This window comes from Rhinopithecus roxellana, chromosome 4, assembly GCF_007565055.1.
Source record: "Rhinopithecus roxellana isolate Shanxi Qingling chromosome 4, ASM756505v1, whole genome shotgun sequence".
Lineage (NCBI taxonomy): Eukaryota > Metazoa > Chordata > Mammalia > Primates > Cercopithecidae > Rhinopithecus > Rhinopithecus roxellana.
This window is the reverse complement of record NC_044552.1, coordinates 159,420,843-159,709,200: the sequence shown is the minus strand read 5'-3', so window position 1 is coordinate 159,709,200 and position 288,358 is coordinate 159,420,843. Positions and strand designations below refer to the sequence as shown.

The 288,358-nt window shown below is 40.0% G+C and overlaps 2 protein-coding genes, 1 long non-coding RNA gene, 1 other non-coding gene and 4 pseudogenes across 6 annotated transcripts; 6 read left to right on the top strand and 2 right to left on the bottom strand.

Annotated features, from left to right (window-relative positions):
• The first annotated feature begins 15,621 nt into the window (after positions 1-15,621).
• Positions 15,622-17,542, top strand: LOC104659765 (annotated as a pseudogene).
• A 3,312-nt stretch (positions 17,543-20,854) lies between these two features.
• Positions 20,855-22,449, top strand: LOC104659766 (annotated as a pseudogene).
• A 5,072-nt stretch (positions 22,450-27,521) lies between these two features.
• Positions 27,522-28,382, top strand: LOC104659767 (annotated as a pseudogene).
• A 4,223-nt stretch (positions 28,383-32,605) lies between these two features.
• On the bottom strand, positions 32,606-37,222 carry RFPL4B (ret finger protein like 4B). The gene is made up of 3 exons (XM_010359880.1): positions 37,145-37,222; positions 34,582-34,710; positions 32,606-34,300 (listed from the first exon to the last, which is right to left on the bottom strand). The coding sequence occupies exon 3, from the start codon at positions 34,211-34,213 to the stop codon at positions 33,419-33,421; it is 795 nt and encodes a 264-aa protein (XP_010358182.1). The 5' UTR covers positions 34,214-34,300; positions 34,582-34,710; positions 37,145-37,222; the 3' UTR covers positions 32,606-33,418.
• A 19,172-nt stretch (positions 37,223-56,394) lies between these two features.
• On the top strand, positions 56,395-57,382 carry LOC104659758 (annotated as a pseudogene).
• Positions 57,383-79,679: 22,297 nt separating this feature from the next.
• Positions 79,680-150,796, bottom strand: LOC104659761. Its single transcript, XR_747630.1, has 3 exons — positions 150,754-150,796; positions 150,477-150,613; positions 79,680-80,033 (listed from the first exon to the last, which is right to left on the bottom strand). It is a non-coding gene; the product is annotated as an uncharacterized LOC104659761 (long non-coding RNA).
• Positions 132,703-283,102, top strand: LAMA4 (laminin subunit alpha 4). 3 transcript variants are annotated; one of them, XM_030929061.1, is made up of 39 exons: positions 132,703-132,828; positions 133,181-133,505; positions 171,012-171,113; positions 180,495-180,619; positions 185,961-186,041; positions 196,063-196,277; positions 198,768-198,863; positions 200,376-200,527; positions 202,959-203,069; positions 210,124-210,235; positions 212,857-213,024; positions 215,516-215,709; positions 223,085-223,201; positions 229,524-229,672; positions 232,674-232,815; positions 233,431-233,527; positions 237,101-237,217; positions 239,364-239,543; positions 243,117-243,256; positions 245,759-245,932; positions 246,533-246,678; positions 247,112-247,274; positions 248,149-248,282; positions 248,744-248,915; positions 251,762-251,893; positions 253,374-253,516; positions 257,661-257,799; positions 258,258-258,395; positions 260,047-260,180; positions 261,097-261,261; positions 262,052-262,205; positions 269,260-269,447; positions 270,978-271,167; positions 272,139-272,294; positions 273,979-274,138; positions 276,202-276,332; positions 277,465-277,558; positions 278,027-278,146; positions 282,636-283,102. In XM_030929061.1, exons 2-39 carry the CDS (start codon positions 133,311-133,313, stop codon positions 282,779-282,781), a joined length of 5,472 nt encoding a protein of 1,823 aa, XP_030784921.1. In that variant the 5' UTR covers positions 132,703-132,828; positions 133,181-133,310; the 3' UTR covers positions 282,782-283,102. The 3 variants fall into 3 exon arrangements, with proteins under 3 accessions (XP_030784921.1, XP_030784922.1, XP_010358184.2); XM_030929062.1 differs by having other exon boundaries at positions 132,816-132,982; positions 198,768-198,824; XM_010359882.2 differs by having other exon boundaries at positions 132,816-132,982.
• LOC115897087 lies at positions 191,026-191,132 on the top strand. Its single transcript, XR_004057034.1, has one exon. It is a non-coding gene; the product is annotated as a U6 spliceosomal RNA (small nuclear RNA).
• Positions 283,103-288,358: the final 5,256 nt, after the last annotated feature.

Genomic DNA, 288,358 nt, shown 5'->3' with positions numbered 1-288,358 from the left:
GCCTAATTCCTACTAGAAAATTAAACAGAGCTGGACACAGTGGCTCATGCCTGCAGTCCCAGTTACTTGAGAAGCTAAGGCAGGAGGATCACTTAAGCCCAGTGTGTGGAGGCTGCAGTGAGCTGTGATCGTGCCCCTGTACTCCAGCCTGGGCACAGAATGTATAAAAATAAAATAAAATAAAATAAAATATATAGGTAAAATTAAACAAAATAAAGCTTGTGGTAGGCCCTACGTGATGGTAAACTAGAATTACACATTAAATTCCCATTCCACTAATAGGCAAGATCTGCCACACTAGAGAAGAATCCCTCTCTTCAGAAGCCCCACTAGCAACCAACATTTTATTCTCTATGAGCTTGACTTTTCTAGGATCCACATATAAATGAAATTGTACAGTATTAGTCTTTCTGTATCTGGCTTATTTCACTTAGCAGAACGTCCCCCAGGTTCATCCATGTTGTTGTATGGGGGATGTGGGGAAATGTTGGTCAAAAGGCATGAACTTTCAGGTATAATAGATAAGTTCTGCAAATGTGATGGTTAGCATGGTGACTGATTAATATTGTGTTATTTACTTGAAATTTGCTAAAGGAGTAGATCTTCAGTGTCCTAACCACAAACACACGCCCAAAAAAGAGTATGCATGATGATGAATGTGTTGATTAGTTTGATTGTGGAAATCATTACACAGTGTATAGCAGATAGGTATATCAAAGCATCACATTGCACACTCTGAGTATTTTTTTTTTAATTTTTCAACTACATCTCAATAAAGCTAGCGGAGAAAGAAAAAAAAGCCTTCTAAAGAACAAAATGCTTTCTGAGTCCAAGGAGTGAAGTAACTCTGGTGTTGATTAAAAACTGTAGTAGAGAATTCTTACAATTTGAGCAAAGCCTTCTTCTGGAGATTGGCACCTCGAACCATTTCAGTTTTACTCCAGATATCTGCCAAGCCGCCTTCATCTCTCCGCCATGAGATAGTCTGGGACTGTCTTGCTTTTCCTGACTCTAGAGCTAATAATGGCTTTGTACTAGAGAGCCCACTCTGCTTTTAGTAAAAACCCATGCAAAGAATTGTGATCTGGGCGCTACCTGCAGGTGATCTCATTCCAGCCAAGCACTGGCAACAGATGCTCTTCCATCCTGCAGGTGGGCTTTACACTCTCTTCATACGGAAGTATATAAGACTGTCAGCAGAGTAGAAAAAGTTGTTTTTGTTACTGAATAAGAATTTTTCAAAATCACAAGTTCATGCACATGTTTTCCATTTAGCACTGTTTGTAACTGTCCCCTCTCTTCCTTTTCTAATTAAATTCCTCAGAAAAAGTACTATCCCTGCTCAACTTTCATTGTCTAGGTTTTTTTATATGATATAAATAAACTATTTTCTTCAAATTGCTTCAAATGTTTTGTGCACATTTCTATAAGGTGTTATAGCAAATAATGAATGTTAATTTATTTGAGTCAATATGCTTAAATATTGAAGTTTTCTGGATTTGCTATCTCTAATCTACTCAATATATATATAATAGATTTGAGAAGGTATTTCCAAAGTTATTTATCACCCAAGGTTTCATTTATTTGATATGATCTGATCATGTGAAAGCATTAAAAAGAAATATTCATAGTATGTGATACAAAGACTCCATAAATTTAACTACCTAAATACTTATAGAATAATTTAGGATACAATCTATTCCATGTAATAATGGTACCATTATTCAAATTAAAAAGCATTACATATTTTTTTAATTGTGCTACCAGGTTTAATTCATTGGATATCCATATGGAAAACAAAACGTATATCATTCTCAAACCATTAAAACACAGTTCTAAGTAGATTGCAAATATAATTGTAACTATTAAAGCAATAAAAGTTTTTGAAGAAAATGTTGGAAGATGTTTTCATGGCAGACAAGGAATTCCAAACAGAGCTATAATAAAGAAAAGATTATAAATTGGACTGCACCAAAACAGAACTCTGTTCATCAAAAGACATTATTGAGAATGAAAAGGCAACCCGCATAATGTAACATATTTGCAATACATTTACCCAATATAGAATTTGCATCCAAAATATACCAAGAACTGCGAACTAATAAGAAAAAGAAAACTTGATGGAACATGGAAAAAATGACTTAAGCACTTAATGTGCACAATGTGATTAGGCATCATGACTATGCAAATTAAAAGCAAAATGCGAAGAAATAAACATCCAGTGTTGGCAAGAATGTAGAACAACCTAAACTCTCATATACTGATGGTGGGAGTGAAAACTGATGCAAACATGTTGGAAAACTATCTGGCAGTATTTACTAATGCTGAACATATGCCTATCTTATGACCCTATATACACAAAAGATGTGTATACACATGTTCACCAAAAGATACAAAATGAACATTCATAGGAGCACTTTTTATAATAGCCAAAAACTGGAATATACCCAAATGTCCATCAAGAATGAAAAATAAATTGTTGTACATTCAGATAATAGAATACTATGTAGTTCTACTCCCCATTGATACTGTTCAGAAAGAGTATACACAACTATATACAACAATGTCCATAAACCTCATAAGCATAATCCCAAGTGAAGGAAGCCAGACACAAAAGAGCAAATACTGATTTCATTTACCTCAGGCTCTTGATTGTTTTTTGATCTGGCTGTTTACATGGGTGTGCTCATTTTGGAAAAAAGAAAAAAAACCAAAAACGTAATTTTCACATTTTGCTGAATGTGTGTTAGACTCAATTTAAACAACTAAAAATACTTAGCAGAATATCACGACAGCTTGCTGTGTTAGATAACATCATCTCTATCTATAAAAAGTTAGTGTGTGTGTTTATGTGTGTATTTGAGTAAAGAGTTTCCTTTGTGGCCAGGTGTAGTGGCTCCTGCCTATAATCCCTGCACTTTGGGAGGCCGAGATGGGTGGATCATGAGGTCAGGAGATTGAGACCATCCTCGCTAACACGGTGAAACCCTGTCTCTACTAAAAATACAAAAAATTAGCTGGACGTGGTGGCGAGCGCCTGTGGTCCCAGCTACTTGGGAGGCTGAGGCAGGAGAATGGCCTGAACCCAGGAGGCAGAGCTTGCAGTGAGCCGAGATCATGCCACTGCACTCCAGCCTGGGTCACAGAGCGAGACTCCATCTCAACAGCAACAACAAAAAAGAGTTGCCTTTGTGGCTCCACAAAAGAGCCATTATCCTCAATAATATTGCTAATTCAGGTGAATCAAATGTTTAAAGTACTTTTATCTGTTTTCCTTATATCTGCAGGGTTGAGAGGCTAATTGCTTTGGAAGGATAAGTTATTATATTTTTTAACCGTGCTTTACTTATTCTTGAATTCAAATTGAGTTAATTTACAACTAAGAATTGAATGCCATTTTAGGATATGAGTTTACAAAATCAAATTTTCTTAAGTTTATAAGATTTTCAAATTTGAAAAATTTAACCCTGGCCTTAGATTTTTCACATCTGGGAGTTTTAACTATGAGTTAGCTAGTCCTGTCCATAAGAGCTGAACAATTTCACCATTGATCATTTTCTGTCAAGGTCTTCATACCACTGACCACCTCCATTCTATACACACGCCTAAACCTGCTCCCAAAATAAATAAAACTAAGTCACAAACCCTAATCATCACTACAGTTTCTGGAATTTTCTGAAAGCAAAGAGAGACATTTGACTCTGAGGAAAGTGAGGACCCCTGAGGAAATAAGGTGCATTGATGGTCCCAGGACCAACACTTGGTCATGATTCCCAAAGCCTGAGCAGTCCTGGTTAAGTTATCTAAACTCTATGAGTTATATCACTTGTATAACCATTTCCTCATTGGTGTACTGGTGATAATAATTCTCACTTTGCAACAGAACTATGAGAAGTTAAACTAAGTTGACAAACCATCTGGCCTTGAATAAATGCTGCACAATTAGTGCCTGTTATTTATCCATACATCCATCTGGAGGTTTCTCAAGGCAGCAACCATGCGTTGTTCATTTTATCCTCAATTACCGGCTAAATCCCTAGCAATTGTTAAGTGCTCGATAAATAGTTAAAATGAATATGTTAATAAGTTAAAGAATTCTTTTAAAATATGTTATTGATGGCTTTCAAATATTCCATTTTACCTATGACCTGATTGTTTCTGAAAAGCTAGGTGGACCTGTCCCGTTTTCCTGGAATTCTCTGCCAGAGCACACAGACCAAAACCAAGATACCCACATTCTGAGTTCAGAGAGTCACCTGCTGTGAGGCCTGTTTGCCATCCTATGAGGCTTTTGCAGAAATGAGAGGTGAAGCCAGCTGGACTTCCTTGGTAGAGTGGGGACTTGGAGAACTTTTCTTACAAGAGGTTTGTAAAACGCACCAATCAGCACTCTGTAGCTAACTGGAGGTTTGTAAAATGCACCAATCAGTGCTCTGTAAAAACACACCAATCAGTGCTCTGTAGCTAGCTAGAGGTTTGTAAAATGGACCAATCAGCACTCTGTAAAATGGACCAATCAGCAGGACATGGGTGGGAACAATTAAGAGAATAAAAGCTGGCCATCCCAGCCAGCAGCGGCAACCCACTCATGTCCTCTTCCACACTGTGGAAGCTTTGTTCTTCTGCTCTTCACAGTAAATCTGGTTGCTGCTCACTCTTTGGATCCGTGCCACCTTTAAGAGCTGTAACATTCACTGCAAAGGTCCACGGCTTCATTCTTGAAGTCAGTGAGACCACGAACCCACTGGAAGGAACCAACTCTGGACACAGGATCATTTCAGCAGAATCTATATTAATGTAAAACTACTAGAGGACTAGAGAAGGGACGCAAGTTTGCCACAGGTTGGGAGAATAAAGATGCATAATTTGTGGAGTAGCAAACCATCCATTCCTCCTTATTGGAGGAACCAGCCCCCAATGTTTCAATGTAGATTCTTTTCTATTTTCCCTAAGTGTTGGCCTGTCTGAGAAATAAAGGGAAAGAGTACAAAAGAGAAATTTTAAAGCTGGGTGTCCAGGGAAGACATCACATGTCGGCAGGTTCTGTGATGCCCCCTGAGCTGCAAAACCAGCAAGTTTTTATTAGCAATTTTCCAAGGAGAGGTAGTGTATGAATAGGGTGTGGGTCACAGAGATCACATGGTTCAAAGGCAATAAAATATCACAAGGCAGAAAATCAGAGTGAGATCACAAGGTCAGGGCGAAACTAGAATTGCTAATGAAGGTCCATGTCCCACTGGGCATACATTTTCATTGATAAACATCTTAGCAGGAAACAGGGTTCAAGAGCAGAGAACCAGTCTGACTAGAATTTGCCAGGCTGGAATTTCCTAATCCTAGCAAGCCTGGGGGCGCTGCAGGAGACTAGGGCGTGTTTCATCCCTTATCTGCAACTGCATAATGCAGACACTCCTAGAGCGGCCATTTTAGAGGCCTCCTCCTGGGAATGCATACTTTTCCCAGGGCTGTTAATTATTAATATTCCTTACTGGGGAAAGAATTCAGTGATATTTCTCTTACCCATTTTCAGCAATAAGAGAAATATGGCTCTGTCATGCCTGGCTCCCAGGTAGTCAGACCCAATGGTTATCTCCCTTGTTCCCTGAACATCGCTAGTATCCTGTTCTTTTTTCAAGGTGCCCAGATTTCATATTGTTAAAAACACATGCTTTACGAACAATTTGTGCAGTTAACGTAATCATCACAGTGTCCTGAGGTGACATACATCCTCAGCTTACAAAGATGATGGGATTAAGAGATTAAAGTAAAGACAGGCATAGGTAATTATAAGAGTATTGATTGGGGAAGTGATAAATGTCCATGAAATCTTCACAATTTATGTTTAGAGATTGCAGTAAAGACAGATGTAAGAAATTATAAAAGTATTAATTTGCAGAACTAATAATGTCCGTGAAATCTTCACAATTTATGTTCTGCCATGGCTTCAGCAGGTCCCTCTGTTCAGGGTCCCTGACTTCCCACAACACCTTCTCTTCTATCTTTTTTTGGAATAGGGCCATTCTATCAAACCCCCTGCCCCATTCCTGTGATACTGGAGGCACCTAAGCCACTGTGCTCAAGATTTTCAATTATCTTCCGTGTAAAAATGCTGAACCTCTGTTCTCACACAGTGCCTGTTTCCCCAAGTCTGATGGTGGAAGCATAAAGAAATGGGCGGAAGAGTGACCTTGGTACAGAGAGAGAACCTAGTTGGACTGTGTTACCATTTGATGTGGAAGCATCTGTGGATTTCCTACAGATGATCAAGCAAACCCTGTAGCAGGTGGTGGGGATTCAGCCACTCATTGTACTGGCCCCTTCAAGAGAGCCACTTCTGGATAAGGCAATCCTAGCAGCAACAAGATAATCTGGATAACTTTTTGTAGGGGCTACAGGTGAGAAAAACACAAGCTCAGTTGCTGGTCCTTTACCACGGCCTCTGAAGGGACTGTGCCCTCCAACGAGCCAAACATACACCACACCACTCAGGACAGCCTGCTGCTGTGAGGAAACCAACAATCCCATCTGGACTCATTGAAGAACAATAGGAAGAAAAAACCTGCAGATATGTGTGAAGCCTCCCTCCCTCATTTTTCTTCTCTCAACACCAGGAGGGCAAGTGCAGGAAAGGAGGTGAGTGAGAGAATAACTATCCCAATGTTCACAGTTCCCAGCTGCTAGAGCTTTATGTCCACCTGTATTCACGGGAAGAGGAACAGAGAATGCACAAGGTTAGGTCTAATATTTGAAATTCACCTCTCTTAATAACTAAAAGTGTTTGAAAAATTACAGAAATGAGTTGTCAGTAAGGGAGTCAAAGACCCCACAGGAAAACAAGGTTTGATGCAGTATAAGAGTAGCACTAAAATAATAAAATAAAAAATAATGGTAGTAAATCCAAAACAAGCCCATGTGGATGGCTGATCGTTTATGTAACCATTTTCTAACTTTCAGTCACCTTTCTAGCCTGCAGTTTTTGGACTCATCCAAATAAGACAGCTTTGTGGCAGGATCTTAGGAAATTTTATATCACATGGTGAGCTTCACACCATGCATTTAGAATAATTCATATGCAGCACAAATCTGAACCAAGATGATTTTATCAGGTGCACTTCAAATTCCTCCTGTCCTTGTATGCTCTCTGATCCATTCCAGTCCTTTCTCTAATCTCTTCTGCAATGGACTGGGCTGAACCCTGCAAATTCCATTTCCCACTGCCTTGTAGTTGGGTTCAGGCAGTGGGAACACTGGCAGAATATTTGAGGGTGAAAAAAGGAAGAGGCCAGGGCATTTCTTCACCTACTCTCTGTTTTGGGGGGCATCCTTGGAGGTGGCTGGACATCCTCCAGGACTTCCAGATTCCTCTGGACAGCCTCTCCCTCTGTGATCCCAGCCCCTCTGGACTCTGGCCATACTACCACCTTCTTCCCCCTTCCCTCCATTCTAAAGCTGGTAGGAAATTCCTGCTGTGGATAATAATAGGGCTGCCTCTTTTTTGCCTTCCTGCCATTTTGGATCTTGCATCACTGCTGTAACTAGTTCCCCATATTGGATGTCTTCTATTGAACTACTTGGCATGAGCTGTTTTCCTGAATAAGCATTCACAAATATTCTCTCTTAATCCCATCCATCCTCTACCACTGTGTGGTGACACTCAGATGAACGCTAAATACACACACCTCATTTCAAGATATGCCATATTTATTCATGAATATTTAACCTATTGTATTAAAGACAGTGAGAAATACATTGTGTCTATTACCAATCTCAAGTTTTCAAAAGAAAAGTGATAGCCATCAAGAAAAGGGAACATCACGGTAAGTTTCTCAATCATTGGGAAAAATGGGCAGAACACTGCACTCCCCACGGTTCAAGAATGGATGTGTTCATGGAGTCGGTGTATTCTTTCATATTAGAGCACAAATCCTTGGAAAATAGGCCACAAAACCAGATAAATTTTGATTGGAAAAAGAATTGGATTTCTTTCACTACTTAATTCTAGGTTCTGGATATACAGCTATGTATGAAACAAACAAAATCCCTGATCTCCTGGAGTTTAGTCTCAAGGAAGAGACACTAAAAAAGTAAACAGATCAACAATATTATTTCAACAAATTGCAAGTGCCATAAAGAAAGATGAAGTAGGAAAAGGAGAAGGGTAGTGGCTGGGAAACGATGTTTATTGATGGTGTCGTGGAAGGCTCCTGAGAGGTGACAAGATAGCAGAGTCTGACTGATGAGGGAAAGTCAGGACAAGAAGAGCATCCCCAGCAGAGGAAAGAGCAGGAATGGAAGCCCTGCTGCAAGAATGCAGAGTGGGGCTGAGGAGTTCTGCCCTGGCTCTAGCATGTGCCCTGAAGAGCCTGCATTTCGTAGTGCATTCAGATTTGTATACCGGTGCAGTTATATTTCAGTCATTGTTGGCCCACCTCTCAATTTTTCCAAAACACACACAGACTCCTCAAAAATAACTATCACTGAACTTTTCTCAATAAATTCATTGATAAATGGTTGCAAACCTCCACATTATTGACCTCGGGTCAGCTGATGTTCCTCTCAGTGATAATCCCTAGAGCAGTTGCTTCCAAGCCACCTGGGGTTGGGGTTCTTGTTTAAAATGCCACTTTCTCATCCCCCTCTCAGAACTTCTGAATCCGAACCCCTGGGCTTGAGGCCTAGACATCTGTGACAGTCTTTCCATGAAACGTTTATGCACACTAAGTCTGAGAGTCACTGGGCTGTATACCTCCATGCCTCTATGCTGCAAAATTTAGCATTACGTGGTTAGTGAAGCTGCAGCTTGCCAACAAGTATATACAATTTCACAGTGTAAATGCCCCCCCTCCACCAAAAAAGAGTCCCATTAAATGAAAAGCAATCAGTCAGTGTGGAAATGTCCAAACAAAACCAAAATGCATAATTTAATTTGTGATTCTGATTTCCAAGGGCCAGTTTATTTAATTCCATTTGGAACTTTGTCAACATTACTAGGTATCCCCCTGTGTATGTTTCTCCCTCTTACCCTAGAGAAGATTGAGCCAACTTTTACTGTGATCTAGCAAGATTTTAACTTCTGTGTCTCTGGGGCAACTAGTGAGCTTCTACGTATCTTTGACTAAAAAGAATCTCCGGCTATCTCGATTTCTCAGTATACTCCCTCTTTAGTGCCCTTTCCCAGTGCGTTCCTGGCAAAGTCACAGAAAATCACTTTCAGACTAACGTTTCTTTAAAAGTTACTACCTCTAATTTATATAAAGTACTTGATTGTCTAAAAATACTATATAATTACATGTTTAACCTTATAGCATAGAGTTCTGTTTGCTTTAAGAGAAAACCAAATAAATTACAAAGTGTATATAGTCAAAAACTTTTCTAATAAATCAAATTCACACAGATTCTTGTTTGGAGGTTTGGAGCAAGTAACCATTATTTCAAAAATAACAAATTGCAAACCCATCAGAAAGGTCACACAAGAACAAAGTAAAAAGGCCTTTACTAGTTTCAAAATATAAATAAACATAAATTGCAAATCAAACAATTCAAATTATGTATATGGGGTTTATTATTTCTAACAATTGATACTATTTTTGTTACCTTTGGAGCACACTTTTAACCTATTTCATATATATTACATCTGTCTGAATTTTAAAAAATTGATACTTGCACATTGTCAAAAGAAACATTACTTCAACAAATTAAAAAGTAGAAAAGAATAATCTCTGTTAGTAATGGCTTTTAGGATATTAGGTAGCCCTACTGCCACTTTTAGCCATCATACTTTCTATCCCATTCCATGGAAGTGTTGCCATTCCACAGTCTTCCAGAAGTTAACTGACTGGGGTTGGTGAGGACAAAATCATAGGATTTCAAGAGCAAAATTTCTTCCTGTTTTTCACAACTTGGCCAATTCTCTGTATGCCAAGTGACTTTAGTCTAATGAAAATTAAAATAATTTTTCTAATTTCACAATCACAGGTTTTTTTTTTTTTTTACGTTCTTATATTTCCATGTCATGATACCCAGATGCTCTGATTTTCCTTTCTGTGAGAGTGTCTCTCCAAATTCCCTGTCAAACTTTGCCCTATTCTTCCTACACTCTGCAAAGGGCAGTAGAGTGAAGCAGCAAGGACTCTACCACATTCTACATACACACTCCCCTCTTCCAAACATTGTTGTCTTCTGGTCCTGTGGTTAGTCCTTCATACTCCTCGTGTTACCACAAAGACGGCAGCCAATAAGCTACAGATTAAAGGGTGCCAAGGATGTGTAACGTTGCTCCCCATTGACTGACCCAATTGCAACCTGTTTTGCACAGCGGTCTATGCTAGTCCTTAAAATGTTCACTAGAGGGTGCACTATTTCTTTCCAAATTATTGAAGATGACTCCTAAATTAAACAGTAATATTAAAGGTAATCTATTCAAATGCTCCACTATATTAAGTTGTCAACATTAGATTTCAAGAAAAATAATAGCCAGAAAAGTCATATTTAGTGAGTCTACTGGACAAAAATGGAAGTAGCAGCAACTATCTACCGTTAGTCCAGTGTCAGGATAATTTCTTCATCTGGAATTCTCAACCTTAGGATGAATGTGACTGGCACCATATGCACTATGGTTTGTCTGTGCTTTCTGCACACACACACACACACACACACATACATATACACACATGCACACACACACTCCCCACTACAGCCAAGGTTCTTGGAGAAAAGATGGAGGGGAAGAGATGCACCTCAGGATAGTAACCAGGCAGAATAACTATGACGTGCTGTGCAAAAACCAAAGAAGCTTGGCCCTTTTTATAGTAGCGCTCGTCTCTTTGCTGCTATATCAGAGGAGGGTAGTTCTTTCCATGAGCTTGTTAACTCAAAGGCAGGCTTCCTTGTCAATGAAGAATCAGTAGGGGAAGCTGTTAACTGTCAGCTTACGGCCAACGCAAAAGTGGAGGTTTTAACGTCAGATCAGAGTCACCTGTTACCCCATGCAAACTTTCATAAGGAGAGCGGGAAAGGGCAAATCCAAAGCTGGACATCTGAGATTATTGATATTCATTATTAAGTAAATGAACAAAAACTTTTTCCCAATAGCAATTTTAGTATAATCCTCACAATATCACTCATTCCATATATTTTCTTCAACTGAAAATGCATACTTGTGTTTAATACAATTGTCTTTCCATAGCCTCTCAGCACACTCCAAGACACCTGTTTTTTTGTTGTTGTTGTTGCTAGAGTGTGTGCGTGTGTGTGTGTGCATGCGTGTGTGTGTGTGTGTGTATATACATATATGAAACCAAGGCTCCTGTTTAAACTCAACCTGTTTCACATTGTGGTAATAGTTGACTTTCATTTGTCACCACTTGTTCATTTTTCTAAGGCTGACCTCTTTTCACCTCTTAACACTACCCCAGAAATTTCTGAAAGTATCATCATCACTCCCATTCAGCTAAGATGTTCCAGAACTATCTTGTTCTTCCTGCCCAAGTTAACCAGTTGCTCCCCTCAAGGGAGAGCTGGTTCATTTTAGGGAATGATAGTACATAGCCCTGAAATCTGGGTGCTTGTCTGCATTTTATATCATTCTACACCACTACTGGCAATAAACTGCCTCATATTAGAAACCATGTGTTTTTAGTAACATAAGAGTAGACTTTCAAATTCAGTCCTTCAGCTATCAATGTGGAGTAACTGGTGCTCACCAGGATTGGGTCATGATGGTGAGTGTTTATTGCAAAGCATGTTGACCTCCAGTGCGTATTGATGTCACTGCTCTCCTAGGTGACAGCAAAGTGGGCTGAAATTCAGAAAATGGTTCCCCTAATATGGCACAAGTCCATAACGTGACCACAGCTACACATAGCCAAATGCAGGCTTACTTTTTGTTGGTTTTTTACATTATCAAGTACAGCATTAAAAAGAAATTATTAACACACTCTGACAAAATGGGCCTTGGCTGTTAGTCTCTGTTAACAAAGAAGCTATTCAATAAGGTGAAGTCCATTAGATTCACTGTTCTTGCTAATACTGCCCTATGGAATGTAATACATATTCTCTACAGATGACCAATGTATGGAGGGGTCCTGTGTTTGCTTTGACTTTCCTTTGTCCTAAGTAAGAACTTTTATTGAAGTTCTCTTAATTTTTTTTCCACCTGTTATACATCAGTGATGAATGTAGTAACTAACCTTATTTCACCTATGGTTTACAGACAAGCCCTTTTCTTTGAAAAAGAAAATACCTTTTTTAAAGCTGTTTTGAAATTATTTCTCTTACTTCATCCCAAAGAGTCTATTTTTGAAGGTGGTCTCAAGTTATTTAGCTATTCTAAAATTGAACATTCTTAGCATTTTAACCAAGCAAGGTCATGACTGGAAAAGCTGCTACTTTCTGGCAAGGGTCAATAGGAATCAGAATTAATTGGCACATTTTCAGTGGGGTAAATTGAAAACTTTAATCAGGGACTGAAAGTTTGATCATTTCCAATAGTAGAACGGTCAAGGGGGAAAAGAGGTGTGCTCTTCATAGGCCTCTTAACTGAATTATTAATGATGGGAGAAGATATTACACTCTTATAAAAGTTTCCTTGTGGACTTCATTTAGAATTATTTCCCTTAATCTATTTGGATATTCAGGGGGAGTCCTGCCTAGGGTGAATATTGACTTCAATGCCTATAAAATTTCTGAATGACTCTGTTTTTGGGGTTCTCAGCCCAGGCAACTTAACAGCATAGTAACAGCTTTTAGGATAAACAAATTCAGCCCATTAGGCTTATGAAACTGGTCCATGCCCATGAGGTCATCTACTCTTGAGACCCCCTCCCCCCCGCAACAAAGTTTTCACACCTCTGTAGAGCAGAGGCCTTAATACAAATGTTTGCAGAAACCAGAGACCAATAAATATGGCTTCCATTGACTGGTGATAGACAATGGGGAAGGGAGCTGCAAAGCATTGCTCCACATCTGTCTCACCTCCTGGTTTCCACCATACCAGACCTTAGGTGGTCAAATCTTCCCATTTCTCAAGAGAAGCTGGTAGATTTATAAGTTCACTTATTGTAGGCATGTCAGATGGGTAGAATGGGATTAATCATGCCATCATGACACATTATCTGTTTCTTATTTTATTTTATTTTTATCTCCATCCTGTACAATCCAATTTCTCTTCCCCGCTGACCTAAAGTATTTCATATTTGTACCTTCAACTCCCCTTCCATATGTTTATTTATATATGTGTGTGAATGTCTTTAAAATATAAACATTACTATTTGTGTACATGTAATTTACAGAAATAGTACTAGACTACAAAAATTATGTTATCGAGATCTGTCCATGTGGCTAAATAACTACTTTGTTCATTTCTTGTGACTGCTGTATTATCTAAATTTAGCCTAATTATCCCCTGGTTCTTTGCTAGCACAAATAATGCTGCGATAAACATTCTCATAAATATCTCTGGTGCACACTTGTAAGAATTTCTATAGTGTTTAGGGTCTACAGAGTAATGAATCAATTCCACTAAGTACTGCTTAATTGCTTTCCAAGGTGACCATACCAGTCCATATCTCCCAGCGTACGCGATGTTTCCCATCTCCCCACAGTCCCACCAGCATTTGATATGCAATGTTCTAATTTTTTGCACTTCAGTAATCAGTATCTCAGAGTTTTAACATGTATTTTGTTGATTAAAATGAAGTTAAATAATTCATCTTTGCATGTCATTTTTAGCCATTAGGGTATGTCTTAATCATAATCCTTGACTCCTGTTTTTTTCTTATTTACCAAACTTTATTTTATTATGCTAAATATTCATTCTTTGTTGGTGATAAATACACTATAGATCTTCTCTGAAACTGTCACTTATCGTAAGTTTTGTTTTCGTTTTCTCCAAGTGAAACCCCATTCCTAAATTTTGTTCGTGGTGTTTTTGATTGTCCTTTATTAAGCACTGACTGGAAAGCTAAAATGCCACCTTTCCAGACTCTAGAAAGTGAAGGTAGCCAGGTAACAGCTCATTTTGATGTAATGAAATATATTAATTTTTCTCTTTATAGTTTATAATTGAAGGATTTATTATTTATTTATGGTCCAAGGTCACTCTATCTGATGGATTTATTTTAGAATCTTTGTACATGCCCAATCACAAAGAAAAGTTTCTGCATTTTCTTCTACTAGCTTTACAGTTTTAGCTTTCAATTTTATTTTATTTTATTTTATTTTATTTTTTTTATTTTTTTTTTTTTGAGGCGGAGTCTCGCTCTGTCGCCCGGACTGAAGTGCAGTGGCCAGATCTCAGCTCACTGCAAGCTCCGCCTCCCGGGTTTACGCCATTATCCTGCCTCAGCCTCCTGAGTAGCTGGGACTACAGGCGCCCGCCACCTCGCCCGGCTAGTTTTTTGTATTTTTTAGTAGAGACGGGGTTTCACCGTGTTAGCCAGGGTGGTCTCGATCTCCTGACCTCGTGATCCGCCCGTCTCGGCCTCCCAAAGTGCTGGGATTACAGGCTTGAGCCACCGCGCCCGGCCCAATTTTAATTTTTTAATCTACCTACTTATCTAACTTAATTTTTCCTCCTATTCCATGCTTTATATTCTGTCCCAGTCTCCCAACACAATTTCTTAAGTGACTCATTCATTTTCCAAAGATCAAATACTAAGTGTATTTATGTGTATTTTTTTCATTTCTATTGCTTTGAATAATAACTTAAACTCAGATAAATTTTTGCCCCCTTCCTACTCCTCATTTTCTAAATTAGCTTAGCTATTTATACACATTCATTCACCTATGATCATCTGGAAATCAGCTAGTGAAGATGCAAAAGCAAAAAAAAAGGTTTACTGGGATTTTAATTCAACTGCCTTAAATATTTAAAATATTAAATTATCCCATCCACGAACATGATTTATGTCCAATTTTTTTATGTTTCTTTTATATGCCTTACTTATATAAGTATGATGCACTTAACGGTAATTCCTAGATAAGTTACAGATTTTGTAACTGGACATTGGCATTAAAACTCAAAAGCATTTGAAATCACTTTTTCGCCTCCTTCCACAATGGAGGCCAGTTTCGGCCAAAGACACAGAAGGTCTCTGTGAAGGGGCTTTCTTCCTCACCTCACATCCTCAAAAGCAAAGCTCGATGAGAAGGAACCCGCTGAAATCCACCGGACGTTGAAGCCTTTTTATCAGTAATCTTTATAACTGACGCACTCAGCAAAATCCGGACACTGAGATCTCTTCATCTCAGTTTCTTCAGTCGAAGACTCTCAAGGGAAAGAAGTGAAGGGGAAAATGTATAGAAACATCAGCCAACAGCAATGTTTGTATCTTATTTGGATTTCAATTCAAACGTACACACTGAATAAACAATGTGTAAGGCAATTTAGGAAATGTGAACACTTGGATGTTTGCTATTATTAAGAAACTATATTTTTAGATGTGATAATACTTTGGTTATTTTTAAAGGATTTGGTTCTCTAAGAGATACATGCGGTAAATATGTATAGATGAAATGATACGGGAACCGCTCAGAAGGCGGCGGGGAAGACGGTGAAGGCTGCAGCCCGCCGACCCATCCGGGCTCTAATCCGCTGTCTCCGGGTCCCCAGGCGCCCAGACCATGAACCTCTGCCCCGCGGTGTACGACGCCGCCCGCGACGGTAAGCTGCAGCTGCTCCAGAAGCTGTTCACCGGCCGGAGCCCGGAAGAGTTGGATGAGCTGACAGGCGACGTGGCCAGCGCGGGGGGCGCCGCTGCTCATCCACCTGCTCTAATTGTTGGAGAAAGCCGAGTGCACCCCCAGCACGCTCCGGCCACCTGGACGCACTAGGATACCCGGTGAACCGGTGCAGCGCCAGGGTGGAGGCTGGTGGCTAGGGGCACTTCGATGGCGAGACCATCGAGGGCTCGCCACCGCTGTGGGCCTCCTCTGCGGCCAGCCATCTGGACGTGGTGCGGAGCCTGCTGCGCCACAGGGCCTCGGCGAACCGCGGCACTGCCACATGTGCCTCATGATCTCGTGCTACAAGCGCCACCGAGAGATCGCCAGCTACCTGCTGGAGCAGTGCGCCCAAGTGAACCGGCACAGAGCCAGTGGCAACACTACCCTACAAGACTGAGCCGTGTCCGGCAGCCTGGAGAGCCTGCAGCTGCTGCTGGGGTACCAGACCTTCATGGAATTACCTTCGCAGGACCCCGCTGCTGGCGCCAGCGTGACGGGCCACACTAGCATAGTGGAGTGCCTCATCCAGGAGCAGCCCAGCCAGGAGCAGGACGCGGGGAGAGAGGCCCAACCAGGGCTACCCCAAGAAGGCCCTCCACCAACCCGGGGTGCACGCAGCCTCATGGACTCCATGCTGCAGCTCCTCCGCGGAGGAACCACTGAACGGGGAATCTTACGAAAGCTGCTGTCCCACCAGCCCGGAAGCTGTGGTGGAAACCTTGGGATTTCTGGGAGCCACGTATTTGGAAAAGAAGCAAGATCTGCTTGGGATCCTTAAACACTGGAGACGAGCCATGGAGTCACCTGCCCAAACCAGAACCCCAGAAGCTGGTCTTGGACTATAGCTATTCCAGGGAGGTCCACACCACCGAGGAGTTGGAAGCACTGATAAGCCACCAGGATGAGATGCGCATACAGGCCCTGTTCATCTGTTAGCGAATTCTCTGAGCCTCTCACCCCTACACTTCCTGTTACATCCGTTGCTGGGGCACGGTGTAGACGAACTGCGGCAATTTCCAGCGCTGCATCCGCTTGCGGAAGTGGGACCTAGACGTGCAGCAGGTCAGCCAGCCTCTGAGCCCCATGACCGCCAGCAGCTTCCTCTCCTTCGCGGAACTCTTTCCTTACGTGCTGCAGGACAGGGCGGTCAAAGGCAGCTTGGGCATACAAATCGGCTTTGCAGACCTCATGGTGGTTCTCATGGAAGGGGTCTGGCAAATGGAACGTTTCCCGGACACAAGGAGCTGCAGCTGCCCAAGGAGCCTGAAGACGCGGCCCAGTTCACCAAGGCGCTGGACATCATCCTCCACCTGCTCTATCTGTTGGAGAAAGTGGAGTGCACCCCTAGCCAGGAGCACCTGAAGCACCAGACCGTCGACCACCTGCTCAAGTGTGCGCCCAGAGGCAAGAACGGCTTCACCCCTCTGCACATGGCTGTGGTCAAGGACACCACAAATGTGTACCACAAATGGAGGCAGATTCACCTCCCTGCACGAGGTCAAAGTGCTGCTCAACTGCGGGCCAACCCAGAGAGCAGGTCCTTTGACAACAACACCCGGCTGCACATGGCAGCCCAGAACAACTGCCTGGCAATCATGAACCCCCTGATCCAAGCAGGGGCCCACACAGATGCCACCACAACGCCTTTAGGAAGATGGCCTATGAGCTGCTGGAGGACAAGCTGCTGGCCAGGGGCACCACGCAGCCCTTCAACTGTATGACCCTGCAGTGCCCTGCAGCCCGGGCCCTGGACAAGAACAAGATCCCCTACAAAGGCTTCATCCTGGAAGAGCTGGAGGCTTTCATCCAACTGCACTGACTTGCCCAGAGTGTTTTCACCCTCCCCTCTTCCCTCTCCTGCTGAAGGGAGAAATGAGTTTTTTATATATATATTTCAAGTTGAAGAAATGCCTCTTTGTTTGTTTGTTTAAAGAAAGTTGTTGGCCGGGCGCGGTGGCTCAAGCCTGTAATCCCAGCACTTTGGGAGGCCGAGACGGGCGGATCACGAGGTCAGGAGATCGAGACCATCCTGGCTAACACGGTGAAACCCCGTCTCTACTAAAAAAATACAAAAAACTAGCCGGGCGAGGTGGCGGGTGCCTGTAGTCCCAGCTACTCGGGAGGCTGAGGCAGGAGAATGGAGTAAACCCGGGAGGCGGAGCTTGCAGTGAGCTGAGATCCGGCCACTGCACTCCAGCCTGGGCGACAGAGCGAGACTCCGTCTCAAAAATAAATAAATAAATAAATAAATAAATAAATAAATAAATAAATAAAGTTCTTTGCCTAGTATACAAAATAGTAATAATAATAATAACTTTGAGGCCACATGTTTATAATGATTGAGGTTGGGTTATAGATACATTCGGTTGTTTATATGCTCTATTATGTGTATGTTTAAAACTTTACATAATTAAAATCTACCTAAAGGAGAAAGTATTGATTTTTTCTATTATTTGCTAAAAAGAGCCCAGATGCTTTTTTAAATTTCAGAAACCCATATAAAGCATACGGTTTTCCAGCTTCCCATTCTCAAAATTGTTATAAGTTCGGTCTGTTTGGTACTTCTTTTTCACCATTCCAAGAGACGGTAACATGTTTTCTGGGCTTATGAACTTTAACCAGAAGGCTTTGCTCACACCTGAAGATATATTTAGATACAGTATCAAGAAGCAGACCGAGGTAGAAATTCTTTGAATGTCACCAATGTGCACCTTGAGTGGGGAATGGGGGGGAGTCTCCATGAGAAAGGGAGGGTTTGATTGCCGATAAGAAAATGAGGACTAGAAATAAGGAATCTCAAAATTTTCAGCGCAGTGCTGATGAAGACATGGCTAGCAGTCAGTTATTTATCATCACTGCAGAGATCAGTCATTTTTTATTTTATTAATACATAATATTTCACATATTTATGGGGTACATATGTCCGTTACATGCTTAGAATGTGTAATGATCAAGCCAGGGTATTTGGGGTATCCATCACTTGAGCGTTTATCAGTTGCCTATATTGGTATCATTTCAGGTACTCTCTTCTAATTATGTTGAAATATATTTAATATGGCTGCCAAGTATAGTCACCCTCGTCTGCTATCAAACATTAGAACTTATTCTATCTAACTGTATATTTACACCATAACCAACCTCTCTTCATTTCCCCTCCCCTCCACCTACCCTTCCCAGTCTCTCTTATCTATTACTCTATTCTCTATGTCCATCAGATTAAGTCTTTGAGCTCCCTCATATGAGTAAGAACGTGCAGTCTTTGTCTTTCTGTGTCTGGCTTGTTTTCCTTAACATAACAACCTTCATTTGCATCCATGTTGCTGCAGATCACATTATTTCATTCTTTTTATGGTCAAACAGTATTTCACTGTGTACATATACCACATTTTCATATTTTCTTTATCCATTCATTCATTGATGGACATTTAGGTTGATTTCATATTTTTACTGTTTTGAGTAGGTCTACAGTAGACATGCAAGTGCAGCTATCCCTTTGATATACTGATTTCTCTTCCTCTGGGTAGATACCTAGTAATGACATAGCTGGATCGTGCAGTAGTTCTATGTTTAGATTTTTGAGAAATCTTCATACTGTTTTTCATAATGGTTGTACTAATTTACATTTGTACCATCAGTCTATAGGAGTTCTCTTTTCTCTGCATATTGCTTGCATGTTATTTTTTGTCTTTTTAATCATAGGCATTCTAACTGGGGTGAGACAATATCTCATTGTAATTTCAATTTGCATTTCCCTGATGATTAGTGATGCTGAGTATTTTTTCGTATACCTCTTGGCCATTTGTATGTCTTTTTTTTTTTTTTTTTTTTTTTTTTTTTTTTTGGGAGACAGAGTCTCACTCTGTTACTCAGGCTGGATTACAGTGGCACCATTATGGCCCACTGAAGCCTCGACTTCCAAGGCTAAAGCGATCCTCCTGCCTCAGTCTCTCAAGTAGCTGGGACCAAAGGTGTTCACCACCATGCCCAGCTAATTTTTTTTCTTAGTTTTTGGTAGAGACAGCGTCTCTCTATGTTGCCCAGGCTGGTCTTGAACTCCTGGGCTTAAGCAATCCTTCTGCTTCAGCTTCCCAAAGTGCTGGAATTACAGGCATAAACCACCATTCCTGGCCTTGTATGTCTTCTTTTAAGAAACGTCTATTCAAATCTTTTGCCTATTTTTAATGGGATATCTGTCTTTTTAGAGATCAGTATTTTTAAAATCAAATCCCTTGGTTTAACATCAGAGTGTTGTCCCCCAACTTCATTAATTACATTTATCACCACAAATCAATGTCACTTTATATAACATTTAAATACATCATTCCAGAAAACTTAAGAAAATAACTAGTTTGTGTTGAGGCTGTTATAAGAAGAGTCCTATTGATCCTTGTGCAAAGCATTAATGTTTCTGCAAGGAGAGTATGGGGGCAAGGGAGGAAGTTAGAGGCTCTTCCTTTAGAGATTCAGTAAGAATAAATAGATGACTTTATCAGTTAAGCTGATTTTGACTGGAATGAAAGAAGCCTCTTATTAGACTGGCTTAAACAAAAAGTGGAGTTTAGAGGAAGGGACACTACAGTGTCTCAGGGCAGAGCCAAAGAACAAAGGAAGCCAGGATAGTGTCGGGCCCCAGGCCTTTTAGAACCTGGGATATGAAATATCACAGTTAGTCTCCCACCACCACAGCCTCTCACAAAATGCTGACCTTTTTTTCTCCCTTGATATCAGCCTTCTCCACATAATGGAAATCATAGATGCTGTCTGTACCAAGATTTGCAACCTGCAAACTCACCCAATGCTGAAGGAATGTTGTGTGTCTGGAAGGAATGAATCAGCAGTCTGTAACAATGTTGTACAGAAATGTTGTTACCTCTGAGAGAACTGTTTCCCCTCTAAGGTTTTCAGTGTATGAACTCATATGTTCTCTAAGTAACGATCATTTGATCTCCTCTTTTCAATAATTAGTTTTATTGCTAGCTTATAAATCAGTGTCATGCTAGTAAATGTCTAACAACTGACTCTCAAAAATTAAGAGAAAAGAGAAGGAAGAAAAAGAAAAAAGGCTTTAATTGTAATATTTGCCTGTTTGCCAGTATAAATACCTCCAACACCACCAATGTGAAGCTGCAACATGACGTCACTGAATGCAGAGATGGGGCCCAGTCAACAGTCCAGAGCCCATACAAACAGGATCCCGCAGTGCTGCTTATAATTTTTTTAGCCTCTAGAGAGCAATGTTAAATAGCAGTGATAGCAGTAAGCAGCCTTTCCTTCATCCTGATGCTTTAGTATCCAGCTGCAAATAACTTGCTCCCTGTGTGCTCCATTTGATTACGTGCTGGTGGGTTCCTGAAGCTCTGTATCTGGACTTAGAAAGAGGGGATGTTGGTCGTCGGCAAAGCCTGAGTCCTTTCCCCTCATTCTTTTCCCCAGGCAGCATGAGCTTCACCACTCGCTCCATCTTCTCTACCAACTACAGGTCCCTGGGCTCTGTCCAGGTGCCCAGCTACATGCCCAGTGGGTCAGCATCACGGCCAGTGTCTATGCAGGTGCTCGGGGTTCTGGTTCCCAGAACTCCATGTCCTGCTCCACCAGCTTCAGGGGCCTCTTGGGGTCCAGGGGCCTGGCTGAGGGGATGGTCTGGGGTCTGGCAGGAATGGGAAGCATCCAGAACAAAGAGACCACGCAAGCCTGAACAACCACCTGGCCTCCTACCTGAACAGAATGAGGAGCCTGGAGACCAAGAACCGGAATCTGGAGAGCAAAATCCGGGAGCACCTGGAGAAGAAGGGACCGCAGGTCAGAGACTGGAGCCATTACTTCAAGACCATCAAGGACCTGAGGGCTCAGAACTTCGCAAATACTGTGGACAATGCCCGCATCATTCTGCAGATAGACAATGCCTTTCTTGCTGCTGATGACTTCACAGTCAAGTATGAGACAGAGCTGACCATGTGCCAGTCTGTGGAGAGCGACGTCCATGGGCTCCACAATGTCAATGATGACACCAATGTCACTTGGCTGCAGCTGGAGACAGAGATCGAGGCTATCAAGGAGGAGTTGCTCTTCATGAAGAAGAACCATGAATAGAAAGTAAAAGGCCTACAAGCCCAGATTGCCAGTTCTGGGTTGACTGTGGAGGTAGATGCCCCCAAATCTCAGGACCACTCCAAGATCATGGCAGACATCCGGGCCCAATATGACAAGCTGTCTCAGAAGAACCGAGAGGAGCTGGACAAGTACTGTTCTCAGCAGATTGAGGAGAGCACCACAGTGGTCACCACACAGTCCACCGAGGTTGGAGCTGCTGAGATGATGCTCACATTGCTGAGACATACAGTCCAGTCCTTGGAGATCGACCTGGACTCCATGAGAAATCTGAAGGCCAGCTTGGATAACAACCTGAGGGAGGTGGAGGCCTGCTATGCCTTGCAGATGGTGCAGCTCAACAGGATCCTGCTGCACCTGAGGTCAGAGCTGGCACAGACCCAGACAGAGAGACAGCACCAGGCCCAGGAGTAGGAGGCCCTGCTGGACATCAAGGTCAAGCTGGAGGCTGAGATCGCCACCTACCGCAGCCTGCTGGAAGATGGCAAGGACTTCAATCTTGGTGATGCCCTGGACAGCAGCACCTCCATGTAAACCATCCAAAAGACCAACACCCACTGGATAATGGATGGCAAAGTGGTGTTTGAGACCAACGACACCAAAGTTCTGAGACTTTAAGCCAGCAGAAGCAGGGGACCCTTTAGGGAGCAGGAGGCCAATAAAAAGTCCAGAGGAGGCCGGGCGCAGTGGCTCAAGCCTGTAATCCCAGCACTTTGGGAGGCCCAGACCGGCGGATCACGAGGTCAGGAGATCGAGACCATCCTGGCTAACACGGTGAAACCCCGTCTCTACTAAAAATACAAAAAAAAAAAAAAAAAAAAAAAAAAAAACTAGCTGGGCGAGGTGGCGGGCGCCTGTAGTCCCAGCTACTCGGGAGGCTGAGGCAGGAGAATGGCGGGAACCCGGGAGGCGGAGCTTGCAGTGAGCTGAGATCCGGCCACTGCACTCCAGCCCGGGCGACAGAGCAAGACTCCGTCTCAAAAAAAAAAAAAAAAAGTCCAGAGGATAAAAAAGAAAGAAAGAGGGAGTGTGTCGTTGTCAATTACAGATGCTGACCAAGGACTAGTGAGGAAAAAGTCGCTAAGCACAGCAGTGCCCCACATCTGCCCCATGTTGGGGACCATGTTCTCTGAGCGAACTGTTGAGATCCACAGTCTATTTTTACCTTTTCTAGGCTATAGACTACTTAGGGAGTGGGGAGACTTAATAATTAGGCAACTTATTTAAACTCCCTTTGCCTCAGTTTCCTAATAATTTAAACAGGGGTATTAGAATATACACCTCGTATGACTTTTATGAGGTTTAAATGAAATAAGTCGTGTTAGGCAACAAATCCAATGCCTCACACACAGTAAATGCTCAATAAATGTTTTAATATCCATTTTAGTTATTTGTCTTTTTCTCTTAAATACTGTCAACCATAATATTGGTTTAATATGGTCTATATTACATTTTTAAAATGTCCTTCTTGTCCTTGTTTTCTAAGTTCTTTTTGAAAAATAAAGAATGTTTTGTCATTTGCCTTTTGGGGATTTATTACTCAGTTTTTCTTATAGATCTAAGAAGAAAGAACATTCAGTAACTCAATATAAGCCAATAAACTTCCACCTCATGTCTCTGCCTCACATGCCCTTTCTCCATGAGTCCTGGCCTTTTTCCAGCTGGGCTGACTCCCCCATCTAGCCACGCTCATCAACAGTTTTCTTTCTGGCCACTCCTCCCACTCTCTCAATTACAGCCCCCGGCACCAGCCCTCCACAGAAGCACCCTTTCAGCCAATACAAAATACCTTGATCACAGTAGTCTGTGAATAGAAAGTATTCTATTCACAAGTATCAGGTTGTTTTTGGCTGAAAAAAAAAAACAAAAATTTAAGCATAGCTCCTAAAACATTGTGTTACACAAAGTGGGAAGGGGTATTATTTAAAAACACAGGTACTTAAGTAGCTTTTTCCTGGCAAGAAAATAGAAAAAAGAGACTTAATTCACTCTATGTAAAAAGAAAGAATCTGAGTTTTGGGGGAGGAAGTTGAGTTTGTCGAGTTGCCTGGGAGCAGCCCAGGAAGGAAAGGAAGCTGTCCAGAGGGACAGCCAGGTGGCAGAGACAAAAAGCAATGACTGCAGGCAGGGGTTCCATCTGGAATCATGGTTAGAATGGTTATGAGATTTTTTTTAAAACCTGAGTATTTAACATCCGGAAATGAGTATTTAATATGCAATACATATCCCATCATCCTGAAAACATGACAAGATCTGCCAAGTTCACAGCATTATATGTTCAGAGTACTTTCTAGAGAGAAGAGAAGATATTCGGTGGGGTCTCACTGTTGCCTTCTCCTGCTGATCCAAACAAACGGATGCAAAAGGACTGTATAGGGAGGTAACCAACAGTAACATCAAAAAAATGTCATTTTCCTTAATTCAGCATCTAGGAAATTCCCACATGATGGAGGTATATTAGTTAGAGTTCTCCAGAGACAGAACCAATAGAATATATATATATATATATATATATATATATATATAGGTAGATAGGTATATGAGAGAGGATTTATTAAGGGAATTGATTGGCTCATGCAATTACAGAGCCTGAGAAGTCCCATGATAGGCTGTCTGCAAGCTGGAGAATCAGGGGAGCCAGTAGCATGGCTGTCCAAGGCTGAAGGCCTCACAACCAGGAAAGTTCATGGTGTAACTCTCAGTGTGAGGCTGAAGGCCTGAGAGCCCAGGGGACTGCTGGCGCCAGTTCCTAAGTTCAAGGCCTAAGACCCTAGAGTTCTGATGTCCACAGACAGGAGAAAAGAGACATCCCAGTTCCAGAATATCCTTTTTGGAAAAACGAATTCACCTTTCCTCTGCCTTTTTGTCCTATCTAGGCATCCTGCTGATTGGATGGTGCCCACCCACAATGAGGGTGGATCTTCCCCAGTCAGTCCCCGGATTCGCACACAAACATACTTTGACAGACACACTCAGAAATGGTGCTTCACCAGCTATCTAGTCAGTTAACATCTGAAAGTAACCATCACAGGAGGTAAGGGCTAGCAGAAGGTCTGGCCTGTGGACCAGAACTGGTGTCCTTAGAGGACCAGCCATTCTTCCAGTTTCCATGAATGAATGTCCAGCAGATCCCCAGAGCCTATTCTCTCCTACTTCTGCCTCTCAGCAATGGCAGCCGGAGGTGAAGGGGGAGCATCCAGGACACAGAATACATGGATGAGTATCTTGGGCTCATCAATTAGACATGAAATTTCAGAGGCTTTGGAACCAATGCAACTCTATCCTCCATAGGGGCTAGGTAAAATGAGGCTGAGACCTATGGGATTGCATTCCAAGGAGGTTGGGCATTCTTAGTCACAGGGTAAGATAGGAGGTCAGCCCAAAATACAGGTCCCAAAGACCTTGCTGGTAAATCAGTTTGCTATAAAGAAGCTGGCCAAATACCAACAAAATGAAAATGGTGATGAAAGTCACTGTTGGTCGTGTTCAATGCTCATTATATGCTAATTATAATATATTAGCATGCTAAAAGACACTCCCACCAGCACCGTGACAGTTTACAAATGCCATGGCAAGGTCAGGGAGTCATCCTATATGGTCTAAAATGGGGGGAACCCTCAGTTCTGGGAATTGCCCACCCCTTTCCTGGAAAACTCATGAATAATCCATCTCTTGTTTAGCACATAATCAAGAAAATACCATCAAAATGGCCAACCAGCAGCTCTCAAGGCTGCTCTACCTATGGAGTAAACTTTTTTTTTTTTTTTGAGACAAGTTCCGCTCTGTGGCGCAGGCTGGAGTGCAGTGGCCGGATCTCGGCTCACTGCAAGCTCCGCCTCCCGGGTTCGCGCCATTCTCCTGCCTCAGCCTCCCGAGTAGCTGGGGCTACAGGCGCCCGCCACCACGCCCGGCTAACTTTTTTGTATTTTTAGTAGAGACGGGGTTTCACTGTGTTAGCCAGGATGGTCTCGATCTCCTGACCTCGTGATCCGCCCGCCTGGGCCTCCCAAAGTGCTGGGATTACAGGCCTGAGCCACCGTGCCCCGCCTCCATTCTTTATTCCTTTACTTTCTTAATAAACTTGCTTTGACTTTACTCTATGGACTTGCCCCGAATTCTTTCTTGCACGAGGTCCAAGAACCCTCTCTTAGAGTCTGGATGGAGATCCGTTTCCTGTAACCGAAAGATTTTTCCACAGTGGACACACCTTAGGTCATTAGCGAGGGCAAAGAGGGAGGTGGTGGTGACAGCATTGTGGGTCACATCACTTGGAACCTCTGGATTAGATCACACCTATTCAGACTTCCCTCTAGCAGGGTACAGTTCCATTTGATGAGAAATGATGCCTTCATGAGCCCTGAATTCATCCACATTAATCTCTTGGTTACTGCCTGACTCACTGAATAGGGAAAGCCTATCGCTTCCTGTTGTCTCATCTATCCCATGATGCATTTGAAGCAAAATTGTGCCAACGTGAGAAAATATGGGGATTCAAAACATTATCCAGACAAATGTAATGAGTCACCTTGTTTTTGAAACTGCCTAGTTTGTGAAGGTCAGATGCTATTGGTTTATCATTTCTGCCAGCATTATCAAAAAAAGGAAGAAAAGAAGAATAAAGCTGAAATGGTTGCTCAGTGATTATGAGAAGCAAAAGAAGATCTGTTTAAAAATATGTAGTAGTCATTGCTGAGGTTTATTTACTTAATCTTCATCAATTTGTAACATTAAGGAGGTATAACCTGCAGACTGGGCATGGTGGCTCATGCCGGTAATCCCAGCACTTTGGGAGGCCCAGGCGGGCAGATCACTTGAGGTCAGGAGTTTGAGACCAGCCTGGCCAACATGGCAAACCCCTGTCTCTACAAAAATACAAAAAGTAACTGGGTGTGGTGGTGTGCACCTGTAATCCCATCTGATTGGGAGGTTGAGGCAAGAGAATTGCTTGAACCTGGGAGGTGGAGGTTGCAGTGAGCTGAGATCACACCACTGCACTCCAGCCTGGGCAACAGAGTGAGAAAGACTCTGTCTCAAAATAAACAAACAAAAAATCGTTTTTACTATACCCGATAACAATGCTTGAAAAACAAAATTATTTCTTTTTTGAAAGATAGAGGGTTTGAGGTCAATCTGATTTAACTGTTATTTTGTAGTAATCAGATCTTCTAGAAGTCGTTTGATGGCAGCTATGATGTCATGCATTTTGGAGTCAGAGGTGTTAATGACTTCCTGGAAAAACTTAAGGGAAATTTTATGCTTATGAATCTGATTGAGGATTATTTGCACAAAATTGACTAAGTTGATAAATATAATACAAAAAGGATTATCTGAATCCTGAAAAAAGACTGTTTGAAGTCAATCTCCTTAAATATTCTCAAGCGAAAAAAATGTGCAAAATAATGTATATGCAGTACTAAATTTATATATGGGTGAAATACAAGCATATATATATACACATATAGAATACCTTTGGAAGAATCCTCAAGCAATTGGTAACAGGAGTCCTTTTCAGGGAGAATGAATAAATGGGGAGTGTCAGGAAACAGTTTCATTATGTAGCATTTTAAATATTGGACCCCACGCATTTGTTAGCTAGTTAAAAAAGTCTGAAGCCTTTCTGCGCTACCCACAGAGGGGTCCATAAAGCGTTGTTCTGGATTCCCCTCGTAACTTAAAGCGAAACTTTCACAATGTCCAGAGCCCTTGATGTCCTGCAAACGAAGGAGGATGTCCTTGCAGCAGGAACCCACTTAGGTGGCACCAATCTTGACTTCCAGATGGAACAGTAAAAGGAAAAGTGATGGCATCTACCACATAAATCTGAAGAGGACCTGGGAGAAGCTTCTGGCAGCTCATGCCACTGTTGCCATTGAAAACGCTGCAGATGTCAGTGTTATATCCTCCAGGAATAATGGCCAGAGGGCTGGGCTCAAGTTTGCTGCTGCTACTGGAGTCACTCCAATTGTTGGCCGCTTCAGTCCTGGAACCTTCACTAACCAGATCCAGGCAGCTTTCTGGAAGCCATGGCTTCCTGTGGTTACTGACCCCAGGGCTGACCACCAGCCTCTCACAGAGGCATCTTATGTTAACCTACCTACCACTGCTCTGTAAAACAGATTCTCCTCTGTGCTATGTGGATATTGCCATCCCATGCAACAACAAGGGAGCTCACTCAGTGGGTTTGATGTGGTGGATGCCGGCTCGGGAAGGTCTGCGCATGCGCGGCACCATTTCCCGTGAACACCCGCGGGAGACCATGCCTGATCTCTCCTTCTACAGAGATCCTGAAGAGATTAAAAAAGAAGAGCTGGCTGCTGCTGAAGAGGCTCTGACCAAGGAGGAATTTCAGGGTGAATGGACTGCTTCAGCTCCTGAGTTCACTGCTACTCAGCCCGAGGTTGCAGACTGTTCTGAAGGCGTGCAGGTGCCTTCTGTGACTATTCAGCAGTTCCCTACTGAAAACTGGAGTGCTCAGCCTGCCATGGAAGACTGGTCTGAGCTTCCAGTCTCAGGCCACTGAATGGGTAAAAGCAACCACTGAATGGTCTTAAGTTGCCCTTGCACGGGCTCTTAAGCAACATGGAAATAAGGTTAATGGAAAATAAATATCAGTTTCTAAAAAAAAAAAAAAAGTCTGAAGCACAAAAAATCTCAAAATATGTATATAGCACATGAATGATTATAAATATTTACAAAAAATAAAGTTTAAAGAGGGAGAACATTTTTATAGGAAAATAATAAAAAGTTTTTTTGAAATGTCATCTTACACAATTAAAAACTAATTAAAATTAGTTTAACTTTACATTAGCTATAACAAAGGTTAGCTGATCATTGCAACTGAGCACAACTCTTTCAGCTGAACAAAGACTGAATCAAGTAATTTTTCTAACATAATTGGATAAAACCTCCAATCCTAATTTGTGGTTAACTTTAGTGCAAAACCATAAACAGGATGCTTTTGGCATGAATGTTTCCATTTTTCCAAAGGCCTCTCTTAGTCTTTGATACTTAAATCATTCTCCTAGGAAGAAATATAGATTCATTTCACCTTGATATTGATTTGGAAGGTTGTCCACAAACCTAAGAAATTGCTCCCTAATGCAATTTCTTAAAAAGGAATGTCTTCACTTGTTGAGAGAGAACATTTACCGCTAGATAATCTACCCACACTAGGAGACCACAGGTTCAGTAAAGAGTGGATCTGGCCACTAATCCCAGAAATTACTCCCTCATTACTGAGGAAACTTATAAAGAAAATAGAAACAATCTTCAGGCAATGCTACTTCAGAACCAAGTGAGGAGGTCATAGAACTGAGATGTTGCTTAAGTAACATGTCTCAGAATGTGACAAATACTTGATACCTGTTAATGTGAATTTTTCACATTTTCACCTGGATGCAAATCCAAAAGTTGAAGTTTAAGATCATTTGTGCCCTTAAAGCAGACTATACCTGGGTGACTGTGGCAGGAATACTCAGGAGCCCCAGGCAGGCATTAAGATGGTAATGACTTGGGGATGAAAAGGAGGTAAGGAGAGCCTTAGTTGGTTTTTCTTAAGTATCAAAAAGACGACTAGAAAAAAAAGTGCCTGCCTGTTTTGAGGTTGGAAATCTTAACACAGAAAACACAAGGAGTCGAATGCAAGCAAACACTCCTTAGACCAGTTCAGAAAAGCTGGAACTGCTTAAATTGAAACCCTCACAGCTGAATCAGAAAGGATTGTGAATGTTGATTGGATATTTGATTATATTAAGGAATTATTCATTTTTTATGTATGATAATGGCATCATAATTACATTTTCCTAAGTACATTTCATTTACAGATATTCACAAGAATTTGTGAATGAAATGATATGATGTGTAAGATTTGATCTTGAATAATCTGGGGCAGGGGGTTGGCCAGTTGTCGCTATTACTGAAGCTGAATGATGGGTACATGTGGATTCATTATACTAGTCTCTATTTTTGTATGTTTAAAATTTTCCATGAAAAAACACAACTGAGGCACATTTTACTTCTACTTTTTCATTTATTGAAGCTGGTCTTAGAAACGTAGGAGAAGGAAGCCAAAGGCAAACTGTGAGACACTTGGAAGACACTAACCAAAGTTCTAATGGCCAGAGTTGAGAAGGGCAAAGCAAAATAAAAAGCTTTTTTGAGGTTGCCCAACAGGTCTTCAGGAATCTTGGTACAATAGGACAGGAGTTAGGAATAAGTTAAAGGGCAGGCAGAACACAAAAAAAACAGTGGCTTAAAACGGAAAGTGTGTATTTTTTTTTAAGTTTTGTTTTTAATTGACAAATAATTGTATATATTTGTGGGGTACTGCATGATGTTCTGATACATGTGTACATTGTGGAATGATCAAATCAGGTTAATTAACATATTCATCACCTCAAATACTCAGCATTTATTTTTGCTTAGATATAGAATACATTTTTTAACTTTTATTTTAAGTTCAGGGGTACATGCACAGGTTTGTTATGCAGGTAAACTAGCCTCCTGGGGTTTCTTTATCACATTATTGAAGATGGAGGTAAGTGTCCCAGGGCTGTCAGAGTGGCCCTGTAGCCCTCAGGGATCCCAGTAGCCTTCAGCAGTGCAGGCTCATTCCAGTTCACTGTTTTCCCAGACCCTTGGGCAACCCCTCATCCCTGTGGCCCAATCATCTGCACTACAGGCAGCAGGGGTGCAGGAACAGACCAAAAAGTAGGCAAGGAGGGAGAACCAGCTGTCCCTTAAGGGAGGTTCCTAGAAGCTGCCATGCTAAGGGCTGAGATAGATGCATACAGCATCTATACATACATTTTAAAGGCATAACAGAATCTGCCACCTATGAGAAGCAACAGCATTCCACTAAATTCTACGCCAATATTTGCAGGCTGCCCAAAGACCTCTTAAGGGGCAGAACATCTCATCATTTTGCTTCCTATGAAAAGAGCAAGGCCTGCACAAGAGCCTTTGCCTTCAGTCAGTTTTTTTTTTTTTCTTTTTTTTTTCTTTTTTTTTTTTAGTGTACTGTATTTCTGTCGTTATGTCTGTGGGGAATCACCACATTGGCTTCCACAATGGTTGAACTAATTTACACCCCTACCAACAATATATAAGCATTCCTTTTTCTCCACAACCTCACCAGCATCTGTTACTTTTTGGTGTTTTAATAATAGCCATTCTGACTCGTGTGAGATGGTATGTCATTGTGGTTTTGATTTGCATTTCTCTAATAATCATTGATGTTGAGCTTATTTTCATCTGCTTGTTGGCCACATGTATGTCTTCTCTAGAAAAACTTCTGTTAATGTCGTTTGCCACTTTCTAATGAGGTTGTTTGGTTTTTTCTTGTACACTTAAGTTCCTTATAGATGCTGGATATTAGACCTTTGTCAGATGCATAGCTTGCAAAACTTTGCTCTCATTCTTTAGGTTGCCTGTTCACTCTGTTGATAGTTTCTTTTGCTGTGCAGAAGCTCTTTAGCTTAATTTGATCCCATTTGTCCATTTTTGCTTTTGTTGCAATTGCTTCTCACCATCTTTATCATGAACTCTTTGCCCATGCCTATGTCCTGAATGGTATTGCCTAGATTGTCTTCCAAGGTTTTTATAGTTTGGGGTTTTACATTTAAATCTTTCACTATATGGAGTTGATTTTTGTATGTGATGTAAAGAATGGGTCTGGTTTCAATCTTCTGCATATGGCTAGCCAGTTATCCCAGTATTATTTATTGAAAAAGGAATCCTTTCTCCATTGCTTGCTTTTGTCAGGTTTGTCAAAGATCAAATAGTTGTGGGTATGTGGTCTTGTTTCTGGGTTCTCTAATCTGTTCCATTGGTCTATATGTCTGTTTTTGTACCAGTACCATGCTGTTTTGGTACTGACACAAACTATACCACTGTAGCCTTGTAGTGTAGTTTGAAGTCGGGTATTGTGATGTCTCCAGCTTTGTTCTTTTCGCTTAGCCTTGGCTAAAAAATAGCCTCGGCTATTCAGGTTCTTTTATGGTTCCATATGAATTTCAAAATAGTTTTGTCTAGTTCTATGAGGAGTCTCAGTGGTAGTTGAATAGGAATAGCACTGAATCTATAAATTGCTTTGGACAGTACGGCCATTTTAACAAATTGATTCTTCCTTTTCATGAGCATGGAATGTTTTTCCATTTGTTTGTGTCATCTCTGATTTCTTTAAACAGTGGTTTGTAGTTCTCATGGAGATCTTTCACCTCCCTTAATTAGCTGTATTCCTAGGTATTTTATTCTTTTGGTGGCAATTGTGAATGGGAGTTCATTCCTGATTTGGCTGTCAGCTTGACTCTTGTTAGTATACAAGAATGCTAGTGATTTTTGTACATTTATGTTGTATCCTGAAAATTTGCCCAGTGTTAGAGAAGGGCAATGAGTCCCCTGAAATAAAGTTGTGGAGATCAAACAAGAATAAGAAGCGGAAAATGGCTATCTCCCTACTCCCAATGAAGTTGGAAAGAGAAGGGAAACGACAATTCTGGGTCTCTCTAGAAAAGAAGTCAAAGGCAGATTCCAGAATATGCTCAGACCCCAGTCCTTTTGGGGCAGTTGTAATCTCAGAAGTGGCTGACTCAGTAAATCAGAAAAAATACAACCCTAAGAGACCTGAATAGTTTGAAAAGGAGTCGTCATGAAAGTGTAAGGATGAGATATTGGAAATCACAGTCTGGGACCATGTAGATGTGGTGGGGGAAGAGGGGCACCAACTTCAGACTTGATGTGAGAGACGGACCAAACAGCATAAACACGAACACATCCAATGCTTTATAAATGTATTTGCAAGAAAATGTAAATTCTACAAATAAAAAATAAATCCAAAAGCAACCTTGAAAACAATTTTTGATGAATATGTGTTAGAGTTAACACGGTTGATAACCGTGTTATAAATTCTTATGAATCACAATAGTCCAATTATTGAGATGGGTAAATGACACTTCCCATAAGAATATGAATCACCATTAACAGTACATTTTGGTCAAAGTTCTTTGTCTTTCAAGAAACTGTATGCGGCTGTGTTTCAAAAAAAATAAAAATGAAAAAAACTTAGTTCCTCCCCAGTACCTATTTGTCTCTCTGAAATTTCATGCCATAGAAACAAAATAACTCACACTGGCTGTTTAATTTTTCTTCCTCCTCAGACATTATCAGGAATTACCCAAAATAGCTTGAAATAATGAAAAAGATATTGTCTATCCACAAAACCTAATATCTACTTTACTTACAATCTAATATTTCTCTACTTGTTATTTACTATAAGACAAAGGCATAGTATTGTCTAATTACCACAGCTGTTTGACTGACATACAATTATCCCCATCTAGAGACCAGAAAACTGAGGCTTAGAGTACTTAATAACATCCCCAAAGACCCCAGTTACCTAGCTACAAATTCTACAAAATTTACCCCAAAAATCCAAAAATTGTTTTGCTACAAAGTCTACAAAATCTACTTTAAAAATTTACCAAGTCTTTGCACTGTGGCACATTATTCCTTCCTCAGTCATGCTGACCTTTCTCAGGCCAAAATTCTCTTTCACCTCTTAGAAAACTTCTAAGAAGGGCTGATTTTCTCATGGGCAGATGGTCAGGACGTTGCCACTCTCCCCTTCTCCCAAGAGCTCAAGACAGAAGAATGGACGCAAAGGCTCCAAAGAGAAGAAAGAATCATGTGTATAGATGTGGGCATTATTGTCAACATCGAAAAACTGGATTTCTTCAAAGTCAACATCCAGGAAAATTCCCACACGACGAAGGCTAGGGCTTGCAGGAATTCTCTCCGGGTCGGTGTTAGCGTGGATTGCTCCTGCCTCCATGCTAATGACCCAGAAGCCATGCTCAGGGGATAAATCACTGCTGTTTCTGTCAGCCAACTCCTTGCAGACGCCCAGGGACCACGACTTCACCTCTCCCACTGCAACCTCCCAGTAATGTCGGCCGGAGGAGAAGCAGGGAGTACCCAGGACACAGGTCAGCCTAGGATCTTTTGTCAGGTCGTGGTGGATCTCCCCACGCTGAGCGCTTCTTAGATCACTGGAGAAGACAAGGAGGGAGCTGGCAGTGGCTGCATCCAGGGTCACATCCTCCCGAAAACACTGGAGCTCCTCCCTCACGTGCAGAGTTTGCTGCAGTCGGTTATCATGCTGCTTGGTGATAAGTGCTATGGCTCTCACTTGCCATTCTTCCAAAGGAGGTGCCTTCACCACATCTCGACACAAGGGGCACATCACTCTAAAATCATGGTTTTCTAGGATCCAATTCTGGATGCAATCAAAGCAGAAAATGTGTGCACAAGAGAGAGAAATGGGACAGGAGAAAAAATCCAGGCAAACTGGACAGGACAACTCTGCTTGCAGGTTTTGGGCCATGGTACCTAAGGGTTACTCCTTGGCCGTGAAGTAGACTGAAATGATCCTTTATTGGCTTCTGGAAGCACTTGGGAGCTCTTCAATACTCTAAATCCAAGATTAAATAACAGAAATTAATAAATAAGTTATTGGCATAAATGAATTATATTATATAATAAATAATAAGAAATTTATTAACTAAGAAATTAAGAATAACAAAAATCAAATATTATTTCTGTAGCTTGTGTATGAAAGTGACACTAAATTGCTAGAGAATCACAATAATGTAGTCATGGTGATAAAAATGACTTCAAAACTCTCCAAACTCTAGATAATAACAAGACAGGAATAGGGCAGTGGAAACTGTCTTTTCAGACAGTGCAGCTTACCTAGTCTGAAGACTTCCAGGTGATGTGTTGGTTGCTCTGGCCAAAGTTTCTTCTAGTGGGGGCTAAATTCAAGTGGGTCTTTAATAGAATCTCAGTATAGTCTCCACTCAGTATTTCTTTGTAGATCACCTGCAGTTCAGGAAAAAGAATTTTCATGTCTAAATTCAATCATGAAAATAAAGCCAATTCTACATTAATCGTCACAGAAAAATGACTCTAAGGAACCCTCAGAATTTCCAGGAAAATTACATGTGAGTAAAGCCAGCAAAATCCACTGCAAAATGAGATGCCCATAAAAGAATCAAGTTTAAGGACAAAGTGTTATTAGATGAAATGCTTTAAAGCACTCTAAGAAAACTAATTAAGGCTTGAATTAATGTGAATAAAAATATAATTGGGGCCGGGCGCGGTGGCTTAAGCCTGTAATCCCAGCACTTTGGGAGGCCGAGACGGGCGGATCACTAGGTCAGGAGATCGAGACCATCCTGGCTAACCCGGTGAAACCCCGTCTCTACTAAAAAATACAAAAAACTAGCCGGGCAAGGTGGCGGGCGCCTGTAGTCCTAGCTACTCAGGAGGCTGAGGCAGGAGAATGGCGGGAACCCGGGAGGCGGAGCTTGCAGTGAGCCGAGATCTGGCCACTGCACTCCAGCCTGGGCGACAGAGCGAGACTCCGTCTCAAAAAAAAAAAAAAAAAAAAAAAAAAAAAAAAAAAAAAAAATATATATATATATATATATATATATATATAATTGTCATAAACTTCTCCAAAATAATCATGCCAATACAAACCAAAAAGATGTTCTAGACAAGGAAGATGCCCTCCAGTTACCCCAACTGCTCCCAAAGCTTGAGAGCCTCTGGTGCTCCCAGAGGACTTCCCACCATGACTGTCATTCTTTGAGTGAGCTGTCTCTGACATGCTGGGCACAGCATATTGGACCTGGCTAGACCCATGACCCAAAGACAGCCTCACAAAGCTGAACAGCACCTTCAAGATGATGTGAACAGAGGACTATTCTCCAATAAGAGCTTACACTGAGCAGTAACTAGCAGAACTTCTCACCAAGAACCCACAAATCACACATTCAGTGGTGACGGTAGTAACAGAATGAGGGACAGAAAGAGGAGCAGCATCAACATTACCAGAGAGAGGAAGTGAACACCGCTGAGGCCAGCCTAAGACTGCCTTACTAGAACTGTCCTACATCCCAGAATATAATCTCTAATCTCTTTCCAACAAATACTTATTGAGACCCTTCTGTGCTCTTGGCCTCAACTGGACTCTGGAAACACAAAGGTGTGTAATAGGGTATCTGCCTACATAAAACTTTGTCTTCCAAGTCCTGATCAGCATTCCAATCTGATGGTGCCTGGCTGGCAGACAGAGATTACCTCTTTCTTAAATTCTGTTATATTTTTCAATTTAATGGGAAATTTAACATGGTGCTGGAAATCTAATTGTCTAACCCACCTTGGAATGTATCTAAGAAAACAATTTTACAAAAAAAAAAAAATGCTACACTTATTAACAAGTTGTTCATTGCGGTGTTAACTACCTTCCCAAATGATCAGGAACAATTGAATTATCTAACAATAATAAAATAAAATTATTCAGTTAATTATGACACAACTACTAAAAGTGGTCAAGCATATGTAAGTGAAAACCCGAAGCAAAGTCCTTTTGGTTGTTGTTGTTGTTGTTGTTGTTGTTGTTGTTGTTATTGTTGAGACAGAGTCTTGCTCTGTCGCCCAGGCTGGGGTACAGTGGTACGATCTCGGCCTACTGCAAGCTCTGCCTCCCGGGTTCAAGCAATTCTCCTTCCTCGGCCTCCGGCTGAGTTTTGTATTTTTAGTACAGACCGGGTTTCACCATGTTGGCCAGGCTGGTCTCCTGACCTCGTGATCCACCCACCTCAGCCTCCCAAAGTGCAGGCGCGACCCACGGCGCCCAGCCGAAAACCCAGAATTCTTTAAGAAATGTTCTGAAAATAAAAAGAAACTATTTTAAAACAGCGAATCCAGTATAGTTGAAAACACATAAAAATACAAGTTCATGGCCGGGCGCAGGGGCTCACGCCTGTAATCCCAGCACTTTGGGAGGCCGAGGCGGGCGGATCACGAGGTCAGGAGATTAAGACCATCCTGGCTAACACGGTGAAACCCCGTCTCTACTAAAAATACAAAAAACTAGCTGGGCGTGGTGGCGGGCACCTGTAGTCCCAGCTACTCGGGACGCTGAGGCAGGAGAATGGCGGGAATCCAGGAGGCGGATGTGGCAGTGAGCCGAGATGGCGCCTCTTTACTCCAGCCTGGGCGACAGAGTGAGACTCCGCCTCAAGAAAAAAAAAAATACAAGTTCATGCAAAGAGTGACCTGAGGTTCATACGTAAAAATTTAAACGGCAATGTTATAGTTAAAGGTGAAGAAAGTTCCCTGGCACAGGAAAAAACTAGTTTTTTCTCCTCTGAAATAAATAGTTAAAGGTATTCGAAAACACCAGTTTGTAGCCAAAGAGAGAACAGGACATTGGAAATAGCTTAAACAGAAGGCGTAACTTTACCTTGACTTGGAGACTTCCAGCAGAAGTCTGAAAGTTCCGAAGCCGGCACCTCTACCTCTGCAGACCTCCGCTCCTCTCTGAGTTTCAGCGCCGAGACACCGGCGTTTTTATACGGCCTGGAAAACATTCTCCAACCAACCAGAGTCAGAGGCTCCGCCCCAAAGGTTGTACCACCCTAATCTGAGTAAACTCGTCGACGCACCCTTCCGTTTATGATGATGACATTAAAACACGCTTAAAATTTTATAGTGAAACAATTCAAAATTTCTTAATAACTCTGAATTAAAGTGAATCTACTGCCATCTGCTCTTGTCTCTAATTTCAGAACTCAACTTTAAAAAACAAAATGTGTTGGAGATCAAATACAGAAATGCACTGTTGAAACCTAATCACCTCATGGCTAATGTAATCATTGGTGTTCCTATTCCTGATATAATCGTGAGTGGACAGGATCTACAACAGTTTTCATGTCCTTTGATTCAATAATTCTACTCTTAGGGGTACTTACTGGACAGGATAAGAAAGATGGCAGCCAGGCAAGGCTATTGTCCTGTCATTATTAATAATTCCATTTTTTACTCTCAAAAGTGTTCTTGGATGAACAGTAAATCTTATGGTGTCTGTATTCAGAGCAGAAGGAGCAGTAAAAGTCACAATAGAGGAAAGCTAAGACACAAACTTCAAAAAAGGTATTTGGAGGGTGAAAGAAGTCCCATTTCAGAGAGGATCGCTGGAATATACGTTTTCCCCAAGATAGCATGCATTCTAAATAACCTCTCCTTTCTCAGGCTTCCTGTTCTGCAAGGCCGAACACACAGCTTACACAGCTTTTACTTCATTTTTACCTGGTGCTATCTCCATATCTGTGAGTTAAATTCTTGCAGGATCCGGTCTCAAGCTTTTTTTTTTTTTTTTTTTTTTTTTTTTTTTGTGACACAATCTTGCTCTGTCTCCCAGGTTGGAGTGCAGTGGCTCAATCTTAGCTCACTGCAACCTCCAACTCTCAGGTTTAAGCGATTCTCATGCCTCAGCCTCCCCAGTAGCTGGGACTACAGGAGGCCGAGGTGGGCAGATCACATGTTAGGAGCTACAACTTTTTAAATTGTAATCTCAAGACCCTTTAAACTCTTTTTAAAAATCATTCAGCAAAAATATCCTTTATTTCTTCCATTTTATTTTTATTTTAATCTCAAGAATCCTTACACTCTCTTTTTTAATTATTCAAAAATATCATTTTTCTTTCATTTTATTTTGAAATAATTTTAGATACAGAAAATTTGTAGGAATAGTACAAACAGATGCATTCTTTACCCAGATTTACCATTTATTTTTTAATTGTCTGATGTATGTATACACTGTGAAATGATTAAATTAAACCAATTAACATATCTGTCACTTCACATACTTATCATTTTGTCATAAGAATATTCAAAATCTATTCTCTTAGCAATTTTTAGGTATGCTATACATTATCATTAATTATATCCACCATGATGTACAATGGATCTCCAAAGTATATTCCTTCTGTCTGCCTGAAAATTTTGTACCCTTTAACCAACATCTCCCCCATTTCAGTCTTCTTTCTATCCCAGTGCCCGTTAGCCACCATTCTACTCCGTGCTTCCATGAGTTCAATTTTTTAATATTTTTTTCCATTCCACATGTGGGTGAAATGATGCAGTATCTGCCTTTCGGTGCCAGCTTATTTCACTCAACATAATGTCCTCCAGGTTCCATATTGTTGAAAATGATAGCATTTCTTATGACTCGATAGTATTCCATAGTGTGCATGTACCATGTTTTCTTTATGTATTCATCCATTGAGGAATATCCTGATTCTTTATGCATTCATCCATTGATGAATATAGGTTGATTCCATATCTTGGTTATTGTGAATAATGCTGTTATGAACATAAGAGAGCAGATATCTTTTCAATGTACTGATTTTCTTTTCTTTGGTTATATATCCAGAAGTAGAATTGCTAGATCACATGGCAGCTCTATTTTTAGTTTTTTGAAGAGCCCCCATACTAGTTTTCATAATAGCTGTGCTAATATACGTTCCCACCAATGGTGTACAAGGTTTCTCTTTTCTTCATATTTTTGCCAGCGTTTGTTATCTTTTCTCTTTCTTATTTTTTTTTTCTCATGCCCGTAATCCCAGCACTTTGGGAGGCCAAGGCAGGTGAATCTCAAGGTCAGGAGTTCAAGACCAGCCTGGCCAAGATGCTAAACTCCCATCTCTACTAAAAATACAAAAATTAGCCAGGTGTGGTGGCAGGCACCTGTAATTCCAGCTACTCATGAGGCTGAGGCAGAGAATTGCTTGAACCTGGGAGGCGGAGGTTGCAGTGAGCCAAGGTCACCCCACTGCACTCCAACCTGGGCGACAGAGCGGGACTCCATTTCTTACAGGTGTAAGGTGCTATCATTTGCAATCTTATACATAAACGAGAACTCCAAAAAGCTTTTTGTTCATATGAATTATATTTCTTCATATTTACAATATTAAAAATTCAAACCGATAATTTTTAAAGCTCTATTTAACTAATTAAAATAAAATCATTACATGTTAACATAAATAATATAGTTTTATTTAAACAAATAACTATTTTCTAAAACAAAAACACTTACTTAGAAGAGTTCCATTGTTTTGAATGTTTGCAAACCTCTGTAATTTTTGCTTAATAAAAGACATCTGGATTCTTACATCTACTTTTGCTGAACCTATTGTCATATGTTGCTTTGATTTAAATATGTGGGAAAAAAATGGGGCTCCCCACAGATGTTTAGTTGGAAAAGGAAGGATTCTGCAGATTCCGTAAAAGTGTCTCAGGGACCTCCAGGACCTCTCTAACCTATTCACAGATCATTGCTCTACTACAAATTCTATAACTCTAAGTGACAGCAGCGAATCTTAGTTCCTTCATAACCAAAAACTCTAATGATGCATCCAGCCATCTTTTGGTTTGGCTTCTGCCATCTCAAAACTAATACATATGATATGGCTAAATATGGAACATTTTCTCTCCTTTTTCCAGTAATGATGAGGTTTTTTCACTTTTTCATTTAATTTATTTAACTGCAGTTATGATTCCAAATCAGGTTTTTCTCTGTTACTGAATAACACCTACTAGGCTCTCAACAGATGTTTGATAATAACAAAAAAGCATCATTTCTTATTGATTTTTACATTTTTCAGCCAGCTCTGACTGTGGCCTGACCATACACTAACTTCATGCTACTAAGCTTTGGTCTGCCAGGAGAAATGATTTTTTTTTACCAGAAATACTCACTTTGATTCCCAGATTCTCCATTACTACAGGAATACTGAATTCAGAGAGATGCATCATTTTTTAAAATTTTCAAGTGCTGGAAATAGTGGAAGCCACTTATCTGTGATATCTTAATACTCTCATGACAACATATCAAAAATGTGCATGAAAATTTTTTTAATTTTTAGAATAATTTTTAATTATCATTAACGCTTCCATGAGTTAAGATTAAATCACAAATTAATTTTGCTTCCATAGCTTCCTGATTAAAAAAGAAATCAACTTTCACACACGCTAATTAGATAAGATGAAGCCACTAGTGGGGAGGAGGGAATAATCAGATCTGTCAGGAATCTAAGATACTTACAACCGGATGATATGTTTGCTCAAAACACAGTTTGCATTTTTCAAAAGGCAGCAGCTGTAGTGGGGCAGCTTTTCACAATTAGCTTCCATCCCCTGGTGTGGGACAGGTGCTGGCTTGCAACCTTCTTCTCTCTCCAACCCATGTCCTCTCCTCTCTACTGCCTGGTTATACATTAAAAGGAACCCTTCTGTCTATCTCAAAGAAGATAGCGGGCACCTCTCTGAATTATTAATGCCATCAAAGCCTGCTAATGGAGTTCCCTGGCTCTTCTCTTCGAAAGGAGCTGTTTTTTGCAGATTTGGTGAATTTCATGAAGAGAATATTTTTGGCACTTAGGATATGTAGAATGCTCCACTTCCACCCTTGTTTTAGAGGACAGACTATAGTAAAAACCAGAGATGAGATGATTAGACTCCAGAATTACATATTTGATAACAAGTAGTTCCTACTATAGCTCTATTAATGAACTCCCTTATTTTTGTTCCTCTAAATTTTTTGTCAAACATATTGAGAAAAAAAATTGAATAATGTTCTTGCATTTTATGCACATGGTGTGCTCACAGCTGTATAAGAACCGACAACAGATTTCCACATCTACAGCACGTTATCTGCAAGAATAATTTGCTCTCACCTGAGTCCCTATGTAAATTTCAACCACCGTAAGCCACTGTGGAATAAATGAGTAGTGCTCAGTTACCCAAGTGGGCCCACCCTTCTTTCACTGGTAGGTCCCAGACCCCAAGCAGGGGCCAGCGGCAGGCAGTGTGAATCCAAGGGAATTTCAGAAGTGCAGAATACGGACACACAGGCGACCATGCCACTTGAGCTCTTTACATTTGTGGTTTCCAGAGCCAAATACAAGTGTCAGATTATGCATACATTCTCTCCTCTAGTTTAGGGCTTTCGGAATATTTTTGTGTGAGTGAGGAAATGTGAATCAAAATAAGCTTCCTTTCCACCCAGTTCTCTGGTGTTTGATGTGTTATCAAATGCACATTATGAATCTCTCAAAATGGCTGGAGCCCCACCCCCACTCTGGGATGCAAGATACATCAAGGCAAGCTGTCTACAGTCAGTCCCACCTGGGAGCACCAGCCCCTGGGGGTCGGGAACCCTGGACGCAAGCAGAGATCCAGGCTCATGGTAACTTCCTCCTCCAACTGATTGATCCTCATTGGTGGTTCCCCTTACTCTCCAGATAAGAACCCAAATCCCTAATAGGTTCTCCTGGCCCAGGCCCTGCTCCTTTCCAGCCTCATCTTCTGAAATCCAGATACAAAGCCTCCTTTCACTCCTTTCTGGTGCCCTTCTTAATCCAGGACAGGTGAATTCTCTCTGATTGGAACCATCCCCAGCCGGCCACCCGACTAACACCTACTCATCTTTCAGATATATCTGGGGCATTAGTTCCAGAGAAAAGTGTTCCCAGAGCCTTCAAACTAGGTGAGAAACCCCTCTGATGTCCTCTCATAGATCCCTCATCCTTCCTCCATGTAAGTTATCAGAATGTTAGTTACTATTTATTCATCACTTGAGTAATCTGAGGCTCCCTCACGTTAATACGTGACACCTATTGAGCATGTTATATGTGCCAGCTGTTTATTCAAGTACTTCATATGTTTTTTATTATTAAATCCTCTTAGCTCTATGAAGTCAGTGCTATCATCATCTTAATCTCTTGGATAATGAATTTAAGACTTGTGCCACCCCCAAGTTAGTAACAGGTTGATGTGTTACTAACATCTGTCTGGATTGCTTACCTCTGGTCATCTTTCACATGAGACAGAAATAAACTTCTATCTTGTTTAAAACAGTGTATTTTATAATTTTTCTATTTTGTGCATTCAATTCCATCAAAGTTTAATTAAAACAGGTGCTAACCTAATTCTTTTAGCTTCTTGGAACTATAAATCTATGCTATTTTGACAGTCATAGCAACTCATCAGACTTCATCCATGAACCTGGAAATCCAGAATCCCAAATCCCATCCTCATTTTCTACTACATCTTTTTTTTTTTTTTTTTTTTTTTTTTTTTTTTTTTTTTTTTTTTTTTTTTTTTGACAGGGTCTCTCTCTGTTGCCCAGACTGGAGTGCAGTGGTGCAATCTCAGCTCACTGCAATCTCCCGGGCTCAAGAGATCCTCCACCTCAGCCTCCCGAGTAGCTGGGACCACAGTTGTGTGCCACCACACCCAGCTAGTTTTTCTTTATTTTCTGTAGAGACAGAATCTTACCCAGGCTGGTCTAAAACTCCTAGGCTCAAGCAATTCTCTCACCTCAGCTTCTCAAGGTACTGAGATTATAGGCATGAGCCACCATGCCTGATTCATATCTTGTATTTTACTGATACTTTACATCCTAACTGAAGAGACAGATATGATTCATTAGAACTACTATACTTTTATTTTATTTTATTTTATTTTATTATTTTTCGAGACAGAGTTTCGCTCTGTCACCCAGGCTGGAGTGCAGTGGCACAATCTCAGCTCACTGTTACCACTGCCTCTCAGGTTCAAGTGATTCTCGTGCCTCAGCCTCCAAAATAGCTGGGACTACAGGCATGTGCCACCACACCCAGCTAATTTTTGTATTTTTAGTAGGGACAGGGTTTCACCATATTGGCGAGGCTGGTCTCAAACTCCTAGCCTCAAGCAATCTGCCTGCCTCGTCCTTCCAAAGTGCTGGGATTACAGCATGATGATCTACTGTGCCTGATCTTTTGCTATACTTTTAAATGTCTTTGTCAGTACTTGTCTGCCTGACTAGCTCTTCAGCTTTTTAAAAATTCTATTAGTGAGTTCCTTAGCATGGTATTATTGCAATATAAGAAAAGATAATAACTAATTAGCAGAGTCAGCACAGTCCTGTGAACTCAGTAGAGAGAGTCAAATCTTTCAACTATACAGTGAAACCTTTCAATTAACTATCATCTAAACACAACACATCATCTTAGTAGCATGCTGCCTATTGTCAGGATGTTAGGCAAAATAAACTAATCAAAATAAGTTTTCTTCTTCAGAAGTTACCACGAAAGCCAGCAACATCCAAGAGCACATGAACATCTATTGAGTGTCTACTATCTTTGAGGTACTCCGCTAAGTAGTAAGATCCTCTCCAGAAAAAAATCATGGAATGACACAGCTGATGCCCTTTAGGTTATAGCACAATGAAAGGAGATAAGACTAGTATATGAGAAGGGAAATAATGTTGTGAAGTAGACAAGACTGTCTATAGTATGTTGCAATGGACTGCTGGTTACATATATACCTTTTTAATCACATCTACATATAAATAACAAAGGAGATTGTATTTTGACTTGTTTCAGACATTCTCTTTCCAGAACCTCCATACAAGTAGTGTTTATTTCTTAAAATCATCAAAGACCTTTCAAACCAGTGTTAATGAACCTATCCTACATGAATGGAATGGATTCAAGATCATTGCTATAGCTTTATTTTTCTAAACAAGCCTTCCTCCCACACTAACACAACTCCAATTACCCATCACCATAACTGTCCTATGGGAAGTGTCCAACAAGTATTATGCATTGATAATTTGCAATGAGTTTATTTCTTCATATATTATTACCACAAACAATACACTACTATACCCCTGTATCCCATGTCCCTACAATATTTGAGGCAATTTCCTAAGTAATAGATATAAAATAGATGAGCACACTAAGTATAGTTCCTGAACTTGCAGACTAGTGGGGGTTAGAGACAAGTAAACCAGCAAATGTAACATGTTCTATAAATGTTATAGTAGGGAAAGCACATCATGCTATAGAGTAGATGAAAGAGTGCTTCGCAAAAGCTTGGAAGGGTCAGGATAGGTATTAAGAGAAAATGGAATCAGCCGGGTGTGGTGGCTTATGCCTGTAATTCCAGCACTTTGGAATAGAGATCAGAGCAAAGCCCCCAATCCGAAGACAAAAATCTAGCCAGGAGGGAAGGCTTGAGAAAATGTGTGTGGGTGTGTGTCTATTGAAATGATTAAATCTCAGTGTAATTAAGTGCTGTGATTGATTTGTAAACAACATATCTCCTTTCCTCTGAGACCTCTTCTTCCAGGGAAATTCTCTTTTTAAAAATATCTGTTACTGGTGCTAAGTAAGATCTCCTTTGCTAATGTTTAATCATAACTATCAGTTTATAAATGGTTTATTATAATAAGAAAGTAATTATATTAAGAAAGTAATTTTAATATTCAGCAAAATGACCCCAGTCACCTATACCTTCTATAATAAAAGAAAAGTTTAAATATATTTTAAGGCTATAGAGGAATTACTACTAAATTTGGGGGAAAATATTATGCAGAAATATTAAAATGATTTAAAATATCCAACAGTCACCTAATTAAATGTGGTCTTTGACAGTATATGCGGGTACTCGTATTAGTCCACCTATGATGCTGAAAACCCACCAAGTCCTGGTATATCCAACATGTGCTTATGAAATGTCCAGAGCGCTTATCTGTAGGTTATCCAGAGTGATCTTGTTTTAATAAAATTAATAAAATACGAAGCACAAGGAGGTTAGCATATCATATAAGTGAAAGATTATTCTATGCATTTAAGTAGAGTTTTGAAGCACAGACATTTTTCAGACTTAAAGAAACTTAACATTCTTTGGGGCCAAAGTAGCCCAAATAACTGCAGTTGAATGAATCAGCAAAACCAAGTTTATGCAGAAAAAGCATTTCCTAGGAGGACAACCTCTCTCTCTGACTAGGCTGGAAAAACAGCATCCCCGCCCAGAGATTCAGCCTCCTCCCAGTCAGTTGCCCATCCAAGGCTGAGACAGTCGGGAATCTCATACTTCTGTGTTGCACACTGCCATCTACTGTGTCTTTGCAGCAAGTGGAGCCCCAGACTTTATTTTTGATCCCAGACCTTGATGGTGGGCAGGAAACCAATCAATGAGCATCATTTTCTTTCCTTTCACTTGTGGCAGGTTTTATGAATATCAGGAAAAGATGCAAATGAGAGATGTGCACATATGCAGTTCGATTCATGGAGATCCATGGGATGATGATTTTAGGAATGGGAGGCTAAAAGTAGACAAGAAATTTCCTCACTGAGGAAAACCAGTTTATAAAATCTGTAATCAATTTCTTGGCATCAGGGAGAACAGACAAAAAGACATTCTGGTTTTTTTTAAATCAAACCCCAAAGCAAAAAACTCTAATTGAGATGACTAAATTATGTATATGTGGAGGAAAAGAAAGCATTCATGCAGATCTGTTATAAAAGAAACAAGTGTTTCTTTTATAACATAACATTCTTCTAGTATGATTAGGCATCAGTTTTTTTAAAGGTCAACAGTCTACATTTGGTCTATATGCTCCTATTTTTAATCCTTATACCTAACTTCCTGCCATTTCTCTGCAACAGTAAGACCAAAGAAAGCAGATTGTGCATAACACTGAACTGCCACACACAGGCTTGTTAGCTGAGCTCTTTAGCAATTCTGATAGATCAGAGGGGAGGGAGAGATTTTGATAGGATTTCATTATGGATTTAATTCACCAAATCACCCATACTACTAACTGAATACTGGGTGGGTTTCAATGTAATAGGTATTTATAAACTGTGCCTAGTACACGGTTGGTACATAGTCCTAGTACCTAATTCTGGTGACCTCTTGTAAGGCCAGGTTTGCTAGGAGTTAACCAGCTGCCGAAAAACACTGTGCATTAACAGAGAGCTTAAAGCACCCCAATTCCAAACACATTTGTTCCTGATATGATAAACACGGTCTTGTAAAAATTGCTCTAATGAGAATAACAAGTTGAGATGATCCCTTGAGCAGGGAAGTAAGAATTCAGTCCCTAGAAAATAAAAGCATCTAAAAAGATGTAGGAGTTCTGGCAGCATAGTGGGGAGAAAGGAAGGGCATTGAAAGAAAAGGAAGGAGGAACTCCTGCTATACTATTTGATTCTGGTTTGTTCTTACCCACTTGTTCCTCAATTTAAAAGCTAAGAAGGCTCCATTACAATTTTTTAAATTGACTAAGTCAAGGGAAGGGTAGTTTTGTTGTTGTTTTTTAGCAGCCAGTTTTACTTAAAGACCTTTGCAAGAATAACTTGGTTTTCAGCCTTCACAGCTCTGCAGATCTTTCAGAGGCAGTCTGAATTCCTTTTCAAGGAAAGTTAACGGTTGCAAAGCCATGGCTGTCCCTTAGGTAAGGGAGAACACAGCAAAAAGCCTGCATTTCAGCTGTTCTAGTGATTCATTTCCCCTCCAGACTGATCTGACATTTTAGTACAATCCAACTCCTGTAGAGTTAGAGGAGGCTTCAAACCTCTAACTGTGACCACCCACAGCTCTCATTACTCAAGGGACTAAGCAAAATCACTGATTTTTCTCCTCTTCAAAGTGAGATGGGTTTGTAGAAGAGGAAAGTGTTTTATTCTTTCTCATACTTCGAAATATTTATTTATCTCATTTTTCTAAATAGTTTCTAGGATGGGCAAGGCCAAGCAAAATGTGATTTGGGCCCTCATTTTAAACTTCCTCTGCCAGCGTCATACTCATACAAGTTCATCCAGAAATTCTCCAATCCTTCTGTTTTTCCTTCCTTTCTGTATGTGCCTGCCCAGAGAACTCCCCACATCTCCCACCACCTTGGCCATTATCCCAGCCTAAGCCACTATTATCTCTAGCCCAACTGCCACAGCAGCCTCCTAAAGGGTGGCTCCGTATCCACTCTGTCCCCTTTCCAGCCTCAGACCCTTTACTCTCCGCCCCCTGGTTAAAACTCTTTAGTGGATCCCCATTGTCCCTGAGATAAAGACTGAAATCCTTACACAAGCCTACAAGGCCAAGTTTTGCTCAGTGTCTGGGTGTGTCTATCTCTTTGATCTGGGCTCCCACCGCACTCCCCCTTTATTCTCCATACACAATCCTTCCTTCAGTTCTATGACATGCTACATCCTGCCCCACAGTTCCTGAGTGTGTTCTGATAAAATGCTCCCTTGTCCTGGAGGGCATCTCCCTCCCTTCATCACCTAGTTTATTTCTCCCTATCCTTTCGACATTACTTCTCCTGAAAGCATTCTCTGAGCACAGACCTAGATATCTTCCTTTGATAAACTATCTCCTGGAACTTCACTCTTTCCCTTTGGAGTAATTCTTTTGGTATATACTTACTATTGTGTTTTACTTTTATCAAATAATCAAATTGTTTAATGTGATCATTGGTTTACAATCTGTCTCCCTTAATAGACTATGACTTACATGAGGGGAAAAACAGTTTCTACTCACCATTATATCCTGAGCACCTAGCCAGGGTCAGCTTCATGGATGTGTGAGCTACACAGTTACATGGAAGAGCTTGCAAGGGTTGTATGCCTTGTTTAAGGCTCTGCTGTCACCGTCTTAAAATTCTTAATTTTGGAACAAGGAACTCCATATTTTAATTTTGAACTGAGACCTGCAAATTATGTAGTCTATCTTGCAACTAGAATAGGACTTGACATACTGAAGGCACTCAGTAAATATATCTTCAGTGAATGATTATCTACAGAATAATGAATACACAGATGACTATGCAGCCAATTTTTCTTCATGTGCAAAAGGAAGTCCCTTCAAAATATTCCTGTCTCTTACTAACTTACACCTGAAATCCTCATAACATGGTTAAAATGTTTCATTAACTATTAGAGGGAGGCTAAAACTTCTGATCTCCCTAAAAGAAATAACAAAACTTAAGTTCACTGAGGTATATGGCTCTGTTATTGTGATTTTCATTAAGATAAGACTTGTGGAGGAAAGAGGGAAAGAATGGTGGCCCAGTCCTGTACTGAACATTATCAAAAGGCTGAAAGTGCTGAAGTCAGACCTCATCTACTTTCTCTACTTTCTGGTTTTACATGGAACCTACTCTATCACTTGTCAACCATGTTCTACCACTAAATTCCTTGATTAGGTCAATGTCAGACACTGATTTTATTAATTCATATAGTGAAATTTGGTTTCCAGGAGGATTTTCCTAGATGTGTGATCTAAGACAAGTTATTTAACCTCTGAAACTTAGTTTTCTCATCTGTGAATTAGGGAAAATAGAACCTAACTTATAGTACTGTGAGGATTAGAGATAATATGTGCAAAGCACTTATCATTCTGGCATGTAGTCGCAACTCAAATCATCACAATGGTAATACTAAAAAGAGGCAGAAGTCACCAGTGGGGTTTATATGTATACCACATGTGTATACATATACATGTGTGTATATATATGTATAAACCTGAGATAATCTAATTCCTTGTCATTTTTCTCACCATGGTGATTTCATCCCTGGCTTCAAAAGCAATATCGGTAAGAGATTGGAACCAAAGGTCTCCAAATCCTGAAACGTGTATCAGTCTGATTATGGAAGCATTTAGAGAAGTCAGCTTTTGGGATAACCATTCATCATCCAGCCAGCCACCATTCTGTGCTACAATAATTTTCAAGGCCTTCCTATATACCACAAACGCTGATGGGTACTAAAGGTATAAATTTGCTTAACATTTAGTCAAGGAAAAGTATTTTTCTTTACTTCATTTACCATTTACTGATTGTACTGAGTAGCAAAATTTATAAGTTATTTAATAGAATTAACCTCTTGATATTTATTTGAAGCTAGCTTTATATTATACAAATAATGTTACTATTAATCCAAGTGGTTTGAAAGTGAGTTAACCCTTTCCCATCTTGTCGAAGTAATCAGATGGACTCAAAGCTCTTTATATATATATATATATTTCGGCTTTTGTTGTTGTTGTTGTTGTTGTTGTTGAGATGGAATCTCGCTCTGTCACCCAGGCTGGGGTGCAGTGGCATAATCTCAGCTCACTGCAACATCTGCCACCTGGATTCAAGTGATTCTCCTGCCTCCGCCTCCTGAGTAGCTGGTATTACAGTCACGCGCCACCACGCCCAGCTAATTTTTGTATTTTTAGTAGAGACAGGGTTTCACCATGTTAGTCAGGCTGGTCTCGAACTCCTGACCTTGTGACCCACCCGCCTCGGCCTCCCAAAGTGCTGGGATTATAGGCACGAGCCACTGCGCCCGGCCAAAGCTCTTTATATTTTAAAAACATTTCAAGGATTCCTTTTTATCACTGGAAGTAGTGTGTCCATTGAACCTAGACTTTATTTCTACTTACTAATGAGTGACTGTGTTACAATCTTCTCATTAACCTGCAGAGACAAGCAAGGAGCTCTGCTGTCCCAGATTGAATTGTTGACCTAGAATACAGTTGGTCCCAGAGGGAATTGGTGATAAAATGATAAAACTGGACCAGAGATTGAGGAAGTAATGAGTGGAGGTACAGAAGCTAATTTCTAAGATCATGGTAGCAGAGATGAAGATACGCTCTCATATTCTTTCAGTTTGTCACAAAAGAAAAAATAGCAGATATATACATGAGAGAATCTAATTCCTTGTCATTTTTCTCACCATGGTGATTTCATCCCTGGCTTCATAAAGCAATATTAGTAAGAGATTGAAACCAAAGGTCTCCAAACCCTGAAGCTTGTATCAGTCTGATTATGGAAATATTTAGAGACGTCAGCTTTTGGGATAACTATTCATCATGCAGCCAGCCACCATTCTGTGCTACAATAATTTTCAAGGCCTTCCTATATACCACAAACGCTGATGGGTGCTAAAGGTATAAAACGAATGTTACTAACTTTGACTCAAGAAATTCACTCTAGGCTGGTAACCCAATTAACCCTAATAGAGTAGGTAGTTGCCTGACTCTGGATGTTGGGGGATGAGGGAGATGGACACTTGAATCATGAGGAAAGAGCCTCTAATTGTGCTGAAGTCATGGGTAAGGAACCCATTGTTTACAACTCCCATGTGGAATATTCCATACACTACATAGGAGTAATTAGCACACGTGTCTTCTATTTCCTGCTGGGTCACATTCTCCTTACAAACCAGGAGGCCACGTTCTACTCCTCCTCGTCTCCCCTGCATTGCCCCACACAATGCCCAGCATAGCATTACTAAAGTTTCCATTAGAATGACTTGAATTACAGAATGCTTTTGAGAAAAAAAATTGAAACTTCAAGTACAAGTGGAACGAAAGAGTAAGTAATGGACAGAGAGGTGAATCTTTCAATTATATAAAAGAATTGGGGCCAAATTTTTAGGTTACTGATCTTGCCAAAGAACTGCTGAAAACGAGCCTTTTGCACCCATGTGCTGACTGCCAGATGTTCAAAAACGATGACCCAACAAAAGAATAAAATGGTCAAATTTGCAATGAGGATTCTTTTTTTAAAAACAGTAAATTTCCTTCAAACTACTTGTGATAGTGTTAAAAGAGGCCCCAAAGGACTTACTTTAAAATCATGTTCAAAAACTCCCATATGTGAGCAGGTCCAATACCCTGGGCTATCTGACCTATTAAAACACAAAGATTCTCCACTGGCTCACACAACCATGGAAGTTTTTTCAAATGTATGAATCAAGGCTTTAGTGTGAATAGATAGTGAGGGAATTTTTTCTGAATAACCTCCCTGTAATCACGGTTCATCACATTTTATAATGCAATTATTGTGGAACATATCATAACACAACTGAGATTCTAGAAATGGGAATGGGAGGGAATAGAAGGAACTCAGTTACTCAAGAAAATGCAAATGCCATTTTGCTTGCAAATTAAATTTAAAATCTAATGAAGTGGGTGTAGAAAATGATTGAAAAATTAATTGAGAGAAACAAATTTGGAATACATCTGTAAGGAACATCTGTAAGAAATTCTGCTGTGACACACCTCTGCAGAGAATCAAGTGCTTCCTGTTAGCTAAAACTTGAATGGAAGCCAGGCTAATGATAGATCTTTAGAACATGTCAGAATAGTCCAATTTATACTCTGAAGCCAAGTGGTGAACTCATAGAACTCATGGACTTGAATAAGCAACAGGGAATTTTTCCAGTGCAAGCTCCAAATAAATATTCAGGCCAAAATTTGTTTGCTTGTTTGTTTGTTTAACATTTGCCTCCTTTTCTTTCTGTCTATCTCTGTCTCTCATTGATGATAACTTTAAAAAATAAGCTGGACATGTCAAGACATTTTGTTTTTAAATACTTCAGCATGTAGCGCCTAAGAACAAAGGCATTCTCCTTTATAATCACACGATCACAATCAAGAATTAAGCTCCAAGTTTCTACATTCTATTTGCTTGCCATGTCTCTTAAATCTCATTTACTTTAGAACAGCCACCACTACCACCATTTTTTTTTTTTTTTTAAGTTTTCTGGGACACTGACATTGTGAGGAGTCCATGTCACTCGACATGTAGAATTCCCCCTCCACCACCACCAATCTGTTTTTGTCTGACTGTGGGTCAGACTTTTGGGAAATCGATCACACTAGTGTTTGCTGTTCATCTGTATCTTTGAATGAGAGATAATTGTCTTTTTTAAAAAAAGAAAAGATTAAATGAGTTGGCCTTGTTAGATATTAAAAGTATCAAAGAGAGGAAGAGGTAAGGAACTGTTGATTTGTTTTAGTGCCAGATTCTTCAGATTAGATTCAGATGGTATATTCATGAGGTGTGTGTGAATCTTGAAATTTCTGAGCGTGTTTTTCAATGATTCATCAAGCCTTTAGAGATTTACTCAAAAACTCCCTTTTCTTCCTCCACTGAGAGATTTTTGAACTTGAGAATTTAGAAAGTGATTGTTCATTATCCAAATCCTTTCAGGAGAAAAAAAAAGAGTGGGTGGCACTCTAAAGGAAGAATTTTAGTTGCTGGGATAAGAGGCAAAATTTATGACTTTCCCACTGATTCCTCAGCCAATATTGCCCCTCCCCAGTACCCACTTCTCCAGAGATTAAAACATGCTTGAATTGGAGTAGGCATTTCCTTCCTTCTGTTCAGTGCCAGTTCTCAGAGGAAAACATTCATTTTGCTCTTTGATTCCTGTAGCCCAGAGACAGCAATGAAAGGACCTGCTGCTTCCTGGAGTATAAGGATTTCATCTGGGGGGCTGCAGGGCAGGAAAGAGAGTTTAAAGGGTGTGTGCATCAGCGTGGGTGTGAATGATTTCCCCCAGGGCCAGTGAGCTGGCCTGGAGCCCAGAGTATGCCATTCATCCACCTTAAATTGCACCACACAGCAGAGATGCTTGAGGGAGAAGTCACTCAATGGCAGTGCCACTTGTTGCCAGTTTTCATTGTGTCTCTTTGATATGGGGTGTCCTAGAAACTGATGCAGTTTTCTACTTCTTCCCAGATGGGGAGTAAAAGATGCATGGTGCAGTGGGTCAGTAAACTGTAAATGAAATAAACCAAAATGAGAATAATGAAGCCAAGAGTTGAATCTCCTCTCATGGTACTGTGGTCCTACAAATGTAAAAATGCTTGAGTCTTTCATCATAAGTCCTATTTCTAAGCAATGAGGAGATGGTAAAAATGAACAATCTCTTGATACAGATATGGAATCTATTCAGATATCTGATGTTCAAAATGTAGACCCAACTCGATCCATATTGATCTGAGAATGTTTATTTCTACCATTCAGCCTCAGGTTATAAGAAAAATAAACATGAAATCAAGCATGTAAATAAATCTGGCTGTACTCCTTGCATCTTGAAATCAGTGTCTTTGACTGTTTCTAATTAAGGAAATACGATTTGAAAGCACTGGGGTTTTGTGGGGTTTTTGTTGTTGTTGTTGTTATTTGAAACAAGGAGAAAATTTTGGTCAAACCACATGGTGGATTTGTCCAAATGTTGCAGGAAGTCAGGGACCCCGAACAGAGGGACGGGCTGAAGCCATGGCAGAAGAACATAAATTGTGAAGATTTCATGGATATTTATTAGGTCCCCAAACTAATACTTTTATAATTTCTTATGCTTGTCTTTACTGCAGTCTCTGAACATAAATTGTGAAGATTTCATGAACATTTATCATTTCCTCAATCAATACTCTTATAATTTCCTATGCCCGTCTTTAATCTCTTAATCCCATCATCTTTGTAAACTGAGGATGTATGTCACCTCAGGATCCTGTGATGATTGCATTATCTGCACAAATTGTTTGTAGAGCATGTGTGTTTGAACAATATGAAATGTGGGCATCCAAAAGGAACAGATGGCTGTGATTTTCAGGGAACAAGGGAGATAACCATTGGGCCTGACTGCCTGTGGGGCCAGACAGAACAGAGTCATATTTTTCTTCTTACAAAAGCTAATAGGAGAAATATCACTGAATTCTTTTTCTCAGCAAGGAACAGTGTTAAGAAAGAGAATGCATTCCCAGGGTTAGTTCTCTAAAATGGCTGCTCTGGGAGTGTCTGCCTTATGCAGTTGCAGATAAGGGATGAAACACGCCCTAGTCTCCTGCAATGCCCCTAAGCTTGCTAGGATTAGGAAATTCTAGCCTGGCAAATTCTAGTCACACCGGTTCTTTGCTCTTGAACCCTGTTTCCTGCTAAGGTTTATTAATGACAATGTGTGCCCAACGAGACATGGACCTCCATTAGCAATTCTAGTTTCACCCTGACCTTGTGATCTCACTCTCACCTTCTGCCTTGTGATCTTTTATTACCCTATGAAACATACTGATCTCTGTGACCCACACCCTATTCGTACACTCCCTCCCCTTGGAAAGTCGTTAATAAAAACTTGCTGGTTTTGCAGCTCAGGGGGATTCACGGAACCTGCCGACATGTGATGTCTCCCCCAGACACCCAGTTTTTAAATTTCTCTCTTTTGTACTCTTTCCCTTTATTTCTCAGACCAGCCCACACCCAGGGAAAATAGAAAATCCACGTTTTCTATGTTGAAATATTGGGGGCTGGTTCCCCGATATCCAAACCTACAGTGGTCAACTGTCCCAATTCGCCTGGGAGCAAGGAGTTTCCCAAGGCAAAGACAGTGCTGAAACCAGGACAGATACGGAAAAACTACCGTAATTGGTCACCCTAGCAAGCCTGAAATGTGCCCATCACTTAAAACATGAATCCATCATCTAGTTGTTATTATTGTAAACTTACCTCAGAATTGGTGAAATGGAAGAGATGTGTTATTTATTGGACTTATACTGCAGAAAGCTCTGTATAAATATGAATGTCCATGAATGCAGATGACAGGATTTAACATGATGTGCTTATGGAAAAGACTAATACCCATGTCCTTTCCAAGAGCTGTTTTGTGATGTTTCCTTCTAAGAAAAGTTAAAGTAGATTTATTTCTTCTTGACTTCTTCCTGTATGCTGAGAGCAATAACCATCCCAAAGTCTATAACCCCATTGGGTCAGGCTTTCTAATGAATGACCACAGAAAAAACAACAGACACAGAAAGAAAGTTTCCTCTAGTGAAATTTTCTGCCAGTAAAATATTGATCTCTTTTGTCCTTGAGTCCCACAGGGAATTTTTGATAGCTATTCTACAGTAAAGAACTTCCTATTCACAAAACATATACACCATTAACCTAGTTAGAATAAGAATCTGCACTTCAGCCAGAGCTTAGTATCCATTGTGAGGTTGGGTCCCTGAGGAAAATGTTCAGTAGGAATTGGAAATATTGACAGCTATTCAATAATTTACATGAGAGCCAAACAAGTCATAGAGGAAAATATCAAAGCAAAACTACTTATAACCTCTTAATAAGGATATATTGTGTCTTCTTCATTAAAAGTTTAAATTGGACTTTTGCTCCTTGTAGAAATTACTAAGTACCCTAATTAACTTTCATCTAGAGCTCACATAGTATATGATACTTTACTTATAAGGAAAATTTATTAAACAATTTGAGAAGCAGAAGAGAACCAAAATTTATTAGCATGCACCATTAAGGTCTAAGAGTCGATGGAAAAGGAAGTGACAACAAAATTTGATGCTAAACATGATTGGAAGTGGTAGTAGAACAGCAGGTACTTATCCAAAAATAGTTTCAATCTGGGGAGTACAAACACATTGGTTGCCTAGTGGTTTGAGTGCAAAGAATGAGGACAAAGAGATTAGACCACAACAAGGGTAATGAGAAAACATACTACTGTGATATAGAGTAGTGGCAAGGATGGGCTGTGAAATCCAACGGCCCTGGATTTGAATCCTGACTCCATTCCACACAACTTGACCTTGGCTAAGTTACTAGAAGATGTAAGCTTCTGTTTCCACTTATTAAAATGGGGATAAGTTGGGCACCATGGCTTGAGCCTGTAATCCCTCTACTCAAGACACTGAGGCAGGAGCATTGCTCGAGCCCAGGCATTCCAGGCTGCAGTAAGCTACGATCACACCACTGCACTCCAGCCTGGGAGACAGAGCAAGACCCTGTCTCAAATAAAATAAAATAAAATAGGAATGCTATGTGGTTGTAGCAGATAAAAGTACTGTTTGTGTATTAAGTTAAAATGGGTAAATATTAGCAATTTCATATGCTTCAATCTAAAGGGCACCTACCCCTAAGGTAGTTACAAGAATTCAGTGAAATAAGGGAACCAGTTCACCTAGAGATTAAGAACATAGTCTCTGGGGTGCCGTCCACCTGGCAAGGGAGTCCCGTCTGTCCAGACCGTCCCAGATCTTGCTGCCCGCCCAGTGACGAAAGTCCTTCAGGTCTGGAGGTCACAGTGTCACAGGCTCCGCGATATGATGATGTTGGCTGAGCAGCGGCAGAAGCAGAAGTGGGCTGTGAATATTCAAAACACTGCCTGGAGTAATGCTGATTCTAAGTTTGGCCAGAGGATACTAGAGAAGATGGAGTGGTCTAAAGAAAGGGGTTTAGGGGTTCAGGAGCAAGGAGGCCCAGATCATATAAAGTTCAAGTTAAAAATAACCACCTAGGACTTCAAGCTACAAACAATAATGAAGCCAACTGGATTGCCCATCAAGATGATTTTAACCGGTTTCTGGCAGAACTGAACACTTGCCAGAGGCAGGTAACAACAGACTCCTTAGACAACACGAAAAAGAAATCTTTTAGTCTTGAGGAAAAGTCCAAAATCGTCAAAAACTGTGTTCATCATAGGAAATTTACAAAAGAAAAGGATCTATCATCTCGGAGCAAAACAGATCTTGACTGCATTTTTGGGAAAAGACAGAGTAAGAAGACTCCCAGGGGTGATTCCAGTCCCTCCACTCCAGACAGAACGAAACCACTATGACAACCCATGCTTTCACCATCCAGGAGTGTTTTGCCAAGCGAATGGCAGCACTGAAGAACAAGCCCCAGGTCGCAGCTCCAGGGTCTGACATTTCCAAGACCCAAGTGAAATGAAAAATGGGAAAGAAAAGAAACAAAGAAGCAACAGGTAAAAATGGGGAGAGTTACCCCCTCACCCAGTCTAAGGCCAAGCGGCCTAAAGAGGGAAAGCCTAAGAGAGACAAGGTCCAGGAGCCGGCGTCCAAGGAGAAAAGAGCACGGGCAGAGGGACAGCGCAGAGGCCCCTGCTGGGATGAGAGTTCTGAGGCCTCTGCTCAGTGTGCAAGGAATTGTGTGCAGCCACCCAATGGCCAGGATTTCACCCTACAGCCCAAAAAAAACAAGAGGAAAAAAAAAGCTGCAAAGCCGGTGGAGGTAGCAGTGGACGCTATGCTGAAAGAAAAAACAAAGAAAAAGAAGAAAGGTTCTAAATGAATTCTCTCCAACCAGGACCTTCCGACCACTCAGCTGTCAGGGTGCTGCCGGAGCAGACATCTCTGGCCTGAAGTCAGAGCAGAGTTCACCCCAGAGAGCTGGGGCACATCTTGTGACATGCCCATGGGTGGCCGAGTCTTGCCCTCTCACCATGTTTCTCCCCAAGTTATGTTCCCAGGAGGGCTTTTTTTAAAAAAAATGTTCTAAATCATGGCTCTCATAAACAAATACATTTTTGTAAACTCTGAAAAAAAAAATAGCCTCTTGAGTCATGCAGCTTTCTTTTTAATGCTGACTCCACCAACATCTAGTTGTGTGATGCTGGGCAAATGACTTACTCTCCCTCTGCCTCCCTTTCCTCTTGCATATAACAAGGTTATTAACAGCACCCGTTTTGTTGGCTTGTTGTGTTGGGATCAGTGGTTTGCAGACAATTAACCACGCAACAAATGTTAACAATATTAAACATCTTTGAGCACTAAGGCAGTTGGTCTAAAGTGAGCCTGGAAATAATTGATAAGCAATACAGTGTTCTATTGGCTCTTGTATGTAGTTTTGTCTTTATGTACATATGTAATTATTAGGTTAGTTCAAAAGTAATGATCGTTTTGCCATTAAGTGATGGCAAAAAACCATAATTACTTTTGCACCAAACTAATATCTACCTATCTAATTATCTAAGTGATAATTTAATCATGACATTTGATGATATAGGTAAATAATGTTGTGTGTATTTTTATACATATACGCATATATGGTATATATATGCAGATAAATGTACATCTCCTTATTGGTGTTACATCAAAAGTTAAGCCATCTAATAATAAAGTTGACTTATGAAGTTTAATCTTTCATTTCATGCTGATACATAAAATTATAATTGATGTTCAGACCCAAAAAATTAGAAAACCAAAATACTCATTATTTAGTGAGTTAAAAAAAATGTACTAAGCAATAGCTTAACATTCTGCAGGATTAATGACCTTCAGAAGACTCTATAAACTTCTGATCAAAATAGTTAAGTAGAGATTTGTGGGGAAATGTGCAACGGAAATCTGAAATATTGACATAGGTTTTTTATTTTTTAGGATAACCAAATAAGAAATAGCAAAAATATCACGTCAAAATTGTAAGATTTTTAAAATTCATGTATCATAATTTTATGAGGATTTTGATGGTCCTTTGCTCTAATTTATGATGGGCTCCACCCATCAGCTTGAAATGAACCTTATTTGGTTCAGGTATATTTTATTATCGTATTTATATTTAGAAGCCAGTAAACCCTGGTGATTGCATTAATTTATCAGAAATAAAGGTTGAACTTACCTATTTTTTAACCTAATCATGACTTGCTTTAATTGTATAATCCCAAAATTCAGGTGCTTTTGAGATTCTTTGTGGTGTTGAATTTTCATTTTAGTTGTAATAACTTTATTTAAAAAATCTCTGGTAGTCATCAAAACTGGATGTCCAGTTATTTTAAGTTTAAGATACTCTAAAATCCCTCAAAATGTCCCTCAATAACTAAAAATTCTAATTGGCTCTTTCATGACAAATTGAGAAAGGCACCTTTCTTTTATTTTTCCAGGAGTTCCTCTAATATTTACAGTTGGAAAAGCCTAAAGCATGATGGAATATTGGTGTGCTGTTATTGTAAAACTGCAAATTAGAAACCTGATGTTTCATTTCTGATTGCTGTTTTATATAATTATCTCATAATGTTTAAGTTTTCTTTCTGAAAGGAAAAGAACACATTGTTTTTCCTGCATTATCTGATTTAATCATCCAAATAACAATGTGAAATATTATCAAACCCGTTTTAAAAAATGATGAAACTGGAGTGCAGAGGAATTTAAGAACCTATGGAAGCACAGACTTTTGGGATTATACAATTAAAGCAAGTCATGATTAGGTTAAAAAATAGGTAGGTTCAACCTTTATTTCTGATAAATTAATACAATCACCAGGAATTTACTGGCTTCTAAATATAAATACAATAATAAAATATCTAATATCTATTATTAGATAATAAAATATCTAATAAAATAAGAGATGATCTGGGGCAGGCATGGTGGCTCACATCTGTAATCCCAGTATTTTGGGAGGTCGAGGCGGGTGGATCACCTAAGGTCAGGAGTTCGAGACCAGCCTGACCATCATGGTGAAACCCCTTCTCTATTAAAAAAAAAAAAATAGCTGGGTGTGGTGGTATGTGCCTGTAGTCCCAACTACTTGGGAGGCTGAGGCAGGAAAATCGCTTGAACCCAGGAGGCAGAGGTTGCAGTGAACCGAGATCGTGCCATTGCATCCCAGTCTGGGCGACAGAGTGAGACTCCATCTCAAAAAAAAAAAAAAAAATTATCCAGGCATGGTGGTGCATGCCGGTATCCCCAGCTACTTAAGAGGCCGAGGTGGAAGGATCACTTGAGCCCAGGGGCTCAAGGCTGCAGTGAGCTGTGATCAGGCCACTGCTCTCCAGCCTGGGCAACAGAGCAAGACCTTGTCTCAAAAAACGAAAGGAAAAAAAAGAGACAATCTGACTCAAAACCCTTCGCTCATAATGACCACCCAATCAGCCTTCGGTGAACTTTTCCATGATGGCAGAGGAAGGGGAGCCTGTGTGCAAGAGAAGCACAACCAGGTTGGGATGGAGACTACCAAAAGAAGTACATAACATCAGAAAAAGCAAAGAACGCCATGTTTTAAAGAAGAGGGATTGGTCACCTTAGCCAAGTGCCACACACAGACCCATGAAGGCATGGAGTACAAAAGGCCAAACACATCTTGATGAAAAGGGAATTTTGGTGACCTTAGTGAAAGCAGTTAAGAACGGTGGAGTCAAAAGCCAGGCACCTGTATGAGGTAAGAAAGCAGAGTCAGGGGTACAGTCCACTCCTTTGGAAATTTTGAGTTCTCAAAAAGAGGACAGAGACTTGATGGTGGTTAGAAGGACAAATAGCACCAAAGCCAGTTTCCCTTTTTAGGAACCTGTGGAGGAGAGGGTGGAGGCACACGAGACAGGGACAATGACTGTAGGAATGAGATGTCAGAATTCAGAGTGACCTGAGTTCATGATTTAGGTCAGTGGCCTAAAGGACTTAGACTTGAAAAAAAGGGCAAGCCCTTCTCTGAGACAGGAAGACAGATCATGGGAACCCACATGAATGTGAAGAAGGAGAGCAGGTAGGTACCAGCTGGTGGCTGATAGAGGGCTTATCTGGGACTTAACTGTCCTCACTACAGGAACAGCAAGATCATCTGCCAAGACTGAGGAAGAGGGCACTAAAAGGGGGTGGAAGTGTGGGGAGCACTGGAAGTATCTGAGGGAACTGGAGAGTTGAACAACCAGGAACAAGAGAAAGCATTGACAGGAACTGCTGAGGACTCGGTGAAGGCTTAAGGCTCGCGGTCAATTGTTTAGCATTACCTACTCCGTCAGGAGATGTGGCTTTTCATCCAGAGTTATTACTCTCTAGAGCATGAAAGCAGAGCAGGCAGATAGAGGCAGCATTCAGTTTTGCTGTGTGAAAGCAGTGAAAGGATGTAGTTATCAAGATGCAAGGTGACTGGCAAGAATTATTGCAGGCCAGAAATAAACTGAGGCTCTAGCACTGGTGTTGGTGAAGTTCTTTCTCCCTGTTCTGTATTTTCCAAGGCCCCTATTTGAGACCAAGTGAGCCAGAAGTTAAATCATACGCCCAGGATATTTCCTAGAGAGTTCAAGTATTTCACAGTGTGGGAGCTTGACCTACAAACGCTGCTCCTGGTGTGTAAGGAAATGAGATTTTAAATCAGATCCTTACAGCAAAACATTAGAAACCAAGAAATATACACTAACCCCTACACATCCCATGGAGCAAATGGATAGGTATACGCTGAATTCAAAACAGTATTTGTGGTATGGCCCTCACATGGAATTTTTCCCCAACCGTCACAGACAAGAATGTGGCCGGTTTTGACAATCTCTCTAAAGAAACAAATTTCTTCCTTGGTTCACAAATCATGACAAAAATGTCATAACTTCCTTACCTAAAATTAAAGAATTTTAGAGTTGGAAGAGAGAGCTAAGATCAGGTAGATCACATCTTTAATTTCTAGAGGAGGAAACTCTCTAGGAACTCCAGTCCAAGGGGATAAAGGAATTTGCAGCAAGGTTCAGAACAACAATCTAATTCTGCTTTTGTATCCTGCTGTGTCTCATATTAGAATGTAAATTTTGTTTCCTTTCTCTAAAATTGTTTCCTTTGTCTAAAATTTTGCATGTGAGTCTTATTCCTTAAACACTTAAAAATTAGCATTTTAAAGCATTTTAGAAGCTAGCCAGAGACATCATTCAGGAAGTATTTTCTGGCAAGGATAAGTTGGGCTAAGTAAGAGATTGCAATTTTTTGCAGATTTAATACAGCTAAAAACAGGGATTTTCAAAAAGGCAGTATATTATGGACTAAAACCCTTACTCTAAAAGTTACTATTTGCGTGCCTAAATTATTGAGTTAACATCTCTATATGCCTATTTTCATTTTCACAAAATAGGTAGAGTAATACTGTTTTAGTACTGTTTCATACGGTTTTTACAAAAATTATAAGCAACGTCCTTAACAGAGACTATGAAATGAAAGAATATTTTTAAAACAGCTATTGTTGTTGATATTGTTACCAAAAAATGTTTGCTTAAATTTTCCGTGATAACAGAGTAACCAAACAGTAATGACTTCCCAGTTCAAAAGATGCCATGGGGCTGAAAGTCAACTTTCTGAATTGGCAGGGAAAACTTCACCTCTGAGCACATGTTCTTTGCATTTAAGACTCAAGGACATCAAGTTCCCAACATCTCCGAACATCAAGGTTTAAACTTTAAACTTTAGCCATCAGATGACGGTGAGGGCCCCCTAAATGTGCCTGTCTCTCCTCCCTCAGTCTTCCAATCTGTAGTGTGAGATGTCCCCACCCCGTGCCCCATGTCAGTGCACACAGCTTGCCTCTTTCACAGCACCTAGCACAGTTGATTCTTTTTTATTTTTATGGTACATAGTAAGTGTATATATGTATGGGGTACGTGAGATATTTTGATACAGGCATATGATGTAATAATCACATCAGGGTAAATAGGGTATCCATCACCTCAAGCATTTATCATTTCTTTGTATTATAAACATTCAATTAGACTCTTTCAGTTATTTTAAAATGTATGATAAATTACATTTACTGTAGTCACCCTGTTTTGCTACCTAATACTAGATTTTATTCGTTCTATCTAGCTATGTTTTTGTACCCCTTAACCATCCCCATTTTCCCCCACTCCCCACTACCCTTCCCAGCCTCTAGTAGCCATCATTCTACCATCTTCATGTATTCAATTTTTTAATTTTTAGCTTCCACAAATAAGTGAGAACATGCAAAGTTTGTCTTTTTGTGTCCGGCTTATTTTACTTAACATAATGACCTCCAGTTCCATCCATGTTGTTGCAAATGACAGGATCTCATTCTTTCTTATGGCTGAATAGTACTCCATTGTGTCTATGTACCACACATTCTTATTCATTTGTCTGTTGATGGGCACTGAGATTGATTCCAAATCTTAGCTGTTGTGAATAGTGCTACAACAAACATGGGAGTGCAGATATCTCTTCCATTTACTGATTTCTTTTCTTTTGGGTATATACCTAGCAATGGGATGGCCGGGTCACATGGTAGTTCTATTTTTAGTTTTTTAAGGAACCTCCATACTGTTCTCCACAGTGGCTGTACTAATTTACATTCCCACCTGTAATATATTAGGGGCACTGTTGATTCTTATCTATCTTCTTCAATGCATCATGAACACTTCAAGAGCAAAAAATTAATCTGACTCCTATTAATAATCCCCATCACTAAACAGATAATAAATACTTGTTAAGTGAGAAGTAAGTAAGATCAAGTTTCTGCTCTACCCTTGCAATGAACTTCAATCCAGCTTTAGTTTAGCTAAGGGGCACTTCAGCTGATTAAACCTGGTGTCTTCACATCACAGAGAATTAGGCTGACTATTGTTCTCTCTGCTTCTTTTCCATTCAACAAGTCTTGATTCCTAGCTAGTACTTTGAGTTTTCCTATCCAATGAGGAGCAGCTTTGAATACAAAGAAAATTATAAAAGAACTATGTTGCCTGGGTAATATCTCAGGAAAATATAGTTGTTTATAATATAATAGAATCGAGTTAGTGTTGAAGAAACTCAAATTGAGGAATTTGAGGAAGTAAGTTACTGGGTCAGTGTGTAAAATCTGGTTCAGGATAAGTTAGCCAGAAACAATGCAGTTCCAACTCATAAATGAGTGCGTACACTTAGGGAGGCCTTCAAAGATATCGGTATGTCAAGGTTATGCTCTGCAAATATAGAAAGATGACAGGATGCTGGCCTCACTAGTGAACAGCTAGCCATATAATAAAAGATGAAAAGTAAAGTGTTACTCTTTCGGGTGGCAGAAAACAAAAAGAAAGGCATCCTCTACCACATAAATTGTTCTGTTGTCAGAAGCATAAAAAAGAGGAGAGAAACAGGAATCAGTGGACTGTGAACTGTGCCAGTTTGACCCACAAATTGCACTTTTGTCTGCCAGAAGTGTGTGCCTTTGCAATTTAGCCCTTTTCAGTTTTCCTATTTGGACAAAGTTTCACTCACACACTCTCAGCTGGTGGTGGAGGAGTGGAGACGGCACAATGAATGACAGCCTGGGGCATGTGATACAGCTGGATAAGCCCAAGCGAACTGATCCCTTTACTAAGAAGACCTGGAGTGACAGTGGATTCCAATGAGACCCCTACACACACTACAGGTTGTAAGGTGGAGGGGGCCTGCTCACTGTCTCATAGCAACAGGTCTAGGTCATTTTCTCCTAATCTACCTAATCTTGTCACATCCCAATTTTATATTCACTTTATATTAATCTTTTTTTAAATCATTTTTGATAGTGTAGACCATCGCTGCTTCTCAAAGGATGATTCTGGAGGCCTTCTACCATCTCCAAATTCTGGAACACAGTTACCACAAAAAATTATTTTCCCTCTCTTTCTTCAATGAGAGGCTAACTGGATACTTGTACACCAATTTTAAATGTGATTGATAGGTGGCCAATGATGTGCAACCTTGCGAGAAGAAATTCTCTCACAAATGTGTTTTTGTCAAAGCCTGTGAAATTCAAATTGAGTACAAATTTATACTTGTCATGGACCCTTGAAGATAACTTGTGAATACTGTAAACCTCCACATTCAGCCTACCTGGCTCTGAGTAATAGTCACTCAAATCAGCGTGGCCATCTTTGTGGCCCAATTTATCAGGTAAATGTTGGTATTTCTGCTTACCTTGTGCTCTGAGTTCATTTACTTATTCATTATTCTATAAAACCCTTACTGAGCCCTGACTAGTGTCAAGCCCACGAGATTCAAAATTAAATAAAACACAACTCCTTATCCTTGAAGACTATGCAATGCACTGAGAGAAGATAAATAAAAATATGTTACAGTCCAGTGAACAAATTGCTATGGACAGAATTGTTTGGCTTTGTTTTTTAAGAAGCTAACCTTTTTTTTAAATTAAGAGCCTACAAACAACATAGATCCTAAGAGCAAAATTCTGGACATAGAGCAGATTTAGTCCCTCAGGAATTATAGTAAATTATTTTAGAAAAAATGAGAATTAAAAATGATTTACCAGGCCAGGCGTCGTGGCTCACATCTGTAATCCTAGCACTTTGGGAGGCCAAGGCGGGCAGATCACGAGGTCAGGAGATTCAGACAATCCTGGCTAACACAGTGAAACCTCCTCTCTACTAAAAATACAAACAATGCTATCCTTCCCCCCTCCCCCCACCCCAGGACAGGCCCCTGTATACATATGTAACAAACCTGCACGTTGTGCACACGTACCCTAGAACTTAAAGTATAAAAAAAAAAAAAATACAAAAAAAAAAAAAACTAGCCGGGCGAGGTGGCGGGCGCCTGTAGCCCCAGCTACTCAGGAGGCTGAGGCAGGAGAATGGCGTGAACCTGGGAGGCAGAGCTTGCAGTGAGCTGAGATCGCGCCACTGCGCTCCAGCCTGGGTGACAGAGCGAGACTCCATGTCAAAAAAAAAAAAAGATTTACCTTGATTAAATTTGCTATTGACTGAACAAATCTCATCAGATAACCAAGTGTGAACCAAACATGCTATCAAGTCGCAAAGCCAAAACTTGAACCTAGCAGAGGCATCCCCCTGCCATAACCATGAGCTCTAGGAAAGGAAGAAAGACAATTTCCCTTGCATCCTATGTTGAAAGAAAAACTTTTGACAAATTAAATTTAACAGAGTGTATTTGAGCCAAGAACAATTCATGAATGGGACAGCACTAAGAACCAGAAGAGAGGTTCAAAGAACTCTGCCCGGCAGTGTAAGCAGTAAGCTGCTTTTTGTTTTTTTTTGTTTTTTTGACAGAGTCTTGCTCTGTTGCACAGTCTGGAGTACAGTGGCATGATCCTAGCTCACTGAAGTTTTGAATTACTGGACTCAAGCAATCCTTCCACCTCAACCTGCCTTATCTGGACATTGTGTGATAAGGCATTTGGCTTATTTGGGCATGATGCAATGAGCTGGCTACTGTGATTGGCTAAAACCTGGGCTTCCTGTGATTGGCTAAAATTCCGTCATTTGCTATACTCCTAGGTTAGGTTTTAGCTTGTTTATTTATTCAGTTTATGGTTTGCTATGTAGGAACTCAAAGTATGGAGTCAGCCTCAGGCTAATGGCCTCCTGCTTACTTAACTTAATACTTCTCTTGTCCTGACTAGGCAACCCATGGGTTGGTAAAGACACTGATGTCTTAATCATAAATCAAAAGTGTCCAAATGACACTAGAATCTCTACACTAAAGACCGCTCCCCAGAAAAAAAGTCAAGCAGCCAGGCGCGGTGGCCCACGCCTGTAAGCCCAGCATTTTGGGAGGCAGAGGTGGGTGGATCACAAGATCAGAAGATCGAGACAATCCTGGCTAATGCAGTGAAACCCCGTCTCTACTGAAAATACAAAAAATTAGCCAGGCTTGGTAGCGGGCGCCTGTAGTCCCAGCTACTCGGGAGGCTGAGGCAGGAGAAGGGTGTGAACCCGGGAGGGGGAGCTTGCAGTGAGCTGAGATCAGGCAACTGCACTCCAGCCTGGACGACAGAGCTAGACTCCATCTCAAAAAAAAAAAAAAAAAAAAAAAGTCAAACAAGAGCATTCAATATCAATTGTATGGATGGCCATTCACAAATATTCTAGAGCAAGGGTTGTTTACAGAACCTTGCCACAACGCCTCCTGTGTGAACTCAGAACATAACATAAACTTCCCATTTATCAGACCATCTAGCCGTGACCATTAATAATTCTAATATCACACTGCATTTTCAGGTCTAACAGCCGCCCTGTTTTATTTTTCATTTCAGAATGGGAATTCTTCAACTTTCTCATGATAAGAACTTCCAGACACTTCCAGATGCAGTAGGTAGATCATTTTATAGGACAAGTGGAAACCATCAGGAATGGTGCCCACATACAGAGTTTCAAAGCATCTTATACGGGATACAAATCCATACCACTGAAGGAGCATGGTAAGCCTTGCGTTAATTTTAAAATGAGCATGGTATGAAAGTTACATTTTGAAAGAAACACACAGAATAAAATTAGATAAGAAACAGGGGTTCCGGAGTCAGGCATACCTGAATTCAATTGAGAGTAGCCCTCTTAGTAGCATATAAACATCAGTAAGTTATTTATTTTATCTGAGGCACTAGTTTTTCTCTGTAAAATGTGAGGGAAAAAAAATACCTATCCTATCCTATCCTGAAGCGGCCTCACAAAGTTAAACGAATTGTGTATGTAATATGCATGGTACGTTACACTCAGTCACAGTGCCTTGGTTGCAAGGGCAGAAGAGAGCATTTGTAGGATTTTTGCAATATTCTCTCCATTCGAAATGATTGGCTCTAAAAGAAGGGATTTTTTTCTAGACTCATGTCCCAAAGGGCATATTTTAATATTGGATGTGGAATGGGGAGAGAGGTTGAAGGCTGTAAAAAAAAAACTCTTGGCAGCATGGCATATGACTTTATGTCTGTCAGCTGATGTATCCCAAGGAAGCTCTGTAACCTTGAACCAAGGATAAAAACCTACAATACTGACATAAGCAATGTTCAGATGGAAAATAATTGTTCCATTCTTTGCCTTTCTAAACAATCCATTACTCATTATTTCAACAAGACCTAACATAATTTTGTCTGTCTCTCCTAGGTTCTATTCTTTATTGAATGAGGGAGAGCACATATACTTTATTCATAGCTTAGCTTGATATAAACACGTCTTTGCAATATAATGCTATCATCTGGATTGTTGCTAGGATACACATGTTCCATTACATTCTTGGAAAAAAAAGAAAGCTTGTACCCAGTGGACATACTCCAGCAAGCATAGTGAGGATGACCCACCATTTTGGGCTCAAGACAAAGGACTCCACTCAGGTTAATCAGAACTTTTTATGAAACCTATTCAGAAGAAGTTTAATATACTCCTGAAACATTTACAAATGAAAAAAGTGGGACCTAAAACTGGCCACATACTTTTTAATCATTAAAGTCGAACATTATATTGTATGTGCATTTATGTCTTTTCTGTGATTTGTATGTTCATGACATGTGCCGATTTTTCTATTACAGTGTTTATCCTTTTCTGGATTATTCAGAGTTTTTAATGTTAGAAATAGTGATATGGCTGCCAAACACAGCCACAATATGTTCTAAGTTTGGGGAAATGCAATGTAGTCAAATCTGTCTTTTCCTTTTTTATCCCTTTCTTTGAAACATCTCTCTTTTCCTTGCAACCTTATATTACAACTCTTCTTAATGACATCTAATGCTGCAGAGAGGTCTAGGAAGATGACTGAAAAGCAGTTACCCAATTAAACAATCAGAATGTCTTTGAGCACTGTTAGAGGAAATTTCTTGTACTTGTGAGCTTTGAACCTAGATTGCAAGAGTATAAGCAATAAGCACAGACCAATAGTTCACAAGCTTTTGTGTGAAGGGAAATTGGCAGCATCATAGGCTACGGGTGGGGGTGAAGAGCTAAGTCTAAGGTACTGACTTTCATCTTGAACTCTGGTAGATCAGAAATGCCTTCAGAGAGATGATGTTTCTTCCTCATGGTGGCAGCGACCATCTTTGGTTACAACCTCTATCCTCAGAAAGGAATTCTATGACTCTTTTGGTTCTCAGAACGTGACACCCCAAAGACTCGTGCTTTGGTCTGCTGGGAGGCCTTAAAATCTGCCTCAGAATCAAGGTCCATTCAACCTTGTCTTTTCCTCACCCTACAAGTCAATGAGGGACTCTTTCTGAAATTTTCTTGCCTGACCAAGAAAGTTTCTTTCCAAAAGAAATGCAATTGTCTCAAGACTCACTCCATAGAGATCTCATCAAATAACTGAGAAAGATCAACTACTGGAGGAGAGAGAAGACTGGGAGTCATCACTGTACCCAGACAGACTTCATCAATTCATCTCAAGGCAGCTTCAAGAGATTATCTAAGAGGCTGTTTCTGTGGACCATTGTCTGAGCACTGGGCCTTTTGTTTCCCGTGAAAATCATTTACTCCTATACCTCTTGCTTCCCTCTCCCTTACGAAGAGGGCACTTAAGCCTCAAGCATCTGGTCCCTCCTTGAGTTCATATTTTATATGACTCCCATACACATGTGTGCACATTTTATGCTTTTCTTTGATTAAACTATTTTTTTGTTGTTATGGGGTGTCTGTCATGATCCTTTATTGATAGGGAGGAAAGGGATCACCTCCTCTCCACCCCCACAACCTTCTATTAGGTGATATCTCAAGGGGGAAAATACATTCTGCATCATCATCACCACCATGGTAACAAATTAGTTTGAAAACTTTGAAGCATTTATTCATATTATTTTAACCTCAAGTGTCAAAATGAGACAGGTAGAGGGATATTATTATCTCCATCTTACAAAGAAGAAAATTAATTTCAGAGCGCTTAACTGACTAAATCCAGTATGGTATCCCAGAGTGAAATGCTAGACTATATTCTTATCAGAAACGTACAGTCAGGCTTTTGAGTGAGATGCGATATGCTGAAGGAACAATTAAGAGTACTCAAGAGAATATACACAGATTAAATACAAATAAGATTAATACAAAAATACAACAAAATACTATAATGCATCATATTAATAATAAACAGCAAACAGATAACTGAGAAAGGATTATACCAATGTTAGCTGGATTATTAAAGAAGATTTGATGGAAATAGTTGTATTTCAAATGGGGGTTGGATATTGGCAGGCAGAGAGAAAGAAAACACTTCAGACAGAAGAGGATGAGAAAGTACTGAGGTAGGAGTGCCAGCCTGGTACGGGCAGGAAGCAGGCTGACCTGATTGGAATAAGCATTGTTAGGAGCTGGGTATTAGGCTAGAGGGATCACATCAGGATCTGAAGGGCCTAGAATATCAGGGTAAAATTTTTCAAACTGAACCTTTGAGCAATGGAGATACATTGCAGGTATTTTACAAGGGAGATGGAAATGATTCAAGAGTGTTCTTTAGAAAAAGTGGTATGATGAGTACATGCTGAACAGACAGAAGCAAAGGATGTCAGAAAAAATAGTTAATGTAAGAAAACAGCCATCCAGATGTGAAGTGATGAGGGCTTTATGATGGTAGTGGGGATAAAAAAGAGAGACAATAAAAGGGGTAAATTCTGAATCAGAAATGCTGAAAATCTTGTTCCCAAGTGTTGAGCACCAGGAGATGGAGATACTCCGATGCCAGGAAAGGAAGATGGGCAAAGAGAGAGTTTTGCTTAGGAAGGGAAATGACCAAGACAACTGTGGGGTCGTATAGTATTTGGAAAAAAAGTTGGAAAAGAGGGCTAGATAAAATACATATATACATGCATGTATATTATATTTATGTATATATTTTTCTATATATTACACATATATATGTTACCACTGTGCTGAAGTAGCAGGCGCCCAATAAATGTTTGCTTTCTGCCCAGTCTCCAAGACGACACAGCTTAAGAGGTTACGGCCGCGCGCGGTGGCTCAAGCCTGTAATCCCAGCACTTTGGGAGGCCGAGACGGGCGGATCACAAGGTCAGGAGATCGAAACCATCCTGGCTAACACGGTGAAACCCCGTCTCTACTAAAAATACAAAAAACCTAGCCGGGCGAGGTGGCGGGCGCCTGTAGTCCCAGCTACTCGGGAGGCTGAGGCAGGAGAATGGCGTGAACCCGGGAGGCGGAGCTTGCAGTGAGCTGAGATCAGGCCACTGCACTCCAGCCTGGGGACAGAGCGAGACTCTGTCTCAAAAAAAAAAAAAAAAAAAGAGGTTACTAATTTAGACATTATAACTAGGATTGTGAGAATAGATGAGTCCACGGATGCAACAAATGTAAAAATAACAACAACGACAACAACAAAATTAGAGGTCCTAGAAGTAAAATTCAAGGAGCATTCACAGTGGATGAGAGAATGTAACAAAGGCAATTAAGGAGCAGGGGAGAGTCAGTTTCCTCTGAAAACTGCACAATTGCCTTCTAAAGCATTAGGTTTAAACCTCCATATTTACTGTTAAGGGGGTGAACAGTAAAATTAATCGAGAAAGCCGAGTTATTCTGCCGAGGAGACCCATTTGAAAGTGAAATAGAGGTCAAAACCCTACTCTAACATGGAAACTGGAAACCGCCAGATGTTTCAATGCTATGGTATAGTTCAAAAAGGGCAGAATTGACAGATTATTAATGATGCCAGCTGGCATCGTGGAATTTATGTTTTCTTTATTATGTAAAATGTACAATCATAACAGAAACGTTAAAAACCTGAGAAGGTTCAAGGAAGGGCATAAAACAAATGTAATTCAAATTTTACTGTAATAAATAAAACTAACAGCAGAGGGCTCCCCTCAACGCCTGGCAAATTCTCAAGGCAGAGAAACTATAAATCGGGGACGTTTCTGGTAACCTCTGGTTCCATTTGAAATTTTCTATACATAAGGCAAAAAAAAAAAAAAAAAAAAAAAAAACTATCCATTAGTAAATAAATTACAAATACAATATTTAGACCTGCAGGTGCTAAGATTCCTTTTTCTCTTTAATTTTGTTTTCCTCACTGTGCTTTTTGCTAATAAGAAACTATTGAAGTTATTAATGCAATAATTCAGAAGGTTCTGGATGTAAAATGCCTAAAGACAGTAGAGGGATTTCTATAGCCTCTCTAAATTATTTCAGATTATCCACCTGATTACACAAACAACATTTCCAGAAAATTACCAGTTTTTGACCTATAATCCTGGTATCCAAATGTAAACGTTGCAAACACAAGACAGCTGTACTCAACAGCTAGGAATCTTTAACAATTTGAGGCCTTGAGGAGAGCTGACATCTGGTGAATCACCAAAATGGTTTCAAAATAAATCGAAACACTATTTATACTTTTAAAATATGTTTTAAAAGTATTTTGAGTTATTTACAGAAAACAGTGCTCTATGTTGTAGATTCTATGTAGATCATCTATGTTTTCAACCAGCTATTTTTTATTTATTATGGAAATATGAGTTAAAGTAGGCTTTGCCTCAAAATGCTGTCATTCAATTTGCATTTTGTCCATAGAAAATGCAATGATTTTTTTTCAAAGGCCAGTTTTGTTGTAGGTCAATCAAGCACTCATTTGAATACTGATTTATTTTTATGGAGGTGCATATTTTTGATGGCTTCTTTGGATTCATCACAAGGTATGTCATTAACTACACTAGGAGTCAGCGAATTACAACATAGCGGGGCCAAACCCAGCCACTGCCTATTTTTGTACAGCCTGAAAGCTGAGAATGATTTTTATATTTTTAAATGACTGCAAAAATCAAAAGAATTCTAATATTTTATAACACATAAAATTATATAAAATTCCAAGTACAGTATTCATAAAGTTTCAAATTTCACTGATAAAAAAAATTTGTGGAAATCCGTTTTCTTCTCCTGTTATGTAAGTACGTACATGACACTCTCAATTTTGCCTCTTGGCTCACAAAGCTTAATTTTTTGTTGTTGTTTTTGGTTTGTTGGTTTGTTTTACCATTTGACTTTATACAGAAACAGTTTGCCAAACTCTGAACTATGGAAAATGTCGAAACCATTATTCAATGCACCTTGGGTTATTTATCACTGATGAACATCGATGCAAAAATCCTCAATAAAATACTGGCAAACCGGATTCAGCAGCACATCAAAAAGCTTATCCACCATGATCAAGTGGGCTTCATCCCTGGGATGCAAGGCTGGTTCAACATTCACAAATCAATAAACATAATCCAGCACATAAACAGAACCAAAGACAAGAACCACATGATTATCTCAATAGATGCAGAAAAGGCTTTTGACAAAATTCAACAGCCCTTCATGCTAAAAACGCTCAATAAATTCGGTATTGATGGAACGTACCTCAAAATAATAAGAGCGATTTATGACAAACCCACAGCTAATATCATACTGAATGGGCAAAAACTGGAAAAATTCCCTTTGAAAACTGGCACAAGACAGGGATGCCCTCTCTCACCACTCCTATTCAACATAGTGTTGGAAGTTCTGGCTAGGGCAATCAGGCAAGAGAAAGAAATAAAGGGTATTCAGTTAGGAAAAGAAGAAGTTAAATTGTCTCTGTTTGCAGATGACATGATTGTATATTTAGAAAACCCCATCGTCTCAGCCCAAAATCTCCTTAAGCTGATAAGCAACTTCAGCAAAGTCTCAGGATACAAAATTAATGTGCAAAAATCACAAGCATTCTTATACACCAGTAACAGACAAGCAGAGAGCCAAATCAGGAATGAACTTCCATTCACAATTGCTTCAAAGAGAATAAAATACCTAGGAATCCAACTTACAAGGGATGTAAAGGACCTCTTCAAGGAGAACTACAAACCACTGCTCAGTGAAATAGAAGAGGACATAAACAAATGGAAGAACATACCATGCTCATGGATAGGAAGAATCAATATCGTGAAAATGGCCATACTGCCCAAGGTTATTTATAGATTCAATGCCATCCCCATCAAGCTACCAATGAGTTTCTTCACAGAATTGGAAAAAGCTGCTTTAAAGTTCATATGGAACCAAAAAAGAGCCCGCATTGCCAAGACAATCCTAAGTCAAAAGGACAAAGCTGGAGGCGTCACGCTACCTGACTTCAAACTATACTACAAGGCTACAGTAACCAAAACAGCATGGTACTGGTACCAAAACAGAGATATAGACCAATGGAACAGAACAGAGTCCTCAGAAATAATACCACACATCTACAGCCATCTGATCTTTGACAAACCTGAGAGAAACAAGAAATGGGGAAAGGATTCCCTATTTAATAAATGGTGCTGGGAAAATTGGCTAGCCATAAGTAGAAAGCTGAAACTGGATCCTTTCCTTACTCCTTATACGAAGATTAATTCAAGATGGATTAGAGACTTAAATGTTAGACCTAATACCGTAAAAATCCTAGAAGAAAATCTAGGTAGTACCATTCAGGACATAGGCATGGGCAAGGACTTCATGTGTAAAACACCAAAAGCAATGGCAGCAAAAGCCAAAATTGACAAATCGGATCTAATTAAACTAAAGAGCTTCTGCACAGCAAAAGAAACTACCATCAGAGTGAACAGGCAACCTACAGAATGGGAGAAAATGTTTGCAATCTACTCATCTGACAAAGGGCTAATATCCAGAATCTACAAAGAACTCAAACAAATATACAAGAAAAAAACAAACAACCCCATCAAAAAGTGGGCAAAGGATATGAACAGACATTTCTCAAAAGAAGACATTCATACAGCCAACAGACACATGAAAAAATGCTCGTCATCACTCGCCATCAGAGAAATGCAAATCAAAACCACAATGAGATACCATCTCACACCAGTTAGAACGGCAATCATTAAAAAATCAGGAAACAACAGGTGTTGGAGAGGATGTGGAGAAATAGGAACACTTTTACACTGTTGGTGGGATTGTAAACTAGTGCAACCATTATGGAAAACAGTATGGCGATTCCTCAAGGATCTAGAACTAGATGTACCATATGACCCAGCCATCCCACTACTGGGTATATACCCAAAGGATTATAAATTATTCTACTACAAAGACACATGCACACGTATGTTTATTGCGGCACTATTCACAATAGCAAAGACTTGGAATCAACCCAAATGTCCATCTGTGACAGACTGGATTAAGAAAATGTGGCACATATACACGATGGAATACTATGCAGCCATAAAAAAGGATGAGTTTGGCCGGGCGCGGTGGCTCAAGCCTGTAATCCCAGCACTTTGGGAGGCCGAGACGGGCGGATCACGAGGTCAGGAGATCGAGACCATCCTGGCTAACACGGTGAAACCCCGTCTCTACTAAAAATACAAAAACTAGCCGGGCGAGGTGGCGGGCGCCTGTAGTCCCAGCTACTCGGGAGGCTGAGGCAGGAGAATGGCGTAAACCCGGGAGGCGGAGCTTGCAGTGAGCTGAGATCTGGCCATTGCACTCCAGTCCGGGCGACAGAGCGAGACTCCGCCTCAAAAAAAAAAAAAAAAAAAAAAAAAAAAGGATGAGTTTGCGTCCTTTGTAGGGACATGGATGCAGCTGGAAACCATCATTCTTAGCAAACTATCACAAGAAGAGAAAACCAAACACCACATGTTCTCACTCATAGGTGGGAACTGAACAATGAGATCACTTGGACTCGGGAAGGGGAACATCACACACTGGGGCCTATCATGGGGAGGGGGGAGGGGGGAGGGATTGCATTGGGGAGTTATACATGATATAAATGATGAATTGATGGGTGCTGACGAGTTGATGGGTGCAGCACACCAACATGGCACAAATATACATATGTAACAAACCTGCACGTTATGCACATGTACCCTAGAACTTAAAGTATAATAAAAATAAATAAATAAATAAATAAATAAATAATAAATAAAATAAAATAATGCAAGATTTGCCCCTTTAGCACTATAAGCTAATCATCTGCAGCACTGGTTCCCAAAATAATCTGTACTTTGGAATTACTGGGTAGCTTCAAAAATTATTGAAGTTTGTGTCTTTGCCTGAGATTGTAACTTAATTGGCCTGGGGAATAACCTGAACTTTTAAAAGAGCCCCAAGTGATTCTACTGTGAAGTTTGGAAATCACTGATTTAGTGCTTTGGCAAGTTCAATCCTCCAAGCTTCATCTGGGCGTTCCCTTCTGCTGGCAGCCCTTTTTGCTCCTCCTCCAGCACATTGCCCTCTGCAGCTACCCCCAGTTCCCCCAGATCACTTAGGCTTTTCATTCCCACCACCAGAGCTAAGTGACCTTCTCACCAGCTCCACTGAGAAGATCAGGGCCAACCCATCCCCAAGTTTTCTTGTTTTACTTCCTGAATGAAATTCCTCCCTCAAGTCCATTCTCTCCTCTCCAGTCCTTCTAGAGGGAATACACCATAGTCGTTAAAAAAGAGTCTTGAATCAGGCAGACATGAACTTAAATCCCTATTCCTGTAATCCCAGCACTTCGAGAGGTCAAGGCAGAAGGATTGCTTGAGCCCAGGAATTCAAGACCAGCCTGGGCAACACAGGGAGACCCCATCGCTACAAAAAAATTAAAAATAAAAAAGTTAGCCAGGCATGATGGCATGGTGGTGCCCACTCATAGTCCCAACTACTCAGGAGGGCAGATAGCTTGAGCCCAGGATCACACCACTGTATTGCAGCCTGGGTGAGAGAGCGAGAACTTGTCTCCAAAAAATTGTAATAATAATAATAATAATAACCCTAGAGGGATCTTTGTGAAAATTAAATGCTACTCACAGTGTATTAAATTAAATGTTACTTACTGCTACTTACAGGTGCTGTCCTTGGACTAACAACATCAGCATCACTTGGGCACTTGCTAGAAATTCAGAATCTCAGGTCTCACCCAGACCTTCTGAATCAGAATCTGCATTTTAATGAGATCCAATAGTGATTTGTGTACACATGAAGGTTTGAGATTCGTGGTGCTAGGAAGCTTTTTATCTCTCTTCACACTCCACATCCAGGCTGTTTCATCTTAGCCCTTTGACAGTACGCAATACACATGATATTGATGATGTCCTAGAGCGCGGCTTTTATGTAGAAAAGGAGATTTGCTTGAGGTTAAAAAAAAAATTAATGTCAGTGATGTATAGGACAATTTGAAATGAGAAGAGACTGTTGTGGGATCGAGGTGGTTAGGAAATACAGGGTCACCTTTGTGCAACTTAGGGAGAGACACTCCCTCTGAGCCTACAGTACCCCATGCACACCTGGTGAACTAAGAGAGCCCTTGAGCAATTGAGAAAATGGTGCCCCTCTGGGCTGACGCCACCCCGTTTCAGAGCAGTGGCTTGCCAAATGCAGCAGGGCCTCAGTCAGTTGTCCTCTAGCAGTGTATGGCAACCATGCAGGGGAGGATTAGATTGGGTCCTGAACTAGGGTGTGGCAGATTGGAATGAAAAGCAAGGATGGATTCTAGAAAATGCTGAAACGGTGGAGGGCAATGGGGGAAAGATAGGGAGGAATGTGGACCTGGGGTTATTAAGGAAGACTTCTGGGAAGAGGCAAGATTTGACACAAATTCCAAGAGTTCGTAAAATTGAGGTATGGGATTGAGGTGAAATCAAGTATTTAAGATGCTATGAACAGGATGAGGTTATCAGAGTGAAGACGTTTAGAGAATGTCAGTGGGTAGCACCATACAGCAGAAAGAACAGTGGACTATAACCAGGGAGGTGGTATTAAAGAGTCTCAATTCATTCAGCTATAAATGCGAATTTTATTTTCTTCCAATATTTGTCCCCAACAATCCAAGACCAAACCCTCCCTGATAACATCTGAGCCCTATTCCATGGTTTCTTAGACTTTGATTCATTAAGATTTCATGTTGTATCTCATTCAAAACTTCCTTTCCCTTCCCCTAGCCAGGAATGTAGTCTTTATCATATGCCTTCCCTTTCCTCCCTCTTCCCTGAGCTACTCCTTGAGTGTTGGGGCAGGACAGTGAGGTCGCAGACCTCTCCTGCACTGCCCTGTCTGCTTGTCTCTGGCTCCACCATGCTTCACCTTCTCCAACATGCTCCCTCCATGAAGCAGCTCTTGACACTGGAAGCTCTTGAGAAATGTGGCCACATCTCTGGCTGACCCCAGCTGACATTATTGCACCACATTCCTTTGTCCCTCACTGGGGAATTGCTCTAGAGATAATTGCCCCTGTTACAAGAAAACCTCTGGCATGTTAAACTTTTAAAGAGTGTATTAGAGCAAATGGCAATTCATGAATCAGGCAGCTCCAAACCAGAAGTAGTTCAGAGCTCTGACAAAGAGACATAGGGGACATTTTTATGAGGTGAATCAAAGAACTTGTTTGCTTGATTGAAGTTCAATCAACCGCTTTATTTGAATTATCCCAGTGGGAAGTTCAAGACGATACAGCTAATGCCCATCTGGCTGCCTGTGATTGGCTGAACTTAAGTTTTACTTTCTTTTAAATTCTGAGTTAGATCTAGGTTTGCTTACATAGGAACCCAGGGCATTAGAGTCCCCTCAGTCTAATGACCCCCATTTAATTATTTAACACCCTAACCTCATCTATACCCTGTGGCCAGTTCCTAGGTCTGCAATGAAGAGCCATGTCAGTATCTCTTGAAAAGGGGCCAATGTTAATGGGGGCAAGGAGGGGCAGTGAGAAATCCTGGTGACCTCTCCACCTGATAGTCCTTTCCCCAACATGAAAGTTGGTGACCCTGTGTTTCCTCACGGCCTCGATCCTACCCCAGTCCCTCCTGATTTCAAGTTATCCTGTAAGTAACTGCCATTAATTTTTTTTAAACTCAAGGTCACACATGCGTGCCCATGTATGAACACACACACACACACACACACACACACACACACACACACCCCTAGCTGCTCAAAGGCAGATCACCAGCTCTGCTAACTAAGCAGGCACTCAACCGTGGAATGAACTGTCTGCCTGCCCTTTCTGGCCACCCCCACATTTATGAATGATTCTCTTGGACTTCCCTTTCTTGCTTCTAACAGAGGAGATGAAGAGAGGAAATGAACACTTTTCTTCCCCCCAATGACTCTCTTCTCAGTTTTCTAAGGTCAGCAGGGGTCAAGCAACAGCAAACCAGTGAGTTCAAGCCTGTTGGAATAATGTCTCTCAGAAAACCCTGCAAGGAGCTCGTGGGCCCCAGTAGCTACAGTTCTTGGGGCTTAGAAGTTGGGGCATATTCTCTACTTTTAGCCTTACTGGCAATCCGAGGACACCAGCGAAAACCCTGGCATCACAGTTTTACAAGATTAAGAAATTAACTCTAAAGGAAAGGAAGATGTTTCCCCAAGTTTACATATTAAATAAGAGATAGGATTTAAATACCAATATCAGCCTCCTTTCACTGGTTCCTGATAGGTCAATTTACCTATCCACAACCTGAAAGCTTTTGAACTAGGTTACTCCAGGAAAATGAAAGGGAACAGCCACATTTTATAAGCACAGCCATCAGTCTATCCCAGTGAATACCCCTACATGCTTTTTACGAATTGTTATCATTAGCCAGAGTGCTGAATGCTGAACCAAATTCACTCATCAGTTACAAGCATCTTAATGTGTTATGTTAGTTTAAGAGAAAAATTAAAATCCAATCCCTATTATTCAATGTACCTATTACCCCACAGACTTTGACTTGCTGAATACTTGCGCAAATACTAAAAGGCAAGAACACAATCAGTTGGTGAACAGGAAAGGACTACTCTTTAGGAACACTGCTTCACCTACATCAAGATACTCCAGCCTATAGCCAGGGACAGCTACACCTGATCCAGTTTCCTATGCTTTCAGAGAGGTTAAGTTGGAGATCGTCTTAACTAAACATTTATTTTTAAGTTAGGTCAGGTCTATACAAGCAAAGGGAGAGAGAATGTGCTACCATTCACTAAAGCATTTTGTTCCTCTCCAAGGAACAAACTAAGATCATCTGCAGATGTGAGTGAGAGGTAGGACACTGCATACTTACTTAAATTTTTAAGATACTGAATATTTATCACCATCTTTTTGTTTTACTGGGGATTAAAAGGCTTGCCTCTGTGGAGACACTACTTTGAGAAAGCTGGTGCAGGGCAATGCCTGGGAGGTCCAGAAATACCACTGGATCACACAAAGTGCTTAGAGGCAATTCAAGTCAAACGTTACTTAGCAAACAAGTACACTATTTATTTACCGAGCACCTGCTCTGTGCCCAGCACTGTGAGGGGTTGTACTTCATTTCTCAATGTATTTTCTCTGTAAGCCAAAGAAATATTTTCTTTCCTTTTGTTCTAAGGCACAATGGAAAGATATGGTGATCTGACCAAATTCTTACTGTCTTTTCCATCCCAGTTTTTTATTGATCCTAGGTTCAAGGCACATGCTGCCCAGTTTCAAGGTCTCCAGGTCTTTCCAAATGAGAAAGCTGCTTTTCCTTTCCTGATATAATTCATTTTGAGTTGGCATCACTTGGGAAATGATTGCTTGCTTCACTTAACTGAGTTCTCAGTCCAGTTCTAAAACCAGATTTTTTAAAAGAAAGGAAAGAAGGATGGATGGAAGAGAGGAAGGAAGAGAAAGAGGAAGAGAAGAAGAGATGGAGGGAGCGAGAAAGAAAAAAGTAAAAGGTTAATTCTAGTCCCTAGGCTTACTGTCTTAACCCATAGCTTTTTGAAGGGGAACTGACATGCCTGCCATTCCCTAGATGCTCAATATTGCAGGGGAAAGGGCCCCAGAGAAACATTCAAGCACTATTGTTAAAAAGCTGTTACTAACTCTCTCCTTGTGGTTAGATGATGTATTTCCCTCATTTATATGTGTATTCTCTTCCTCTTGAGGAGATATGATCAGTAAATATTTAATGAATGAGTGAAAGAATAAATAAATGACCAAAGGCAACCTGATTGTGTAAGTGCCTGCCTGTGGGGACTAATGATCTATAACACCTGGTGGAAGGAAACAAAGGCACCAAGAAAAATCTCTGGGATAGGCCGGGTGCGGTGGCTCACACCTGTAATCCCAGCACGGGGAGGCTGAAGCAGGCGGACCAAGAGGTCGGGAGATCAAGACTATCCTGGTCAACATGGTGAAACCCTGTTTCTACTGAAAATACAAAAAAATAAATAAATAACCAGACGTGGTGGCAGGCGCCTGTGGTCCCAGCTACTGGGGGTGCTGAGGCAGGAGAATCACTTGAACCCAGAAGGTGGAGGTTGCAGTGAGTTGAGATCACGCCACTGCACTCTAGCCTGGGCGACAGAGTGAGACTCCATCTCAAAACAGAAAAGGCTCTGGGACACTCAGCAGAGGGGTGTGCTAACCCAGATTCCATGTTATTGGCCAGGGAGTAACGTGTAGATGCAGAACATTTAAAACATGTAGCAGAAACAACAGAAGCTGCTGTACTTGGAAGATCTCCCTTAGGGCATGGAATAATGGAAATTTAACCAGCTTTTTTTGTAAAAATAGCTCAATCTTGCTTTTACAAAGAACCAAGCCATCAATGATCTTATTAGAAGAAAAATTTTATAACAATGCAGGATATAGAAGAGAGAAGCAAGAAGTGGGGACAGAGAAAGGAAGAGACAGCAAGAGAAAGAGAGAGAGAGACTAGTTTCTTTCTTTAGTCCACCTGGGAGTACAGTAATGAAATAAAGAGTATGCCTCTGCTTGAGAGATGGCATTACGCTCCAACTAATGCCATGTATGAAACATCAATTTTCTACTAATGCCACTGAGAAAAGATAAAGAACTTCCAATGGATCAAGGCACCTTAGTTAGTGATGATCAGGAGTGCACAGACTTTTTGCCAAGTTTATATCAGAAATGGAAAAAGAATGAAGTGCAACAACAAAATTTATGTTCTCCCTTAGTCCATAGCTGAAACAAGCTCCAGTGTTGGAGATTAATGTAATATCATTCCCTCAAGTGTTTTGTTTTCAAATGTGCTTGCCTGCTCCAGGAGAACTGATGTTTAGTAGAAAATGCAGCTGCATATAATCCAACGAGTGGGTGTTGTTATGATGTCTGTGTTTTTCTTTAAAATACTTCAGCATACTAGAATCTATAAGGAACTCAAACAAATCAGCAAGAAACAAAAACAACTATTAAAAAGTGGGCAAAGGACATGAACAGACACTTCTCAAAAGAAGACACACACACAGCCAACAAACATATGACAAAATCCTCAACATCTCTAATCATCAGAGAGATGAAAATCAAAATCACAACGAGATACCATCTCACAACAGTCAGAATGGCTATTATTCAAAGTCAAAAATAACATATTTTGGATGAGGTTGCAGAGAAAAAGGGAACACTTATACACTGTTGGTGGTAATGCAAATTAATTCAGCCCTTGAGGAAAGCAGTTTAGAGATTGTCAAACAACTGAAAATAGAACTACCGTTTAACCCAGCAATACCATTTCTGGGTATATACTCAAAGGAAAATAAATCAGTCTACCAAAAGGACTTCTGCACTAGTATGTTTATCAGAGCACTATTCACAACAGCTAAGACATGGAATTAGCTCAAGTGCCCATCAGTGGTGGGCTGGATAAAGAACATGTGGTACATATACACCGTGGAATACTGTACAGCCATAAAAAAAAGAATGAAATAATTCCTTTGCAGCAACATGGATGCAGCTGGAGGCTGTTATTCTAAACGAATTAACGCAGAAACAGGAAACCAAATATCACATGTTCTCATAACGGGAGCAAAACCTTGGGTTCACATGGACATAACCATTGGCACAACAGACACTGGGGACTACTAGAGTGGGGAGGGAAGAGGAGGGGCAAGGGCTGAAATACTTCCTATTGGGTACTACGTTCACCATCTGGGTGATGAGATCAACAGACACCCAAATCTCAGCATCACACAATATACCCTTATAACAAACCTGCACATGTACCCCCTGAATCTTAAATTTAAAAGGAAATTTTTAAAAAATAAAATAAAAATAAAATCACAATGAGATATTACTTCACACCCACTAGGATGACTATAATAAAAAACACAAATAATAATGTTAAAATAAAACCTTCAGCCGAATTAAATTTAAAGGAGTTTAATTGAGCAATAAACGATTCGTGAATCCGGCAGCCCTCAGAATCACAGCAGATTCAAAGAGACTCCAGCACAGTCAAGTGGTGGAATAAAATTTATAGACAAAAAAAAAAGAAAATGAGGTACAGAAATTGGAAGTGAAATACAGAACAGCTGGATTGGTTACAGGTTGGCATTTGCCTTATTTGAACACAGTTTGAACACTCAGCAGTGTAGGAATGGTTGAAGTACGGCCGCTGGGATTGGCCAAGACTCAGCTATTATTACAGGCTCACACTCCTAAGTCAGGTTTTCAGTCTTGTCTATTAAGGTAGGTTGCTGTTCATCCATAGGGACTCAAATATGGATGTATGGAGTCCCTCTCAAGCCATGTTTAGTTTGCTTTAACAATAATAAGTTTTGTGAAGATGTGGGGAAACTGGAACCTTCCTACATTGTTGATGGAATGTAAAAATGGTGCAGTCACTTAGGAAAACAGGTTGACAGTTTCTTAAAATGCTTAAACTTCACTTTAGCATGAGGTCTAACTCCTAGCCATCTACCCTAAATGAATGAAAACGTATGTTCACTCAAGGATAACGTTCATAGCAGCATCATTCAAAATAGTCAAGAAGGGGAAACAACCCAAATGTCCAAAATCTAGTGAATGAGAACCAAAATGCAGTGTGTATATGCAATGAAATACTATTCAGCAACCAAAAAGGGTGAACTACTGATACGTGTTACAACGTGGCTGAACCTCAAAAGATTATGCTAAATGAAATAAGCCAGATACAAAATCCACACATTATATAGTTCAACTTACATGAAATATTCAGAAAATCCAAACCTATACAAACAGGTAATAGATTAGCAGTTGCCTGAAACTAGAGATGGAATTTGACATTGGCTGCAAATGGACAAGAGGAATCTTGCTGAGTGATGAAAATATTATAAAATTGGATTGCTGTGATGGGTGCCCAACTCTATACATTTTCTAAAATTAATAAATTGTACACATACAATAGATAAAGTTGCTATTAAAGGAAAGTCAATTGCATCCCAACAAAATTGTCTTACAAAAAAAAAAATACCTCAGCATAAACAGCATGTGTTGGTTTAAGTACAGCCTTAGGTCTTATCTGTTGTCTGAAGCAGAAATTCCTGCTCTCGGGTTGGTTAGTTAGCTAGTCAGTAGTTAGTTGGGAAGTCTGCACTCCAGAGGCTAGCACAAGTCTTCTTGCACACAGGCTTAGGAAATTATCATAAAGAATATCAGAAATAGGCTCCCAATGATGAATTAATGACATGCTAGATATACAGATGAGCCAAGGAAATGGTTTCAAGATACTGCTCACACTAGAATAAGAACTTGATCAGGCCTGTGGCCTGTGCCCTTGTGGCCTGAATCCTGTTGGAAGGTCATAAAACTTCTGTTTCTCTGATGTCAACTCTCAGGGTAAAAGGAATCTGCTTTTGGGAAATCAGTGTGTCTGCCTCAAGTAAAACAATCTGCCATGTAACGAGTAGGTGAATCACCTAAAGGCAAGACCTAGGACCTCCTAAGACTTAGAGTAGGTGGCATGCGAGGTAGAAGATATGTAGGACGGGCAAGTCTAGTGATACCATGTACAACATGAGGACTACAGTTAATAAAATTCTATTAGGGAATTCCGTTTGGTAGATTTTTAGCTGTTCTTGTCACAAGAAATTAGCAAGGTGAGAGGATAGATGTTTTGATTTGCTACACTACAGCAACCATTTTACTATCTATTTGTATTCCATAATATCATGTTATAAACCTCAAATATACACAATAAGATTTATTTAAAGAAAAAAAAATAGGTGGCATGAACCAGCCTGGCATCACTTTGTAATCAATAGTAACAAATGTCTCCACTCAGAATTGTGACTCAGAATTGTGAGACTTTATTTCATCAGCACCTGATGTTAAGGTGGTGAGAGAAGAACTAAACTTTACTCACATCAAACTTGTTGGAACCTCCTATTTTCTGCCAAATACAACTGAAGAGTTGAGCATTTCTAAAATGGCCTGGATCAATTTACTGTACATAATTAAGTTTAATAGAAAGACCTGCTGCATTCTAATTTGCCTTTCAAATGTTGAAAAGTACAGCTCAAAAAAGATTCCCTTGAGCACCAGCCCCTCGTGCCTGGATATTGACTGACAATTCTAGTTGCTGATGCCAGGGACTATCCCTGTTTGTGACTTTGGTCTAATCCTTGTAATCTCTGAAACAGGCTGCCCCATGCCACACTGGCCAATTGGTTCTCAGCTCTGAATGCTGGTTTCAACAGTCTGACATTTCCTTTGGTTTCCTCTTCCACATGGTCTACATGCCCAACATGTCTGTATATCGACATGTCTAAGTTATTAATGTAGATTGGTATGATGAGGAACATTGGTATACATTTTAGACAGATGGTATTTCACTAAAGTGAGCATTGACTTCCAAAAATGTCAAACATACAATCAACAATTCACCATTAAGGCATATTAAATACAAGTCATCATTGTAGCTGTGTTTAGTAAATACATCTTCAGCTGAGAATGAATTGTAACTTTGGCACAGAAATAACTTAGACAAAGGCTATTTGATTTGATGTTTAGAAGGCTTGGTGATAGCAAATTGGCTCGTCACAGCTAATATTTTAAAGCATACTTCCTTAGAGGTTTCAAAATATTTTATCAAGAGTTATCATCTCTTAATTTTTAAAGCATTACTGTGCTTATTTAGCAGATGAGTAAACTGAAGTATAAAAATTCCTATGTCTAGTCCTGCAGTAGGATATACAAACACAAAGACCAGATGAAAATAGTGACTCTTTGATCATGTATTTTGAAAAACCAAATAATACAGGAAGATATCTGAAAAAATTAAATAAGGCTAAAAGGAATATAAAGAAAAATAGCACTATATCTGCCCCATCCTTATCCTGCCCTGCTTTCCAATAGCACCACTTTTTATTCTTTTAACTATTTCTTCTAATATTCACCTTCACATTTTTAAACATTCTACATATGCTACTATTCATTGTTTATAAAGTTTACACTGTACTCTATTGATTTCCTATGTGGAAGTTGGAGATACTACTGACTTTTGAGCCCATTGACAAGATCAAATTTACACAAAGAACTCAGAATACTGGACAGGAAAGAAAATTTCAGGAGCATTCTTTGGACAAATTGGTGCTGTGACAACCAGCCCTCTTTTCACCTCAAGGACAGGAATGCTATGTCAGTTTCAACTTGCTTTGCCTCAAGCCTAAAGACAATGGGCTCCAAAGTGACCATCAGAGGGATTCACAGGCCCTGCAGCAGGAACACAGTAGACACGTGCTGCACTTCCAGAAATCCAGAAGGAGAGAGAGAGGTCAGGAGACTGCCTTTGTGGCATAACAGGCAGCAAGTTGAGGCTCTGTGAGAAGAAACTGGCTCCCCTCTAGCAGATGATCACAGGTCTGTGAAATTCAAGGACCAGATGTAGTGGGTATGGTGGACACACCCAAAGATGACCTCCAATGAGTCAAGATTCTTCTGTACAGTCCCCTCCTGTTTAATGGAGGCAGAGTCTGTATCTTGCTTCTGGTCAATAGCATATGACAAAGGCAGTTGGATGTCACTCCCTTGATTATGTTACATGGTGTGGAAAAGGAATGGGATGTCTCTACCTTGATTAGCAAAGGTGATAGGATAGCCACTCCCATCATTACATTACATCCATATAGGTAAACTCGTTAGATTCTCTTCCTGTCTTTGCCAGACATCTGATCAAAGGACCTAAGAGAGGAAGCTAAGAGAGCAAAGAACTGCAAGTGGCCTCCAGGAGCTGACAGCAGACCCCAGCTGACAACCATCAAGAAAACAAGGACCTCAGTCCTACAGCTGCCCAGAACTGAATTCCAACAAGAACCACAAGCGCTTGGAAGAGGACCCCAAGCTCCAGAGAGGATGCAGCCCTTCAGACATCTTGATTGCAGCATTGTGAGGACTTGAGCAGAGGAGCCTGCTTAAGCCAGGCCCAGACTCTTGACCCACGGAAACTGAGATTTAAAAAACAAGTGTTGTTTTAATCCACTGAGATTGTAGTCATTTTTTACACAGCAATAGAAAACTAATATAAAAGGAATGTTGCCCCAGGATAGTATCAAAGTGAATCCTGCCTGGAGCTCAAAGGGGCCCCCAACAGCAAGAGTGTGTGGGGCTGGTCATCTTCTACAAGTGGAAGCTGACTGAGAGTTGGAAGCAGCCTGCCCAAGGACAACTTGAACAGCCCATAATATCCCAGGGGCTGGAGAGAGGTACCTGATGATAGTGGTCTCCAAAGAACTCACAAGTAGGGAAAGAGTCAGGTGAACTGTCTGCCAAGACTATAGCACTCAAAGCCACCTAAGCCCAGGGAGAATTTCCTATTCCCTGAGCCAGTGGTGTGTTAATAAAACAGCTCTCCAAGGGCAGGGAGGGGGAAGCCTTAATCTGAAATATTTGCCAATCTCTGTGGTGTAGATACACCCACTATGACTAATCTCAAGCTACCAGCAGTTTAACAACCAGCTTATAACATTCCTGATATTTAAGTGGCTCTCAGGAGGCAATACTTTGACACATCACAACAACCTCCACTTCCCCATGCCTTCCCTTCCAGCCTGAGGAATCAGCCAGCCTGAAGGAGTGGGGCAGAGAGCAGAAGCCTTCCCTTCCACAACAGGTCTGCTGCTGGGAGGGAGAGGAGAAGGGACTTCTCCTAGAATGGAAGTTGGAGTGCTGATTCATACCTTGGACTAGACATTTAGAAATTTGAGACTTTTTGTGCCTTAAACTGCCTATTCCACCAGAGTAAGTAAAAGTTCATGGGATCTTCCCAGATTTACACATACACACACACACACACACACACACAGAGAGAGAGAGAGAGAGAGAGAGAGAGAGAGAGAAATATAATGTGGTAACAAATTAATTTTCTCTGTAGGTTAACTATCCAAGACATAGATAAAAATTGCAGAGCTAATGTTTTCTTTTTTTAAAACTGCTTTTAAATATTCCCCTCATTTCTCAAGAAGGCATTAATGACTGAGGTGCCTCATATATTCTTAAGTTCTAAGTAGAAGAATGAACGGTTAAATGACTGAGTGAATTTGCTTTCCTAATGTGCTTCTCTGTTTGAAAGCTGCTGCGAACGCTCAGGAAGCCCAGGCATTAATGCTGCTCGCCCATGAAGGTGCAATACTGGGAGGAATCTCAGGAGAACGCCAGGGAAAAATCATGAAATTTTAAAAGCAGTGAGAACTGAGTGCCTTTTCATACCTAAGCGGAACTGACAGCTCAATGGGAAGAGACATGGGAGCTAAGCATGAATATTTGCTCCAGGAAACTCACAGGGTACAACAGAGGAGAGAAACTTAAGCCTTGGGTGGAGTTAGACCTCTGGGGTCAAGATGAATCTGGTTACATTATTTCCACTGGATTTCCACCCAGAAGCTCTCTGGTGAGTCATCTGGGAGCAGTTTGTGCAGTTGCTAAGGGTTACCCTTCTTTCAGAAAATTATCCCAGGGATCGAGGCCCTGAAATTTATCTCCCTGTAGCTGAGTTCTGGAAGAGTAGCATTTACTTATATATCAAACAGCTAGACAGGAGTACCACAGGGCAGATGTTGTTTGTACCACATTATTATGGTACTTCTTCTGCCTTGTGATATGGTTTGGCTCTGTGTCCCCACCAAATCTCATCTGGAACTGTAATCCTCATGTGTCCAGGGAGGGACCCACTGGGAGGTGATTGGATCATGGAGGTGGTTTCTCCCATGTTGTTCTCGTGATGGTGAGTGATTTCTCACGAGATCTGATGGCTTCATAAGTGGAAGTTTCCCTTGCACACTCTCTCTTTCCTGCCACCTTGTGAAGAAGGTACTTGCTTCTCCTTCGCCTTCTCCCATGATTGTAAGTGTCCCGAGGCCTCCCCAGCCATGTGGAACTGTGAGTCAATTAAACCTCTTTTCTTTATAAATTACCCAGTCTCAAGTATTTCTTTATAGCCATGTGAAATGGTCTAATACACCTTCATTGATTCTACTCAAGTGACACTCTGGCAAATCAACTGTTTAACAGAAAGAGCACCAAAGTAATACGTTTCTGACACATTTATATCTTCATAGAATTTTTGGACTACCCTTGCTTTTAACTGCTCGCCTTAATTCTCCCTTCACTGAGAAAATAGCAGCAATTAGAGGAAAATGTCCACAGGCTTCTACCAAAGTATCTACCGACATTCTCTGTGTTCCCGTCTCTTCCACAGATGAAATTTCCATTTTCCTGTGAACCCCACCTTTTATGCAATAGATCCCATTCCTTTTGCCTAATGGAGAATATCAATCCACCAATTCTCCTCTCTATCTCCAACACCATTCATTTTACACTGTCAGCTGGGTCATTCTGTCAGGACTCAAACATGCTATTTTTTGTCTTACCTTAAATAGAAAAAAACAACAACAAAACTACACACACTCATTTTGGCCTCATCTTCCCACCAGCTACTGCCCCATTCCTTTGCTCCCCTTTGCAGCAAATCACCTGGCTGTCTAGTTATTTCCTCCCATTCTGTCTTGAATCCACTCAATCAGACTTTTGCCCTTACCACTCCACTGAACTGTTCTTGGCAAAGTCATAAGTAATAGCCATATTACTAAATCCACTGGTCAGTGCTCATTGATCTTACTTGATCTGTCAGGTCAGCATGTGCCAAGGTCTGTCATTCACTCTTCCTTAATACAGTTTCTCTATGTGGTTTCCAGGACAACACATTCTTGGCTTTCCTTCTTCCTACCAGACTGCTTCTTTTCAGTCTCCTTGATTGGTTCTTCTGCTTCTCCCTGATGACTTCGTGTTGGAAAGAGCCCCAAGACCCAGTCCTTGGCCCCTTCTCTTCTCCGGCTACCCTCCCTCCCTTGGTGATCTCTAGTCTTACGACCCTTACACGTCATTTACATACTGATGACTCCTAAATTTATATCTCCAAGGCAGATCTCTCCCCAAATTTCTAGGCCCATATAGCCAATCGTCTCCTCCATATCTCCACTTGGAGCTTAACTTCTCAAACTTAACAAATCTGAAACTGAGCCCTTAATCTTCCTTCCAAAGCTGCTCCTGCCTGCAATCTTCTCCATCTTTGTGGGGTAATTCCATCTTCTAATTGCTCAGGCCAAAGACCTTGGAGTCATCCTTGACTCTTCTTTTCCCCCCACATCCCCTCACAACAAATCAGGAGATCATGCTAGCTTTACATACAGAATATATCAAGAGCGTACTACTTTCTACCACCCCTACTGCTCCCAGGACAGTCCCAATTGCTGTCCTCTCTCATCTGGATTACTGTAATAGCCTCCTAGTCTCCTGGCATCCACACTGTTGCCCCCTAGTGTCCTTTGCAACACAACAGCCAGTGATTCATTTGAAACAAGTTGTTATCCTCTGCTCTCATCGCGCCACAGCACTCTAGCCTGGGTGACAGAGCGAGATCCTCTCTTTTAAAACAACAACGGTAACAAAAACCTACAGTCCTACAAATTCCCTAGCAAGACAATTCTTTCCTCAAGGGAGGCCAGTGCAGGTTCTTCAAGCCAGAGGAGATGCTTCCTCTGTTAAAGAAGAAAAGCTACTTCTACTGGTAACATAAGATGAATTCAAAAGTTCAATTTCTTCAGCCACATTAGAGTCGACTTGCATGTTCTCATCCCAATTTTCAGGGTCACTGCTTCCCAAATAATGCTGAAATTTCAACATAAGATATCCTGAGAGGTTTTGAATTCAATTTACTACTTCTGGTCACCATATTAATTATATCATATGAGTTTCACTGTGCAATGTTTTTGTTTTCATTTTATTTTATTTTATTTTATTTTATTTTATTTTATTTTACTATTACTATTTGAGAGAGAGTTTTGCTCTCGTCACCCAGACTGGAGTGTAATGGTGCGATCTTAGTTCACTGCAACCTCCACCTCCCAGGTTCAAGTGATTCTCCTTCCTCAGCCTCCCAAGTAGCAGGAATTACAGGCTCTTGCCACCATGCCCAGCTAATTTTTGTACTTTTAGTAGAGACAGGATTTCACCATGTTGGCCAGGCTACTTTTGAACTGCAATGTTTTTTCTGTTGTTAGTTTTTCCATAGTTTGTAATTTCGGGTTTGACATGCCTGTTAAACCAAGAGATATGTGGAAGAGTGCTTTTAAATCTTTAAATGTTTATATTGAAAAAAAAACTATTCAAGTCTTGTTAAAGTCTACTTTTGTTCACTGTTGTAAGATAATACGTTGTGCAGGGTCTCTCCTTGAACATGGCGAGATTTTATTTGAGGTCTAATACATGGACAATGTTTATTAACTGCCCCTGTGTGTTTGAAAGCAAATGCATTCTCTACATATTTTTTTTTTTTTTTTTTTAAGAGACAGGGGTCTCACTTTGTAGCTCAGGCTGGAGTGCTAGTAGTACAATCATAGCTCACTGCAGCCTCAAATTCCTAGGCTCAAGCGATCTTCTTACCTCAGCCTCCCAAGAAGCTGAAACTAAGGCACATACCACCATGCCCAGCTAATACTTTTCTTTTTTCTTTCTTTTTTTTTTTTTTTTTTTTTTTTGTAGAGACAGGAGGAGGTCTCACTACGTTGCCTAGGCTGGTCTCAAACTCCTGGCCTCAAGTGATCCTTTCACCTTGGCCTCCCAGAGTTCTGGAATTATAGGCATGAGCCACCCAGCCACATTCTCTACTTTTAGAGCTGGTTGTTATGTTAATTTTATCAAATTCCCTCTGGATTTACATATTTTGTGTTGACTTGATTATTCCATTTCTGACCAAAGTATATTAAAGTTTATACTTGTGGATCTATAAAACAAACAAAAACCATCTGTGGTGGTTCCCATCGCATACAGAGAGTCCTACAGTGGCCGCACGGACCTATAGTGGCTGCAAAGCCCTCACTACCTCAGTTACTCCTCTGGCTTCTTTTCCTACTCTTCTCCTAGCTTACTGATCACTTCATTCTTCACAGTGAGGCCCCCTCACAGCTCCCCAGTATGTAACCGTTGCTCTTTCCCTCTACTTGGAATGTCCCACCACCCCACCCCATCCCCACTTCAGGATCCACTGAGCTAACTCCCTTACCTCCTTGGAATCTTTGCTCAAATCTTACCTATTCAGAGGGGCCCACCCTTTCACCTTATTTAATGTGCAACTTCTCCGTACCCCCAAGTGGCCAGTCCAACCCATTGTACCCTGCTCTTTTTTTTCCTTTTTTCCATCGCATTTATATCACACTCTAACATACTACGCAATGTACTTATTTTGTTTATTCTTTAAGGTCTATCTTCCCTAATTGAATGTAAAATTGAGTAGAGATCAATATTTGTCTGTTTTGTTCACTAATATGAACTAAAGCTCTAGAACTTTGCTTGGTACACAGTAAGGGCTTAATAAACATTTGACAAACTATTACAATAACCTATTCTTACACCAAGACTTCAGTTTGGATCATTTCAGGAAATGTCCATTGCATTCTAAGACTTTTCTCAATCCTCTATTGGGAAAAGTAAATAAGCTTTACATTAGCAATAGATCTTATTACAAGATCATATCACAATGCCTCTACCTTTTATTTATTTGATTTAAAATAATAATTTAGGCCATCTAAAATTATGCCTTTGCTTCTTGAAGGATTCCCCATGGTCAGTATTTCTAACTGCTTTTTGGCTAACTGTCCTTACTGAGAATCCCCAACAATATGTACATACATATATTTTCCTTCAATTTCAGAGAGTCCAAGGAACTCCTGACATCTCTTCATAAATCTCATGGAACCCAGCAAGAGGCTTCATGCACACATACACTCACAGAGACATACACACACACACGGCCTAATTTCAATCTCTCATTACTTGTATGTTTTTTAAAGATTTCCGTAACATTTTTCCAAGTTGGGTGTTTTTTTTTCCTGTTTATTGAAATAACCTTGCAGTGTTTCTGTTTTGCCAGAAGCTTGCAAGTATAGGATGACCATATGAAAATCCTGCTGGAAATGTATCATGTGCAAATTTTCACTTCAAAGCAAATGGAATGCAAAACGATGTGGAAATAATTCCCTGACTCATAAATATTTAATAAGCCTTTAGAGTCATTGAAATCAAGTGGCAAACTTACAATATACTATATTTAAAAATAAAATATATGGGTTTCATGCAATTCTTTAATTGAAAAACTATTCAACCTATCAATTTTATTCCTTATACTCAGAATCACTTCAGTCTTATTAAGTAGTATATTCTCTTTTTTTTTTTTTTTTTTTTTTTTTTTTTGAGATGAAGTCTTGCTCTGTTGCCCAGGCTGGAGTACGGTGATATGATCTCACTGCAACCTCTGCCTTCCAGGTTCAAGCAATTCTCCTGCCTCAGCCTCCCATGTAGCTGGGGTTACAGGCATGCACCACCACTTCGAGCTCATTTTTGTATTTTTAGTAGAGACAGGGTTTTAGCATGTTGGCCAGGTTGGTCTTGAACTCCTGAATTCAAGTGATCCACCTGCCTTGGCCTCCCAAAGTGCTGGGATTTCAGGTGTGAGCCACTGTGCCCAGCCAGTAGTATATTCTTTGTTATAAAAGATAATTCTGGCTGTCTATGATATCTGAGCAATGCTCTGTTATAAAAAATTTAGAAGTCTATATCAAGGAAATATCATAGGCAGGCTCTGTTTGTCCTGTAGATGAGTAATTTTGCAATACCTGGAGTATGTAAAAATATCCTGTGGCACCTGACAATTATGCAGCTTCCTTGACTCCACCACAGTCCTGCTGAATCCCAGGTGGGGCCCAATCACATATTAAAAAAAAAAAAAAAATCCAGATGAGTTTTTCAAAATAAGTTGAGAAACATCGCATAAACAGTGGGAAGCTATACTTTTTGTTTTGCTTTTTAGTTATTTTAGAATAATTGTTGATTTGTAGAAATGTAGCTAAGAGAGCATAGAGTTTCCATATGCCTTTCTCCCAGCTTTCCCTAATCTTAATATCTGCTAGACCCACAGAACATTTGTAAAAAAACTGAAATTAACATTGGCACATTATCATTAACTAACTACTGATTTCATTCACATTTCACCACTAACGTCCTTTTCTTTCAAGGGATCCAGTCCAGGGTATGACCTTGCATGTATTCATCGTGCCTCCTTAGTCACCTTCAATCTGTGAAAGTCCCTTAATCTTTCTTGTTTTTACTGGCTTTGACACTCTTTAGGAGTGTCAGATATTTTGTAGAACATCCCTCAATTTCGGTGTGTCTGAAGTTTTCTTGAGATTTGGGAAAAGAATCCCTGAAATGATTGAATATTAGAGTGAGGTAGAAGGAAGACTTGAAGGACTCTGATGTTTTAAGATGCAATAGACCTGTCAACAGTGAGAACATTTACCAATGTCCATAAAAAGCACAAATCAAAAGACAGGCTTTGGAACGAAGGTAATGGTTTTAGTTCTGGATGTGCTGTTTGAGGTGCTTCAGGTCTTCCAGCTAAAGCAGTTCCACACTCATTTGGAAGTCTGTGTCTGGTGCCTAGATGAGAAGATCAAGCTGGAGGCAGGAATCGTAGAGAAAATGGTGGAACTCATGCCAAGAGATTGGGTGACATCACTCAGGGGGACTTGCAAAGCTGACAAAAAGAACAACAAATATAGTTGGAAATTTAGAGAACATTTAAGATTTGGGCAGGGAAAGAGGTACTAGCAAAGGAGACAGGGAGGAAAAAAAGCAGTTCAAGAGCTAAGAAGAGAAACAGATATGAGTAGTGTCTAGAAAGTAAATATAGCAGAGAGTTCTGAGAATGGGGTGCTGCTGTCATAAAAAATAAAAACATTTCCAGGGACCAAAAGAAATGAGGACACTAAGGTAGTAAATGTCACTCCTCCTTCTAAGAATGTGAAGGTGAAAAGAAGCCAGAAGCATAGTGTGGTATCTTGAGCAGAAGCTATGGTAGAAAAGAGGTATTATTTCCTTTCTTTCTGTCCTCATTAGGATCAGGGAGACTGAGAAGCCAAAGGGTTGGAGGTGAGAAGACTCAGAAGGCTGACAGAAGTCTGACCAGGACAGTTGTGTCTCCTGATTTTCAAGTTACCTTTATAGCCCAAAAGTTTAGTGAGGAATAATTGTGCAATGAGAAAAAAAGGAAATTCTTAGTGTGGGTTAGGCAAAGGCAGAGCTAACAGAAGATACAGTGAGCTTTCACAATTTACATGTAGGGAACACAAGAGAAAATAATAACGAATGTCATTTATTTAAAAGGTTTAGTGTTTGGAGAAGCTTTTGTCATACAAAATTGAAGCTAACATTTTAAAATCTAGGATTACTTGAAAAAAAAAAAACATAAGAATACAACTTCATGCTTTTTACCCATGATACAGTTTTTGAAGTCAGTCAACCTATAATGTTCAAGAGGTTCAAGAACAATAATACAATGTGTTTCCTGAGGGTTTCAAATATGAAAGGATCTTGACTATGGATGGAACTCCAGTTAGCCACTATAATTCTGTAAGCAACATCTGAACATCAAAAGAAAAATCGACATTTCATTCTTCATGTGGGAGTAAAGGTTTTATTCTTGTCTGAACTAACAACTGATTCATACACTTTATAGAAGAATGTATTGAAAACATAAATAATACTGAACTGAAATATAGACTGTTTATTTATTGGCTCAAAAAAATAATGATGTGAGTTACAGAAGTTTACTCTGCCCTTTTGCAGTGCAACTTGGAATTTCTTTTGATGTGAACAAATATACATTTATTTACAAGAAAGAAGAAATATTTAAATTACATTTTTTTAATTAAGGTATAAACACTAGTTTAAATCAAACCTTAACTGAACACAAATAGAAATTCTTCTCTACCCTCCTCACTGACTCTACTATACCAGTCCATACTTCATTATGATGGAAGTATGTTCTGTACAAGAACCTCCATGGTGAGTAATGAGAGGTAGAGACTTGAGTCTAATTCCAGTTCCATTGCCAAGTGGCAAACCACTACCCTCTCTGGGTTTCAGTTGAAATACATTTTGCAGATTATTTTTATTGCTATCTCCTATATTAAACACTATCTCCTATATTATGTTAATCCATTCTCATTTCTGGGAAGCAGAGAGATAAAATCTTCTAATGGAGAGAGTAAGGCAAAAAAAAGTTCATTGACTGACAGGAGTTTGAGACCAGCCTGGCCAACATGGTGAAACCCCATCTCTACCGAAAATACAAAAATTAGCCAGGCGTGGTTGTACATGCCTGTCATTCCAGCTACTCGGGAGGCTGAGGCACAAGAATCACTTGAACCTGGGAGGTGGAGGTTGCAGTGAGCCGAGATCACGCCACTGCACTCCAGCCTCGGCAATGGAGTGAGACTCCATCTCAAAAAAAAAAAAGAAGAAGAAGAAGTTCATTGACTGAGTACAAAGAACAAAGACATCAAGAGAGATGGAGGCGAAAAAGAAGCTCTCAGTCAACACCAGCATCGTACCTTGTGGCTAACAGGATAGGCTCTGCACTGCCAGAGTTCAAATTCAGCCTTCGTCACCTACTGGCTAGAGCCCTAGGGTGAGTTATTTAACTTTGTATTCCCATCCCAAAAAAGAGCTAATTATAGACTTTACTGCTTAGGGTTGTTGTGAGGATTCAAGGAGCTAATATGAAAAAAATGCTTAGAAGAAAATGGTAAATATAAGAAAAATGATCATACATGAAAAGACAAAAAAACTTTCCATAATATTTGCACTAGCTTTCTTATATTTAATCTTCAATGTCTTCAATGTCTTGCAATAGGAACATGTTAGTCAAACATGGCATAGATTGAACTACTGCTCAAAAAGACACTCAACCAGGGGCAGGTTGATGTTCTAAGTGGCTTAAAGATTATACAACTGGGGAGGCCACGTTTAAGAAACAGAATGATGAATTATGAAAACAACAGGGCCGCTGCTTGCCAGAATCCAGGCCCTTATGCAGACTGCAGCCCAGGCATCATCAGCCCGCTGGTACAGCCACCTCTGTGCTCCTCCTTCATATTATACAGCACAGCATGTTACAGTGACTTGGAAGCTCTCTCGGTACCCTTGCTGTAAAACAGAGCAAATGTAAGAATTCTGCTATAAATTAGCTACGGCATAATCCTGACTCCACTGAGAGGTTCTTGGATCCCGTAAGACTCAAAGCTGAGAGACTCCCAGGATACTTGAAGTTGGAAGAGACCCACTAGATGCTTTTATTACGAAAGCATGCTCTACGTGCAGGCCCAGAGGCCGGCTTTGTAATTGCTTGGTCCTGAAATCCAGAAAAAGCAGGCGGGAGTTGTGAGGCTGCCAAAGAACAGGGCCCCCAAGCAGCTGCCTGTGGTGTGTGTGTGTGTGTTTAGAGCCAGCTTTCTCAGACAGTGCTTGGGGAGGGCTCAAGTTACTGAACTCCTGGGAGAATTTAGCCTGTTATTTATTCCAAAAGAATATAGCTGAGGAGGGAAAAGATAGAGGATGGGGTAAGAGAGAAGGAAGCAAAATGTATTTCCTGTCTGTCCTCTTGAAAGGCAATGAGACAATGTCCCTAATGGCTTCACTCTGACAGACAACACTCCCTGAGGACTCCACTGTTAGGCAGTGAGCAAGAGCTGGGCCTTTGGAGAACAGGAGCTTATGAAGGCAAACAGCCAGTGAGATAATTTTTTTTTTTAATTGTTCTTGCAAACTATCCAAAACTTGCTGCAGTGTATTTGTCTACATTAATCAAATTTTATATACTAATAGAATTTCCTTTCCTTAGGGTGGAGGGGTGAGGGAATGGTGTTGTAGAATAAGAAAAAGAATATTATAATTATCTTTATAATGCATCTATAAAATTCCTTCTCTTTTGTGGTAGGCAACAAAGCTTAGTGATTAGCCTGGGTTTTGGGTGCTGGGCCTGGCTCCATCACTTTTCAGCTGCATCCTGGACAATGGGTAGCCTTTCTTTTTTCTTTTTCCACCCAGGCTGGAGTGCAGTGCTACAATCATTGTTCACTGCAGCCTGGAACTCCTGGGCTCAAGTGATCCTCGGGCCTCCAAAAGTGCTGGGATTACAGACATGAGTCACGCCATTTTTTATTTCAGTTTCCTTACAAGCAAAAGAGGGAGAAACACGGTACCTACCTCACAGTAGTGGCAGGAAGATTGAATAAGACAAACCAAGCTCCTGGCAAGGCACCGAGTATCTACTAAGTACTCTAAAAGTGTAGCTATTATTATTTCCATTATGCATGACTTGATATTTTCTTTATTTTTTTTATTTATTTATTTTTTTTTTGAGACGGAGTCTCGCTTTGTCACCCAGGCTGGAGTGCAGTAGCCAGATCTCAGCTCACTGCAAGCTCCGCCTCCCGGGTTCACGCCATTCTCCTGCCTCAGCCTCCCGAGTAGCTGGGACTACAAGCGCCGCCACCTCGCCCGGCTAGTTTTTTTTGTATTTTTAGTAGAGACGGGGTTTCACCGTGTTATCCGGGATGATCTCGATCTCCTGACCTCGTGATCCGCCCGTCTCGGCCTCCCAAAGTGCTGGGATTACAGGCTTGAGCCACCGCGCCCGGCCGATATTTTCTTAATCCAATATATCAATCACTTAACCGATCAAAGGAAATGTGGCCTGAAATTTTCTGGAGAGTAACAGTTACTAAATCCTTTTTAGTATTTATTATTCATTTGTTTCTCAAATTATAGACTTATTCTATTAATTTTTTAAATGTAAAAGTCACCCACTAAAGGCCTCCAAGTTGAACAATTCTATTAGCTATGACTGAAATTACTTTAATAAATGATACCCTAGAAAGAACACAATGTTTGAAAATTTGTCATGAACATCCTATTAAAGTTGTTCTGTATGTTTGAGTTTCAGCCTTCCTAAAATCTGTCCTTGGAAGGACATCCGGACTTGGAGCAGAAACAGAAAGTGTGGTCCTTGGCCTCTGAGGAGCTTATAATTTAATAGAGCAACTGGCTCTCCACAGCATCACATAAATAAACATAACAGAAGCACATAAGCAAACATTTATACATAGCTGAGCACAGCTGCATAGGTTTGCACAGGTGCTAAACAGCATATCAGGGAAAGAAAAATTAAGAAAGTGAAGATTATTACAGTGCTTGGCACCTAGAATACAGATCAATGTAAGCTTTGAAAGGCTCCATGGGTACTAAATACAGTTGACCGCTGAACAACACGCATTTGAACTTCGAGAGTTCACTTCTACTGGGATTTTTCTCAAGCAAATACTAACAAAAATATAGTATTAGCCAAGAGGGGTGGGGAATAGATCCTGGAACCAATCCCCCATGTATACCGAAGGGTGACTGTAGTATGTTGAGGCTAAGGAAGTTCAAAGATTAGTGAAGCAAAAAGAAATTCCAAATTATGGAAAGAACAGTAATAATGGATTAAAAATAAGTGAGGTTGAACGATTGATGACAGTTATTTATAACTAACATGTTATAACTAACATTTTAGCGCTTCCAATGCCAAGAATTCAGCTTTACATAAATTAACTAATTTAAGTCTCACAACAACCCAGTAAGATTGTGTCACTGTTAAATTTTACAGATGAGAAAATGGAGGCTCAGGGAAATTAAATGGCTTGACCAAAACTCATGTCTAAGTGTCAGCAAGTGCCTACACTGGGATTTGAACCTAAGTCTGTCTGACTCCAAATCGGCACTCCTAAGCTATTACTCCACTTCCCTGCTTCGTACACTAGAAAGGTAAGAGACACAAAGGGCTATTTGAAAAACAAACGGTAGGATGAACAACTAGCTAATGAGCCCCTTCAAGACCCAAATGAAGAGCATGATTGGACCAGACTGTGTGGAAGAGGACAAAGAGTTAGGAGCGAGAAGGAGGAGCCTCTGAATGAGCAGAAGCCAGTAAAGGGACACCAATGGCGCATATCCATCTTCCAACTAAAGCATTACAGACTAACTGTTTTTTTGTTTGTTTTTTTGTTTGTTTGTTTTATCATTGAGCAAGTTGCTTTGACCCACACACTCCCTAAAAACACTGCAGCATCACCATATCACACAGTGGAAGACATCTAATCCCAAATATGCACATAGATAACCAGAGAGAGTACTGGTTTTCCACTTGGTGACCTGGCCAACTGGTAACTGAACTGGAAAAACATCTGCTGACCTAAAACTACTCTACCAGGCAACTTTCTCTCAATGAGGTCCCTGTAAAGGATTCTCTGTTAACCTACTCATTAGTGTAAGAGTGAGTCTTTGGGAAAAGATCTACCTGGACTCAAGTCCAGGCTCTAACACCTACTGGCTCTGTGACGTTGAACAAGATTCGTATGTGTGCTAGGCATCATTTGTAATGTGTGCATAATAATTCTATCCCAGGGTTATGGGGAGGATTAACTGAGATTATACACGAGAAGCAGTCCAGTGCTTGGGCTATAATAAGTGGTCAAACAGATTAGCTGTTGTTACTTAAAAATTATGACAAGTAAAGCCCTTTATAAGCTCTTCAAAGCAGTCAAAGACATCCATTTTTACTTTACTACCAAAAGCAGCAATGTGATCCTTATATTAGAGTTATAAAAATCTGGCATTTAGGGCATTTGCATTAGACAAGTGTATTTTTGCTTGAAATAGCACTACTTATTCATGTGAGATAAAGAACCATCTAGATTACCATACATTGGAATTCCAGTAACCAAATCCTATAGCTGCTGTGGTCTAGGGTGGCTGGCTACCCCTGCTAATTTAAACATTTTCTCTCAGGCTATTGCTTTCCTTCTGGCCTCCTATGATGCTATCTCAGACACAATTGCAACCAGGTTTGCAGTGCGGTTTAATGACATATTTCATGAGGCTTTGTTTTGGTGTTGCTCTGTTAAAATGATGTGGGGGATAAGGGAGTGCAATCTATTGCAGCTGTTCGTTATCACTCAGATAAGCCGGAGAAGCTTCCCAATTAACCTTACTGTGTCATAAAGCCAATCAGTACATGAAAACAAGCGTTTCTCATTTACTGAAATGATATTTGCCTTGTAATTGCTGTCTGGGAATGTTGAACCAAGTAGAAAACATTAAGGAAATTGCCCTCTTCCCCACAGATTTAAGCTTGGTGATTATTAAAAATAAAAATAAAAAAGACCAAGAGTACTGTAGTCCCACCTACTTAGAAGGCTGAGACAGAAGAATTGATTGAACCCAGGAGGCGGAGTTTGCACTAAGCTGAGATCATGCCACTGCACACCAGCCTGGGCAACAGAGTGAGACTCCACCTCAAGAAAAAAAAAAGACCAAGAATATTCTTTGGTAGTCTAAGCTGTTTTGTCCTGGTTTCAAGGTACCACATGTCTTTTGATGTAAAATAATATACTAAAACATGCTTACAGCTTTAAACCTGAAATAAATTTGTAAAGCATATTAATATTTTCATCAATCCTGGTAATGAGGTATAAGAAATTAACTTGGAAAATGTATTTTCCTTACATAAATTTTGGTGTTTTCAGAGAAAGAAAACAAAGTAAAAGAAATGCAGTCTTTGTATAAATAATGGATGTATCATATCACATAGCACCATAAAAAATTAATAAGGCAATTGTCCAATCAGATGATGCCATTTTTTGAGGTCTTATTATGTACGTATCATTATACGTAGGCTGGATGGACAATATAAGATTAAGGGTAAGAGTAAGAGGACTAACATAATTCCTTTTGTGTCTAGTAGGCCCTCATATATTTATTGAGATGAACTGAGTTTAATTGAATTGAACTAAATTTACCTGAAAGAGCACAATGAGACATTGCCACTATACTAAAATCTATAGTCTAGCCATGGAATGAAATTATGTATGTATGCATGACATTTTTAAAACTACAGCTAGTAAATAAAAACATGCAACTATCAATTTTTTATTTTAAAATAACTATAGACACATAGGAAGTCAGAAAAATAGTTCACGGAGTCCAGTGCACTCTTAACCAAGCTTCCAAGGTACCATTTTCCATTACTGTAGTACAATACCAAAAGCAGAAAGTTAACATTTTTACAACACTGCTAACTAGACTACAGACTTTATTCCGTTTTCAGCAGTTTTTACCTGCCACTCAACTGGGGAGAGCAGGCGTTATGTGTGGGGGTATGAATAAGTAAGTGTAGGTGAGTATAGTCTTCTGCAAAATTGAATCCCCTGTATGGATTCCTATAACCACCACCACAATCAGGATATGCAATGATTCTATTGCCATAAAAGAATGAGCAGGGGCTACCCCTTGGTACTCACACCCATCTTCCTCATTGTCTCCTGGTAACCACTAATCTATTCTCTATTTCTATCATTTTGTCATTTCAAGAATGTTATATAAATAGAACCATATAGTATGCAACCTTTCGAGATTGGTTTTTTCACTAAGCATAATGCCCATGAAATCCCTCCAAGTTGTTGCATGTGTCAATAATTTGTTCATCTTATTGCTGAAGAGTATTCCATGATACAGACACACCAGTTTGTTTAACCATTTACCCATTAAAGGACATTTGTGGTATTTCCAATTTTTGGTTATTACAATTTAGCTGCTATGAGCACTCATGTACACTTTTTTTTGCCAACCTACATTTTCATTTCTCTGGAATAAATGCCAGGAGTGCAAATGCTGGGTGTCAGACTGAACACCTATTGATCTCAATAGAGATGGCACCAGGTTCAAGAGGATGAAGAAGAGACTCAGAGACAGCAAATGACACATGGGATTTTATTTAGGGCTTACATTTAGGGGAGAGAGTCCGGTGGCAGCAGGCTAGACAGGAGAATTACATAGCCTAGTGGAGGTGGGCTGGGCAGGAAAACAGCAACCACTGGCAAAAAGCATCCAGTTTATTATAGCATTTTCACTTAGCACTCTTTCCCTAAAACTTCCACCTGGCAACCTTCATTCAACCCAAAACTTGGGGCTTCAATGCCATGTGTGGCTGGTGTTCCATGGGATCAGTCGGAGGCCCAGACATCCCACATAGAAAAATAATTAATCTTCAGGTTGTCTGCTCCTAGCTTCCCTAGCTGGGAACATACATTCAGGTGTCTCTGCCACATTATCAGAGTATGCTTAAGTTACTGCAATCAGATGCATTTACCCTACTCTGGGTCACATAATAGTTGCACGGTTGGCATTGAAGAAATTTCCATTCATTCCCACCAGTTACATATCGGCGAACTAGTTTCTCCACACTCTCTCCAGCATTTAATGTTATCACCATTTTTTATTTTAGTCATTCTGGTAGGTGTTCAGTAATATCACACTGTGGTTTTTAACTGTTTTCCACCAATACACAATACTTAAAAGATGTCAGAAGAAAGTTGATTGATTGCCAAATTGGATGGATGAATTTTCTTCTCTATTCTGGTAGTTCTCAATCACCATTCCAGAGCCCAGGTCACACCTCAGACCAATTAAATACAAACCTCTCGAGGTGGACCTAGGAATCATTACTTGTTAAAGTTCCCCAGGTAATTCCAGCATGCAGCCAAGTTGAAGATCAATGCTGAATCTAATTTCTACACAGATACCAGAAATGTGAACATCCTCAAAACCCTTTGCTGGCTCCCCATCATCTTTACTACAGATCGAACCCAAGCTCACTGGCAGGCTCTTCCCCGCTTTCTGTCTCACATAGTATGCTCTGTAGTCATGAATTATTTGAGGCTTGCCACACATACCCCTATGTGTCATGAAAAATCCTTGCAGTTAGAACCTGAGAATACACATTTTTACCAAAGTACCCCAAGTGATTGTGAAGCACAATAACATTTGAAAGCAACTCTACCTCCACTAATTGGAAAGTGATTTACCCATTTATTCATTCCTCTATTCCTCCTTTCTTCATGTATCCATCCATCCAACAAATATTTGTTGAGGACTTAATGTGTGCCAAGTGGATAGCTATGGTGCAGTGGTGGAAGGTCCTGGCAGACAAGAAAAAATGTGACAAGGTAGATTGGGGATAAGGAAAGGGGTCAGGGAACTCACAGGAGCAACACACCACCCAGCTGGGAACTCAGGACCTAAAAGATGAGTAGGAATTAGCCAGGCAAAGAGAAGCAGGGGAAAATATCGTTTTCCTAAAACAAAAAGCAGCATATTTAAAGGTTAACAACAAAATGACATAGCTTATTCGGAAAATTTTAAGAACTTTGGTATGGCTAGAGCAGGAAGGGAAAAGACTAAAGATGAACATCAAGTATTTTAATTATATTACTTTAATGTATCTTTAAAAAGTAATATTCATAAATAAGAATCAATGGCTGTGAATGAGTGAAGTCATTATTTAAGCAAACAGTAAATGCTAATTGCAGTCTGAAGTGCTTTTGAAGACTCAGCTGGAAATAGCCCTCACCCCATTAAACTCTAAAACAGCATTTTTTTAAACTTCTGACCCTGCCCAAGAGTGGTTAGCCTCAACTTCAGGGTCAAGAGATTTTCTTCAGGCACTTTCAGAATCAACTCGTATGGGAATGAAGTACTCTCTGTTAATCCAAGTGTTCATCTCTGACAGAGGAAATTGCTCCCTAAATGACTCCAACACTTCACTTTTCAAATACATGTCAGCTGTGCTGCTGAACATCCACAGCAGATGTCGTTCTGCTGCTTGAGTCAGCAACTCAGAGAAGCCGCATTCCCAGTGTGTGTGTGTGTATGGGGAGGAGAGTCTGGGGGGGGATTAAGGCATAAGATCAAAACTGAAGCAAGTAAAGTTCTTAAATCATTGTAGTATTCCATCGGAATGAAAAAAAAAAAAGATGATTCTTCCACTCAACTGCAGAAGAAGTTATCAAGAAAACTAAAGAGGAAAAGAAAATAAGTAAAATTTAATTCTCAATGATTCACTGAAAAAAAGAAAAGGCACATCTTATCTCACTGGGGAACTTTGTTGTTCCAGGATGATTTTAAGTTCACTTAGGGATATATTTTAATTATGTTCGTGTTTTGGCAAAATTTATGAGCTGAAGATCATTTCCTGAAAATAGGACATTTGTACAATCCCTGCCAACACTGGAATAAATTTTACTTTATCAAGAAAAACTGTTCAGGCTCACAATTTTTTACAAATAAAATTAATTCTGGTGCTGTTGTGGGACTTTTCTCCTTCCTCTGGGTTACTAACAACAACAAAACTGAAGTGTCCACTTGTGAGTTCAACGCTGCCACAGGAGACCTTAACCTGGGTGTCCCCACTAATCAGCTATGAATTAGGACATGCTATTTAAGCTCCCTACACCACTACATCATCACTGCAAACCCTTTTTTTTTTTTTTTGAGACGGTGTCTTGCTGTGTTGTCCAGGCTGGAGTGCAGAGGCACAATCTTGGCTCACTGCAACCTCTGCCTCCTGGGTTCAAGCGATTCTCCTGCCTCAATCCTCTGAGTAGCAGGGATTACAGGCAGGCACCCACCACCACACTCAGCTACTTTTTGTATTTTTAGTAGTGACGGGGTTTCACCATATTGGCCAGGCTGGTCTCGAACTCCTGACCTCATGAAGCGCCCACCTCAGCCTCCCAAAGTGCTGGTTACAGGCATGAGCGCCCAGCCCACTGCATATATTTAAGACCCTTTCTGAATATGAGACTATGTAAACAGAGTAGCTGGGGGCGCAAAATCTTCACATTAATTTGAGAGCATTTCAAGGACCACAGAGCAGAATATGGGAACTCAGGGATATCTTGGAAAATCTAGGGCACACAGTCACTGCTCCTACTCCCAAATGACTTACAGTCCAAACTGTGTCGACATGGATGAAAATGAGGCCAAAGGAACAATCTTCCTTGAACATGTAATAAACACGGTTAAGAATTTATAGTCTCAACTAATTTTCTTTTTTTTTTTTTTCACTGTCAGCAATTTTCGAGTCTTTTGAAGGCTCTAAACTCTTTAACAAAAGAGGATCTTCAAAAGGTTCCTCCACCGGCCAGCTTCTCAAGCTACTCACTTTTGCCATTGTGTGTAACAAAACTGAAAATAATTTCACATGAAGTATGGTATTTAGGGATAAAAAACAAAACTCTCTCTTAAACAGAATTAAAACTAAAGAGGGGTGTGTGTGTGTGTGTGCGTGTGTGCGTATGTGTGTGTGTATGCGTGTGTGTGCTAGGAGAGATCAGACTTGGAACACAACGCACAGATTCTACCACATCCTTATTAAATATCTTAAGCCAATAACTCATTCCATTCATGGCTGCCCTATTTGGAAGGAAATTCTGGAGAGGCCAGCCCTTACAACAGCAGTAACGGGGGCACCTCCTTGAAGGCTGCTTAAAAGTAGCAGAGTCTTTTTCTCTTGCTATCAGTCCATAGTCAACCAACTTTGGCCCTTGGGGAATAACAAAGCATTTGATGAGAGAATAAATGTAAAACGCCCTACAAATCACTGCCAACATTGAGACAACTGGTCTTCCCCAAATCTCCTGTATTATGTGTCTCTTCCCCACTCATCTCAAAAATTAAATAGAACAGGCAAGAAGAGCAGCAAATTTCAAACTATCATTTTACTCCCTCCCATGACCCACTCAGTACTTAAGTCTTTGTCCTCTGCCAAAAAAAGTATTTTGTTTTCCCCATCTTGTCATCTGGCAACAAAGAATACTGAATGTGGTTTAAAGAAATAACACTATATTATGAAAACATCATTTTGTCAAGACAGCTGACAATACATGTGAATGCATATATTCATTCTCTAGGTTGCAATGCCATTTTTAGGGCAGAGAAAGGGCTTGGATACAGTCTTTTTACTGCTATTTTTCAAATTTCACGTGCTGTAGATAAAAGGCAAAGTTTGCCATTTTCCATTATTGCAAGTTTATGAGAATTAGGGAGTACTTTCTCCATCCTGTGATTTAACATGACTGAAAATTGCTTGTTAACTCCCAAAAAGATTTTGATATTGTCAAGCTCCAAAAATAAAACATAGCTAATTAACAAGAATTCTTCTCAGAGAATGGCATGGTACATTTTCAGGGTCTGGCTTGCTGAAGGTGGGAAAAGTGATCCCTCACAAACACCGCCGGTACAGGCCTTAAGCGTTATGGTCTTTCTGCAAGCGCGAGCTTTCTCCCTGGTTCCCGTATTAAGCCCTGGCATGTTCATAAGCTCGCTGTTCCTTCCCTGCCCATCCGCCCTGTCTCCCTTACAACTGTAACTCCTCTCATCCATAAGAATTAAGCTGCAGGATGGTAAAAGGAAATGATTTCACTTGGGTGGAGAAAAGATAGAGCTTTAAGACAAATACCGTAAGGCAAATATGCTGTATAAGAAACACAGCTGCCGAGCCACAGGCTGAGTCTTGCTAAGTGGCAGGGCCTTGCTTTAGCTGCTTCTCCAAGGAATAGAGCAGCACAGGGTGGGAAGCGGGAGGAGATGGAGCCAAGGTTTGCATCTTGGTTACATGTTCATAATTATCTTTGTCCTGTAGTCCGTTCCCTTTTTATTTTAGCAGAAACATTGCTCTCTAGAGGACTAGAGTGCTGTTCTGGCCGCTGTAATTTCTCTCTCACAAACTGTAGAGAGAGGCAAAATGATGACTAACCTCTACCTTGGATTGTGCAAAATGTCTGTTTCTTAGATTCGCGCATAATGTGCTGATTCTGAAATCTAATCTGAAACTATATTCAGAAAGTAAGACCCTTTTAAAAACGTGGATTTAAGATTCTGTCCAAAACCAGAAAAGCCTGGTTAATCCTCAGAGTGGGGAAATATTGCAAGGCATGTGCTAATCAAACTTACTCTTGCTTGTTCATCATTCTTTATCTCCAGCATGCTTCAGAGGAGGATATATGCAAAATACATTGAAATCGGCTGGGTTCTAGGGTCACAATTGCACACAGCATGGATGCTGGTGAGCTTCTGATGTGCAATAGGGGAAACAGAGTTAGCCTCTGTGCTTAGCAAGGCAACCTACTGGGGAGCTAAGATTTGGGGATGGCTGTAAATGTACCACTTTATGATACCATGCCCTTTCCTTCCCACTTCACCAAGGCACCATTGCAAACCTCCCTCTCTGTTCTCCTTCAGTGGTGCAGAGGTGAGGTAGTTTAAAGAATAGATCTCCCACAAATTGACTCTTGGAAACCTCAGCTGCTAATTTACCTGAGTTTCTTCCTGGACCTTCCATTGGCCTTCTGATACAAATAATTAGATTAATTATAATCCTGTTTGCTGACACACTCTCATCAGTGATATACACATGTGTCCTGCTTTTATTTACCTAGTTATCTATTTAATTTAATATTTTCAATAATTTAATAAGTGCCTGTGAGACTATCGCTATCCCCTAAAAGTCCAGAGCTTTGGAAATAACCTACCTATATCCATATGGCTCCTCCTCATCTCAACCCCCACTCCCCACCACATAACCTCATCCTGAGGACAGGATTGATCATTCCCTTGCTTTCCTTTTTTAAATTGTCTTTTTACATCTATACATATTCGAAAATTCTTATTTTTATTTCACTTGTTCTTAACTTTGAAAAAGAATAACATACCATAGGTATTCTTTGGGGACTTAATGTTTTTAACTTAATATTATATGGCTAAAATTAATCATTCATTTAGATGGTCATCTTCCTGTGTCTAAGTATTATCAGTTTGTTCACCCAGTATCCCATTGGCAGGGCATTTGGACTGTTTTTATGTTTTCCTTGCTGTGAGCAGTATAACGTTCTTATGCATATGTCCTATGATGCATGTGCCAGAGTTTCCTTTGGGGATACACTTAGGAGTAGAACAGCTGGGCCACAGGGTATGAGGATGTTCAGCCTCACAACATAATGTCAAACATTCTCAGGCAAGTGTGCCCCTTAGTTTACATTCAAAAAGGGGCCCCATCCTAAAGAAGATGTGTCAGTGGCCAATGTAGACTCTAAACAGTGGCCATCCAAGCACAGTGATGGGCCCTAGATCACAGATAGCAGAGGGCTGTGCTAATTCTGGTGTGGAAGGGCTCAAAGTTAACACTAGAAACATGCTAGTGAAGAGCTGCGCTTTGTGGTGCATCTTTTATGATTAAGTTAGCCATTTCATAAATAGGAAAAAGGAAAGTTATTTCCATAGTGTGCAGGCTCAGTCATTCTCAATAAATTCTTTTCTTGCTTTATGAACCTCCAAATTAAGACACTTTTCTAAGTATTGCTATGGTTAATCCTTGAACTGGGGGAGAGATGTGAGGGACACTAACATATGTAACAAAATTCTGGTATCTGAAGCTGGCGATTAGATAAATTGTACTGTCTACAGATACTGCCTTACAGACTTTTATGTGTTTATCCTTCATGAACCACAATTATAGTGATGCCTCTCCATTCCAGTTAAATAGAGGGAGCTATTTTCATTTTTAAGAAAGGATCCAAATGGTGTATTTTTTAATTCCTGAATTTTATTTTTAAAAGTTTGCTCTCTTCTCCCTCCTGTCAAATTATCAACTATCACTTCACATTCTCTTATAATTATGCCTATTTTTCTCCCTTTGAAGTGCTCTCCTAATACACTATGGGCTTAGAAACCACTAGCCAGGGCTGGGCATGGTCGTTCACTCCTGTAATCCCAGCATTTTGGGCGGCTGAGGTGGGCAGATTGCCTGAGGTCAGGAGTTCAAGATCAGCCTGGCCAACATGGTGAAACCCCGTCCCTACTAAAAATACAACAACAAAAAAATTAGCCCGGCGTGGTGGTATGCACCAGTTACTCAAGAGGCTGAGGCAGGAGAATCGCTTGAACCCAGGAGGCAGAGGTTGCAATGAGCCGAGACTGTGCTACTGTGCTCCAACCTGAGTGACAGAGCAAGACTCCATCTCAAAAAGAAAGAGAGGAAGGAAGCCACTGTTATAGTTGTGTGTAGCATAAGAGTAAACAGACTCTGATCAACAGCCTGAAGAGGCTTTCTTCCAAGTAAAGTGAATTTCATGGACTTTATGACATAACTTTTCAGAGCTAAAGGCTCCTTTTGCTCATGCTTTTGTTTCTAGTTGTGTTTTGGGTGAGAGAATTTATTAAACGGCCAAATTCCAACTATTTAAGATAGTTGAGCAGAGGATTTAGACCACAGTTCAGGTTCTGTTTCAATTCTGATGTTTGATTGCTATGACTAAGCAACTACATCATCCTTTATACCTCTCAGTTTATGCATCTATGAAATTAAACAGCCACTTCTCTTCAGGTATAGAAAGGCTTGATCCAGTAATGTATATAAATGGTTCTGTTATAAAGACACATGCACGCATATGCTCATTGCAGCACTATTCACAATAGCAAAGACATGAACTCAACCTAAATGCCCATCAATGATAGACTGGATCAAGAAAACTTGGTACATATACACCATATACACCATGGAATACTATGCAGTCATTAAAAAGAATGAGATTCTGTAATCTCATTCTTTTTGAAGGGTAATGGAGCTGGAGGCCATTACCCTTAGCTAGCAAGAACAGAAAACCAAATACCACATGTTCTCACTTATAAGTGGGAGCTGAATGATGAGAACACATGGACACATACAGGGGAGCAACATACACTGGGGCCTATTGGAGGGTGGAGGGTGGGAGGAAGGAGAGGATCAGAAAAATAACTAATGGGTACTAGACTTAATACCTGGGTGATGACTCTCATGACACAAGTTTACCTGCATAACAAACCTGAACATGTATCCCCTGAACTTAAAATAAATGTTTAAAAAAAAAAAAAAAAAAAAGCCTTGATCATCACCGTGTACCTAAATCTTCCACTTTCCCACCACAAACCATTATCCTAAAGAATTTAGAATACCTTGAGGCATGTTGGCCTCTGCTTAGAAATCTCTAGAATAAAAGTCTCAAGTTTCTAAGCCTTTCATTAGGCAAGGGGCCAAGAAGCTGGGCTTTCCTAACAAATATTCCACCTGGTACAATAATATCATGCCAGGTCCTAAGGCAGATATATGGTTGAAGAGAAAAAAATCCAACATATTGGATATCTAGATATCTTCTGAGTTTTGCTTAAATTATTATATGAAGTATTATTGTGTTTAAGTGGGTAAAATGAAGGAAAAGGACAAGGAGAGCAGCATATATTTTTAATGATCTTTGACTAAATTTTGCCATACCAGATAGATGATGGCAAACTCACTATGGTATATTGCAAATATGGCCAGAAACTTATCCATTTCCTTGACCTTGCTTGTACATTGAAACTTGCCCTCTTATTCCTGTAACCTGCCTTAACCATGTGAAGAGGTCCAGGTTAGCCTTCTGGACAATGAGAGAACTTTTGAAGGAGAACCAAGTACCCCAGCTGACAGCCAGCCTACCCACAAAAGCAGAGCCACTAGTCAACCCACAGCTGACTTCAGTCATATGTGAAAGACCATGCAAATTCAAAGAACCATCCAGATGAGCCGAGCCTAAATTGGTGACCCCAGAAACATGAACTAAATAAATGGTAGTTATTTTAAGCACTATGTTTTGGGTGGTTTGTTACTCCATCATAGGCCACTTGTACATTCAATATCCATTCTCCCTCTTTTCTTGCTGGCAGAGTGCAAATTAATTCAAGTAATTCAAAGGATAGTGACCGTGACCTAATTCCCTTCTCTAAGACTAAGTCTTGATTGATCTAAGCCATCAATCTATTGTCTTGTTGTTTGTGGCATATTGCCTAAGCCATTGATAGTTACAGGCTGTAACTGATCTGTTATCATTGCTTGGTGAGTAATAAGTAGTGACCCCTTTTGGCCAATGAAATCTGAGGGGAGGTCTGCTGGAGGAATGGATCCTTCTCTACTTCTACAAAATGTCAAGTCTGGCTGTGAGACCTGGAACTGCTGCAGCCGTTTTGTTCCCAGCCTAAGAATAAAACCAACATATAGAATAAAGAACCCAAAGATTTTCAGAAGAGCAGAGCTGGAGCTCTCACACCCTATGCTTACGCCTGAAGCCTCCACTTCCAAGCCTCTTTTTATAGAGAACCTGAATTTCCCTGTGGTCCATGCCAGTGTGAGTAGGAGTGTTCAATTTCTTGCATTCTAGCTGACACTTTGCCTTCCTTGAACACTCATTTCCTGTACAGCAGAACATGCCACCTGGCAGCTAGAAATGTGTCACTTTCATTAAACATTTTACAGCCATTGCATAAAATGCGTATCGTTTTTTAAGAGAAATAGATACAAATAAGATAGTTATTTTTCTTCTTTTCACAAATTTTTATGTTATTACATTCTGTGAATATTATCTGATGTCAAAAGAAACATAAAATAATGCCATAGTAGCAATGAATATCATTTCTAGGCTATAATTTAGAGCTACATTTCGGCTAATGTAGATATAACCAAAGTCAGTTCTAGGACCTAAAAGAAGGTATAAGATATTGTTTATCTATGTCAGCTTGTAGTTAGCTTTTTATAGAAGCCAAATTTATCAGTGTGTTTGAATAATTTTGGAGGACAGTTTTTTTTTACTTGGTGATACATGGAAATAGTGGCTCTCAAAGGAAATTAGTATATACCACTTGAAAGACACCTATTTTTTAAACCCAAGCAGGACCAAATTATAGACAGAGTGAGACGTCTGATGAACACTTAAAAGAATTTTGAGCCAGAGTGATACTGAGTAAGCATAAAATTGTTTTAACCCATTTCTAAATGCCTGTGCATCTGTAATTACTTTTACACCAATTATGAAACTCACGTGCAATAAACTGCACAGATGTTTACTGTCTGGAATCAGAGACAATGTCAGGAAGAAACCCACCACCTATTCTGCACGGCTTTCACCAGATCTGGCCCATTCAGATAGCTTCTTTCTGAATGAATTCAGTGAAATGATACATCAAAATGCTCTTTTAGAGAATGACATTTTTTCTATCATGCATTTGCCAAAATATATTCCTTAACTTCCTGAGAAACTTCAATAGATCTCTCTTGAAAATAAAAATGTATTTGGTTTATAAAGGGGAGAAACGCATAGGACCTGTCCTTTTTAGGGATTCACGATGCAAAGGTATAAAAGGTATCGCAGTTTAATTTTTTTTAACTTTGTTTAACCCATTATTCTGTAAGATGTTGATGTGTGAAATGCAGCCTTAGAATCTATTGACTTGGCAACGGATGGGAAATGAGAGTCAAAAACAAGATAGTAAAAAATATGCTGACATTTTGAGGCTAGGTGACTGGCAGAATAGTGATTTTGTTAAAAAGAAGGCAAGAAAGAAAAGAAAGAAAGAAGAGAGAGAGAGAAAGAAAGAAAGAGAAAGAAAGAGAGAGAAAGAAAGAAGGAAGGAAGGAAAGAAAGAAAGAAAGAAAGAAAGAAAGAAAGAAAGGAAGGAAGGAAGGAAGGAAGGAAGGAAGGAAGGAAGGAAGGAAGGAAGGAAGGAAGGAAGGAAGGAGAAAAAAGCGAGGGAGGGAGGGAAGGAAGAAAGAAGGGAGGGAGGGAAGGGAGGCAGGGAGGGAGGAAGGAAGGAAGGAAGGAAGGAAGGAAGGAAGGAAGGAAGGAAGGAAGGAAGGAAGGAAGCCAGGCACGGTGGCTCATGCCTGTAATCCTAGCACTTTGGGAGGCCCAGGTGGGCGGATTGCCTGAGTTCAAGAGTTTGAGACCAGGCTGGGCAATATGGTAAAATCCCATCTCTACTAAAATACAAAAAAAAAAAATTAGCCAGTCGTGGTGGCACGCGCCTGTAGTCCCAGCTAGTTGAGAGGCTGAGGCAGGAGAATTGCTTGAACCTGGGAGGCAGAGGCTGCAGTGAGCTGAGATCGTGCCACTGCACTCCAGCCTGGTGACAGAGCAGGATTCCATCACACACACACACCAAAAAAAAAAAAAAAAGCATAAGGAAGTTTTCAGGTAGAGAAAATGAATTCCATTCTGAGCATACTGAGATTGGTGCAAGGGTGTCTTTCAGATATAATATTTCTGCAGTTGGAAATTCAGGTCTAGAGCTTATCAGAATGGCCTTGACCAGAGATGAAGAGTTCAGTCACGTACAGAAGCAATAATGAAAGCCAGGGCAGTAATTAGATCAGGAGGAAATGATAAAGGGAGAAGAAAGAATGCCAAAGGCAGAATGTCTCCCTGTATTAAGGGGGCCACATCAGAAAGCTAAGAAGAGAAAAATAGAAGAATGTTTCTGTAGAAGAGAAGGTCTCGAGAAGGAAAAATTGCTACATGGGGGTTAAAAAGACTAAGCCCTCACTGGATGTAGTGATTTGAGGTGACTGGGGAGCTCCTTGAGAACATTTTGGCATTATGATGAGGACCTAAACCTTACTGGAAAGGGTTATGAATTGAGGGAAGTAATGGCCAAGAGGGAATGAGAAAGATAGGTAACAAGAAATCACAGGCCGGGTGTGGTGACCCACGCCTGTAATCCCAGCACTTTGGGAGGCCGAGGTGAGCGGATCAGAAGGTCAAGACTAGCCTGACCAACATAGTGCAACCTCGTCTCTACTAAAAATACAAAAAAAAAAAAAAAAAAAAAAAATTAGCCGGGTGTGATGGCAAGCCCCTGTAGTCCCGGCTACTAGGGAGGCTGAGGCGGGAGAATTGCTTAAACTCGGGAGGCAGAGGTTGCAATGAGCCAAGACCACGCCATTGCACTCCAGCCTGGATGACAGAGTGAGATTTTGTCTCAAAAAAATAAAAAAAGAAAGAAAAGAAAGAAAGAAATTGCAGAATAGAGGAAATTTTCTCATTTTTAAGGGGCAGGGTTGCCTAAGCTTTTTTATAGATTAACGGAGTGATTGTGGATGCAAGTCAAAGGAAGAATAGTTGATAATTAAAATTTCAAAGATGATGCGGGGACTGGGGTCAGAAGTCTGGCTGTTAATGTTGGAAGATAAATTGCTACAGCCTTTTTATAAAGTAATGTGAAAATACTGAAATTTTAAATATGTATATTCATATATATGCATAAAATTTTAAATTGCCTTCTACCCAGGCAATTTCAGTAATATGATTCTATCCCACAGAAAAACTCATGCAAATATCCAAGGATATTCATTATATTAGTTGCAATAGGAATAAATGGAGAACCCAAGTGTCCTTCAATAGACAAATGTTTAAGTAAACTATGGTAAACCTCTTCTACAGAACACCAAGCAATTGTTAGAAACGATGTACAAAATGTGTATGTACTAAAATGGAATGAAACTCCAAATATCCCTCCAGTGCATTGTGAGTTCCACTGTGGCAGGGACCATATCTGCTTTCTCATCCTTGTATTTCTCATCCTTGTATATCCATGCCCTGGCATAGAGCTTGACCCACAGTTAGTAAGTGTTCAATAAATACCTATTGGATGAAATAGAATGTTGAGTTTTTTAAATATGTTGCAGAATAGCATGTATAACGTGATTCACATTTGTTTTACAGATATATATTTAAAACATTTATATGTATAAAACATTATATAATAGATATATATCATATATATATTGGATAAATGTGATACATATATGTAAACATTCTGGAAGAACACCCAGCAAATTAAAATAGTTATCTTCATAGAGTAGGATTGGATGAGAAGTAATTTTTTAAATTAATTATGTATTATCAAACTTTTCCAAATACGAATTTTATTCATAATTTCAATCTATCAATAAAATATATAAAATCACTGAAGAAAAGGGAAAAAGAGTGCAGCAGGATAAGTTAGCCTTTGCAAGAGTCATGTGCAAAGGCTCTTCCTGGAAGAGAGTAGTGAATGACAGAGAAGTTACAGGAAGGAGTCAAAATAGGGAACAAAAGCATGTGTCTCAATAAAGCAGGAGCCAGGGTCGTCCGTGAGAATAAGGGTGGTGGTGAAGGACTGACATCTGAGGAAGACTGAGAAGGTTCAGAACATGACCTCTGTTTTACATCTGGGGAGACTTTGAAGACCATTTAGTCCAACCACCCACTTTACAGAAGAGGATGTTAAGGACTTGCCAAACAACACAATTTGAGAGTGACAGCACCAGTCCAGTATGACAGCTTCTAAAAATATGCAAAAAAAATTCAAAACAGATGAATAGATGGATTGCCAGGCATTTGTGAGGACCCTGATAAGGCTAAAACCAAGGAATAGTGGCATTAAGTCCATACTATTCCATGGCATTCTGTGTCAATGCCAGGCGGCCTATAAATGACAGCAGAAGCAGGAAAAGGGAGTGGGGAGTAGACAAGATGGTGAGAGGGGCTGGTGGTGAGTCCTGGGGGGTAAAAAGTGTTTCATAGTAATAAATGACAGAATGATAAGCTGAAACTTGTCAGCTAATGAGAAAAATTCCGAGCTTAGGAAAATGGCAGCAAACTGAGATACTGGTTGTTACACTGATGACCAACAGAGTGACTGTTGGAGTGACTGATTGACTCAAATGATAGGCCACTGGCTTTCATCTAAAGCATCATAGCTTTGCTAATGTTACGATTAGGTAAGGGGATAGAAGTGTTGCCTCAGTTGTAAAAGCAGTACCCATTGGCTTATTTAAACATGAAATCAAAATGTCTGCTAATTCCCAGGATCCTGGGGGTGGACTTTGACCTACCGTTTTGAGTAGGTTTTATTAGCAGCTCAGCCCGTCATTAAGGCAGTGGCTGATAAAGGCTAAAACATCCTGCCAGTTGTTTATGGAATAGAGGCTCAGCCACTCACCAGCCTTCTTGCAGCTGCCCATCAGACACACTGTTGATACTGGGCCTTCTGCCTAGAACCAGCTGGCTCTTCCCAGACTGTTTCAGATGTCCAGCCATGATGCAGTAATGGAATTGTCAGGGTGGAGGGTGGATCTCAGCTTTTGGTATTGTCCACCATCCAAGGAAGGATCAGAGACAACTGTTTAAGTTATTAAAAGGGCTGGGAGTGGGGAGACGGAAGGCACAGACAATGTTCCTCTGATCTCTGTGTGATTGCTTTGTGTTTTAACGCTCCTGGCTTGTGGTTTTCTGTTTATTTTTAAATTTCTTTTCTTGTTGTGGGTTTGTGCTCATGACTGTGTTACACGTAGACCAGAAGGGTTGGGTTTGCCTGTGTCCTACTTTGGACATAGATGCTACTCAAAACTGCTTAATGATCTGGGTTTCATAGCTATTTCATAAGGTTAAATAAGAACATTTCCTAGGAAAGATTGCATTCTACTTAGTCTATGTCATAGATTATGTAAAATCAATGAATAAGCAAGGAATCTACAGCTAAAATTACATACATACTAATCTTCCATGTTCCTCAACATCCTGCAACAAGCAGGTGCTCCCTGTCCTACACAGTTCAGCCAGGCTTGTGTCTACACTTGGCCTTGGATTTGTGGAGTTCACGTGCATTTTGTCATAGTTCTCACTTTTGCTTTTTACCGTTTGTAATTATATTAGGTTGATGCAAAAGTAACTGCAGGTTTTGCTGTTACTTTCAATGACAAAAACAGCAATTACTTTTGCACCAACCTAGTACATTTAGGGTCTTTGCAAATAGCAAGAATAACATCATTCACAGCTAAGAATGGAGGCTAAATAAAGAAAATAAAATTCAACTTCATTGAAACACTTGTTACTCAATAAAGGTTTTTTGGTTTTTTTTGTTGTTGTTTTTTGTTTTTTCCCTGCAGGTGAACCAATGGCTGAGAAAAACTACCCTGTTCTGTTGGTAGAGTCACAAGTTCCTGTTGCAGTGTCCTGTGCAGTCTGTCTGGTCTTTTTCCATGTGTGGCACTACCTGATTTGATGGCCTGTTGTTCCAGGAAGCACACCACAATGCCAGTGGAGGGCTATATCATAGAGGGGTGAATCCAGGACAGGAGATGTATTTCCTAATTCTTTTCCTTTTGTGGTCTCAAGCAGCATTATCTCTTTTCTGGCCTACAGTTCTGAATCTGGCAGTTTAAAGTAATAACTCATATTTATCTTCCTTTTGCTGCATTTAATTTGTTACATGAACTGTCCACAGGCTTTTTTCGGCACCTAAAATATATCTTTGGGCACAAATTACCAGACCCTGGGTTTAATGATTTCAGCAGGTAATGCCATGGAATAGTCCTCTATGTGTTGCTTTCTAAACCATCCATCTGCTCTTGGCCATGGCCGGAACAGTCAGTGTCTGGGGATAGGTGCTTTCCCAGAACATCAGGGCTTTGAAGTTGGATGGGACCCCAGGATCATCTTGTCTCACTTTTCATTTTCATAGAGTGGGGAAAGCGAAAGCCAGGGAGCTTAAGAAACTAGCTCAAGACTGTGGCTCACAAGAGACAGCCCTGGGATGAGAATACCAGGCTTCCAGGCCCCAGTCCAGGGCCTTTTCTCCTCTGTGTGCTCTATCCCATGCCCTCAATGGAACTGTTCTTCATCACTCATCATAACACCAGATTAAAAATTGCACCAACCCATTCCCAAAGGCTATCCAGTTGAATTAAGCACAGAAATGCCACAGGCCCATTTTTAGTAGCTGGCTGGAGGAAATGCTCATTTCAAGGTTTTTGAAACATAAGCATATTCACCGGGAAGATCTCTTCCCTACAAGCCTGAGCCATGGCAAGCCCAATATTTAAATTCTCAGTGCTCTGACATCCTAGTTAATAAAGACAGAGAAAACAAGCCTTCACTTTTATTCAGTTATTTAAAGATGAAATATGCCTCCTTCCAATCATATGATCCTTCTCTCCCTCTAGCCCACAATTGAATTCTTGTCATTGGTGTTCTTGTTTTCTAATAATTTTGTTTTGTTTGTTTTGTTTTGTTTTGCTTTGTTTTTGAGGTGGAGTCTCGCTCTGTCGTGCAGGCTGGAGTGCAGTGGTGTGATCTCGGCTCACTGCAAGCTCCGCCTCCCAGGTTTACGCCTTTCTCCTGCCTCAGCCTCCCCAGTAGCTGGGACTACAGGCGTCCGCCACCTCGCCCGGCTAGTTTTTTGTATTTTTAGTAGGGACGGGGTTTCACTGTGTTAGCCAGGATGGTCTGGATCTCCTGACCTCGTGATCCACCCGCCTCGGCCTCCCAAAGTGCTGGGATTACAGGTGTGAGCCACTGGTTTTCTAATAATTATTAATTTAAGAATGATAATACATGAATTCTTCCTCAAAATCTGATGACCAGAAACTTTGAACGCTGCTGTCTTTGTATGCTTGCTGCTCAGCTGTTACTTAAGTTGGGTTGTAAAGTTTAAAATGTCAAAGGTTGATAACTTCAGGAGTCAGGAGTGATGGGAAGAAATCACATCAGCCTGGGAGCCTGAAGACCAGTCCCTGGGTCATTTTCCACTGCTCACCCATGACTCTGTTTCTCAGCTTCAAGTTGGATAGTTATGCTCACCTCACAGAGGGGTCAGGAGAATTATTTGAGACAATGTCGGTGATAGTAGTCTGTATACTCAAAATGATGAGAAATTAAAACCAATGTAAAATGCCATAATTTGAAAAACCTTTGGTAATTATAGAGTCTGAATCTGAGTGCCTGACAATGCCAGAGAGAAAACTATCCCCCAAATTATCGTCCAGTCTCCTAGAAAAGCCTATTCATTTTTAGGCACCTATTCCTAGGGAGTTTTACTACGTCTGAGTCTACAAATGAAATTCAAATACAGAACTGAGTTTGTTAAGGACAGAGGACCCATACTAAAATCACTATGGACTGAAAGAGCCAGGTAACTAAGGACAGAGTGGCTGAAGCTGTGAATTATCTGGATGGTGCTAAGAATTAAGATGGGACCTGTAGTCAAGAGCTAGATGTTGTCTTTGGCCCCTAATGAGACTGTAACCATGTGGCAGCCTGGTGAGCAGCCTCTGAGAAACCTTAACAAATATTACATACCACGTTGATGATAATGCATCTATAATTGTTGTTACAGCTTCTGAATATTAAAACAACTGAAAGAAAACAAAAATACTTATGCATTATGCTATAGGTAACAGAAAATTCTATTAATTTTATAGTTATCAACCTACCTCTCTGTCTTCTAGTTTTCTCCAGAACATATTAGTCATCTAAGTATTGATATTAGTAGTAGTACCAATAATAATGGCAGCTAAAGTTTATTAAGCATTCTCTATGTGCCAGGCATTATTCTGGGCAATTTTCATACATGATCTTATTTTACAGTCACAAAAATTCTATGAGATAGGTACTGTTCCCTTTTTACAGATGCAGCAGCTGAGGTTTTGAGAATGAAATAACTTCTCAAGTTCACAGAGCTGATTAAGTTGGAGAATTGAAGGCTATAGAAACAAACTACAATACACAGGTTCACAGTCTGAATCCATAGGCTGAGTTTTTAACATCTAACTTCTCTTTTAATAAATGTCTACAGATTGATGAATTGTGGAAAATCAAGATATTCTGTATACTAGTTTTGCTTTCCTGCAGACTTCCTCCAAAAGACATTTCTTTTCCACAAACTACCTCCTATTTCTCACTGATTCACTCATCACAGTCTGTTCCAAAACCATATGTTTCTCAAATTCCTACTGTTCTTGTATCAGTTAGAAACCTTTTTGTTGTAACAGAAAATCTAACTCAACTTGGCAATAAAGGGTATTTTTGGACTTGTGAAATTGGAAAGTTCAGATTCTACAGCTAAATACCATCTTCTGGGACCCATTGTCTCTTCTCCTTCCACTCTGCCTTCTGTGGGGTCAGTTTCTGCTAAACCTGGCTTCTCCCAGGACTTGTCAACATCTCCAAGGGCAACAAAGTCTTCCACATAAAAGAGAAAAAAAAAAAAAAGCTGTCCACCTTTGGAAGCTCTCTCCAAAGAATGAGAACTCCTCCTTCCAGAAGACCCCTGCACTCACAAGGGCTTCCATAGTGCTGCCCCCTCCTACTTCCTGCCTACCCCCCCCCAAAAAGAGGAAGAAGCTATCTCATAGGAATTGCTGTCAGGCAACACCTTTCCCTGGCAGAGGAGCCAGACTGTGGCTTGGTAAATTTCACACAGTGTGTGTTGGTTGGGAAGCACCAGTAGCAAGCACTGCCTTCTTTCTTGGCCTATTATTCCACTGACTGAGTCTATTCAAGCTAAAATTCATGTCACTGTCAAGGAAACAGTGGTTTTACAAAATTAGATGTCTGCATTACACCTGGATTAATCCAGGGATGGGACATTGTATTCAGCGGACAGTGACAGTTCATAAATGTTATTCCATCTTTGTCCCCCCTTGAGACCTACATTATTACTGCAGCAATCTCCCAGCTGGACCAGACTCCAGTCTCTCTCCACTGCAGTGCAACCTCCACAGAGTTATCCAATGAACACTTCTTAACTCTCCGGTGATCTCTCTTTCTCCTAGCAGCAAACTATAAAGTAATCAGGCCATACCTACCTATTCTATATTATCTCCCATTATTCACCCAAGCCAGGTTTGTGCAGCACTCAGCCATCTATCAACTTGCCTTTGCCTAAACATGAATGTGTTTTCCCATTTCTACACCTGAGCCTATGCTGTTCCATTTGCCAGAAATTCCTTTCCTTGTTCACCTTCCCCACCCATCTTCCCACATCTAATTCCTATACATGTGTAGATATCCAGCTCAAATCCTTTTTTTTTTTTTTTTTTTTTTTTTTTTTTTAACAAGGTCTCCTCTGTCTCCCAGGCTGGAGTGCAGTGGTATGATCTCAGCTTACTGCAGTCTTGACCTCCTGGACTCAAGCAGTTCTCCCACCTCAGCCTGTTGAGTAGCTGGGACCACAGGCTAATTAAAAATTAGCCACCACATCCGGCTAATTTTCATATTTTTTGTAGAGACAGAGTCTCACTATGTTGCCCAGGCTGGTCTTGAAATCCTGAGCTCAAGCGATCTGCCCGCCTCGGCCTCCCAAAATGTTGGGATTACAGGCATGAGCCACTCACTTCACCTGGCCCCAGCTCAAATCTTTAATGCCTCCTTTTCTCATGGAGTTCAAAGGGATCCCTTCCTGCTTTCTCCCCCAAAGGCAATGGACTTTTGCCCATCTTGAGCACTGGGTGATTTGAATTGCCGGTACTGAAGTTCATGCTACAAACCTTTCTTACTAGACTATAAGGATGTCCTCTAGTTCCATCTACAGTTCCATGCACATAATAGATCCCAATTAAAAAGAAAAAAGATGCCTTACATATTATGGATATATAATGTTTAAAAATGAGTATCTTTAAGTAAGGAATACAGTAAGGAATTCTTAGTGAGAATATGATCTGAGTGGGATTTCAAAAAAGGCCTTTTTTTTTTTTTTTTTTTTTTTTGAGAGGGAGTCTCACTCTGTCACCCAGGCTGGAGTGCAATGGCACAGTCTTGGCTCACTGCAACTTCTGCCTCCTAGGTTCAAGAGATTCTCCTGCCTCAGTCTCCCAAGTAGCTGGGACTACAGGTGCATGCCACCACACCAGGCTAATGTTTTTTGTATTTTTAGTAGAGATGGGGTTTCACTATGTTGGCCGGGCTGGTCTCAAATTCCTGACCTCGTGATCCCCCTGCCTCGGCCTCCCAAAGAGTTGGGATTACAGGCGTGAGCCACTGCACCCGGCCTCAAAAAAGTGTTGTTCAAAACTAAACTCTTCGTGTCTCCATTACCCTGACCTGCTCTTCCCATAGTCCTTCACATTCTAGTAATGGCAAATTCGTCATTACAGTCTGCTCAGGACAAAACATGTACATCAGCCTGGATTTCTTTCTTACTCTCATTCCCTATATCCAGCAAATCCCATTGATTTCACATTCACAATAAATCAAGAATTCAACTACTTTTCATATATAATCCCAACATCCTAACCCAAGTCATCATCGTGGCTCAACTGTATTATTGCAATAGCCTTTAAATAGCCTCCCTGCCTCTTCCCTTACCTCTTTCACTACAGTCTACTCCCCACATCACAGATGGAATAAGTCAGATCATGTCACTTCTCTGCACAAGACCCTCCAAATTCTTCCCCACTCACTCAGAGAAGAAGCCAAAGTCTTTGTACACAATGATCCCAAAGGACCTATATAATCATCCTCTTTGTACACAATGATCCCAAAGGACCTATATAATCATCCTCCCCACAGCCCCTACATTTCACATTTCTGACTTTATCTCCAGCTATGCTTTACCTCTAACACTTCATTCTAGTCTATTCCTCAATGAGAGCAGTACCTTCCTCCTTTCCATTACTCAGTTCCTGTTTCTTCTCTCTGGCCTGCTCCTCTACATGAATAGCTGCCTGGCTTGCCCCTTCACATCCCAGATTCTGCTCAGATATTGTCTTGTCTGTGAGGCCTCCCTGATGACCCAATTACTATTATTATTATTAGACAGTGTCTTGCCCTGTCACCCAGGCTATAGTGCAGTGGTGCCATCTCGGCTCACTGCAACCTCTGCCTCCCAGGTTCAAGAGATTCTTGTACCTCAGCCTCCTGAATAGCTGGGATTATAGGCGTGAGCCACCATGCCTGGCTAATTTTTGTATTTTTAATAGAGACCAGGTTTCGCCATGTTGGCCAAGCTGGTCTCGAACTCCTGACCTCAAGTGATGCACCCACCTCGGCATCCCAAAGTGCAGGGCTGCACCTGTCCCTGATGACCCAATTTAAAATAGTTTCATCCCACTTTTCTCAGCTTGCATATTCTACCACTCCCACACCCTCTCTGCTCTATTTTTCTCCAAAGTATTTACCATGTGACCTACTATTTCTCTTATCTGATTGCTTATTCTTTATCTCTCTTCCACCTTTCTTCAGTTAGATGTAAACTCCACGAAGGCAGGAAATTTTGTCTGATTTCTTTTTTGCTATGGAGCCTAGAAAAATGCAGCTTGCAAAGTAGATATTTGGAAAATATTTGTTGAATGAATGGATGGTGAATGAATGTTGAATGAATGGATGGTGAATTTAACATCTTATTTCGATTATTAAATATTCAAGGAATAAGGGATGTGGTGGACAGTGATATAGGAACCTTTCTTCTAAAGGTCTGGAGTCTACACTTGGCATTTAAAGCTAGATCATTCTCACTTGTAGAAGGAGAAAGAACCATATATCAATTTCAAATCGTAAGGCACTGTGAAAACTTGAAGCACTATTATGGTTATGCCCTCTCTACTTCCAAAGTTTCTTCTGAAGTCAGTCGGTTTCCTAAAGAGAGCATGTCTGGGATGCACTTTCCGTTATAGAGCTTTTGAGTTAAAATCTCACAGACTAGTTTCTACAGCTGCTCACACAGAGCAGGTTAGAACAGATTTTAACACTTCATTCTGTGTATCTTCCCACCACGCTGACAGCAATCCTGATCTTAATGGACAGGTCCTTTGTGGTACTGGGAGTCGGGGTGGATGTACAGACACAAAAGTCAGTTTCTTAGGCCTCCTTTTTTGAAAGTTGTTCCATTCTTCTTAATTATATCATTTCATTAACAAGTCCCAGGAGCTCCTATGTTATTATATTGGTCTCATCAACTGAGCTAATTGATGTTGACACCGGCTGTTCTCTATTGAATACATTACCGGGAGCATCTATCACTTTCCTTTAGCGCTGATGAAGTAATTATCCTATTAGACCCAAAGGGAGGGCCACAGCAGAGGATGGTCAATAATCCTTGTTAGATCAGGCTCTCATCTGTTTGTTCCACTCTCCTTCAGGCCAACCCACTCATTGCTACTATCATCCCCAAATGCTTCCTGAGTCCCCCGTTCATAAGTACAGTCCCTGCCCTTGGGGTTAACAGAGCTTGCATGAGAAGCAAGGGCTTTTCCAGCCTCCTAACTGGTATCTTAGCACTGCCCTCAATTCCAGGCCCCATCCACACCAGAAGGTCTTCCCAAAATTCAAATCTGAACACTGCAAGAAGAAGTTGACATATACTATGTACGGTTGGATTCATTTTTGTAAAAAAAAATAGATGGAATAGACAAAATGAATATGTATGAAACATATATATAATATATAATAAAATATGTAAAGTATAAAAATAGATAGGATACATTAATATAGATGTCACAAAAGTCTGAAGGTATTTACACCAAAGCATTTTCAGAGTTGTAAGTTATTGCCCCAGAGTAGTATGATTTCTGGTAACGATTATTTCTACCTTTTCTGATATATGTAATTTCTTTTCCTTTTTTTCTTTTCTTTTTCTTTTTTTTTTTTTTTTTTCTGAGACAGAGTCTTGCTCTGTTGCCCAGGCTGGAGTGCTGTGGTGTGATCTTGGCTCACTGCAGCCTCCACATCCCAGGTTCAAGCGATTCTTCTGCCTCAGCCTCGCCGAGTAGCTGGGACTACAGGCGCATGCCACCATGCCCAGCTAACTTTTGTATAAAAATTGCAAGTATACCAGATAAAGTAAATATAGTAAGATTAAAAATTACATATATTAGAAAATTAGCTGGACATGGTGGTGTGTGCCTGTAATCCCAGCAACTTGGGAGGCAGGAGAATCACTAGAATCCGGGAGGTAGAGGCTATAGTGAGCTGAGATTGCGCTGGACAACAGAGCAAGACTCTGTCTCAAAAAAAAAAAAAAAAAAAAGTTAATGCAAATATGATCATGTCATTCCTACGCTTAAATTTATTCACCTAAAAAACAGTGAAGACAATTTTATGGTAAGATCAGTCAGAGATGCAAGCACCAGCTCTCCCCCACCCTGTAATCTAACTGGTACTCAGTGGTGGGAATGAAACGTGTAAGAGGGACAGTGTCTCTTTTTCTGCTGATTCTCCTCTCAGATGGAGATTCTCTTTTATGAATGACTTTGGTGGAAGTTCAGGCTGTTTGAGGAGGTGCAACAGCACAGCAAGTGTGCTAGGAGAGGATGGAGGCCTTTTAAAAGTTGTTCTTTCTCCCATCAGTTTTATTGGGTTTTTGTTCAGGCTGTAAATACTAGGACTGACAGCTCCCAGTGTTCAGATTTGCAGTGGGGAAGGATCCTCTGTTACTTACTGGGCTGGGATTGGCGGGCAGTGCTGAGAGACCAGTAGGAGGCTGGGGAAGTCCTTTCTTTTCCTGCAGACTCTGTGGGCCTGAGAGCAGGGATGGTACCCTGTGAACGGGGGAGGGGCTGAGACAGCATCTAGAAATCACATGGCTTTCCCACCTACCCATGGCGTCATGGTGCCTGATGTGTCTGTTCCTCTGGTTTATTTTATTTTAGTTTTTCAAGACAAGGTCTCACTCTGTCACCCAGGCTGTAGTACAGTGGTGCAATCTCACTGCAGCCTCGACTTCCTCCCACCCGAGGTTCAGGTGATCCTCCCACCTCAGTCTCTCGTGTAGCTGGGACTACAGGCACGTAGCACCATGCCTGGCTAATATTGGGGGGGGGGGGGTTGTTTGTTTTTTTGTTTTTGTAGATATGGAGTTTCACCATGTTGCCCAGGTTGGTCTCAAACTTCTGGTCTCAGGTGATCTGCCCGCCTGAGCCTCCCAAAATACTGGAATTACAGGCATGAGCCACCACGCCCAGACTTGTCTGTCATTCTGCATCTGCATTTCACTCCTGGAGCACCATCCTTCCCCTCCTCCCATCAGTTCAGACTCAGCCTGGTTGCCCTCTTCTTCTCAAACCTCCCTGACCTCCCCTGGGTAAAAGGCTTGTTTGATATATTCTATCAGAAACCTTTCTGCACTTCTTCTTTGAAGTGCATCTGGGTAAAAGGCTTTTTTGACATATTTTATCAGAAGCATTTCTGCACTTTCTCTTTGAACTCCTCTTAATCATTGCATTCCTTACAGATCCCACCAGACTCTTAAAAAACCCCTTGACAGTCAGCTAGGCATGGTGGCTCATGCCTGTAATCCAAGCACTTTGGGAGGCCGAGGCAGGAGGATCACCTGAGGTTAGGAGTTCGAGCCCAGCCTCTGGTCAACATGGTGAAACCCTGTTTCTACTAAAAAATGCAAAAATTAGCCCGGTGTGGTGGCATGTGCCTGTAATCCCAGCTACTCAGGAAACTGAGGCAGGAGAATCGCTTGAGCCTGGGAGGTGGAGGTTGCAGTGAGCCTAGATTGCGCCACTGCACTCCATCCTGGGAAACAGAGTGAGACGCTGTCTCAAAATAAATAAATAAATAAATAAATAAATAAATAAATAAATAAATAATTTTTAAAAACCCTTGACAGAATAATGTTTTTAGCATTTTATCCTCAGCATCTAAACCTGGTGTACTGAGCTATTTAATAAATGATGATTAAATAAATAGTATAGGAATAGATGGATGGATGAAAGAATGAATGAGGAAGAATGCTGGTAGCATATACTAAAAGTCAAATGAGTCTATGACTGCAGAGGAAGCATAGGTAGCATATACTATTCATGTCCTGGGCAAGAGGCTGAGTAACAGAAGGAAGAACAAGTTTTTTGTTGTTGTTGTTGTTGTTTTATTTATTTTTTTTTGAAATGGAGTCTCACTCTTGTTGCCCAGGCTGGAGTACAAAGGCTTGATCTCAACTCACTGCAACCTCCACCTCTTGGGGTTCCAGCGATTCTCCTGCCTCAGCCTCCCAAGTAGCTGGGATTATAGGCATGTACTACCTCGCCCGGTTAATTTTGTATTTTTAGTAGAGATGGGGTTTCTCCATGTTTGTCAGGCTGGTCTTGAACTCCTGACCTCAGGTGATCCACCTGCCTAGGCCTCCCAGTGCTGGGATTACAGGCAGGAAGCCACCGCGCCCGGCCTAGAAGAACAACTTTTAAGCCCTATCCACCTCCTAGCACTCTTGCTGCTGCTCCTCCTCATAGAACCTGAACGTCCACCAGAGTCGTTCGTAGAAGGGAATCTTGGTCTGAGAGGACAGCAGGATTGGCAGAAAAAAAGAATCGCCATCTTACACTTTCCAGTCCTGCTACTTGAGTGCCAGTTGGAGACCTCATTGTGGGGGATAGCTTAGTTCATACTTGCTTCTCTGACTGATCTCATCACAAAATTATTGTCACTAGTACACAGTCCCCACAACAATCCTGTCTAGTTATGTCAGGATTAGCACCTACAAATTCAAAATAGCATCTGACGTGACTTTCTATTTACAGAAGGGCACATGGGATGTGTTAGTAACACCCTCCTTAGGGCTTTGGATGCTGAGGACAGGCCTAACAGTCAGGCTCTGAAGGAGTAGGCAGCCCTCATATGTATCTGCTGATTACCACACTAGGGGTCTCAAAAGGGAATTCCAGAAGCTTCTTTTGATAAAACCTCAAAACCATCAGATCTGCTGCTGCCAGAACCAAAAATAGCTTGGCCTAGTTGGGAAAGTATTGGTCTAGGAGTTGGATGGTGTGGGGGCCCTCGTTTGCACTAACTGGCGTAGTGTCCTTGGAGGCACCGTGAGCATCTCTGAATGCCCGGGCTGTCTTCCATGCATTGTGGATGAGGGGGCAGTGCCCCTTTCATCATGGGGCAGCTAGGTGTCCCAAAAACGATGACAGCCGTGAAAGGACTGGGTGAACACCCAGCCCCAATCCCAGGAGGGAGAGAAAGGGAGAGTCGTGATAGGAAAGCAGCCACACCAGAAATGCTTCCCAGTTGTCCTGGTGGCAGGGATAAAATCCTCCTACACTCACTCGTTTGGTGGTCGGGGAGTGGCCCTTTGGTGAGGAGGTAACTCGCCAAAGGATACTGCTGCCTTCTAACTTGCTGTAAATTAGTCAGCCGTGCTCTCTCCTCGTCTGCTTGACCTGTGACTCTGTGGCCCATGACTGCCTCATTCTTGGTTAATGCAAGGAAGGGCCCAGTAGCAGCCAGAAATGTGAAGGACTGTTCTCAAACATGGGAGGTTACCTACACCAGGATAAATAAAATGATTGCCTTTCCTCTTTTAGAATAGTCATTTTGTTCTTCTCTAAGATTTGAAAATATAGTAAGGCAGGTCCCAGAATAACACTGTTTCTTTCGATATTGCTTTGTCATAACATTGGTGAGAAAAAAAAAAAAAAATCAATTCCTGGCTGAAGCCACTGTCTGTGTGGAATTTGCACGTTCTCCCACGTGGGTTTTCTCCAGGTACTCCAGTTTCCTCCCACATCTCAAAGATGTCCTCGTTCCTTGGTATGTCTGCATGGTTCCAGTCTTAGTGAGTGTGGCTGTGTGAGTGAGCACACCCAGCGATGGGATGGCCTTCTGTCCAGTGTTCCCAGCTTGAACTCTGAGCTGCCAGGACGGACTCCAGCCACCCCACACTCTGAGTTGGAAGAGGCAGGTTGGAAAATGAATGAATAATGAAGAAAAATTATTATCAAATAAAAATTCATGAAGTCTACAACGATCATACAGGCGCATGACAATAAACTATGCTGCATGGAAGCATTCAGCGAGCCCATCCTATTTGTTGTTGGATTTTTTTGAATTGCATGGTGGTAGGAGGTACTTCTTACAATTATTTTGCTTTTAAACATTTATTCCTTGCTTTAACCCACCACCACTATGATTGCTGTCACTCACTGATTCACCAAACATTGGGTAAATAATTCACTTGTTTTTATTAATCTTTCTGAAGTGTGTGTATAGCTCACATTTATTTTCACATTTACCATTATAGGCATTTTGGTCTTTATTTAGAAGTTTGGTGATGTTTTTGTGACCAGAACTGTGTTATAGGAATTTAATAAATCTTATTTATATCAATTAGCCTAAGGTGAAATTGGCTTCATTATATGTTATTTTGCTTAAAGTCGCAGTTTCCAAGAACATATAGATAATGTTAAACGAGGGCTTATTGTATAATTAAATGGTATTTATTGAGCTCTGACTCCGTGCTGGTCTGTGTTAATGTTTATTTATATTCTTTCATTTAGTACCCATAATAATTCAGTGAAAATGTTACCGGAAAGGGGTTTCAATCGAGACCCCAAGAGCATGTTCTTGGATCTCATGCAACAAAAAATTCCAGGAGAGTCCTTAGAGTTAAGTGAAGCCAAGTTTATTAAGAAAGTAAAGGAATAAAAGAATGGTGACTCCATAGGCAGAGCAGCCCCAAGGGCTGCTGATTGCCTATTTTTATGGTTATCTATTGATTATATGCTAAACAGGGTGTGGATTATTCATGAGTTTCCTGGGAAAGGAGTCGGCAACTCCCAGGAAACTCAGGGTTCCTCCCTGTTTTAGACCATGTAGGGTAACTCCCTGATGTTGCCATGGCATTTATAAGCTGTCGTGGTGCTGGTGGGAGTGTATTTCAGCATGCTAGTGCAATATAATTAGTGTATAATGAGCAGTAAGCACGACCAAGGTCACCACCTTGATTTTGGTGGGATTTGACTGCCTTCTTTACTGCATGCTGTTTTATCAGCAAGGTCTTTGTGACCTGTATCTTATGCTGATCTCCTGTCTCATCCAGTGAGTTAGAATGCCTCACCTCCTCCGAATGCAGCCCAGTAGGTCTCAGTCTTATTTTACCAAGCCCCTATTCAAGATATAATTGCTCTAGTTCAAACACCTATGACAAAAAGGCATCATTATACCCATTTTACAGGAGAGGAAACTTTCAGAGAGACTAAGTTACATGCCAAGCTCCCAAAACTACTACATGCAGACCCAGGATTTGAACCCTGTTTTATTTTATACAAAAATTCATCCCCTTGTGTATTATACCATTTTGCCTCAAAAATAATAATAGTACCCGCATAAAGAAGATGAAGAGGAAGAGCTGGGAGCACATGTTTAACCAAAAATAAGAAGTCCATAGGTCTTAGACAAAGACCAGCACGGGGCCTACCAGCACTGGGCAGGCAGACAGAAGCGCGCTCAGATTAAATTAAAAGTGTGTGATTAATTGGCAGCTAGTAAAGAACAAGATGAAATCCTTCAGGAAACAAATATTTGAGTTTTGGTGTGCTGAAGAGATCTATATCTGAAGTCAGAATATTTCATATATATCATGTATAATTAATATTATTATTATTTAATGTTCTTTTAAAGGGAGAGTGGGTTGGGATAATTGAGCATAATCTGTTTTGTCTCAGAGTCTGGCCGTCTTTTCTCCCAGTATCAGTCTCTCGACTAAACCAAACATGTTTTTAATTTCTCCCACTTAATTTAGTAGGTTGACTAGTCTATGTAAAAGAAGATTATCATAATTTAGTTTCATAATTCCTTGCAATACTATTTTAATATTTTAAAATCAAAATATCACTTTGGAATCTCTAAGAATTGTTTTTGCTTCTTTTGGCTTCGGTTCTTTTGTATCATACAATTTTTTTTTTTTTTTGAGACGGAGTCTCGCTCTGTCGCCCAGGCTGGAGTGCAATGGCCGGATCTCAGCTCACTGCAAGCTCCGCCTCCCGGGTTTACGCCATTCTCCTGCCTCAGCCTCCTGAGTAGCTGGGACTACAGGCGCCCGCCACCTCGCCCGGCTAGTTTTTTGTATTTTTTTAGTAGAAACGGGGTTTCACCGTGTTAGCCAGGATGGTCTCGATCTCCTGACCTCGTGATCCGCCCGTCTCGGCCTCCCAAAGTGCTGGGATTACAGGCTTGAGCCACCGCGCCCGGCCGTATCATACAATGTTATCATTTAAAATCAAAGACCTTACCATCAGATTTACCTGGGCTATAGTAGTAATTTTACCACTTACCCATGGCCAAAAGTGTATGACAATCCCTACTTCACAAGATTATCATAAAGATGAAACTAAATGAGACAATTTTTTTTTTTTTTTTTTTTGAGCCAGAGTCTTGCTGTGTCGCCCAGGCTGGAGTCAGTGGTGCAATCTCAGCTCACTGCAACCTCCACCTCCCACGTTCAAGCAATTCTCCTGCCTCAGCCTCCCGAGTAGCTGGGACTACAGGCACCTCCCACCCACGCCTGGCTAAATTTTGTATTTTTGGTAGAGACTGGGTTTCACCATATTGGCCAGGCTGGTATCAAACTCCTGACCTCATGATCTACCCACCTCGGCCTCCCAAAGTGCTGGGAGTACTGGCATGAGCCACTGCACCCGGCCCTAAATGAGACAATTTATGTGATTTTTTTTTTTTTTTTTTTTTTTTTTTTTGCACATGAAAGGCACTCAAAAAATAAAAGTGACCATTTCTTTCACCTCTGAATTCATGCTCTTTATTTTGAAGTTGTAGAGTTGTGTATACAGATTAGTAAAAGAGAGCTTTGGAATCAGTGAGACCCGGATCCAAATCCCATCTCTGCTTTCCACCAGCTGTGCGGCCTTGGGCAAATGTCCTAATCTCTCTGAACCTCGCTTTCTTCTTCTATAAAAGGAGATTAATGGTATTTGCAGGAATGCTGTGAGGTTTATAAATAGCATATGCCAAGTATCTGGCACATGTTAGGTACAAAATAAATGGTTTTGCTTATGCTTAGATAAAATGACTTTTGTTCTATGAAATGCAGCTAATGATTAGGTTTTATGAAAAGGCTTTATTTATTTATTGCATGATTAGATTATATAAAAATGCTTTACTTCACCTAGAAGCTTACCTGGGTGTCATTTTATGGTTGTCTCATCTGACCATTTTTAAACCATGGTTGGATCTTCTGGAAATGTTTAGAGCTCATTATGAAGCCAATGTAAACAAAGGTACCTATCAGCTGTTGCAGACACTATCCCATCCACAGGGGCACCCCTGACATAACCGTAGCCCAACTTTACGCTGAAGTCTTGGAAAGGTTATGTAATTCAGACAGATGTAGTAGGCATGAGATTACAGGCCAAGAGGAAGAGGCTGGGGCTGTGGGCAGTATATTTGACAGGCTCGTACACTGCAAGCCTTGTTCCGGGTCCCTTACAAAGCACCTCTTTAGGATGAAAACAAGATGTTCTTTGTAAATAAAAGTTCATGCATTTGGGTAATGAAGTCATTTTCCAGCGCTGCAGTGAAAGATATTCTTCTCCCAAGCCCTCTGGGTGAGGACTGTCGGGAGGAAGAGGGGTGGCCAGCGAATCTCCAGAGAAGATATGAGCACAAAGAGTGCGACAGTCTATCCCTAGAAAAAAAAAAAAAAACCGAGAAACCGTGCTCAAGAAAGTGGGCACCCTGACCCTCTGCCTTCAGAAATAATGTACCTCTGGTTCCTGCCCCTGGAATCCCTTTTCCACCCACTTTCCTGCAAACTAGCGAGGGCCACATAAAAGATCTATATAAATACAGATAAGACATCCGGTACCTTGACTACATAAATAAGAGTGGTGAGGAAGCGGTCACAAAAGCTGAATATTCTTCTGGAGCCCTTGGAGGGGCTCCAAACTGAGAGGGGAGGGAAGGCCGCAGGGAAAGGCGGACCTCAGTGTCTGAAAAGCCAGCTTAGAGTGGGAGGGTCTGGAAGTGGAAGGTAAAAAGGGAGTGGTGAGAATGAATGTGAGAAGGAAGCCAGGACAGCGCAGTCCCCAGTACCGAACGGCCGGGGAGAGGAGGTGGCCTGGCGCTGGCGGGGCTCACCCCAATCCGTCTGCCCTTTGATGCCGGACTGTAGGCTCCGTCCATCTGTAGGTTCTTGAGCCAGAACCTCTGGGAGAAAGAGAAAAAGTGAAAGAGGGAGAGGGAGAGGGAGAGGGACAGAGAAGGGGAGAAGGGGAGAGAGAAAGAGGGAGAGGGAGAGGGAGAGAGAAGGGGAGAAGGGGAGAGAGAGGGAGAGAGAGGTTGGGACTCTCCCTTACTCTAGCACTTTCCCTTTTTTTCCTAAGCTGCTGGTTGCGCTGCCACCTCCGGATACTGCACACGGATTGGAGGGAAAATAAGCGAGGCACCGCCGCACCACGCGGGGGACCCACGGAGACCTACAGCGCCCGAGCCCTGCTGGATGTCAGCGGAGAAATGGCTTTGAGCTCAGCCTGGCGCTGGGTCCTGCCTCTGTGGCTCCTCTGGAGCGCTGCCTGCTCCCGCGCCGCGTCCGGGGACGACAACGCTTTTCCTTTTGACATTGAAGGGAGCTCAGCGGTTGGCAGGCAAGACCCGCCTGAGACGAGCGAGCCCCGCGTGGCTCTGGGACGCCTTCCGCCTGCGGCCGAGGTACAGTGTCCCTGCCATTGCCACCCTTTTAGGGCACCTGCGCCCCCGCGGGCTGTGCCACACTCGTCCTTCTCTCTCTCCGCCTATTTCCTCTCCCCATTGCCTTGAGAGTTTCACCTGGGCTAGGTCAGTTCGGAAACTTGAAATAGTTTTCCTTTGTAAGTTGCATTTGGATGTTGAGAGTTGAAAGTTGAGGCTTAGGAGTGTGTCTGCTCAAACGGGCGAGAGTGCATGTGTTGTTGGTGCTCTGAGTTCATCTGCTAGACTCTCACCGGGGACTGCAGCAGCACATCGGTGACTTCTGCCACTTGCGTGTCCAGTAGTCATTTTGTCAAGCCACAGCACTTAACGTGTGTGCCCTGTCACTGGCTTCCTGCTCCTCTGCGCTGTTAGGACAGTGGGAACACTATTGCAGGCTTTTTGTCTCATATTAGGCAAGAAGTCTTCTGCAGCAGGGAAGGTGAAGCGGTGAGTGAGAGGGGCTGGTCATGAAAGGAGCTGTTAGGAAACTGCTGAGAGGATACCTTAAGTAGAAATGAGCCATTGTATTCCAGAAGCAAGACGTTTCCATTAAAATCAAGCCTCGGGATATGCTATTGATAATACGTTTATTGAAAGAGCTGCTGTTTGAATATCTTACAATAGCTTTTAAGTTGGAAACAAAACCGGAATGTAGAGATCTGGTAAAGGAAAATGAATCCAGAACAAGTGATTTAAGAGGCCCCTGAACTGAAACAGATAACAGCATGTCCATTGCATGGGAGATGCTAAGAGGGAGGAAAATGAAGTCACCTAAGTTCATGGGAAAGGAAGGAGCAACTGACCTAACAAAACAAACACCACACTCTACAGCTATGGTTACAGCAACTGTACAACTAAAACAGTTATGTGGATTGACACCATTTCTAACATCACTGATGCATGGATTATTGCTGTGAATTCTGTTGTTAGTACAATTATAGTTATTAATTATTGATGATTAAAAATAAGGTGCATGAACATGGTCCTTCTTCAGAGTAAGCCCTACTCACATGCCCCAAAAAAGAGAGAGTGTGAACAGGGTCAGAATATACCAACTTCTCACTGTGGTATAAAATGTAGCCTCCATGAGAAAGAGGGAGCATGGATTGTGGTCAGCTTCATACCCAGAAACTTGGGGAGAAGCCAGACCAGGAGGGATTTCATGCAATGGGAAGGCTTTGCTTCTCTACAGGCTTGGAATTAACCCCAGGGAAGCATTATCTCCACCCGTTGCTTTGAGCATGGAAAGTCCCTGAATGAAATGCTTGACTTAAGAGTAAGATTGGCAGATAAATTGCAGGACACTCAAATGTGAATTTCAGGTAAATAATGAATGAATTTTTATCACATCCCAAATACTTCAGAGGACATATTTATACTAAAATTTGTTTTCACTGTTCATCTGAAATTCAAATTTATCCAGGCATGCTGTATTTGTGTCTGTTACGTCTAAAGAGACAAGCCATATACAACTGGTTTTTTTAACCCTCATCCCACAAAAAAAAAAAAAAAAAAAAATAGGAAAGTAATTTTTTGAGCTTTAGACAACCTTAAAATTAATGTTCAGACCCCAGGAAATTTCTTATGCGTGCTTATGTTTGGTGACATAATAGGAAGGCAGCACAGTAAAGTGTTTTAGATTGCAGGTGTTCAGTCTGATGGTCCCAAGTTGAAATTTCAAGCTCTTTGACCTTGGGCAAGTTACAGATCCCCACACTGCAGATAAACTGGTACTGACAGAATTTATTGATGCTTACTTCATACCTCATACTGTTACTGTAATGAAATTAGATAAAATAGAGTGCTTAGCATAGTGCTTGACGTAGTATAAATGCTTTATATATGCCAAGAGTTGTTATAATTGTTACTATCAAAAATGTGGATGATCAGATTGAAAAAAACCCTTATTCAAGAATATTCCTTAAAACCTTATGTTTATGGTTTTCTTTTACTTAATGTTATTGTTTCTGTTTATCTATATTCTTCCAACTGGAAAAAATAAGTCATATGGTGAGTTAAATTTGTAATACTGTCAGAGTCTAATAGGCTCAGAATGCCAGTGGAGGCCTTCAGTTTTGAAAAACAGAAAGAAGATATTAGTCATTCCAGGAAGGTCAAAGTATATGGTGTAGAAAGGGTGAGATTGAGGTAATTATGTTCCCACTGCATAGTTTCACATAATGCCTCCAGTTAGCCTGCGGTCCCATGGCGATCCCAACGCCCCACCATCAGGTTTCCCATGCTCTTTATAGCAGTAAGCAGACCTTAAACCAAATACATTCCGGAGACTTAATAACATGGTACAAACACTTTACTGGATTGACTCAGGAGATGGTATTTGTGTATATATGGAGAGAGAAAGAGAACACGGACACATTATTCATGGGAGAGGTTCAATGTGTGGATGGGAGGATATTCTAAAAATACATTTTTACTTGGATTTATATGAATGGTTATTCTGCAATTCTCCTTCAGAGGGAAGGAAGAAAAATACTAAGGCAAGCATGGAGCAGTGGGAGGTGCTTGGCTAAAGGCCTTCCTGAGGTTCTCTTAAGCTCCTCAATAGGCCAGCTTGTGGACTCTCCATCCCTGAGTACTTGGCCCAAGACACAAACTCTGACATGCTGTATTGCTCCATGTGAGCCAGGGAGCAAATACATGAAATATGCACAGAATAAAAGGATAGAGACTGTTGACTGACCAAAAAAAAAGTCTCCTCTTTTCCTTGTAAAACAAGCCAAAGCTTCCCCCGAGATGCAAAGTGTTTGAAAAGAAGAGCACCTGTGGGTAACTCCATACTAGTTGTGGGGAGGATTTTCCCACCTTTGCTTCTTGACAATTAATCTACTGAGTCCATTATTGCTGAGTTTATGGTGAGAACACTGATTCTCAACAGGTGATTCTCGAAAGGGAAGACTGGGCAGTTTCAATAATGATAATCAGTATTCTAATATTTCACATTAAGGAAAAGAAAGTCTATTCATTCCACCATGCACACTATAGCAAGAAAAACGAGGCCAAAGTCTTCTTGACCAATATAAATATGGTAGATAGGGAAAAGAACTGGAGTGGGGGCAGGAATGAAGATGGGAACAACCCCACAAGAAGCCAGTAACAGAATGTCCTTGGGAAGAGTGAGATCCTTGTCCATCAAAAAGAAGCAGGAACCAAACAAGGTCAAGAACATGAGGTTGGAGGTTACACTGTGCAGCTGGAAAGAAGCCACACAGAGACTGAGAAACTGAGAAGGCAAGGACTCTGCTGACAGGGCAAGGTAGAAGGTGGTGGAGGGGGTGACGGTGCTGTTCCTAGCTTTCACAGATAAATGAGAGAATAAGGGATACAACTGACAACGTTGAGTAAATGCCCCTCAGAGGGGAAAAGAGGAATTTCTCTCCTAGAAACCTCAGCTTTGCTATTGTCATTATTGTTGTGTTAACTTCACTCCAAGAAGATCAGTGCCCGTGAATGCACCCTACACCAGAAAAACTGACTTGCTAAAGAGAAACTCTATAAGCAGACTAACTCTGAGGGACTTTCCCTTTTGACTCTTTTCCTTGTTGATGCATGACCCCATGTCCCAAAGCATTGTTAGGCTCCTGCCGTTAAAAGATTGCAGAATGTTTAATAAAAATATTTTAGATCTCTTTAACCATCTGCTTTCTTTTTTCTTATCTTGGTCACTTGCTTTGAAAAAGGTCCCATGGGATCACACCAAGACCTCCAGTTGCTAGCCTGGGTTATCACTCTCTACTGATGTTCTAACAATTCAATTAGGTTATCTGAACCCCTTACACGCAGTCATTATTTCATTCATTTATTCACCCAACAAGCTGGTTTGGAGCCTTACCTCAAACGGAGCAATAAAATAGGCACAAGAAGGAATAGAAAGAAGTGTAGTCTCATCTTTGCCCTCAGGGGTGAGCAATTGAAGAGACAAAAAAAAAAAAAAAAAAAAAAATACGTGGCCATTATATAAAGAACAATGTACTAACATTCTATAAGAGTGGCTACAAGGTAAGTGCCATGCAAGGTAATGTGAAAAAAGTATTATTCCTGAGCTAGACCAGTAGGGCCCAAAACTTACTTGCCAAACACCAAAATAGGCTTCCAAAACCTTATTTTAGAAGAACTGCAATATAGCGGTGGTGGTAATAGCTAGAATAGCATGGCTCACAGCTGACACTCGTTGACTACTTAACACATGCCAGATACGAATCTAAACACTTCCCATGAGTAATTTCCAGTAACTTTCATGACAAGTCAATGTGACTGGTATCGTTATTATCTCATTTGATACACATAGAAACCGAGGCACAGAGCATTTGCCCAGGCCCCTACTTGTAAGTGGCACAACTAGGAAGGAGTTTATAAAAGCAGTTGAACTGTGCAAAAGTAGCTAAGAAGAGGTGATTAGATAAATAGAAGTATATATAGGAATACTTCTAGTCAAAATTTTGGGAATTCATTTTTTTTTTTTTTTTTTGAGACAGCATCTTGCTCTATTGACAGGCTGGAGTGTAGTGGCTTGATCTCAGCTCACTGCAACCCCTGCCTCCTGGGTTCAAGCAATTCCCCTGCCTCAGCCTCCCAAGTAGCTGGGATTACAGGTACGTGCCACCATGCCCGACTAATTTTTTGTATTTTGGTAGAGACATGGTTGGCCAAGATAGTCTCTATCTCATGACCTTGTGATCCACCCACCTGGGCCTCCCAAAGTGCTGGGATTACAGGTGTGAGCCACCGCGCCCAGCTGGGAATTTCTTAAAATAAAGAAATATAAAATGCAATTTAAAGACCATTTTTGTAGTGCTTGTTGGATGAGTAGCATAAGTTACAAAAAGTTGAGGTAACTTCGCTTCCCCATCTAGTCTAATAACCGCATTTTAGAACTACTCATGTAAGAAAGAAAAAAACTAACACTTGTTGACTTGTACTATATCCCATCAACCTACATGAATTATCTTATTTAATACTAAATAGTGAAAATTATACCCATTTTACAGATGAGTTCATTGACATTTAAAAGTGGTGAGTACCTTAACCAAATTTTCAAATTCCTTTCTCTGCTTTCTGTATACCAAGGAGTCTCCCTGATAGAGCACTTTTTTTTTCAACTATAGAGTCTTCTTATCTTATTTTCTCTTTATAATGATATTCTAGTGTGTGTCCTCCACATGATGCTACAGTCTATCTTAAAAGCTCTTGATTTAGATTAATAAGTAGGAAACTCATAATAGTATTACCTAAGGAATACCTAGTCTATCTTATAGAATTTATTATAAAATTGCTAAAAAATAAAGAATTTCATTCCCTAGTGTTCCAGAGTTCTTTGATTTAACCAGAGAAAGTTTTTTCTTTTAATGTGATAAAATAAATATAACAGAAACTTTGTCATTTGATTTTTTTTTTTTTTTGAAACGGAGTTTCGCTCTGTCACCCAGGCTGGAGTGCAGTGGTGCTATCTTGGTTCACTGCAACCTCTGCCTCCTGGGTTCAAACAATTCTCCTGCCTCAGTCTCCCAAGTAGCTGGGACTACAGGTGTGTGCCACGATACCTGGCTACTTTTTTGTATTTTTAGTAGAGATGGGGTTTCACTGTATTAGCCAGGATGGTCTCAATCTCCTGACCTTGCGATCCGCCTGCCTCGGTCTCCCAAAGTGCTGGGATTACAGGCATGAGCCACTGCACCCGGCCATTTGAACTATTTTTAAGGGCACAGTTCAGTGGCATTGACTATATTCACGTTGTTATAAAACCATCACCATGGTTCTCCAGAACTTTTTCGTTTTCCCAAACTGAAACCCATTAAATGATAACTTCCGATTAACTCCTTCCCCCAGCGCCTGGCAACCACCATTCTACTTTGTCTGTATGAATTTAACTACACTAAGTACCCCATATACATAATCATGCAATACTTATCCTTTTGTGCCTGGCTTATTGCATTTAGCATAATGTCTTTGAGGCTCACCCATGTTGTAGCATGTGTCATGTAGAATGCTTTTGAAAAGCATTCCTTTTCAAAACTGAATAATACTCTGTTTATATGTACACTATGTTTTGTCCATTCATTTGCTGATGGACATTTGGGTTATTTCTACCTTTTGGCTACTGTGAGTAATACTGCTACGAACATTGCTGTGCAAGCCTCTGTTTGAGTTCTTGCTTTCAGGTTTTTGGGGGTGTATACCTAGAAGTGGAATTGCTGGATCATATGGTACAGAGGAAGTTTTAAGCCTCGGAGTCTTACAGGGTCCAGGTGAAAAAGAATTGAGTGTATCTAGCTCAGTAAAGAAACGCATCCTGTGAGTGGTGGGACTCAGTAACAGGAGATGGAAGGATCCCTCTTCCAGAGTGGCAGCCACCTTTCAGCATTGCCAGGTCTTCTGGTTTTATTTTGTCTTTTTCAAAAGAAGACAGAATTTGGATTCATAAGTGAAATTGCTGACTCAAACATTTTTTAATGCCCTGTAGGTTGAGTACATCTGAGGGCCAGATTCAGCCCAAGGATAATTTATTTGCAGCCTCTGTTTTGCAATATTTTGAAATTCACCTTTCATTACAGGCAGAATATGGGCTTACAACCAGACAGATGTGCTGTGAATCCAGCTCCACAACTTTCTAGCTGTTTGACTTTGGGCAAATTGGATCACCTTTTAGATACTCAGTTCCTTTAATTGCAAAATAAATAGAAATACACTTGCCTTGCAAAATTCTTGTGAAATTTAGATGAAATAATATATGTAAGCTGCCTAACACAAAGTTAGCTCTCATTTCTCTCAGTCTGTCCCTCCTTCCTTTCCCTAATTTTTCCACTCTCTGCCTCTATCTTCAGGTAAAGCTTTATACTATCTTGTTAAAAGTATTTTGTTATCAAACTCTTTACTTATTGCATAAATTCGAGTACTTTTAACTCTTGCTTAAAATTTGCTGATCATCCAACATTGGAGAAGAAGGCTGTCATTTAGTTTTTATAATCATTGTGCCTTTCATGGTTCTTTAAACAGCCTTTCCCCAGCAATAGGAGGATCTGAGCAGTTAAGAGAAAAGAATGCTAAATCCCTAGAAAAGCTAAAGAAAAAAGCCAACAGCGACTGGGCACGGTGGCTCACGCCTGTAATCCCAACACTTTGGGAGTCCAGGACGGGTGGATCACGAAGTCAGGAGTTCAAGACCAGCCTGGCTGAGATGGTGAGACCTCTGTCTCCACTAAAAATACAAAAAAATTAGCTGTGCATAGCAGTGGGCGCCTGTAATCCCAGCTACTCGGAAGGCTGAGGCAGAGATGTGCTTGAACTAGGGAGGCGGAGGTTGCAGTGAGCAGAGATCATGCCACTGCACTCCAGCCTGCCTGATAGTGCGAAACTCCATCTCAAAAAAAAAAAAAAGAAAAGAAAAGCAGCTTTGATATGACAAGGACAATACCTTTTTTCCCCTCATAATTAAATTATTAATTCTGACTTGTCACAGTTTCTTGATTTAAAATACCAAAAACATGCCCCTACTTTAGGGTTTTTTCTGGCTTGTAGTAACCATATGAATATAATGATGGTCAGACATAATTTTGAGAACTTTGATTGGTTAAAAGCCATTAAAACCAGATTGCTAGTATATGCTTTGAATCCAAACCTTAGCTCAGTAAAGAAACGCATCCTGTGAGTGGTGGGACTCAGTAACAGGAGATGGAAGGATCCCTCTTCCAGAGTGGCAGTCACCTTAGCATTTCCAAACAATCATATTTTTTTCTAAAATAAGTAAATCTAGTCTATTGATGTCTAGTGACCATATAGAAGAATATTTAAATACCTACTCATATTTGCAAAAGAGCAGCATTCTTTTTTCAACTGTTTTTCTTTTTTGCTCTTGGTGTGGTAAAGTTAAATTCTGGGAAATGGTTTACTAAAGGGAAGTTTAACCACAGATGTTTGTAATTCCAACTTAAGTTTCCCATCAAAGTCTTAATGAAATTCAGCTGCCAGCAGTTCAGCTCTGAATCTGAGTCTTTTTATCATGAGAAACTTGGGGGGAAACAACATTCTGAAGCTGAATGGTAATGGGAAATTTTCCATATTCAGCCCAAATCCTCTCCATAAAGAAAAAAATACTTAAACATATTCTGTTAAAAGCGGGATGAGAGATGGTGAATATAATTTGAGTAATATGCAAAATGACCTTCTTTTCACTCCCAGGACTCTCTTAGTTTTTATGTTGTGTTTTGGTGTAGGCTAGAGATCCGTGTTTACCTAAATGGAATGAAGTATATACACTTTTTACTTCATGAGAACTGATGAGTTAAGAGAAATCCCGTAACATTAACAGCTGCATTAGCACAAGTCTTGTGCAAACTAGACCAGTAATCCAGGCTGTACTCTACAGCTAAAAGGACCCCTGACCATGATGCAGACCTTGCATATTTATATTTATTTTGAAATTATGCCATTTTGGAGTGGCATGATTGCTTCAAAGGAAATCAAGGACTCTAGGGATCGAAAGTACCTTCACTAAAACTTCCCTCACACACACAACTATTACATGGAACCCTGTTGTCTATGTACAAAGTGAAATGCAACATGGCATGCTGAACTAAGCAGCTCTAGAAAGCCAAATGTCAGTCCAAAGAAACACATTAACATAGACACCAGCCAAAGGGAAGAGAAATGTCTAGTAAGCCTCAGCCCCTGGGATGCTAGGACTATAGAACCCTCTAGAATCACGGCACAGAGCCACAGCACAAATTCAGGGTCTGGGGCTGAAAACCCGGGCAAGCCTCTTCTTCCACAGCAGAGGTAGTCCAGGATGCCTTTCAAGCTTCATGGCTATATGTGTGTGTTTCCCTTTGATGAACAGTGATACAATTTGACAAGCTGAAGGTGTTACCTAAGTGTTACCTCTTTTCCTGCTGATCTGTCCTGAGTCCTAGGTGGTTCTGTCAACCCCCAGCTCACAGATGAGGTGCTAAATGCCTGCTATTTGGAGATTAAACAGTCTGAATATCTGGAGATGGACTGCGGTTTCATTGTAGTACATGAATAATTGCCTCATTTTATGTTGTTCCTTTGAAATTGTTGTCTGCCATGGTTAATGCCAATAGACACCCTGAGATTCCATTCATAAGAGACCTGAAGCCTCTCCTGCAGCGCAAAATTCAGCATAAAGGAGACCTGTTTGAATGCAGAGTCAGTGGGTGGTTATTACTGGTTACATAAATCTATCATACCTTGCAGCATGAGCCATGAAATCAAAGGAATCATAGAATGTCAGATTTAGAAAGGAAGTTTAGAGATTCAACTGTCTCATTTGGTAGGTGAGAAACCTAAGCTGAGAAGAGAGGGGAGGTGTGGGTGCTCGACCCCGGACACGATGCCCATTAGCAGTAATACACGTGCCACAGGGTAAACCCCCAAATTGGAGTTCAGCCTGGGAGGCCACGTGGGTTCTTGGCTTCACACAGGGAGGATTTCAAGAGCCAGCCGACAGAGTAAAATGAAAGCAAGTTTATTAAGAAAGTAAAGGAATAAAAGGATGTCTACTCTACGGACAAGCAGTCCTGAGGCCTGCTGGTTGGCTGTGTTTATGGTTATTTCTTGATCATATGCTAGACAAGGGATGGATTATTTATGAGTTTTCCAGGAAAGGGATGGGGAATTCTAAGAACCGTGAGTTTCTCCCCCTTTCAGGCCTTTTGGATAACTTCCAGACGTTTCATGGCATTTGTAAACTGTCATGGCGCTAGTGGGAGTTTCTTTTGGTATGCTAATGTATTATAATTAGCATATAATGAGCAGTGAGAGAGACCAGAGGTGGCTTTTATTGCCATCTTGGTTTTGGCATGGTTTGGCTGGCTTCTTTACTGCATCCTGTTTTATCAGCAGGGTCTTTGTGACCTGTTACCTTGTGAAACCAGTCCTGCTGACCTCCTAGCTCACAAGGAACTGTGTCTTCTGACTTTTTGCCTATGTTCTTTCCGATTGTTTTAATGGACTGAATCATGCTAGCTTTATTTTATTTATTTATTTTTGAGATGGAGCTCTGTTGCCCAGGCTGGAGTGCAGTGGCACGATCTCAGCTCACTGCCACATCCGCCTCCCAGGTTCAAGCGATTCTCCTGCCTCAGTCTCCTGAATAGCTGGGATTACAGGCGCCGGCCACCATGCCCTGCTAATTTTTGTATTTTTAGTAGAGAGAGGGTTTCACCATATTGGCCAGGCTGGTCTCGAACTCCCGACCTCAAGCAATCCACCTGCCTGGACCTCCCAAAGTGCTGAGATTATGGGCATAAGCCACCGTACCCAGCCTCATCCTAGCTTTAGAACTAGTGATTATCACCTGGGCATATCTAGATATCTTGTAAAATATATCTACTTCTAATATATTATTATTCTTTTACTCTTGATTTTTTCTGTTTATCCTTAAGTTGAGTCATCAGTAGGAGATTCCCATGGAGCTGAGTAGAGCTAGACTATGAGTCTGTAACTATTCTGATTCTTGGCTCCATCAATAACAACCAGATCACCCTTGCCAGGTAAAGAAACCTGGTCAGCTCCTCTACCTGCTGGGGCCTCAGTTTCTATCCTAAAAAAAATTAAAAATGATTACTTCTAGCAACAAAATTCTATAATTATTTAAGAAATAGGTTAAAATTTATGCCAATTAAAGGGAACCTGGGTTAAGATACTGAATCACATAGTCATAGCTGTTGCCATAGTTAGAACCCAAGACTTTAAGAGTCCAGAGCCTGAAGGAAACACAGGGTCCTGGCCTATGGAAGGGAGTGGGGAGGGGTGGTTCCTAACAACTCCAAATGTGGGGCTGGGGCTGATCTGCAGCACAGGGTACCAACCCAGCCACAGACATGAGCCTCTCCAAGGTGACACAACAACGAGGCTTCCCAGACAGCCTAAATGTGTCTCCGTGTGGTCAATGAATGTTCATGGGTCTCCCACGCCAGGGTCCAAGGGTGCTGCCCCCTACTCTATCTGGACCCTCCAGAATGACCTTAAACCTATCCCCACTGCAGAGAGACAGCAAAGTAGACAATGGAAGAGATCAGGAACTGGAGACCCACTGAGCAGAGACTCATGTCAACACATAACAGTTCAGTGCCAAATGGCAGAGGGTCCAGAGAGGAGAAGGTGTTTTTACTCAATGAGAAAGGAAGGGAAAGCCAGTGACAGATTATTAATCATTATAAACATCAACATGAAACACTCACATTATATTATACGTAGTACAGCTGTCCACTAAATCTTAATGACAATGTAAAGAATTATCTTGCTTTAGATTGGGCAGAACCTAACATGTGGAAGCGAAAATCAGAATCGTTGGTGTGTGAGGGGATGTGCACTGGTGTCTAAATGCCCTGATTGTTGCTGGCTACGGGGAAGAGGGGTCTAAAACATTGCTGCTGAAAGTGTGGTTCAAAGATGGCAGCATCAGCATCACCTGGGAATGTGTTAGAGATGCAGAATCTCAGGTTCCACCCCAGAATCAGAATCTACATTTTCACCATATCCCCCGGCTGTTCATCTGCACATTAAAATATGAGAAATGCTAGGCTCTCAAATACAGGTGGGCTTGAATTTTGAATGGACTTAGGGGAAATTGCAAATACAGAAAATTTCAAAAATGTTTTGATGTAATTATGGAGGAAGACCCAAAAAACATAAATTATGGCTAAGTCTAGTAAGGGGGTTCACAAGCTCACCCATGCTACCTGAAAATGTGTACTTCAGAATAAAACACAAGCTTCAAAGGAAACTGCTGCTTTGAGGCCTCTAAAGGAAGCTGATAAGGTAAAGTCACTTCCTGAAACCATGGCACACACATACTGGGTGCTCAGAATGTATTTTTTGAGAAAAGACATGAAATGACATGGCAGGTTTTCTTGCTCCCACCTAACTCTTCTCACCACCCATAGCCCAGATACCAAAAGACTGAAGACTCTGTGTCCTTGAAGGAAGTAGAGCAGAGGCAGGGGAAGAATTTACTTGGGGAATCTGCTCAAAAATAGGAGGTTACTCACACTTTTCAGGGAATAGTGGGATTGTGATGTTTTTCTTGGTAACAAGGGAGTCATTCTGATTCAGGATGTCTCTCCAGGGAGTAAGGAGTGCAGTCTGTATCATAGACTAGAAAGATAATGTTAGGAGACAGGGAAGACCTAGTTCCCCAAAATGAAAATTGCCAATTGCTATTCCTCCAGCTGGTCCTTTTCTAGAGGGATTGAAATCTGCAGGAAAGTGCTTTTGAGTCAGGTCTGTGTCTCCTTCTCTATCAGAGCAGACGTCCCCATTCTCCCAGCAGACTCGAGCTATCCTTGATGCAGCATTTTAGCTTTAATTACTAAGCACTTGATTAGCACTTGCTGTGTTGCAAGTACTGTTCTAAGCACTTATGTGTATTATGAATTCATTTATTCCTCATAACAACCCCATGAGGAAGGCATTAATATTAACCCCATTTTACTGATGACGAAAATGAGCCAGATAGCAGTTAAGGAACTTACTGTCATGGCTAGGAAATCTGACCTCAAACTCGTAACCTTCACATTATAATGACCCTGTAACATCTGTTTCTAAGTCTCAGAGTGCCTTAGCAATACCCCAGCTAATAAAGGTTTCCCGTACTACCGCAGTAGTCTTAGCAGTTGACAAGTCTGTAAAGAACATTTAAATTAGTGGTATGTTTAGTCTTTGGCCTTGTTTTTAAGTTATAGAGTAAACTACGTATCATCTCAGTAACAATGGGGAGTCCTTCCCTTAAACATAGGAGGAGTAACAGTTGATGTAATTTCTGAATGTGTATATATATATTCACGTGACTCCAGCTATGCTGAGCATTGGTTTTTCAGTAGATTCCTGAGTCTAGTTTGTGGACCTACAACTTAAAAGATCTTGAAAAGGATATGGAAAGAGCTGACGTGGTAGTAAAAACATGACCTCAGTTCCTAAAAAAAATAAAATAAAAATTGAGCTACGATATGATCTAGCAATTCCACTGCAGGATATATAACCTGAAAAAAAGAAAATCAGTATATAGAAGAGATATCTGCACTCCTATATTTGTCACAGCACTGTTTACAGTAGCAAAGATTTGGAAGCAACTTAAGTGTCCATCAACAGATGAATAGATAAAATGTGGTACATATACACAATGGAGTATTATTCAGCCATAAAAGGAATGAGATCCAGCCATCTGCAAAAACATGGATGAAACTTTATGTTAAGTTAAATAAGCCAGGCACAGAAAGACAGATGTCACGTGTTCTCACTTATTTGAGGGATCTAAAAATCAAATCAATTGAACTCATGGACATAGAGAATAGAAAGATGGTTACCAGAAGCTGCGAAGGGTAGTAGCGGGTTTGTGGAGAGGTGGGAATTGTTAAAGGGCACACAAAAAATAGAAAGAATGAGTAAAACCTACTATTTGATAGCACAATGGGATGACTAGTCAATAATAACTTAATTGTACATTTTAAAATAACTTGATGTAATTGGATTGTTTGTGACTCACAGGATAAATGCTTGAGGGGATGGATAGCCCATTCTCTGTGGTGTGCTTATTTCCCTTTGCATATAGTCAAGTTATTGTTGACTATAGTCATCCCATTGTGCTATCAAATAGTAGATCTTACTCATTCCTTCTGTTTTTTGTGTGCCCATTAACAATTCCCATCTCTCCACCACTGCATACCTGTATCAAAACATCTCACATACCCCAGAAATATACACACCTACTATTTATCCACAACAATTTTTAAAATAATAAAAAGATTAAAAATAAAACAATTAAAAAAAATGATCTCAGGGGAAATGATTAGACAAAGTATGTCAATCAGGAAAACTAACGGAGGTTTAGAAACAGTTAACCTTTTAAAATGTTTCTCTACAAATGACAATAGAAAAAGGAAATTTAGCAACGAAAAGGATTCAAAAGACAGACTTACAAGAAACACAGGCTGCTAACTCCTTTAAGCACTATATAAAACAATTTGTCTGAAATAAGTGAGTTATTCACTCGGCACCCAAGAAATAAGAGTGTAGTGCTCACCATTCAAGGTAGCAGTGATTTGATCTGGAACACACCCAACACCCAGGTAGTCTTCTGCCCTTCTGAACTAAGAGAAGGACTGTAGCAGCAGTCACTTGTGAAGTGCATTGTAACCTGAATGGGGGAATGTGTGAGAATAATGTTACCCCAGATTTTCATGTGCAGGCATCTCTTTACTATTTCTCCTCTCCTCTAGCCTCATGTTTTAAAATGTTTTTCCTTCTGTATTAGTCTGCTGGGGCTGCCATAAAAAAATACTCCAGACTGAGTGGCTTAAACAATAGAAATTTATTTTCTTACAGTTCTGGAGGCTAAAAGTCCAAGATCAAGGTGCTGTCAAGGTTAATTTCAGGTGAGGGCTCTCTTCATGACTTGCAGATGGCCACATTCTCACCGTGTCCCCACATGGCCTTTCTTTTGTGTATATGCAGAGGGAGAAAGGTCTCTGGTATCTCTTCCTCATCTTATAAAGATATAAGTTCTATAAGATTAAGGTGCTCCCCCTACAATATCTTTTTTTTTTTTTTTTTTGAGATGGAGTCTCACTGTCGCCTGGCTGGAGTGCAGTGGCACATGATCTCTGCTTGCTGCAACCTCCACCTCCTGGGCTCAAGCGATCCTCGTGCCTCAGCCTCCCAAGTAGCTGGGACTATAGATGCCTGCCACCACACATTTTTAGTAGAGATGGGGTTTCATCATGTTGGCCAGGCTGATCTTGTACTCCTGACCTCAAGTGATTCACCTGCCTCAGCCTCCCAAAGTGTTGGGATTTACAGGCATGATCCGCCACACCCAGCCCATTTAATCTTTATTGCCTGTATTTTTACCTCTTTATAGGCACTATCTCCAAATACAGTCACTTTAGGGGTGAATTTTGAGGAGACACAATTCAGTTCATCACACCTACCAAGTGAAATGTATTAAGTAGTAACTCATTTCTTAATGAGGCAAAGTAATTTATAATCACAAAGGAAAACTTCTGAGAAAATAAGATAATGAGTGTAGTTGCCCTGTTTTAACTTTAAGCAAAAGCCAAATTTAGCACCTTATTTTAATTGTACGTTTTTAATAAATATGTCACCATTACTATTTATTTATTTATTTTTAGACAGAGTCTTGCTCTGCCACCCAGGATAGAGTGCAGTGGTGTGATCTCGGCTCACTGCAATCTCTGCCTCGCAGGGTTCAAGCGATTCTCTTGCCTCAGCCTCCCAAGTAGCTGGGACTACAGGTGCCCACCACACCTGGCTAATTTTTTAATTTTTAATAGAGATGGGGTTTCACTATGTTGGCCAGGCTGGTCTCGAACTCATGACCTCAAGTGATCTACCCGCCTCGGCCTCCCCAAAGTGCTGGGATTACAGGAGTGAGCCACCGCACCCGGCCAACTTTTAATTCAATATTTTGAAATATGGAAAATAGTATGTCAGGCTCTGTACTGCCACATTGTATTCCTTAGGTGTCCAGGGACACTCCATGATCAGTATCAATATCTTTACTCTCTTTTTTAGCAAAAAGGTGCCCACTACCTCAGCAAGTGCCATGTACCCTACAAAGATGAATAAAACACAGAGATGAAACAAGTACATTGTAATGCAATATAACTAATTTCTTATGTTACGAAAACTCTTGGAGGATTTAGAAGGAACGTTCACTCCTGGTGGAACATTCCCAGGTGACTTCATGGACAAGGTGGCATTTGAGTTGAATCTTTAAGATTGAGGAAAAGAATACAAGCTGAGGGGACAGGATGAGTAAATACAAAGACACGGGTTTCTTCTGCAAAGGGAAGACTCCCAGTTTGTTGGGCTGAACCACAGGGAGCCATCAAAGACTTCAGAGCAGAAGAAAGAGAAACACATTGAGAATCGTGATTTGTCAACATTAATCTGGAAACAGGCTCCTCGCTAGATTGGGCAATAGGCAGCAGAGAGCCTGGAATCGGGGTAACCCATGTCGTGCATTGGTAACCGTCTAGGAGATCCTAAGGAGGCCTGGATTTGGATGCTGGCTGTGGTCTGGAAAGGAGAGAACAGACGCTGGGATCATCGCCAAGGTTCTATCAAGATGGTTTGTCTTATGTTTGAAGAGTAAGGATGAGGGAGAAGTCAAAGGTGCTGCTGATGTTTGTAGAAATGTATTAAATCGTGGGAGAGAAGTCTCTGCAGAGACCTTTTAACATAAAACCTACTAAATCAGTGGCTTTCAGACTGAGGCTCCATGGAAATGCCTGAGGGTACGAGGCCTCCGGAGCAGCAGGAGGTTGCTCCCTACCTCCTTCAATCAGAGCAGCTTCTTTGTTATCTGTTTTATAGATGAATTTCACATGAAATTTTGCTGGTTTTTAAAAAAGGGCTTCTCTGCTCTAAAATATTTGAGAACCACTATGCTGGGGCCTCCCAAGTTGATATTCTAAATCAAGACAAGTCTCCAAAATGTTACTCAAAATCTTATTCAAATTAGTGCCTCCTAGGCAGTTTCCCAGCAGTACACACGCCTACCTCGGGCCAGTACATGTCACTGGTTGCTTTGAGCAGCTGATGCTCAGAGCACCCCTGTAATAGCTCCAAACATGAGCTAGAAATCTTTAAACAATCGGTGCTCTCCTGAGAGATATTTTTGTGCTTCCTGTTCCCTGTCTGATGATATTTTTGGCCCTTTTCAAGGAAATTAGGAAATTCCTCTTTTGTCTCAGTCATTACCTGGGAGTACTGAGGACAACAACAAAGGAGCTTCGGAGAGAGGATAGGATGGTAGTGGGTAGACCAGATAACCACTATCTTTTGATCTTCGTAGGAATGACTAGATGTTCATTCAGTTTTTATTCTTCTAAACCAATTATTCCATTGCAAAGAATGTCATCTTACTCTGAAACGTAAACCACAGTTTCTTACCTGCACCCTGAGCTAAAAGATAACTCTCAAGTCTTACTCTCTCCTTCCTCGATAGAGAATTTCACCCCATTTGTGGTCCAGAAACTGTTTCCAATGATCTCCAAAGGGCAAAAGTACTTCCATGATGAACATTATGTCTATAAAAATCAAGAAAATAAGCATCAAAAACTTCAGTTTTTCATGCGAATGACAAAAGCGTCAACCTAAGCATTTCATTGTGTCATGAAGGCAAACTGCAGCTTGTTTTAATTTGCCTCATATCATATCTCCAGTATACCCGGGGAGAACTGATGTTCTAATGAATTAGGAAAGCTTCTTTTATCTCCTTCTACCTGTAGCTTGAAGACCTCAGCTTTTAAAAAGCTGTTGATATTGAACAACTGTTAAACTGGCAGTTATTCACAACTGTCAAATATTGGAATTTCCAGTAACTACTGACTCAGGTAAAAAATAGTGTTGATACTTATTAAACTTTCATGATTTACAAAGTGTTTTCCTGCATACTTCCACCTTTAATCTTCACAACCATCTTACAAACCAGGCAGGCCGGAGGTTATTCATCTAATTTATGCAAGCATGGAAACGTTAAATGATAAGCCCAAAGTCTCCTAGCACGGAACCTTGTTGAAACAGCAGGAAGTTTCATAGAGTTCTAGACTGTTAGAATGTGAAGAGCCTGGAAATCATCATGCTGCTAATATCATTGAAGAGGAAGAAACCAGTCAGAAGTTGAGTCACTTCCCCAAGTTCCCACACAGGGTTTCTAGAACTGGAACCACAACCAAGTTTACTGGCTCTGGGGTCAGTTGCAGGGACGCCATCACGGGGGTGTTGAGACATTAAGTGAGCTGGATCAGACAAGAATATATCCATGTTTACCTTCATCTTATAACTTATGTAGCCATCTGTGTCGTAGAACTAAGTAATTTAATTACTAAAACGTTGAAAGTTCTCTTCGCCTTTGGTCATTATATTTATGTCAATTTTGAATTGAATTTATAACCAAATCATGCATCCCATTTCTTTCATTTAAAGCATTTTTTTGCCTTGGCCCCATATGGCTATCAACCCCTTAAACCATGCTCTCAGCACCTACACTTAGAAAGTAAGCATTCGAGTCCATTAAGATTTCAGAATTTCCAGCTAGAGTTTTCTGGTGGTCACATAAAAATAAACAAAACATCCTTGATCTTAAAAGGAAGAAAGATCTATTTCAAAAATGAACAATAACACTTTTGTTTGAAAAGCTGAAGAATTATTTTTAAAATTCCTAGACCATATCATGTCTGGTATTCCTCCTGTACACAGTGATCAGTCAGATTTCCACATGACCTTAAGAGACTTCCCTAACATGTACCAAAACAATTGAAATGTGAGAAATTAACGAAGAAAAGGAAATGTTGATAGCACCGAAGTGGTCCACTCTGGCACTTGTACCCTTCCATGACCTTCTCAACTTGCTTTATAACAATTCTGAGTTTCAGCAGCTCCATTTTTATATGTAGAATTTTTCTACTGTTAATGTCACAGGCCAAATCACCTTAGTTTTCTAACAGCAAAAAAACATATAATACCTGTTTCTCAAGAAAATCTGCCAATTCCCAACAGAACTATAGAACTTTATGGTATAATCCAGGGACTTTGCTGTGAACAGCATCTGCTGAGATGTGCCCTGAACCTGATAGAGGACAAGGGAAAAGGGGTATTTCAGAAGTTTGGAGCAGCCCCACGTGGTCTGCGAAATAGGAAGGTTTTGGGGAGGCAGGAGAGTTCTAACCCTGCCCATTCCATGGCCCATTTTCAAAATGACGGGCACTGCCATGCCTCATTCTCACCCTAGTCCTTGATGTCAGGAGGATCCTCAGTATGATGAGAATAACACTGTATTTAAGATGAAGCTGATGTCTATGTAAGGTCAGAGTAATCATCTTTACGAGTATTATCCAAAGATATTTGGATATCCAAAGATCTTTGTAAGGTGCTCAAAACCTCTAGGTTTTTATTAAAGGGCTGGGCCCTTCCTGGTCTCAAACAGTATTTGTGGTTACTTTGGCAGATGAAGCACATTTTTGCCATGCCCTGTGTTTTTGGACATGCAGTGTATCAAAGTATTCAGTGGAAATAAGCATTCTGTTTTTTTATTATTATTATTATTTGCACATTTTTTTTGTCTTCTCTTCCATTCAGGCATGTTGAAAGCTACATGTTGGATCTGTTTTTTAGTTATGACATTAGATCGTCATCTGAGATTATCTAAACTAGTTTGGTTTTCTTTTGATTATAATCTCTTGTTTTTTTAATCTGCTAACCCAAGCTCATGTTTATCTAGAAAATGCACTTTCTCCTCAAAGTCATGAATCAGCATGAATTTCCTTTCAGTTAGTTCAAATCATCTAGAAATTAACAAATTTCAAAAAAGAAAAAATATACTAAAATGTAGTCAAAACTTTATGAGAATACTTTATTTGCTGTATCTTAGCTACTCAGTGACTAGGTTTATGACAGTAGAGTACTGAAAACCAGGTGCACCAGGTTCTTGTTTTCATTCTTGACAGGTTCTAAGTTCGTTAAAGCAGTCTTGCAGTTACTCAGAGAGCCACAAAACCAAGTGTTCCTCTTGTTATCTTGCTTAGCTCACTTTGGGTAAAATACATCAAATAGCAGAATGAAAAATAAAACAAAATATATTTGTTTTTATAGTTGAATGACATTCTCCATATGTATAAGTTATAATTGAAAATTATTACTGCTTCCAAGATTCCTAACTTTCAAGCCACATAAGAGTGACTCATGGGATCCTGGTGGGCACAAAGAATTAACGAGGCTTCCAGATGTGCCTAACACTTATTTCAGGAACTAGGGCAAGCCTCCAATATTATCTACAATCTGTGGAGAGAGAGTGTTGTGTCCATGTGAGTATACTGTAAGCCAGAAGGTTGCTGAAGATGTCACAGAATTTAATTGCTGATATTAAACTAATCCTTCCAAAGAAATTCCCAACAAGTAGAAAAAAGTAAATTCATTGGTGTTTTTATTGAGAGAGATTACCAGGAGTGAAAGATGCCTGCTTGAAGCAATGAAACACAGACAGAATATAAGTTTAACCTCTCTACCTTATGAGGAGTAAACTAAAAACCCCTATACTTTCAGCCTCAGTTTTCCTTCTTTCAGAAAGTCCTCCACACCCCACATCTACCAAAGAACCATTTTTGATTACCGCTCTTCCCCATGTTAAAAGTAATCTCTTGCTCCTCTTAGCTCACTCAGCATTTCTTTGTACCTCTCATGATACTACAATTCTTAGCACTTTCTTCCAAATATTCTAGTAAGTTACAGATACTACTTAAATTTTCCCCATTGAACACCTAAAGGCCAGGAGGGTCCATGATTTATCTTCTGATTCCCCAAATTGCCTGTGTAAGTTCCTTTTAAAATTGGTGCTCAAAAAAATTGTTTATGCATTCCACAATTATTTGTTGAAAACCCATTTTGTGCCAGCCCCTGGGCTGGGCCCTGGATAACCAGTGGTACCTGAAGCAGAGATAAAATGAATAAAGGACCATACCAAATACTGAAAGCCAAAACAGTGCCTACTTTTCTGCTCATGGCATGTGTATGCTCTGATACAATTCTGTTGTGTAGTTCTGAAGAACAAGTCGAGATGGCATTCAGCGTGACATCAATAGTCAACCACGGTGTCCCTGGCTGCTCATTCCAGGAGCTCTGTGCTGCGAGCGAGAATGCCTTTTAAGCCAAAAGCTTTGTCTTTCCCACTGTATATGGAAAAATTGACGATGCACTTCCATGGAGAAGGTCTAGCTAAGAAATGTTTATATTGGAACAAGCCCCATCTCTAAATCTGGGCTTGTTGCTGAATGGTATTTTGTTTCCTTGGATCAGGGAAGGGGTCTGGAAACATCTGTAATGAAAGTATTGTTTTAACATCAGCACAATTTTTTTCCTCAAATGACAGATAACACAATTGCCTTAAATCAAACACTCTCAGCCTTCCCCATTCATTTCCTTTCATAAATGTGTATTATTTTATTGTCATTAAAATGGCAGTGTGAAGACTAGATTTGTTGCACCCCAGACATTGCCATTCCCTTTGCAGTCATTTTGTTTTCACTTTAGTTTATGTTCTTTACCTTCACTTTCAGAAACGTGCTGTAACAGAATAGCTATCTCGATCACAACAGTTATCTGAGGGCAAAATTTCAAAGCTACAAAATGATGGTATATTGTACAGCAATTCTGAAACTATCCTCCAAAATTTTTACTCAAAAGAAATGTATACATTATGCCATTTATAAATGAAAAGTTAAACAAAATACATGTTTACATTAAATAGTATTTCACAAAAATCTAAAAATGAAATCTTAAGGGAGAGAAATTAGGGGAAGAAATCATACAAAATACCCTTATATAACATGAAAATAATGGAAATTCTGTAGCAATTTGGAATACTATTCATGCTTTAAAAAAAATAGAAGTAGCTTATGAATCGTTCGTTATATTGTAGGTAAAATTGTATTCGTGTATATTTACCACTTCTTGCAAAAATCTGTTTAAATAAGCTCCCCAAATTAAGGAGCTGAGTGTTCAGGATGGTAATTCATCTGCCTTGCTTTCTGTAAGCAGTTAGTGCTTGGTGTATTTGTTTATTAATGAGCTATTTGAAAATGACCTTGTTACCAGTGTCCCTGAGCAGACTGCCACTCTGAAATACTTGGATTTTAGCCTAAAAATCCATTCTTCTGAGCCTTTTTAGGTGTTTGACACATAGTAGAGATGTAAAATATTTGCTAGATGGGTTCTACTGCTCACATTTTACAAAGAAGAGCACTTGGGGTAGAATCTCATTATCATTTGTCTCATAAAATTTGACTCATAAAACACATGACAGAGTGGGAGTTCAACACACAATCCTAAGTTTGGAACCAGTTACAAACCCTCTGTGGGATATAGCCTTCCTTAGTGTTGAAGGACGAAGGTGTTGGTTTCATGGCTCAGTCAAAATTGCAGTGATGGTATTTTATTAGTACAATTTATGGGCCACAGTTTTCCTGTTAGGTGGGGCCAGACATATGTCAAGCTGCCACATATTCTGCCTGAGCAGACATCTGCCTCTGATTCATAAGGGAAACACCTGCACACAGGCTGGTGTATATTACACAAAGAGGCATCCCTTTCCAGGGCCCATTGTCAGATCCCTCAAATGGAACAAAGGAGGTGTCAGGGATACAGCTGGATACCACTGGCTTCTGTCAGAAGTTGACTTTGCTAATGAGGGATCTACATTATTTGCCTCATGGCCTATTTCTATCTACACTATATAAAAACTGTTAAAAACTAAAACATCAGTTATAAATTACTATATTTAAATTAAGAGTAATTGTCATATGTCAAGCCAAGTAATAAGAGAGGGCTGATGAGCAGTCTCTGAGGACTATCTGATAGTCTGGACTGTCCATCTGGACTCAGCCACACACACTCGTGGAGCAAACCTGAGTTTGCTTAAGAGAGGTCACTCCACCTTACCCCATCCACCACCTGCATTCTCCCCTCCAAGAAGACTGGGGAGTGGTATTGAGACCTTTTGGTGGCAAAGGCACTTTCCTGAGAAAAAAGGGAGACATACTAATGGGACTCTTGATAAATTCTGATAAACTTGAACACAGTTCACTCTTGATATGAGACTCTTGATAAATCTGATAAACTTGAACACAGTTGACTTTTATCTCAGATATCCCAGGGAAAGGTAGGGATGGGCAGCATAAGTTTGTTTGCAGCCCCAGAAGAGGTGTGAGCTTCAGCAATAACACCACAATTTTCCAGCATCATTTTCTTCATCATCATCCTTGTCAAGAAGTGTGGTTGAGTGAGTAGAGCACTAATGGTGCATCACCTTGCTCTATGTAAACAGCTTTCAATAAGTTCCTTACTTCGCTAGGCCTCAGTTTTCCCAAATTTAAAATTAGGAGTTAGATGCAGTCCTTCCCAGCTCTGGCATTCTGTGTTTCTGTAATGCCAAGACACATTCAATACATATTGATTAAGCATCTGCTCTATGTAGGCACTGAGGATTCAGCAACAAATCAGGCAAATCCAGTTTCTGTGCTCAGGGAGTTAAGTCTTCCAGGGAAGAAAGACAAGGAACCATTAACTTAAACGTTGCTAAACTGTGTGCCCTAAAGAAGAAAAGAATTGCAGCTCACCCAGGAGAACCACTTAAAACAAATAACCCTGGTACAGACAAGTCCAAAAAGAAGAGAAGAAACTAACAGTTATTGAACACTTTCTATGCCTTTATATTGGACATTAAATGCATTAAATATTAGTTGATCCTCACAACCATTCTAGAAGGTAATAAGATGGGCAGCCCCATTTTTTCAGAAAGGGAAACCAAAGCCTAGAGTTAAATAATCTGGGCAAGGTCACCCAGGTAGAGCTGGAACTGAAATACTGATGATCTCAGGCTTTCTGCTGCCTCAGGCTATCTCCAAAGGACATAACTATAGGAAATTACATCCACCGCAAGGAATAGATTGCAGTATGTCATGTCATGCCCATGGCAGATCAATCAGTTAGGTCTAGAAGCTGGGCTATCTTAAATGTGAGCATATTTGCAGGAGAAATTCATTCATTCACTCAACAAGCATTTACTGCACAGCTGCCAGGTGCATGGTGAACAAATGGGGACTGAACACAGATACACATGGACATTTCTTAAAACAGCCAAAAGTAGATTTAGCACATCCTAGCCATTTTGGATGTAAATACTAAAGAAGTAATACCTAAGTGTGCATGTTCCTGGGGAAATAGAAGTAGTTACAGAGCTATTAGAAGCATCAGGAAAAAAAAGGACAAAGAATTTAAAAGAAATTTGTTCCCAACCTATGAACTGCTCTTGATTCTTTCATTTAACATTGAATTCACCACAGTTGTATTGAGAAACCTATCAAAATTGACTAGGTGACATGGATCCCACCTTTGTATACAAACCCTTATCTATTTTGATTCTCTGAAAATATGCTCCATCAATTGAACAGGGGAAAATGTCATTTTGCTCAAGTTGTTATAAATTATGATAGAGGAATTATGATATGTGGAGTGCAATCCATCTTTCTTTAGATAGTGCAATTTCAATCCCCAGATGGATAGAATTCCATTTGTTAGCTCTTTTCAGTCTTCTACTAGCTATTCCAGAAATATGCTTTGTAAGAAGCACTTACGGCCACGCCATTTCCTACCTGTGGCCCCCAAAGAGACCATGCGAAATTTTGTTGTCACCACTAAATGAATGTTTAGAATAATTACAGCTAAAAAGATCTTTCCATTTCAACAAAGAACAATTATCTTGCAAGAGGATGACTTCAAAGAGTTGAACTCAACTTTTTGAAATGGAAAGTTGAGTTCAGGATGTTGGAAGACATAATCGGTGTTGGTATGGTTTTGGCTGTTTCCAGAGACTTGTGCCTGAGAAAGGCTGAGGAGGATTAGGGTTATTTAAAGAGGAGGAGGGGAAAGCAAGGGAGATGGGCTGCTCTCCACCAACAAAGAAAGTGAGAAATGGGGCCATGAGGAAGACATGTTTGAAAGAAGCTAAATATAAGTAATCCTAAACTCTTGGCCTATTTCTAGCTCAGCCTACGAGCCACAGGGATTTCTGGTGTCATATTTAATGATTTTCTAACAAAAGCTGACTGTGCTTTTGTTTTAGGGTTTAAAACCATCTTAATTGGTCAATTAACATTTTTCAATGAGCCTTTGAAATTTGGTAAAGGCAACTTGATTATTTGAAAGAGTCCTTGACCTTGGACTCTCTGAGAAAGACAGTGAATCAGATGTCACTTTGCACATCTGCTGGACCACTGAATAGTCCCCGGATCAAGAGCCCACTGGTCTTTCCTCCCACTGCTTGAGCACCCTGAGAACGAGGGTGTGCTGGTGATTCTTCACCTGTCCCCCCAGATCCAGGATCCGCCTCTACCTCAAGAGACTGATGCCCGGAGGCTACAGCACACAAGCTCCCTTGCATTTCGGGGAAAGTAGTAGGAGAAGGGAAAGTTGGGGCCATTCTGCTCCACTTCCTCTCTGCCTCAGCACTGCTGTTCAGACAGAAGCCATGACCCCCAAGATGGCAGCTCTTGCCAGCAAGCTCCCTCCTCCACAGTCCCAGCTTTCCCTGACTTTGTGTAACAGGCTTTCTTTATCCCCTTGGGCCCTAGAGGGAGCAGATCTTTACCATTTTACTGTTTCTAGCTTTTATGGCCTCTCCATTCCTTGCTCCCTTAACCTGCCCACAGTTCAGTAAACTCTTAATTCTCTTCTTTCCCTTCATGTAAACTCTCTAAGGTGAATTTTGATTATTCCTGCTGGGCCTGACTACATCAGTGAAAGCCCCCTCCTGAAATTCATGGCTTTTTCCCTTTCCTTTTGTCTAGAGGAACCCTTCCCAAAAGCATCTACTACCATCTGCTTTAATTGACAAATTATTTTACCTTCACATAAAGGAAGAGATTATACAAAAAATTTTTAGCAAACTATAAGAACATAATCTAAATTCCGTAGTTCAGCTTCATTTGAATTATTGCACAGTCTTCTCCTGGTTCCCCCATTTCAACTCCAGGCCGGCTGGACAGGGCAACCTTTGGCCTGAGCTTATGGGTTACTCTTGTCATGTTCTGCCAATCTAAGGCCACAGATGGTTAGGGCTCCCATTATTAGCTCTCTTGATCCCTAAGGAAGCAAGACTCTGAGTTTGGGTCATAGATCCTTTCTTAGGACAGAAAACTGGCCTGTAAACCCTCTTACTTAAATTTTAATATTGTAATTTCTCAGTCAACTAGAAAATGGGAGTATTGTGCACTATTTTGAGGATCTTTTACCTCTGCCTTAGCTTAGTAAGGCCCAACTAGAATAAATAAGCACCCTAAAAGTCCATTGAGTTGCACAGGTAGCCTGGGACATGTAGCTTTACTGCTAGAATAAAATAATTAGTGGAAATCAAATTGAGTAGCCACTCAAATATTATAGAAGAACCTAAAGGCTGATGTATGCTTTAACTAAGACAGATATGCGTGAAATGCGCCACACGGGATGAGGCAGCTGCTAGTTGTAAGGTGAAAAACAAAGGAAGGACAAATTAAGTAAGGAATGTTATTTTGCTTATTTTTTAACTGTGTTAATAATAATGATACATAAAGTGAATAACCAGGAAGTTGGGGAAATTATACACAAGCGTCTGAATCTATCGTCAAGACCACATTAGTCACTTCCTAGAGATGATGTTTTAGAGATCTCACCACGTATAGACATGGACATCCTATATCCAGACAACCTAAGTAGGATCTCTTGTTTTCCTTTCTTTTCTTTTCTTTTTTTTCCTCATTTGTTCCTTTTCCTCTTTCCTTCATTCTTTCATGACAACGTGTATGTATGCCCTCCATGGATTTTAAGAAATAACATAGTCAGGCGGGGTACGGTGGCTCACCCCTGTAATCCCAGCACTTTGGGAGGCCGAGGTGGGTGGATCATGAGGTCAGGAGTTCAAGACTAGCCTGGCCAAGATGGTGAAACCCTGTCTCTACTAAAAATACAAAAATTAGCGTGGCGTGGTGGCAGGTGCCTGTAATCCCAGCTACTCGGGAGGCTGAGGCAGACAATTGCTTGAACCCAGGAGACTGAGGTTGCAGTGAGCGGAGATCGCACCACTGCACTCCAGCCTGGGTGACAGAGCAAGACTCCATCCCAGTATAAATAAATAAAAATAAATAAATAAAATAGTCAAAGCCCTGAGACTCCTTCTCAGTCTCATCCCCACTCCTTGACCCTTAACTGACCTGATTTCTCAGATTCCTATTTCTTTCTCATACTTTTCTTTATATATGTGTATCCCTACACAATGTATTACATGGTGTTATTTTGCATTAAAATACAATATAAACATCATGCTATTTCTCCTCTGCAACTGGCTTTTTCCTCAATATTGTATTTAAAAGATTCATTCGTAGTTAGTCTTCACTTGTGAAATCTGCCAAATTGCCCTCCGAAGTGTTGACACAATTTGCCCTCACTTGCCTCATTCTTTACCAATTCAAACCCATTTTTCCGCTAACATATTTTCGGCATTGACTTGCTATTTCTGAATGACTACGATAGGTGATGAGGACACGAAAATGAGTAAGACACTATCCCTGTTCTCAAGGAGCTCACAGTGATTTCAGGGAGGCAAGAGCATAAATGTCATGTTCTGTATGCTCTGATGAGGTCTGTGCAAGGTGCCACGTGAGTGACTGAGTCTGAAAGTCTAGGGGAAGACTTCCCAGGTGAGATGAAGTAGGGAAAGACATCCCAGGCCTCTGTAGCATGTGTAATAGTATATGCAAAGGCAAGGCGAGCAAGAGCATGGTATTTACGAGGGTAGTGGGGTATGTGGTTTCATTAGAGCAAAGGGAGCCAAGGTTGACCCTAAAGAAATAGTTTACGGTTGGATCCTTGTATGTCATACTAAGGAATTTCACGTATTCATGTAGGTAATGAATGAAGAGCCACTGAGAGGTTCGAAGTAGAAAAGTAGTATGATAAGGGTTTTTAATTAATTCTGGTAATGAAGAATGAACTGGAAGGAAGAACTTCTGGTGATGGAGACAGTAGAGTGGAGGGAATTATAATCATCCAAGAGAGAGAGGCACCAAGGTCCTGAACTAGACAGTGGTATTGGGAACAAGCAGGAAGACTCTCCCTGGTAGTGTTTCAGAGGCAGAATATAAAATCGACAAGGCAGCAGCCTGCAAAGGGAGGCAGGAGGTAGGAACAGCCTAGCCCAGGAGGACGCAAGGGCATGCATTATGTGTAGAGAATTTAAAAACAACAATAAAACTTACTAAAACTCAGTCTGCTTTTTATTATCACCATGTGCCAGCAATTCTAAACAATGTCAATGACAAAATTATCCTCCCTGAGCACTCTTTTGTTGTCTAAGATCTAAGCAGTTGCTGTGGTTACTGTTGAGTTTTGATAATATAACAAATATGTAAGCTTCGAATTAACACATTCCAATTTCTTAACCTTTAGTAAACATTGTATTCTATCCAGAAATTAATTTGGAGGACTCCTAGTCCTACAGTCCACTCCAGCACAGGTAGGGGTATCAGTTTAGAGAGTAAGTTTATAACAGTTCAGAACTGTGTAAGGCCACTCTCACTTGAGACTCTAATCTTTGTGGTACTTCATATATCTGCATTTAAACCTCAGATTTGAAATAAACAATAATAGCACAGTGACTCAGAAAGGTAAGAGAACGTGAGTGCTTACATTGTGTCATTCTATGTGCAAACCATCCTCTGATCCTTGAGGAAGTATTTCTGGAAGTATTTCCCTCTTCTGGAAGTATTTCCAAAACTTACATTAATGCAAAATACATTAATGTAATTTAAAAGTGTTAATCCATTACCTTTTCTTTGTATGTTCTATAGTCTTTATCATTAACTGAGACTTAATGTAAGGAGAAAAAGAGATTTGGGAGAGGCTATGATAAAGTCTGTGGGACACACTCAACTTCAGGTGCCTATAAAACTGGAGATGGACTTATCTAACAAGCACTTAGAAACAAGGGAGTGGCATGAAAGGGTAAGATCAGGGATGTGTAGAGAGATTTAGGAATTACCAAAATATAGCTGGAGGATAAAATTGTGAGAGGAATTAACATCATCCACAAATTTCATCCATACTTTAAAGTGTATAGATAAGGCCAGGTGCGGTGGCTCAAGCCAGTAATCCCAGCACTTTGGGAGGCTGAGGCGGGCGGATCAGAAGGTCAGGAGATCAAGACCATCCTGGCTAACACGGTGAAACCCCGTCTCTACTAAAAATACAAAAAACCAGCCGGGCGAGGTGGCGGGCGCTTGTAGTCCCAGCTACTCGGGAGGCTGAGGCAGGAGAATGGCGTGAACCCGGGAGGCAGAGCTTGCAGTGAGCTGAGATCCGGCTACTGCACTCCAGCTTGGGCGACAGAGCGAGACTCCGTCTCAAAAAAAAAATGTATAGATAGAAAAGAGGGCTAAGAAGGTTACCCTGGAGAACATCAGCAATGTAGAAGCAGCAGAAGATGAACTGCCTGCCTCTGCCCCTTCCCCTGCCCCCTGCCAAAAAAAATTAAATTAAAAAAACTGAGAAAGAAAGATAGGCAGAAGAAAAGCCAGAAGAAAGAGTTGTCCTAGAAACCAGGAGAAGAGAGAACTTCAAGGAGGGAAGAAATTTCAACAGTTTGCTTTTTTTTTTTTTTTTTTTTGAGACAGTCTTGCTCTGTTGCCCAGGCTGGAGTGCAATGGCATAATCTTGGCTCACTGCAACCTCCACCTCCCGGGTTCAAGCGATTCCCCGGCCTCAGCCTCCCAGGTAGCTGGGATTACAGGAGCCCACCACCACACCTGGTTAATTTTTATATTTTTAATAGAGATGGGGGGGGGTCTCACCATGTTGGCCAGGCTAGTCTCGAACTCCTGATCTCAAGTGATCTACCTGCCTCGGCCTCCCAAAGATATGGGATTACAGGCATAAACCACCACACCTGGCCATCAACAATGTTAAGTACTGGAATGAGGACAAGTAAAATTGGAAAAGCAAAGCCACAAAGACATCACTGGCCATCTTTGTGAGGGCAGTTTCAGTGTGCAGTGGAAGCAGAGCCAGACAATGGATGGAGGCATGGATCAGCATAGCATGAAGGAAGCAGAGCCAGTGCGATTAAGCTCTCACTAAAGATCTGCTGGACAAGAAGGAGGAAATAAAGGGGAGGCACAGTTGAGGGAGGATATTCTTGGATCTGAGCCCAGGTAAAGATGTCAAGGCTCATCCAACACAGGATGCAGCACCTAAGTGTTCTCTTTGCCTCCCCTCATCCCTGTGGATGTGAAGGTGCATGGTACTTGAGAGGAAGGCCAGATGATGGGGCAGGGTGTGATGGCCAGAGATGTGTGGATCCCAGAGCACAAATAGAGGGCTCCTCTTTCCTACAGTGGAAAGAGTACTGCTTCTGAGATGGGCAGAAGACACAAGGATGAGTCAAGACAAAGGGGAATTTAGAAAAAAGAGACAGGTATGAGATTTCCCACCCAGTGGCCTCTGTGTTTTCATCGAAAGAGGCAGGATTAGCTACTGAGAGTAAGTGGGTGCAATAGAAGTTTGGGATACATTTTTTTCCTATTAATTCACAATAGCATTTCTTCAGTAATGCATAAACCTGTGAGGAAGAGCATAAGGAAGGAAAGACACGTCCTGCCAGTCATTTTCACCTTGTGCCTTGCATCTTGATAAATTCAGGGTGAGGATAGCACTGAAATACCCACAGGACCTCAAGACAGAAGCAGGTTCATCTACCAGCAATGGACACTGATGAAACACCCCAACTGCCTTCCCTGAGTACACTGAAGAGAAACTGTTGTCATTTATAGGCAGTTCATCCTCCAAACTTCTTATATAACAAAAAGTAATTTAGGCAGACATTTGCAAGACTATAGGCCATTAAATGGTAATGATCAAACTGGATCATCCATAAAAAGCACTTAGCTCAGTGCTTCGTGTCTGTCAGTAAATTATTAACTGTGATTTATGAAAACCAGATGAAGATGACAGAGATGTCTGTCACCTCACAAAACTGATTCCTTCTAAGTGGCTAAGGAGTCAAATCAAAATCCCCTAAATGCCTATAATTCTGAAGTCATTTCTGTCTACTCATTCTTATTGCTAACCCTTGTGCTCCGCATCTCTTCCTTTCTTGGAAATGTGTCCAAGGCATTTGCCCCAGTAAATTAAATAAAACTGAGTCAGTTTTCAGATGTAAAAAAAAAAAAAAATCTGGCAGTGTCAGAGGCTATGTTGTGTAACCATAGCTTGGAAGGCGAGGAGTGAAAAGAACAAGCCAGTTACAGGAGGCGATGTGAGATGAACCCAGAGCAGAAAGTCAGATGTTAGCAGGAGATTTATTTCTAGAAAAACCAAAGGAAAAAAGACACCACTGAAGCCTCGTTATGTTATATAAGCAACAATCTCTACTATAAACAAGCGACTTGACGATTACTTTAAATGATTTTTAAGAAGCAAATTAAAGAAATGTTCATTAGCATTAATAAATAGAATCATCCTCAAATCCAACATTTCTAAAAGAAAACCTGTATGGCTGTAGGGGGTGTGGATTTTCTTGGTTGATTCTTTTAATTAGACAAATAAAGAGGGCTATTTATTAGCTAGCATAGCAAGTACTTCAACACACTCCAAGGCTGTTGGTATCTACAAATAGTTGATGAACAGGGTTCAGGGACAGTTATTTGAGAGCTGTGAGTGGAGCGCTGGTTTCCACCCATGAAGCCTGTAAAGAGTGCTGAGGAGTAGCCACAGAAATGTGATGTAAACATGTGATAACCCTGTCTCCACTCTTCACAAAATTAAAGGACTTGGCTTAAGAGTGATTAGGATGGCTCTGTGCTCCTTGGAATTCCTCAGGCCCTGAGTCACTGTCTCTATTTTATTGATGATTAAGTTGAAAGCTGGAGTGTTTTGTAAGCTGGGCAAGGCACGGCAGACACAGGCCCTAAGCAGTAAGCACAAAGGTAACTCTCTAGGCCAAGTAGGGGAAACCAACACCATAGTCTGTGTTTGGTTTTTGACCTAGCTTTATTATGCCATCCTAAGAAAAAAAGCCTTTGAACTGCATAAATCTCTAAAGAATGTTGAAACCACTTTCCTAATTGAGTTATGGTGAAATCGCTGTCAAAATCTAAAAATTAACTTTGCCTATTAAAATGTGGGGAATTTCAGTTACGCAAACAAGAGCTCAGAGATACCCAAGGGAGGATGCGTGAGTAATTGCCTTCAGATTCAAGCAAAATCAATCAAGAAGCCAACTTCTTGGTAACTGCAACACATAATCCATTTAACTCATTTTGGCACTTTATAGGTTTGTATACTAAAAATCAGGACATGTTAAGCCCTATCTGAAAAACATGGAGCCAAAAGTTAGCAATAGCTTAAATTCAGAACTGCTTGCCGTTTCAGATACTTTGTATTTTATTTTTACTGACACAGAAAAAAATGGCTTGTGAAATACCTACTCATTTAACACATTCTTATGTTCTCAGAAGTCATTCCTCCTTAGCAAAGGGTGGGATATTTTGGAAATTTTTGAATAGATTAAATCATGTTGTTCCCCACTAGAAGATCCTTGAATACTATCTGATTCTTAAGTCTGCCCAAGTTTTAGGCAGATGGAAGTCAGCATTGTGCAGAAACCACAGACTCTTAAGTGAGGGCACACAGCTTTAGCTCCTAACTGAGATAATATTCTATCTTAAGCTGACTTTTATTAATTACTAAAACAAAACATGGAACTCACTACAACTAAACTAGAACTAAAAATCATTGTTTCCTGGAAACAAGAGAAAAGTGGATTCATTAAATACATACAAAAACCCAAGCAGAAAGATAATGTATTGTGGGCCGTTAAGTTTGAAGAAGACTAATTTGGATGGTAGCAATGATTCTGGACACCAGTGAATGAATTCAGAGGGATTTTGGTTTTGTTTTTGTTTTTATGCTTTCTATTTTGAGCCTTAATGAACTGAAGCAAAAGTTGTTGAATCAAATTCTAAGTCTAATTCAGAAAGGAAGATGAGTTGAATCTATATATGTAATATGTTCGTAGGCCTTTGGTTGGAAACACAGTGCGAATAACTATTCCAATTAGCTCCTATGAGAATAGAAACTGGGGCTGTAGAGTGTGTTCTTTCTGATGGAATTTTATTATAGTTAATTCATTGTCATTTGCTGGAGCTGGAGACTTGGGTCTGATCCTCTTTGGGACTCAGAAACCTCAGAATTTATCTCATACTCTCAAATGACAACTTCAAGCTCTTCCTAAATCCCCTCAGTTTTTGCCATTGTTGGTTTGTTTAAAAGGGTAGTTAGGGACCTTATATCCCTAGAAGATCTATTCGAGTATGTAAGTGGTTTAGTGAATCAGGCTTCTCAACAGAAATTCTGAAGTTCTCAGAGATTCTGTATTTATGCAAAAGTAGTGGCTCGTGGGCAATTAATTAGCTCCTCTGTGATAGTGTTTGGGAAACCGTGAGATTTTTGTGAAAACGTTTTAACTAAAATTGTATTACTTAGATTGGTACCCACTTTATTTAATAACTGCAAATGACTTAAAAGTTTGCCATAGCCAAAGTATGCATACTGGACTATCCTTCAAAAGGAAGTGATTTAAATATTTTTAGAAAGTTTTAAAAATGTTGTATTTAATGACAGTATTGTTGTTATGACTCTAGTACTCTCAAAGGGCTCTTCAAATGAAGACAAAAATAATCAGACCCTCATATAAAGATCATCCGCTTTGTCCACTTTGTTAAACAATCTTAATTCATTTTATCTTATGAAATAAATAATATTATGATCATATGATAAACCTCTGGAAATAATTCCTTCTGTAATGATAAGAACATGTCCTGTCATCCCAGTTCCTTTAAATGTAGTTGGCACATGTAGATACACCATACTCATTTCCTCATAAAGTTACATCTAGTTCTCATTTCTATAAATGTAAAATTGGGCAAGTACACATGCAATGATTTTACTCCAAGCCAGACCTCATACTAATTATAACAAAGTAAGCAAATGGGAATTTTCACTCTTAATTTTCAAAGGCAGAAGTAAATGGTATTGATTCATTCAGTCTTAATGGTAGAGCAGGAGGCAAGCTGTGATAATAAGAGTCTCTTAATGAAGAGCTGTAAAAGATCTACGAGTGACTTAGTGGAAGGTAATTGGTCAAAGAGACAATTTGGCTAAAATAAATATTTTTAAAAGTAAATATCCCACTCAATGGTTTTCACATGTTAATAACTATGTATTTTTAAGTATTGTGTCTATTAGCAGATTTTTTTCTGGGGTTTGAAGGAGGCATTTTACATTTTTATCAGTTTCAGCCTGCTTTGAAATGTTAATAACAGCAAAAATTTGGAAATAACCTAAATGTCTAACAAGAAAGGTTTGGTTCAACGTATTAATGGCACACAAGATGGTTAAAAGCCAAAACTTGAGGGGAAAACAAAAGATCTAAATCCTGGGTCCACCATTTCTTACCTGTATTAGCCAGCTTCAGTAATACATCCCTGTAAGTCACAAAGTCCTCACCAGTAAAACAAAGACAAGGGAACTGACCTCGTAGGGCTACTGTGGGGTCAAGTGAGAGAATTGTGCAACATAATTGGCACTGTGGCTTCAACATGGTAGATATGCATGTTCAGTTAAATAAATAAACTTTATGTATTATTTATTTATGAGGGGCAGCAAGTTATAGCAAAGAAAGAACAAGATTTGGATCAGTCTGAACCTCTTGGAGTTGTATGACATTGATGGTCACTATATTATAATTACCATTATCATTATCCTTGTTATTACTATCAATTTTTTAATAGGCCATGGCACCCCAGAAGGTACAGATCCTCTGAGTGCTAAGATTATGTTTTTACAGTTGTCTGGTATAGGACAGCCGTCTCATGTGGAAAAGAGGATTCAGTGTGGTATAAAAAATTGATTGGAAGGCTTCATGTCTTACTCTCTCATACACAGACATACACAAACGCCATCTTTGTTTAGTAAACTGTGGAGAATCTTCCAAAAGAAAATAGACACTAATTTGTGGAGTACCCATTCAGCTCCCACAGACCTCTAAGTAGCACAGGTGTTAGAATTACTAAGGATAACGATTACATTAACCAGGAGCAAAACTAAAAATGCATCGTTCTGCTTTCATGCTTGAAAATATCTGCATTTTGATATTATTAAGAGGCCAAATTTGCCCGGTCCTTTGAAATTTCAAAGAAAGATTCAGTAAAAACAAATAAATAACAGGACTCCCTGGAGCCATGATGAAATATTTCCACCTAAAGGAAACAATCTTAAAGAGCTCACCCTTCAGTGCACTCAAACTTCTCTTGAACCACTTAACAACTCCATTCCAGGGAGTCCTCCAAAGTTCCACAACACCAGACCCAAGCTACCCAGGACATGTGCTCTAGCAGGGCATGCCCAGGGCCTCCAGATAGATGATTGAAAATATAATTCTTCCAGGTGGACAAGGCCCAGCAGGAACGTAGTGTGCCAGGTTTCCCTGCCAGCCCTCCTCACCCTCTCAGCGGGGGGCCAGATGACTCAACACAGCCCTGTTCCTGCCTCCCTTTGCTTCCCATCTCCCACATTATAAGAGATCAGAGCCAAGTTATCCTTCACTCAAGGTCATAATCTCAGATTGGGGAGTGGTAAGTGGATAATGACAGGCTCTCACAGTGAACTCTCCTCCTAAACTTGGCACATCATAAAGATTTCATCTTGCATGCGGTCCAATCTAGGCACTGGCTGCTGGACTGTTGACAAAGAGTTGAGATGAAATCCAGCCTTAGCAGAGAGCAGTGTATGGATTATCAGTATATTCTGTGAGCTCCCAATAGTATATATGTCTCCAGTTTGCTGTTCTTGTCCAAACCACCCAAATCACCAAGTGTTCATTGAGCAATTAATGTATACAAGGCATTGTGAGAGATGCTTCCAAAACTGGTCAAATATCAGAGTCTTTGGGGAGCTTTTTAAAAATGCAGATCCTTCACAATTTTTCTGTAAATCTAAAGTTATTCTGAAACACAAAAGTTATATTTTAAAATGCAGATCCTTTGGTTTCACTGAATCAGGAGCTCTCCAGAAGACTGTAATATGGTCATTTAGAGAGCTCGGAAACTACCATTTAAGAGGTTACTAAGATAACGAATATTAAGACCCTCACTACTCTTATCCACTACTATTATAAAGAAAACCCTGCAGTAATGCAAAACTGCAACACATTCATGGGTCATCAGATCAATTTTACAGGTCGTGACCAGGATATGCTTTTAAATACAATGGAGAAGTTTAAGGTACATTATTATTTTGTGAATCTTTTCTCTGAGACACATATATATATGGGTATCTATATTTATCTTCATATCTACACCAATATAAATATAGATACCAATCCGTGTACTGTATCAAAATGAAAACATGTATGTTTTACTTTGGGACAAAGGCTAAAAATGTGAAATTAAATGGTCTAAATCAAATGCTTCCTACTGCAATCTTAGTGCCTTTCCCTCTCTTGTTTTCTAGTGGAAACTAAGAAGCTTGCCATCAACCACATACTCCCCATTATGAAATTATAAATTGATCTTCTCTTAGCCTTATTTCTCTAACTTGGAAACGTGGCATTTCCTTGCCTTTTTTTCATAGACAAATGTTGTTATTCTTCATTAAACTTCCTCCAAATGGGGTTTATTAAATTTTAGTTTTAAAGTGTGAACTGATGATTTTTTTTTTTAATACTGTGAATGGTGTTTAGTGACTCTTTCTTTACAGAGTAAAAAGCAAGAGGAAATAGGTTTGCATAGCAATCAGAGGGACTTCAGCCAGATATAATGAAAATTTCCTGGTCGCCAGGAAAGTGCAAACTACAATGGGTCAATGGGGGTGTGTGATGTGAAATCTCGGACTCTGTAAGTCTGTGGAAACAAAGCAGATTCTTATCTGTCTGGAATTCTTTAGACGTAAACTTGTCTGATGGGCGGGGAGCGGATTTCCAGGCCCATAATGCCATTTCTGCCCTTCATCACTGAGACATTCCAAAAAAATATCAAATGCATATACACAGCCCAATCGCATAAACCAGGAACAATCTCACAATGTGTCTCAAATGGCACACAAGTGACATCTGGGGAGGGCAGCTATGATTGTGCAGGTCAATTGGTGCATGACAGGATAGTTTAACAACCCCAAAAGCCACTTAGCACCTCTCAGTCTCATGAGCTCATTGCTAGGACAAGGGAAAGTAATGTGTTCCTCGCAGCATTATGAAGACAAATGAAATACATATATGAACAGCACCCACACAGGACTTGACAAGTGTAAGAACCCATTAACTTCCTTATCCCTCCCTTTAACATGTTAGCATCTGAAGAAACAGATGTTTTTAAGAGCTGAAGTTCATGAAAGACTCAGCTCTAAGTTGCTGTACTATAGCTAATGATTTCTGAAACGAGAAGTCTTTATTTATAGGGAGCATGACCTCACCCTGACTAATACTTAATTGTGGTCTTGTTTTGTTCTGTTTATACTGGAAGAAAACATTAGCATTTTTTTCTCCATTACTGTTACCTAAAACCTTCTTATTCTTCCTTGCAATGATAAGACAGTGTTAAAGGCATTTCTCTTCTCCCGAAAAGTAAAGGAAGAGGAAAAAAGTTATGTAACAAAGAAGATTGTATATACATCATCTATCACTGAATGGTAGTATAAATAGTTTATTTTAGTATGTTTTGTATATATCATTTAGTATATTCATTTTAGAAATGTTTAGATTGTTTAATAATCACGTCTCTGATTTCTTCTCAGAAAATATTGACCAAAATCAGTCTTTTCAATAATCAAAATGATTTGGTGTGTCTGTTGCAGAAATGCAATGCTGGATTTTTTCGCACCCTGTCGGGGGAATGTGTGCCCTGCGACTGTAATGGCAATTCCAACGAGTGTTTGGACGGCTCAGGATTCTGTGTGGTAAGTTGGGGCACCTATAACGCTTCACATACTTCACTGGGTATTTGCATCTTGGGTAAAATAAAATATTCTTCGGATGTTTGTGCTACATAGGAGCAAACTGCTAATCAAGTGCTTTTGTTCACCCTTCAACTTTTCCTGTGAAACACCTCATATAAACTACTTCTGATTTTAAGGGGCCACCAAGGCATATGCATGAGTGTGCACGTGCACCCGGAGGCTCCTGCCCCACCACCCTCACCAGCTGGTTGCCTGCTGTAGGCCAATGGTGGTGGGATTGAAAATGATACGCAGAGGAGGAACCCATACATCCAAATTCCTCTGTAATCATATAATTTGCCATATGTTCGGCTTCATTCCACATAAACCAGGAGAATGAAACAGTTGTTGCCTCGTCTATTTTGGAACCTAAAATAACCAGGTCTATAGATCAAAATTAGTTTTTAAAAAAGAAATTTAAATTTGAACCCAATAGCTGATGAAAATGAAAGCTTTGCCCTTGTGGTCTTTGCAAGTCTGTGTTTAAGCCCCCAGGAGACTTTATTTTTTTCCTTAACTGAAATGAATTCTCCAATAGACTGTTCTTCATTGAAGCATGATAGAGCCGTGTGCGGAAGATTGAGAAGTCTTCCAGCAGAAAAGTACTTGCTACATATTTCCCATTTTTAATGAATGGACTGACAACTTAAGTGAAAATGGGTGTTGAAATATTTACCAGAAGTGGCTTCAGTGGAAGTCATAGAGGGCATTTATAAGGACTTATGCTCAAATAGCATGTTTTCCTTTGTGAGCTGTATGATACAGCAGAAAAATTCTTCAAGCTCCTATCTGGCAAAAAAGAGGCTTTCCAAAACGACAAGGTTATTTTTGCATGAACTGTAAGAATACTTATTTAAATGCACTCAACATTTGCATAATTGTCCCTATTAGATAATTTTTATTATAAATGGCCTCTAAGGTGTGTACATGAAAGTGATATTTTATTCACACATTAAGATGCAAATGCGAATGTTTTTATTAATCCTTAACCCTAGAAGTTGCCATTTTTCTAGGGACAGAGAATTAAGTGACAAAATACTAATGTTGCTATCTCTTTGTAGTGTTTATTTAGTCCTGATATTTGTTCTGCCTTCCCCCATCTTCTTAAATAAGCATTACAATCAGGATGTCCTCTGTCGCAGTGTAGGCATCTGCAGCTGCCAAAGTCTACCCCTTTCTAATGCTTCCAGCTCCGGTTTCCTGTTATTTTAATCCCAGTGACATTTGGGGGGGAAAAAAATCCCATGGATACACTTGAACTAATAACGTACATCTCTGATAATTTGACCAATTAAAGGTTGTTTGTTATCTGATTTATCGAAATATAAAGCAGTGGAGATTGTCAGGCACATCAGCTGCTGGTAGGCAGCCAATATTATGAAAGACTGAGATAAATTAAAGAGGGAAGAAGTCCCTCCTGCTGGTGCCTATTGAAACCAATGACTAAACCACTCTTTTTACAATGACATTGTCAGAATGGGAGCGACCATGGCTTTATCTCTGACCTAGTGGTGAGCTTCTGAGAGGGACAAACATCATGTGATTCCGTCCAACGTCTTGTGACATAACAGGTTCTAATAAATGTTTAGGGATGGGCTAGCGTATCCACATTTACATGTACACTCAGTGAAACCTTCCTGCAATTACTTTGTTCCAGCACAGAAAATGAATACAGAAAGAAATAACCATTTTATTCATCTTAATGATGGTTCCTCCACTTCATCCTGTCCAGAGAAAAATATCTTTTTTTCCCTCATTAATGTAATATATGTTCAGTGTAAGAAAACAAACAAAAAATATAGATACATTAGTATAATTGCCCTGTTAAACAGATTATTTTAAATATAAATGGCTTGAAGTACAAAGTAAAAATCACATTCCTATCCCCTAGAGCTACACATATAGATACATTTTTATAAGTATAATTTAGAAAGAAAACAGATACAGGGACTAAGCATGGTGGCTCACACCTTGGGAGGTACAAGGCAGGAGGATCACTTGAGTTTCGGAGTTCAAGACCAGCCTGGGCAATATAATGGGATCCCATTTGTACAATAAATAAAAGAAAGAAAAAAGATATATTTGCATTTAATTAAATGTAAGTGAAGGAGCAGAAAATGCTTACACATGCATAGCAAAAGAATTTTTTATTTTACTTAGTTGCAAATATGTTAAGTCCGTGGTGTCACACTGGAATCAAACTCATTTATTTCTGTTTCCTTTGGTGCCCCTATCCCAGCTTACTGATGGAGAAGACCCAGGTTTTTCAGCTTCTGTCCTGTTGTTCATTCTCAGCTCTCAAGGAGCCAGAGAAGCCAGGGCTCCAACATGAGCACTTGTTGTAGCTCACTGTCACCACCAGTGTTTCAATCAGTTCTTGCAGGTTGCCTGACTTACCTCATTTCTCTCATTTCCTGTAAGCAACCAAAAATAAAAGGCCTTCTTTTATCTCATTTTGTCTTATTTTGCTTTTCTTTTGAACGCATATAAGACCTCTGGATCTGCCTTGTCCACCTTCAACTGCTTCTAATTCTTCCTCAATTCCATTGTCCAAGGTCAATTTGACCTTAAAATTTATAGACTGATTTTAACTAAGCTGTTGGTGAAGCTGAACTAAGCCATTCAGCCACAAAATATAGAGTAGACAAAATTATGCTACCATTTTACACATGTCAAGCAACTAAAGAGTTTTTTTTTTTACTAGTAGAACACTGATCTTTCAAATACAGAATAGTGGCTAAGTGAAAATAAATCAGCTTAGAAATCGACTATGTTTTGAGTGTCTTTCCAATGGGCCACTTTGCGTCTTATGAAAACTGGAACACGTTGGACAGGATTCTCAGCTGAGTCAGCTCGGTGGGGCCCCAAAGGCAGGCAACTCTGGTGGATATGGCTGGCTCTCTAGGAAGGTTCTAGAAGGAGGCACAAGATAAGAATTGAGGGGAAGAAACAAGTGGAAGCAGATAGGTGGCTGGTGGCAGAAATGCCTGGTCACAGGTAATCCATATTTCATCACAGCCCTAGAGGCTTAAGTACATAGAACCCAGAAGGAACTCTAACTAAGGTTAGTTACCATCTGAAGAAAGAGTGTCATTAGGATGTCATTAGGAGGGTCAAAGAATGTCCTTTGTCATTAGGAAAAAGCCAGGAGCCCAATGGCCAGAACTAGAATGGGACAAGCCTGACCTGAAGTTCACCACAGGCACAGGGCTCCTCATTTTCCTTTTGATTAAGAATTAATTTGTCCGTTAATTTAATTCATCCAAATGAACTTCCAACCTACCCTAAGCACAATGAGAAGGGAAGTAATCCAGTATATTGAAGGCTAATTGTTTCTTATTAGTCTCAGAGCTTAATTAAAACCCTATTCAGGAAAGCAAAGATATTACGTCTCAGTTTCTACAGACACTAGCATTTTCATGATTTTTGAGCTCTATTTTATTACTGTGTAAGGCAGAAATCAACCATATAAGTCCCTGTTAAGACTAAGGATGTGTGATCAATAAACCAGCATATTCATTAGGTGTCCAAGAACAGGAAGAAACTGATTATAGAGGCTTCCTGTTCCTGTTTTTCTTGCAACTATAAAATTGGTATCTAGATCAAGCGCATAATCCTTTCATGAGAACGTTGACAATGTTTCCATCTGTTGCAAACCTGGAAAAACCTGAAATTTTGGAAAGTGTCATCAGTTTGGTTCCATGATAACTGAAGTTCTGAAACAAAGTCAGAAAGTTTCATGTCCAAGGAATTCTAAGGTTGGACAGCTCAATGGAGTCCCCTGTTGCTGTGTGCCCATCAACATAAGAATATGACAAAAACTGGCCAGGCATGGTGGCTCAAGCCTATAATCCCAGCACTTTGGGAGGCTGAGGCGGGAGGATCACCTGAGGTGAGGAGTTCGAGACCATCCTGGCCAACATGGCGAAACCCTGTCTCTACTAAAAATACAAAAATTAACTGGGCGTGGTGGTGAGCTCCTGCAATCCCAGCTACTTTGGAGGCTGAGCACAAGAACTGCTTGAACCCAGGAGGTGGAGGTTGCAGTGAGCCAAGATTGTACCACTGCATTGTAGCCTGGGCAACAGAGCAAGACTCCATTTAAATATATATATATATATATATATATATATATATATATATATATATATATATGTGACAGAAACTGAATGCAGGTAATGAGTTATCTATACATTGTTCATCATTTCTCTCCCAACCTGAACTTGGTCCTCCCCATATAGTCCCACCTGAGTTGGTAACAGCATTACTCTGCTGGTCCCCCATGCTTAGACACTCCAAATGCTCCATCGATCTCCTTTTTTTCTCCCCAGATATCAATTTTACATCATATCCTACCAATTCAAACTAGGAGAGAGGCTGCTCTCATCTCTCCCTTCCCACTGCCTTAATTCACAGCCACAACCTCGCTGACCACCGATACCGCTTCCCAACCACTCATTGTCTGTCTCCTGCTCCAGACTCTCCTTCCTCTACTCTCTCTCCCACACAGCAATGGAAACGTCTTTCAAAAACATAACCCAATCAAGGCATCCCTCTTTCCAAAATCCTCCTGGAGTTTCTCCTCCAGCCACACTGAGCACACTGCCACCTAAACATACTTTGTTCTTTCACTCTCTTGTGCCTGAACTTGTTTTCCTGTTTTCTACCTGAGATTTCTTGAAGGATAACTTCAAGGCTTAGTTCAAATGTCACCACCTCCATTAAGCCTTCTCCAACTTTCTCAGGAAGAACTAAACGCTGTCTTTCCCTCATCTTTGTCCCATGGCAGGTATGTACTTTCTGCATACCTCAGACATAGCCCTTCACACACTGTATTATTCTTTGTTGACCTCTCTGTTTCCTTCACAAGTCTGTGAGTTACTCAAAGGCAGGAACCAAGTCTTCTTCATTTTAATAACAGATACAGCCCATTGTCTATTATATCCGCTTAATTAAGGTTTGTTAAATGAATGAATGAATAGGTTACTAAAATAACAAGCTACCCTAACTGCAAAAATATTTAATTTTGTAATTTATGAGATACTTGGGTCACTTCTTTATGGCAGTAAGATGTACTGTCTTATGCTAGAAACTCAGGCTCAGGCCCAACCCTGTATATAACTAGCAAACAGTGCTGCCAATATTAGGTATTTTTATTTAGACCTTTGCTTATCAGAGTGTAGTCCAGACCAGCTGCATTGATGATATTTGGGAACTTGTTAGAAATGCAGACCCTCAGGATGCAAACATCCTGACTCATAATCTGCATTTTCACCAGATCTCCAGGGGATTCACATGCACATTGAAGTTGGGTAAGTATTGATCTACACAGAGAGCAGTTTGCAAACCTCATAATATCATAAACCTTTACACTGTTAAGGATTATTAAAGATACCGGAGAGCTTTTTTTTATGTGGACTATATCTACCAATATTTACTGCATTTGAAATTTAAACTGAAAAAATTTGTAATCCTTATACATTCATTTTAAAATAGCAATAATATACTAATTGCATGTTAAGACAATATGTTTTTTATCAAACATAAACATATTTTACAAGTTGAAAATATGTTTAATGTCTGGCTTAATAGAAGAAGATGGATTCTGCCATCTGCTTCTGCATCAGACTATGTGATATCTTGTGTTGTGTAACCTCTACACAATTTCACCTTACACATATAAGAAAATGAGAATGCAAAATATAAGAAAAATCTTAGTATTATTTAGAAACAGTTTTGACCTCCCTGGGCATACTTTGAGATCCATGGATCTAGTCTTGCATAAAGCATGCTGACAAACACAAGAAGGCAAACTGGATTCTTTTGAACCTTCTTCCTACATTATTCTGGTCCTGTGACCAAGTAGATGAGAGACATAATTTCTCATGTTGGGGAGACACAATTGGTGTCTAAATGGCATTCCAAGCACTTATCTACGATCAATTATCTAGATATAGCTTTCTTAACCACTGGTTAAAAGTTCAGATTGCTAATTTCATTTTTAAGTGGAGTCAGTTTATTAAAAAATAAACTTTTCCTCCTGTGTTAATCCATTCTCACACTGCTATAAAGTCATACCTAACTGCTGTGCCTATGGAGTAGCCATTCTTTATTTCTATACTTTGCTAATAAACTTGCTTTCACTTTACTCTTTGGATTAAAAAAAAAAGACATACCTGAGACTGGGTGATTTATAAAGAAGAGAGGATTAATTGGCTCACTTTTCTGTGGGCTGTACAGGCTTCAGCTTCTGAGGAGGTATCAGGAAACTTACAATCCATGATTGAAGACAAAGGGGAAACAGGCACATCTTCACATGGCCTGCGAGGGGGGCAGGGGAAAGAGAGAGAGAGTGCACCAAGGGGGAGATGCTACACACTTTCAAACAACCAGATCTCATGAGAACTCTATCCCAAGGCAGCACTAGGGGAATCATGCTAAACCATTAGAAATCACCCCGATGATCCAATCACCTCACACCAGGCCCCACCTCCAACAGTGGGGATTACCGTTCAACATGAGATTTGAATGGGGACCCAGAGCCAAACCATATCACTTCACAACAACATACTTTTTTATTGTTGTCATTTTTGTTTTCTGTTTTTTAAATGCCAGAGCACTGAAAGTAAAACAGAAGGCATTTTGCAATCTCAAAGTAAAAAATTATCAGAACTGAAAGAAACTTGAAAGACCATCTAGTCTAAATTGTCACTGTGCAGATAAGGGAACAGAAAACCAAGAAGATCAAGAGACTTGTTCAAAGTTGACCAGCTAGAAAGTGGAAGAGCTAGGGTCCTTTTCTCCCTGCCTCCAGCACTCTGTCTGCCAGCCTCCCAGAATGTGCATCGAAGCCTTTTAGGGAATTTCATAATAAACCTTTTGAAAGAAGGCAGATAAGGAAAGTTCATACTTGCATTCTGAGCATTTAGAGGGCAAGAGAAATTTGGTGGCTTTGCTCTCGAGGGTCATTGCTTCCCATGGCTGCCATGGCAGAATTAAAGCCCTGACAAGGAATCTAAAGCATCTCTTAAGCCATAAGGGGACAGAATTGGGAATTAGCTCATTTTTGCAGCATAATAGTCACTTTGGGCACAAAGAATGGCCTAACATCTTACAATGGGCCTGTTTTCTTCTGTACAGAGGGGCTTCATCTGTCCAAGAAGAACTCAGACAAATTTAACCCCAGCCTACACGCAGTCCTGCCAGATCGTTCATGGCTTGGGTTCATGGTAGTTGGGTAAGGCTCATTGGTTTTTCCAAGGATGAGAGATTGCCACAATTTTGTATTAGCTTTGAGTGCTTGTTAATTTCCTTTATTTGCTCCAGACACAAATTCGTTAATTCACCCTTTTCCCTTTTCCTTCATTTTTCCCCAAAAAATATTTCTGAAGGCTGACTTAGGACAAGACACAGTATTATGAACTGTGAGGGAAATACGTTACCATCCTGTTGTCTGCATATCACACTTTATTTTTCAGAGTTTCTCATTGATCTCTCAAGGAGTCTGAACTAGCCCCTAAATTCTATTCTGCAGACATAATTCTAATCAGGGTCTAAAGATTGCTCATACCTAATGGCTGATCAAATGCGTGAAGAACATTCAACTGGGATAGCTAGTTGCCCTTATTAAGATTCTTCCCCTTTGACTAATGTATTGATACTATATTTCACTTGAAGCTCAAAATGTTAGTAATGCCGATGCTTTCTAATGCATTCATTTTACAACTGTTTGTTAAGTCTTTTCCTCAGCAATACTGGAGAAGCAGTATAATATGGAAACTAACAATTTCACTTCTGGAGTCAGATTTCCTGAATTCAAGTCTCGCTTTTGACACCTACATGTGACCTTGGGCAGTTTACTTAATCTCTCTGGGCCTCCATCTCTTCAGATGTAAAATGGCGGGGGGTGGGGTGGCGGGGGAAATAGGAACCCATGTCAGGATTGTTGTGAGAATTAAGTCAGTTAATTTATATAAAATGTTTAGAGCAGAGCCTTGCTATTCTTTTATTCTGAACCTCAAATAAAGCATAAAGGCCAAAATAAGGAACTCAGAGTTCAGCCTACTGCTATTCCATCTTGCTTTCCCAAGGTTCCTCCACTGTTTTTAAAAAGTTGTTCTGTTGAAGCTCGTATGCATCTGTGTGACTAAGGCAACTCAAATAGGAGGGTGCTTCTTCAATGGCATTCTAATTCTAACAGTATAATTTTCCACTGCAACCCCAATTCAACCTTTATACACTCTGATGAAGGATGGCATTCTAATTCTAACAGTATGATTTTCCACTGCAACCCCAATTCAACCTTTATACACTCTGATGAAGGTAAAGATGAAAATGCAGAGCTAATGGCTTTGCCTTGAACCATCTAGTACAATCCCATAGAAGAAAGCTGTCTGTGTGTTAGCTCACTGCCCCTTGTAGAAATTAATCCATCAGTTTGACAGTTACTGAGTGCCTACTTCATTAGTGCTGAAAGACACAGAGTTGGGGAGGGGCGATGAGGCTGAGAACAGATAATAGCACTACAATGTGGGTGGTGGAAAAGAAGGAAGGACTCAGAAAGGGAGAATTAGGATTTACTTTCAAGAGATTTTGCAGCCTAGTGTGATCTTGAATGATGAACAGCATTCCAGACAGAAGGGTCAGCCTGCTTTGTGCTTTTACTCCTATAATCCTTACTACAAGTGGAAAAATCATGCAAAAAAAAAAAAAAAAAAAAAACTCCTTACTGTTTCTTGTATGTCACTATCCAAGATACCAACCCATGAGCAGAATGCTCTTTATCTACCTTCTACTCCATTTATACTATAATCTGACACATTTTATTCTTCCAAGACCATAAATCCTCATTGTTCCTGTTGTCATGGGTAAGTACCAGAAGGATGTTGTTTGTTTGTTTGTTTGGTTGGTTGGTTGGTTGGTTGGTTGGTTGGTTGGTTGGTTGATTGGTTGGTTGGTTGGTTGGTTGGTTTCTCATTTCATATTCATTTGAAGTCAATAAGCCGATATTTCTGGAACATCCAGGGTTTGATCATTCTCATTATCACTCTGAATTGAAATGAGTAACTGATGAATAATCTCCTCTGCACACAAACTCTAGAGTCCCCAGGCTGCTAGCACACACACAAAAGACCAGGAAAAATTCATTCACCACTTACCCACACTTTCTGGCATTGACTGGGGCCTGGGTGAGTCCTCGTACTAATTAGTACTGCCACACACTGTCTGTGCTATCTGACCTGACGTCCCTTTTGCTTGAAAAAGTATTGCATGATGCTTAGGTTTGCTGTCTCTAAAATTTCTTTTGCATCCTCATCAATCTTCTTGTCTTTCGTCTCATAGCACTGCCAGCGGAACACAACAGGAGAGCACTGTGAAAAATGTCTGGATGGTTATATCGGAGATTCCATCAGGGGAGCACCCCGATTCTGCCAGCCGTGCCCCTGTCCCCTACCCCACTTGGCCAAGTAAGTCCTAAAGGAGGATGGTCTCTTCTAATGATCAGTCTATATATTTTTTTTATTTTGTTTTGTTTTGCCTTATCCAGAGTTCTGAGGCTTCTCCACAGGCAAAACCTCATATTGAGATGAGACTGGAAAAGATAGAGAAAAGGTTTCTCATCTAAATACACCACCTGGAAAACTTAAGCACTTACAATATAGATGATAGCTCTGTTCCCAAAATGTTGGGGTGCCTCATAAGGTCAATAAAGTCTCCTAAGTTTTATAAGCAAGGATAGTCTCATCTTTTCTTGACTATCCCTCGACCTAGAGCAATCACAACTGGTAATACCAACAGACTCATCATAATATCATATTTTCAGTACTATTGCCTCTTATGATTTTCATAAAGGAAACATTTCCCTACATATGGCTTTTCACTCAGAATTAGAACACAGATCAACAGAATGCATGCTTTAGGCCAATCAGCTCACAGAAGATTTACAGGAACACTTTCTGGCTATGTTTTGACCTGAGTGAGAAGTTAAAGGAAAGAGACATACATTTTAATGGAAATAATGGAATGTTTTCATAAATCCAGTAATTAAGTCATCACTGGCCATTTTATTCTCTTTAAAATGACAGAGTATGGAATTTAACAGGTATAGTGATACATGGTTTTCCAAATAACCAATTCTCTGACACCAACTGGGTGTCCTACAACCAATTCGGTTCTGACACTAAGTTTCCACAGTCAGCACAGATCCCATAGGTTAAGAAATCAGTTCCACAAGACTGCCCCCATTACAAATGCCAGCCAAAAATGAGGTCCCCACGCTAGTTCACACTTCTTCCCAGAAGACCGCAAATTTGGGAAGGATCCCTCAACCTCTCCCCAGGTTTGACAATTCATTAAGATGACTCACAGAGTTTAGAAAAGTGCTATGCTTATGACTGTCAGTTTATTATAAAGGTTACAACTCCAAAAGAGCTACATGAAAGTGATGCGTAGAGCAGGATATGGAGAGGTGGGAGCGAAGAAGGAGAGCGTGCAGAGACTCCATGCTCTTTGCTGGAGCACTGCGCTCTCAGCACCTCCATGTGTCACCGTCCAGAAGCCCCCCAAGCCTTGTTGCTCAGGAGTTTTTAATCAAAGTTTCATGTCATAGGTATGATTGGTCAAATCATTGGCCATTGGTAACTGAACTCAATCTCCAGCCTCTCTCTCCTCCCTAGAGGTTGGGGGTGGGGAGCATTGAAATTCCCAACGTCTAATTACATGTTTATGTTTGGTTCCTTGGTGGTTCCTCTGGTCATGGGCTCCCACTCTGAAGATATCTAGGGATCCACTGTGAGTCACCTCATTAGCATAAACTCAGATATGGTTAAAAGGTGGCTGTTATGAATAACAAAAGACAGTCTTTTCCCTCAGGAAATTCCAAGAATTACAGGAGTTCTGTGCCAGGAACCAGAGACAAAGGCTAAATACTGTTTTTTTTTTTTCTATTATTATGCCACAAATGGAAAGAGTAGCCAATCTAGGTTCATATTCATATTTTGACACATAATACCTGTGTGATCTCAGGCAAGTTACTTTCTCCCTAGATCTCACTTTCCATGGGATTTGAAGTCAAGAAGCCTGGGTTCAGATCTTGGCTCTATTCCTTGGTTCATTTACCAGCCCCGTATCTCAGATTTTCTCTTAGTACAGTAAGTCAAACTAGAAAGTACTGATCTGCATCATAGAATTGTGAGGACTGGACTAGGATAATATGTGGGGAGCATTTGGGTTGGTGCCCCGAACACCATCCCAAAGGTATGAGGTAGATGTTGCCTTTCTTGAACACATACCACTGTATTTTTTCTAATACTTAGATTTTTCTTACTCAGTGCTTGGCACTGTTCTAAGTGTTTGGATGTAATATTTATGTAATTGATAGCTGTTTTAAAGATTAAATGATACACATAAAATGACTTTTAAAAATCTGAATGCTTTCTACACACACACTCACTCATACTCACACACTTACTGATAAACAGAAAAGAAAAGAGAGATGGCAATCAGATTCCCCTGAAGTTTTTTCCTTAACTGAACACCAATATCAACTAACATTTTACCTAATAGCTTGTGATGTATTCAAATACTACGACAAGTCTAACAGTCAGAGTAGTCAGATGTTTTTCAGCTCCATCCTTCTTTAGAAACCATTAAACTGCCTCAGACCTTGCTCTGTAATTTTTCATGTCTGATAGTATTAATAACTTGTGCAAAATGGATGGTACTCACAGTGAGGGTAGAAAATGCAAACATCAACTCTTCTGTTATTTTCACTCAAGTATGTCCTGATTTATGAGCTCCCTTCACTCCGTCTTGGTATAGTTTTTCATTGTTCATTAATATTCAGCTCTCAAGCATTAGTCTTAATCACATCTGGTGAGATATTTAGCACAGTTCTCTTGCCATGGTGTATTTTGTTAAATATGTTACCTCCAACTTCCTCATAGCTGGTTTCACTCATTCTCTCATAAAGATGTTGTGTAGCCTCGGCTGCTCAGAAAAGGTTTATAAGCGTCGAGCTGCAGTTTTTGCAGACAGTAGCAGATGAATTAGGCAGCCAATCTCAGATGGTTCTTTCTAATTATGTTGTTCCACTTTTGTACTTTTCACCCTATTTGCATGACAAGACTTTCTTATCTAAATTACCTGGTCTTAGGATATGAGACCTTTAGAACATCATTCCCTATGGACTGAGAAGCCTTGTCTACATGCAATCATATATTTATTGAGCACGTATTATACACTGGTATAAAAACTGGTATTCAGTACTTTTTATGTGCCAGTCATGCACTAGTCGCTGGTGACACAGCAGTGAATAAAACAGTCAAAAAACTCACCTTTATTGAGATAGGTCAAAATACAGCAGTGTTTTGAAACTCCTAGAGCAAATGACCCTTTACCTTTTGAATCACATTATCCAGTATGTTCGTTGAGCAAGAAGCATTTCTGAATGCTGTTAACTCTCTAAGAAATGAAGTCAAAAGTTGCCAACTGTGAAATGAGTCTCCTTTCCTGAAAGAGGAAACAGTTTCCAAAGGTATCAAGGCACCACATCTGCCCATGTTTTTTCTCTGTGTAAGTGGATCCAGGGTTCAAAGAAGCACTGAAGGGACTTAGAGAATGTGCTCTAAAGTTGGGTACATATTCACAGATAGGAAAACTCAAGTCTCTAATAGTACAGATTCAAGGCTGAAAAACCTACTGAAAATGAACATGAAATCAAAAGTGTGTCACCTATAAGTAAATATTATGTCGGTGTAGGAAGGAATTAGTAAGGGTGTGAGAGACCAAGGGATTTTACAGATTTTTCTCTGTAGTGACAACAGCTCTGCTTCTTGAATCCCTTGCTGGGGAATCTGGCTGCAAAAAAGGAGAGGAGGGGTTAGTCTGTGATCATGGAACAGAACAAATTTTCTTGGGTTCTAAAAAGTTCTAACCTTTAATCTGGCCTTATTATTAACTTAGTTAACTAATCTCAAATACTAATTAAATATCTTATCAAAAATCAAATGCCCATTGCCTCTTTCAGCTTTTTAAGGAATTCATATTGCTACTTTCTATAGAAATGGAAGTTCCAGGACGTTTCAGAAAGGTGTCTGGTTTAGACTCTGAATTACACTTTGAAACCTTCATGAAGCTGAGCCCACAGACGCACGACTTGGATTTCCAGTTACAAGAAAGCAAGGAAATAATGCTTGAGGGGGTTAAGCAAACAAACAAAGGGCCGAGTCTATTTTTCTCTAAGTTCCTAAGGATTTTCTAAGAGCAAAAGACACCCTTCCACTGGAAACGGGCACCACAGTGGTTACAGTGGGCTGAGAGAGACGCAGTGTTTTCACTCTCCTAGCCAAAACCAGACAAAACATAAACAATTAATGCTGATGAGAAACAAAAATGAACCCTTGAGGGCTGGCCCTGCCGCCAAGTCTGCCTTCACCGCAGAGACCAGTGGTCACGCCGTTGTTCCCAGGGACGATTTGCATAATGTCCATGTATTTGTCTGGGGGTTGGCCAGACGTCCTCCATCTCTACCAGTAGCTATGGAAATCGCTCCAATTAAGGAAAATGTCATCTGTTTGAAACAGCAGGACATCAGCTACAGGCGGGTGACTCCAGATGCCCCTAGCAGATGTTGCATCCTTCAAGCGTGGGCGGGCTGCTGGGTGGAACACCTTCAAAGAAAGATGGAAGCGGGGGTTCCTGTTCTGGACTCTTAACTGACAGTGGTTCTTTAAGTAGGCTAAGAAATCAGAACAAGCAAAATAAAGGGGAAAAGAGGAAAGAAATGTAATTTTGTTGGAATGTTTTTATCAAACTGTTAGAGAAAATAAATTGTGGGTGTTGCCTTTCACTGAGAAACACATATTGTTTTCTGACTGATTTTAGAAGTGTCTTCAAATAAATAAACACATCTATTTGCTTTCCTCCAAACACCATTAGGGTAAGAAATGCTGATACATAAAGGAACAAGAGAGCAGCGGGTCACACTTTATTGGTTGTACAGTACCAAAGCCAAAGCTAATTTAAAAGTCCTTAAAATTTTACATACACACACACAACCCCCTATGCCCCACACAATTCATGTGTCTATGAAGAATTTTCCAAACAGGTGGAGACCATAATCCCATTTCCCTTGCCTTAATAATGAGGAGACTTATTTATTCCACTAAACCAATATTTTTATTACTTTTTTGTCCTGTGTCCTAATTTTTATTATCTTTTAAAAAAAGGAAGAAGGAAGAGAGAGGGTTCCATGGGATAAAATCCTTTTATGGTGGGTCCTATGTTTTGCTGCAGTACTTGACTGGGACTTTCGTCAACTCAGCCAGTCTCAGCACCCTTATTTCCAATGTTTAAAGTACACAAGAAAGAAATTAAAATTCTGTGGAGATTATATAGTTTAGAACTGGTTCCTTCCCTTTAAAACTGGACAAGTTCTAGTGCAGAAAAAAAGGGGAAACTTTTAAATGACTACACAGACAGTGATGGAAATAAAAGGGGATTCTCCTATGAATCCAAAATTGCAGGTAGAATTTGATTATTTCCAGCTTTGGAATACATGTTTTGGACTTGTGCTTGAAATATACATATAGGACCTGGGAAATGGCCTCACCAACGAGTGGCATTTTCTTTTGGGGCCTGCTGGCCTAACCTTTCCTGAAAGGTAAAAGTGTACAAGTTTAAATAAAGAAAATGCTTACACCCATTAGAACTTAAATGGGACCATCATAGAGGTAATCTGATAAAAAGTTAAGACAGTCTCTTCGGTGTTGTATGGAATTGACTTCTAATATTTGCTTCCAATTTTAGTTTTGCAGAATCTTGCTATAGGAAAAATGGAGCTGTTCGGTGCATTTGTAAAGAAAATTATGCTGGACCTAACTGTGAAAGGTAAGCCAATAAAATTCTCTATTTTCTGTGTAGGTCAAAGGAAGCTTTCTGTTTCTCACACTCAACAGCTCTGCCATACTCCCATTCGGTTGGTCCTGAAGGAGACGCTTAAGTGTGGTTAAGGGAGGCATTTCCAAACCCCTTAGGGAAGCTTCTCCCAAATCCCATCCCCCAGATACAGCAAATAACAATATGCTTCCTAGGGCTTCAGGCCAGGGCCACATCTCAGCGTAAGCACACAGGGAAAAAGGAAATTGAGGACGTGTGTTTTGAAAAGACTCTCTAGATGAGTTTGGTAGTACTCTTTTCTCTCTCCATCATTGAGGAATACTACTAAAATTAGTGTTCCCCAAAAAAGAGTGAGGTTTCCTCAGTAAATAAAATGTGAATTACCTTTTGTCAATAGAGCAATAAATTAGAAAGAAAAAAAATCCACAAAGCTATTATTTTGCCCATTCTTTATGCCAGCTTTATACCATACTAAAAAGTAAACAAATTCCACAGGAGTTTGGGCTTTCTGGATCCCTGGCTGGTATTTACATATGACATTCTTTTCTTTTTTTTCTTTTTTTTTTATTATATTTTAAGTTCTGGGATACATATGCAGAACGTGCAGGTTAGTTACATAAGTATACATGTTCTATGGCGTTTTGCTGCACCCATCAACCTGTCATCCACATTAGGTATTTCTTCTAATGCTATCCCTCCCCTTGCCCCCTAACCCCTGACAGGCCCTGGTGTGTGATGTTCCCCTCCAAAGAACGTGTGGTGTTTGGTTTTCTGTTCCTGTGTTAGTTTGTTGAGAATGATGGTTTCCAGCTTCATCCATGTCCCTGCAGGACACAAACTCATCCTTTTTTATGACTGCATAATAGTCCATGGTGTATATGTGCCACATACTCTTTATCCAGTCTATCATTGATGGACATTTGGGTTGGTTCCAAGTCCTTGCTATTGTGAATAGTGCTGCAGTAAACATGTGTGTGCATGTGTCTTTATAGTAGAATGATTTATAATCCTTTGGGTATATGCCCAGTAATGGGATTGCTGGGTCAAATGGTAATTCTGGTTCTAGATCATTGAGGAATGGCCACACTGTCTTCCGCAATGGTTGAATTAATTTACACTTCCACCAACAGTGTAAAAGCATTCCTATTTCTCCACATCCTCTCCAGCATCTGTTGTTACCTGACTTTTTAATGATTGCCATTCTAACTGGTATGAGATGGTATCTCATTGTGGTTTTGATTTGCATTTCTCTAATGACCAGTGATGATGAGGTTTTTTTTCATGTTTCTTAGCCACATAAATGTCTTCTTTTGAAAAGCACATGACACTGTTTTCTAAACTGCTCTGGGCTTTGCTCATGTAAGAAAGGCCTTCTCCGCAGAGCACGAGAGGCTTTCCACTGAATGATTCCTGGTAAGATACTTCCCATTCCCTCCACCTGCCAGCTGCTCACAGTATTGTAAGATAAAATTACTTTTGCTAAAAGAGTCTCTCAGACAGGTTTTCTTGTTTTTAACAGAAATGCTATTAGCGTTGGCCTCACCATTGTGTTTAGGCAGCTAAATGATGTGTAGTGCCCTAGAGACAGGGGAGGAAGAGCTAAGCAGAGCTAGTCAAGCACCCAGTCACTCATTTGCAGGCGCTCAACAGCACAGACGGGCTCACAAACTCAACCTGGGGCTCAAAATGTAAACTTTAAATTATAAGCAATCTCACTTCCAAAGAAAATACCCTGTATCTCTCAAAAAGTGGGTCTGAAACGCAAAAAAAAATAAAAAAGCCACAGTATCTGTGATACAGAGAAAAATCTTTGCACTTGGAAGGCATTATTATTATGATTATTAAATGTGCAAAATGTGGATAATTATATCACTAAAGGGTTGTGGACTTTTAAAAATTTATTTATTTATTGCCATAAGAGGAAAGTGAGCTTAAGGCCCACATGAATTTCATCTCTTAGGAGGGACTGACAGAGATGATCGATTACATTGGGTTGATTAATATTTGTGACACACGTATCCTATATTTCCTTACTTGGGGACACAGGAATAGGAGGCACCTGATCTACTCATTTTCTGGCTCACAGGAGGTCTGCAGCGGTTGTTAATTAGCCAGGATTGAGCTTTTTCTCCTCAGTATCTGAGGTTAAATTCAGTTTAGTTTGATAATGACTAAGCAGTATTGCTAATGGGTGTTCGATGGCCCCCATGGGGAGAGTTAATGGCCTGAGATAGAGCCCTGCTGACCAAATGCAAAGCTCCCAGAAGTGAAATCGCCTGGACCCTAAGGGCACAGTCCTGTAAAATCACACAGGGGTGCAGAGAAGGGTTCTGTCATCCCAAACCCTCAACAGGACAGCATACCCTGCTCTGACAAGGAATTACAGATGATAAATGCCTCAGCCCACATAGGAGGCTCATGAGCTCTGCCATTACCCAGTAAGACTGGGTCAGATCTGCGGCTGGAGTGGTAGGCTCCAGACAAGAGCAATAGTCTGGGAAGTGAAAGTGGAGTGTTGAAAAGAAGAGATTTGTGCATCAACCTGGCTAGTGTGAGTCTCAGCTCCACCACTTTGTGACCTACCCGGGCAAGTTCTTTGACCTCTCCAAGTGCCAATTTCCACTTGTACAGAATGGAGAAAATAAAGTTACCCATCTCATAAAACTGTTATGAGATAATACTGTAAAGTTTTAAATATGGGACCTGGCACTGAATAAATGTTCAGTAAGAATTAGCAGGTGACAGTATGAGTCATGGTGGTCATTGTCCAACTTCTGCCACTGCCGAATGTGTTCCTGGGACACGTTGGCTCATTTCCCCCGAGTCCCAGTTTCCTTAGCTAGAAATTATGGTTCTGAGCTAAATAGTGGCACTGATTAATGGTCACTTGTGTCCTTGTTGCATTACATTCTTCATCTGTCATCTTCACAGCCACCTTAGAAAAGGTTGTATTTTGTCATCTTGCAGATGAAGACACTGAGCCAGAAGGGCTTCATCTTCCAAATGGTGGTGGCCTTTGCTGCTTTTCATTTGTGTTTGACCCTGGGAATAAGAGGAGGATTTCTGCTTGAACAGCCAAGCTCTTAAGTTGCCTGAGTTAACATTTGCCTAATCTGTGTTTTCAATGTATTTGTAAACTTGAACCTCTCCAAAAGAGCTTTTCTAAATAGGCAGCTGATTTGTATGGATATCTATTTTAAACACAGGTAATAATTAGTCCAAACCAAGAACATGCTAGTTCTTTTTGCACTTTAGAGATCATTGAGTCTGTCTCTGGGAAAACTTTGGATTCCTGAGCCCTCCCCAACTGCCCTTTACCACCCACTGAAAAAGAATATCCAGGGCTCAGGCCCAGGACCTGTATTTTGACTTCCCATTGGATTCTCATGCACCAGGACTCTTACTGCTTTGTGAACTACTGCTCTACCTCGACCTTCAATACCACACTCTCATACTAGTGAAGTATTTCTCAAACCGTGACTTAAGAATGTTGGTTGTCCTCGGAAATGAAGGTTCGTGAGTTCTCGGTGAATATTTTCCCAATTTTATGTTTAATTTTAATAATAACTTTAAGGAAAACATTCATTGAAACACATTCTGGACTTTCTGCTCTGTCATGTTATAATAAGGGAAGATCTCCCTCAGTGCTGGCGGAAAATAATAGAGGTGACAGCGTGTCAATGACGCATTACAGACAATTGGAAGTCAAGTGGCATGACATCAAGGCAAACTGTAAAACTAAAGATTCCAAAATGAAAATCGGTGAGACACATAAGTCGTCACATGGCACATGGCTGGATTTGCATGCTGAACGCAAGCAGTCTCTACCACATCATTTTGCAAGTGGACATTTGGTTACAAGACAACATCAATTATTGTATTGAATTAATGTGAATCTGAAATTGATTAGTTTCATAGTTTTATTTATGTTGTATTTGAAAATTCATTTTGGTTTTCAAGACATGTAAAAACCATAGACATAAGGAGTTTCTAGCTAGCTTCAAATATGAAATATTTAAAGATAATTCAAGCTAACACTGGAAGGGGTATTATATGAAAATGCTTTTCCTTTTAAAAGAATCCATGTTATGTGCAAATTTGCAAAACACTGGTCTAAAACATAAAGCATGTTTTACTTACTCTGCCTCTTACACTACTGGCTAAAAAACAGCTCAAGCACACCGATCTGCCTTGTCTTAACAATTAGGTCCATGAGTGTTGGCCTGCTCTGGGCCCTACCTGTCTTTCCTCCTTAAAGACCTTCTCCCACCTCACACTTTAAACTCCCCATGTTGGACATGCTACTCCCCAAATCCACCAGATCAGCTGGCAAGCTTTCCACATTGTATTGTATTTAAACCATGATCATGATGATAAAAATAATAACATTTATTAAGTACTTACTGGGTGGTGTGTCAGGCACTGTTGTAAAAACTTTACAGACAGTGACTTAAGCCTCAAAAGCCCCCAAAATCCTCTGGGATACTGTTTTCACCCTTATTTACAGAGGAAGAAATGCAACATAATTTAAGTCACTTGCTCAAAATCACACAATGGCTTCTTTATCTGTCTGTGAAACCATGAACTGCTTGACAGATGCAGTATCATATCCCTCCTCTGTCTATTCTTCCCCCAGCGCAGTATCTGGCATGTTGAAGGCCTCAGTTGTTTTTATTTAAGTAAAAATGATTTTTTCTCAATAAGAAATAACAACAGCACTTTTCATGTTCCTTTAAAAAAGGTACTATGTAGTGACAAGAGTCAGCCATTCCTTGCCCTGTTTTACCCCCAACCTCCCACCCCATTCCAGGAAAATGGAAAGGGTGACCCAGAGTTGACTGAGTCTGGCTGAATAGAGATTGCAAATGGAAGTTGTCTGCTGATGCAAATAATTGTAAAATGCACAAGCCTTGTAGAGTTTTGCAATTCTCATTCTCATCCCAGTAGGAACAACTAACAACATTTTGAAGATGAGGTGCTCCCTTGGGCAGCATATATACTAAAATTGGAATAACCCAGAGAAGATTAGCATGGCCTCTGTGCAAGGATGACGTGCAGAATTGTGAAGCAGCCCACATTTTTTATCCCACATATTCTCCCACATATGAGGGAGCTAAAAAAACTTGAGCTCATAGAAGTAGAGAGAATAATTCTGATTATTAGAGGCTGAGAAAGGTGGCAGGTGGTAGGTGATGGGGGGAAGGATAGGGAAATGCTGGTTAACAGACACAAACTTACAGCTAGAAATAAGTTGTAGCTTTCTACAGCATTCTAGGGTGAATATAGTTAATTATTTAGTTTCTGTTTTCCAAAAACTAGAAAAGAGGATTCTGAATGTTCACAATACACAGAAATGATAAATGTTCTAGGTGATGAGATATTAATTACCTTGATTTGATCATTATACATTGTATACATGTATGGGAATATCACTCTGTATCCCATAAATATGTATCATTACATGTCAACTAAAAAATAAAAGGGAAAAAAAATCCTTATTCAGGACTCACCAGCTTCACCTGCCCCCAAATATATAATATATAGTAGTGTGTAGTGTGTGTGTGTGTGTGTGTGTGTGTATACTTAGTTCATTTAAAAAGTAAGATGAGGAACTTGAGACTCTGAGCCAGAAATGACTTAATCTAACATCACACAATTGGGTTAGCAATAAATCCAAAACTAAAACCCAGGACCCTCAACGTTCAATACCATTTTCAGTCATATGATCTCAATGCCTCAGTATTCACACTGCCTCCCATAGCAAATTTAATAGTATACTTTCATGCATCAGACTTGGTGGTGGAGTGAGAAACATGCTAAGACTACATGATAATTGATATGTTAATCTTGTTGCTTAAGGATCAGAAGAAAAGAATGGGGCAAATTAAAGCAAATCCAAAGTGACTTAAACCCCTAACAGGAAAGGCAGTACACAGTATCATCAGAGATGAAGATGATAATCATAATGATTTCAATGATGGCCTTGATGATGGAAAAGAAGAATAAGGAAGAAGAACAAGAGAAAGCTAACATTTATTGAGGTTTACTGTGATGCGGGGATTGAGTCTAATTATCTCTGAAGACATGAAGGTTTTCACACTCAAGCCCTGTTATTTGCATAGAGTTCTTATGATTCCATACTCTCTAGCTTGCCCAACTCCTGAGTTCTTGTCCTGTGACCCTGAATAGGTTACATACTTTTTTTTGTTTTTTTTTGTTTTTGTTTTTGTTTTTTTTGAGACGGAGTCTCACTCTGTCGCCCAGGCTGGAGTGCAGTGGCCGGATCTCAGCTCACTGCAAGCTCCACCTCCCAGGTTTACGCCATTCTCCTGCCTCAGCCTCCCGAGTAGATTGGACTACAGGCGCCCGCCACCACGCCCGGCTAGTTTTTTGTATTTTTAGTAGAGACGGGGTTTCACCATGTTCGCCAGGATGGTCTCGATCTCCTGACCTCATGATCCGCCTGCCTCGGCCTCCCAAAGTTCTGGGATTACAGGCTTGAGCCACCGCACCCGGCCAGTTACATACGTTTTCCTAGCCATATTTCTTAGTCTTTCATAAAGAAGTGGAGAGCATTTACATGACACCTACTTTGCAACAAGTGCTTTTTTTTTCCCATGTCATTTTGTTTAATCCCAATGACAGCTACAGAGTGACATCCCTCCCAGAAAGATTTCTGAGCCACCTAGCCCAGGAGTTTGAGCACTCTTGATAAAGACTTTCAGTGCCAGTTTTAGAGCCCGGGGAGGAGGAGCAGAAGACAAAGAGAAAGGGCGGGCGGAGGGGCGGGCGGAGTGGGGGATCTTCAAACATTCCTGAAACAAAGTTTTTGGTCAAAATAATGTTTTTTTCTAAACAAAATATCTTTCGGTTGTCCATTATGCCCAAATAATATAATCACTAACCAAAATGGCAGTTTCATATGCCACAATCCTTTCATTTGAGCTATAAACTTATCAGTTCTATTTTCCCTGGATGGATCAAGTCATTAATAGACTAGAAATGAGATTATGGAAGAAAAAATAGGACCAGGCTAGTGGGCACCAAGGCTCCAATGCTGACTGTAAACTCAAATACTGGTGCTTTTGTGCCTTTGTTGTTAGTTCTTTGAGGGCGGGCTTGGGCACTTTTATAATCATTAATTTATTAATTAGTTCATTCTTTGCTGCTAGACTGCTGGAGTGGAAAGAACATTAAGCCTGCAGTCCCACAGAGGTTTGAGCTATGCAGCAATTCACAAGTCATTTAGCTTCTCTGCCTTCTAGCTTTCTTATCTATAAAAGTAGGAGTTTGTCAGGGACTATCATAAGTAAACTTTTGTATGCTCATTTTGTTAAATCCATAGGGTCCAGAGTTTTGGCTACAACTTCAGAGTTGTAGTCAAACTCCGAACCTACCACCAGAGGATGTTCTTGAGACTCAGAGTAACTCAAAGTAGGTTTCCACTGTGATTGAGATTCCAACTTACAGAATCGAAAATTTGAGTTTTCTCTTGTAAAAGACCAGGGGACCTCCTATGGAAAGCACATGCAGTAGAATTAAATGGAAAGAAAGTTACCGGCATCTGACTCCTGTGAGCTTGGGCAACCCCTTCACTCCCAGACCTTAAGATTCCCAGCTACACACTGAGCTGGTAGATCTGAGTCTCATTTCAGTCAGCGCAAAAGCCTAATATTCTTTGTTTGGTGAATCGCAGCAAAGGCCAGAAATTCAATCCAGCCACACATTCCACAGAGGAATAATTTATGCTGGCTTAGGGACCTGCAGGCCTATAAATCTGAGGTGCAAAGACATGAGAAAGTGTGCATAACAACACTCATTGACTATTTCCTCTCGGAGTGTCTCTTTGTGGCTTGTGTACAACTTACACTCATCCCCGTCTTTTTCATAGACCTGAGTTCTAAGTTCATATTCTGTATCATTATGTTTAATTCATTTGCTATTCCTTCAGAGCATGGGCTATGTGTTTTTCTTCATCCTGTCTCCCTCTATGCCTTCCATAAAATGGACATGAATTGTCCTTGTGTTGGATGAATCTACTTATTCATTTACAGCAGCAGCAGTGTGGTCCAGGGTGGAACAAAAGAAAGAACTCCAGGGTCAGAAGGTTTGGACCTTGCACTCTGACTTTCCAACTATGTGACCATGGAAAAATGAAGTAGCCTCCCAGAATGCCAGGCCTGTGTGGCCTCCCTCCCACGGTGTCTGTGGTAACTAAATAAACTCACATAGATGAAGCTATGAAGCTCAATGCAGGTAAAGAGTTTAAAGACTGACCATATACTATCACTACAACTACACCAAGAAACTGAGACATGGGAACAGAGGCTGAAGGAACATACACAAAATGTTGACAGTGACTTTTTTAGGGTCCTGGGATTACAGATATGATTTTTTTTTATCTGTTTTTCAAATGTTCTGAATCATAATTCCCTTACTTTAAAGGGAATCCTTTTTTTTAAAAAATGTAGTGTTTATTATTACTGGCCAGGGCTTGTTGATTTCCTTGGAAAGATCTCCCTTCCTTTCCACTCCCAAGGCCAACACCCTAGCCCAGGCCCTCTGTACCCCACCCCCTCCCTCTGCTCCAGCGTGTAGTCCATCCTGCATGCTGAAGCCAGCACCAACTGCCTTCACTACCACTTCCATTATGCTCAAAACCCTTTGCTGACTCTCTTTCTTTTTCTCTCTCATGTATCAGAACTAACTTCTCTACCTGACCTTCAATCCCATTATGATGTGACCACGTGTTCTTTCCGGCTACTCCCAAAGTGTCTGCAGCTCCAGTTGGCCCATCTTCCACATTAGTTTAGAGTCCACAGCAAAAGAGAGTGCACAATTAGCCAACAAGCATGTAGCTTGAACTGTACAGTGCTCTTACAAAGTTTGAATCAACTTTTAAAGATTGCAATTTCACATAAACATCCAAATTTCCACTTTTTTCTCCAAAAATAAAATATGGCAACATAAGTCCTTCATCCTCTCAAGGCTCTAGGCTGGCAACAATCAATTGGAGCCTAGTAACAGCTGTTCCCTTAGATGGGGCCTACAAGCCCACCATTCACAGCAGGGCCTCTGCTGCCCTGCAGGGCACCTTTGGGGAAAGTAGGGAAAGGCAGTTCTTTCTCCGGGCAGAGACAGCCTCACCTAGAATGCATAGCTTGGCAAGCCAAGCAAAGGCTGGATGGATTTCAGTCTCCATTCTCCAACTCAGCTGGGCGGTCTCATCAAAGACCCAGCCAGCATGACCATAGGCACTGGCTCTGCTCACACAATAAATGCAGGTAGGCACCTGGCCTCTGTGGGTGCACGTATCTAAAACATCCATGGCGTCTGGGCTCCAACTCCATTGATTTGTGGTACTCTCAGCTCTGCCATCTGCTTTGACTCCAAGCTGGCTTTGCTCAGCCAAAAGTTGCTTCCAGGAGCTAAGAGTACTACCTGCTGCCTCTTCATTCACCTGAAGATGGAGAGAATGCCACCCCATGACCCTCAAACGAGAGGCCAAGCTACACTCCTGAGTCAATCCCTTTCAGCCAGGAGAATACCAGGCACTGACTGGCTCAAGCTTAGTTACTTAAACAATTCATTGTGACTAGACAGATCAATGTTTCTCAGCAGAGGTGCTATTAACGTTGTGGCTAGGACATTTCCCAGCTGTACGCTACAGATACATCTCACTGCAGTACCTTTGGCATATCTGGTCCCACCCATCATATATCATTTGTGTATACCAGTTCCCTGGCTGGATATACTAGTTCAATCCTATAGCTGGAAGTCTAGCTGAACTGTATGGCCTACAGATGAAGTGAACCAAATGATCGATAATAATGGGGAGGGATGGTTCCTTAAAAACAAAGTCTGGTCCTATGAAGAAGATGAGAGAGTGCAAATGGATTCTGGGAGGGCGATCAACACTTACCCACTACATCTTTCTTCTTTGTAGGAAAGAAGATTAAAAGGAAGAAAAACTATGATGCTAAATGTTTAAATGTGTGATATTCCTCTTCAGATGTGCTCCTGGTTACTATGGAAACCCCTTACTCATTGGAAGCACCTGTAAGAAATGTGACTGCAGTGGAAATTCAGATCCCAACCTGATCTTTGAAGATTGTGATGAAGTCACTGGCCAGTGTAGGAACTGCTTACGCAACACCACCGGATTCAAGTGTGAACGCTGTGCTCCTGGCTACTATGGGGACGCCAGGATAGCCAAGAACTGTGCAGGTGCAGTATCATAAATGCTAAGCCAGCTACCTGGCCAACATGACCCTCTGCCAATACTGAACTTAGATGAAGAATTTCTCTTGGGGAAGTATTGTGAGTGCCCCCCTTGTCACTTTCCCAGGGCAATATACATTCTCAGTAATATGCATCCTAAACCCACCAGGAATAGAAATTTTTATCAAGGCTACTAATATAACTTTGCTCATGGGTGGAATAAACTAGGAGACACTAACACAAATGAACTTTTGTCTTAGCATCTTGTATCCTTCCAGTTTTAATCAAAGAAATAAATCAGACCTCTATGGATTACCTGCCATTAACCAGGAGACTGAATGAAATCTTGCATGGTTCAGGCCAGGCATGGTGGCTCACTCCTGTAATCCCGGCACTTTGGGAGGCTGAGGCAGGCGGATCGCTTGAGGCCAGGAGTTCAAGACCAGCCTGGCCAATGTGGCAAAACCTTATCTCTACTAAAAATACAAAAATTAGCTAGGTGTGGTGGTGGGTGCCTATTGCCCCACCCAGCATCCCTTGAACCCAGGAGGTAGAGGCAGAGGTTGCCATGAGCCAAGATTGTGCCACTGCACTCTAGCCTATGTGACAGAGAGACTCTTGTCGAAGGGAAGGAAGGAAGGAAGGAAGGAAGAAAGGAAGGAAGGAAGGAAGGAAGGAAGGAAGGAAGGAAGGAAGGAAGGAAGGAAGGAAGGAAGGAAGGAAGGAAGGGGGAGGAAGGGAGGGAGGAAAAGAAAGGAAGGAAGGAAGGAAGAAAGGAAGGAAGGAAGGAAGGAAGGAAGGAAGGAAGAAAGAAGAAAGAAATCTTGCATGGTTCAAATCAGTTTTCTTATTCAGAGGGCTATATCTCTTTCTTTCAGTTATGTTTGGTAAAATCAAGATTTCCATGAAATAGATTAGCAAGTCAAGGGTACCATTTTTAATCACCACTACCCTCCAATTTCCTCAAATTGTAAGAGTAAATATTTCAAAGATAGCATGGAAAACTTTCAGTTAGACTTCAGTTAGACTGAAATGCACAAATCTTATTCATGATGTCTCCAATCCATTTGCCACATAGAGTGAAGCTCTTCAAAAGTGAAGTGAGATTGCTTTCCTCTAAGAGTACAGGAAGGCTGAGATTGAGAATGTCTTACTCTTATGTGACTTTGAGGGGAGGGAGGGAGAGCAGGAGATATTGTACTCCTATGGCATGGCTCTGTAAGAAATCCTCTCACTGAAACAGATTTCCACTGGAAAAGATTCAAGGAGTAAGGAGTTTTAAATCAAAAAATGCAACAAATATGTTCTGCAGAAGTCACAATAAAAGTAAACATGTCTACAAAAAAGCAATGTGCACAGAGGCATAACACTGAGAATGACAGCAGAAAGGAAGGAGCACTGTGTCTAGTCAAGCTAAAGAGAGAGAAGGCAGACATCAGAAATAATGTTGGCAAAATCAAAGCCTGAAAGGTTGACATCCTGATTCTCAAAACATTTACTAAATTTGTGTTTAAACTACAAAGATTCAGGTCACTCTTGGAAGAGAAGCTAATTTTAGAAGCAATAAAGCATGATCTTCCTGAATGGTTTAATAAATCTGCATTTTGTGGAACATTAAACAGATGAAATGTAATAAATAGATCTCCCTATGAACCTGGTTTCTATGATTATTCAGTAAAGACAGTTAAGAAGTGGGGGGAAATGCACAATTCTATTCCAGTTAATTGCTAGCATAGATAGTAAGAGAATTCCTCTTTAAATATTACAAATTAGTTCCCACACAGAAACTCAGTGGAAATTGAACAGTCTGATGAGATTGGGTTTTTGTTTTTGCTTTTTCCAAAAGGCATTATAGAAAATCATCGGTAGATGAATAATGGGCTCCCAGGTCTTCTAAATTCATGTAAAAATGTTCCTGATTCCTTCCAGCACATTATTCTTATTGCACTCATAGGTGTCATTTGGAAGTTTGGAGTCCGTCTTGCCAAGGGTCAAGAGCAGTGGGAGCCAAGAATTGCTCCTGGGCCTCCTCACTCACTCCTTGCTGAGCTGCTCCTCCCTCACACCTGGCAATGATCAACCCCTGAGTTAAATTAAACTGGAGTATCAGTCTGCAAGGAAGGGATGGCTTTCAATTTCCAGTTGAATGATGAGCTCATGGTCATTTAGTATCTTGTGAAACTTACCAGGACATTTTTGGACTGAAGCGATTGCACTGTCATGTCAGAATCCCAAAGAGTTGGGAGAGAAATCCTAGAAAACTTAGATTCAGTTTTGCCCAGGGTCACCTTTGAAAATCTCATTGGGCTGGAGCTTAATCGGATGAAGGGCATAATCTCTGTATCATAGATTCTACACAGTCTTAAGGAAGAATGTAATTAATCCCCACTGACGAATTATACACTGATAGCTAGCGTTTCTAGAAACCAGGAAAATATTGCCATATTTTAAGCATTAAGAAGTGAATCTCTCGTCTCTTGTTTTTGTTTCCCACAGTGTGCAACTGTGGGGGAGGCCCATGTGACAGTGTAACCGGAGAATGCTTGGAAGAAGGTTTGGAACCCCCTACAGGCACGGACTGCTCAACCATAAGTAAAAAAAACAGTACATGATTGACTAACCCCACTTTCTCTAATGTGCTGCAGGTGTGGGATTAAGAAGCGCTATGCAATATCACTCTCTAGAAACTGCCGAGTCCCACCCCCTGGACTTAACCCTTTCTGCATCTCAACAAATGGATCCTGCACCAAGTGCTTGGTGGTCCACTTGATTCCCTTGGGCAAAGGGGTTGTTTACATTTGCATAGCTCTGCCTTATCCAGTCTTTACTTTCAGCATCTTGCCCAATGGCCAAAGGCAAAGTCAGAAACACAACTCCCAGTGACAGCTCTTTTCAGCTCCTTTTTCTATACTGTCTTTTCAGGTCCCCAGATAATATGATGTACAGACAATACTTTACAACACCTGGAGAAACTGAGATACCAAGAGATTTAAGTGGCTTCTCCCAAGTTACCCCAAATCTGAAGTGGGAGCAGAAGTAAATATTCAGGCTTTACAAAATGGAGCTGCCTTTTATCTTTTTGGATTTCTCTGGCACTCGTGTTAATTAAATCATGAGGAGTTATACTAGGAACAAAACTTTTGGTTTAAAAATTATTTAATAGTAGGCACCCCCTCCCCCAAACAAAAGTATCTTGGTCTCTCAGTCCCTCTGAGCAGAAGAGATAAGCCTTACCATTGGATCACATCTTAGAAGATGGCATAGGATGTGAGGCACAAGCAATGCCAAGTTTACCCACTGAATAGGTGGCCCCCTAGGTAAGGTCAATTTAAGAACATCAAGATGCCTGCCTGGTCCTAAGCACTCCCCCACCAAGCCTGAAATGCTGGCTGGGACTCAGTTCCTTGAGAGAGCTTATAAGTAAGACCATGTTAAACTTCAAATAACAAATTAACATATTAACAGCCATTAACATGCCAGTCTCCCTATGTCACATCTGTAGAAGGGGGCACCATCTGAGGGAAAGAGATCGGGAATAGGCAAGTTGCAAAAGGTGATCGAGGCGGTTCTGAAATGCAGTGTGCCATCCTTGTGAGTGTGTCACAGGAGGGCCCTGGGTTCTAGAGGTGATGACAGTGGTCAGAGGAATTCAAATGTGAAAAGTGAGAAGTGATGAGGAAATGGGACCTGCCTCCCCACGTGCCCACGTTCAGCCTGAACTTTAGTGCCCTCATCAGATGTCAGGAAGCAACTCTCACAGCGATAACCTCAAACCTCCCGGTGCTGTGCTGAAGTGTTCATCCTGCCAGGAAGTGGGGCTGTGGGGAGGAGCTGTGCCCTCTCTGGGTGGGGAGAAGGTTAGTGCTAGCCCTTGAATACTGACTGAGAAAAGCTAATAGGAGAGGAGGGGCGTCTAGCCAATAGCTGTCTTCACTAGCTAATGCCAAGCAAGATACTAAAGCCTGACAAGAATAGAATTACAACTCCTCATGAGACAAAAATTAAAATGGTATTAACCAAGGAGATAGAGGTTTATGTTCTGCTAAAACAGCCTGCTTTCAGCATGCTTTGACTCGTGATTCTGAAGAAATGTTTCACCTCCAGGCTGTGATAAGTGTGTCTGGGACCTGACTGATGACCTGCGGTTAGCAGCACTCTCCATTGAGGAAGGCAAATCCGGGGTGCTGAGCGTATCCTCTGGGGCCGCCGCTCATAGGCACGTGAATGAAATCAACGCCACCATCTACCTCCTCAAAGTACGCAGGAATGTTCTACCTTCCACTCTGTTTTCATCCTGGCTTCACAGGCCCACAACTAGCAATTCCTTCTACCCCTTTTTGTATCTGAGTCTCATACCTGTATTACAGATTGTTAGACCTGTAGGTCTAACATACAAAACATACGTAATTTCATAGGAAATTATGAAAAGTTGATTGTAACTATGAGCTTGGGCCAAACAAGAGCTGCTGTCTACAAAAGAGGTTATATGGGAAATGAAATGACTAAAAGACTAGTATCTATGCACAAAACTACTGAGGAAAGAGAAATACTTATTTCCTTGGTGCAGCCACACATTACTTGTTCAAGTCATTACCACAAATGGTACCACAGAGCTACCATTTCCTTAGCCTTAATTTGCAAGGTTTTGAGTTTGTGTAAAAGCATCCTTCTTTTTCTCTCTCTCTCCTCACCCCATCACCCACCCACCTCTCCTTCTCATTTACACACATTCTCTCTCATTTTCTCATACTTACACACTCAAATGCACAGACATACACACATACCTTGTTCCTCGTCATAGATCTACTGGCTAATGCCTAGTAAAAGAGTTAAAAGCAGCCAACAGATTAAAAAAAAAATACAGTAATAGAGTTGGCCCTCCATATCCACAGGTTCCACATCCTCAGATTCAACCAATCTCAGATGGAAAATATATTTAAAAAACAATAAAAAATGCAACAATAAACAAATGAAAAATACAGTATAACAACTATTTTTTTGTTGTTGTTGTTGAGACGGAGTCTCGCTCTGTCGCCCAGGCTGGAGTGCAGTGGCCCGATCTCAGCTCACTGCAAGCTCCACCTCCCGGGTTCACGCCATTCTCCTGCCTCAGCCTCCGAAGTAGCTGGGACTACAGGCGCCCGCCACCTCACCCAGCTAGTTTTTTGCATTTTTTTTTTTAGTAGAGACGGGGTTTCACTGTGTTAGCCAGGATGGTCTCGATCTCCTGACCTCGTGATCCACCCGTCTCGGCCTCCCAAAGTGCTGGGATTACAGGCTTGAGCCACAGCGCCTGGCCAACAACTATTTACAATAGCATTGACATTGTGTTAGTATTATAAGTAGCATTATAAGTCATCTAGAGGTGATTTAAAGTATTCTGGAGGATGTGCATACACTATCTGCAAACACTAGGCCATTTTGTATCAGGAACTGGAGCATCCCCACGGGGTCCTGGGACGAATCTTCCACAACTACCAAGGGATGACTATATAAAGGTCCTTCTCTAGCTAGGATTTAAAAGTTTTCTTTCCCACGAAATCATGGGCTTCTATCACAACCAAATGATATTTTTAAAACAATGATCATTATCTGAGGGAAAATAGAATTAACACCAGCACATTGTTCTACTTTGTTAGTCAATTTAGGAAAATGATTAAGAGCACAGACTTTGAAACTAGATTGCTTGTGTTCAAATCCCAGCTCTGATACCCACTAGCTGTGTGACCGTAGATAAGTTATTTAACCTCTTTAATCCCTCATTTTCCTCATTCGGAATTGAGAATAATTATTGCATCTATCTCATGGGCTGCTGAGAGAATTCAATGAATTGATATATATAGAGAAGTTAGAACAGTACCTGGCATACTAAGTACTCATTGCTTTTTGGAGGTGCAAATGATATCCATAGCAGTTGGCCAAATATGTAAAGTGTAAACAAAAACAAAAATCGTATTGTAGCCTGGATAGAATCTTATTGTGAATTTTATTCTAAACTTTGAAATGGTTCTTGTCCAAAATTACCTTTTGGAACACCTAAAGACACTGCCTCCCAGGGGAGTCACCCAGATCCAGGCCTCCTGAAACCACTCAGATTCTCTTTCCTCAAAGGCACAACTTCAAGACAGGAATCATTACAGCAGACAGGAAGTCAGTGTCAAGACTGAAGGACTCACTCTCAAGTAATCTCGGTAAAGCCACAGTTAGACCCACCTCCTCAAAAATGAAAAAGGAGAAAGCAAGGGGCCTGAAATAAAGAGACTTGCATTGAAATGAAAAAAGCTAATTGCTGTACTCCATTTACATCAATCCTGGTGGGTTGGTCAGTTCTTCCAGATCCAACAAAATTAAACTTCTAAAGCTCAGACACCCAGGGTCACCACCAGCCTACACTGTACCTTTGTACAAATCAGAAAAAGGAGCCCTTTCCCCATGGTCAACCCAGTCCCTGACCAGCATCCCTGATCTAGTGAGGGGAGTTGCAGAATTTTAGTCCCTAAGGGCCTCAGTCCCCTCTGCAGACCCCACCCTTCACACCAGGCTGCAGCAGCCTGTGGACCCCACTATTTTGAGAAAAGAGCCTCACACTCTACTCTGAGTCCTCTTACACTGAAAGAGTTTTATGTACATTTTTAAAAACCTGGTGTGCACATTGACTAATTATTTTCAAAACACATTTTTCTGTAGACAAAATTGTCAGAAAGAGAAAACCAATACGCCCTAAGAAAGATACAAATCAACAATGCTGAGAACACGATGAAAAGCCTTCTGTCTGACGTAGAGGAATTAGTTGAAAAGGTATGTACGTATGTATTCAGTTTCTGGGACAGCCTTCAAAGAAAGGATTTAGCTGATGTGAGGCTGGCTGGTCACAAATGACTGAGGCTTAACATGGTCCAGAAAAATTGCAGTGACCCATGTGCCTTAAAATAAATCAAGACCAGACCTGTGGAGAAAGTTAACATACTCAGTCTCTACCGTCTCTTCCCGTTTTGATTGGTTTTCTTGAAAAGCTATGTTTGTGGATAATTTTCTATGTATTTGCGGAGGGTTGATACGGTTGATTTGTTTAAGTAGGATGGTCTTTCAGCTGTTTGCTAAGGCATCTTATGACTAAGAGCTATAGAGCATCCAGAATTAAAATTCATTATATGGAATACAAAATTTAAATATTGTTAAAGTATACATTAAATGATAAATGGAAAGAAAAGGAATTGTCCTGAGAAAGCAATTTCGCTCTTTGGCAGGAAAAAAAACCACTTTCAACCATCACTTTACATCCTAGACTAAAATACATTAACCTGTTTAAAGAGTTGACTATAAATCTCAATTCACAAGAAAATAGAACAAAATACTTATTAAATCTTGAAAGGGAATAACAAAACACTTAAATATATTACAAAGAATTTCAGTAAAAAGATACAGATTTGACAAGATAAAATTTCAAATATCCAATAAAACAACTAAATAAACAAAAAAGACAACTAGACAGAGAAAAATATTGAGAAAAATACAGCTTGTAAAAACTGTCAAGAATTAACAGGAAAACATTAAAACATGAGCAGAGTCAGTGTGAAAGGCTATTCAATGCACTCCACAAGAGCCTAATGTAAAAATACCCATCCATGTGCTATACTAATTTTAAAACTACAAACGGAGTCACAAGGCACCATATTTAGCATATTAGAATGTTTCACACAGTTGTTTTTTTTTTTTTCTAATGACTTTCCACCAGTGCTGGCCAGAGTACTTCAGAATTGCTGCTTTCAGAAACTGATACTTGACATTATAAACAATTCTCACGTTCAACAAAAATTTTTAAAAAATAAAATAACAATAGCATTCTCTTTTGACCTTGTACCCCTAACCCTTTAAGAGATTATGCTTTTAAAAATGTAAATTACTCTGATTGTACCCTTGGAAGATTCATCTATTTTGAAATGCACATGAACATTGTGTCCCTAGTTCCCCAGCAATGGCACATATTAATCCAACCACTAGTGCTTGAAGAGCAGTGAAATCTCTTAAACAGCAAAGGAAATACCAAGAAACAAATCTTTGTGGAAACTCATTGTTACTTCATGTTGGTATCAGATATGGTTGAAGCTTGCTAAAAGTATCTTAATTCTTTTTTCTTTCTTTTTTTTTTTTTTGGAAATGGAGTCTCACTTTGTTGCCCAGGCTGGAGTGCAGTGGCGCGATCTGGGTCACTGCAGCCTCCGCCTCCCGGGTTCTAGTGATTCTCCTGCCTCAACCTCCTGGGTAGCTGGGATTACAGGCATACACCACCACGCCTGGCTAATTTTTGTATTTTTAGTAAAGACAGGGTTTCACCATGTTAGCCAGGCTGGTCTCAAACTCTTGACCTGAGGTGATCAGCCCACCTCAGCCTCCCGAAGTGCTAGAATTACAGTTGTGAACTACTATGCCTGGCCTTAATTCTTTCTTGAGGAAAGAATTTTCAAGAAAACATTTGAGGAAATGTTTTCACTAAGATTAGCTCCTCCCACAGCCCAGGCAGAGTTCCTGATCCTTTTGTTGTACAATTTCTAATGTAAGCTAAATGCAGGCTTTGGTGGAGGGGAAATAATGTACGCTTGAAAGTAACATCACAGTAGAAAAGGCTCCCTGACAAAAAGAACAGACCACCCACACAGGAGGTTGATGATAAAGCTACTATACTAGGAACTTCCACTCGGCTGTTTCCATCGATTTTTATTGAACATAATGTTCTGACTACAGTCCTGATGGTGCAAAAACCTGCTGAAACATTTCAAAACAAATGCCCAGGGCTGATCTGAATGACTTTTTAAGCATTCTTCAAGCCCTTGGTCTGGAAAAGTCCATGATTGATTCTTAGACTTAAGGAAAGCTGTGTCTTAGAAAGCCTTCTATCAAGAAAGTAACTAATATTTGGCTTTAAATTGAGTAAAGGGTTTCATTGTGTATACCCATAGTGATAAAAATCAGTAATACTGCCCCTTGAACTTGACAAGTAATACCACTTTTTGCAAATTATCTGCCACATAGATTTCATGTGACCCAAATCTCACAAGTTACATCCACCTAGCTACCGGTTTTGTCTGAACTTCCATTTCTAAATCCTCCAGCCTCCTACTGGGAAGTCCTATGGTCCTTTCCCACCACTTACGTCTGGGATTCCCCTAAAAGGATGCCCATCCATCTGTGTTCATAAATAGCCAGTGCTCAAAAGATGCTCACTTTTGCTGCTGCTGATCTTGTCTGCAATGAAAATTCCAAAGATCATGCCAAGATTCTACTTTTCCCTGTTCCCAGAGGCACTGTGCTCAAGGTCAGAGTGTCACTGGGCTACAAGCAGAGGTGAGATGCGGCCCTCTCCCAATCTCAGTGCTACCCCTCACCATCTGGATCTTGCAGGTCTACTGCAGAGCCCAGAGTCACAAAGCACAGTCTCCAAGGGCAGCTCATGAGGTGCTGCGCCGTCTCCACTTCTACTCCTTGACCACAGCAGAAGCTCCCTGAATGACAACTCATGCAGAGACCCACAGGACTAAAAGGAAAGTAGGCTATCTCCAAGCATCAAAAGCATCTGAACCTCATCTCTTGTCCTGCCAAAAAGACAGGACAAAATTAAGTACAGTCGGCCCTCTGTATTCGTGGATTCAATCACGGCTCAAAAATATTTGGAAAAAATTCCACAAAATTCCAAAATGCAAAATTCAAATTTACCATATGCTGAGTATTACTTTGAATCCATATGAATGAAGTGATGTGTAGCCATTGCATTAGGTATTACAGGTGATTTAGATGCAATATATATGGGAGGATGTACATAGGTTATAGTATTGCAAATACTACACCAGTCTATATAAGAAACTTGAAGAACCGTGAATTTTGGTATCTATGGGAGCTGGGTCCTGGAACCAATCCGCTGTGGATGCTGAGGGACAACTGTTTACATTTCTATTCCAGAAGCATTATTGGATGTCTGTATATAATAGTTATTTATTTATTTATCTATTTATTTATTTATTTTCAGACGGAGTCTCACTCTGTCGCCCAGGCTATAGTGCAGTGGTGCAATCTTAGCTCACTGCAGCCTCTGCCTTCTGGGTTCAAGCAATTCTCCTGCCTCAGCCTCCTGAGTAGGTGGGATTACAGGCATGTGCCACCACGTCTGGCTACTTTTTGTATTTTCAGTAGAGACGGGGTTTCACCATGTTGGTCAGGTTGGTCTCGAATTCCTGACCTCATGATCTGCCCGCCTAGTCCTCCCAAAGTGCTGGGATTACAGGAATGAGCCACTGTGCCTGGTCTGTATATAACAGTTATTGTGCTAAGTGCTAGGTGTCCTGAAATATAATAAGGCCCTGCTTTCAAGATGCTTCAGTCTAGCAGGGAAACAGATATGTAAAAACATAATTATCATACAGCATTTAATAAGAGAAACATGGTACAGGCTGAAGGGTAACTCTAAGGAAGAAATAGTGAACTATTTTGGCAGGGATACACTAGGAAAGGCTTCTCAGAGAAGGTGAGTATTGGCGTGTGTATTGAGAATGAGTAGGAATTTATCAAATACTCTCAAGCAAGCGATAAGTACTGTGAGAACAGATAGATGTGAAGCAACGTGCTGTGTTCTTGGGATTGGAACTATGGCCTTGTGGAAGATTCATTGTAAGGCAGAGAGCAGGAGATAATGCTGAAGAAGCTGTCAGAGGCCCAGTTGTGAAGAACTTTCCCAAACATGCTCATGAACATGGGAACTTCAGTCTGTGGACTCTGGAAGTCATTCAGGTATTTACCCAGAATGATGAGCTGATTAGATTTGCACTTTAGAAATGTCCCTCTGCAGTGTGGATGACAGACTAGCCAGCGAAGACTGACAACACGGGTACTGCTTAGGAGACTGCCACAGTGGTCTAGACAAGAGAGTAGTGGGTTGCTGTCTTGCCTTCGTTTGAAAAGGATTTGCAGAGAACAAGGATGAACTGAGACTGTGGTCATGGAAAAGAGGAAGAGAGGCCAGAGTGGCAGGTGGAATGAAACAGACTTGGTGACCAATTGGAGGTGAGAAATAGCAAAGAGAGAAGCTCCATTCTGAGACATGGATGACTAAGACTACAGACACGAATGGATTACTCTGGACATTTTAAAAGTGAAATATCTGTGAATGCACAGAGGGCAGATAGAGATGTGAATCTGCAACTCAGAGGGTAATCAGGGCTGGAAAGGAATTTAGAGGTCATTGATGTTTAGGAGGTAGGCAGAAGTAGATATTACTGTACAAATTCTGAAGTAGCACACCAATATTCCTACTATTGGTTTGTCCAGGACTGTTGCTGTTTATACTTGTGTCCCAGAGTAATTACTAAAAGTTCTCCCTTTCATGTGCAAAATGCCCCAGGTTGAACCATAAAATATATGATCACCCTAGATATTGGTTATCATCCTCACATAATCTACCTTTTATGTACTGTATTACCAAGAGACCCTTGCCACTTTTATGTCAAACATGTACAAGAAGAATTTTCTGTTGAGGTGAGCAAATGACTAATACATTTGTAATGTAAACCACCAACTGGTTTACAGTTGCAAGGTAATTTTTTAATTTCAGCTTTTCTTAAACCGAGGCACACCCGTTTTACCATGTGCCTGTATCATTATTTTCCTTCCACAGGCAAAGTTACAGAAAAAATAAACATTCAAATAAGCCATCACTATAGGTTCGATTCAGTAATTTTATAATGTAAAGGAATAGATGTTCCTCTTTGCCACTGATCGAGTCATATATACAGTATATCAATAGCTATGTATCTCTGTCTACCTACATCTCAGCGCCCTCTGGCGTTCGTCAAAAAGAAGAGGTCTTCTTATAGGCATGACATTTTTCAGCTGTCTCATCACTTCAACTGAAGTTTCCATATCAAAAAATAGTAAGTTTAATGACACAGTAATAACAACAGAGATTTACTCTGAAGTATCAAGTCAAAGTAAAAACTAGCGGTGTTACACTTTGCAAATATAACTTAAACTGGATCAAAGATCAACTTGTTAACAATTCTAAAATTTTAAATGTTTGTGTCCATATTTTTTAAAAGCAGGGAGGAGTAACATTAAGATTTATTGCAGTTTTGGCATATTTAGTTTTAAAATGACCACAAATACTGTTTTATCTGGAAAGCACTGGAGCAAGCCAAGAAGAAGACTGGAATTGCAGGAAGGAATATAATGATTCAGAAGGCGGTGTTCATTCGGAGAGCCCAGTTTATGAAGGGGCTGTTGACCACATTGCCACTGCACAGTGGGCTCTGTAGGGAGGGGATTACCAATCTGCCCGATAAAAAGCCTCTGGGCATGTGTTTGTTATAATACCATTTCTGCATCCTTTTCCTTGACCATCTGAGAGGGCCACTTGCTTGGATTATTCCTGGAGAGTGTAAAAACATTCCTGGTAAAATCATGGCGTAATCCTTTGGGTAGAACACTGGATGAGAGGAGAAAAGTTCAAAACAACCACTTCTCTATCCTCAGGAAACTGTACAATGGGTCTACCAGTGCTCTGTGTGGCAGATTACCCCACAGCTCCTTCAGGTATTGCAGCAGTTTTTAAAGAGCTGAGCCAAAAACAGCACCAGACAAGGCAAGTGGTCATTTTACCAAATGCCAGACTAAAGAAGTCTTCTTCCTCTAAAATATAACCCACAGATCAGTCTTTCAAATCCCAAAAGGAAGTACATGTCGCCCATGCTGTGCAGACAGGGTGGTGTCCTGGTCTTGAATCATTTCTGTGCTCTTAGATCACATTCTGTCCTTAACCACGCACACAAAAACACACACAGACACACAGAAGCCCACACAAACCCTTTCTTCAGAGGCCGCATTTGAGTTGGGCATTATTTTTGACAAATACTGTGTGAGATCTCTGAAACAGAGTCTCCCGAGTTCAGAGAATGGAATCAGCTTCTCGGAAAAGAGCTCCATTCACGCTGAGCCAAATCTGCTTGTGCAGTTATTTGTACACAAGTGCCCTCAATGTTGATGGGAATTTGGAATGAAGCACTGAAAACAGCATTTTAACCCAGGGAGAATAATCCTTGAAATCTCTGTGGTAATTCAATTTCAGCAGTGGTTGGACCACCCAGAAGCCACTGGAAGCATGGTGCATTTCAAGGTCTGCCTATTTTTTCAACAATTTTCTCTTTGAAACTTTAAACTCTTCAGTCAGCACAATGTCAAAATGATCAGCGGACACAGGCAATTTTCTAGTCCAGCACCTTGAGATACAGTAAAAATTTGAAGAATAAATTACATATGAAAGGCAGTTGGGTTGGGATTGAACTGTGACTGATGGTATAGGAACAGCACCAGATTTTCTAGCATTCTGTCATTCTAAAACTGGCCATCAAGTGAAGTAACTTAGGAATGGAAAACCAAACATTGTATGTTCCAACTGATGTGTGGGAGCTAAGCTATGAGGGCGCAGAGGCATAAGAATGATGCAATGAACTTTGGGGACTTGGAGGAAGAGTAGAGGGGGAGGGATACAAGACTACAAATATGGTGCAGTGGATACTGCTCAGGTGATGGATGCACCAAAGTCTCACAAATTACCACTAAAGAACTTGCTCAGTTAACCAAATACCGCCTGTATCCCAATAACTTATGGAAAAGTCAAAAAAATTTTAGAACTGGCCATCATATTAGCTTTCATGCATTATTTTTGGGATGATGTTATATGTTATGGAAATTTCACATGCCTGGAAGATTTATGTTTATGAAATACTTTATGCCCACCCTTCCCTATCTGTGCTTATGCAACATTCTTTTCTCATACATTTAATCTAGCCTTTATATGGATTATTTGTAGGAAAATCAAGCCTCCAGAAAAGGGCAACTTGTTCAGAAGGAAAGCATGGACACCATTAAACACGCAAGTCAGCTTGTAGAGCAAGCCCATGATATGAGGGATAAAATCCAAGGTAAATATATTCTCTTCTGGTTCAGTTTAATATCAAGGAAACACTCATGTTATTAACAACAGTAGACACAATGGCTACTGTTCAGTGTTTGCTGTGTGCCAGGAACTTGTTGGTACAGTATTATGGGTTTAAACTTGTATAAGATCTTCATTTCAAGTTTGTTTATCTGTGATTTCTGAGCAGTCATCCCTACTTACTATGTTTTGATGTTCAAGAATCAATGTATAAAATCATTCCCTTTTTAGGCATTCCTCAGAATACCCTTCTGACAGAGGAGACTGCATGCTATGTTGTCTCTAAAATGCAAGAGTTGAGTAGGAGTCACAGATTGTTCCCAGTTATTTGCAGAAAACAACATTGCCTTTAGAATGCCAGTAAACTGTCAGTTGACCCAAAGCATCACAAGCTGTTTCTATGATAGGCTTTCCCAAAGGCCAATCGGGCAACATGCTTGGGCTCCCAACCCAGAAGAAAAGGAAGGCGGGGGACTGTGGGAGATTTCTTTGTCCTAAAGCATTGTGAATGATTGTACCTTCCCTCTTGGAGGTTTGCTTAATTTGTACTCTCACTTCCAATAGACGCAGGATAATCTTGAAGACTATTTTAATAGTGCACTAATAGCTAGACTGCAACTTACCAGCAGAAAACAGCAGATTTCATCTGTTATAGGATAAAGATTTCCTTGGGTGAGAGTTTGCTAAGATCCAGTATCTGCATTTCCATAGTTTTTATTACACTATATATTAAGGGCTGGATGACCACACCAAGTGCATCCCAGGGCACAGTGGCAGTAAAGGGACCCACAGTGGAAGATTCATGTCTTTATACTGGGGCGTATTCCATGTAAAGGGATATAGAAAAGCAAGATTAATCATTTGTCGTGTTTCCTTTGATGTCTATAATAAACAATAAAAGCAAATGGCATGCAATCCAAACACTCCTCACTCACATCCTCATAGCTCATATTTTTGCATTTCCTGACAAAATATTCGTTTTCTATAGCATTTTAGAGTTACTATTGATTTGTTCAAAAAGTAAGATTGAACCTGGAAGATAACATGACCTTATCCAACTAAGAAATAAATTCCTCTTTAGGCAGCAAATGCCAGGACCCTGGCAAGCTATTCAGAGAAAATAATTCACCTTTGCTATTGTAACCCATGTTTTAATTCAAAAGCGTTTTATTTGCAAAGGATCTGAACCCTCTTATTTGATCATTTAAGCATGGGAAAAGATGAAAAAAATACAAGGGAAATGTAAATGGGAAACAACAACTTCTATCAGTTTTTAAATTTTTAATATAATGTATGAATAGTCTCCAAAGACCAAAGGCAAAAATACTATTGCCTGTATTTCCCTTTTCTAATCTATACTGCAAGTAACTAAACTAAAACAAGCCAAAATTGTAAATATAAGACTTGCATCAAAATGCCCAAGAATTCAGCATCGCAAGTGCTGGAGCTGAGGAAAAACAATTTTCATTTAGTTTATTTCACAGGTTAATATTTTAGACTTTACTTGAAGAGTGGATGTTTAATCCCTTTATATAATTCTGGAATGCTGTACACCAATTATATGTCATTCCTTATTCCCAGCCATCTCTAAAATAACTGCTGGTGACCTTCAAACTATTATCCACATAAAATACAACCCCTTATCCTGGTATGATTTATGTGACACCAATGTTTGTTTACCCATCAGGTCTGGCCAACCACATAGATCATAGTAAACCACAGACACGCAATTTCATTTATGCCAGGAAGATAAAATGCTTCCTCCTGGAGCTGCAGTAGAACAAGGTGACAATTACCTACCTTTCTTCTCATCATATGTAGTAGGAATGAGGGATTCAAAGAAGTATTTCAGTCTGCTAATATTTAGACAGGTCACCTAATTCCTTTGAGCCTCAGTGGTCCCTCCAGTTCTAAAATTCTCCACCCGACTTATGGAAGTAGGGTGAAAATGACCCAGAGTGGTCACACTCTAGAAGGCAAACAGCAACTGCCAAAAAATAACTATGAATGAGCCAAAGCTCACATCATATTATAACCACCCCCATTTTGTATTTAGCCTGTGAAATAATTTGAAAGACTCATTTGGACAGCTAGCAATACGCTCTCATTTTGGCTTAAAGCTTTGATCAAATCTTTGTCTAAAATACAATTAATAACTCCTACATATTAATAATCTCACCCATGACAGGAGTGATCTCTGAGCATTTTCTCTAAGTTAAATATGTTATATAAAAGGCTGATCAAAGACTATAGATTTGGATGCCTTGAATATCAAGTTACAATATTTCATGCTGAATATTAGCATTCTCGAATCACTGTGGAAACCAGATGAGGATGAAAGCCAAGCAGGCTTTGCATTAGCCAGTTCCCATTCTGAAGACTCCGCATAGGAAGCAGAGAAGAGTGGTTTCCTCGTGTCTTTCTCCTTTGTGGATTAGGTGATGAGCTTCCATGCTCGCTGCGATTCACAGCACGCTGCCTTTGAATGAGCCTCTCTTTCCATTTCAGGATCTGCCCTGCCCTTTGCCCACAGCCCTCGCTCCCTTGCATTTCTAGTGCCCGATCATCTCTCCCTGCTGCCTTGTTTCACCATGTTCTTCCTTTCAGAGATCAACAACAAGATGCTCTATTATGGGGAAGAGCATGAACTTAGCCCCAAGGAAATCTCTGAGAAGCTGGTGTTGGCCCAGAAGATGCTTGAGGAGATTAGACGCCGTCAACCATTTTTTACCCAACGGGAGCTTGTGGATGAGGAGGCAGATGAGGCTCACGAACGTAGGTGTATTCCTCTCGTAGCTGACCCAGCACATGTTTGCCCTCTTTGTGGGTCTAAGAGCAGACAGTAAACCTAGGGCAACATATAGTCAAAGCAACCAATTTCCAGTGTTCAGAACTATTTAGAATCTACATGTGGCCACAGGGAATCATTCAGGATAACTTGACTTTATAACCAAGATTTTTAGATTCAGGCCCAACTTTGAGCCCCTGAGAAACAGCTGAGATGCCATAAGGAATTTATAGCATTTGGTGAAAATGTATAAAACAGTAGAAGGAAGGCTAAAGGAAACCAATGCCCAGAACTACAGTAAAAGAAATTTTATTGAGAAGGCAGGAATGCTACAAGCCCAGAAACACTCATGCTGTGAAGACCATGAATGACTTTAGTATCTTTTAGCCTCTAGTGGAAATTTAACATTCCCTTTAGCGATGAGTATAGGCACCAAACCACAGTAATATTATTGAATCTATCACTTGATCACTGTATCAGTTATCAATTACTATCATAACAAGCCACCCCAGGCTGGACGCGGTGGCTCACGCCTGTAATCCCAGCACTTTGGGAAGCCAAGGCAGGCGGATCACAAGGTCAGGAGTTTGAGACCAGTCTGGCCAATGTGGTGAAACCCCACCTCTACTAAAAATACAAAAAATAGCTGGGCGTGGTGGCATGCACCTGTAGTCCCAGCTACTCAGGAGGCTGAGGCAGGAGAATTGCTTGAACCTGGGAGGTGGAGGTTGCAGTGAGCTGAGATCGCACCCCTGCACTCCAGCCTGATGACAGGGTGAGACTCGGTCTCAAAACAAAACAAAACAAAACAAAAGCCACCACAAAGGTATTCATTTAAAACAATAACCATTTATTGCTCCTGCTTTCATGGGTTGGCAATTCAGGCTGGACTCAACCTGAACAGCTTATCTCTGCTCCGTGTGACATATATTGGCTGAGCTCACTCAGATGTCTGGGGCTGGCTGTGAAGGCTGGGCCTCTCCCTCCATGTGAGGTCTTAACTCAACAAGGCTAGTCCAGGTTATTCACATAACAGCAGCTTTAAGAGGGCAAGAATGAAAAGCACATGGTCTCTTAAACCTAAGCTTGGAGCTCAGCAATGTCACATCCATTTTACTGGTCAAGACCAGCCCAGACTCAAGGAGTAGAGAGATAGACTCCACTCTTGATTGGAAGAGCTGCAAACAATCAATGAGAGAAATCACAGATTTGCATATTATATTTTAGCTGCTGCTGTCTCATAACACTGTTTAAATTCACCAATAACTCAAAATTATGGTAGCTATTAGATCCACCTTTAGATCTTGTTAGTTAAGGGATTAGTAAAGCAGCATATACATTATTATATTACCAGTTTGGTTTTTAAATATATTAGTCTTCTTTTAAGTTCTATATATTTTATTTTATGCATTTTAGAACACACTGTAAGAAGGAGTCTGAAGGCTTCATTCGATTACAAAGGGACTGATGACACAAAAACAGTTAAAGGACAGTAGGTCGTTTTTCTACAACTGTCACTATCAACTTCTGCTAACCATTATTGTGGATACTGTAGGGAGACATTATTGACATACAGGTTTATTATGGTGGCAAATGTGTAAAGTCTTAGAAATAGTAAGAACCAAAGAAGAATCGCAGGCCCCAATTCTGAGTCAGACTCAGAAAGGCTAGAGCTCTGATGTCAGTCACTGCCAGATGTTTCCAAGCTCATCGCCTACTGTGGAATTTAACAAGGCTGCCCTGGAGAAGTGGGACCAATGACATCTCCCACTCGGCCTCCTTCCACCTAGAATGCATTTTCCAGCACTTTCTATACTCAGCCAGGAACTTTTCTGTTCTGCTTACAGTGATGGAAGAACATCTCAACAAGACAAACTAATATTCCCTAAAGGAAACAGAAATTAAGGCACATATTCAACACGTGTGTCTTTGAGCAGAGAATAAAAGACACACGCAAAGTTTAAGAACATCATCTCATTGCCATTTAATCTTTTTTCCACCAAAATCATGGTTTGGATTTGACCTAGTAGAGCTAACTAAAAACCGTTGCCTAGACAAACTACAGAAAATGAGTGGTTATGCACATCATTTTGCCTTATTACTGACGAGTTTGGTTATTTTTAATGGTAAAAACCTTACTATACCCAAGTCCCCTTTGCAGAGTAAAATTATTAATATTCTGGATAATAATAAGCATAATGTAATGACATGGTTTTCACAAAAAGCACAACCTCTGTGGGAAAACTAATCAAACCCTTCTTTCAACTGACTGTTATCCAGGGGCTCCCAAACCCTAAAAACTAGGATTTTTTTACTTCAAATCTAAAAGGTGGGGGAGCTATCTTTATGACCAATAGCTTCAATCTCCATTGCTACAGAAGGCATGGCCTGAAAATTTTCCAACTTTGCAAAATGCTGGGAGGAATGGGAGCAAACAGGAGAAAGCCACACTGAGCCTCTGTCTCCACTTCTTCCCAGTGCTGAGCCAGGCTGAGAGCTGGCAGCGGCTGCACAATGAGACCCGCACTCTGTTTCCTGTCGTCCTGGAGCAGCTGGACGACTACAATGCTAAGTTGTCAGATCTCCAGGAAGCACTTGACCAGGCCCTTAACCACGTCAGGGATGCTGAAGACATGAACAGGGCCACAGCAGCCAGGCAGCGGGACCACGAGGTACAGTGGACACTCACCATCAATGCATTTCAGCATCAGCAGTGTGACGGTACATCAAGAAGGGGCAGTTGATATACATTTTTTTAAATATTGGTATATTTAAATACTCATATTTTAAAACGCTGGTGTATTTTTGGCTGCTATAAATTACTAATATGTGTGTTCCTAAAATCAACTTGAGACTAGGATAATTGTCTAGTTCTTGCTTTGATAAGAATGCAGTAGTTCTGATGCTTGTATCCATGTGTATGGATCTGTTTTTCTTGCAAGTGGGTAAGCAACGCATAGCTTTTTTTACACTGAGAGCACTAGAAGGCCAAAGCATCTCAAAACCATGTGTTCTGGGTACGTGTAATTTTTGGAAAGGCGGCACGATACGCAAATCTCACAGTCTGGCTGGTCAGCAGCTGCAGGGATAAGGAGACTAATTGCCAAGGCCATGCAAATGCAAAGAGGAAGGTGAGGAGGACTCCCAGACATGATCATAGCTTGCACAGATGGTCATCTCATGGGGCCAGAATTTGTACATGCCCACACTTGTAGTGGTCACATGTCTGCTTCAAGCAATGCATGTGTTCACAGCCACCAGCATCAAGAGGGGTCATCTTTTGATAGGATGACACATGCATGTTCGAACATATTTTAAAGGATTAGGGAGAAAAGAATACTGTGAGCAAATACAAACCAATTATGAGCAAATTCATGAATTCAGTTATGCATTATTATCATCGGCAAAAGCCACTTCAACTAGGCTCTCTAGCTTGATTTTCAGTCTCATTGCCCCTCAGTAAGAATCCTTGTAAAATTTCTTTTTTTTTTTTTTTATTATACTTTAAGTTCTAGGGTACATGTGCATAACGTGCAGGTTTGTTACATATGTATACTTATGCCATGTTGGTGTGCTGCACCCATCAACTCGTCAGCACCCATCAATTCATCATTTATATCATGTATAACTCCCCAATGCAATCCCTCCCTCCTCCCCCCTCCCCCCTCCCCATGATAGGCCCCAGTGCGTGATGTTCCCCTTCCCGAGTCCAAGTGATCTCATTGTTCAGTTCCCACCTATGAGTGAGAACATGCGGTGTTTGGTTTTCTGTTCTTGTGATAGTTTGCTAAGAATGATGGTTTCCAGCTGCATCCATGTCCCTACAAAAAATTTCTTAAATAAAAGTTAATTATACTCATCAGCACTATTTGCTAATGGGAGCAAATCCCTAGCCAATATTTTTTAGAATAATACGGTTGGGATAGCATTTTTTTTGTTAAATGAATGCATGATTATCTTATTGTTTCAAGGTAGTCGCTGGGACTCGCCTTACCCTGAAGTGTCCCCCTTTCCCTCCTCCACATCCAGTCACCCACAGGTTCCTCCCAGGTTTACTATGTGACGTGTTTTAGCTCTCTTCCTTCTTTTCCATTCCTCTACAACTTCTCTAGTTCTGACTTTCGTTGTTTCTCTACCAAAACAGTCTCCCCTTCTCTCTCCTCCATCCTTCTTTCCAAGCCATCCTCTCCACCCTGCCAGAGCGGCTCACCTTCGTCACAGTCTGACCGCAACTACCTGTGCCCATCAATCCTTTCAGTTCTCCTCATCACCTCTAACAGTGCTTTTGACGCTGCAACTTGTGAGTCATTTCGCAGGTTACAGAATAAGTTTCATGGGTTGTAACCAGCAGTTTTTTTTTTTTTTTAAGAGACAGATAAAAGGAAATGAAATCAACGGAATAGAAATTATCAAAGTGTAACACATATAGTAAGGTATGGTTTCATCGCAGTTGTGCCTTACATATGTGTACCAGGTTGCAACGTATAATTCATTGTTAACCTCTGAAAGACACTATCCTATAGGATAGCCTGTGCTCTTTCACGTGGCATTCGGGACTCCCTCTGATCTGACCCTACCAGCCTCCTCAGCCTCACCTCTTATTCTCTGCCTCACACATTCTGTTCAGGCAATATCACACTACCAGTAATCCCACCCGCCTGGAATGGAGACTGCTTTTTCTTCTCTACTCATCTGGCTAACCTCACTCATCCTTTAAGTCTTACCTCAGGCAACACTTTCTCCAGAAGACCCAACCTATACTCCAATCCCATAACATGTTTTGCACAGCTCTGTTTCATCATCTGCTAATGAATCTGTCTTCCCCCACTGAACTCAGGGCTCCTAAAAGTAAGAGAATTGTGTCTCCTTTGTCTTTGAATCATGGAGCATTTAGCACAATGCCTGACACAAAGTAACAACTCAGTAAAAAATGTGTTGATGTAATGAAAACCTTAAGGACTTTCCAATTTGAGGATCCTGTAGTTTTGTCAGATTGTGCCCAAGTTTATTGAAGATGCGTTTTCAGTGCTAAGTAATATAAGTAATGAGTGATTCTTCCCATCCTGAAAGATTTAAGCCCATACCCGAAGCCTGCAGGATAACCCTATTCTATTCCCAAGAAAAGATTTAGAGCATTTAAGTAAGATGGAAACAACACTGCAACCTCATGCAACAATTTCCAGGGTTCACCAATGAAGACCCAGAACTATGTTCAGTACTGCAAGCCCTGAAATGAGAAGTGGACCTGCCAACACAGACCAGTCCTGGTAGGACAAGGGCAAGCAATGGCCTGCAGGAGACCCCAGCCAGACCACAGCTGTCCCCTTAGCCACAGGGAGTAATATTTACTGCTGAGAAAAAAGCAAGACCTATGATTAATACTACCGATAGTGGTAAACTGTATTTGGTTCTCATTTTAGATTGAGTTCTCGATCTCAGCCAAGTGCTTTGTCTTCTACATAGCTTTGTGCTAGAGAACACATATTTTGTGTGTTAACATGTTCGGTTTCTTTTTTGATTTATTTTAAGAAATAGATCTTACCTCCAAAGTCCTTTGTAAGTTTTATAATCAGGAAGGGTAGCACATAGTCAGTGAACTGAGAACCAAAGTGTCTGCATAAGCACAAACCAGCTGATGTGCTGGTGGTTGGTAAATGTCAGGTTGTGTGCAGGGCACAGTGGACTTTGTAAATGTAACATGTAAATGTAACAAGCAAGAGGACAGTGGTGCCTGTATGAAGAGACTTCAGTTCTAAAAGTGAATGATTGCCAAAATAGGTTTTAAATAAACTTATACAGTTTGTTTTTAAACTTCATGCATGTGGCTACCAAAAATTTGGCATTTTTGATTCAGACAAATGGTAGTGCTCATTTTAACTTTACCAAACAAACCCTTCTACTGCATACAAATGAACAGCATGAGCAAGATTTCAGGAAAGGAACAGCATAGCGTTGAGGAATTTGAAAGTCCTGCTTCATCTCGGTTCTCCTTCCTCTTCCTGACATTTGGATCTGGCATTAGCCACAGTTGCACCCCTTTTGCCCCCATCTCCTCCCTCAGTGACTTCACCCAATCTCACTGCTTCAGTCCTTAAAAGGGATTTATTGGTGGGTCTGCATCGTTATTCAAAACTGAGCCCCACAGGACAACTTTCATATTTGTGTCTGTCTGCAGGAATAGCCACATGGATTAGCCTTGCTATTACCTGCTGAAAATCAACACCTTTTTTCCTCCCATTTCCCTTCCTATTTTCTCATTCTTTCTCATTCTTGTCCAGGGTTCTCCTCTCCCCTCCACGTCCCCAGGCTCTAAGTCAGCCCCTCCTGCTCTGGGGTTCTGTGAGCAGTGATTTCTCCAGTCCTTTGTGCCTCACTTGTATATATTTTGGTCTGCCCCCTGCCTAGGCTCCTGGCTTCTCTCCCCTTGAAATTACTGCCAGATTCGATTTCGAGGTATCCCTCTAAATGTATAGAAACTATATAATCAACCTTCATCAAATGCCTTCAATGGCTTCCTACTTAAGAAAGGTAAATTCTTAGCCACCCATGGTCTGAGTCCACCTACTGCTCTAGTGGTATTTCTTGACTTTCCTACAGACTCTGCCTCTTAGCCACTGGAGACCATGCGCATTTTCTTCTTATTGCTTTTGCTCATGGTATCTCCTTTGCTCATCTCTCTCATCCAGGAGTAATTCCGTCTAGCCTTTAAGCCAGGTTAAGTGTCTCTCTCCGTAGACTGCCTCACCTACTCATTCGAGTCCAGTGGTTCCTGCATTGCTGCAGACTTACATCCTTTTGAGAATTCAGTGAAAACTATGGAACATGCACGTGCACAGACACTCACAGACACACATGCACACACACACATATCCCTGCCATGAGAAAAATGTGCACTTGTTCACACGTATAAGATTGACAGGCAAGTTCAGGTAGTCTACCTTAACCCCAGATTAAGAATGCTGGCTCGGTGGCTCACGCCTGTAATCCCTGCACTTTGAGAGGCCAAAACAGGTGGATCACCTGAGGTCAGGAGTTCGAGATGAGCCTGGTCAACATGGTGAAATCCTGTCTCTACCAAAAATATAAAAATTAGCCAGGCATGGTGGCGGGCACCTCTAATCCTAGTTATTTGGGAGGCTGAGACAGGAGAATTGCTTGAACCCAGGAGGCAGAGGTTGCAGTGAGCTGAGATCGTGCCATTGTGCTCTAGCCTGATTGACAGAGTGAAACTCCACCCCCCCCCCCCCCCCAAAAAAAAAGAATGCTAGCTGCCAGAAGGAGTTCTTCCTCTCTACTGGTGCAGTTACTGGTTGTACCACTGGAATGATCACCAGGCTTCATCACATTCAGCATATATTCTTCTATGTTTCTGTCTAGGAGTCACTCTTAATTGCTCAATGCATAACTCTGTGTGTGTGTGTGTGTGTGTGTGTGTGTGTGTGTGTGTGTGTGATGGTATGCGTCTAGTCTAACCCCCCTAGATTGTGAGCATCCAAAGGCGGCACTCCTGCCTTGCACAAATTATGTCTTCCTAGCACCAAACATGATAACTTGCATTTGCTACATTTGTTGATGAACAGATGGATGGACAAATGCTTGTAGCACTCTCACGTAATACAGATTTGATTTATGTACACTGGTTCTTCATGATTGCAAATACTCTTATTCATTTCATATTAACTTGGACTTCTAAATTACTAAACCCTACTTTTACCATTCTTTTGCATACTTTTGCATATTTAAATATCATGAAATTTTAATTCTTTCCAACAAAATTTAAAATCCAGTGTTTTATTTGTAGTCTTTCCTACGACAAAAAGATTTGAATGGATCTGACCTTACTAGAATTTGACTCTGTGTTTTAGAAAACAAACTTCAGTGGATTTGTTGTTGTTGTGGATGTAGTTGTTTTGAGACACAGTCTCACTCTGTCACCCAGGCTGGAGTGCAGTGGCACAATCTTAGCTCACCACAACCTCTGCCTCCTCAGTTCAAGCAATTCTGTTGCCTCAGCCTCCCGAGTAGCTGGGATTACAGGCATGCACCACCACACCCGGCCCAGATTTAGTGTTTTAATTTTACATTTCACTATTACACCTACAGCATGGGCTAGAAAAGAATAACCCCCAAATTTCAGTTCTCATACAAAACCAAAAGAGTACCCACAGAGCTTCATCATTTTGACATGTGCCAATAGTAGCCATACAACTAGCAATTACATTGTTTTGTCATCTTACTTCTAATCCCAAAGGGTAACAGAATGATTAAAATCTTATCAGATGAACATGAGATAGTATATTTTAAAAGTAAGTAAACTACTCCTTCAAAAGCACTGTTTGGGGATGATTATATACCGAAGCTTTAGCTTCCCGGGACTGTTTTTTCTTTTTGTTTTTTGTTTTTTGGTGTTTTGTTTTTTTTTTTTTTTTTTTTGACCATGGAACTTTTTCTATATTTTGCATATGTGATATGCACAATGAAGCATGCTGAATAGTGACAACTATGTCATTTTCGTAGTTATCAGTTTTCAACATTTTATTTTGTTCAATCTGACCACTTTTCTTTGGAAATATCTTTATTTGTCTCAAAGCTAATTTTATTCATTTCTGTCTAATGCTATATATGGTCAATGGGAGAAATTCATTAACTTGAAGCATATTGTTTTTCATCTACTGCAAATAAGCTTATATACAGTGCTATTAGCACACAGTTTTGAAGTTCGTCTCTGACTTCAGGATGTTAGCAGTGTTCTCCCACAGTCACTCAGAGAGAACTTACAGAAGAGGTAAAGAACACTGTAAAAGGAAAACAGTTCTGTGAGAGGTAAATAATACCAACCTTTTTTCAACTCCCTTCTTTTACATACTTTAATACACACATTTTACAGTATTGCTTTTGTCCACAGCTGTATAACTCCCAGTCTTTGTAAAGATAAGAATAATTGATCTCAGATAGTCACACTGTATTAGGCTTGATGGATATTCAGGGGAAATTGATTATTTTAAAATGTTCTTGCATTAAGAGGATGTTCAAATGTGATTCTTTTCTGTCTCTAGACCTACATCTACCCCATAGCAACATATCTGGAGAAGATGGATTCCATTCTTCCTTTTCACGAAGTCAGGAAAGGCTGCAGGGAGTAAGAAAGGACATTAAGATGAACTTAAAAAGTTTTGAAGTATTTCCTTCTCTATCTAGGCTTCTATAATTATTTCTATGATATCCTAGATTACACCATAATGTATATTTCAACTCTAACTTAAGTCACTATTTCTAGGTAACTTCAACTCATTTTTCACTCAACTTGTAAAATGAGTCTTTTACTTTTCCCTCCTAAAGTTTCTTTCTATGTTCTTTCAAACTCTAAACTCACTGGAAGCTCCATAATATTTCTTCAGAATCACAGTGTCCCTGCCTCTAGAACCTAAAAGTGAAGGTAGAAATTAAAGTACTCATCAAGATGTGTATTAATATTTACTTTCCCTTCTCAAAACATCTGAGCATTTACAATAAAGAGCTCTGAGTGGTATGAAGCAAGATTACAATTTGATGCTTTAATAGTAGGGCCACTTTTAATTTTTAAAAGGACATTAAGATTATTTTTGTATATTCTCTGTTCCTGTCCAAATGTGCTGTTTGTGTCAGGCCCAGAGCTGGCACATGATAAATGCTTTTAGAACTAATTCATATTCCAGTCACTGCAAATGTAGAGCCTGTGTTCAGTCCTGTCTCCACAGTCCTTTATATTCTGGGGAAAAGAGTCAAATGCCCTCTCTAAAGCGCTAGCTCTCTTTGAAATGACAGTGTTATAATAATCCCCCATGCGTCTAATCTCCCAAGATTCTTACTGTTGTTATCTCCATATTATATATGAGAAAACAGCATCAGACAGGTAGCGTTCCCCAAAGGCACACAGCAAGGATGGAGCTGGGATATGAACCCAGATTTGTCTGAATCCAAAGAGAGCAAGTTGGTATTTAATGCTCTCCCTGACGCTTTCCCTAAAGACATATTCATTTCACTCTCCCTTACTCTTCATTCCTGCAGAAACAACAGGAAAGAGTGAGGGAACAAATGGAAGTGGTGAACACGTCTCTGAGCACATCTGCGGACTCTCTGACAACACCTCGCCTAACTCTTTCAGAACTTGATGATATAATAAAGGTAAGGACGCACATGACTTGTTCAGGTTTGTATTTCCAGCAGGTTGCAACAGCAGCTCAGGGTCACAGAATAATAATAAATTCACATCTATCAAGTGAGCAGGCATTATAAAGATCAGATGACTGAATGTTTTAGTTTCTTGCACTGTACGACAGTCACTAGCCACATATGACTACTTAAATTTAAATTGCTTAAAATTAAATAAAATTAAAATTTTAGTTCTTCAGTCACTTTAGCCACATAGCTAGCAGCTACTATATTCAGTGGCACAAGCATGTGCAGAAACAGGCATTGCGCCACTGAATATAGTGGAACTTCTTCCAGAGAGTTCTACTGAAAGTGCTGCTCTCGATCCATCCTACTCGCTTTTTACTCATAAAGTTGTGTTTAATAAATCTGGCTTTCAAAATCAATAAAAGCCACATTTTCCAATAAAGTAGAAAATTTCCAATAAAATTCAGTGAACTGAACTATCATGAAATTACTCTCAGTTCATTTTTATGACCTTTTGAATGATATCACTTTCAGGCCATTTGATTGTCATCTCATCCTTTGACTATTTCAACATTGAACTCTGTCTTTCTCTCCAACCTGACTCCCATCACTCTCCTTGGTGACAGCAAAATCCATATGGATGAAGTCACTGACTCTGACCTCCAGCTCCTTGAACTTGTCCTCTCTAGCAAGCTTATCCTCCAGTCCACCTCTGTTACCCCACCTGTGGCCGTACCCAGATCTTGTCCTCAGTAACAGTACCTCTTCCCAAACCCTAGTTTCAAGCACCTCCCTCCCAGAGCACATCTCCTATCTCACTTACTTTAGAATGCCCACTCCAGTAATTCTCTGGCCACATGGAGACCTCCCTGACTTTCTTACCCTACCCCTCTCATGTGCTTTCTTCCCTCCTTAAGCAGCTCAAATTACCAACATAATCATTCTTTCAAAATACCCTTAACTACCATATCTGCCTGTTTGTCTGTTGTACCTACCTGAGATTACTGACTCATCCCCAGCACCATGGCCATACCAGAGCAGATGTATGCAACTGGTGGGAACCCACTTCCCCTGCTATCAGTTCTGCCTGGTGACTTGGCTTCCCACTTTCTGAAAAATCAGAGACAAACAGAAAAGAACTCCCTTGATCTTTCCTCCCCAAATCCACCGGCCTGACTGCATTTGCACCCACACCTCTGCCTTCCCTCCATTGTAAGCATTCCTTCTCCTGCCCGGCCCGCCCTGTGCTCCGAACCCCATCCTTCCTCACCTTGAAAACAGGTTGCAGGGTGTCACTCCTCAAGTTATGCCCTCTTTCTTCTGGATCACCCAGTTTCTCATTCTTTACTTAATCATTACCATCAGCATACAAACATGCTGTACTATCTCCTATCTTTTAATATCAAAAAGAAAAAAACCCTGTAAAAAAATATATATTTTATGAAGCTTGCATCCCCTCCATCTTCTGCCCTGCCATTCTGCTCAGCTTCACACTAAAATGTCTCAACAGTGATTTATCATTGCTGTTTCTATCTCCCAGACTCCCACTGTCCCCTATACTTGGCCGTTTCTGAAGGGGGTTCCATCTCCTTCACTGAGACTATTCCTGTCCAGATCACCAGCGACCCACCTGTAGCCAAAACCAGGGTCGCCTGTCTCTCCCAGGCTTTCTCAGCCCTCCCTCCTCTAAACACCAGGTGGTGTCCCTTGTCCTGGCTGCTGTGGTACCCGCTCACAGCTTCTCCCCTGGCTGGCGGTTTCTTCCCAGCCCCCTTTGCTAGCTTCACCACCACACAACCTCTAAGTGGTCAATATTTTAGGCTCTGCAGGCCACGCACAACCACTGTCTCTTATTTTTTTCTGGTTTTTGTTTGTTTTTATTTTTTTTTTTACAACCACTTAAATATGTAAGATATATTCTCAGCTCAGGGCTATATAAAAACAGGCTTTGGTTGGGTGCAGTGGCTCACGCCTCTAATCCCAGCAATCTGGGAGGCCAAGGTTGGGGACAGTGCTTGAACCCAGGAATTCAAGACCAGCCTGGGCAACATAGTGAGACCCCCATCTCTACAAAAAAAAAAAATTTTTTTTTAATCAGCTAGGCATGGTGATGCATGCCTGCAGTCCCAGCTGCTCAGGAGGCTGAGATGGGAGGATGATCACCTGAGCCCGGGAAGTGGAGGCTGCAGTGAGCCATGATGGTGCTTCTGCACTCCAGCCTGGGTGACAAGGTGAAACCCTGTCTCAAAAAAAAAAAAAAAAAAAAAAAAAAAAAAAAAAAAAAAAAAAAGATTTGAGCTGCACTTGACACTGGGCCATGTTGATCTCTGCTCTGGATAATGAATGACTCTGTGCTTGGTCCTAGCTATACTCTCTCCCTAGCTGATCTCATTGACTCTCTTGGCTTTAAAGAACAATTACACACCGATGATTACACAATTATACCTCCAGCTATGACACCCCACGGAGTTCCAAACTCCTATATCCGAGTGCTTACTTGACATTTTCAAGTCAGAACTCAGTATGATTGTAATAAAGTCACAATCTCATCTACCATATATTAATAATAGACATATCAAACTTGACATGCCTTAAATAAAACCCACTCCTTCCCCAGTCTTCCCCATCTCAATAAATGGCACAACCCAATTGCTCAGATCAAAGTCACTACTGCTTCCTCCTTTCTCCTTATCTCTAAAATGAATCTTGATTTCTTTCTTTCTTTTTCTTTTTTTTTTTTTTTTTTTTTTGAAACGTGGCTTCATCCTTGTTGCCCAGTCTGGAGTGCAATGGAGTGATGAGGTTGCTCACTGCAACCTCTGCCTCTTAAGTTCAAGCAATTCTCCTGCCTCAGCTTCTCAAGTAGCTGGGATTACAGGCGTCCACCACCATGCCCAGCTAATTTTTTGTATTTTTAATAGAGATGGGTTTTCACTATGTTGGCCAGGCTAGTCTCGAACTCCTGACCTCAGATGATCCACCTGCCTTGGCCTCCCAGAGTGCTGGGATTACAGGCGTAAGCCACCACACCAGGCCTTGAATCTAGATTTCTGACAACTTTCCTTGTCTCTACTGCTGCTCTTTGGTCCAAGTTACCTCATCTGCAGTTTAAATTGCCACCAGAGCCTCCTAGCTGATCCAGTTGTCTCCACTCTTGTCCTTCAAGACATCCTCTCTATGCAGCAGCAGAACAATCTTTTAAAAACATAACCAACATTATGTCTACTGTATACACTCCCTAGTGGCACTTAAAGTAAGAAATAAGCTCATTTTGTCCTGGCATATGAGACCCTACATGACCCAGCTCAGACCCACTTCTCTCACCACATACCCAACTCTCTTCTCACTCACTGCACTCCAGCCCAACAAACTCCTATTTTTCAAACATACCATACTTATTTCCTGCCTCGGGATCTCTGCACCTGCTGTCCTCAGATCTTCAAATGGCTGGTGTCCTTATGACCCTTCCATCCAAATGAACCCCTTACCCCACTCACTCCTCATCCCACCCCACCCGTCGTATGTTATTCAAAATGTCTTTTACTCCCTGAAATTAGCTTGTTTGCTTATTTGATCACTTGTTTATTATCTGTATCTCTCTCACTAAACTGTAAATTCCTTGAAAGTGGAGACTGTGTTCAAAAGTATTCAACCTCCCAAAAGAGTGCCTGGTCCATAATGGGCACACAGGGAATATTTGTTGATTGAATGAATGAGTAAAAGTGGTATGTCCATGGTCTATTTTCCACTTATACAATTTAAAAACATTTTTTTTCAAAGTATTGTTCCCCAGATGACCAACCAAAATGGCTAGAGGTTTAATACTGCCTCCACAAAAGTAAACCTTTTGTACTATGAACCCTTTGTGCTACATTCTGGGATTACAAAAACAAGTTAAACTCAGTTCCTGCCTCCTAGGATTGTATGATATGATGAGTTAAATAATCACTTAAAATTATTACAATCATGTGACACATGAATGAATAATAAAAACACATGGCAACACTTAACTCATCCTGAGGAGGTTAGGGATGGCCTCAAAAAGGAAGTGATATTTGAGCTGAATTTGAAAGGAGTAGAGCTTTCCAGGTAGATTAGACAGAAAGTAAAAGAAAATTATTCCAGAAAGGGAACATATGTGCAAAGGTAAGAGACCAGAAAAAATCATGGAGCATTCAAACAACAACCAGTTGGTCAAGATTAGACCATGGGATATAGTGGGTTGGGGGTCATGAGAATTGATGAAATGGTGAGAGAAGAGTGGTCAGTTGATGATGTCATGCTTAGAAATTGGACTCATTCCTGCAAAGCAACTGGCTGATTCTGACAAGGGATAGGTCAGATTTTCTTAACAGGAAGAGTACCTTTCCTGCAAGATGGTAGAGAATGGATTAGAATACTCAAAGACTGCGCTCAGGGAAGGAAGTGAGATCACTCGGGAGAGAAAAGGGCTGGGAGTCAAACGCCAACTTTCACGGTCTCTTTCCTGGTCAGGGAAAGAGGAGACCCAGGAGATAGCACAGTTACAGAAGCTAGGAAAAGAAAAGAGTTTTAAGCGAAAACAGTGACCAACACTGTAGCAAACCACAGATAGATCCAGTAAATAAGGATGGGAAAATGTCAAGTGGATCTGACAATTTGGGGCCAGGTGTTGGTGCTCTCGGCAAGAACCATTTCTGTAAAGTGCACTCTGTCAAAGCAAGAGAAAAAGCTAGAAGGGAGCCTAAAGTGAAAGAATAAGGTTTTTTGTTTGTTTGCTTGTTTGTTTGTTTGTTTTTTGATGGGAGATACTTGAGCATGTTTATAGCTGAGAAGAGTCTAGTAACTAGGAAGCAAGTATGATAATGGGGTTACCAAGACAATGGGACAGCATGCTTTATACAGAAAATGAACACTTTTCCTCTTAAAATTGGAGATAAATTTATGTGTAGGTGTAGCTATAAATACATCTATAGGGTTTGTGGGGAAGGGCTGGGGGCCGGTTGCAAGAAGTTGGGGAAATACCTGTTCATTGGTTTTGGAGTCTCTGAGGGAGTTATCAATAAATAGAGCCCCTTTCCAGAACCCAAGTTCTAAACAGGTTGAAACATAAATAAAATAGTAAATACAGAGACCAAGGAGGTTGCCTTATTTCTGAAGCTGCTAAGCAGCAGGCATGGCTTTAGGTCTCTTAGCCAAGTAGGGTAGCTGACATTCAGTCCCAGTATTAGGCAGCTGTGCCTACCCAGACAGGCAACACTGTGAGGCTTAGATGGGGGTTCTGCCCAAAATAGCTTTCATATGGAGGAACACAGGAAAACTCAGGCTTTCTGCTGGCAGCTTGCTCCCAGGATGAAGAAGGGTGGAGTTGAGCAGAGCCTATAGAGTTATTCTTCCCAAATGTACCCATCAAATCAACCACTCCCCTCTCACAGGAGTAGAGTGAGGAAAAGGGCAGAGAGGTCTGGAGTTTCACTCACTGGGCTCCCTGCATATAGAGGAAACATCAGAAGTGTGGAAGAAGTGTCCCCCACCAACAGCTTATGGCCTCCAAAGAAAAAAGAACATAAAGTGATCTGTTTAGAATCAGATGGGGGTGGGTGAAGGAAGTGTTGGCTTAAGAATAATGACAATGTTTAGAATCGCTATTTGGGTGACTAGGAGAACAAATCTCTTTGCAGCATTGAGGGGCCAGCCAAGGCTGAAAGTCATGGGTTTGCAGGAATATCTGTCTACACAGTTTCATGATCTTTAAGCAAAATTGTAGGTCTGTGGTTGGGTTAAAAACCAAGAGAGCCTAGGTTACAAGGTGAGTTTCAGGAAGTAGTCGACCACCTGAATGGTAGCTGAAAGGTCAAATGAGAACTGAATGATGTCCATTAGATTCAGTAACTTAGATATCATTAAGTGAACTTCTCTTTTGGTGGAGTAATGGAGTAGAAATCAGACAGGAATAGGTCAAAATGGGGAATATAAAGTGAGAGAAAAGAGAGTCAACATATATAAACAACTTCCATTTTTTGAAATACTTTGCTATGAAGAGAGGAGAAAACTATTGTAGTAACATTAGGGACATGTGTGGATACTTGAAGGTTTTAGTTTAGTTTCATTTTTAGGTCTCAAATGTCAGAGATTTCTGGGTTGTGAATGCTAGGGAAGCAATCAATACAGAAGAGCTGGCGATGCAGGATAAATAGATATCTACTTAGAGTATTTTAGACTTATGTGGTCCTGCACTGAAATTTACTGACCTTCATAATAAGAAAGAATAGAGATTATCTTTTGGTGCCTAAGAAAAATGTTTTAAGTTCTTCTAAACTCAATTTATTTATTAAAATTTTTTCTTTAGAATGCATCAGGGATTTATGCAGAAATAGATGGAGCCAAAAATGAACTACAAGTAAAACTATCTAACCTAAGTAACCTCAGCCATGATTTAGTCCAAGAAGCTATTGACCATGCACAGGAACTTCAACAAGAAGCTAATGAACTGAGCAGGTAATATCCTGGTTTCAGAAATGCAAATATCTATCATGGGGTGAATAAAATATTACTATTCAATTCCATATGCCAGAGCTACTGGGATACAGTTTTACCAGGTTGGTTAAGGTTGGATATGCTTATGTGTTGATACGTTGGTTGGTTGGTTGGTTGGTTGGTCCATCTGCGAGTCCATCATTGTTCATTGCAATTGTTTGGGGGAGCTGGTCTTTTTTGTTTTAAAAAATCTGTCATATTAAAGGCCTGTGTTCCTGGAAGAGGAGGGTGTCTGTTCCACAATTACTGGTAGGATGACCAAAGACATTTTGGTTAGGGCCATAAATGCTGTATAAAACATTATCAAATAAATCAGATCCCTTTAGAAGGTCTAATTCTAACATCACCTATTTATTTCATAGACAGCATTATCTTTCCACACCCAAGTGTCTTAAGTAAAGCTGGTCGGGAATTGGCAATATAACTGACTTCTGATAAATACTCCACAGCGTCCAGCAGGAACTATTTGATTTCAACACCTGTTAAGAGAAAAATCAATTGGCAATTTTCCTCCCAGCACCTAGAAGAGAGTCACACACCTCTTGGACACTCAATTAATGTTAACTGAAAAGTACTGAAAGATCAGAATTGAATTCATGACCCTGAAATAATAGGTAAATAATGAGATCATTATAGAAAAAGACTAGAAAAAAAGGACCAGTAAAGGTCATGAATAAAATAAGAACCAAGATTAACTTCTGTTCAAGCTATAAATCACCTTCTTATTCTTGATTGCCAAAATGTTCAAACACTCTTCCAAATCTCCTATGAAGAGAGAAAAAAAGAAAGAGAGAGGTAATATGAAATCTTGGTGTGTCAGTGGGTGAGACAGTGCTATATCCCGCTCGGTATCATGGCCCTAGAAAATAAGCTTTCGACAAAAGCAATAAAACGGAGCTTAGAAAAAACACTATTTTGATAATATGCTATATTAGCAGATGTTGTTTTTGAGATCCATCTTATGGCTCTCTTCAGTATTCTTTTGTCATTTTGTAGCTACATCCCATTCATTGGGATTCCAAAATATAACTTCTATGTGTAACGCCACTCTGCAACAAACAGTGTTCCAGCATGATTCTAAGACAGTTACTACATGCTTTACATGAAACGTGATCCAAAATATCAATCACCCTCAAGTCCTTTTGTATTTAGAATATTTCTGACTATATATTCATGAAAGTATTTCAACTTAGAGACGTCTTCACTCAAAATGTGAATATCCTTCCACATCTGTCTGGTGTACACAGTGATTTACATGCTGTGCTCGAACAAACATAAACAAAATTCATTGAGAAGCTTCCATTTCAATAGCACATATTTAATTTGAATATTGAGGTAGTACTTGTTCTGTGCCTAGTAATAAAAGCAAAGTAATAAAGGCTTTGTTTCATGCTCCTTGGTATATCTTACCATTCTCGCCAGCAAACTTTTAAAATATTAATAAATATTTGTAACATTTTGTTTCTTTTGTCCCTTTTTAAAAAAATGTTTTCTTGTCTGTCTTCCCCAGATTTTGCTCTCTGAGCCATTTTCTCAGAAGGGATTGTGGGGAGGAACAGGTATTGAGTATTTAGATTAGACTCGCCTCTGTGGAGCAGAGCCCCATGACTTCTGTAGGCCCTAGGCACTTTTGCCTTGGTAGGTTCCTTTCTCCATAAAAACATTAAAACCTTTATTTCATGTCTGCATTGGTATAAAGATTAATACCATTATTACTGTTATCCTCATTTTTTTTCTTCTGATTAAAAAAATTAAAATGAAACCGCTGTGCCTAATGGATGAGTCAACTCTTCCATAGAGGAGGTGGAATGATGATAGACTTGGTTAACTGAGAGGAAAGTAGCCAAAGAAATATAGAGAAAGTCGCTCTGAGGAAGCACACAGGGACTGGAACTGGATGCAGGAGATTGAGGAACAATTACCGAGCTCGACAGGTCAGGCGGTTTGAAGACAGGAGTCAGTGTGGGATCTGCAATGTCATATACTGGGGTCACAGAGGACCTTCTGTAGGTTACTGACAAATGAGGTGACGATACTAATCATCGATGTTTGGGACTGAGAAAAAAATAAGGAATTGGCGGATTTAAGACTGAATAAAATTAAGACAAAGGATTTAGATGAACTGTGAAAGTGGAGATTACAGTTTATATTCCAGAGGCAGTAGAAGTATTTGTCAATAAAATAAATTATGTGGGTACACGTAGAGTTTTAAAATCCCAATTCAGGAAACAGTGTAGGTATAATAATAAACCCTGATGATTACCAGATGCCACACATTTCCATATTTTATTCTTGTTATATCTCACATTATTAGCCCCTGTGTGCAAACGTGCAAGCACCCTGTGTGATGAGTACTCAATAAATATTGGATGAACCTTACACAGGCCAGAGAGGGGCAAAGGCAGAGACTATGGTGTGAAAGGGCAGGGGTGAGGGTGGGCTTAGGTGGGGCTGTGTGCTGAGGAAGGGCTGGGGCTGTCTTACTCCTGAGGCCCAGGATGCAACCAGGCCTCAGGAGTGAGACAAACCATGACAATATGTGCTTTGGTCAAGCTCTGCATACTCTCCTAGAGCCTCGGCTTCCTCTGCGGAAAGGAAATAACAATGCTGATTTGGATAAGCACTAGGTAGTCGGCATCCTGGCTTCATCCCTCTGCCTGACCTCCATCACATAAACAAACTCCTGCTAGAAGAGGTGCAGAGGCTGTTTTTAAATCATCATTCCCTTTTCCTGCTGCTATTGCCAGACAGGCAGCCGTCATAGAACCAAAATGGGGTTCAGCAAAGACAGAGGACTGCAGAGGAGGTGTGACCCTCAAGAAAACCTTGCCACGCTAGGTGACTTTGAATAACAGGAAGGAAGCATTTGTGATCCTGGAAGTATTTAAAAAGCAAGCATTAAACATGGCCCCATTCCCCAAGAAGGTAAGAAGGAGAAATAATAATGTTTGTTTATTAACAGGAAGTTACACAGTTCAGATATGAACGGGCTGGTACAGAAGGCTTTGGATGCATCAAATGTCTATGAAAATATCATTAATTATGTTAGTGAAGCCAATGAAACAGCAGAATTTGCTTTGAACACCACTGACCGAATTTATGATGTGAGTACTCCCTTAAAGTTCTTTATACCTTGCCTTTCCCACTGGCTTTTCTGTTTTCTGATGTCATCTCTTGAACTTCCAGTGTGAAATCCAAATGGCAGAAAGAGTGGAAAGGGCAGGGGAACTAAGGAAAGACCATTTCATGAATGCCGTGAAGGTTTCAGTCTGCAGGTTCTTCAAGATGTGCTGTAATCCAGTCAGCAAATGCCAGTTCCTTTGACAGCTTGTTTTTTTTAGCCAAAGTCCCCGAAAAAAAAATATGTGTTTAAAATTGGTCTTGCTGATAGAAAATATACTTTATGCATTCATTTAGATTTTTTCCAACTCAAAATTATTTACTGCATGGCTTCTACGTGGCAAGCACTTTGGTGGGGCCTCAGCCAGGGCTTTGTTCTAGGTTCACTGAATCTTTCCAAAAAAAAATTACCTTGAAAATGCCAAACACATTACTTTCCCATGGTCACAGATTTGACCTTAATTTTGAGCTGTGAAAATGAAGCTGAATGAATTTTGCTTGGTGTTCAGCAGATAAACTGTGTCATTTAAATCCTACAACTATGAATAGCTCATTTCTTCTGCTGTCATTTTTACTCTCTCCTCCCAATTCCTTTGTAGGCGGTGAGTGGGATTGATACTCAAATCATTTACCATAAAGATGAAAGTGAGAACCTCCTCAATCAAGCCAGAGAACTGCAAGCAAAAGCAGAGTCTAGTAAATATCTTCACTTTCCTATCTCCCTTCTAATGTATAGCTGCTTCCCTCCTTTCATACATGTATACAGAGATTTCCAAATCTAGGATTAAAGAATGATAATAACTAAATAGCATATCAATAGTTTCTGCTCAGAGTCAAGTTACAAAGAGCAAAGATTTGATACTTTAAATTGTGATTTAAAAAAAAAAGCCACATAGTAAACTACATGGAAACATATAGCTATCTCACATACTGTGGCTATGCCTGCTAATCAAATAGGCTGATTAATAGAAACTTACCATAAACACCAATTTTTAGGGGGAAATGTCATAAAATACACTTAACACTAAAACTATATTGCACAAAATTTCCTCTTTCTTGAACAATTCCGAAGGCCTTTTAAAATGTTTCCCATGAGGAATGGGTCATCACTGTGAGTCAATTAGGATGACAGGGTACCACAAAGCCATCTGGTTATTTGCATTTGTTTTTGTTTTGTTTTGTTTTGTTTTTGTAGTTTGTGTTCTACATAGGTTACTGCGTTTAGAACAGACCTAACAACCATGTGGTAAGAAGGATTTCCAAAGGCCAATGTTTGCATCTGCTAAAGTGCTCACATCCAAGGGTGAGGGAAGGAAGGAAAAATAAAAGCAAAATTGCATTAGATAATTTTGAATTTTGTGAGTTACTCTTAAAAACAATCGAATGGACTAAGAAATTCACTAAACATTATTCATCTCAGAGATGATGAACTAATTCCTAAGGACTTTTAAACATTGACTAATGAGGTTGGAAATTCATCATCTAGCGAACTTCTACCTACCACCTAAAAACAAAGGCCAAGTTTGAAACTATAAATCTCACCCAATTTTGTTAAAGTAATTAATCTCATTTACCATGCATTTTCTTTCTCTTTTGCAAAGAGCCATTATATAGAGAAGATAAATGCACTTCGCTTTTCATACACAGATACTTAACTGTTTATTTCCCATAAAACAACTGTTATTTTATTTTTCTCGGCAAACAAAGGCAATAAAAAGTGCCATTGTTTCTCTAGTCTAATTATTATATGTCTAATTAATTTATTATATAAGTCTATCCAGCTCTAAGGAAAATAATTAGAATATCAGTAGTGAAGAATTAGAATATTAACAGTAAAATATTTCTAAATAAATGTTGCTATATCTATGTATTGCTTTTGTTTCTTGTGTTGTGAAGACAAGAATGTGTCAGTCTTCATGACACAGGGACTTAAATATTTTATTCTTTTTGATAACTTGTAATATATTCTCTCAGTCTTGTCATTATTGAGTTATTGAACTTCATAAAAGCAACTTTTCTATTTTAAATGTAACCATTAATCGATCCCTACCCACATCCCTTCAAAGTTCCATATTTTCTGTCTGATAAATCTCTCTGCATTAGCCTGTTTGAATATTTTACAGTCCTGTTCACCTATTTCATGATCTCGTTTGGCCAAATCCCTTCATGTATTTATTTGCAAAAGGAACAACAATAGGGACTTAGTACTGTGTGGCTTAGAACTTTACAGGGCTGTCTTCCCTTGATAATACACAAATTTGTGATGTACATTCAGGTTTCCAAATTAAACCATAGTCATCTACTAAATTATGTTATAATTTTAGATTACCTTTTCTTCATTCCAAATTCCCTTCAATGATCAGTAATCTTTACTTCCCAACTTTCCCTTTCATTACATATACCAAATAGTTGATAATCAATATAATCTCAGGAAGCTGCTATTTAAATGAATCTTCTACTTAACTCATTTGCAAAATGAAAAATATTTATGCAAGTCAGTAAATTCCAAATAGAACACCCTTCTTATGAAACATTTCTTCTTATAAACATCAAGCCCAAAATAGATTTTCTTCCTCATCTTTTTATCAAGAGCTCCAAATATAGAGTTAAATATATTCTTTCTCAGTATATCAGGCAGGATTTTTTTTTGTTTTTGCAGTCATGAGACCCAAAAATAAGAGCTAAAACATTGCTTGTATTATAATGTTTGAAATTGAAATTAGAAAGAGGAAGGAGGCAGGGTGCAATGCAAATTCTCCACACTACCCAGAAAAAATACAAGAAGTGCTTGTATTTGGTTAACTGTATTTCATGACATCACCACCCCTTATACACATATTTGGGGGCAGGGGGAAGATAACAATAAACCAATTTGAGTTTAATTTGATGTCCAATTTGAGTTTATTTTAGGATTTCAAGAATAGTTTAACATTTAAAACATCAATTGTAATTTGTCACATTAGTAGGATATAGGATAAATTCATATGGTCATCTCACTACATGCAGAAAAATTATTTAACAAATTTGATACCCATTTTTTACTTTTAAAAAAGACTCTCAGCAAGCTAAGAATAGAAGGAAGCTTCCATAATCTGAAAAATAAAATAATATTCAGCAAATATATTAAAATGGAAATATTGAATGCTTTTCCACTAATATTGTACGGTCCAGAAACCGTACAAGGACATGCTGCATTACCAATTCAATGTGTAAAAATCCAGTTTAATTGTATATACAACAAAGGGAAATTAACTTTTTAAAATAACAGTGTTTACAATAGCATCAAATACATAGGAATAAATCTGATAAAAGAGGCTAAGGTTGCTACACATAAAGATCTAAATAAATGAAGATCTAAACAAGAATTTATATATAAATGATAAATACCATATTCATTGAGTAGAAGACTAAAATTTGTAAAAATGACAATTCTCCCAAATTCATCTACGGATTCAATTCAGTATTGATTAAAGTACCTGAACTGAATATTCTAGAATTTATATGGAAATGAGAGGGGAAAGCCAAGAATAGCCAAGATCTTCTTGAAGAATAAAAACAAAGCTGGAAGACAAACTGCATTATCAAGATTTATTATAGTGCTATATGGAAATTAAGACAGATATAAAAGATTGCAATACCGTATCCTCTCTTTTGAATAATGTTTAAAAACAGACACAAACACGTGGAGATAGAATTCAAAATAGTGATTATCTTCGGGTCATCACAGGGGCTCTAGGGAGCTTAAAAGATGGTAATAAGTTTCTATTTTTCTTGACGTGGATGCTGGTTATGTTTTGTGTTCATTTTGTGAACATTTGTCAAGCTGTGCATTTTTAAAGGATGCCTTTTTCGAGATGTGTGCTATATAGCAATTAAAATTTTATTGAAACAAATAAGAAAACAAGGATTATTTTTATAACCTGTCATCATCATATATATATAGACAGAGAGATTTTTTTCTTTTCAGCTCTTTACCAATTGTGCTGCTTGATGTTATAAGTCACGGCAGGGCTATATGTTTCAATCAAAGAAATTAACCATTATGGTATCCTAAGTCACTCACAAGCAGTATTACAAGTGTTCTGCAATTCTGCACCTCGAATTTTAAATGCTACTTTCCAGAATTGTTGATCTATGTTCAGAGTATTCAGAATGCTGCAAATACTGCAGATGACTGCATCATACAAATGAGAAGTTTCCTTGTTGAAATGGAAACCTTTTCGAGGCATCTTGGCTCCACTAGTACTTCTTTCTGCTGCTTCTCCACAGGCAGTGATGAGGCAGTGGCTGACACTAGCAGGCGTGTGGGTGGAGCCCTAGCAAGGAAAAGTGCCCTTAAAACCAGACTCAGTGATGCCGTTAAGCAACTACAAGCAGCAGAGAGAGGTAAGCATCAGAAAGAATTGAAGTCTCATCTGTTGGTTCACTGGAGTGTAAGGTAAACCTTCAAGGAAGGATTAGGTAATTCTTTATTTGTCAATGTTTTTATACATAAATGTTATTTTCTGATGACAGAATAACATGTTCATTACCAAAAAAAAGTTCTAGAAAATAAAAAGAAGAAAATAAATACAAATGCTGTAATCACACCACCTAGAGGTGATCTTTAGATTTGAGAGCCTTTTTTTCCAGCATTTCCTCTGTGTGTGTGTGTGTCTGTGTGTGTGTGTGTGTGTGCGCGTGTGCATGTGTGTGTCTTTTAATGGGATCATGCTGTTTATAGTGTTTGGTAATGGCTTTTTTATGAACATCCTTCCTCATAACAATATGCCCTAATTTGGTTATTGGATTTCCTTGGCCCCAGCTGTAAACAGCTTCCCTCTGTTACATGTCAAAACATTCTTATCATATAAGCAACAGGCCCAAACAGAGACTAAATAGAGACCAGGGAGACCAGCAAGCCCAAACAGAGAAACAAAAGCACATGTTTTGCTTAATCTGGGACTGCAGTGGTATCTTAGATAGATGCGATTGGAAGCAGATGTGCCTTCCTTGGCACAGTGAAAGTTAAAACACTAGTGTAGCATACGCGTGTTTTACTAGAATGAGCAAATCCTAGCTACAGTGCTACAGTGCATCAAAGCTCTGGCCAGGTGAGTGGTCCTTCACGGAGAAGCCTCATCATCACTATCATCAGAGTGACTGTTTATTGATGCTTAGTGTGAGCTGGGCGCTGTCCTAAGTGTTCAACATACCTGTGTTAGTCCGTTCTCACACTGTTATGAAGAAATACCCAACACTGGGTAATTTACAAGAAAAGAGGTTTAATTGACTAACAGTTTTGCATGGCTGGGGAGGCCTCAGAAAACCTACGATCATGGCGGAAAGCACCTCTTTACAGGGCGGCAGGAGAGAGAAAGATTGCTGAGCAAAGGGGAAATGCCAGACACTTATAAAACCACAGATCTCATGAGAACTCGCTATCACAAGAATAATATGGGGAAACTGCCCCCATGATTCAATTATCTCCCACCCATCCCTCCCATAACACATAAGGATTATGGATGAGATTTGGGTGGGAACACAGGCAAACATATTAATACTTTATGTCAAGGGGATAAGTACCACTATTGCCTTCAGGCTGATATGAACCCTGAGGTTCATCAAGGTTAGGAAACTTGCAACAAGCACAGCCAGTAAGAAGCAGATTCAGCATTCAAACCAGAATTTATCAGAATCCAGAATATGTGAGGCTAAATGAAATATATCCTCACTTTAATAAATTATTTATTATTTATATATTATTAAGTATTATTTTTATAACAAAAATAATCAGAATTCACTTAGGTGATGGTATAACTTCAAATTTATAATTGTTTTACAGTTATAATTATGTTACAGTTGGGGCCAAAGAAATCCAATAACCAAATTAGGGCATATAACCAATCCAATAACCAAATTAGGGCATAACTTCAAATGTATAAAATTTGAAGTTATAAAATCACCTAAGTGAACTATAATATTACAAAAATAATAAATTATTTTTATAGAAATGTTAGAAAATTCTGATAAAAAAAGAAGAAAATCACCTATAATCCCATCCCCTAGATAAAATATTTTGTTGTAAATTTACATTATGGTTATTTTACAGATGTAATTTTTAACAAAATGAGAATTCACTAACAAAACTCTCTGAAATTTGCTTTTTTTTCTGTTAAAAACACCTTTCTTTATTAATTAATTTCTATAGCATCATTTTTATGGCAAAAGTGTTCCACAAGCCTACTTTTTCAGAAAAGAAAGTGATATTTGCAATTAATTTCAGACACAAACCTTTTATGAGTTAAAATCTCATATGCATTTTCTATGGCTTTCTCACCAGGTTACAGAAAATACAATTAATCTTCTTTTTAAATTTATCTCTTAATTTGGAAATGTTTTCAGTGAGCCACATGGTTATCTAAAAATCTTACTTTTGCTTAAGGGCCCAAAATGTGAGATCTATTTCATTGAAGTGTTAAAGGGGTGTTAGTGTTCCCCAGCAAATGTCCGGCTTCTCTGCAAAGTGAATGACCCTATGCTCTGTGTAAAGGGGATGCCCAGCAGCGCCTGGGGCAGTCCAGGCTGATCACCGAGGAAGCCAACAGGACGACGATGGAGGTGCAGCAGGCCACCACCCCCATGGCCAACAATCTAACCAACTGGTCACAGAATCTTCAACATTTTGACTCTTCTGCTTACAACACTGCAGTGGACTCTGCTAGGGATGCAGGTATCACTTAGAAATTTCACAATTTGAATCTAATTAAGGAATTGGCCATTAAACTCTATACATCTTTTGTCAAAAAACAGTTTTCTTCATTTGGGTTTTAGATTTGAAAATTATAGAAGTTAGCTTAGAAAAAGAAAAGGTTTTGCTCTGTTCATCTATCTATCTATCTATACCTGTCTGAATACATATGAGAAACACACATATATTTTGCATGAACACTAGATAGATTGGTAAAGAGTCATAATTTTTTCTATGTGAAATAATGGTAGCAATTGTGTCAATGTAAGATTTATCCTTTAGGGAACAAGGTTAATCAAATGTTGGGTAAATAATCCTAATACAATACTGTTTAGCTTTTAGGAAAAAAAATTACTAAATGGCATTGCTTTGACTAGGCAACATTGCTTTTTCTTTTTCTGCGTAAAACAGGTTATTACCAACAAGTACTAAACATGGCCAAACATAACTCTAGCTTTCTATTAAGAATAGCATGTTGGCCAACTTGAATATACAGTTCTATAGAAATGAAAATGAAATATTTTCATGTCCGCCTAATTTATTTTGTAGATATTAGAACCTTGCAGTACTTGTGAAATGTTCCTTTTTCCATTCTCACATTTTTATCCAATCCCTTCATAACCTCTTAAATAACAATGTCTGTCAATATCATGACAATATCATGACTAGAACTTTTTGTTCTCCAATATAGTTTTGCATACAATATTACCTTCATTTGCATCTGAATTAAGAGAGGTCATAAATCCATATATGACCCGCCACTACAAATTTTATTCCAATTTACAAATACCGATTCCCATAACAGTAAAATCGCTCTTTTATAATGATCTTTTAAGTATATGTTCATTTCTTCCATGTAACCACTCATGGAGGTGCTTTTAAAATTTTGTCTTTAAAAGATTTGCCTACATGAAATTCAACTATTACATTTATAATGATATTGCCTTGGGAACATGTACCAAATCTGTGTTACATTCTTTCTTCCATTTTTTACCAGTTTTATCAAGTGATTCCAATAAGCATCCAGAACTTTCAAAAAATTGAAATTGTTTACTGTGCTTTTCTCAAATAGCATTTTGTGGTTCAAAACAAAGTAAATGAAAGAGGATACCATAATGTAAGAAACTTTATAAATACTCTAATATAAGGTGGCCCCCTTTTGCTGAGATAATTGATTGTAGGGAGCAGGGGGACTCTGTCTTATATACATTTCCATAATCAACATCTAACATGATTCATTAAGTATATTATGTCTAGTTTTTAAAGACCTAGTATACTATAAAATAAATGTTGTTGTCAGTGATCCAAACACTAAATATTTACCTCTGTATTAATCAATATCATAAACTAATAGTTGCTATTATTTTACTGAATTCTATTCCTTGTGCTGGAGAAACACCGTGTGTCCTAAGCACAAAGAAGGGGTGTTTCCTTGGTCTGCACTGACATAGTCTCCTGAATCTGAGTTTAGTTCTTCTCTAGGAAGAGGCTTGCTCTTGCCCAGCTACTAATGCTTAATGACCATGGCCCTGCCCTTAGGTAAGAGAATACCTCAGAAGTATTTGTCTCTGAGCCAATGGTTCTCAAATACTAGTGTGCATTAGAATCACCTGGAGGGCTTGTTAAACACAGGCTGCTGGATCCCACTCCTGGAACTGCTGATTCAGTGGGCTTGGGACAGGGCCAAGAATTTGCATTTCTGACAAGTTCCTGGTGATGCTGATGCTGCTTGTCTGGGAACCACACTTTAAGAACCACTGTTCAGTCAATGAAACTCTGGAAAAAGTTATGCCATTCTCTTTGTTTTGAGTTTCTCTTCTCATCAAGCTGTATCCTTATGACTGGTGTTTTTGTTTTTTTTTTTTTTTTTTTTTTTTTTTGAGACAGAGTCTCGCTCTGTCGCCCAGGCTGGAGTACAGTGGTGTGATCTCGGCTCACTACAACCTCTGCCTCTTGGGTTCCAGCGATTCTCCTGCCTCAGCCTCCCGAGTAGCTGGGATTACAGGCGCACACCACCACACCTGGCTAATTTTTATATTTTTAGTAGAGACGGGGTTTTGCCATGTTGGCCAGGCTGGTCTCAACCTCCGGACCTCAGGTGATCCACCAGCCTTGGCCTCCCAAAGTTCTGGGATTACAGGAGTGAGCCACCACGCCCAGCTGACTCACGCTCTTTTCTATGTTTAAGTTATGCATTCAAAAAGAAGGACATAAGCAGTAGTCAGTGTCAGCCTTATGGGGCACAGCTGCACTAGACTGAGTCAAGGGGAGTGTTGTCTCCCGCTCTGGCCACTTCCTCTTTTGCTGTTTCCCTCAACCCCCAACACCCAGAGGTGGTTTTGTTCTCCAGCAAGATGTCCAAGAGTAAAAAGAAATAAAAGGTCACTATGATCTGCTTGTAGCATCACCCTTGTCTGCACCCACAGACCATGGCCGCCTACCCCTACCTTGGCACAATTGCCACTTTTCTGGGTGCTACCTGTTTCCTCCATTTAGTGCTGTCTTCTGGGACAGTAGCAGCAGCATGATGTGTGCATGGACATTCTGGAAAACAATCTTCCCACCTTTTTTCCCAGTATTCCTCTTTACCTGTTATATCAGTTATATTAGAAATGCAAGCAGAACCCGTGCTTTATGGTTAAAGGAACATTTGTATATATACCGTGGATGCTGCCCTTTAGAAAAAGTTAGCTTGCTCTACATACAATTTTTAGATCAATAAGTATTATAAATTTCACAAAAACAGGAACGAATTGTGCTTTGGGCTTTGTTAGGTCCACAACTATGCCAAATGTCATGCTTGGGTCAGGTTCGAGCCCACGCTGAGGTCTGAGGGGAGTGGGTGGATGGCAGATAGCTGCAAGAACACTTGGGGGATGTAGACAGGTGAAATGTAGTTTTATTCAGCAGCTCTCTCATCAGAAGCTCTCTCACACTGTCTGCTGTGTCTCGGCTGCTTGCTCGGGCTGCTCCCACACACAGCTGCGCAGCCGGCTCTCCCTCGCCTTCAGGGTCAACAGCTGAACTCTCTCTGGGCACAAGTCGGTTCCCGGCTCCCCACTGCCTGCCTTCAAGGCAACTGCCTCTCCCTTACAGGGGTCAGTAGCGTTACTCTCTCTTTGGGCACCAGCACATCCGCGAGCCATGTTGAGCCCTGGCTCTCCCTCTGTCCATCTGCAAGACAGGCCACCTTGGCACTCTCTCTTTCTCTGGGTGCAAGTGCATGTGCCCTGTGCATGGCATCAGCAGGGCAGCTTTTCAAGCAACAGTGGCTCTCAGCCAAGTATGTGCTTACAAATAGGTTATATAACAAATGGAGTGTGCACCTGTGCCCTAAACTCACTGAGTCACTCTGGCCCAGATGTCTGCCTCGACCTATTCCTTGACCAAAGCACATTCATGTACCTTACAGGCTTTACTATTAATTTTGCAGGATTAAAAATAATTTCTTATTGTTCTACCATATGTAATCTGTGTTTGTTGTCTACATCTGATTCTTGAAATATGCTTAATATTGAGATATTTACTCAAGTGATTAATTTTTATTAACTGCAGTAAGAAATCTGACAGAGGTTGTCCCTCAGCTCCTGGATCAGCTTCGTACAGTTGAGCAGAAGCGGCCTGCAAGCAACGTTTCTGCCAGCATCCAGAGGATCCGAGAGCTCATTGCTCAGACCAGAAGTGTTGCCAGCAAGGTAACTGATGAAAAGACTCATCAGTCACTCAGTGATAATAATAACACGAAGCTGAGCTCCAACTGCTTGGGCAGCTTCCAGAGCCTGGACCTTTCCACTGTATTCTCCAACTCAGTAGTTCTCAGCCCCATTTGCTAATTAGAAACACATGAGGAGCATTGAAAATGAAACCAACTCCTGGTCCCAACCTGAAAGCAATAGATCAGACTCTATAGAGGAAGGGCTCAGTACCTGTATGTTCTTTAAAGCTCCCAGGTTATTCTAAGGTGTAGTCAGGTTTAAAAACCACAGAGTTAAACTAGTCAATAAAGCTAATATAGCCAAAGAAATCAAGTAAATCCTCAATAAAAGCCTCAATTCGTTCTTATATTTTGTTATTTTAACAGCTACTTTAGTGCAATCACCACAATGGAATAATCTATCCCATCTGTCCTACCCCTTCAAGAAATTCTCTGATACAACACAAATTACGCGGAAGCTTTTACTGACCGCCCGCAGGGTTGACTGAGAAATCACGTACTGGCTAAGAGGAATAAACTCAACAAAGACACTGTTTTGCGACACATAGAAGCAACCGAACACAAGATAACTAGAGCCGGCATTTGTAGGAACATCTCCTGACACAGCAATTACTTTTCAATGTGGCAAAGTGGAGCTTGTTCTTGGACCTCTTGAATTTTTTTAATTGATTCATAGACCAGACTCTCTTTTTATGAACAAAGTATATGGTTTTATTTTCTCAATTAAGAATCAGCCTGAGCAGACTACTGGTCCTAATTACTGACAGAAATAAGCTTTAGAAATCAACTATTTTGTACTGTAGAAGATTATTCTTGGTAAATAGACCTGACTTTTAAGTGGTGATAAATGGTCCCCTGTCACAAATTACCTTATTTAGATGCCCCAGTGAACATTTTCAAAAAAGGCTTATCTAAACGTACATCAAGAAATGGCATTCTAAAAGCTAGGTTTTGATGAGTGCTTTCTTATAATATTATTGCTATAAAGAGTATGACTTTGGGACCTTAATCACCTAAGACCATTTGCTGAAGACAGACTTAGCCCTACCTTTGGGAGCTGGGAGCTCACTCAGTGCCCCCGAGTGAGATGCTTTTCATGCAGACATGCACTATTCTCAGACTCTCACTTATTAATGTAAGACTTTAATCCCCCATGCGTCTTGTTTATTAAGATGTATTGGTCTTGGCCAGGCTCGGTGGCTCATGCCTGTAATCTCAGCACTTTGGGAGGCCAAGGTGTGCAGATCTCTTGAGTCCAGGAGTTTGAGACCAGCCTGGCCAACATGGCAAAACCCTGTCTCTACCAAAAATACACAAATTGGCTGGGCATGGTGGTACACACCTGTAGTCCCAGTTACTCGGGAGGCTGAGGCACAAGGATTGTTTGAACCTGGGAGGCAGAGGTTGCAGTGAGCTGACATTGTGCTACTGCATTCTGGCCTGGGTGACAGTGAGACTGTGTCTCAAAAAAAAAAAGATGTATTAGTTTTTACTCAACTGGTAACATAGGACAGCTGCACTCCAGTCATTTGGGAATATAGAGCCTGAGCTCACTGACCACCCACATTAGCCAAATCAACATTAGTAAATGAATGTAAAGATGTCTAATCATTCGGAAAGATTCAGATAAATGGCACAAGTATACACAATCCATCCACTTGTAAGTACTCTACAAGTTACCCCTGAATCAGACCAGTTCAGCATATCCTATTGGGCCTCTGAGAAATGCACTTACTGCATTGTGCTTTGTTGTGATGCCTTTCTGTGAGCCATTATAAGAGGCACCTTATGAACTCATTATTACAGTTATTATAATGGTAGGGCCAGGCACTGGAAAGCACTTTAGAGTTATCATCGTATTTCATGCTCACGACAAATTTATTATCCTCGTTTCACAGATGAGGAAACTGAAGGTTAAGTGACTTGCTCAAGGTTACACAGCTAGGAAGAGGCAGAGCCCATCTGGTCTGAGACTATAAAGCTAGTCCAGACCCCTCCCAACTGTGCAGACAAGGGCAAGGATGTTGCTCACAGTCTCACCCCATGCCCCTTTTATGAGGACCCTAGGGAGAAAGTCCCAGCTGTATTAGCAACTGAAATTAGTTCTACTTCTCCCAATTAGTTTTATATAAATTGTGTGAGCCTTGTGAATTGTATACTGACCAAACAACTTGAGCAAGTTGTTTAGTTCACCCAAACCGAGTACGCCGTTTGTTGTGGAATTCATATTTATCCTCATTCTTGGATCTACTTTGTCACCACGTTTTTTGCTTTCTTTCACCCCACTTTAAACAACTATATCACAATCTGCTCTGAGTCTTCTCTTCAACTAGGGGAGGATGTGAGTGAATAACTAAAGGCATGGAGGTTAAGAGAGCTTAGAGGCCCCTGTCACGAATGAGGGAAGACCACTGAGAACCACAGGAAAGCATTCTGCCCATTTCTACAAAGCACTGTTAATGAAACCATTGTGTAACTCCAGATCCAAGTCTCCATGATGTTTGATGGCCAGTCAGCTGTGGAAGTGCACCCGAGAACCAGTATGGATGACTTAAAGGCTTTTACGTCTCTGAGCCTGTACGTGAAACCCCCTGTGAAGCAGCCAGAACTGACCGAGACTGCAGATCAGTTTATCCTGTACCTTGGAAGCAAAAATGTAAGCACATGAGTTTGAAAGGAGGGGATAATATTTACAAGGAAAGCTGCTTTTTCTCTTGCCTAAAATAAAACTACTAGGCAAATGAACCAAAACAATGCCCATTCTGATAACTCAGAAGATCTCATTTTAATGACAAGATTAAAAGAATGACTCAAGAACAAGTAATTTTTCTCTGTGTGGGAAATTGTGGGGATTGTTTCCTATTACCATCGCACTGCTAACTTTGATGAGTGAATGGAATACCTCAAAGACTTTCAGAAAGACAGAAGCCTATTCTGTTTGCTGCTGAATCCTGTTTGGGGATGCATAATGAACAGTACCGTCAGGCTATATTATATCCCTGGGTAGCCTCAAAAAATTAGCCCATTCCTGGTAGCCAACAAATTTCCATGAGCCTGAGCAAGGATGGGGCCAACAGACTCTCATGTGGCTACAGGGAGGCTGGAGAGGAAGAGCCACTGCCTGGTCTCATGGGTAATAATTCAGGCCAGAAGTCACTTGTATATACCCAAGTATTTGGATTTCTGATTGTCCTTTAAAAAAGATGATGTTCATTCATATGAATTTTATTTAAATGACTTCTTCTTGATATTTCAGGCCAAAAAAGAGTATATGGGTCTTGCAATAAAAAATGATAACCTGGTATACATCTATAATTTGGGAACCAAAGACGTGGAGATTCCCCTGGACTCCAAGCCCGTCAGTTCCTGGCCTGCTTACTTCAGCATTGTCAAGATTGAAAGGTACAGTGAATCCAAGACACAGGGCATATATGCACAATTCACAAGAAACCTGTTGAACACACGCACGTGCACACACACGCACACCCACGCAGTCTTCCTGTGGAAGTTATAAATAGCATTTTCCTGCCTTTATTCTTGCTCCCTTTTCTTCCATTATTCTTGTATTCTTTCCCAAACACCTTAGTAGAAAAGAAAAAAAAGTCATTTCTAAATCACGATCTGATTATTAGATTTTACCTGGCCAATCCATGAATTAATTTCAAAATGAAATGTCTTTCTTCTCTTTCCCATTGATTGTGATGTTTTATAAATGCTTATTAGTGTCACAAAATTAAATTACCCATTTTGTGATGAGGAAACATTAACATTTTGACATTTAAAAGTATTTTCTATAAATTATATAATAACACATGAAAATTATTTATCTCAATAGGGTGGGAAAACATGGAAAGGTGTTTTTAACAGTCCCGAGTCTAAGTAGCACAGCAGAGGAAAAGTTCATTAAAAAGGGGGAATTTTCAGGAGATGACTCCCTGCTGGACCTGGACCCCGAGGACACGGTGTTTTATGTTGGTGGAGTGCCTTCCAACTTCAAGGTCAGCCATACAGCTATATTTTGACCTATTACAAATCTACAGTAATTGTTTTTATAAATCCATAAACCTATAATGACTTGGGGGTTGCTGATATCACTTTAAGAGCTTACTTCTGCGGGGAGTAGAATGCTGAACCAGAATCTATAAACCTGATGTGTAAATCTGGTCTATGCTACTCATATTTTCATAATGTCAATGCTTTCAAGTTATAGCTGACTCCTGAAGATCCGTTCATTCATTCTGATACATGCATATGTAATTAATATTACCCCCACCTGCCACAGGAATGTCCATAGCTTGTGGTGTCAGCACAGTTTAGATCTAATCTTCAGCTTTGCAGTGGTGGTTTCAAAAATTCAGTTATCTCACCTAATACAGGTATGAAATAAAGTATCTGGGATGAGAGAGGGGGTGGAACCTAGGAGAGAGTATGAAATCTGATGAAGAAGGGATAAAGGATAGGTCAAAGAAGATGAGAAGTTGATCTGGGCTTCCAATTTCAGGACTATTATTACTAGTTATGGGCACATGATTGGATTTTCTTTGAGGACTATTTTCCCTCTCATTATATGAGAACAAGAATACCTACCTCACAAAGCTGGCATAAGGACTGATTTTTGTCATGAATTCACTGTCCAGCCTATGACCAGCACATAATCTATGCTCAGTAAGTCCCACTTTCTCTGCTAAGATTTGCACAACTGACAAGTTACTGCATATCTAAATGATTTGGCATAAACACACTCGGGTCTAGAAAGACATTTCTACGAAGGGGTAGGTCTCCTTGACCTACTGTTAGTTGCATTGTCTGTTCTGTAATGTCTGAGTAAAACATGACCATGAGACAGTTGGTTTTGCTTTTTCTATTGAACAGCTCCCTCACAGCTTAAACCTGCCTGGCTTCATTGGCTGCCTGGAACTGGCCACTTTGAATAATGATGTGATCAGCTTGTACAACTTTAAGCACATCTATAATATGGACCCCTCCACATCAGTGCCCTGTGCCCGGTAAGAGACAGTTGAAAGTACTAAAGACTTGGACATTGATGCAAGAGCAGCAGATAGAACAAGTATGAGTCAATATTCAGGTTCTCAAACTTGTCTTTGGGGAAGCCAGGTTTGAAACTGCATAAGTCATACCTGCAAAAAAACTCTTCACCTATTCTCTATCATAGATGAGCATGCCCAAGTATCAAGTGTCAAACAACTTGTTTGCAGCCTTGATTTAGGATTCCAGGCACTAGGGTGTCCCTGGAGACTTCAGTTGTCTTAGCACACAGGATGGAGAAGAAAACAATCCATTTAACATACCTACAAATACCTCTTTATCTGTTCCGTGCAGACAACAGGACTTCATTTAAATGTTGTAAGGTCCACAGAAGATGTTAGAAGAATGAGTTAAAAGGGCTTCCCTTGAAAAGCATAACAGAAACTGTAGTGTTCAAATGGCCCTTGTGTTTCCATTTCAGAGATAAGCTGGCCTTCACTCAGAGCCGGGCTGCTAGTTACTTCTTCGATGGCTCTGGTTATGCCGTGGTGAGAGACATCACAAAGAGAGGGAAATTTGGTCAGGTGACTCGCTTTGACATAGAAGTTCGAACACCAGCTGACAATGGCCTTATTCTCCTGATGGTCAATGGAGTGAGTAAAAATACAAGTCCTACTACTTTTCCTTTATTTCCTTTACTTTCTGCTACTCATGTTTCCAGGAACCTTCCCAGGTCCAGTGTGTCATGCCATCAAACTGAAATTCTAGTTTAGAAAGTCAAATTGAATTTCTTCTTCAGGAAAGTAATGACAGCAATAAATGAAAGCAACCCTGAGATGCATTTCCCTACAGTACATTTTTGGATATAAATAAACTAAGAGAACTTTGAGGAAATTAGCACCAAGATCTAGGAGAGCAGCGTGTCTGCAGAAATTCTGCACTGGGCTCCTAACTTTTCCAAATCATATGCCCTAATCAATTTAAAAGCAAAGCTTGCATGCTTTGTATATATGTGTGTATATAAGTATTTATGTATGTACACACATACATATATCTTTATTTATAAATAATATATGTGTACTATAAACAGATATAAATATCGTATGAAACATTCAAAGCTTGCGATAAAGGACAAATTATATAAAGATAAAATAAAAGATTATATATATTTAAAATGAAGAGTAAATTGACTTTTATTTACTAATGATACAGAAATGTTTTTCTCTCACTAGAAATTATTTTTAATAGCACTTTATTGTACCGCTCAAACAAAACAGTTTTCGTGAGAAAATGTAATTAAATATGCTAAATATTTTCAAAAATTCTTAAACTCTTTGTGATACAGTGATTCAAAAGTCTGGTCCTACGTCCAGTTTATTTCAACACTAATTTTATTGGTTGTTGTACCTAGACAAGATACCTCACAAAAATAAAAAATGAAAGAAGCATATCATTAGCTGTGCCTACTAACTCAAATAGTTTTCAATCACATTCACCAGGTGGCAAAGGCTGTCTTTGAGATTTGACTGGTATGTTTCCTTTTTTCTAATATTAATTCTTATAAGCTAACCAGATATCATTTTGTAAACTTTAATAAAAGGGTTCTAAGCTATTGAAAATCTTTATTTGAAATATTTTTCTAAAGTTTAGAAATTTCTTCCCTCAAATGTTTTAATAGTACTGATAGGAGAGTTTTTGTGGGATTGCATTTGCATTGTTCCCATCAACAAAATCACTTAACAATAGAAAAATTCCCAAACATCTTTTTAAAAAACCATCTCTCCACAGTATAACTGTCCTTAAAAAAAAGAGAAAAAGTTACTTTCTCATCCATTATTATGATAATACCCTTACATTGATGTCACAGTATGTTTCGTTTTTGAATTAACTAGTAGGTTTCATACTACTGTCAGACATTTCTCATCACAAATAAAGTTCAACAAATTTAGAATAATTCATGTTACAAAGAAAAATGTGTAACCCCCTATAAACTTGACAGCATTTTCAGAAATTTGTAGGAAGTAGCCAGCAAATATCTGTGTCTCAAAATGTTTTCACGTCACTCTCCATCTCAGTACACGTCTAAATATCCTATTATTTCAGTTATATCACCCTTAAATCCATGTAACTAGCCACACATAAACTGCAATAAATTGCAATAGGCGAGAAGCAAAGAAATGGATGAGGAGCTACCTTCAGCCCTTCAAGTGTGGAACCCCTCTTGGGAACCCGCACACATTATGTGAATTTTGTGAAAGTCTGACAAAAGGATAAAATGAAGGCCCACAGTCAATAATTCATGTATTAAATATTAAAAATTAGTTTCTTTCTCTATTTTAGATTTTTTAGTGAGTATAAATGGACGTTGAAATGTTTTCTTCTCTATTTTAGATGTTTTTAAATTAGTATAAAGTTGAAATATTTTCTTCCTAAACTCCAATAAGTTGTTTTCCATGGTCCCAGGAATGCACAAACTCCACTCAGGAGATCGCTTCCTATAGAATAGGGACCTTGCCACAATGCTTTATTTTTCAAATCCATTGACTTCTTGTATCTATGAACTATCTTCTGAAACAAGCAAACCTCATCAGCAAGTCACCTGAGTGTTACAAAATGTCTTTGATTCTCAAACATCATGTGTTCCAAGTGCATAATAATTCTATATTTATTTACGTAAATCCAGTGTTTCAAAACAATACAGCAATGGACTTCTTTTTTAAAATCCATATTTGCTGATAATATGGAAGAATTATTTTCAGTATACCTTGAAATTATTTTTTAATATTACTAATTTTCACCTAAAATAAATGCAGTCACATCTGTTGGCCTGCTATAACTTTTTAAAGTTTCCTAAAGACAAGGCAGTTGAATAAACATGGTATACTATACTCTGTTTTCAAGATTTTGTTAAAGGGCAATAATGTAGACTTAAAACTTCATCCATTAATTCAGAAAGTAGAATGAAAACAAAAGAAGAATCTTTACACTGTGTATAAAATTAACTTTTATATATTAAGCGAAATAGCTGCTGATATGGAAATAGTTGTCACTTTCTTTTTGAGACAGAGTCTCGTTCTGTAGCCCAGTCTGGAGTGCAGTGGCATGATCCCGGCTCACTGTAACTTCCACCTCCTGGGTTCAAGCGATTCTCCTGCCTCAGCCTCCCGGGTAGCTGGGATTACAGGTGCCTGCCACCATGCCTGGCTAGTTTTTGTATTTTTAGTAGAGATGAGGTTTTGCCATGTTGGCCAGGCTGGTCTCAAACTCCTGGCCTCAAGTGATCCACCTGCCTCGGTCTCCCAAAGAACTAGGATTATAGGTGTGAGCCACCACTTCCAGCCGTTGTCACTTTTATTTCATAAGAATTTCGTAAGACTTTCTTAGTCTTCAAATAGCTCCAATAACAAAGAATATAGTCATATTTCTCAAATTCAGCTAAAACTGACTCTACTCACATCATAACAGATGTTCCTATCTTACAACTTCTTTCTCTCCCCAGAGTATGTTTTTCAGACTGGAAATGCGCAATGGTTACCTACACGTGTTCTATGATTTTGGATTCAGCAGTGGCCCTGTGCATCTTGAAGATACGTTAAAGAAAGCTCAAATTAATGATGCAAAATACCATGAGGTACAAATCATTGTAGTTTGGTTGGTTTTGTTTTTGTTTTTTATACTTAGATCTGTTGATCTAATCAGGCGGTCAAATGAGACAGGCAGGACAGTAAATAAACTGAGAGCTTTCGTATCTAAGGAGCAACGGAAGGACCCTCATCTTCTCAATCCCAGGAAGACATTTGCTTTAAAACAATGGATGTATTTGTCACTGAGAGATTCCTTTTAATTGCTTCATTAACCAGAAGGCTTCTATTAATCTTAAATATCTCAATTGGTATTCCTCCAGAGTGCTTCTGTGCACGTGTGGAATGCGCCAGTGTAGATACGCAGCCATTTTTTTTGCTTGTCCTTTGAGCCCCACTAAATGTAACAAGAATATAAGTAAATACAGAATTTCCTTTTAAACCACTTAACCAGCAGGTAGAAAATAATAGCACAGTTTTCCTTATAAAGAGAACTCACAAAGAATCCCCTTTAGTTTTGAAACAGATGTGCAGAATACTGAAAATATACTTCATCCGTTTTCATTAACTATTTTAAATATACAATTTGATAAAGTGTATACGAGGCATAATATCTTTTAAGTGGAACCAAAATGCAAGGGGTAGGAGACTGTATCTCCCTTTTCAGTTCAAAGTCCATAGCCTCATAAGAATGGTTTACAATAAAAGAATATTTTAACTATTTCTCTGACTAGCATTTTTGCAGATTCATTAGAACTGCTCACTGTGTCACCAAAAAATTACACCTGGTAACATGCAATCTAGATTCCAGAAGGCACCTGCTTGGGAATACAATAGGGGTCACCAGGGGTTAGGGATGGGGAAAATAAGACATTGCTGTTCAATGGGTATAAAGTTTCAGTTGTGCTAGGTGAGTAAGTTCTTGAAATCTGCTGTACAGCACGGAGCCTACAGTTATAACTAATTTAACATTTATTGAGGATAGATCTCATGTTAAGTGTGCTTAACACACATGCTCACACACACGCACATACCACAAAGGGACACAAAGAAATGCTGGGAAATGTGTGATATGTCTCTTACCTTGATTGTGGGAATGATATGAGTGTTTGTATATGTCCAAACTCATCAAATTGCATACAGAAAATATGTATAGTTCTTCGCACATCAACTAGACTTGAATAAAGTTGTTTTTTAAAAAGAAGAGAACAGTGGCACCTGTTTATAGCTCTTTCCTGAATCCTCTCAGAAAGAGCAGGAGGAAACAATAGGTCTAATTGCAAAATTTTTCTTGGGCTGGCTCCCTCTTCATACAGACCTCCTTTCCCAGGAAATGTGAACTGCTACTTGTAGAAGCAAGAGTTTTCAAGTCTGTGAGAAAAGAAAATCTATCTATTCCCCATTTTGTGAAGAAACAAGCACAAAGGCATGGAAGAATAGCTAGTATAGCCAGGAGAATTAAAATATATAGAAGTCATCAAAGAACTGAATATTAGTTAATCAAGGCTTACTATATATTATCTCTCCCAGATCTCAATCATTTACCACAATGATAAGAAAATGATCTTGGTAGTTGACAGAAGGCATGTCAAGAGCATGGATAATGAAAAGATGAAAATACCTTTTACAGATATATACATTGGAGGAGCTGCCCCAGAAATCTTACAATCCAGGTAAGGCTTTTTGTTAAGTAGCTGTTTGTTCCTAGCAATGTACTGGGCTGGCAACATCCAGGAGAGGTCTAGTAACAGTGTTCGCACCCTTACTTGCTACTTTTACACACAGGGACAGGTACAGGCACACACATTCGTGTACCTGCAGGCCCTCTGCAGTCAATCCTCAGGACCTCCTGAAATTAGCATCACATAGATGTAATCACAGATTTCTTCAATTATTGTATTACTCTTATAACATGATCTAATGCAATATTTCTCATCAGCAATAGGAAGGGTGGAACATGTGTATTGTGTGAAGATAAAACAGCATTTGTCCATTTACTTTTTTTTATATGCTTTAAGTTCTAGGGTACATGTGCGTAATGTGCAGGTTTGCTACATATGTATACATGTGCCATGTTGGTGTGCTGCACCCATTAAGTCATCATTTACATTAGGTATATCTCCTAATGCTAACCCTCCCCCCTCCTCCTACCCCACAACAGGCCCCGGTGTGTGATGTTCCCGTTCCTGTATCCAAGTGATCTCATTGTTCAATTCTCACCTATGAGTGAGAACATGCAGTGTTTGGTTGTTTGTTCTTGTGATAGTTTACTGAGAATGATGGTTTCCAGCTGCATCCATATCCCTACAAAGGACAGGAACTCATCCTTTTTTATGGCTGCATAGTATTCCATGGTGTATATGTGCCACATTTTCTTTTCTTTTTTTTTTTTTTTAAGGGGACTTCATTGGGAAGGAGGATTGTTGAAGATTTTAAATGAGTGTCTCATTTAAAAACATGTTAGCTATAAGTAACAGAAATTGTAATTCAAAATGGCTTAACCAATAAGAAATGTTATTGGCTTACATAAACCAGTGTCCAGAAGTGAGATGGTCCAGGCTCTGTTCTCCTGCATTTCTCTTGGTTCTGGCCTCTTTCATTTGATGATTTAATTTTCAGGTTAGGTCGGGCATGGTGGTTCACACCTGTAATCTCAGCACTTTGGGAGGCTGAGGCAGGCAGATCACTTGAGGTTAGGGGTTCGTCAACAGCCTGGCCAACATGGCAAAACCCCATCTCCACAAAAAATACAAAAACTAGCCGGGCGTGGTGGCATGCACCTGTAATCCCAGCTACTCAGGAGGCTGAGGCAGAAGAGAATCACTTGGACCCAGGAGGCAGAGGTTATAGTGAGCTGAGATTGTGCCACTGCACTCCAGCCTGGGCAACAGAGGGAGACCCTGTCTCAGGAAAAAAAAAAAAAAAAAAAAATCAGGCCATATGCAAAATGGATGCAGCATTCCACATATAACAAAATCCGGAGGTAGAGAGAGTCCCTTTTTTTTTTTTTTAATTATACTTTAAGTTCTAGGGTACATGTGCATAACGTGCAGGTTTGTTACATATGTATACTTGTGCCATGTTGGTGTGCTGCACCCATCAACTCGTCAGCACCCATCAATTCGTCATTTATATCAGGTATAACTCCCAATGCAATTCTTCCCCCCTCCTCCCTCCCCATGATAGGCCCCGATGTGTGATGTTCCCCTTCCCAAGTCCAAGTGATGTCATTGTTCAGTTCCCACCTATGAGTGAGAACATGTGGTGTTTGGTTTTCTGTTCTTGTGATAGTTTGCTAAGAATGATGGTTTCCAGCTGCATCCATGTCCCTACAAAAGATGCAAACTCATCCTTTTTTATGGCTGCATAATATTCCATGGTGTATATGTGCCACATTTTCTTAATCCAGTCTGTCACTGATGGACATTTGGGTTGATTCCAAGTCTTTGCTATTGTGAATAGTGCCGCAATAAACATACGTGTGCATGTGTCTTTATAGCAGCATGATTTGTAATCCTTTGGGTATATACCCAGTAATGGGATGGCTGGGTCAAACAGTATTTCTAGTTCTAGATCCTTGAGGAATCACCACACTGTCTTCCACAATGGTTGAACTAGTTTACAGTCCCACCAACAGTGTAAAAGTGTTCCTATTTCTCCACATCCTCTCCAGCACCTGTTGTTTCCTGACTTTTTAATGATCGCCATTCTAACTGGTGTGAGATGGTATCTCATTGTGGTTTTGATTTGCATTTCTCTGATGGTGAGTGATGATGAGCATTTTTTCATGTGTCTGTTGGCTGCATAAATGTCTTCTTTTGAGAAGTGTCTGTTCATATCCTTTGCCCACTTTTTGATGGAATTGTTTTTTTCTTGTAAATTTGTTTGAGTTCTTTGTAGGTTCTGGATATTAGCCCTTTGTCAGATGAGTAGATTGCAAAAATTTTCTCCCATTCTGTAGGTTGCCTGTTCACTCTGATGGTAGTTTCTTTTGCTGTGCAGAAGCTCTTTAGTTTAATTAGATCCCATTTGTCAATTTTGGCTTTTGTTGCCATTGCTTTTGGTGTTTTAGACATGAAGTCCTTGCCCATGCCTAGGTCCTGAAAGGTATTGCCTAGGTTTTATTCTAGGGTTTTTATGGTTTTAGGTCTAACATTTAAGTCTCTAATCCATCTTGAATTAATTTTTGTATAAGGAGTAAGGAAGGGATCCAGTTTCAGCTTTCTACATATGGCTAGCCAGTTTTCCCAGCACCATTTATTATATAGGGAATCCTTTCTTCATTTCTTGTTTTTGTCAGGTTTGTCAAAGATCAGATGGTTGTAGATGTGTGGTATTATTTCTGAGGGCTCTGTTCTGTCCCATTGGTCTATATCTCTGTTTTGGTGCCAGTACCATGCTGTTTTGGTTACTGTAGCCTTGTAGTATAGTTTGAAGTCAGGTAGCCTGATGCCTCCAGCTTTGTTCTTTTGACTTAGGATTGTCTTGGCAAGGCAGCCTCTTTTTCGGTTCCATATGAACTTTAAAGTAATTTTTTCCAATTCTGTGAAGAAAGTAATTGGTAGCTTAATGGGGATGGCATTGAATCTATAAATTACCTTGGGCAGCATGGCCGTTTTCACGATATTGATTCTTCCTATCCATGAGCATGGAATATTCTTCCATTTCTTTGTGTCCTCTTTTATTTCATTGAGCAGTGGTTTGTAGTTCTCCTTGAAGAGGTCCTTCACATCCCTTGTAAGTTGGATTCCTAGGTATTTTATTCTCTTTGAAGCAACTGTGAACAGGAGTTCATTCATGATTTGGCTCTCTGTTTGTCTGTTATTGGTGTATAAGGATGCTTGTGATTTTTGCACATTAATTTTGTATTCTGAGACTTTGCTGAAGTTGCTTATCAGCTTGAGGAGATTTTGGGCTGAGATGATGGGGTTTTCTAAATAGACAATCATGTCATCTGCAAACAGGGACAATTTGACTTCTTCTTTTCCTAATTGAATACCCTTTATTTCTTTCTCTTGCCTGATTGCCCTGGCCAGAACTTCCAACAGTATGTTGAGTAGGAGTGGTGAGAGAGGGCATTCCTGTCTTGTGCCAGTTTTTAAGGGGAATGCTTCCAGTTTTTGCCCATTCAGTATGATCTTGGCTGTGGTTTGTCATAAATAGCTCTTAGTTACTTTTGCTTTAGCCTTAAACCCATTTTGAGCTCTCCAATAGCATCTGAGCTACACAAATTTTTAAGGTTATCCAAAGGGTTGTGTATTATGTATAATGAAACATTAAGACTCTCCCCTAAACTTTGTTAATTACAAATGTGTTGGAAAAATGCCAAAATGTATTCATTAACGATGTGGATTAATAAAAGTCTGAAGACCTGTGTTCAAATCCTAACATCACTTGTGACATAAGAGAATAATTTATTCTTAGTTTCATTTTATAGGTTAAACCCTGTGGAATTACTAAGAATTGATTATTTTTATGTATATATGTCAGTTTCCTGTGATTCAATCTAATAATCATCTGCTAAAGGGAAATAATAGCATCTCCATCTATTTCACTGAATTGTTATAAAGATAAAATGAGATAATGTAAGTTAAAGCATTTTGAAAACTATAAAGAACAAATTGGCTTGACTCAGAACAAAACTCTTCTATAGGCAAAGATTAGACATTGCTGTGTGCCTATCAAAGAAAGCATGAGAATATGAATGATTATAAAGCTGTTACAAATGACTATAAATAAATGCAAATTCCATAGCCTACATATGCAGGGTAACATCATCATCATGGCTGTATCAGTGAGGCTGACTTTCTTTTCCAGGACCCTTAGAGCACACCTTCCCCTAGATATCAACTTCAGAGGATGCATGAAGGGCTTCCAGTTCCAAAAGAAAGATTTCAATTTACTGGAGCAGACAGAAACCCTGGGAGTTGGTTATGGATGCCCAGAAGACTCTCTTGTAAGAACCACTCAGTCAAAAGCTTTTTAATAGACACAATACTTAACACTCTCAAAAGCTGGAAAAGCTCTTTTCAGCTTCTCTCTGATCCTAGGTACACCTTGGGTTCCTTTCTGCCACCACCAGAAAGAAGAACCATTAGCTTGAAGGGCTCTTGTGCATGGGATTCCTCTGTGACTTGTTCATTTGCTTCAGTTTTCCATGGGTGGGGCATCTAACACCTAGAGGGGTGTGTGCTAGCATCATTGTTCACTCCGGTTGGAGTCAGTGGAGAAGATGAAACGCCATCTCTCAGAGGAGCTCCTGGTGTATGCCTGAATTCCAACATAAACCAGAAGTGGGAAAATAAACTATTTATGTAGAAACTAACAGGCAAGGCCCTCCGTATGTGAAACGTTGATAGTTTTAAGCATTTGATAATTCTCAAAAACACTGTCTCCACTTGTTTTGGCACACAGATATCTCGCAGAGCATATTTCAATGGACAGAGCTTCATTGCTTCAATTCAGAAAATATCTTTCTTTGATGGCTTTGAAGGAGGTTTTAATTTCCGAACATTACAACCAAATGGGTTACTATTCTATTATGCTTCAGGGGTAAGTATTTGTTTTTCTCTGAGGAAACTTCTTTGTGATAATTGTTTTGCCTATTACAAATAATTTGTAATGCATGTTAGAAGTGATTTTCTATTCAGATTAATTTTGACTCACATGTAGACACACAGAATGCCTCATTTCAAACACTTTAAAAAATATTATATGTATCGTATATCAGGAGTCCCTAACCTGGAATTCATAGACCCACCCCCAAGAGATCATGGATAGAATTCAGGGGGTCTGTGGACTTAATGGGAAAAGATTACATCTTTATTTTCTCTCACTGAAATTGATCATTTTCTTTGATTATGAATCTAGACAGCACACCACAGGAGTATTACCAGTACCTGCGACTTTGTCATTAATAGAAATCACCGATTTTTTTGTTTCACATTACAATTGTCACAGAAATCCCAGAATGTCATTTTTGCTCATTGCTACTTCTAATGTTATTAGGTCTGCTATGGAATCTTATTACTTAATGCCTTAATAAAAAATTATAATATCACAGATGATTTATTTTAAGATTTTGAAAACTGTATTTCAATATAATTGGTTTCCTTTGTATTATTATATCTTTTGTTTTATACATTTAAAAACATTATTTTGTGAAGGGGTCCCTATGTGTTACCACAATGCCAAAGGCGTTTCTAGCACAAAAATTGTTAAGACTCCCTGTTTGTATGCCATGAACAAACACATCTGTGATTTAATTTATGAAAGAGTAAAAAGAACATACATGCTTCTTTCAGATTTGCTATAGAACACTGTAGCTCAGCTTGTAAAGATATGCTATTTCAAGAATAAAATAAGGTCTGTGGAGGACTGGTGACCGTAACATCCAACTGGTGGGTCTCTGAAAAGGTCATCATCAATATATACACTGATGTGCCAGGTCATCATAGAACTTCTGAAAGCAGCTTTTACTTTTCATATATATTACCTGCATCTGATACATTTACATCCAATTTAATTGGAATCAGTAGAATCTGTAAGAATTTACCCAAAGCATTTTGTAGAACTTCTGACCCCAAACCTGCCTCAGACTACCCTGGCTAGTTAAATAACACTTTTTGCCCACAAAAAGTAGTCTATTTTGAGGGCAGACTTAAGAAGTTGGTGCCCATATAAGGAAAGAGAAGCAAGATGAACATTTGCCAAATATTTTAAGATAAGCAATAAGCTAATTCAGATAAGAGCTAACTTGCTTTTTAAAATGTTTCTTTTGCCTCTATAGATGAAAAAGTGAAAGATTTTAAAAAGCCAAACTAGCAAATTAACCCTTGCCTAGTCATCTAGCTACATCCCCAAGGAGACCCAAATTATCATCTTTTCTAAGGGATTAAAAGTGAGATTGAAAGTAGGAAATTAACTGAGACTGAGCTGACAACTCTCAGCATAACAAAGTCACCAAAAATTTTCAGCTGGAAATATAGGAGATACATTTTTCTACTGAAATGTGTCTAATTTTATAAGCAATACCAGTATAAGCAATAGGGTATTCTTGGTTGTTATTTATAGAAATTATTTTACAAGCAAATTTCCTACACAGTATATTGCCTTTAAGCAATACCATTCAGTCAATGTTGAAAACATTTCCGTCTTTTGGATCCCTAGACTCCCTACTTACATGCTTGTGCTTGCATTTCAGTCAGATGTGTTCTCCATCTCACTGGATAACGGTACTGTCGTCATGGATGTAAAGGGAATCAAAGTTCAGTCAGTAGATAAGCAGTACAATGATGGGCTGTCCCACTTCGTCATTACCTCTGTCTCACCCACAAGGTACAGCTCCTCACTTCATATTCTTTCCACCATGTCTATTTGTGGGACATGATTATGTCAAAAACCACTATGAATAATAGGTTCTCCTATACCTTTTCTAATGTTAAAACAAAAATGCTAGAAGGAACAATTTACCTTTCTCAAAAAAATATTGCTATTAGTTTCCAAGACATGTAAAATAAATCACTATGAAATTTCTTAAAATAAATATAAGGGTTCTTTTTCCCGTAAAACAATAGGTTATAATCTTCTTGAGGGAAATGCCTACTAATATTACATACTGAACGGAGTGCAGTATTTTGCACATAGAAGGAGCTCAGCAAATGTTGGTCTTGTTTAGACCTTGAGTCACACAACTGAGAATGCAACATTTATGGCCACATTTTAACAGCTCGAACTTCATCTTTAAAATAGATAATACTGAATTTATTTTTCATAGTAAGAAAGTTTTCTGGAATAAGAAATGAACCTCTGCTACTAGTCTATGTCCACTTTTGTGGACACAGAAAACATGAGTAGGCTTTTTCTGGGTCCCACTTCCAGTAAGAATCAAAATAATCTAACGTGCTTTGCCATGGAAATGGTCTTCCACAAATGTGATTAAGTGATCATCATGAGGTATGCTCTGTTTTATACACACATACACACACACACACAAATAATGCTGATGACTAGGCATCTGAATTTCTTGCCTTATGGGTTTAAATTCCAGTCTTGGTTTGGAGGATCTTTTTTGCATATAGAAATACCCAGCCATTTTATCCTGGACCTCATGAAGAGTTTGGCAACTCACTGTCTTTTCATTAACCAGATGTTCCATTTCAATTTCATGAGAAAACCTGCTAATCCAACCTAGAGTGGGTCAAGGTAAAAATGCTAACTCTGTGGTTTGTAAAGAAGCCTTTTTCTTTTGCAGATATGAACTGATAGTAGATAAAAGCAGAGTTGGGAGTAAGAATCCTACCAAAGGGAAAATAGAACAGACACAAGCAGGTGAAAAGAAGTTTTACTTCGGTGGCTCACCAATCAGTGCTCAGTATGCTAATTTCACTGGCTGCATAAGTAATGCCTACTTTACCAGGTATAATATTTTTATTATTAATGAATCTGCATGATTGATAAATAAAATCAAGACAACAGCAAAAATATTAAAAATGAGAACTATGAAATGTATCTGAGGCATTAGGGGATAGTAATTAAAAGCTTGTATGTGCTTGAGAAACTGTCATACTTGCGTTTCTGTGTAGGTTCTTTGCCCTTTAATTTCCAAATGACCTTGACTAAGTAAGCCTTCATGTCTTCACCTACAAAATGCAGATAATAATAGTGCCTGCTTGGTAGGTTTGTCATGAGGGGTAAATGAGAAGATAATGCACATAAAACAACTTGTACAGTGGCTGGCATACAGCAAGCTAAAAATATTAGATGCAATTATTTTTGTACTTATTATTGACAGAGTAACATACCTAGAGGTTTACAAAAGTCTTAATTTAATGCATGACTTTAAAGAAAGCCATTAATCTAGGTCCTTAACAAAGACAATAGGGGTTCCTTAAGTACAAGAATAAGCAAGGGAGGACTTTAATATAGATTAAGAAACAGAGGCAGTTCCAATCATCCAGAGTGTGTTGAGGAAAATATGTTCATTATTATAAATGTGTGATGCCAGGCACATAGTTATTAACTGGTTGAATGTAATTTAAAGGGTCCTGGTTACGAGTGATGGGTAAGGACCCATCTCACACACACACACACACACACGCACACACACACACACTTTAATTGCCAAAGCTCTTTGACTTCCATAATTTTCATCATGTAATTCTAAACAATATTTTTAATATTTATTTTTTCCTCTGTTATAAACACAGGGTGGATAGAGATGTGGAGGTTGAAGATTTCCAACGGTATACTGAAAAGGTCCACACTTCTCTTTATGAGTGTCCCATTGAGTCTTCACCATTGTTTCTCCTCCATAAAAAACGAAAAAATTTATCCAAGCCTAAAGCAAGTCAGAATAAAAAGGTAAAAGATAATGCTGTTCTGACTTCCTAATTGTCATCATTTTCCATGCACACAGTTTTAGACACTGCTGTTTTAGAGAATATGCTTGATCCTTTGCAACTCTATACATAGGAAAGATGGGATTCTTGCAGTATCACATATTCTAGTTTGCCAGCTTTGTTGTATTAATTTTTTGTTTGTTATAGAAGAATTTTTTATTTTTTATTGACATGTAATAATTACACAAATGTATGGGGTACAGAGTTATCTTTCTTTTTTTTTTCTTTTTTTTTTTTTTTTTTGAGACAGAGTCTCGCTCTGTCACCCAGGCTGGAGTGCAGTGGCCGGATCTCGGCTCACTGCAAGCTCCGCCTCCTGGGTTCACGCCATTCTCCTGCCTCAGCCTCCCGAGTAGCTAGGACTACAGGTGCCCGCCACCTCGCCCAGCTAGTTTTTTGTATTTTTTAGTAGAGACGGGGTTTCACCGGGTTAGCCAGGATGGTCTCGATCTCCTGACCTCGTGATCCTCCCGTCTCGGCCTCCCAAAGTGCTGGGATTACAGGCTTGAGCCACCGTGCCCGGCCAGTGTTATCTTTCAATACATGCATATAATGTGCAATAATCAAATCAGAGTGATAGCATGTCTATTATCTCAGATGTTTATTATTTCTTTGTGTTGGGAACATTCAAAATCATCTCTTCTAGCTATTTGGAAATATACAATAAACTATTGTTAACTATAGTCACTCTACCATACTATAGAGACAAAGAACATTTTCCTCCTATCTAGCTGTAATTTGGTATACATTAACCAACCTCAGCCTATCCTCCTCCCGCCACTGCCCTTTCCAGCCTCTGATAACCACAGTTCTAGTCTCCTGTGAACTCAACATTTTTAGCTCCCACTTACGATAACATGCAGTATTTGTCTTTCTGTGCCTGCCTTATTTCACTTAATGTAATGTCCTCCAGGCTCATCCGTGTTTGTTGCATCAGTTCTTGTTCCAATGAACAGTCTGAATCAGCTATTTATTCATGCTTCCAACTTAACAATGGTTTCCCTTACAATGGTTAAAATGTCCCTGTACTTAACAGTTTGTATAAATAATACATATTATTTAGTACTATAATTCTCTAGTATCATTTGCTTTTGTGTAACAATTTCAGGCTTTCGTCACAATCATGGAAATTATTCAAGTTTCTGATCTTACCCTGGTTTTTCCCCTCCTTCCTGGGCCTTCACTTCAACCACTCACATGCACAGTTGGTCTGTGACATCAGCTAAAGCTACTCCATTATCAAAATCTTGAGTTCTAAAATTCCATCCTACTATTCTTTCTCATGCATTTACTGCAACTCTGTACATTATTTGCCTTCATTACAAGTGGGACCCTTAATCCCTTCTAATTCTTTCAGTTTAACCCTCCCTGCCTCTTTCATGATCCAATTTTAAGAGTGTGCTCAGGTGTCAGTGTTCCCATCCTGGCCCATGCCACCACCAACTCTCATCTGAATAACTGCAACACCTCCCAGCAGGTCTCCTTGCTTCCACCTTGTTCCCTGATAGCCTATTCTCAACCCTACAGTCAGATCTTTATAAATATAAATCATATCATGTCACTACTGTGTTCAAATGGCCCCCGACTACACTCAGGGTAAAAGCCCAAGGCACCACAATTCATAAGAGGCCCTATGTGATCCATGCCCCTTACCCTGAGTTCATCTCCTCCTACTTGCCCACCTCTCTCAGTCTTCTCCCCATACTGGCCTCCCAACTATTCCTAGAATGGGCCATGTGTACTCCCACCTTAGGTTCTTTATTCAGGCTTCCCTTCTGCTTGGATCACGCTTCTCCCAAGTATCTGCACAAACAACTTCTCTTCCTTCTACAATTGCTCAGCTCTCACCTGTTCAATGACCTACATTGACACCCTATTGAATACTGCAGCCTGTCTCCTACCTTCCACCAGTAATGCTGCTCTTTTGCCTCTTTCTATTCTTTTTTCATAGTACTTATATTTTATTAGTATGCTTTCTTTATTATGTTTATTATTTATTGTCTGTCTCCTCTACTGAAATGCAAGCTCATTCATTTTGTTCCCTGATGTATAATAAGCACTCAGAACAATGCATACAACAGGTGTTCAATAAATACACAGCTATCTGCATCATAGGGTTGTAACAAAAACTAAATGAGTTAATGCATGAAATGATATGCACTTAGTATAGCACAAGGCATATAGTAAAGATTCAGTGAATATTAGTAGTTATATCTCTATAGCGCCTTAGAGTATTCCGGAGGATTGGTTCCTAAAAGTAAAATTGCTTGGCTCAAGGGAATATGCATTTTCAGTATTGAGGCAATACCAATTTACACTCCCACAAACAGCATTCGAAAGAACATATTGTCCCACACTATTGTTAACAATGAATATAATCAAATTTCTATAATTTTGCCAATCTGATGGACAAATTGAGGTTTTAGTTTTCATTTCTCTGAATGCTAGTGAAGTTGAGCATCTTTTCAGGGGAAGAACTGATTGCCTTCCAAGGCTGGCTTCTGGACCATCAGCAAGAGGGAAGGGTGTCCACCAGCTTTTCCATTCTGATGGTTTTTCACTGACCATTGTATCTTGACATTTTCCATATATATGAGCATATGTGGACTACTTTTTCAATTCTCTTGAAACTTCTTCTTTGTTCATACATGACTGCTTTATCAATGTTAACAAAATAATTGTGTGTGTGTATAATTAAAACTTAGTACTGTTTCTTAGGATCCCTTACCAAGTTGGACATGGAAGACAGATACTTTCATTGATTCTCATGAAGGATTTTGCTGGAAGATACTATGAAGGAGTTTTCAGAGTATACTATAAAATTCTAATAGAGTCTTGCTGTTACCTTCATACATTGATGCTAAAAGGATTTATCCTGAATTTTTTTTTATCTGGCACTTGAACACTGGTCAGAGGGTCATAGGCAGCAGATTAACATTACGGGCTGATGAGGGACATCAAACTTCTCAAGCAAACACAGTTACCCCTTTAAATAAACACAGTTTTCTAAATTAAGTTGTCTATCAAATGTGATTTCCCAACAAACATTCAGTCTCAAGGTTATAATCAACAGCCCTATTAACAGAAGTTTTTCTATATTATAGGAAACTTGCTAACCTTTATGGTAAATAGTGTTAGACAGAAACTTGACTTTGTAATAACAAGATACAGAATCACCATAGATTTCAATTGTATTTTATGATAACTAGAATGTCAACATTTGCTCATCTTTTCTTCTATTGACCCTTGTTTCAACAGCTTCATAAATAACTACCAAGAAAAATATGTGGTCTCTGACCTAAATTTTCATTAAGGCTGCACCAAAGCAATTGGGATTGTAATAATTTATTTTCACAATCACTTCCTAATATCCCATTTTATTCACTTATTATATTCATTTAAACATTAATAGACTTTTAGTTGCTTCCAGTTTTCTGGAAGCTAAAGATCTTTGTAGATTAATCTTTGAGTGTATTGCTGAACAAATCTTTAAGATAGATTCCTAGAGGGAGAATTACTGAATCAAGGCAAATTGCTTTCCAAAAAGGTAACATTGATTTCTATTTCCCTAAGGTATTTGTGAATACCTGTCTTATCATCTATGATCCAGTCTTAAATTTTTTTAACAATGTTTATGTTTCAAATTTAATTGGGAAAAGTTTCTCATTTGGTGTTTAATAATGAACATTTCAAGTATTGTAACAGACATCATGCTAGGGTATCTGGCAAACCACTCTCTTCTCTAAGAACTGATTTCCTACCCAGTGGGCAGGCCCTGTGTTTTAGATGCAAGACCTCACTTCCCTGGATATAGATCACTGGACCAGGTTAGATCACGCGCACGAAGCTGGGCTATCAGATTCTCTTCCTTGGAAACTTAGAACCTAGAGAGATCTGCCTGAGCTGGCCATTGAATAGAAAACATGTAAACCTAAGGGCATTATGTTAATTATACACAGAGGAAAAAAAAGCTGCTTCATAGAGTGAAAGGCAGAAAGCTATCCTGTTGAGAAAGAAAAATGAAAAGAGATGCTCTGAGAAACCAGAAACCTCCAGAAAGGGAGTGCCTTGATTTTTTCTAGCTTTCCAATTGATTCTAGCCCCTGCTGGGACACCACAATACTATCTCATCTTAGATTGTTTAAGATACCTCGTTCAGGCGCGGTGGCTCACACCTGTAATTCCAGCACTTTGGGAGGCTGAGGCAGGGGGATCAAGAGGTCAGGAGATTGAGACCAGCCTCGCCAACATGGTGAAACCTCATCTCTACTAAAAATACAAAAATCAGCCAGGCATGGTGGTGGGCGCCTGTAATCCCAGCTACTCAGGAGGCTGAGGCAGGAGAATCACTTGAACCTGGGAGGCAGAGTTTGCAGTGAGCCGACATTATGCCACTGCATTCCAGCCTGGGCAACAAGAGCAAAACTCTGTCTCAAAAAAAAAAAAAAAAAAAAAAAAGATACTCCTATATCCTTATAGCACATTGCTGTCTTTTTCTTCAGTAGCTCAACTAACTTGGTTGTTATCTGACACAAAAGAATCTTGCTAAATTGAACTGGTACTGTCAGTGGGATTGCAACTAATAGGCCCACAGAGAAAACAAAAAATTACACTGGTAAAGCCAAAGTCTAGTGGAGTTCATTGAGAATCACCATACACATACGCATCTTAGGATGACAAACTGAGTCTCTGTGTTGTTGTTGTATAGTATAAAGTCATTAAGTTATAACTTGGCTATTTTATCATTATTAAGAGTGTGAATGTATATCTGCAGAAGAATTAGCATATTTGGTTACCATATATAAAGACACCAGAGTTTATTGATTTTTGCAGCAGATGAGAGACACAGCCCACATAGTCATGTATTTCCACATTGAAGCAGAGTCAGGCAAGGCTGGTAAATTGAGATTGTTCTGTTTCAAATAACCCTGTGCTTCACTGAGCGCCTAGAGCTAAGTGGATACACTAAGAAAGTGTGAGATCCTTTCTATCCAAATGGAGAGAACAGGAAGCAGCCAGAGTTGGGGAAAGTCCCCTACCCTCACTCTCACTCTGTTCTCTTACCCTCACTACAGGCCCTGTGCAAAGTATTTCCAGCTGGGCCTTTCACTGAGACAAAGGTGATCATATCTCCTATCATAAAGTATATTACTCCACTGGGATTGAAATAGAGCATGGATTTGGGGCAAATTTCCTAAGGCATTAGAGTTAAAGAATCTCCTGGCAGCCCTACTCCAGCCCGTTCTGCCCAGCTTGAAGCTATGGCCATTATTTGTAGGTGAGAGCCTGGACCAGAAGGTATTGGTAGCTGGGTGTATTTCCTCCATCCAAGAGAGAACCCTTATTTCTGTTGCAGTAAAAATCAGGTTATGAGTCCTGACAACTGCATAAAGAAGGGAAGAGGGAATGGTGGAACCAGGTGGGCTTTCCTTTAGGAAATGAGAGTCTATGAGCTCCCATCTCTCTCCAACCTAACCACCACTGTGAGAGTCTCCACTGCCAAAATCCAACTGCACGAGCTGCTGCCCTGAGAGCAAGAGACACTGGCACAGCTGGTCTGTCCTTTAATTAATTAACCTGCCCTCTGCCCAAAATCACATCTAGATTTTCAATGTAATTCTGAGATGTAGCTAAAACACTATTTTTTTTTTGTAGGTCTTGTCTTTGCCCTTATGAGATTAAGGGTTTTATTGTCCATCTGTTCCAGTCTACTTTATATCTTCCAGAAATTCCACACGGCTTGGTTCTGCCAGTAGAAACCCTCTTAGATTTCCAGGACTGCTGTGGATTCATTTTTATGTATATTGTTCTGACATTTCAATGGGAATAGGGGGGCTGGGAATAAAGGTGTGTACTCATTCAGTAATCCTGAACCAGAACTTTTCTGATCTAATCCTCTCTCTCATCTTGTCTGTTGCCTGTGTGTGCTCATTCAGTAATCCTGAATTTTTGTATCTAATCCTATCTCTCATCTTGTTTCTTGCCCTGTCTCTGTCCTCCCTGCTGCCACACATTTCCTCTTCTATCAGGCCTTCCTTGTTGCAAGCTGTCTTTCTAGGTGGGTCAGAGCAGGCCACTCCCTCCCTGCTTTCAAAACCTGTGTGGCTCCTCATCACCTAAAAAACAAAACCTCCAGCAATCATTTAAGGTCCTATCTGGCATCAACCCTGTTTTCCAGTTTGCTGTTATAACTGTTTCTCCAAATTAATTTTCAGTTCCTTAAAAAACAGGAATCATTTCTCATTGACTTTCTATTCCCCACTACATGCCACCCATGGGAGGAATGTATAATCATGGATTTCCTTCCCCTTTACTTCTACCCATTTGATAGTCACTAAACATTTCCTTGAATAAGTGACTAAATACTTGAATTTACTTGCATTTACTTTTATTTTGCTTCAGAAGTTAAAACTAAATAATCATTAAATATTAGCCTATACTTGCACAACTCTAAATTTTAGCATCTGCCATGCAATTTTAGAGCACAAGGTGTTTAAAACTTGTTCTATATCCTGTCACATAAAATTCTGCTACAAATCCTATCACCAAAAATCCACTTAAGTATTTTGAAGATGTTGCTATGTTAACTTTTTACACAACATGCGTAAGCAATAATCTGTGTATTAAAGTAATGTTAATATTGTTTCTTATGTAAGGATTTTGTTGATTGATTCGGGGTCATTTTAATTGCCAACTTTGCCACTTTTCACTATTGGTTAAGATGTGCACTTAATTTAAATGATAGAGTCTCTATAGCTTCAGTTTAACTTTGCTTTACTACCATGTGGAAGAATTTGGGGTTCGTTAACATGCTATGTTGTTGTTACTGCTGCAGCTACTGCTGTCATTTGCTCATAGCAGTAGAGGTAGGGAAGAGAGGGGGCCTAATGTTCCATGAATGGAAAATGCACAAATAATATACAAATTTTTTATCCTTATTAATGATGAGGACATCACAAATTACTTTTTGCTGCTAGTATGTCACTTTTATCCCTTAATGTGGTTTACTTTTATAGGGAGGGAAAAGTAAAGATGCACCTTCATGGGATCCTGTTGCCCTGAAATTCCCAGAGCGGAATACTCCAAGAAACTCTCATTGCCACCTTTCCAACAGCCCTAGAGCAATAGAGCACGCCTATCAATATGGAGGAACAGCCAACAGCCGCCAAGAGTTTGAACACTTAAAAGGAGATTTTGGTGCAAAGTAAAGTAACACACTATACTCCTAGACTCTTAATGACATGGCTGGGCTCCATCTTTGTTTGCCACATGTCATCATTTCTACCTATCTTTCCTTTCTGTGCCACCTTAATCCTATTATGTTATCATCGAAATAAGTATGAAATAGTACGTGATTTATACTATCCAAAGAATTATATTCTCTGTGACTTTCCAATTGTAAGGTTCATAAAACAATATTCTTCCAGGAGTTTACTGTATTTGACCAAAAAGAAAAGACAATCAAGGAAAGGAAGATGGAGCAAGTTTCAAATGACTCATCATCTAACCTTGATATCACCCTCCCTCTCCCATACAAATTGCTTTCAGTTTGTAAATGGGAGTGCATTTGAACTACTAGAAGGTTAATAAAGCATTGAAAATACAAATATGCTTGTTTGTCTATGACCCTCCAGCTATCTCCAACCCCATCTCCTCTTTCCAGTATTTCACAAATCTCCAGGTTATCTGATATTACTGAAGAATTATTTTTATAGTTTTAGCACCCAAATATTTTTATATAGGTCTTACATAGCTCTGTCAAATATTCATAGAGGCAAAGTATTCAATAAGAAATCTCTAATGTCTTATAATTTGCTACCTGCCTAATAGGCAGAATCAGTATTTTCTATTTTTCAGGAATAATTTAGAGTTAATCAAACTAGAAGTTAACCTAGTAAATGTATCTTATCCATAGCCTGGGGTTAAATATCTAGAAGGTTTTGTTTAATTTCTACACACTCAGGTGGCTGCTTTTTACACATGGTATCCACTAATTAATTTTTACTGGGAAAAAATTTTAGTCTGTATTTTAGATAGCACACAAGTGATATTATTTGTATTACTCACTAATATTTTGTCCACATGGATAAGCTTCTTTAACATACATATTTTTACTAAATTGCAGTTTAGTTTTGTTTTGTTTGTTTTGTTTTGTTTTGTTCTGAGACAAGGTCTTGTTCTCTCACCCAAGCTGGAGGGCAGTGGCATGATCATGGCTCACTGCACCCTCAACCTTCCAGGCTCAAGTGATCCTCCCACCTCAGCCTCCCAAATAGCTGGGACTACAGGTGTGCACCACCATCCCTGGATAACTTTTAAAAAAATTTTGTAGAGATGGGGTTCCACTATGTTGCCCAAGCTGGTCTTGAACTCCCAGGCTCAAGTGATCCTCCTGCCTTGGCCTCCCAAATTGCTGGGATTATAGGCCTGAGCCATGGCACCCAGCCTGCAGCCATATTTTCAAAGCAAGACACAGTAAGATCCTTAACTGAAACAACATTTCCTCAAATGTGGAATATATCCTTGTTGTACAAGGAAGTAGAGAAGAAGTTACATTTTTGAACTAGCCATGATGTAATATTCATTAATAATACTAAGTATGGAATAATGTTGCTTGGGATTAGATAGAATGGCTACTTATTTATTCTTGCTTACACTGTATCATTTTAAAGAAGTTAGAGATTATCCTCAGTCTCATTTTACGTATGGTAATCCCTTTCTTTTCATTTACCAGATCTCAGTTTTCCATTCGTCTGAGAACTCGTTCCTCCCATGGCATGATCTTCTATGTCTCAGACCAAGAAGAGAATGACTTTATGACTCTATTTTTGGCCCACGGCCGCTTGGTTTACATGTTTAATGTTGGTCACAAGAAACTGAAGATTAGAAGCCAGGAGAAATACAATGATGGCCTGTGGCATGATGTAAGTTGAAGGCAGAGAACGGCATTATCAGCAAATAGCTACCATTGTCAAACGGACACTCATGGGCCTCCGTTACTCTCTCTAGAAATATCCATTTTAAAAGTCTGCTGCTGCACACTCAGAATTCAGTTTCAAAAAATTGTATTCCTTATAAAAGTCTTGAAGCATACTATTTAAAAAGAGACACAGGCTGAGCGTAATTATTTTAACCAAAGGATCAGTGGTCAACATAAACTGAAATTTGATTTTTAATGATTTCTCACTTATTTTCTACAGCCAAGAGGTTTTTACTTTTCAACAATTATTACCGAGTGTCTTTTATTGGCTAAGCTGTGGAAGATACAAAGTGAATAGTAAATCAGTTAGGAAGACAGGATACCACAGTGGGAGCAGATAAATATTGAAAGAAATTGGTGGGTATGTAATGTCAAGAGTAAGCAATGTAACATGCATTATAATTAATCACAAGAAATCTAAGTGGCAGAGAACATATGTCCTGTTCTGGTCATATGTGGCCTGGTTAACTGGGAAAAGCTTCATAGAGAACATGGAAAAACATAAGCTGTATTCAGAAATTAAGCTTTAAATCATTCTGTCTAGAGGTCAGAAAATATATGGATCACTTCCTCTAATACATGAAGTGGTAAATGGAAGATAAGCAGGAAAAAAATACACCTATGTATATAAAGCAAAGAGGCCTGGAGACAACTCACAATAAAGGCATATGCTGTATAACAAAACAGAATCAAATGAGGGATAAAGTTTCTGCCATTCCAAAAACTGCATTGCCAGAAGCCTACTAAACAGAAGAGAGAAACTCCTGACCTTCAGAGATGGGACCATTTTAAAAATAAACTTTCTGAAGATTTCCCGCAGCATTGCAATAGCAAAGTTGGAAGAAAAGGAAATACAGCCTTTTCTCCAATCTTGGAATGTACCTGAGATGTGCTATTTTCCTTCTCTTCATCCAGGTGATATTTATTCGAGAAAGGAGCAGTGGCCGACTGGTAATTGATGGTCTTCGAGTCTTAGAAGAAAGTCTTCCTCCTACTGAAGCTACCTGGAAAATCAAGGGTCCCATTTATTTGGGAGGTGTGGCTCCTGGAAAGGCTGTGAAAAATGTTCAGGTAAGCCAGGCATGACCAGGTAGAGCCATTGACCGTTAGAGCCAGAACATCACCTAATTGAGGCCCTCATTTCACAGATTAGGAAACTGGCAACTAGCATCAGTAAAACTGTAGTTTTCTGGACATGGGACATCAAAGTTAGTACTGTCTTATGGGCTGGCTGGCTGCCCTGTGGCATTACAAAGTCAGAAGTAATCTTTCGATTCTAAGGTAGATGTGAAATGAAAAAGTTTCAGAGGTATAAATTATCATGAAAATTTATGTCTCAAGGGGATCTTATTTGTTCAGAAGTACCCATACTTTTAATGTAAAGGCCTAACAAAAAAGAAAGCAAATCATTGCATTATACATTATTGAGTGAAAAAAAGTTTCAGATCATTATGCAAACTACAATCCCATTTTTGTTTCTTACACACACACACACACACACACACAATTTGTAAATGTATAAGGAAATGTGGTTACCCTGGGGAGAAGTGAGAATACAGTAGAAAAATATCATTTGTGTAATTCAAAAATTTAAAATGTTGCACTTATAAAAAAATTTAGCAATAAAAAGAATGCACCAAAGGACTACATTTTTCTTCACATAAATATAGGTTGGATTTTAGCAATGTTAAACATAATTTCTAAGACCCATTAATGTATGTAGATGAAGCAAAAAAGATGGTTTACATTATAATTAGATTTTAGATAAGCAGCCCCAATTCCATGGCAATCTCTTTTTTAAAATGTCCAAATGCAGTACAAAATCAGTTATCTAAAGTGGCCCAAGTTTCATGTCCTGTGATGTGATAAATTCTCAACCACAAAAACACCTCATGAAACCAGAAATGAAAGCTTTCTGCCGTTTATTTGACTATGGTAGATTTAAGTAAAGAACTTTGCTAGCCCTCGTCAGCCTTAGGTGATCTTGGCACAGCCGTCATTCTTGAGGGAAAACTAGGATACTTCTAAATATGCAATTTGAAAACCACAGCTGCAGGAGAATCACGTAAACCCAGGAGGCGGAGCTTGCAGTGAGCTGAGATCTGGCCACTGCACTCCAGCCTGGGCGACAGAGCGAGACTCCGTCTCAGAAAAAAAAAAAAGAAAAGAAAAGAAAACCACAGCTGCAACTTATTGTGTCAAAGTGTAATATAAAAATGTCCATAGCTGGCCGGGCGCGGTGGCTCAAGCCTGTAATTCCAGCACTTTGGGAGGCCGAGACGGGCGGATCACAAGGTCAGGAGATCGAGACCACCCTGGCTAATACGGTGAAACCCCATCTCTACTAAAGAATACAAAAAACTAGCCGGGAGAGGTGGCGGGCGCCTGTAGTCCCAGCTACTTGGGAGGCTGAGGCAGGAGAATGGCGTAAACCCGGGAGGCGGAGCTTGCAGTGAGCTGAGATCCAGCCACCGCACTCCAGCCTGGGCGGCAGAGCCAGACTCCGTCTCAAAAAAAAAAAAAAAAATGTCCATAGCTTAATTACTACAGGTTGACATTGTCAAATACAAAATTCCAGCTTCAAACAACCAGTTAAAAAGCAATTATCCAGGAAAGTACTGATCATTCAGATATCTGAAATAAATACAACAAGGAATTACTTGGTTTCCCTCAGGACTCAAACCCCCTCATTTTGCTTCCCCTTGGTGCATCTGTGTTGAGAAAATGGATTTTAAGAAATGTCTTCTTCCCTCAGATTAACTCCATCTACAGTTTTAGTGGCTGTCTCAGCAATCTTCAGCTCAATGGGGCCTCCATCACCTCTGCTTCTCAGACATTCAGTGTGACCCCTTGCTTTGAAGGCCCCATGGAAACAGGAACTTACTTTTCAACAGAAGGAGGATACGTGGTTCTAGGTAACATTAGTCGTGTTAAAAATATGAGTCATGAAATGCTTCTTCCTGGAGATGGCTAACAGGGAATATCAGATCCAGAGTTAAAACTTAAGAACGCCAAACTCGGCCGGGCGCAGTGGCTCAAGCCTGTAATCCCAGCACTTTGGGAGGCCGAGGCGGGCTGATCACGAGGTCGGGAGATCAAGACCATCCTGGCTAACACGGTGAAACCCCGTCTCTACTAAAAAAAATACAAAAAACTAGCCGGGCGAGATGGCGGGCGCCTGTAGTCCCAGCTACTCGGGAGGCTGAGGCAGGAGAATGGCGGGAACCTGGGAGGCGGAGCTTGCAGTGAGCTGAGATCCGGCCACTGCACTCCAGCCTGGGCGGCAGAGCGAGACTCCATCTCAAAAAAAAAAAAAAAAAAAAGAATGCCAAACCCAGCCCTAGAAGATGACCTCTTCGCACAAAAACCACCTTTCTCCTTCCTGCACTCCAAATCATACATACAGTCCCCATCCCTGTATACGCTCCCTGACCAGGCTTCTCCATAGCTGCCAAACTTCTGGATGAAGACCACCTGGGCTCCATTAGAATGTCTATGCTGCTCCCTGGCCTGATCCATGTCAGTTTTTGGCCACCTTGCTCCTCAAGGTCTTGCTCTGCTCCTTCTTGGCATGAACCATTGTCCTACTAAAGGAAGTCCCAGTTGCTCCTCAAGACCTGCAACACCAGCAGACAACACTATCCTTCAGAAATTTTGATTTCTGGATGTTTATTACTCTCCTTGACCATTACTCTCTCACTCATTCAGTTTTTATTGTATGCCTCCCGTAAGGCAGTCCCTATGCCAGATGATGGGATATAACAGTTCTAAAAATAAATAAAATCCTAGCAGACTACACACAATCACCATCTAATTCATTTCAAGAATATTCTATGGGGCAATCACTGGGTGTGAGGAAGACACCAAAATAAGTGCCCGGAATGAGGACAGGAAAGGGTATAAAGCTGCATGTTCCCTGCTGTCAAGGCACTTAGGTACTTTGCACATGCCCTGAATAAAGATATTACACTGCAGCCAAGTATACTTTCTAAACCACCACCATATCCAGCACAACACCCAGAGGTAGTATTTCCTCTCTTGTCTAGCTCATGACTTTACTTTCCTGCCTCACCCACCGTTACCCCTACAGTAAAACACCTTCACTTACAATTCTCAGCCTTTCATGGAATTTCAGTGATAAGAACTCTTAATGGTTTGGACAGCTGGGAATGCAGAGCAAACTGCACAATTTGTATACTACTCCATGAGCATTAACTAATAGCAAGAAAAAATTTTAAATGATTTATAAGATACGTTAAATGAACAGTATTTAGATGCCCTGGTTTGCAATGAGTCTCTTGGAGTAAACACAATTATTCTTAATCAGAATTGTATTGGATCACCTCAATAACAGCTCCTAAATACTTTCTCTGCTCTTTCTCCTCTGAAATGCCGTACAGCACTGGCACCAGTTAGGTTTTTGTTTAAGAATTATTTTAAAATACAGGTCCGATCAAGACAGCTGTCTTGCTCAGTGACTGCAAAATAAAGCCTAACTTCCATACTTCAGCACTAGAGCCCTTCCCAGTGTGGCTCCCACTCACCATGCCTCCTTCTCCCCTGGCAGGGACAGTCCAGCCACAATGGCCTTCACAGAGTTCTCCAAGCATTCCAGCCTCTGTACCTGTGTTCAGTCTACTTTCTGTGCCCAGATTGCCCCGTCCTCCTCACTTATGAAATACTCAACAGTGCTGCTGCTATTTGGAATTAATTTCTCCTCCCCTGAGCTCCCATAACACATATTTTGTGTGCTGTTGCCAGCCTCACACTCCACAACAGGACGGCTGCGTTAGTTATCTTGGTTCCCCATAGAGCTTTCCCCAGTGAGTATGACACGGAAAAGCCACTTTCTACTTATCTATTAAAAAATGCATCAAACTTTCAAAAACAGGAACAAAGATATATAATTACAAAATCACACCATAGTTACAAATATGATCTTGCTGTTCTTGGGAGTTTACAGTGTTTATCTCCACAGATGAATCTTTCAATATTGGATTGAAGTTTGAAATTGCATTTGAAGTCCGTCCCAGAAGCAGTTCCGGAACCCTGGTCCACGGCCATAGTGTCAATGGGGAGTACCTAAATGTTCACATGAAAAATGGACAGGTAGTGTCTGAAAAATGTTTAATGATTTGTCTTATCTGACCTTGGATTCTAGATCTGAAGCAGATTTATTTCACAGAATTATTTCATCAATCTTCCCTAACTAAAAAAGAAAAATGGGAAAGTTGTAACATGAAATGTAAATGTGGGCAACATTTGGATTCAGCTTCCTATGTTGAAAGTTGATTTGATCAAAACAAACAGTCATGAAAATATGGCAAAATAATATAAAAAATAATCACCAATAACAACATAAAGAGTTTTAACAAAAGAATGAGAAGCACTTTTTTTCACCAAATGGAATCAGCAAACATAACTATCAAAATCAACAAACACTAAATAAAACATCTTTCTAAATATCTATAATATATGTATATCAGATATCACATATACATATACTAGATATGTATATATACCATATATTATTCTCAAATGATAGAAATAAAAAAATTATGTTATAATTAAATGCCACTTTCATCCTAAGATATTACTAAAGAATATTCATAGAAGTATTCAAATAAATATTAAGAAAAAGGTATATTTTCATTGATGCTGCTAACTTAATATAACAGATTTTTATTTGAGTTCTAGTACATTCTATTAAATTATATTGAGCCATCGCAATAAAACGTATCCCTACTTGGTGCTTACTATTTGTTGGGTACTATTCTAAATGCTTTACCTAGATTAACTCATTTAATCCTCCCAATTATCTCCATGATGTACGTAACAGTATCGCTTTTAATTTACAAACGAGAAAACTGGGGCAGAGAGTAAGTTAAATAGGAGAGACTGGCTGTCTAGCTTCAAAGTCCATGTTCTTTACCAATACTTTAACCTGCTTCGTCTAACACACTCAATCTTTAGAAATTGAAGGGATTTATTCTATTTCTTAGTGTCCCTCTCTCCCTATTTTCTCCCCTATGAAGTTACTTTGTTCTCTCCCCAAAGAGCACCCACAGCTGAACCTATTTCTATAGCCTGTCAAATAGTGACCCCTTGTGTTCAAATTGCAAAGTTAGTCATGTGTGAATATTTGTTGAAGTATTGCTTCACAGTGGTAAATTATTTAAGAAACTCCGTTTTATCACAATGAGGAGAAACTAAATCATAGAATGTGCCCTCTATTTTGCAGGTCATCGTGAAAGTCAATAATGGCATCAGAGATTTTTCCACCTCAGTAACACCCAAGCAGAGTCTCTGTGATGGCAGATGGCACAGAATTACAGGTGAGAAAAGTTGACTGCCCTGGGGAGCCTGCACACCCAACTGTAAGATTATGACCTGGCAGAACTTAGACTATCACTTATATGATAGGTAACACATGACAGTCTAAAAGTATCCAAGAAAAGAAAATCATGTTATTATACCATTATGTGTATAGTGAATCCACATATGATTTCAAAATATGAGTGCTGCAAAATTGTGTTGAGGAGTTGCTTAAATAATGCATAACTTACAGAGCAAAAACAAAGTAGCACAAGAAGATTCTAAATACTCTCCCTCTCTAAGGAAAACGGTACAGTAATCTCTTGGTTAGACATTGTTACACATCATTGATGATTTTAATAATATAGAAGAAAGTGTGGGCTTTATTCTGGAATAAATAAAAGCAATTACTGTGATAAATAGTCTTTCTCATGTAAAAATTCATCACTCCAGTGCCACTTATGACCGGTCTTTGCCCTGCATTTCAGTTATTAGAGATTCTAATGTGGTTCAGTTGGATGTGGACTCTGAAGTGAACCACGTGGTTGGACCCCTGAATCCAAAACCAATTGATCACAGGGAGCCTGTGTTTGTTGGAGGTGTTCCAGGTAAGTGTTGCTTAAAAAGGAAACGTTTCCAATCCAAAAAACTGAGTTCTCATAATTGTTATTGTAAAATTGAGCCATGTGTTTTCATGATGCACCTAGTTACTCAAAGGATTTTTATATACAGTGTCGTTTAAATGGAAAAAGCACAATAAAGGGACATGTAAGAACTAGACCCCAGCATTCCACCTAGTAGCTATTACTCTCCCTTGCCATGTTTGCTTATTTTTTTCCTTCCTTTCCCTTTTAAGTGCCCTCCACACACATACACACAGTGAAACACATACTCTTATTTCATCTCTAACACAAAGAAAACTCATTGACTAATACTACAGTAGGATCTGAGAACTTTGGGGGATTAAGCTTGCTGTTAATTGCTCCCCTTCCTCAGTAGGAAAAAATGCACGGTTCTCTCTGTCCATGATTAGTCTGAAATGCAAAAACAGCTGCAGACCATAAGTTGTTGTTCATTGGTAGTGACATTCCCTCAGAGAGGTTCCCAGCTGCAATTCTGTAAACATCATCAGTCACTGCTGCTGTCATCTGCCAAGAATGGTGTATAATCCAGGATTGTGACAAGTCACTTATGGACAATACATAAACACCCCAATTGTTTTAAACCTCTGAAGCAAGGACCATGTCCTCATATTGAATACATTTGTTTTTACAAATTTCACTAACTTGGAAAACCTGAATGCTATGGCTGGGGAGTGGGATTTAAAAGCGAAATAACCCAGCTTTTGCAGCGGGAACTTGGTGGGGAGGTTTTAATTGACCTATCATAGTTGTACATATTTTGGGGATACATGTGATATTTTGATACCTGTATGCAATGTGTAATGATCAAATCAAGATAATTGTAATATCCATCACCTAAAACTTTATCTTTTCTTTGTGTTGGTAACATTACAACCCTTCTCTTCTAGCTATTTTGAAATATACAATAAATTATCTTAACTATAATTTCCCTATTGTACTATGAAATACTAGAAATTATTCCTTCTATCTTACTGTGTTTTTGTACCCATTAACCAAGTTCTTTTCATCTCCTTCTTCCCCCTTCCCTTCCCAGCCTCTAGTAACTACCAACTACTCTCTACCTCTCCCCATGAGATTTACTTCTTAAGCTCATACATGTGAGTGAGGACACATATTTGTCTTTCTGTGCTTGGCTTGGTGGGGATTTTAATAATCTTCTAATAGATTATTTTTAGACTGACCCATAAAGACAGACAATGCTTTAAAGAAGAGGGCAAGAAAGCACAGATAAAATTAAGCATCTGACCTTGGGTACTCCAAAAATAGTAACAACTAAGCACTCTTCTTTGTCTGAACTTTTCAAATACCAGTATTGACAATCATGGTAACCCAGTGTGAAAAGAAATATTTGAGGCCTTCGCAAAGCAACTGTTCTTCTCCTTTGTCTCCCCATTCCACTCCCCTCTCCATTCCCCAGTCCTCTCCCTGTTCCTGACTTCAGCTTTGAAAGGATTCTGGCAAAGGCCAGCACTGCAGTTCAGGCAGGTGCAGCATGAAAAAGTCTCACATCAGTGCATATTTCTGCACATTGCTTCCCTCCAGAAATCACAACACAGTTTAAAATGTTTCAGAGGTTCCCAAGGGCCTCCAGGATTAAATTCGCCATAGCATGCGAGCTTCTTGATCATCTGTCTTCTCCTCATCCCTGCCTTTGGGATCTCCCCACACTTTCTGGGACTTGCAGTTCCTAAATGTTTAGTGATGGTCTCTTTGCTCCAGGCCTTTGCATAAGGGAACTGGGCCTCAATTTCTGGGAATTGTTCTTCCTTTACTCCCCTAGTACCTTTGTTAAGAAACAACTTCTCCAATTCCTCCCCAGTCTAACTCCTACTGACCTTTAGGACTCAGCTCAGACATTTACTTACATACATGCCCCTTTCCCACTAGGATGTGTACGCATACCACTGTTGTAGCACTTAGTACAGAATATTGTTGAAACTAAGTAGTACATTCCTTGATGGCAGGGAACATGACTATATCCAACACATAGCATAGATTGTCTATTAAGCAGTGTGCTAGGCTTTGGGAGGTAGACAAAACAAGCATGACCCTCCCTTGTGGAAGCTGGACTATTTGTCCTTTATTATGTACCCAATGTGCTTACTACATCTTTCAAACAGATATTTATCTTTTATTTTTGTTTGTTTGTTTGCTTTCATAGTCTGATCCCAGCCTCACACACTGCTATCATCCCTCACTACAAGAGTTGCTAAGCCCCACAGACTGGACAGGCAAGATGTACCTAAAGTCAAATTCAGCCTGCCTGAGACATAGAATGAATAGCAAACTTTAGCTAATGAGCCAGCGCAGGAGCTAGAAGGCCAGAAGGGCGTAACCACCAGCCCACTGCACCACTGCAGCTTTTAATTCCATCTAAGAATTAGGCCAGCAAGCCTAGGACAAAAGCAATTATAATTTAAGATGAAATGTAATTAATCATATCATTTTGAGCTGTTCAAGATTAACTCCACTAAAATCATATCAGAAACCAGGCATTAAGATAACTAAAGAAATTAGCTAAATAAAACCCCTAAATGCACTGAATTCTCCAAGAATACCACTCAGAACTCTGGTGACTCATTATTTCTATACATTAAAAGCTAATGCATAAAATTCATAGAACTATAGAACAAAAAAGTCAACTTTAGTATGTGATAATTTTAAAATCAAAATTAAAAATTAAATCCTTTTTTCTGCCAGATGTGTTGGCTTGCGCCTATAATCCCAGCACTTTGGGAGCCCAAGGTGGGTGGATCACTTGAGCTCAGGAGTTAAGAGACCAGCCCGGCCAACATAGTGAAACCCCATCTCTACTAAAGATACAAAAAATAGCCAAGTGTGGTGGTGAGCACCTGTAATCCTTCAGCTACTCAGGAGGCTGAGGCAGGAGAATTGCTTGAACCCAGGAGGTGGAGACTGTAGTGAGCAGAGATCGCACCACTGCACTCCAGCCTGGGCAACAGAGTAAGACTCTGTCTCAAAATAATAATAATAATAATAATAAGGTTTTGTTAATGTAGCCCACCCACGGGTCTAACCATTCATTCCTCTACTGAAAATCCTGCATTATTTGTATATAGTCAAGCCTTCAACCCGGGAAACATTCTCTCTTAAAATTATGCATTAATTTCATTAATCAATTGCTTAGGGTCCTAGGGCACTATACTGTCACTACCTACAATTAATTGTGTGGTGAATTATTAACTGCTACATGAATTATTACCTCCAGATGGTTTCCCTCATAAGCCAAAGGATGGTAAGCTTGGGCAGAATCAAAACCCACGTTCTAAGTCTGGTATCCAAAGTAAGCACAAGTATTACTTTGCTTACTTTGAGGTATTACTTACCCCTCATAAGCTTTCCTGTTCACTCATTTCTTACCCAGATGATGAAGTACACTGAACAGGCTTGAAGAATAGTCATACGAATCTAGAGACAATAAAGGGGATTGATCTCTCAGGCCCCTTCCAAATCCAAACCTTTTATGATTATCACTCTACATATGAAATGCTATTTCCATGATTTATTTTCAGTACATGGTTTCTGCATATTCTTACCCTACATTGCTTAGAAAATGTATTTACAGCTGCTTGCTGATGTTTCATTTGCTGTTCTATGTTCTTTCCTGAATTACTGATTTCTAAGTGTTTTCCATCCTTTATCTGCTACTGCTCACATAGCTGTTGGCAAATAATAATAAGCTTTGGGTAAATAGATTTTAATTTTATGATATTTCTAAGCTTTCTAAATTGTTTTAAATTATATTGCTTCTATCATCCTAACACATTTAATTGTGTCTGTATAATTAATAAGTATAAGGCTTCTTCTAGATTTCTAATTAAGAGAAGAAAGTTCCCTTGGCATACCACAGGGCACCTGTGCCCACACAAAGACTAAGCGAGTTATCATTACCCTATTTATAGTTCTTAAACCCTGAGCTCAGAAAAATTAACTTTTAGTTTATGTGACCATTATTTTCTCATTATATTTTATGAACAGGCAAAAATGTGGAGGCTTAAGGGTGAAGGGTAATGCATTAAACAGAAATATTAACCAGTCCAAAAATAGTATAGAAGCTAAAATCTCTTTCCTCCTTTTTAGCAAAGCACACATTATAAGTGAGGCCCAGGTGAAATTAACTTTAAAAAAAACAGGCAGATCATGAAAATTCACTGCTGAGGCTTTACATGTAAGTGGTAAATGTCAGCCTTGAAAGACAGCTACAATACACAAAAATCTGATCATGGAAAACATGGCAAAATATTAAAATTACCACATGTTCACAGAACTTCACAATGTTCCTGAGAAATGAGTCAAGTATAACTATATTCCATTTTTGAAATGTAAATCATGTTGATGATATGAGCAAATATGTATACTTTTACCAGGAAGTAATATTTGGGCTTGGAATACCTCAATTGCAATCTTTGTTTTTATTTCTTGCTCTTTTCAGAATCTCTACTGACACCACGCTTGGCCCCCAGCAAACCCTTCACAGGCTGCATACGCCACTTTGTGATTGACGGACACCCAGTGAGCTTCAGTAAAGCAGCCCTGGTCAGCGGCGCCGTGAGCATCAACTCCTGTCCAGCAGCCTGACACAACAGAACACAGCTGCCCAAATACAAAGTTCTTTAGAGCACTGAAAGAAACACAAAGCCAGCCAGGAGGAACAGCAACTCTTCCCTCTGGTGGAAGCTTTCATCTAGTTGAACAGGACTTAAATGAATCATCAGGGACTGGATATTTCTTATTTCTCATTTGGATTCTTACCTTGAGTCCAAAATGTCTGCAATGGACAATAATTGAAGGAGTGGCAAATTTACTTGTATTGAGAGCACACGCAATTCCTACTGGTGAAATTACTGTTTCTGTTTTCTAATAAAATAGAAGGGATTCTGAATAAACATTTGCACACATTTTTGAAGTGCGGCTAGATTCTCAGATTCACCTTTCTTCCAGGGAAGATAACTTTCGATCTATATAAAAATCTCTTTGTCCTAAAACTACCTTTCTTTATTTTGAAGAGACTCACTAACTTACATATCATCTAAAATTAGCTAATAGATTTGTTTTTAGCCCTTTTGTTTGGTCTATCGGTATAAGAAGAATATTTTAGGCTTATAGCTGCAGTTATCAACGTTTAATAAAGTAAATTTCTAACAAAATATTAGAAAAATGTACTATAATTTAATTTTTTCTAAATAAGAAAAAAGGAAACTACTTTTTTCCCTTCCTTATCTCTTTAAAAGAAAAATAAAATTGTACATGAGGGGAGGCTTCTGTAGGTTATTATTATTATTATTGTGTGTTCTATAGGAATCATTGAGGATATCACAACAAAAAAAGGAGGACAAAATCATAAGATTCAATTTCAGAGTACACAAGTCCTTTATTAAAAGTTTGCTCCTAGCCTGGGCAACATAATGAGATCCTATCTCTACAGAAAAATTTGTACATGGGCACACACCTGTAGTCCCAGCTACTTGGGAGGCTGAGATCGGAGGAGTGCTTAAGCTCAGGAGTTCAAGGCTGCAGTGAGCTATGACTGCTGACTGCACCACTGCACTCCAGCCTGGGCAACAGAGTGAGATCCTGTCTCAAAAACAAAGTGTGCTCCCCACATTACCGGCAACACAACTAGTCTTATTTCTAAAATGTTATAATCTTTTTTCCAAGTAGCTACATTAATAAAGCCTAGAAAAAATGGGCTTGAATAGCTGGTAGAATAGTAATATGTAGAAATGAAATAAAAGAATAATATCTGAAAAACTCAACTCAGAAGACAGAAAAAGAGAAAATAGGCCCTGATATCAACAGAATTAACAATACATAAAGGGAGTAACTTTTGAGAGGAGAGGATATAAAATATTTTGAGGAATTACCAAGGGGAATAAAACAATATTACCTTGAAATGATTACATATATTACATATTGGTACATATGTCAATACCTACCTATATCCCCTGATACCCTTCTGTCTGAAATATACAAATAATGATAATGTTGAAGATATCGATGAACATAGCTAATGTCTGTTCATAGAGGACTTACTAAGTGCCAGCCACCATGATAAGCTAAAGTTGATTATTTTATTTGTTCATTCCACTAATCCTTTGAGGTAATATTTGCAGCTCAGATAACTTGCCCACTGTCATTCAGCTGGACCAAGAAGCCAGTAGTCGAAACAAGACTGCCTGCCTCCAGGGGCAGCATGATTGTCACCTTGCTTCCCTGCCTCCAAAGGCTATCTGTCTTCCAGCTGACCAGAGCCAGAGAGGTACCATAAAGTAGTGAGCTGGCAGGGTCTCACTGAGAAAATCAAGAGGGCACTTGCTTTGACTCATCTAGAAGGGCAGCAGGTTTCTAGGGGCCAATCCCTTCTTCTTTAGGACTCGGTGAGAGAAACCATTTCAGCACAACTGGCAGTGCAACACCATGATGCCCCCAACACCACACACACAAACCTGCAGCACATACACACACAGAGTCTATATACAGTACAGAAAGCCAACTGAACAAGCCCCTGTCCAAAATGTGAGGGCCACGAATTTTCATCTGTGTTATTCACTGATATGTTGTAAGAGCTGAGACCAGTGTCTGGCAGGTAAGTATATGCTCATAACGAGTGAATTTAAAGGAAGCCTAGTTTCCATAAAGTTATCCCCTCACCTAACCTCCTAAGGCAATCACTTGACTTGTAAATTTCCTGGAAGTCTGAGAAAAGGAAAAAACGGGCAGTGACTTCTCTGAGTTCCACTGAGCCCCAGAAATCTCTCGTTTGCCTGAGGGTGTGGGGAGAAGCCTGAGGGAATAATGGTACAGTCCTCAGAGAGACAAACAGCACTCTCTCAGGTGTCTGATAACCTTTCAAGTCCTGAAGATTAGGTAAGAAGTTTGGCTACCATGAATAGGACCACTCAGTTTCTAAACATCACACCACCCAAGGACACCATTCCCAGAGAAGACTACTAGAGGGTAGGATGAGGTGGGCAGAAAGTAGATGAGATTAGGCCTTAAAGCCTGATGATCTGCCAAAGCATGAGACGGAAAGGCAGAAACATAAGTGGAATGTAGCATGACCCTAGCAGCCAGAAGAAACAGTTAAATCTCTCAAGGAACTCCTCAAGTGTAGTGATGGTGGCTGCTCAGGCTTGAGTCCCTCACCAGCCCAGCCAGACCACAGTTTACCAATAGACAGCTAAATCAGCAGCCTCAACAGAACATGTTGTCAAATGATCATGTCTAAAGACTGTTGATTAATGAGCTGATGTCAGCCAGGTGGAAGGTTATGAAAGCATGGTGTCACCAAGTTGCCCTAGGACCTATTTGTAATATTCCCTTACAGAAAGCTTACACCTGGAAATGTAAGAAATGTGGGAAGGCAATTTATTCAGGGTAAAGGCCTTGGAAGACTAAATAATTCATACTGCTGAAAAACTCTATTTATCCTTTTAATGCCTTTAAATCTGTAGTGATGCCCCTATTATCATTCCTGATTTGATAATTTGTGTCTTCTTTTTTATCCTGATAATTCCACCCAGAGGCTTATCAATTTTATTGATCTTTTTTAAGAACCAGCTTTTGGTTCTATTGATTTTCTCTATTATTTATCTGCTCTTATATCATTGTTTCTTCTCTCAAATATATTACTTCTTTCTTTCTGCTTATTTTGGATTTAGTTTGCTCATTTTTTCTGTTTTCTTAAGGTAGAAGCTTAGATCATTGCCTTGAGATGTTTCTTCTTTTCTAATGCAAGAATTTATTGCCTTAATTCTCTCTAAGCGCTACCCATGCATTTTGATATGTTGTATTTTCATTTTCATTCAGTTCAAAGTACTTTCTAATTTATTCAGTCATTTCTTCTTTTATTCATGGGTTATTCAGAAGTATATCACTTAGTATTCCAATATTTTGAGATTCTCTGGGTATCTTTCTGCTATTAATTTATAATTTAATTCTACTGTAAGACACACTTTGCATACCCTTCCATACTTTGAATACTTTTCAATTTATTGAAACTTGTTTTGTGGCCTACAATATATTCTACTTGGTAAATTTTCCATGTGCACTTGAAAAGAATATACAGTATTCTGCTGTTCCTAGGTAAAGCGTTCTATATCGATTGTCATGTCCTCTATATCCCTACTGATTCTGTTTACTTGTTCTACCAGCTGAAATCCTGAACAACAAATGTGGAGTTATTTCTCCTTTCAGTTGCATCCATTTTTGCTTCATGTGCTTTGAAGGTCTGGCATAAACATTTAAGAGTGTTAGGTACTCTTGATGTCTTGACTGCTTTATGATTATGAATTGTCTCTTTACCTCTGTAAATTCTTTGCTCTGAAATCTTCTTGTCTATTATTAACATAGCTACTCCAGCTTTCTTCAGATTAATGTCTGCATAGCATATCTATTTCTATCCTTTTATACTTTTAATTTATCTGAGTCTTAGTATTTAAGGTGGGTTCATGTAGACAGCTTATAGTTGCATCTTCTTTTCTAGCCAATCTGACAATCTCTGCCTTTTAATTGAAATTTAGACCTTCTGTAATTAATGCAAATATCAATGTGATATGATTTAAATATACTATCTTTTTCCCTTCTTTCCTCTTTTCCTGTCTTCTTTAGAATTAAATGAGTAATATTTATTCCATTTACTCTCCACTATACAATAGTGTTACTGTATTAGCTCTAATTCTGTTTGTTAGGTTTTAGAGATAACTCAAGTTTAATTCATCACAGTCTACTGTCAAATACCATTGTGTCATTTCACAAATTGTCTAACAATTACAAAAGAAAACTTCATGGCCGGGCGCGGTGGCTCAAGCCTGTAATCCCAGCACTTTGGGAGGCCGAGACGGGCGGATCACGAGGTCAGGAGATCGAGACCATCCTGGCTAACACGGTGAAACCCCGTCTCTACTAAAAAATACAAAAAACTAGCCGGGCGAGGTGGCGGGCGCCTGTAATCCCAGCTACTCGGGAGGCTGAGGCAGGAGAATGGCGTAAACCCGGGAGGCGGAGCTTGCAGTGAGCTGAGATCCGGCCACTGCACTCCAGCCTGGGCGACAGAGCCAGACTCCGTCTCAAAAAAAAAAAAAAAAAAAAAAAAAAAAAAAAAAAAAAAGTAAACTTCTGTTTTCCTCCTCCTTTATTTTTTTGCTAGTATTATACATTATACTTTTACATGAAATATCATTGCCATAATTTGCCTTAAAGAGTTACCTATGAGTGTTTAAAAATTTTTAAAGCCTATATATTTATCCCCATATTTTCCTTGTCTTGTGTTCTTTCTTTCTAAAGATCCAAATTTCCATCTAGTACCATTTTCTTTCTGCCTGAAAAACTTCCTTGAACATTTTTTATAGTGAAGATCTGTTAGTAATGAATTCTCTCGGCATTTGTTTGACTGAAAAGTCTTTACTTCACCTTCATTTTTGAAAGATACTTTAAAGATATTGCTCCATTCATTGCCTTTTTGCCTTCATATTTTCTGATGAAAAGTGTACTCTCATTCTTATTTTTGTTTCTCTGAATGCATGTGTCATTTACTATCAAGTTTTAAGATTTTTCTCTTCAATTTAATTAGGACATGTCATTGTTTTGTTTTCACGTTTCTTCTCCTTAGGGTTGGTTAAGGTACTTGGATCTGTGAGTTTATAGTTTTCATCAAATTTGGGGAAAAATATTTCCTCAAATATTTTTCTATTCCCTTCCCTTCTTCTGAGAAGCCACTTACATATATATTAGACTGCTTGATAATGAAATGCAAAATGTATACTCTTTTCTTAATTGCTTTTTTCTTTGTACTTGACGTTGGATAATTTATATAGCTATGTCTTGTAGTTCATTAATATTTTCTTCTCCAGTATCTAATCTCTTAATCATATTCAGTGTATATTATTACTTCAGATATTGTATTTTTCATCTCTAAAAGTTCTGTCTGGGTCATTTTTATACCTTCCATTTATTTCTTCATTATGCTTTTATCTACTATTTGAATGATATTTATAGTAGCTTGTCTACTGTATGTGTCCATTTTCACACTGCTATAAAGAACTACCTGAGACTGGGTAATTTAGGAAGAAAAGAGGTTTAAATGACTCAGTTCCACAGGCTTAACAGGAAGCATGGCTAGGAGACCTCAGGAAACTTACAGTCATAGCAGAAGGC

Excerpts from the sequence above, each read along its gene's own strand:
- RFPL4B (XM_010359880.1), bottom strand. The coding sequence starts at position 34,213 with ATGGCCCAAAACCTGCAAGCAGAGTTGTCCTGTCCAGTTTGCCTGGAT.
- LAMA4 (XM_030929061.1), top strand. The coding sequence starts at position 133,311 with ATGGCTTTGAGCTCAGCCTGGCGCTGGGTCCTGCCTCTGTGGCTCCTC. Across the intron at positions 260,181-261,096 it reads ACCTCTGTCTCACCCACAAG|ATATGAACTGATAGTAGATA; the intron begins GTACAGCTCCTC and ends TTTCTTTTGCAG. Across the intron at positions 274,139-276,201 it reads AGGAGGATACGTGGTTCTAG|ATGAATCTTTCAATATTGGA; the intron begins GTAACATTAGTC and ends TTATCTCCACAG.